Source organism: Adiantum capillus-veneris, chromosome 5, assembly GCF_014529385.1.
Source record: "Adiantum capillus-veneris isolate H3 chromosome 5, ASM1452938v2, whole genome shotgun sequence".
NCBI lineage: Eukaryota > Viridiplantae > Streptophyta > Polypodiopsida > Polypodiales > Pteridaceae > Adiantum > Adiantum capillus-veneris.
The window spans coordinates 170,564,190-170,852,547 of record NC_140935.1 but is presented as its reverse complement, the minus strand read 5'-3'; the positions used below and the strand labels follow the sequence as shown (position 1 = coordinate 170,852,547).

The following is a 288,358-nucleotide window of genomic DNA, read 5'->3' as shown; positions in this document are numbered from 1 at the left end:
ACAAGAAAGTCCTAAAATCATAGCCCCAAACTCCAGACACCCTTCTTCTGGAGTTTGGTATTTAATTTATTATTTGAGCTATGGGTGTCAAAATTGGAGGCCCCTCTTTTACAACTAGTCCACTTTAGTACTTGAGTAGAGCACATCACTTATTGCATGTCCCCTAAGGGTGAATTCTCACTAGAGGTATTTACAGCAGCCATAGTGGCTTATTGAATGAAAAGTCTAAAATATTGTGCAAAGATAAAATGACAGAGAGGATTATTATTTGACGGTGCTTCCTTCTCAACTCTCAAAATTCCAGTATACAAATCATTGTGCACTCACTATTAGTAAAATCAAATAGACAGCATATAATTTACCATTAAGCAAGCTATCCCAATTGGAGTTAACCACATACAATAGGAGGGTGCCCAGTCTTGTAACATCCCTCTCAGCAGGGATAGCAACTGTCCTCAATTTCTCAGTATAGAGAATCAATTGGACCGTGAGTGATGGAAGGTGTGGAGAAGGTCTGGGAAGTTGTGGAAAAACTTCTCAGGCATCCTCTCTAGGGTGGCCTTTCAAGGTCAAAAGATAGCAGTTATAAACCATTCCAGTGAGTGTGGTGGTGGTCTCGTGATCAACTATTTGTGTAGGAATGAGTCGTTCTTCCTGGTCCACAAGTGAAGGTGGATCCTCATAAATGTGATGTGTAGGTAGGGGTCCTTGCTTAGCATAGCATAATAGCATAGTAATGAAGATGAAGAAGATGGAAAGCTTAAGCATTGAAGCATGGCTCTTGGCTGGATTTGCATTCCATACCCAAGAGTGTTGGTGTAAGCTCTCAACTTCTCAACAAGCGTGCAGAAGGAGATGGAGCTCTTGCACTTTGCACTTCACACAATGAGAGAGAGAGAGAGAGAGAGAGAGTGTGTGTGTGTGTGTGTGTGTGTGTGTGTGTGTGTGGGAGAGTATGCCCCCTCTCATGCTTGGTCCACCTCTCTCTCTCTCTCTCTCTCTCTCTCTCTCTCTCTCTCTCTCTCTCTCTCTCGCGTATTATTTAATTATATCATTTGGATATGTGTCCTCTTTTTCCTCTTTGAGAGAAATAACTTAATTATTTATTTTTATGCATCAAAATTCTCATTGGACTCCTTTACAACCTATACAATAAGATTCAAGCACATCATGAGGGCCAAATGGGGAGGACCTTGACATGTGTCTTTTATGCTTCTTAAGATATCATGTTTGAATTGAACACTTCAAGCACCTTAGTCATTTAAGCATGAAAATTGTTATGCCTCTTGAGAGATCATGTTTGAATTGAACACTTCAAGAACCTTAGTCATTTAAGCATGAGAAGCACCTCAAGCTTGGGCAAGGTTCCCACAAACACCTTAAGCACCTTATGTAGCAAGCACGACAAGCACCTCATGCTTGGGTAGGATTCCCATCTCAAGGTCTGCTGCCTAAGGTCAAAGGACTTATTAACACTAACTTTTGGAGGTCTTTAATGAAGCTAACCCTAAAGTCTTTAAGCTCCATTAGGTAGCATTGCTCTTTTAAAGACCATCTCGCATTTGGACCCCTTTAACCTTGGCCCCATGTTGAGACAGATCCACAAGCACATGTCTATATTCTAACCCCTGTTCTCATTTATTCTCCCACATTAAATGATCAATTTAATATGAGAAAATCGTTTGGGTTGGTTAGATATTATATTTTATGACAAATAGTGTATTCCAAAAATGTGTGCACAGAATTGTCAATCATATGCAACCATGTGGTTTTGAAATCATCATCTTGTGCATAAGTGTCAGGTTTTGAATCAAATGAAGTATTCGTAATAGTTGATAGATGATTAAGAGAGGGTCTTCGACTCAAAGCATCAGCTACAACATTTTCCTTACCAGGTTGGTATTGAACGTTGGATTGAAAATTTTGAATGAAGGTAGCCCACTTAATATGTCTATCATCTATTAACGGTTGAGACAATAAGAACTTGATACTTTGTTGATCAGTTTTGATGTTTAAATCAGCACCTATTAAATAATGTTTCCAAATTTTCAAGGCATATACAATAGCAATCAACTCTTTATCATATGTACTAAATTTTGCTTCAAACGGTTTAAACTTACGACTTTCAAATTGTTGGAATTAGGGTTGCAGAGAAACACACACAGCTTGGAGAAGACGAAGGAAGCTCAAGGCACACGATAGAGAGTGTATTACGTAGTGTGCAATGGAATGATAGATAGCCCTAGAGTGATGGGCATATATACAATGCTCGGGGGAAAAAACCTCCTAAAGAGGGGAAAAATGCCCCAGCGGTCCTAGTGTGTTCACACACATCACTACCACATGTATATGGTAACAAATCCGCCCTGGAGTGATGCGGTGGACGAGAGCTGGCCCATGAGTAAAGGAAAGTGCCATGCCCTGAGGACAGGATCAGTCCACAAAGGGGAGTAAGCCCAAAGCTTTGCGGAAAGCTTCAAGCTTCTCACGAGACAATGCCTTTGTGAAAAGATCTACAAGGTTGTCCTGTGTTGGCACATAAGCCAAGCTGATCTCTCCTGCTGAGAGCCTCTCCCTGACATAGTGGTAATGCACCTCAATGTGCTTTGTGCGAGCATGAAAAACTGGGTTCCTCGCAACTGCCAATGCGCTCTGACTGTCAGTGTAGATAGTGTTGGCAGTGTCCTGTCCAACACCCAAATCAGTCATAAGGCGTCTGAGCCATACACACTCAACCGTAGCTGCGAAGACTGCCCTGTACTCAGCCTCACAACTCGAAGTGGCCACAGTAGGTTGCTTCTTGCTCAACCATGATATACATGAACTGCCAAGCATGAAACAAAAACCACTTGTGGACACTCGCGTGTCAAAACAACCAGTCCAATCTAAGTCTGAAAAAGCATGTAAGTCTAGCGGCAATGATCCCCCCTTGGGATAAAACAAGCCAAGATGTAAAGTGCCACTAAGGTAGCGGAAAATCCTCTTGACAGCCTGCCAATGCTTAGACCCTGGGCTATGCATAAATCTACTGACCTGTGAGACTGCAAACTGAATATCCGACCTCATGTTGCATACATAAATGAGGCAACCAACAGCAGTTTGGTAAAGAGTGACATCAGCAGGATCGCCAGCATCATGTAGACTCAACTTCAAACCTATTTCCATGGGAGTGGCAATAGGTTTGCAATCCTCAAGTCCAAACTTACATAGCAATGTCTCTATGTAATTTTTCTGACACAAGGCAATACCACCATCACACTGCTTAAACTGTATACCCAAGTAATGATGCAACAGCCCCAAATCTTTCATCTTGAAAGTAGCATTCAAATCAGCCTTAAATTCAGCAATATGTCTCTCATTTGGTCCAGTGATCAACAAATCATCAACATAAAGAACCACGATGAGAAATACATCACCCTCACGCTTTACATACAATGTGCTTTCTGTTGGACTGTTACGAAAGCCTTGTTTGACCAAATGAGTGTCAGCTTTCTCGTACCAAGCACGAGGAGATTGCTTCAACCCATACAAACCCTTGTTACATTTGCACACTTTGTCCTCTTGTCCTTTTATGACAAAACCGCGAGGCTGCGTTACATAAACCTCCTCAAATATGTCACCATTCAAGAAAGCAGTAACAATGTCTGATTGATGTACATCCCAACCAAAATGAGCTGCCAATGCACATAGAAAACACACAGTAGTCATACGACAAGTGGGAGCAAAAGTCTCTTCATAATCTATGCCTTTTTGCTGTGCATAACCCTTTGCAACAAGTCGAGCCTTATGGCGATCGATCTCACCATCCGGCTTGCGTTTCAACTTGTGAACCCACTTCGTACCAATGGCCTTTTTGCCAGGAGGCAAATCACATAAAGTCCATGTGTCATTCTCTAAGTGCATCATATTCTGATTGCATGGCAGCCATCCAATTTTCTGAATTCTATGCTTCATCAAAAGAGAGAGGCTCCTCAACATCATGTAAACTAGACACAGCCAAAGCATAACAATCTGATGCATAAGATGCATGGCGAGAGCCTGAACAAGTATGACTAGACAAAGGTGCATCCAATTTACTATCACGCAAAGTGTGCACCAGCCATTTTGGCATACCTCTAGCCTGCTCATTTTCAGCCCTTTCCTCATCAAGTACATCATGTACATTTGCATCAGTAATAGGCTGATCTGAAACATTTTCAGAAACCCCCATAGGCTGTACATTTTCCTCATTGGAACTTACATTCGTATTTCCACCACTGAAAAGAGGCAACAAAGTGTCATAAATGTCCTGTGAGCTTACATTACTGTTTCTAGTACATGACAGCAAGGGCTGAATAGAATCTTCCACAAACACTACATCCCGTGAAACCAGAATACGTTTTTTTTGCGGATGATACAACCTGTAACCTTTTCTTTCAGCACTATAACCAAAAAAAATACATTTGACAGCCTTATCATCCAATTTTCTGCGCTACACTTGTGGCACCAAAGCATATGCCAAATAGCCAAAAACACGCATGTGCTCAATAGAAGGTTTTCTATCATGCCATGCTTCATATGGAGTAATAGACTGCAAAGCTTTCGTAGGACACCTGTTAAGTACATAAGTGGCACACATAATGGCCTCAAGCCAAAAAGAATGCGGTAAAGCTTGACTTTTGACCATACATCGTGCCATTTCCGTCAGTGACCTGTTTTTCCTCTCAGCAACACCATTTTGCTAAGGTGTATAAGGCACTGTACATTGGTGTTTTATCCCATGACTAGCCAGAAATGCATTAAATTCATGAGACTTATACTCCCCCCCTCAATCGGAACGGAGGGTGCCCATAGTACATTTCGAGACATTTTCAGCCATAGCCAGAAATTGTTTGAAGCACATAAAAACTTCGGACTTCGCTTTAAGCGGAAATACCCATGCATGCCTGGAGTAATCATCAATGAAGGTCACGAAGTACAGGTAATTGCCCAAGGATGGAGTTTGCATGGGCCCACAAACATCACTATGCACAAGCTGCAACCTGCATGTGGCCCGAACTGAACCATCCTTTGGAAATTTAGAACGCTGCATCTTACCCAAAATACAGCCTTCACAAACATGTTTGACAGGTGCTTCAAGAGGTGGCAAAGAAGCAACCATATCAAATTTCTGCAAACGCAGCAAACTAGCAAAATTCAGATGACCAAAACGTGCATGCCAAAGTTTTGCATTTGAAATAGCCCTTGAATCTGCAACAACATTTGCAAAATTTTTCCACACTTGTCATACAAAGTGAGCTTATACAGCCCACGGCACAAAAGCCCAGATGCAACAATTTCATCACCAAAACTAAGATCATGAACTGTACATCTATCATCCACAAATTTGACTACAAGTCCAAGTCTAGCAAGTGCGGATATAGACAAGAGATTCTTGTTGATCCCAGGTACATAAAGTGCATCAACAAGTGTGAAGGAACTGCCATTAGCAGTAGTGAGCACAATCTTTCCAACTCCTTGAACTGGATAAGAGGCGTTGTTGGCACAAGTGACTGAATTCCCATGAGGGACAGACTCGAGAGAGGTAAACAATTCACGATGTGAGGTAATGTGCTTTGTAGCACCACTGTCGAAATACCACACATGTGAATCTGCAGCAACTGACAAGCATGCATCATGGACAGCAGGATTGTAAGTGCACTCTGCGCTAAAAGCCCATTCTGCATCAACATCAGCAACACAGTCTCCTTTCACAGAAGACTCAACAATGGCTGCATTTGTAGTGGAACCAGCATTTGCAGTGGAACCACCCTCTTTCTTCTTAGCTTCTTTGGCCTTCAACTTAGGACACGACTTGATCAAGTGATCATTGGCTTTACAATAATGGCAACGCATCTTCTTTTTGCCCTTATCACCAGAATTTCCAGATGAATTGCTGCCAGCAAAAGCATTAGGAACAGAATTTTTGCCACTCGCAGGAGAACCATAAGAAGTGGCTGCATTGCTGTTACCACCCTTTCTTTGAGAAGCAATAAAAGCCTGTTCAACTGCACGTTGCCTAGTTCTATTTTTTCTGGAAAGTCACTCTTGCAACAGCAATGTGCATAATGCATCAAACTTGAGAACTTCAGGATTTCCTTGGGTCATCAGTCTCCAAGTACTAGCAAAAGTCTGGTAGGAATCTGGTAAGGCATCAAGAAAAGTCTGCACAAGGGAACTGTCTGAAATGACTTCACCTGCATAAATAAGCTGCTCATTGATATCCTTGACACTAGCAAGGAAAGTGTCCATATCATCTTCCTCATGCATAATCTTCAACTCCAGCTCTTTACGTAGCAAAGTAATTTTATCCTCATTGCGGCTTGCATAAAGACCTGCTAAAATATCCCAAGCGTGTTTTGCAGATTTTGCTAAACGGATGTGAGGAACAATGGTGTGCTTCACAGACAACGCAATCAATGCATGAGCCTACGCATCCTTAACATCCCAACGAGCTTGTTCTGTTGTAGGCAAAACAACTCTAACAGTTGCAATCCTTGCAGCAAGACCTACAACATCCTCAACATCGCCTACATCCTCAGAACCAGGACGTACATCAATGCCCTGCACAATGTTCCAGACACCCTTTGACACAAGAACATGTTGCATCATATAAGCCCACATAGGGTAGTTGTCCCCATCCAACCTGTCCTCAGCAGCAAACATCTTGAACACATCTGTGTTGTTGTTGTCAGCCATGGTAAATGCTGCACCTGATGTGAAAACTGCCCGAAAATAGGAGAAATGGAGCGGGAACAACTTGTGCTATATAGCACAAACCGTAGAAGACTATAAGGCACCTGTTATGCAGAAAACGGCACTGACAGAAATTCTGCACAAAATGATGAAATAGCCTGTGCAGTACTGCCTGTAGTGGAAACGGAGGCCGAAATGAGCCCAAATCAAAATTTTGAGCAGATCAAGAAGAGCTCTCCCAAAGTATTTGTCGACTTGCGAACGCTTGCCAAAGCTCGCTGAAATCGGAGAAAGTGAGCAGGCGTGTGTTGGAGCAGCTGGCGACTAAGCCCAGGAGGACGTAACCTGCTCTGATACCAATTGTTGGAATAAGGGTTGCAGAGAAACACACACAGCTTAGAGAAGATGAAGGAAGCTCAAGGCACACGATAGAGAGTGTATCACTTAGTGTGCAATGGAATGATAGATAGCCCTAGAGTGATGGGCGTATATACAATGCTCACGGGAAAAAACCTCCTAAATAGGAAAAAAATGCCCCGGCGGTCCTAGTGTGTTCACACACATCACTACCACATTTATATGGTAACACAAATGCAAGTGGATAGTTATCTTGCATAAGGACTGCACCGATACCTTTTCCACTAGCAATAGTGACTACGACAAAGAATGATCTATCAAAATCAAGCAATTGCGGCATTGTGTTAGCAGCGGCTAACACACGCTACACCGAATATACATCAAGCGGGAGATATACTATGGTTGTGCATAATATTTCCAACTCACTTTGTATAAGTCTTGTGCTCACTTGGAGTCCCAAAGTTGTATATGCTAGCTTAGAGGGCTCAATATTAAACCCATAGTAGAAGGGATTGTGGTGAAAGCCTTTAAAAGGAAGCCTTTATGCAAGGAGGCTTCATTCTTGAGTGTCCACTCTTGAGGATCCACTTTTGAGAGCTCTCTCTCTCTCTCTCTCTCTCTCTCTCGTGTTCACTCTATGGCCTAGCCTTGAGCTTAATGTTCATGCTTAAGAGGCTAGGACTAATCATTGTAATTAGAGTAAGCTCTTCTTGGTTAATCTAATCCATCTTTCTCATTAGTCTACTTCTTCTCTACATTTCATTATGTCATGGAGTAGTATTACACTCTCATTATTCTAGATTTGAGAGAGGTGTGTACTTCTTGCTATTAACCACTCCTATTCTTCTCTAAGCATTCAATTTGTGATTTAGCATCACTAATTAGGTTGATTAATTTGGGTCTTAATCTTGTAATTAGTGTGTGTGCCCTATTGTTTGCTTGTGTGTAGATAGGTTTTATGAAACTCTAGCACCATTCACCTCGTGTGTGTAGCTATTGATGAAGTGTCGTGATTGACATGTGGTAATTAGTGTGTGCTTATCATTAGTGTGCTTGGGGTTTCTAGTCTATGGTAAGTCGGACTTCGGTGGACTTGATGTGTGTAGGAGTTGATTGGTTAGTGATTAGAGTATGTTTAGAGTTAGTCTTGCCATGGCTAATCTCTACTTGCATTGGAGAGGTGATCTCTTGAATCCTCTATTACTATTCACCCAATGCTCGTGCTTCCATGCCTAGCCGGATTGCCGATCCACGGATTTGATAATTTTATGTGGGTTGCGATAAGGTCGTGCTGCAACACCTCCCAACATTTGGCGTCGTTGATGGGGATCGATAACCTAAGCTAGTGAGTTTAGGATATGTAGAATAGAGTAATTTTGTTACTAATTTCTTGGTTTTTGAGTGTGTGTAACTCAATTTTGGTGTGATTTGATGATGTTTAAGTTGAAGCTAATGTTGAGTTATAAATAACCCAAACCCCCAATTCCACTCCCAATTTCACTAATTTCATGCTAACCCTTACTAATTTCGCTTTGTTTCCATGCTAATTGTATTAATTTCATGCTAATTGCTACTAATTTTGACTAACTTTTCTTACCTAATTGCTACTAATTGAAGTGTAATGTATGTTAAATCCCCTCTTAAGATGTGGAATCATCACTCTAATCAAGTTAATTGTGCTAATTTATGCCTAATTTGATGATTTTAGTGTTTGATTTTTGGCCCACGATGGTCAATTTTGGAGCCGATTTGATGGTGCACACACTTGTGTGTGCAGTAATGCGTCTTCGCATGGAGCAAAGGAATAGATTGGAGTATAATTACGATGTAAGTGCACTCACTTGCTCATGTTAATTCTTGATTGATTAATGTGGTTCAATGTTGCTAATTATTTGCTAAAATTAAGTGTGTAACACAATTGACCTACACTTTGCACTTAATTTGATTCACTTGGAATAAAATTGATGGTCAAATTTTGACTAATAAACTTCATTTGTATCAAAATAATGCTTAATTATCATCAAGAGTTCATGTGTGTGCATACACCAAAGAAGGAAAAAACCTGTCAAAAATTTCAAGTGTGTGTGCACCTAATCTTGAGTGTGTGCATGCATATAAAGTGATGGAATTGATGATACATGAGTATGCAACATGTAATTGATGTGTATGTTAGGCTAATTCAATCATTGGATAAGCTTAATTGCCAAAAATTTGGGCAAAGATTGAGTGTGTGTGCCCATCAAGGCCACTTGATTTTAATGATGATGGTTAATTGGAGCACCAAAATGATTTTTTATTGTAAAATGTTCATAAAAAGTGTGTACAATCATTAGGTGTGAGCTTAAATGCATTGCCAATTGAGCCAAATTTGATCTTTTGTGCTTAATTTTTGAGTGTGTGCATTGCTTGATCGGGTAACAATAGTGTATTTTTTTAGAAATTGAGTATGCATGCATTCACTTATGCTTGATTGACTTTGCAATTTGAGCATTGCAATGTGGATTTGATGTAATTTTTGCATAAATTTTTTGCCTAAATTTGGGTGTGTGTGCTTACTCAATGGCATGTGCAATCCAGTGCTTGAATGAATGATTGGTATTTTTTACCAATTATGATGATTAATTTGGCTAAATAATTGATATGTGTGTCACAATTGGCTTTGGCAATTGGGATAGATCACTCAATTGGCACTCAATTGTGTAGATTTTTAGTGTATTTTCATGCTAATGATGAATCAATTGAATGAACATGAAAAAAATGCACTAATGTGTGTGCCTATGCAATGGCATGATCTATCAAATGAGAAAATGAATGATTGGTGTTGTGATCACTAATCATAATGTTTGAATAGACCTAAACATTTGTGTGTGTCAAATCAATTAAGATGAAGGAATCAATTGCACATAATTGGGGATGATTTAATTCAATACCATTGAGTTGACGTAACCAAATTGATTTGATAGGTTGAAAATTTTGCTTTGAACAAGGTGCCTATTTGTGGCCCAAATTGAACTACGGGTATAGCTACGACAAACCTAATTAGGAATGCATGGGCAATTTTTGCAATGATTGATAAAGCGGGCTTGGATTGGCTAAATTGATCACTCACGGAAGGTCAACTTTGTTCATAAAATAATCCGAATGCATACCAAAATGATCTCAAATTGAAATAAATAAGGATGGGCATGGATTCAAATTGGTGGGTGACATTGAAATTATTAAAGCTTTCATTGAATTTAATGAATGATGAATTAGAAGCATGGCCAATTAATATGATTTGTATGCGATTAGCTTCCTCAGCAACTCAAGGAAAGCAAACACATTAATACTTGCCTTTTCTCTCACTCCCCTTCCCTCCCTCTTGCCAATCTCACCCTTACACTCTTGACATCATCCAAGTCTGAACAAGCCCCCAAAGCCAACACACACACATACACACGAAAGGCCATTTATTGGCAAGTTTGACCCTCAGCTACTGGCCGCCACTTGCATGGCTTATAGCACAACACGACACACATACACCATGCGCTAGCAGCTCCAATCTCTGGCCCACCCCGGACTGCCCCGCTGCTCGCCATTTAACACACACACCTACTGACCCGGAGCCGACCCCACCCACTGTCATGGCCGTTTTGGCTTGGCTTTAGTAAAAAAACACACACATGCTGCCGATTATGCCGCCTTGGTGCTTGCAACACACACACACGTAGTTCGGGACCCACTTGCCTGGCTTGGAAATCACACACACACACACGTGCTGCAGCTGGGGCTCTCTCTCTCTCTCTCTCTCTCTCTCTCTCTCTCTCTCTCTCTCTCTCTCTCTCTCTCTCTCTCTCTCTCTCTCTCTCTCTCTCTCTCTCTCTCTCTCGCATTCCTTTACTGGGCAAGTCTCGCGGCTCTTGCCTATGCTGAACCGACCGAGCCTTGCAGCGTCTTGCACCACTTCGCCTGATTCCACTGTGCCCGACCGCTTTCAATGCCTCAAAAAGTGTAGACTCGCTTTGTTGACCTTACACACACTCACTCTCTCTCTCTCTCTCTCTCTCTCTCTCTCTCTCTCTCTCTCTCTCTCTCTCTCTCTCTCTCTCTCTCTCTCTCTCTCTCTCTCTCTGTGTGTGCTATGGTCCCACACGAGTCTTGCGGCATGCCAGCTGCCCAGCATATCGCAGACAACAGAGATCTTCAAAAATATTATATATATATATATATATATATATATATATATATATATATATATATATATAAACTAAATAAATTAAAAAAATCACTCATAAGTCATGGTTCCCACGAGAATTCTTCCCTCCCGAGTCCCTTCCCATCGAGAAAGCAAAATATGTGTTCCTCATCAAACATTTTTACTTTGTATGTTATGAGAGAGCATATGGCCACCATTTTTATACATCCTTTCTTGATTGAAATGAATTTATTTTTGGATTGCAATGATCTTACTCGTGGTTAACCACGCCGTTTAGTGGTGGGGATGAATGGATTTCTTCTTTTGCACTAATGATTGAGCTTTTATGAAAAGGTTATTGACATTTGGGATGTTATTAGACATGTTGGGGAGTAAACAATATAGAGTATTGCAAAATTTGGCTATTCAAGGGTCATGCATTTTCTTCATGTGTGCTTTGATTGTGTCAGCACTTCTATGCACATATAAACCATAAACTTTCATCGCACCAAAGTTTTGTCTTGTGCATGGTAGTGCTTGAATTGAGTGAAGTTATCATTGCACTAAATGAATAATTCCTTGTGACATGCATAAGGGCATGAGAGATTACATTGGACATGCATGTTTGGTCAAAACACTTGATGCAAGAGATTTGAATGTTATATATTAGTGCTTGAATTGAATGAAATCATTGCAAAGCACTAAAATTGAGCTTGTTTTAACGGTCAAAAGAGAGTAGTTTGGAGTTATGGTCAATCATTTTTTCTTGTATTGGATGTTCATATGCTAAAAAGCACTAACAATTGAGCTTCATTTTGAAGGGATGTGGCAAACTTGGGATTTCATTGATCCAAGAAGGGGTCATCATTGCAAAATATTACAAAACTTGGCTATTTAGAGCCATTCCAATTCTTTGGATACATGCTAGCTCATAGTTTGGTCTAAAGTGAAAATGGTTTCATTCGAGCTAGTGTAGATAATTTTTTGAGAGCTTTCAAGTACAAATTTGGTTATTGAGAGCCATTCATTTTTATTTCATCAAGTTTCAGTCATCTCTAGCTCATAGATTGCTCTAAAAATTGTAGAATGTCATGAGCTAGTTGTTAGCCAACTTTTTGAAAAGATTTAAATTGTAAAATTTCGCTTTCAAGAGCCACTTCATTTCATCAAAGTTGCATTATTTTTAGCTCTTGGTTTGTTTTTTCCATATTTCAAGTGAGCTAACACTTAATCAACTTTGAAACATGCATGAGAGGTCGTAAAAATCGTAAAACGTGCTTATGTAGAAGCATTTTTATCTCGCATGGTTGTTATGTATGCATAAATTTGCTAACAAAGAGCATCATGTGCATAACCAAAGGCATTTTTTTCGCTTGGGTTTTTTTCCTTTGGCAAATTTGGGTATCAAAGACCCTAGCTTTAGGTTTTCATTAATGTTTTTTGTGTGTTTTTTGGTTTTCAATAAAAGGCCTTTTGGAGCTTGTGTTTACACTTAGCTTCAAAAAGCTTCTTTTGCAAATAAAAAGATCAAGAAGCTTCTCTACAAAGGGGATGCTTGCTCAAGGATGCTCAAAAGAGCATGAATAGGTGTAATCTTTCCATGATTTTCTCTTTTTCATCTCTTCATTCTCTGTGCTTGGCTTAAGTGAAATTTTGCTTCTAAGCTATGGTTTTTTCATGTTCAAAAGCTAAGCATACTAAAGTTTCAACACTTTGCTTTGTGAAAATTAACTCATTAAAAAAATTAGGTTTTACGTGTGCTAATCGTAGATAATTGGCCTTGACCTTAGATTAAGGTAGGTCCATTTCTCATTAGTCCTAGACTCTTAATGATAGTCTTAATACTCCATTCATTTTTAACATGACCTAGGGCTATGATCAGGCTTTAGTCCTTTAGTCCAATTGCCATTAGCATCTCATATTGGAAGAAATAAAAAAGTTCTAAAACTGAATCAATGAAGCAAAAAAGTGTCAAGGAAAAGTAGCAAAAATGCTACTAGACACATGAAAAGAAAATCTCTATGTTATGTTGTGTCTTGTGAGGCCTAGCGCCTTATTGGCACTTGGTAGGCGAGGGGAATCACTTTGGCTCGCTTGGTCAAGGCCCTAAACTAATGCCCTGGGCTGATAGAGGTTAGCCGTTGCCTTGGTAGGCTAGTAGGCTTTTGGAACACCTTCTTGAGGGTTCAAGGAGCCGAGAATCGCACCTAGACTTGCCTTGGGGTGGTAGCCTTGTATTGTGCTTTACTTTTTTCAATGAATGACAAAAATAAAACTTCCATGAGCTTCAAAAAGCTTTGACAATGTACTAATAGATTAGGAGCTTTTTTATAGCCCGTAGACATGATAGACTTGAATGATTTATTAATATTGGTCACATAGTTTTTAGGCTAGTAGGTTTATGAACTTGCATTAGCGTAGGGTCATAATTGATTGCTTGTGTTTCATGCATAAAACTAAAATTTTAAGTGGTTTAATCTTCATGATAGTTTGAGTGTTTTTTTGCTTTATGTTGCCTAGTTTTTTACTATGATTCACACATCTTTTAGAAGAAAAAAAATTCACTTTGCATGGTTGTTCATTGTACTTCATGTTTTGTATTCTTGTTAGCATTTGATCCTTATTACTTGTTCTTATGTTTTGCAACTCAACATTTCTTCCATGGACTTGCTTTCTACCATGTCACCGTGTTTTGCTTCACCGGCACACGAGGACGTGCGCCAAATTAGGAAGGGGGGAATGTTAGCAGCGGCTAACACATGCTACACCAAATATGCATCAAGCGGGAGATATACTATGGTTGTGCATAATATTTCCAACTCACTTTGTATAAGTCTTGGGCTCACTTGGAGTTCCAAAGTTGTATATGCTAGCCTAGAGGGCTCAAGATTAAACCCATAGAAGAAGGGATTGTGGTGAAAGCCTTTAAAAGGAATCCTTTAGTCAAAGAGGTTTCATTCTTGAGTATCCACTTTTGAGAGCTCTATGTGTGTGTGTGTGTGTGTGTGTGTGTGTGTGTGTGTGTGTGTGTTGAGTGTTCATTCTATGGCTTAGCCTTGAGCTTAATGTTCATGCTTAAGAGGCTAGGATTCATCATTGTAATTAGAGTAAGCTCTTCTTGATTAATCTAATCCATCTTTTTCTCATTAGTCTACTTCTTCTCTACATTTCGTTATGTCATGGAGTAGTATTACACTCTCATTATTCTAGATTTGAGAGAGGTATGTACTTCTTGCTATTAGCCACTCTTATTTTTCTCTAAGCATTCAATTTGTGATTTAACATCACTAATTAGGTTGATTAAGTTGGGTCTTAATATTGTAATTAGTGTGTGTGCCCTATTGTATGCTTGTGTGTAGATAGGTTTTATGAAACTCTAGCACCATTCACCTCATGTGTGTAGCTATTGATGAAGTGTCGTGATTGACATGTGGTAATTAGTGTGTGCTTATCATTAGTGTGTTTGGGGTTTCTAGTCTATGGTAAGTCGGACTTCGGTGGACTTGATGTGTGTAGGAGTTGATTGATTAGTGATTAGAGTATGTTTAGAGTTAGTCTTGCCATGGCTAATCTCTACTTGCATTGGAGAGGTGATCTCTTGAATTCTCTATTTCTATTCATCCGATGCTCGTGCTTCCATACCATAGCCGGGTTGCCAATCCACGGATTTGATAATTTTGTGTGGGTTGCGATTAAGTTGTGCTACAACGCCTCCCAACACACTGGTGCATTTATCAAAGCATTCTTTAGTGCATTAAAGGAACTTTCTTGCAAATCAGACCATACATAAGGAGAATTTTCTTTAACAAGAGAGTGAGGTAATGAGATTTGTAAGCAAAGTTGTGCACAAACTTCCTGTAATAACTACATAGACCAATAAAAGAACGAAGTTCATGGAAATTTTTGGGTCTAGGCCATGACTGAATGGCTTCAATTTTCTTGGGATCCATATGTATTCCCTTGCTCGATACAATGTGTCCCAAATATTCAATTTCAGATTGGAAAAATGAACTCTTTTCAGGATTCAGATACAAGTGGTTGTGTGCAAGCAGATCAAATACACGTGTTAAGTGCTCTTTATATTCTTGTTTTGATTGATTGCATACAAGAATGTCGTCAAAGAATACAATCACAAAATCTTGATGTTCGATGAAAATTATGTTCATCATACATGTGAATGTGGCTGGTGCATTGGTTAGACCAAGTGGCATGACAATAAATTCATAATGTCCCGTTTGTGTTCTGAAAGTAGTTTTGTAGACATCTTGGTCAAACATTTTAACTTGATGATACCCTGATTTGAGGTCAATTTTGCTAAAAATATTTGCCCCTTCCAGTTTTTCTAATAGATCATTCACTCTAGGAATAGGGGTTTTATTCTTGATGGTGATCTTGCTTAAAGCCTTGTAGTCAATACACCTACAAAAGTTCCATTTTTCTTCATAACAAGAAGTATTGGAGCTTCGTATGGTGAACTACTAGGTCTTATAAGTTCTCAATCAAGCAAGTCTACGAGTTGAGTTGTATCCCCCTATGTGCAGTTGGATTTACCCAGTAAGGTGCTCTACAAGGAGGTTCACTACGCGGTATAATATCTATTTTGTGGTCTGAGCATGAAGGTGGAATTCCAGGTGGTAGGCCATGCATGAAACAATTCTTAAATTGTGAGAGAAAATCATCATGTGAGGAGTTATGTGAAGTTTCAATTGTAGCGGAGATTTAATTTACTAGCACTAGATATGTTTTCCCTTGTTTTTGAATTGCTCTTTTGGCTTGAGTGTGAGAGAGAAGTGGAAATTTTTTATGTGCTAGTGTTGCTTGGATGGAGAAATTTTTTATTATTATGAGTGAGAGACATGGTACATGTTTAATAATTAATCAACGGATCAAATTCGTGACAAAATGGCATTCCCAAAATCATATCAAGACCATGTGCTACTAGAAATGTACGTGCTTGTGTAAATTCACCAATGCAAACTTCAACAGTGACTTGGGTTTTGCAATTAAAATGTTGATTATTAAAAACAGTTGTGACTTTGTGAGGTGAAGAAATTTCAGAGAGAGAGAGAGAGAGTTGTTGTGCCAATCATTTAGAAATAAAATCATGGCTACTGCCATCATCTAAAAATTGGTAACACTTTCACCCTTGACTGTGCCTTGCACTATAAACAAAGTGTGAGGAGATATAGGAGTACTTGAAGATGGATTGTCATCATGATCATACTCGGAATCATATCCCTCATCGTAATTAGCTTCCACTTCATTGTCATTGAGATTAGCATCTTCAATGAGGTTAACAGTAGCACCATTGGGGTGGTTGTTGTTGAAGGGCCTTTGGTTTGGTTTTAAGGTGACTCCATTAGATTGGCCATTGGTTTTAGAAGGACCATTTGAGCACTTATCTTCATAGTGGCCATATTGGAAACATTTAAAACACTTCACCTTTTGATTACCATTAGAACAGGATATTGGTTGCAAGAATTTTGGCTACCTCGCTGTTGGGTGTTTTTGTTGTTGCCATCGGATTGAGAAGTTGTAGCAGAGTTATCAAATCTTCATCCCTTTAGAAAGGTACGGCTTTTAAGTTTGTTCCTGTCAAAGTTAGGAGAGAAAGAAGCTCTCTTGTTGCGGTTAGTGTTAGCAGTTTGTTCGGTGTGAAAAGGTTGTCCACCTTTCTTCTTCTATGCATTAAGAGCCAAATTAATAGCCTTTGACAGTAAATCCGATTCAAACATATCTACCTCAGCACCAATTTGTAGTGCTAAGCTAGATATATACTTACACTTCAATTTCCTGTGAGACTGACATGTTCAATTGAATCGAAAAGTTCCAAAAATGATCAGTGTAGCCTTGCACATCTTCAGTTCGACCATGTCAACTTAAATCCCATTGGCATCGTGCTTTAGGTTTATACTGTGTGGGAAAAAATTGAGGTAAAAATAACTTTTTGAATGTATGTCAGGTACGTGATCTTTTACCATGTTGTTTGGTGGCGTTCCACCACAATGCAGCGCTACTGGTGGTGAGATGATTTGATGCACACTTTACCATTTCATGTTTGGGAAAGTCTTCATCATGAAAATAGTCATCTAACTGACTAACCCATGCTAGAACCATGCTAGCATCTTTAGTGCCATCAAAATCGTTAAAAGTGAAGACTTTTCTACTAATTTTGTTTTGCTTTAGTGCCGGTGCAGATTTTATGCGTGCAGAATGCAGTAATTTATCTTCAAGCTCTTGCCTTTGCATGCATTCATACGTGAGAGATTGTTGAAGATTAGTAAGTTGTTCAACAATTGTGGGCAGCTGTGGGAGATGTGCCATGATTGCGTGCTTTTCTTCTTTCTTTCTCTTTTTTTAAAATAAAATAAATAAATGGCTGTAAGTATATATGTATTTGATGATATGCATGATAATGCTAAGATATAAAAATAAAGGAACAAGCAAAAATAAATGGGTACTTAGCTTCACGATTGGTGGTGGCATCCAGTCTAGAAATATGGTGCACCAAGTTTGATTGAAAAAGATGAGCAATTGAGTGGTTAGTCTGCAGATCAATTTGAACTTTCGTCGATGTCCAATCTCCCGTCTCCCCAAAAACGATGGCAATAGCAATCGGCAAGATAATTTACTCTTCATCGTAGAATTTAATTTGTATGGTCGGCTTAACTCTGGCTAATGCATTGCCCTTGAAACTATGGTGGCGATCGTCGAGTAGGCAAAGAGTAGGTAGCCGAGGGAATTTTCAAGGATGGATCGCAAAGACTTTGGATGATGGACGATCAATTTTCCCTTTGATCTACAAAGGGAATTGATGTTGTGCGGACAAGGAGATCTATGTGTCATCCTTTTCAAGGTTTGTGTCCACTGCCGACCAAGGGGTTGAGTGAAGGGGTGAATTGAGGCTTAAAGTAAATGTTTTGGAGCTTTGTGGGGGTGGGTGTCAACCAAGGGTAGCCATATCTTTTTAACTAAAGATGTGAATTCTCTATCTTTAGAGATCAAAAGCGTGCCAGCAGGGTCTAGACGACGGCGTGTTGCAGAGAGAGGATAATGGCGACCAATATTGGCCGTTTCGGCCCACATTCAAAGAGACAAAACCACTCACAAGGCCAGGGAATGTGGTTCGATGCAGGTTTTGCGCGTTTTTGCAGTGGTCAACAAAGTGGGTTTACTGCAAGCAAGAGTCAATTCCCGCAGTGTTGATCGGTGCAACTTGAAGGCTTCAGTGCTTGGAAAGCTTTGAATCTTGAGTTCCCAATCCGCTTCTGTTGCCTTTCCTCAATTCTCAACCTCTTCTTCTTGATTGGGCATCTCTCTCAACACCCACCACTTTTGTCTCTTTTAAATTCTTTCAATGGACTCCGTTGCCGAGGCGGAATCACCAAATCTCTCAAAACTCTTCAGAATCACCTTCTTCTCAATTGCTCACCCGCATGTCTTCACAAATAGGTCAGATTTAGCAATTATCTTGAATAAAATATTTCACATACCCCACTATGGTGCCGACAAGTAAAAATTGTAGAATAAATCTCCGATTAATTTGCCAATGTAAGAATTCCTTCAAAAATTTAAAATCCCGTGCCGAGTAACTCGAACCAAAGCTCTAATACCACTCTTGGGAGAGTGGGTAGACCGGTTGCTTGGAAAATTCAAAAATTCTTCATAGACTTCACCATCAACATGTCACCTTCTCTCCCAAATCCAAGTACACACACACACACCTTGACTATGACATCACACACACACACACACACACACACACACACACACACACAAGAAAATAGATTGACAAGGACAGAGTGCAAGAGGAATTGTAAGAGATGTAGACATAATCAGGGAGTACACAAAATAACAAAGCATAGTATAAGAGAGAGCGAAGGGAAAATTGAGAGCATCTACACAAGAAAGGCCTAAAATCATAGCCCCAAACTCCACGGCACCCTTCTTGTGGAGTTTGGTATTTAATATAGTATTTGAGTTATGGGTGCCAAAATTGGAGGCCCCTCTTTTACAGCTAGTCCACTTTAGTACTTGAGTGGAGCACATCACTTATTGCATGTCCTTTAAGGGTGAGTTTCACTAGAGCTATTTACAGCCTCCATAGTGGCTTATTGAATAAAAGGTCTAAAATATTGTGCAAACGTAAAATGATCGAGAGGGTTATTGTTCGTCGGTGCTTCCTTCTCAAATCCTAGAATTCCAATCTACAAATCATCATGCACTCACTACTAGTAAAATCAAATAGACAACACATAATTAACCATTAAGCCAGCTATTCCAATTGCAGTTAACCACGTACAAGAGGAGGGTGCCTAGTCTCGTAACAAGTGCTTCCTCCCCATAGAATTTTCCACAGATTACTTTCTAAAATTGATGGTGTCCAAGGGATGTTCTTGGATCACCCAATAGTTCATCTCGCTAACTTTCTCACCTCCTCCCAAAATAGAGCACTCTTTTTTGTCAATTTGATGCTCTTCGCATTCTAGGGCTGAATATTGAGGCCCTCCCATTATTCAGAGAGTGGGACAAACTCCTCAACATCATTTAGAGAGTGAATATTGAGGTCCTTCACATTCAAAAAATGGGACAAACACCTCAACATTTAGAGAAGCATCCTCTTCCTCCATATCACTCTCATGTCCGCCTTCGTCCTCTCTACATCCACCCTTAGTGATATCGGTTTGGGACTTTCTCTACCACAATATTTGCCACTAGAATTCAGATCCAATGGGTTATTGCCCCCAAGCACCGCAAAGAAGTTTCATGCATCAATAGGAGCTTTCAAGCTATGAGGTGGTTCTTCTTATGGTATACGTTACTTTGAGCCAAGAATTTGAGGTGCTTGCATATGATTATAGACAATTTCTCCTAGCCATTGTCCTCCTTCCTAGGAGTAGGAGGTAGTTTTTTTTTTTTTTGAATAGGCTGAGTTGGTGGTTTCTTACAAGAGACGAAGGAAAATTGGAAATTAGGGGTAGCCTTTCTACTTTTATTGGCCTCTCCTTACATTGTTGCACAATATTCTTGAGAGTTCCAATTATGAGTGACCATCTTGCTACTCAATCACTACTTTTTCATCATTAGGTCCACCTCCACCTTGATTCACAATCTTAGTAATCATGTTGGATATGTCCTTATCTGCATGGAGGGCTAATGGAACCTTCTCTACCACCACAGCTGTTGCCACCAAAATCTTGTGGTTCAGATAGCAGTCTCTAACAAAGTGTTTGAATCCATTGCATTTGAAGCATGCTCCAAAGAATCTACAAAAACTTGAGTGGGATTATTTTTAATCATGCCCAACATTCATGACCATACTTTTCAGAGGAGGTTTGTGCACATCCCAACATATGTAGGCCTTATTTGATGTGTTCCTAAGCTTTTTGCTAAATGACACAAAGAACGAGACTCCCAAAGTGCTTACCAAATCTTTCATCCATTTGCCCCATAGCCATACCAATAGGTTTACAAATAACAAAGCACAAACAACGAGGCTCCCAAAGTGCTTGCCAGATCTTTCATTTGATTGTCCCAAAGCTATAACAATAGGTTTACAAATTTACTAGGGTTAACTTATTTTGTATTTTCTCACCAAGTAATACATTTTACATTGTGTGCCTTGGGCTTCTTCTCCATCTCCAAGCTATGTGCATTCCTGCAACCCTAACTCCAACAATTGGTGTCATTACAAGTAGTGTCCTCTCGGGCATAGTCACCGGCATTGCCAACACCTCTTGCTCACTTTCTCTGATTTGGGTGAGCTTTGACGACTTCCAATAGGTTTATAAATACTTTGGAAAGCTCGTAGATCTTGGTGTGCTTAGAATTTTGATTTGGGCTTATTTTTGCATCTGTTTCCACTACTACATGTACTGCATAGTCAATTTTGTCCCTTGGTGCAAAATTTCTTCCACTACAAATATTTGCATGACATGTCTTCAATGGTCTATTGTGGATTATGCTATATAGCATAGATAGTTTTCTTTCAATTTCTGCTCAATTTTGGCATGGGCATTCTCTACATCAAGTTCAATTTTTCACGATGGCTGAGAGCGATGATGTTTTCAAGATGTATCTAGTGATGACAAACTAAATTGAGACAATTATCCATTGTGGTCTTACATGATGCAGCATGTATTTAGTTTTAAGGGTGTGTGAACATTGTTAAAGGTATTGCACACCTAGGTACTATGGAGGATGTTGCAGTTCTAGCAGTTCACCTCCTACTACTCGTGTTGTTTTACCTACATTTGAATGTGCAAGCATTGATTCCAGTGACTGTCAAGCGCACCATTACCTCTCACATTCATTCAGCAAACAAGCTTGGGGCATCCAAGCTAGATTGTATGCAAGTCGCCCACCATGAGCAAAAATAGCATATGTGGGAAAATTGCTAGAATCAAAGATCATGCATGAGGAAGATGGTATGGACATACTCCTTACTAAAGTCAAAGATATCAATGAGCAACTTATTGTTGCAAATGAAGTCATTCCCAACGATTCACTTGTACATACTATCTTGGATGCATTACCAGATATGTATCAGACTTTTGCTTTTACTTTAAGGCTTGTTTTACAGGGCAATGATAATGCTATTAAGTTTGATGGGCTGGTCACTTTGCTACAAGAGGCTATGCCAAGAATCTTCTTCAAATGCAGCCATTGCAGAATCCACAAATTCTATTATTGATGCAGAATGGGACTTTTAGGGCATAGTGTCATTATGAACCTTTACTCCATCATGCATGCATCATTGAGGTTGCACATTCACATGTGTAGTATTTTGGTAGTGGTGGTACAAAGCACATTACATCTCATTGCATGACTTATTCACTTCTATTGATGCTATCCCCAATGGGAATACTGTCACTTGTGCCAACAATGTCTTATCTAGTTCAAAGAGTTGGAAAGATTGTACTCACTGTAGTTAATGGTAGTTCCTTCACACTTTCTTTGTATTTTTTGTGCCTAGGATCAAAAGAATATGTTGCCTATTTTTTCATTAGCAAGACTTGGTCTTGCTATAAAGTTTATGGATGACAGATGTACAATTCATGATCTTACTTCAGGTGATACTATGGTAGCATGAGGTACCTTGTATCATGGGCTATACAAGCTCAATTCTTATGACAAGTGTGTGGAAAACTTGTAAATGAAATTACATTTTCTAAGGCTATTTCATATCCTAAACTATGGCATGCATGTTTTGGGCATCTGAGTTTTTCCACTTTGATGCATTTGGAAAAATTTGATATGGTTTTCTCTTTGACCCCTTTGGAGGCACCATCTAAGCATGTTTGCGAAGTTTGTATTTTGGAAAAAATGCAACATTCTAAGTTTTGGAAAGATGGTTTAGTGTGGGCTACTTGTAGGTTGTAGCTTGTTCACAATATGTTTGCAAGCCGATGCACATTCCTTCTTTTAGTTGCAATTTGTGTTTCATGACTTTCATTGATGATTATTCGCGTCATACATGTGTATATCCACTTAAGGATAAGTTCAAAGTGTTTATGTGATTCAAATAGGTTTTGATGTTACCTGAAAATACATCCTATTGTATTGTGGGTACCCTCTCTTCTGATGCATGCATCAATGTTCCTAAAGCATAAGCATCTTCTTGTCGTACCTTTCAAGTACTTGAGGATATGTTTCACCGCATTCCAATGTTTCTTGCTAGGGCAAAAACCTTGAATGTCACTCTCATGTACTCTACCTCTTTGGTAGGATTTTATGCATCTTGGACTCATTGAATATAACATCCACATTTTTTATGATCTTACAAGGTTTTGATTGGTAGAGACGGTAGCCCATCTCTCCATATGCACCATAGCCAATGAAGATACATTTGTGTGACTTTGGGTGAAGCTTCTATCTAAGCTCTTTTGGCACATGTGCATATGCCTCACAAAACCAAAGATATGTGAATGAACATTGTGTTGTTTCTTGCCTAACTACCACAACTCCTATGGAATCTGATTATCCAATGACATACTATGTGGTCTGTTTACAATTTGAACTGTGATCAAAATAGCGTCAGCCCAAAAGCCTTGAGTCAAGTTTGCCATAGAAAGCATAGTTATGACACTTATCTGAATCGTGCAATTCACCCTTCCAACTCCCCCATTTTGGGCAGGTGTCTACGATGCAATAAACTGCCACCAAATCCCTCTTTTGGTACAAAATTTTGCAAATTTCTTGGAGATATATTCTCCCCCTTTATTAGTCCTTAAGCTCTTGATATTCTTGCATGAATGATTTTTTTACTAATCCAAGAAACTTTTGAAATGCAGGGAAGACATCATCCTTATGTTTCAAAGGATATCCCCACACTTTTTTAGTAAAGTCATCTATGAATGTTAGAAAAAGTTTGCTCCCCCTAGAGACTTGGTTGGCATAGGACCGCATAATTCGTTATGTACAAACTTTAGTGGCTCAAGACATTTTCTACCCAATGAAAAGTGTACAATCCTAGGTTACCATAAATGACATGCTCATATACGTAAAAATAACAGAAACTCAACACAGATAAGTAACCAAAAAGTGCTGCAGTCTTCATATCGTTTTGGCTCATATGGCCTAGTTGGCTATGCAACTCAAGGGATTCCACCAAGCTTGACTCCATTTGATGGCCAACTTTGGATGCTCCACAATTCCTAGTAACTTTATTCAAGGTACCTCTTAAGTTGTATGCAAAAGGAGTGCAATGTTGAAAAGATGTTTGAAACTTGAACACATGTGATGATCCATAGTAGAGGACCTATTTGTGCATACTAAGTATCATATTACACAATATTTATAGTTTGCATTGTTTGGCTAAGGCAAAAAGTTCGAGATAAGAGCGAGCTTGGATAATAAAAAGTTGGAGACTCAATTGTTTGAGACATCTTAATCCAAATGCTTGAGGTTAAAGCACCGATATAAGCCGATTCACATCGCAAGAAAGTAGTATGATGTATCCAACCTCTACATGTAACCCTTAATATTAGAGGAGGCATCTTATGTAATCAAAGATAGTGGAAATTCAAATTTTCCTTGATATGGATTCCCAATATAATTATGCAAAAGGCTATGTGGAGTGGTGCAACAGCTCTAAACATAGGCAAGGCTTATATAAGTTCTTGCACAATTGCCAACACATGTAATAAAATAAAATGCAATTCTTATGTTGTGCCCAAAAATCTTTTTTGTCTTGGCACCAATTGCTCCTTAGAGGACCCCATTGGATGTTTTTTCCTATATGGAGGCAATATCTCAATTTTAAAGGGAAAAGAGGATGGTTGAAACTTTTAAATTCACACGTTTTTTCCTTGAAAATTTCAAGACAAGGAGATTGCTTGTTGTCTATTTGTACCTTCATTGCTCAAACAAGCAATGAGCTGCACATGCAGTTTGGAATTGCTAGATCAATGAGTAAAGGAGCAACAAGGGACAAGGGGCCCCAACAACAAGTGAATGAGCACAAAGGGTCAGAGGTGTGGTGCTTGTCATTATTGTTCTCTACTTTGCATATGCACGCAAGATTTTGTTAGGAAGATAACTTTGATTTGTAGATGGTGTGGAAAGAGATTTTTTTGTTGTTGTATCTCCACCCATTGTTTTGAAAGCAAAAAGGTAATGCAACACATATCTCCCTCATTTATTCATCAAGCATTGTAATATATGAACCATTAAACACTTGCCTCATCACCACCTTGTTTGTGGTTGTTCTCTTCATGCCTCCTGTGCTCACGTATTGTCCTTCACTAACATCACTTCTTTTTCCCAAATGGCAAGAGTTCTTCCTCGTAAGGATTCAAACGAGAATACTAATGAACATTTGCATATTTGCAATATTTTTGAATTTTCATTTTTGGACAGGCTGATTTGGTTTTTGATCAACCCTAAGCTAATTTGGTTTTTGATCAACCCTAGGCTAAGCTGAGTCCAACCTTTCCCCTGCACCTCCTCTAGCCCAAATGCTTGCCTATACATTAATCTATAAGTACCTGACCACTATTTTGAGCTCGGTGTGAGAAGTATGTAGTATATATTTAGAACTTTAGTTGTAGTAAAGTCTTAACTTAAAGGTATGACTTGGTAGGCTTTGGAGATGAAGGTTGATAAAGGATACTTTGGACTAAGTATTGATAGGTACAAATCTTGAATGATGCTATTACAATGATTGAATTTTGAGAAAAATTCACCTTAGAATAGTCACATTTTGCGTTCGCTACTGGTAATTTGGACTATTGTGATATGCTAGCTAGCACGGTGACTCTAGGGGGATGAATCTGCAAGTATGCCCAATAGTTACCTTGACTTGATGTCACTGAGCATGGGAATGCTTGGTATGAAGTTTCTAGGGCAACATGATGTCTTGCATAATAAGCAACAACATAGTTATATATATCTGTGTAGTTTCATGTATATGTAGATGTGTCAAAAAAGATAGTTTGTAATTTTTTTCAAAGAGTAGCACAGAATACTTTAGAGCTTATGTGTTTTGGCATCGTGTTGATCTTGAATCAAATACAAAAGCAAACTTTTTGACAACGAGCTTCAAAACTTAGTTGATTTAGGAAAGCTACTACATCTCAAACGACCATGACATTTTGTCACGTTTAAATGGCAAGTATGGTCCATATTGAAATCTCATCGTATTGCTTACACATGTATGGATATTGTATATTGTATCTTTGAGCTTATATATATTGACCACACTTTTTTGGTTTTTGCTAAAGATCGAGAGTTATTTTAATATGTGATTGTGCAATTAGTTATCATAACCATCGAAAGAAGTCTGAACTCTTACTTTCTTTTGTCATTTGTAGAAACTTCGCTATCACATTATCTTGAATACAGTAAAGTGGGACTTTAAAATTTTACATTCTTGAAAAAAATTTAGGCCTTTGTCACACACAAATGCCGGGCATGCCCAAAAAGTACCCGTTTGGGCCAATCCAATGTGTCACATAAGGGCAAACGTCAAATGAAAACAAACCTTTGAGAATTGTGATAGCAATTCACAATATGTCACATGTAAAGAATTAAAAAATAATAGCAGCTCATAGGCCATTGAAAGTCAATGCACGCTGAGAATTTGCATGTCCACGCAAAGCTTAGGAGGGGCGAGGGGGTAAAGTAGGCAGATTTTGCATAGAGGAGGGCACTGTTGAGAGCCAACCCTACTTCGCCATGTCATTTGCACACGTCTGGGCGAACGTGTGTGATGGAGGCCTTATATTATGCCTTGTCAAGCCTAAGCTCTTGTGCCCAACTAGTTTGCCTTGATTGCCTCACATAGATTGTGTTTTTATGCTTTAATAGAAGATGAGTTCGGTCATCTTAGTTATGCAAAGCAGGCGAGACTAATTGTACTACTAACCTATGATGAAATGTGTTCAATACTCAAATTGTTTGGTTGATTTATATGAATCTTTTAGATTGCTTTAAGTGATTCTAAGATTTCTTTTAAAAGGTGCAACGTTAGAGTACCTTTTGCATTGTATTTTATCTTGTTTGAAAGAGAGGCTCTCCAACATCTCTTCTTGAAGCTATTCCCAAACCTCTCTAGTGGACATCCGATGTTCTTTGATGATATTATCCTTTTGATCCCAATGTCGTATAAGTCTCATAAAAGCACATAATTTTAATCTTAGATGTTATAGACATTAATTTTTTTTTGAATTTGCAGCTATTATGTGCAAAAACTTACATATCGTGCATAGGATGCTTGTGAGCATGCAAAGAAAAGAAAAAAACAATACAACGTATGGTGTGGAGTTGGCATAGCTTCCTCCACATTAAAAAATAATCCCATAGGGAACGTGTCTTTCCATCGTCACTTTCTATCATCTCAGTGTTGGAGAGACTTTTGAAAAAAGCTAGAATTGTGCAAGGAGAAGTTCATTACCTTGAAGGAGTGCAAGGTCATCATCAAGCACGATAGTGAGAGCTGGCTATCCACAAGTATTTCTCTTAGAAGCATTCCATCTGTAATATACTTGACTACTGTCTCATGCCCCGTGCAATCCTCAAACCTAATCATGTAACCAACCTCTTCATCAAGCCTGCAACCAAATTCTTCACCAACCCTCTTGGCTATAGACAACGCAACTACTCTTTGAAGTTCTACGCAACCAATCTTTCTTTTTGAACCCTGCTTTCTATAGGCCATGTGTCGTTTTCTGTGAACTAGTTACTCCAATCACATATAAAATCTTACCTTGCACTACCTCTCTCTCTCTCTCTCTCTCTCTCTCTCTCTACAATAGCTCTCCTTCTTAGAGTTGCTCTTGCAACTCTCTCCTCTCTTTGGCTAAAGCCAATTGTGCGATTGCTGCGCGCAGTAACACTCTCTCTCTCTCTCTCTCACACACACACACACACACACACGCACACACACACACACTCACACACATACATGCACATACATACACACACTCACAAAACAACACGCAAACATTTATAAAAAATAATCTTCCCTTTTTCACTAACAAAAAGGGAACACATCACTATTATTGGTATAATGGCATACTGGTACATACTTTTAAAAAAACCATTAATTGCGAGATGCTCCCCAATATCCCCCCTTTTCTGCTGTACACTGCTCTCACAGGCTGAGGCATCAACACCCCCTCCTGCGCATCCGTTCTCTCCTTCGCGTAGGTTGGAGGCATCTACAGAAGCCACCTCTGCGTAGGCTGAGGCAGCCACATAAGTGACATTGCCTCCCTTCGGCTTGCATATCCTAGATATCATGAGAGACAACTCATGCCCTTTAACCAACGACAAATACACAAAGGGGCATGCAAATATGCTTTGTGGAGAGAGAGAGAGAGAGAGAGAGAGAGAGAGAGAGAGAGAGAGCATTCAAACTGCACTTGTTCGACTCCCATGCAGCCAACTTTATTTTCCTGAACACTGCCCCCAGCATCTACCCAGATTCTTGCCTTCCCAATGATTTTCAAAAATCGTAGGGACATACTGCCTACTGGCAAAAACTAATCTTGTTTTTTAGATCTACGCACGATATAAAGCAACGGGGCTGCGATTGCACTGCATTGCCATGTTGATGTCCTACCCATTGTTTTTAGCCTCGCGTTCAATACCACGATTTTGTGACAGAGAATTTGGAAGTTTGGACACTTGATCGCAAGCAGTAAGTTCCTTCTGTCTCACGAGAGAGAGAGAGAGAGAGAGAGAGAGAGAGAGAGAGAGCGCTAAGCTTCAGCCGCAATCGACAGTTGTGTTTTGAGAGAGATTTTGGTCTCAGCGGTCAGACTTCCACTTCAGAGGATACTCCTAGGAGTATCTGGGCAGAGATTGTTCACATGTATGCAGCCAATTCAATTGGCTCTGTCGCCGAGTTTCGTGAGGCCATTGTATGACTACATTCCTCACAGTATCACAGAGTTGGATTACATGGCATTATTCTCCACCACCTTGCTTCATTCTACATGGCTCCGATGGGTCACCTTGAGCCAGGAACTCTTACATATGTCTCTTCGCTTGTACGGCTCCTTGAGGACAGGTTGAATCGAGCATCCATAGGGCAACCCTGCGTTGTTTTGAAGAGACGTCAAGTGAAGAGGACAGTTCTACATCGGATAGCGGTGGTAGTGTTCGTTGAGCGATGATGGAGCCCCTCTATCCTCTTTTGAGTACGCTGCCTTCCTTGGAAGGAGGCTTCTTTTACATACTTGGCACCCTCCTCACCGTCCATGCCAGTTAGAGGTATGGCAGGATCTGTGCACCCTTCGCGCTTTCCAAAGATAGTTTTGGTGATGCATGTGGACCCTCCGGATCAGCCGTAGGATATGTTTTTTCATGTGGATGATATCACATGTAGGTTTGCCTGTTGGTACTTGGTCGGTAGTCATAGGTCATGATTCGACTTGTTAGAGAAGCCTTCGACTTGTTAGAGAAGCCTGAGCCTTTGAGGCAGTGTTTTTGGGTTTGTCCTTGGTCGCAGCGAGTGTCGATGGTAGTTTGTTGTTTGTTGATTAGAGTGGGCATCCATGATGAGTTTTGTGACGTGGGGGCAGTTGCATGGCTTTTGTAACAGGAGGACACCACGTGCCAAAGGAAAAGAACACACTGAACAGACTTTAGACACTTTAAAACAATGGAACTGAAAGAGATGCTTAACACACAAGACACGGAGCGGTTGAGTATTGGCCCCAAACCTCGGCGTCCTTTTCGGTATTTCTTTATATTGCTCAACATGTTGCAAATAAATCTTTGCATCTTCCACTTGGTGGGATGCCAGGCTCCTTGGCCATGAAAAGCATCAAATCCTAAAAGCATCTTGTCTCCAAAAGCTATTAGCGCAAATTAAGGAAATCCGTACAATTGTCTTGTCAGCAGCCAACACAAAATTCGGGTTGTCCGTATAACAGCCATATCATTATTTTTTACGCAAGGTCGTGTGCGTGGGTGCTTATTTTTTAGGTCCCATCGAACGGGGTCCCATAAGTTAACTTGTGGTTAGGATTTAATCCTACCCCTTCTTTAATAATTAGGCCACTTGGCGACGATCTGTAAGTTGGTAAAGACATCTTCTTCTTCTGCTTTTGCTAGGGTTTAGGCTCCTCGACCGGGATCTGCAGGTTGGCTAGGGTTAGGCTCAGGGAGCCCTAACCCTATGGGTCTTGAGTGGCTTGACATGTCAGCAGTTTGTGACATCCCCTCTTCTTGAAAGAAGAGTAGTCGTCCGCGATTACATTGCATCTGCAAAACAACTCAAGTTATCTCAAAAAATATTCTAGGGTCATTCAATTTTCTCATTCCATAGCGGAGCTCTTGATATTTTGTCATAGCAAAATTAGCCATCACACCCAAACTGCGCTGATCTGTAATGGGTGTGTCAATGCACTGAAAGCACTTACCCAGGCAATTTCACCCAATTAGGAATATTAGTGGTTGATATATCACAATGCAACACAAATGCTCACATATGCATGTTACAAGAAAACAGCACCGCTGAGCACTCCTCCCAAACAGACGGTCTTACGCATGAAGCTACTCACAACGACTATCTCCTCACTCCCCCATAAATAACGTAAAAAGGTTCGGGCCATGAGCGTAGGAGATTGATATAACCAAACACTCCCCAGATCGCAGCCTGCATTGCTTGGAGGTTCCGTGCTACCATATACATGTGGTAGTGATGTGTGTGAGCACACTAGGACCGTTGGGGCATTTTTTCCCTCTTTAGGAGGTTTTTCCTCCCATCCATTGTATATACGCCCATCACTCTAGGGCTATCTATCTTTCCATTCCACACTAAGGAATACACTCTATTGTGTGCCTTGAGCTTCCTTCGTCTTCTCTAAGCTGTGTGTGTTTTCCTGCAACCCTAATTCCAACAATTGGTATCAGAGCAGGTTGCATCCTCTCGGGCTAAGTCGCCAGCAGCTCCAACACACGTCTGCTCACTTTCTCCGATTTTAGTGAGCTTTGGCGAGCGTTCGCAGGTCGATAAAAATTTGGGCTCATTTCGACATCCGTTTCCACGACAGGCAGTACCGCACATGCTAATTCGTCATTTTGTGCAAAATTCCTGTCAGTGCCAATTACTGCAAAACAGATCCCATAGAGTCTTCTGCGGGTTGTGCTATATAGCCCGTGCTGGTCTCACTCAGTTTCTCCTCTCTTCGGGCAGTTTTCACATTAGATGCATGCATTTTCCATGACTGACAACAACACAGATGTGTTCAAGATGTTTGCTGCTGAGGACAGATTGGATGGGGACAATTACCCTATGTGGACTTACATGATGCAACATGTTCTTGTGTCAAAGGGTGTCTGGAATATTGTGCAGGGCATTGATGTACGTCTTGGTTCTAAGGATGTAGGCGATGTTAAGGATGTTGCAGGTCTTGCTGCAAGGATTGCTGCTGTTAGAGTTGTTTTGCCTACGTCAAAACAGCCTCGTTGGGATGGCTGCCATGCAATCAGAATATGATGCACTTATAGAAAATGACACATGGACTTTATGTGATTTGCCTCCTGACAAAAAGGCCATTGATACAAAGTGGGTTTACAAGTTGCAACGCAAGCCGAATGGTGAGGTTGATCGCCATAAGACTCGACTTATTGCAAAAGGCTATGCGCAGCAGAAAGGCATAGATTATGAAGAAAATTTTGCTCCCACTTGTCATATGACTAGTGTTCGTTTTCTATGTGCATTGGCAACTCATTTTGGTTGGGATGTACATGAGTCAGACATTGTTATTGCTTTCTTGAATGGTGACATATTTGAGGAAGTTTATGTAACGCAGCTTCGCGGTTTTGTCAAGAAAGGACAAGAGGACAAAGTGTGCAGATGTAAGAAGGCTTTGTATGGGTTGAAGCAATCTCCTCGTGCTTGGTATGAGAAAGCTGACACTCATTTGGTCAAACGAGGCTTTCGTGACAGTCCAACAGAAAGCACATTGTATGTCAAGCATGAGGGCGACATACTTCTCATTGTTGTTCTTTATGTGGATGATTTGCTGATCACTAATCCCAATGATGCACATATTGTTGAATTTAAGGCTGATTTGAATGCTACTTTCAAGATGAAAGATTTGGGGCTGTTGCATCATTACTTGGGCATACAGTTTAAGCAGTGTGATGGTGGTATTGCCTTGTGTTAGAAAAGTTACATAGAGACATTGCTATGTAAGTTTGGAGTCAAACGGGAGCGCATAACAATATAAAATATACTTGGATAAATAGAATTTATCACTTAATACTGAAGCCAAAGGATATAGAGAGAAATAGATAGAGAGAGAGTGAGAAGATCGACACAGTACTGGGACCAGAAGATGGGCTGGTGTCCCCCCCGTAATAGTATCTTTATTATTGAGGAGGAGTCTATACAAGCACTTGAACCGAACGTATTACCACCTTCGTTCTAGAATAAGACTTGATGGTTCTTGGAAGCCTCGACTTCCGATTCCTAGGGCAAAACCCTATTCCAAGGAACTTCCGTTCCTTATTCCAAATCCTTGAGAACCAAGGTTCTCGCCTCTGGATCTCACCTTCCAGACTCAGGGCATGACATCCCTGCAACTCTCTTTCCCAACTCTGTTTCCAGAGTCCTCTTCCCGTAGAACAACTCTGCTTTGCCGGACACGAAGTCCTTACTTGGGATTCCTTACTTGGGAATCCCAAGTTCCGGATCACAACTTGAGAGACTATCTCTCTCTGATCCGTGGATCTACTTCCCAAACTCGGATACGAAACCCTTGGGCTGATCTGGCTCTAGTTCCTTAGAGCGCTTTTCTCCTGCAGAGGCTTGTACCTTCCTCTGCTCCTATACCCTCACGAAGAGGAAGTACACGCAATCAAATACTCAGAGATCATAACATGAAAATCGCCACCTTCAAAGTCTCAACGTTCGAAACGCAACTCGATTATCGAAAAGCAATTCCCCGGAAGAGATCTCTACATAGAAAATCCTCTCTTCCAATCCTACACACAAAAGAGGTGTGTTCTCGGGTTCCTTCTCATAAATCAGCCCCGTCTACGACGTTTTTGGGCTGAAAACAGAGAAAAACAGCAACTTGTCGCGTTGGAAACACGCTCCGTAGGCACTTCTTCGCGAGGGAGCTCGCGCACTGGGTCCTGGTGACATCTGGTACACTTGGGATAGTCATGGGCATCATCGGCAAACGTCTTCTTTGCGGGTGAACTCTGTAGGCAACATCTCCTTCTTGCAAAAACTGATCCTCCCCTCTGAGTGAGGGCATGTGATGCTATTATAGCTCCTAGCCACAGGCACGAATAGCTGCTCGTGTAGAGATCACGGCCGGTTTTTTTTTTTTTTTCGCTATTCTGCTAGAAAAAGAGAGAGAGAAAACGTTGGCTGAACTGTGGCCTTATTTATAAGATGGCTGCCCACTTATTAAATGGGCGGTGGGCGTATTTTAAAAATAGTCTGAATCTGCCCAAAAACTCAATAAAACCTTATAAGTTAAAAACAATGCTTTCACAGCACTTCCCAGGCGTCCCTGGATGCAATCACACGCACAATTGCAATTCAGACATAGACTTCCTTGCGGAAAAGCAGTTGCTTTCCCGAAAAGCAACTGTTTTTCCTCAAAGTTTCCTCTGAACCCATCTTCATTCAAGTGCTTGCTTTTCCTTGTGCACAATTTCAACACAGTTCGGAATTTCCTCTTGACTATGGATATCCCCTTTCCGATGCACCCGTCACCCACCTTGTGACGCATTTGGAATACCCATCACCTAGTCACTTCCTACCGAACTTACGGTACAATCTCCTTCACGATGCTCTATGTCACCCATCCTATGACGCATCAGAGATGCCCGTTCCCGGATGGTCGGATACTTCTTCCCGATGCTCCGTGTCACCCATCCGATGTGACGCATCAGAAGTACCCGTTCCTGGTGGCCTTACAGATATTCCCGTTCACAGTGCTACCGTCATTACTCTGAATGACGGACTAGGAATACTCTGTACTCGGATGTCTCCAATGAGAAAAACCCTCTCACTTAAAATTCCAATAATTCATTTAGAATTATTCTTCCTTTGGGTTCCAAGCGAGAAAACCCTCTCAATTATAAATCCAATAATTCATTTTGAATTATTTTTCTGTAAGATAAAGCCAATTTAGCAACATCCCTCTCACTTATAAACAGTTGTCCTCAACTGTAGAAGTCCAACTGAACTGCCGGGGAGAAACTGGAAAGATTCCAAATCTTGCTCAATGGTGAGTTTAGCTAGTCCTTTCTCAAAAGAGAACTTAAAAATTAAATTAAACAAAAATTAAAAAATTCAATACTTCAATACTTACCTTACCGGTTCATGTCTTTCCTCTAGTACCTCGAGGATATCCTTCACCTTTCATTAAAGTTACAAGCCATGTAAGAACTTGTCATTCGCGTCTTTCCAACAGATAGGAAGTTTCCTCATCCGAGAATCTGTTAACTCAATTCCGAGAAGAATAATCCTCCTAGAAATCAATCTAGGTCTATGTCCTTGCGCATAACCTTGCGGTATTAGTCTTGAGGATAGTAAACCTCTTGTGTCCTCCCACATAGGGAATGCTCGAGTCATAGAGCATTAAGCTCGATGTCTTTCTTTCACAATTTGCGATCACCTTAAAGAAGGTTCTTTTTCCGGGTCGCTACTCAACGTCGGCGGACGGTTCTAATTCGAAGATTCCTTGTGCACGTTGGCACTTCTTTCCAATCTTTTCCTCCTACGAGTTATTACCATCAGCAGTGTTTTCCTGACGCCCATTAGCGTCTCTTCCTTACAGAATCATAAAAAATGATTCATCTTGCGAGCATCAATGACGCCTTGCAAAATCTCAGGCAGATAGGATTCTAGCCATAGCATTTTCTGAACGTACGTTCAAACCTTGTTCACAATAGAGCGAACCCTCTTTGATTCTTACCATTTTGAAACGGTTGGCGAACTATATTCTTACGAACGTAATAGTTCGAATTTATTCCAGCAGCGTGTAAATGCTACTTGACCTGCTCATGGAGAAAAATATACCGCAACCAAAAGTTGCTTTTGTAATGGTAAAAGCACATAGCGTACTCTATGAGCAACGATCATCAGAAAACCTCTTCTCTGTATAGACTCAAAGTCCTTCTACTGGACACATCTCAAATAGAGATTCTCGTGTCGGAATATCCTTGGCGCAAAAGGTGCTCAAGAGAGTATAACAAACTCCCATCCAGTTCCTTAGCATAGGTCTGCATCTTCGTGTGTTATCCATGCACCCAAAGGTGTACATAAGTTTCAGTGAGCCTGGGAATTTACCTTCCCTTTGTAAGATACTTAGAGCGAAGACACTTAACCTGACGATCCCTTGGCTCAATCTTAGAGCAAAACCCGCTCATCAAATAAGCTAGGATTTTAATCCTTGGATTCCTCGATCATAGGCCGTAGTCGTCGCTTGTTCCTTCCCTCGTAAAGAGAGTATTCCTTCACTTGTGCGAAAAGCACTACCATATCTTCCCTTACGGGTGTAGGCTTAAAGAGAACTCAAGCTTAATGAAAGCTTTTCTTTGCTTGAAACCTCAGAATGGTTCCTTCATAATTTCCTACCCGCAATAGCAGGTAATTTGTTGGAGAACTACCGGATACCAGATCAATCATGGACCTTTCGGATGGTTAAGCAAAGCAGTTCATCGTATAAAACAATGTTCTGAGTCAACCTTACTCTCATAAACACTTGAGAGTGATTGTCTTGGTTAGACACGTGCATATCTCGTGCATAAAAGCAATACGCAGTTGATGAGTTCCTCAAAAGATTTAACTTTGATCAAAGACCTGCCCTCTCACTTTGATCGACCGGTGTTGAGAACCAGAAGATGGGCTGGTCCCCCCCCTAATAGTATCTTTATTACTAAGGAGAAGTCTATACAAGCACTTGAACCGAACGTATTACCACGTTCGTTCTAGAATAAGACTTGATGGTTCCCGGAAGCCTCGGTTTCCTATTCCTAGGGCAAAGCCCTATTCCAAGGAACTTCCGTTCCTTATTCCAAATCCTTGAGAACCAAGGTTCTCGCCTCTGGATCTCACCTTCCAGACTCAGGGCATGATATCCCTGCAACTCTTTTCTAACTCTGTTTCCAGAGTCCTCTTCCTGTAGATTAACCCTGCTTTCCTGGACACGAAGTCCTTCCCTTGGGAATTTCAACTTCCGGATCACATCTCGAGAGTCTACCTGTCTTCGATCCGTGGATCTGCTTCCCAAACTTGGGTACGAAACCCTTGGGCTGATCTGGCTCTAGTTCTTCAGAGCGCTTTTCTCCTGCAAAGGCTCGTGCCTTCCTCTGCTCCTACTCCCTCACGAAGAGGAAGTACACCTGCAATCAAATACTCAGAGATCATAACATGAAAATTGTTACCTTCACAATCTCGACGCTCGAAACGCAGCTGAGTTCTCGAAAAGCAATTCCCCGGAAGAGATCTCGTATAGAAAATCCTCTCTTCCAATCCTACACACAAAGAGGTGTGTTCTCGGGTCCCAAGTGTACCAGATGTCGCCAGGACCCAATGCGCGAGTTCCCTCGCGAAGAAGTGCCTACGGAACGTGTTTCCATCGCGACAAGTTGCTGTTTTTCTCTGTTTTCAGCCCATAAACGTCGTAGACGGGGCTGATTTATGAGAAGGAACCCGAGAACACACCTCTTTTGTGTGTAGGATTGGAAGAGAGGATTTTCTATGTAGAGATCTCTTCCGGGGAATTGCTTTTCGATAACCGAGTTGCGTTTCGAGCGTCGAGACTTTGAAGGTAACAATTTTCATGTTATGATCTCTGAATATTTATTGGGCACTGACGACGTTAGTGGGGATGTTGTGGTATTTAGTCAATACTATGCATGATGGAGCTGATGGTTATATCGTCTTGTGGGTGACTACCATGGGTCTATACCTTGCACTTTCCTTCAAGGGTGAATCTGGGCTTATCTTGGATTCATCTAGGTATATTTGATTGCAGGTGTACCTCCTCTTCGTGAGGGTATAGGAGCAGCGGAAGGCATGAGCCTCTGCAAGAGAAAAGCGCTCTGAGGAACTAGAGCCAGATCAGCCCAAGGGTTTCGTACCCGAGTTTGGGAAGTAGATCCACGGATCGGAGAGAGATAGTCTCTCAAGTAGTGATCCGGAACTTGGGATTCCCAAGTAAGGAATCCCAAGTAAGGACTTCGTGTCCGGGAAAGCAGAGTTGTTCTACTAGAAAAAGAGAGAGAAAACATTGGCTGATCTGTGGCCTTATTTATCAGATGGCTGCCCACTTACTGAATGGGCGGCCGGCGTATTTTAAAAATAGTCTGAATCTGTCCAAAAACTCAATAAAACCTTATAAGTTAAAAACAATGCTTTCACAGCACTTCCCAGGCGTCCCTTGATGCAATCACACACACAGTTGTAATGCAGACATAGACTTCCTTGCGGAAAAGCATCTGCTTTCCCGAAAAGCAATCCCGCTTTCTCAGAAAGCATCTGCTTTTCCTCAAAGTTTCCTCTGAACCCATCTTCATTCAAGTGCTTGCTTTTCCTTGTGCACAATTCCAACATAGTTCGGAATTTCCTCTTGACTATGGATATCCCCTTTTCGATGCACCCGTCACCCACCTTGTGACGCATTAGGAATACCCATCACCTAGTCACTTCCTACCGAACTTACGGTACAATCTCCTTCACGATGCTCTATGTCACCCATCCTATGACGCATCAGAGATGTCCGTTCCCGGATAGTCGGATACTTCTTCCCGATGCTCCCTGTCACCCATCCGATGTGACACATCAGAAGTACCCGTTCTTGGTGGCCTTACAGATATTCCCATTCACAGTGCTACCGTCATTACGACGGACTGGGAATACTCTGTACTCGGATGTCTCCAGTGAGAAAAACCCTCTCACTTAAAATTCCAATAATTCATTTAGAATTATTTTTCCTTTGGGTTCCAAGCGAGAAAACCCTCTCACTTATAAATCCAATAATTCATTTTGAATTATTTTTTGTAAGATAAAGCCAATTTAGCAACATGAGGATTGCAAACCTATTGCCACTCCCATGGAAATAGGTTTGAAGTTGAGTCTACATGATGCTGGTGATCCTGTTGATGTCACTCTTTACCAAAGTGTTCTTGGCTGCCTCATTTATGCATGCAACACGAGGCGAGATATTCAGTTTGCAGTCTCATAGGGCAGCAAATTTATGCATAGCCCAGGGTCTAAGCATTGGCAGGCTGTCAAGAGGATTTTCCGCTACTTGAGTGGCACTTTACATCTTGGCTTGTTTTATCCCAAGGGGGGATCATTGCCGCCAGACTTGCATGCTTTTTCAGACTCAGATTAGGCTGGTTATTTTGACACGCGAGTGTCCACAAGTGGTTTTTGTTTCATGCTTGGCAGTTCGTGTATATCATGGTTGAGCAAGAAGCAACCTACTGTGGCCACTTCGAGTTGTGAGACCGAGTACAAGGTAGTCTTCACAGCTACGGTTGAGTGTGTATGGCTCAGACGTCTTATGGTTGATTTGGGTGTTGGACAAGACATTGCCAACATCATCTACATTGACAGTCAGAGCGCATTGGCAGTTGCGAGGAACCCTGTTTTACATGCTCGCACAAAGCACATTGAGGTGCATTACCACTATGTCAGGGAGAGGCTCTCAGCAGGAGAGATCATCTTGGCTTATGTGCCAACATAGGACAACCTTGCTGATCTTTTCACAAAGGCATTGTCTCGTGAGGAGTTCGAAGCTTTCCGCAAAGCTTTGGGCTTGCTCCCCTCTGTGGGCTGATCCTGTCCTCAAGGCATGGCACTTCCCTTTACTCTTCGTGCCAGCCCTCGTTCACCGCATCACTCCCAGGGGGGATTTGTTACCATATATATGTGGTAGTGATGTGTTTGAACACACTAGGAGGTTTTTTCTCCCATGCATTATATATACGCCCTCACTATAGGGCTATCTATCTTTCCATTGCACACTAAGTAATACACTCTCTGTTGTGTGCCTTGAGCTTCCTTCGTCTTCTCCAAGCTGTGTGTTTTACTGTAACCCAATTAAACGCTCTCCAGACACCCGGTTTGCGTTATTTAAAGGTTTCAAGCATACAACGAAACGCTCCTCAGACACCCGGTTTGTGTTCGTTCCGAGGTTTACAACAAACATGAACACTCCTCCTAGGAAAGCTTGAGACGAAGCTATTTAGACATAATCAAGCATCAATTCTTCTCTTTGGTACTCTTCTCGGGAGTAAATTACAAATCAATGAAACCAGAGTGTCACAAAATGATGATGTGGCAGTATTGCCCGGACACACACACACATCAGATGACGTGGCATGACAGTATGGCATGTTGACATGGCAGAAGGTACGAACTAATAGTACAACATGTTGATGTGGCTGAAGGTACGGATTGGCAATACAACATACTAACGTGGGAGACAATACGGACTTCCGTGATTGCGCCGACAGGTGTTGACGTGGCAGCCTGTATGGATTTTCGCAAATTGCGCTGATGGCTTTTGGCAGCTTTTTGGGAACCAGTTGCTTTTGGGACTTCTTTCTTTTGAATTTCGAAGCTTTTGGGGCTCTACTTTTGGGGCATCCCTTGTAAGAATAAATAAGCCCATTGGGGCCTCACTATTCAGAGCATCTGGACGCAGAGTCTGAGAGCAGAGGACCCCTTAGGTATTGTGCTTTGCTCAAACATTAATATAAAAGAAATACCGAAAGGGACGCTAGTCTCTAGGGCCAATCTCTCTGGGCACGGAACTACGCCAGCCGTGTCGACTCAAGTTTTAAGTTGTGAAGTATTTTAAAGTGATTTTCTTGTGTCTCGTGTCGGATTCCCCACTTGGGGTGCCCAAGCCTGTGACAATGATATCAGAGCATCAGGCGTGTGCTTTTCCTCAAAGCATACCGGGTAGTCAGTCCCCTTCTTGCGCTTCTTCAATTGTTTTTTGGATTGATTCTTTGTGTCCAAAAGCTGATTGGTCTGTGTGAACCACCTCTTGAAGTTCTTATTCTATAAACATCCTCGGAGAAGGAGGTTTCTTGATTGCCGGTTTGATTTGTGGTTTGATGGCTTTCTGCCACTGAGTGTGCACTTCAGTGATGGATTGCTGAGATAAAACTTTTGCAAACCGAGGGTCTTTCTCAAATTGAATCATTTGCTTTGTGCACTCGTCAACCTGCTGTTGACGCTGTATCTTTTGAAGTTCATACTGAGTAGGCCGAGGTGGCCCGTACTCTTCTTATGTTAATTCGTTTAAATCTTCTGCGTGGTCTCCTGCAGCCAGAATTTTGTAGGCTGAGTTGAGGATGGTGATGGGTCGCCATTGCCGAATCTCATCCAAGGAGCCACCCTCCTTGGCAATGAGGTAGATCAAGCCCTCACTCATGTTGTCAGGCATCTCTTCCGTGTGTAATATGTACTGAAAAGCGTTGCAGAGGCTGAGCCAAGCAAGTCCCAATACTCTAAGAAAAAACTGGGAGTCAAACCAACCGGGATAGCTACCACAGGGAAGTGCTCTGAGGGCCGCGTGGAGCTCCTCTAGCTGAAGAGGCAGCTCAAGCCTCTGGCGCATCTCCTCAGTCTCACAAGACAAGGCATCTGAGCCCAAACCTGCTCTCTGCATGCATCCTGTCGCTCTGACTGAGGCTTTGCTGACAACAGGTCACAGTAAAATTCAATAGCAACTGCATGCATGTCCCCTGGCTTTGAAGCAACTGACCCGTCAGGCCTCCTCAATTGGCTGACATTGGCGTGCGCATGCCAGGTTCCCACTGTCTCAAAGAATGCCACCGTGACTCTGTCATGCACCTGGTTTCACTAAGATGCCTGTCGATGGAAAGCTAACTTACGACGCCTCTCCTCTGTGCAGGCAAGCTCCTGGCGAGCCTGCTGCAACTGCTCCTCCAACGAGGGACTGTCTGGGTGTTGCTCTTGCATCCTCTGCACGGAAGCAATGCCCCGTCGGGACTTTGCTCCTCCTCTCTTGATGTAGCCAGGCAAGCCGTAGAATCCTGAAGAAAGAACCGACTAAGCTGAGCAAGTCTAGAGGCCACTCTGTCAGCAAGAGAGTCCTGCGTGTCCAAGCCCTCTGTCCAAAGAGCCACCACTTGCTCTCTAAGCTCAGAGTCCAACAAGATCCTCTCAGGATTGTGTAGCATCGTGCTCCCCCTCCTGCCTATCTGTCACTGTAAGGATCACTAGTGCATGGTCCGAAAAAGATGTCCCAGGCAAAATGCAAATTGTCCCACCCAAGTCACAGATGTGGTCACTAGCGTAGAAGCGATCTATTTGAGATAGATTCACTCCTCCCACTCTGCGGTCTGAACAAGAGAAGGCTAAGCTGTCTAGGGGCCTCACAAAGCCAGAGTGCTGCCAAACATATGAAACCCTCAAAGTCATACATAGCCTCTCCCAAGCTGCCAACTCAGCTCCATGCACAATAGCATGGCTACCTCCAATCCTGTCAGAGGGGTCCTCCAGCATGTTGAAGTCACCCCCCCCAATGCACCATTGCTCTGCCTGCTTTAGAGACTCTACAATGTGAGACCAAAAATCTGCACGTGCACTCGCCACATTGGGTGCATAGATGTTCAGGAAGCCCAAGAGGCAACCTTGAACTTGCATAGTAATCCACTGAGCCCTGCCAGGCACAATAATACCTTTGTCCACAATGGCCTGTTGCCAAGAGTCCGCAATAGTCACATATACCCCTCCCTGGATACCACCAAGTCTAAATGCAGTTGATCAAAATGTCTCATATCGCCCACGCAAAAGCCGACCACATCGTCTAATGCAGCTCTCACACAGATGGTGCTCCTGTAGCATAAGAAGATCAATCTCTCCTCCCACAAGGCATCATTGAAGCTCCTGACGTAATCGGCCCCTCTGGCGCTGAAACTGGGGCCTACCTAATCCTTGCACGTTCCATGAGACGATCCTCATGGAGAGCGAGAGAGAACTGGTGCTGCAGTAGCAACTAGTCATGCTATCTTTGAGGCTGGCTTGGATGGGAGTAATCCGCATGCGAGAGTCCCCGAGATAGGGGTGACTGCAAAGAGTGTCTAGTCCAAGCCCAAGAAGAACGAGCCGTGCGCAGGGCAATCTCCTCTGTCCAGGAGCCTCATGTATGTATACATAGCATGGCGGGCTCTGCATGTCAGCAAAGAAGTGTACCACAATGTGTCTACATCTTGCCGAGTCTGGAGGTGTCACTGAGAACTTGGCCAATGGCCACAAAGTCTAAACCAAGTCTATAACCCCTAGGTCTCCCATGTTGTGAGAGAACTCGAGGGCCTGTGCCTGCAGCCGAGTCCAAAGTCCACTCAGGCTTGTCCCTGCCACATAGGAGAAAAGAGAAGCCAAACATTGAGTCCAGGGCCTCTATCCCTCTAGCTGCAAGGAAAAGTACATGAACTCTGAAGCAAGCTGCCTTAAAGTCTGGTGAAGGGTCCCCGAGAAAATGTGTGAAGTCGTAGGCAAAGAAGTCCCACCGATGACGAATATCGAAGCTCGTCAGTCCACGAGGAATTGTTGTAAAGGGAGACGTCTGCACCAGAAGGGGGTTCGAACGCAAGAAAGGCTGTCCCTCTCTCGCCAAGCGACTTGTGGCAAAAGCGTTGCCAAGAGATCTCCTAGCAGCCGAGCATGGTCCTGCCCCTTGGGTCCGCTACGAGGTAGGAGCGGGAGGAGATGTGGAAGCAGGGGGGCTAGGGGGTGAAGGAGTGGGGAGTCGGAAGCGGCAAAGGGAGAAGGGCGAGGTGGGGAGGAGGAGGAAGGAGGCGGGGGGGAGGGGTGTAGCTCGGAACTTGGGGGGGGGGGGGGAGGGGTTGTCAGAGGTGAGGCTGAGGTGGAGGGTGGAGCTGGGACCTTGTATTGTCGAAGAGGGTCGAAACGGTTCCCTGTGGGAACCCATTGCTGCTGGCCTAAAGCCTGGGGACCACTTTGAGTGCCAGGCTGACGTGGTGGTCCCTGGCGTGTCAAGAAGCTGGCTAATTTGAGTCTGGACCACATCTTGAAGTTCTTGTTCAGTGAACATCCTCGGAGTAGGAGGCTTCTTGATTGCCGGTTTGGTTGGTGGTTCGGTGGCTTTCTGCCACTGAGTATGCACTTCAGCCATTGACTGCTGGGTCAAAAATTTTGCAAATTGGGGATCTTTAGCAAACTGAACCATCTGCATTGTGCACTTGTCAACTTGCTGTCGACATTGCATTTCCAAGAGCTCATACTGTGTGGGCGGGGTGGCCTATACTCATCTTCTGCTAAGTCGCTTGAATTTTCCGTATTGCCTCCTCTCGCCTCAGTGGTTGCAGAAGAGTTTTCGGAATCCATAGGTGTCACGAGAAGAGGGATCGGATTTCCCAGTTGAAGAGAAATCGGCCGTGCTTTGATACCACTGTAACAAACTTGGACACCCCAAGTCTAGATTCTGTCGCGACACAACAGAGATTCACTTCAAAACAAATCACAATTCAAGAGTCGACACGGCCCGGCGTAGTTCCATGCCAAGAGGGATTGGCCCCAAAGATTGGCGCTCCTTCCAGTGTTTCTTTTATAGTAATCTTTGAGCAACGTACAACTCCTACGGGTGCTCACTCTCAGACTCTGCGTCGAGATGCTCCTAGAAGTGAGTTCCTTGGGTCACTTATAAACATTACAACTTACAAGGGGTGCTAAAAGTAGAGCCCTAAAAGCATGAAAACTCAAAAGAAACTCAATCCCAAAAGCAACAAGCCAAAAGCAGTCAGCACAGCCTGCGGAAATCCGTACAACCACGTCAGCATTGTCAACGTGATCTGCAGAAATCCGTATGCTTTTCCATGTCAGCAGTCGGCGGCGTTCGTACAGCTGCCACGTCAGCAGATTCTACGCAAGTTTTTATCTCTTTGTGTCCCTTGTCACTTGGCCATAAGTTGGGACAACTTTTTTAGGAGTTTACAATGCTACGTAAGCAGTTTGTGACAATCCTCAGAACTATCATTAAGTTTTTTATGCTTGCGGGATCCGTTGTGGGATCTACTTTTCTTGGTTCGTTTGTTCTTGTTCTTCTTGCTCTTTCGAGTCTTGGGTGCTTCCCGTCCTCACCCGCTGGAGTTGAAGGAAGAGGAACTCTCAGAGCTGTCTAAAGGCAAATATGAACGGGGGTCATCCGCAAAGCATACACACTTCTTGGATCCGCTAATTGCTTCGAATGTAGATTTTCGGCCTAGGTAGCTAGGGTAATCTCCTACACGACTTTTCTTTCAGAGCTGTTCGAAGACTTCATGGCTTCGTTGACCTGCTACTGTACCCCATTGTCAAACTCATCTTGCAAATAGAGTTTTTATCATCTATACTCGGCTTGCATTTCTGTTTCATTGCTGACTTGAGAGGTTAGTGAATGGCCGCTTGCCATCTCAAATAGATCTCATCAAGTGGGTGATTCTTTAGAAATTTTGCATACTGCAGATCCTTGGCATATTTGAGCATATGGTTGGCACAGATGTCAACCTGTAGCTGATGTTGGGCTTCCATAGGCGTACTCGGCTCTCGAGTCCTCAGAAACGGATCGACTCGTGTTAGAACCTCCGTTGGTCTCCTCACTTGTGCGAGTAGGTAGAATAGTTTTCTCCTTGCCAGATTCACTGCCGGAATCCGTGTGTGTTGCGAAAAAGAGATCATATCCTTGGTAGAAGAAGAATCGTCTAAGCTCTGATACCACTGTAATAGAAGATCTACAACCACACACGTGAGAGAATTGCAAACAACTGAACAAAACTTGAAAAGAGGGAGATAGAGAAGAGGAGAATTGACACGGTACGGCGTAGTTCCGCATCCAAACGCACTGGCCCCAAAGACTCGCGCCCCTTCTCTGGATTTTTTTGGTTAATCTTCGCAAAGTACAATGTCTGGAGATCCTCCTCCTCTTAGTGCTCCCAAGATTATCTGAGCAGAAGAGAGGCCCTAGGCACACTTATAAAGGCCCTTGGCCAAACTCAAATGGCCAAACTTTAAAGCAGTTACTATGAAAAGCAGTAGCCCCAAAGGCTCCTGTCCCAAAAGCTTGCACCCACCTTGCTGCCCGTAAAATGTGTAGGGACTGAACAACTTTAAGCACTACAAATAACAGTGAACTGAAGGAGATACTTGACACACGAGATGCGGAGTGGTGGAGTTTGTCACAAAGTGATGACGTGGCTACGGACAACAGAAACCCTAATTTTCAGCAAACTCTAATTTCTGGCTGAAACCCTAATTTCAGCAAATCCTAATTTGCCGGGGAAATGTCACGTGGCAGCTGGTACGGATTTCCGTGATTTGCGGCGCGTTTTGCGGCCAGTCGTACGGCAGTTTTGCTTTTTAGGCTACGCATGGGAGAGAGAGAACATCACTGCTTTTCTTTTACTCTCTGTGAGAAAGAGAGAGAGAGAGAGAGAGAGAGAGAGAGAGAGAGAGAGAGAGAGAGAGAGAGAGAGAGAGAAGCTTTTACGCTTTTGGGCATCCCTTGTAACTTTAAATAGGTGGTTTGGGCATTCACTTCTCAGAGCATCTGGACGCAGAGTCTGAGAGTGAATCCCGACCCACTCTCGTACTTTGAAGTGATTAATACAAAAAGAAATACCGAAAGGGGCGCCAGTCTTTGGGGCCAATATCTCTAGGCATGGAACTCCGCCGGGCCAGTGCAAATCTATTGTGATCTGTGAATTGTTTGAAGTGGTTATTTGGTGCTGTCGCGATTGATTCTTGACTTGGAGTGTCCAAGTCTGTTACAGTGGTATCAGAGCACGGCCGATTTCTCTTCTACAGGAAATCTGATCCCCAATTTTTTTTCTGCGGCACCTATGGCTTCACGCAAGGATCAATCGTCTCCCTCTACATCTAGAGATGCGGCCAGGGATCGCAACGAAGATTTTGGCAGAGTATGGTCCGCCTCGGCCTACTCAGGCGGAGCAAAGAGAGATGAAGCGTCGTCAATTGATCGGCGATGCAACAAAGATGATGCTCAGTTCTGCGAAGGATCCGAAATTGGCAAAATATATGAGCGAGACTTCTTTTCAAGAAGTGCATACACAGTGGCAGAAAACCACTACACCACCCCTTAAACCCGCTCTCAAGGATACTCAGATGCTTTGAAGGCTTTGTCTTTTATACAACAGTTTGACATCGCTTTCGTGGGAGGACGCTATTCAAAGCACTCCAAGATTTGGAGAGCTGCCTCTTACTTTAAGGGGAATGCTTGTACTTGGTGGTCCATGTTTCTTTTAAACAAGACTGCGCCAGTTAAATGGCTGAAATTTAAGAAGCTTTTTATTTCTTCTTGGTTGACGAAAGAATATGAACGAGATATACGAGCTGCTTGGAACCATCTTCGGATGACCAAGAAAGATACAATCAATGCTTATTGTGAAAGATTCTGGAGCTCTTTTCTACCTGCCTCTTCATTCAAGAAGATCACGTTCAGAGAACAGATTGAGCGGTTCACCTTGGGTCTACCTACAGAGATCCGAGATCACTGCTTGGAGCAGAAATCAGCTTCTATTCAGGAGTTGATGAGTCATGCGAAGCGGGGCTTTGCCATTCACTCTGGCAGTCTGACTCACCCCACAGATGAGAACATGACACAACGAGCCGAACAGACTTCTGGGAATGAAAGTAGAAAGAAAAAGGGCAATCCAGAGAAAAAGGATGCACGACCCAAGCTTACTCCTGAGGAGAGAGCTCGCTTTATCAAAGAGGGGAAGTGCTTTGGATGCGGGAAACATGGACATATCTCCGCGAAGTGCCCTAAAAAGGCACGGAAAGAACAGAATGATAAGAACGACGATAGGCCTGAGAGTTCGAGAGCAGCTGAGGAACGTGGACGAAAAGGCAAGATGAAAACAAGACTGGTTCCAAATTGTGTGGGTACCGATCCCGACACCATGGATGAGAGTACAGAACTTTGCCGAGCTTGGGGCAAAGTGAAAGATCAAGAGGCCCTGATTTTCTTGGATGGAGGAGCCAAGGCCAACTTCATTTCACCGGAATTGGCGGCGCGGCTCGAGATTACTCCCGATCGGATGGGACCACTTGCAGAGGCAGTTCTAGTGGCACCCGGCAGGGACGTAGCCATTACACCTGTCATTGGCAAACTTCGGTTGCATTGTCAGGGGTATTTGGGGCATGAGGACTTCTTCATAATGCCTTTGGAGGGTTGTGATGTTCTCTTAGGGATTCCCTGGTACCACAAGAACAACGCCCTGGTCGATTATCGGGCGAGAAAAGCGACTTTGATAAATGAAGGGCTCAGAGAATTGTACTTGATGAACTTCAGTTTCTTTACTCAATGTTCTCTTAGGGATTCCCTGGTACCACAAGAACAACGCCTTGGTCGATTATCGGGCGAGAAAAGCGACTTTGATAAATGAAGGGCTCAGAGAATTGTACTTGATGAACTTCAGTTTCTTTACTCATTCTTTTGGGAGAGAACTGAACGATGGATAAAGGTTGAATATGTTTTGACTTGATCAAAAGAACGCCAAGATTTTTCTCTACACTCATGCCGATTGCTTTTTAGAGGGCCTGAAGATCAGACCATTGATCTGATACCTGGAAGCACGTCAGCGAAGCGGCCACCTTACCGTGTGACCGAGTACAGACTGAAAAGATTATGAACCAAGTGAAAGACCTCTTGGAAAAGGGTCTTGTCCAGCCTAGTACTTCACCGTATTGCTCTCCACTGTTGCTGGATTTGAAGAAAGACGGATCTTGGAGAATGTGCATTGATTATAGAGCTCTCAACAAAATCACCATCAAGAACAGATTTCTGATTCCTAGGATCGATGATATACTCGACAGGTTACAAGGATCCTCGTGCTTTAGCAGGATTGATCTGAAGAGTGGATATCATCAGATTTGAATTGCGACGGGAGACATCTACAAGACAGCCTTCCGGACTACTTTTTGGATTATTTGAGTTTTTGGTGATGCCTTTTGGCTTAACCAATGCTTCTGCGACATTTAACCGGATGATAGACGGGATTTTTTGAGAGTAGAGGCTATTTGTTGGCACTTTCGTTGATGATATCATTGTTTCTCCAAGAATGAGGCAGAACACAGAGATCATCTGCTTCAGAGACTTTTTGGGACACTTTGTCTCAGCAGCAGGAGTGCAAGTGGATTCGGCCAAGATAGAGACTATACGTGATTGGCCCGATTTGAAGAATGTGTTCGTACTACAGGCGGTTCATACGAAAGTTTGCAGAGGTTGCTTCCCCTTTGCATATCTTGATACAGAAAGGAGTCCCTTTCTCGTGGGGATCCACAGAGGTGAGTGCTTTTCAGACATTGAACAAGAAATTGACTACAGGACCAGATTTGACTTTGCCAGACTTGCAGAAGTCATTTGAAGTATATTGTGATGCTTGTGGTCATAAGTCTAGGTGCGGTCTTGATGCAAGAAGGCCATGTTATTGCTTACGAGAGCCGATTGTTCTCTGGGCCGGAGATGACAGCACAGATTTATAAGAAAGAGCTTTTGGCGGTTATCCATGCTCTTACTCAGTGGCAGCATTACCTACTCGGAGCGGATTTTACTGTCTTTACAGACCATCAAAGTTTGCGCTACTTCTTGTCACAGAAGTAGCTTTCGAAAAAGCAGATGCGGTGGGTGAACATCTTGTCATAGTTTCACTTCCAGATTGTCCATGTGTAGGGACAGACGAATGTGGTGGCAGATGCTTTGTCTCGGAAGCTGTTGGTTCTGGCTTTTTCCGCGATACATCATAGGAGCTTCGAGGATATGGTCGACCAATATGCCACAGATACAGATTTTGCAGATATTTTCACACGGATACGGGATGGGGAGACAGTAGCAGGATACTCCCTTCGGGAAGGCTACTTGATGCTTGATGAGAAAAACCATGATGGTGGACAGTATTCTGCTGGATGACTTTATGAAATGGAATTCTTAATTATGATATTGATTTGTTCTTGACTTCTCTTAAGTGCAAGAACTGATAGACAAAATGACTGCAGCATTTTGGTCTGATTGGTCTCGAATAGACATGGTTGCAATAGGGGTTAGTCAATCGGACATCAATGAAGTCCCGATTGGACCCAGATGTGATTGCTAGCTACATTGCCGATAAATCATGGTCTAAGATCCGAATGAATGTTGAATGTCATGTGATGTCTGGTGACGTCCTGTGATGTCGTGTGATGTGACTGTCGATTTGGTACATGTGCTAGATGTGTGTTCCTAGTACGTAGGTACTAACAGTCAGTGTTTGCTAAGACGGTTTATGGCTTTTGTCGGTTTTGCAAGTTTTGCAGGTTTTGCAGGCGTGGTCGCGGTCAATGCTTTCAAGAGGGGGTATGTCACAAAGTGATGATGTGGCTACGGACAGCAGAAACCCTAAAATCTGCTAGAAACCCTAATTTTCAGCAAACCCTAATTTCTGGCTGAAACCCTAATTTCAGCAAACCCTAATTTACCGAGGAAATGCCACATGGCAGATGGTACGGATTTCCATGATTTGCGGCGCGTTTTGCGGCCAGCCGTACAGCAGTTTTGCTTTTTAGGCTACGCATGGGAGAGAGAGAACATCATTGCTTTTTTTCTACTCTGTGAGAGAGAGAGAGAAGCTTTTAGGCTTTTGCTTTCAGGCTTTTGGGGCTCTGCTTTTGGGCATCCCTTGTAACTTTAAATAGGTGGTTTGGGCATTCACTTCTCAGAGCATCTGGACGCAGAGTCTGAGAGTGAATCCCGATCCACTCTCTTGTACTTTGAAGTGATTAATACAAAAAGAAATACCGAAAGGGGCGCTAGTCTTTGGGGCCAATATCTCTAGGCACGGAACTCCTCCGGGCCAGTGCAAATCTATTGTGATCTGTGAATTGTTTGAAGTGGTTATTTGGTGCCGTCGCGATTGATTCTTGACTTGGAGTGTCCAAGTCTGTACCCTTGGAGAGCACTGATCCCAAAACCTTGGCGCCCCTTTCGGTGTTTCTTTATATTGCTTCAACATGGTACAACTCCCATGGCTATGCTTTGCATCTCCTGTGGGTAGACTTTCAGAGTGAGAGCCCATGGATCATATTTAAAGACCCTTGGCCTCTAAAAGCAGTTTACATGAAAAGCTTCAAGTTCTAACAGCATTTGGTCCCAAAAGCTGACGCTCAAAGCTACTAGCACGTTTCATGGAAATCCGTACAGCTACCACATCATCAGCGTAAACTTTGCTTTTCGGATAACTTCCAGCTAGAAAGCGCATGAATCACGGCCAAGAGCTCCTTCTCATAGACTTGCATAGTCTTCTCTGGCCCTTGCAACATTCGTCTTTCATAAGCTACCACCCGTCCGTCTTGCATTAGCACTGCTCCGATGCTACTGTCACACACGTCACATTGGGTCACAAATGACTTCTTCAGATGTGGCAAAACAATTACTGGATCTGAAGTCAACTTTTCCTTTAAGAGACTAAAAGCTGAAATCTCTTTTTGGGTCCATTTGAAAGTGACCTCTTTGTTTTGCAAAGCGTGAAGAGGTGATGCTATCTTTGCAAAATTCTTGATAAACCTTCTATAGTAGGAACACAATCCCAAGAAGCTTCTGACATCATGCACAGTCTTTAAGTCTGGCCATGTCTTAATAGCTTCGACCTTTGCGGGATCCATTATGACACCATCCTTTGAGACTATGAGGCCTGAAAGTGGATCTCTTTCAGGAAAAATTCGCTTTTCTTAGGATTGACAAGTAGCCTGTGACTGTGCAGCTCTTCGAACACAATGGTCAAGTGACTCCTATGCTCCTCTTTATTCTTCGAATAGACTATCATGTCATCGAAGAACGTCCCAACAAACTGTTGATGCGAGCGGAAAATCCGGTCCATCATTCTGTTGAATGTGGCAGGAGCATTTGTTAGACCAAACGGCATCACTAGGAACTCATAAAGACCAAATGTCGTTCTGAACGAAGTCTTGTGCACATCCTCTAGCCTTACACGAATTTGATGGTACCCACTCTTAAGGTCTATCCTGTTGAAAATTATAGCACCTTCTAAACGATCGAGAATATCATCAATCCTAAGAATAGGAAACCTATTCGTGATGGTATTCTTATTCATGCACGGTAATCAATACACATGCACCATGAGCGATCCTTTTTCTCTACTAGGAGCACAGGGGAGCAAAAGGGTGAAGAACTAGGTTGAATCAGCCCCTTCTCTAATAACTCCTCAACGTGGCCCATATCTCTTTCTGTTGCGCCGCGCTAACCCTGTAGGGAGGTCTATTTGGTGGGCTACACCCTGGCACCAAAGCTATCGATGGTCCTCAGGTCTCTCTGGTGGTAATTGCGACGGGTGTAATGAATCAGAAAAACAGTCACTAAACTCTTGCAAAAATGCTTAACTCTTGCAAAAATGCTGACCTTTCTTTATCTAACACATAAATTTGACTAACAATTATCTGAGACATCACGTGCAAAAATCAAGTACACAGAAAGATGATTCTTTATTACAGAAGTGATAGCGGAAGCAGATACAATAGGGACAGACTCCCCTTTGACATCCAAAACATGAGTTTTGCCCCTATGCTAAAGGGTGATTGTCTTGCCGAAGACATCCAGCACGCCATGTACTCTGAACATCCATGGAATTCCAAGTAGCGCATCGCACCCTTCCAATGGCATGATATAAAATTCTTTTGTGTCTACATATGATTGAATATGCAGACGCAGCTTTCCAATAATGGGAGTAACACACTCTGAGTAGCCAGGACATGCCAACCCTGCCTTTGCCGTGTACCCCATCTCTTCAGCTTTGATCCCGAGCTTCATAGCTAATTTTGGTGAGATAAAGTTTGCTTCGGTACCTGGATCAAAGAATGAGTGCCGTCTGATCTGGAACTTTATCCCATGCCCTGCATAACTCGCTGGCACCTGTACTGGGTTTGTCACCCACCATATGTGGCACCAAACCTGCCGTGGGTTTAGGCTTCTTGCCTCTCTGATCCTCTGTATCATCGGAGGGAGCTGGTCTTTTCCTTTGTGGACAATTGGTAGCAAAGTGACCAGACTGCTCACATATAAAGCATTTGTTTTCAGCCATTAGGACCTTCTTTTCCTCGAGCGACTTACGCACAAAAGTCTTCCTTTTCTGTTCTTTTGCTTGCACTCCAGAAGTCCCGACTGAATCCTTGTCTTTGGTGGCCTTTTCTAGCCCCTGTGAGGCTTCAGGAGCCGTTTTCACAAAGGGCTTCTTCACTGAATAAATCTTTTGCTATCCTCCTTTTTCGTTGCTTGGAAACTCACTGCCCTCTCCTTTCAACAAGGCAAGACTAGTGTTAGCAACTTCCATGAGCTGGGTGAGGGTAGCCACTCTGTTCTTGGTACGGTAGTCCCGAAGCCCTTTAGGCAGCCCACAACAATACTTCTCTATCTGCTCTGTCAATGACACAAGTAACTCTTTACAAAACCTCCGATTGTACTCCAACAAGCCCTTGCATGTAGCCGAAGTAAGCTGGTGCCAATCCGTTATGCCGTCCGCTTCAAATTCATTTGACAGCCAAGCAGATGCAAACATTTGCTTGAAGTAGACCCAAGTGGCGGGTGCCTGTGCTTGCATTAACAACGTCATCCACCATGTAAGCTCATTGTCCTTCAAGAAAGTGGCAGCTTTCTTGGCCTTAGAGGTTGTAAAATTCCCTCTTGCATAAGCTGTATCGAACTGCTGGAGGAAAGTGAGAGTCTTTGCTTTATCCTCGAAGCCCTAAACTTTACAGCTGCACCACCTTCTTTGTAAGCTTTCGGCTTCAAATTGTCATAAGAAATAGCCTGCAACATGGGCACTATAGTAGGCATCATTGGCACATCTTGGGCATTAACATTTTGCGTCAGAGGTGCCGTATCTGGCTGCTGTCCAAAAAAACTAGCCATGCCAAAATGACCCTATGGCACCCCAAACTGGCCCTGGTTGCTATGAAAACCTTGCTGCATGCGTGGCATGTACGACTGACTTCCAGGCGCATAACCAGCCATGCTCTGGAACATAGATCCACCCCCGAAATACCCAGGATGTATCTCGGGTGGTGGAAAAACTGGATGCATTGCGTGGTAACCAGTTTCCTGTCCATTCAAGACAGCATGCGGGCTTTGAAAGGTGGCTGGCTGAACTGGCATAACCTGTGGAATAGGCGTCCTAACCATCTGTTCAAGGACGGGAGGAACCTGTTTTGGAGCCCCTGACTCCGCAATATGCGAGTGTTCCGTATCCTGCTGAGACGCATAAAGTACTTGGACTTTAGCCTCAACAAGCTCTGTTCGCGGTGTAGGTTGCCTATTTTGCCGTGGCACTGATGGCGCTTGCAAGAACTCCATTAAGTTTGGGTTCTACACCAGTTGTGAAAACACATTCACCGCGGCAACTAACTGAGTCCTGAACGCATCATCCTCAAGTCGCCTAGTCATAAAGCCCTGTACTGGAGGGACATTCACATCAACAGGAGGTACAGACTGACATGGCCGTGAGCTCTCGCCAATCTCGAACACCATAGGAATTTCCTGTCTGTCCTTCGAAGAGGAACCCTCTTCCATAATGCCTTTCCCTTTGTCGGCCATAGTGTAATCCCGCGTTCCTGTACTCGGTGTCTTTACCCAAAACAACCGAGGCTCACTTCTTGAGGACAAAGTGATTGAAATCCCGGCAATGGAACCTTGAAACCGGCCTGTGGGGCGGTAGGCTTTGACTTTGACCCAAAATTCTTTACTTTATTTTAGACACACAGAGAGAGAGAGAGAGAGAGAGAGAGAGAGAGAGAGAGAGAGAGAGAGAGAGAGAGAGTACTTTGCAAAGGGAATCTGTGACGGGAATTAACATTTAAGCACACACACGGTTCAGAAGCTAGAATGTTCCGAGCGGAGTCCGACAACGTGTAGGCCCCAAAATTGGCGCCCCTTTCGGTATTTCTTTATACTTTAAGAGGGTAAACTACAAAGTAGAGTCCTGGGAATTCTTTAGCTGTATCCAGCTAGATACCACCTGTTTTGGCAAAATTTCAGCACCATAACAGCCCCAAAACTTGCCTGAAACCAATTTCCTCGCTGGAACTCACTTCCATTGGCATAAACCCTCTGATTTCTGCCCAAAAACAGTAAATTCAGCACACTGTACTTACTGGTTTTTGCCCTGTTTTCAGCCCTAAACAGTCTCCGAACTGTCCTCTATCAGTGCGGCACTGTTCCCAATGGTGATGGCGTCCGTATGGCTGAAAAACAGCTAAAATACAGCGCATAACCAGCGCTGAAATCGCACTTGTACAATGAGGTTATCACCCTCACCGGTGCCTGCTTTTGGAGTAGCAGTTAGCTACTCCTATTCCTGCTCAGAGAGGCTCTTGCCTCAACAAAAACGCATGTAACCACACAGCTGTACATGAGTCAAATGAAGAGCCCTCTTGTGGGGCATCACGTTACTGCACGTAGGGAAGAGAGAGAGTATTGTGAGGTGTGCAGGACATGACTTCTTGCACCACATTATACATGAGAGGGAAAGCTTGCAGTCAATAGCTCTTAACCTGTGGTGGCAGACAACAAATGAGCCCTCTCCCAGCTTAAAAATCAGAGCCCATTTTTTTGCACGAGGAAAGTGCACCAAATTGTGCCACTTGACGTGTTTATAAGCAATTTCCCGTTTCGGGGTTGCCGTCTAAAAAACTCCCGACTGGTTGCCCAATTGACTTTGCGGCAGAGTTCTAAAATGTTCCCCTTGTCATTCCGGAGATAATGACGCGAACAGATTGCATGGCCCAAAATAGCAGTTCCCTAATTTTTAGGAGATGCTTTTGTTGGGCTCCCACTGGTCTTCTGATCATCTATCCCCATTGGGACCGCATCCAAAAATGCAATGTGGCCCAATTGTCGGGTACTTTCCTTTGGTGACCCACCTTGGCTTTATGCCTTTATTGAGTTCACTTCCTAGTATCCACCAACTTGCTAAGCGCGACGGGGGAATCTACATGATCTTGAACTGAGCCTAGACATCCTCTTACTAAAAGAATTCTAGTGCCGACCCACTATCGTCTGCGGGTGAAACTAGTGTTCACATTGGCCATACAATGTCCGACCATTTGCAACTTCAAAAAGAGGGTCTCAAAAATAAAACAAAAATCATTGGAAAGAAACCAACAACTAAGGTTAGCAGTTGCCACGTCTCGTGACACTTGACACGCCAACAGTTCGTGACAATCATCTTGAAGAAAGACACCGGAAGGTAGACTTATAGAAACCTTTGGTTATAGTCTTCCATGGTGAGTTCAGACTATTCTGAACTTATTAGTCTTCCATGGTCTCCGTGGCAAGCATTTTCAAGTTTCCCATTCTGACAAAATCTGGACTTCGAATAGGGAGGTCATATAGTTGCGTGCAAAAGTACTATTGAAAGCCTACCAAGTCCTTTGAAGCATGCGGTTGGGTAGCGATTGAACTCCACCACTGCATGGCACTATCTTTAAGAAATCTCGCACCTCGAGAAATCTTAGATTCTTTTGTGTAGTTCCCCAGAGCATAGATTTTGTCAAATTGTTGGAGGAATCGTAAGGCTTTCTTCTGATCTTTCACTCCATAAAAGGTGAAATTTTTTGTTTGGTTGGTTAGGTGCAAGCCGCGGATGTGGATAGTAGGTGTATCCATATGGGCTCCAACCATTGTATCCAGGTGGCGGTGGTGGCAAGGGCAATGGTAGAGGTGGTTGCACTGGATCAGGGTCAAATGCTGCACCGTGTTTATAAGGACTCACCCTATTGGAACAGAAGGCTGAGAGGGTTGCCGGTTAGAAGGTCTGGTACTTTTCGGTGTCGGAGGAGGGGGTTACCACATGGGCATCAGAGGCGGCAACATGTAGTTCAGGAACTGTTGAAAATTTTGCAGTATCGGGAGTTGTGGATGCCGCGAAAGTATGTCGTGAAGCTTGTCGAGAAGAAACTGCAGGTACTCTGTAGAATCCAAAAACGCCATGATGCTCTGTCTGCTTTGGAAGGATCAGTATGCTTTGAGAAAAGCACAGGCTGGAGCTTTGATATCACTGTACAGGAGGGTACCACGTGCCAAGGGGAAAGAACAGACAAAACAAACTGTAAGCACATCATATCAGCTGAATGGAAAGAGATGCACGGCACATGAGACACGGAGTGGCGGAGTCCCACCCCAAGAGAGCATTGGCCCCAAACCCTACCGCCCATTTCGGTATTTCTGTTTATTGCTTCAACTCAGTACAACGTTGGTGGCTCTGCTCTGCATGTGCCACGGCAAGAATGGCAGAGAGAGCGCACACCCTTCATATTTAAGGGCCCATGGCCATTCCATGAAAAGCATCAAACTTAAAAGCATCCAAAAGCGAGTGCTAAAAGCAGTCAGCGCAAAATGCGAAAATTCGTACGCTTAATATTCTGCGTGTGTGGGTGCTTTATTTTTAGGCTCCATTGGATGGGGTACCATAAGTTGGTAAAACTTTAATAACTGGGCCACTTGGCGAGGAAGTGTAAGCTGGTGAGAATTTCTTCTTTTGCTGCTTCTAGTGTTTAGGCCATTCGGCCAGGATCTGCAGGTTGGCTAGGGTTAGGCTCGGGGAGCCCTAGCCCAGTTAGTCTTCAGTGGATTGACATGTCAATAGTTTGTGACATTATCCTATTCCAAGGTAGGTGTATACATTTGTATACTCTACTAGCTCATGACTATAGGTTAATGTGGGTGTTGACCTCCTAACCCACTGTGGTGTGGTGTTAAACACCATCATCTTGGTTTTGCCAAGATTAATAGACAATCCACTATCATGGGCAAACACATGTAAAGCATCCAAGTGACGCTGCATCCCATCCGGGGGGAGAGAGAGAGAGAGAGAGAGAGAGAGAGAGAGAGAGAGAGAGAGAGAGAGAGAGAGAGAGAGAGAGAGAGAGATCTTCAGTTCTCTTCAGTAGTGACCATGGTCGCATCACATGGCATTATGCACCTCCCCAGTGGTTCATTTTACATTCATCATACAGGCCACCTTGATATCCACATCTCTCTCACATGTTTACCCCACTTTTGTACATCCTCTGGAAGATAGGCCATTGAGCATCTCTAGAGGTCTCTTTTGTACACAGAATACCGCCTCCTTTCGTGCCATTCTAGCTGCACACACACACACACACACACACACACAGAGAGAGAGAGAGAGAGAGAGAGAGAGAGAGAGAGAGAGAGAGAGAGAGAGAGAGAGAGAGAGAGAGAGAGAGAGGTGTGAAATGACAGAAAATGCAGTTGAAATGTCACTAGTTTATATCGAAAGGGTAACAAAGGGAATTTACACAGTAGAGATCTTTAATGGATCAAACTTTCCCTTTTGAGTTTCAAAAAATGGGAATTTGGATATCGTCGACTGTGTTGTCTCAAGAGCATCATACTTCTTGCAGATCAAGGTTCATGGAATTCGTAATTTCATTTTAATTGTTGAGAAACATTACGTTCTGAACATGTTTTTTTAAACTTCATGAAGGGGTTCTTATATGAGTTCTCTAGCAGGATGGATATTTATGCACTCCCACAGTGAAGTTTCCAGAACAAGGTAGTAAGGGAAGGCTTTACAAGAGAAGCCATCTCTCTCTACTGTTGTAATCTACATATGCTTGCAGTGTGTGTAATTTACTCACTAAAGGGTGCTGTAGGACAGTGAACTGTGAGAGATAATGTTCCTTCCCCCGCGAAGGCAATTGGAGGTTCTGGTACTATGGTGACAATCATATGCATGCTTTCTAAATGGGTGCCTGTGCATGGCATGATTTAAATGTTTTGGCGTTGTAACTGTTTTGTCGTTTCCTTTCTAGCTGCTAACCTTTGCCAGTCTTTGTAGGCAATGTCGTATGAAAATGTAGTTGGTGGTAAGCTCAAGCTGAAAGGCAAGGCCTTGAATGTCCAATCAGGCGGCATGAAGAAAAAGCGGAAAGACAAGTCTCATTTGAAGCAGCTGCCAGTTATTACGAATGAAGAGGCATATGCCGCCGCCGCCGATGGTGCTGACGCAGAAACTGCTTTACAACCGAAAGGGACAGTTGGTGAGCCTGAGGGCGAAGATAGTGTGCATGGAGCCATAGTTGAGGATCATCGTACAGCTGCAGAAAAGAGGTATCATGAGCAGAAGCTGAAGCTTGAAGCCAAACGCCTTGCCAAAGTAGCGAGTAAGTCTCACAGAGAACGCATAGAGGAATTTAACCAGTATCTTGCAAACCTTAGCGAGCACTATGATATTCCTAAGGTAGGTCCAGGTTAGCCAGCTGGGCAACAACTAACTTTTGCTAATCTGACATTTGTGGATTTGGGCTACTTACGATTCAGCTGCCTGTTAGTCAGTGCCTCTGTGAATGATTGCCAACGGGCTTTTGTGCGGGCTTTTTCTTGAAATCGATAATTGACAGCCATGCAGTGTAAAGAGTAACAGTTTCTGCATTCGAAATGGGTTGATTTTATCTATTATCTTGTAACCTTTGCAAAGTCTATGCATCTCAAGTGAATACCCATTGTGTTCCTAATTATTTATTTCTCTTTTAGATATTTATTTTACTTATTTGACAAGATTCTAGGTAGGGAAAATTCCTTTGGGTAGTATACAAGAAACCCCAAGCCCCCATTGTCAATCACTAATTCATTGCCAAGTTGGTTGGTTCAGAGACTCTCTCTCTCTCTCTCTCTCTCTCTCTCTCTCACAGTCTCTCCATTGCTTTATGCTTCCGCATCGTCGACTTTGACATGGTATCAGTGCACTTGGCTCGATGATTGTGGAGAGTGGCTGCACGGCTTGGGGAGGAGGAGAAGTTCAGTGTTTTTCCCCCTAGCGTTTTCCTTTCCATTTTGAAACGTAGGCAGGGGATCCCTCCCGACCGGCATCGGCTCCTTGCAGCGTTCCGAAATGCTAGGACGGCTGTGCTACCTTATTATGTATGGGGGCTCTTGACCCAACATTTAAAAACGTAGTTGGTAAGGCCTCGTACAGCGGCGGGCAAGTAGCTTCTGCAGCCTCCCTCTCGCGCGTTCTGAGTTGCTGTCCGATGTGGGAGGTGCTCTGAGCTTGGCATTTGAAACGCTCCTGGAGGCTTGATAGGTGCCGCAGATTCAGTAGTGTCTTGAGAGGCAAGACTTCTTCGACTCTGCCCTTGGCAATGGCGTCTTGAGATGCCCCCTATCTACTTTCCCTACCGTGTCTGGTAGCATTTTGAAACGTTGCAGAGGCATTGCTTGTGAGTTCCGGAGCATTTTTAAGGGGGGCCTCAATGTCGGCCTTTAGCACTTGAAATTTTCTTTTTTCAAAGCCAGTGGACTGTTGTCTTTTGGTGCAGCCTTGGGACAAGGTTGCACCAAGAGGAGCCTCATGTTCTCTCCTTCAGTATGCTAAAAGGGTTTTCGGAGCAACCTATGTGACGGCACCCCCCATGCTCGAACGCTAGTGAAAAACTGAAGGGGGTCAACTAAGCTCATTGGAATTTGATCATTTTCTTTGGTTTACTTGGAAAGGCTTATGGGACATCGTTGATGGCACGGAGGTGCGACCCATGAGGGACATCCAACTTCAAGATTAAGAGTACCTCACATCATGTGTTGATTGGGATTAGAGTAAGTACCAAGGCAGCTAACTGAGTACTCGTCAATGCACTTTTCATAGCCGAGAGTTGATGATGGCCTTCATTACGAAGGACTACATGGAACTTCCAGTTTCAAACTTGATGGAAAATAATTGTCCAAGTCTCACATCGTAGAGTCTCGATCAAACATTCCAACAAGCTTAGACCACATTCTACTAGCAGTTTTCAAAGTCTGCACAATTGGAGAGATTTCCTTCATGAGTGACTTTGCAATGGCTGAGATGGCCTTCGCATTATTTGAGTCCCAATCAATGCATGATGTGAGATATTTCTAATCTTGAAGTCAGCTTATGGCCCATGTAGTCCTTTCTAATGAAGGTAAAGGTGATCCATCATCAACTCTCCGCTATGAAAAGTGAATTGACGAATACTTAGCTGCCTTGGTACGTATGAAATTTCCCGAGAAGTACGAGATGGTGGCAAGGACATTACGCTTGCAAATCACAAAGGAAAAGTTGGATTTTGATGATCTCAACTCTTTTCTCATTGAGAAGGAAGCTGTCTTAATTACGGTTCGAGTTTCTGGAAAAGGAGAAGAAGCACTTGGTGCTTCAGAAACTACAAAGAAGTCCAAGAGCTGTTGTTATAACTGTGGAAAGCGGGGTCATTTGTCTTGAGATTGCAAATCCAAGGGCAAAGGCAAAAGCTTCATGAACGACAAAGGCAAAGGCAACCATGATGAGGACAACAATGACATCGTTTTTGCGAAGGACTTGACGGGGTTTGCCGGTGTGGTATAGACTACAGTGGCAAAGTCTTCGGCCTTCTAGTCCGATGGCCGTTGCCGCAACATCCTTCATTCAAAGAGAGGCTTGTGAGCAGTAAAGAGGGGCAATTTGATCTCCCTATACATGAATTGGACCTGTGTGTTAGAGTTTAAGTTATTGGTGTTTGAACCCGTGTGTCAGAAATCAAGGCACATGCATCTTGCAAGGAACCAACACGACATTTACAAAACGCTATGGATGTGCGCACAATCCATTGTTGTTGGTTGGATTATGGACATAATGTGTTCCAAAGTTCATTGTTTTGGAAAGTGTGGACGTGATGTGTTCACAGTTTACGAATGGGAATTCTTGGTAGTGTGGTCTACAATTCAACTTTCTATGAGGCAACTGGTGCTCAAGATGGCGTTTTGTTCAAGGACGGGTTGATGGTTGCAAATACATGTATCCAGTGGAAGGTACCTCTGCTGGGGTGTCCATGGTAGCTTGTTCATCGACTTGGTCTTCCTACATATGTCCACAATGCGTTGTAAAGAGGGTGTTGAAATTTATGCATGTCAAGTGAATGCCTCATGTGATCCTAATTATTTATTAGTCTTTTAGGTGTTTATTTTACCTATTTGACAAGATTCTAGGTAGGGAAAATTCCTTTGGGTAGTATATAAGGTTGGTTCGGAAACACACACTCTCTCTCTCTCTCTCTCTCTCTCTCTCGTGCATTCTCTGCATTGCCGTATGCTTCCGCATTGTCGACTTTGAAAACCTTGTGAGGGGGGAGCAACAAGTGTCTTTGAAAGGTTCTCCGGTCTCAATTTCGGAGCATTTTCAACACTCCAGGCGTTTTGCAGTCCTCGTTTTCTCAAGCTCTTTGATTGACGAGCTATGAAAGCTAGGAAGCTCTATTTAAAAAATAGAGGACATGATTTGCTTTTGTGCATATTTTTGTTGTAAGACAAGACTAGGCTTCCCACAATAAACTGCTGTAAGGACTTTTGAACAATTGCTACAAACAATAGTAATTCTTGTTAAGTTTCGATATGCTCATCTAAGGAAGCATAAATTGTTACAGGTATTAGTTTTTTCACTAAAACAACTTTACCAGCTTCCTTCAAGGTAAGCTCGGAATCTAGCCGGTATTTTGCAATTTTACCTTTTTTTTTTGCAAACACTGAATAGAGGTCACATACAATTTGGACACACAGGTCAAATACTCATGCAGCCTGGCAATAAGTGAGTAGTGCATTGAAGCCAAAGGTTGGAGATGCAAGCATCCGGCTTTTAAGTTTGTTGTTCATGTGCACGTTTATGCAGGAAACAACTTTTTTGAAAACATATTGGAGGTTAAAGGGTACTACAGGGCTCGGATAAACGATTTTAAGGAGCCGGCTTTGGATCCCTTTCACCCTTTTCTGAGAACCATGTTTGAGACGGAAGTTCTACATAAAAGAAAAATTTTGAATTACAAAATCTTGAAATTTGACCCAGCCTCAAATCCTCCTTGCAAAAATTTGAGGCTTCCATATTTTGATTTGAGCAGGTTTTGGGTAAAGCGAACTTACCTTTCCTCGAGCTTTGAAGGGTGGAGTAAAAGCAAGGTTTTGAATATACAGCCCTTTGAATAGTTACCTCTATATTATGTGTTTCTATCAGAATCAAACTTTGTTTTGGATGGGCAAATCAAGAGATTGTTTTCTTATGTGAATACCCAAGAATCCCTAAATGAGAAAAATTGAACAGAATAGGTAAATGTTCTCTTATTTGCAAGACCCTCTAAAAGTAATCCTATCTATGTCCAGGTCAATGGGAAGGACCGCCTTGAATATAACTATTCACACAATCTTAAATATAAGTCCGTCAATTTTGCAACGCCAAAAAGTTAATTCTTATCTTATGCATTTTACTTTTTTGTGTTTGCATGACATTGTTGTACACTTTCAATACCTTTGTATGGAGGATAGCCAAGAATTCCCACATTTAGTAAAATCAAGGGAAAATTACCAAAGTACCCTTGGAATTATTGGAAATTTCCAAAATACCCTTTAAATTTCAGCACTTCACAATATATACCCTTATATCATTTGTGCACGTTCTAGCCTTTTTGACAATAGAGAACCATCTTTATTTCTCTTAGGACAAAACTAGCCACCGTTGAGCTCTCAACTAGCAGCATTTCTGTCTCAAGAAAATAGACGATTTCATCTTGAGAGTTCACAATACCATGTAAGATCCTAGTGCCATCATCTTCTACTGAGGGAGAACTAATCTTTCTATGAAGAGTTGCATTTTTAATTTTTTTGTCTTTTGGAGATGTTTGCGAGGTTGATGAGGGGTATTTGGGAATTTTGGAAAAATTGAAGGGTAGTTTTGGGAATTTCGAAAAAATTGAAGGGTATTTTGAGAACTTTCATAAATTTAAGGGGTATTTTGGTAACTTTTCCTAAAACTAAATAGAATGGGGACACATTCCCTTATTTATGGGGCTATCCATCTAGTCAACTGTAAGGACATCTAAAGTGCCTTGAATATAACTATTCACAAAATCTGTTGGTCAACTTTGCAATGCGGTAAAGTTATTTGGAATCTTTTCTTATGGGATGCAATTCGCTTCTCTGTGTTAGCCTTTGTCAGTTTTCCGAATGTGATAGGAAACTGATTCTCTAGTTCATACAATGACACACATTTTGGGAATTAGCCTGGTCGTTGGTGATATGAGGAAAAACATGTTGTATGTTCACATCTTGTTTAGTGTTGCCATTTGTTGTTTTAACTCATTTCAAAGATCAAGCCAAAAAAAAAAGGTTCACTAAGTCATTTCTATATGTTAGCCATAAGATACAAAGGCGAAATAAACCTAAAGCTTGTTATATCAAATGGGTTTCTATGGCATAGAGGAAAAATATAGACATATCATTGGGCCCAAAAATACAACGGTTTTAAACGTGGAAAGAGCACAAAAATTCCTATTAAATTTGAATGATCATGATTCTCTAAACACGATGGATTTGTAAATTAGATAGCATGTACATTTTAAACGTATAATCTGTTGGTGAAATTCTATTCAAAATAGTAATTTATTTTTAAAAATTCAATGTGATGTATTAGGTTTACAATAGGCCATTACGACCATGAGCTATCGTGTTCCATTGACCAAAGATGGTTCATTTGTTCTAATTCTAACCAAAGATTGCCTCCTTAAATTGTTCCGAATGCGAATACATGATAGTTCTTGGAAACATGACCTTCTCACATGTATCATGGACATAAACACACACATAGCTAATCGGTACACAAGGAGTTAATTGACATATAAACTTAAGGGAAGTAATTGAAGAGTGTTTCTTGCACATGATTTTGTCCTTCTCTGGATGCATAATCTACAATCTGCTATTATTGGACTTATGCAATAAACACGCTTCAAGGATTCAGCCAATACTTATGCACATTCATAATCAACAATTAAGAGTTTGGCAAAGATGTAAAAGAACTATTAGCCACCATGGTGCTTTCTTTCTTCATTGCTATGTTTTCGTAACGTGTCAAAAAAAAAACCTGAAACACAATTAAAAAGTAGAGTACTTCCAAATTGGAGCATACTATTAGGATTAAGATTAAATACTTTAGCACAATTGGTGTAATGCTGACCACAATACAATCATGTCTAGGAAGTAATATAATTTTGATATAGTCTTGAAGATCGATTTATTAGTACCTTCTACACGAGGCTTGGAAGAGAGAGAGAGAGAGAGAGAGAGAGAGAGAGAGAGAGAGAGAGAGAGAGAGAGAGAGGGGGCGCAACAAGAGAAGAGCATACAAAGGATGTGGGATTTGTTGGATTTGTAACTCTTCCATTAAGCTCTTGAGCAATCACTAATTTTTGCATGATTGAATACTTTAAATACAATTGGTTTTTCAATGAGATAAACGCTGCATGAAACTAAGGAATGTTGGTCTAAATTGCTGACCAAATTATGAAGGAAAAGGAAATCAGCGTTCATCATTTAGTGATAATGCACACAAGTGACATTAGAGTAGACAAATGCAAGAAAGGCTTCTACTACAATGCACTAAATGAAGTCCAAAGGTGATGTCTTATATAGTGTTTCAAATGACATCATGAAAGTCTACAGCTCTTAAAGTGCTTGATCAAGTGCTACAATTGGGGGGGGGGGGGGGGGGGGGGCTTCTTCCAAAGGTGGCAGAAAGGCTCAAATATGCAAAGGTAAAGATCACGGATAAGTTGTGCTTACTCAACAACCCTCCCCTAAAGCATAGCATAGGGGAGAGAGAGAGAGAGAGAGAGAGAGAGAGAGAGAGAGAGAGAGAGAGAGAGAGAGAGAGAGGTTGTTACTTTATTTGTGGGGTTTTAGGCTAACTTTACTATGACAATCAACAATTGAAGTTTTCTAGTCACATTTAAATCGATGTTAACTAATGAGAACCATAAGTTAACAAAAAGAGAGGAAACAAAGACTACATAGCAATATATAAGTGGCTGCTAGGCCTCCCTCTATCCCTCACTGATTGAATAGCGAGAACCATAAACAAAGTATATCCATCGGTGGAATGTTGCTGGCCCCCGACTAGTGCATGGAAGCTACGGGAGGGTGTCAAGCTCTTGGAAAACACATCAAGACTCATAATCATATGCTAATTGCAAGTGTGTGTCAAGCACCAAAAACTAGCCATCAACAATTAATTTACTACCATTTTGTCAAGCTCTATAACTCCAAAAACTCATCAGTAAGAAATATACCGCCGTTTTGTCAAGCTTTAAAATGCCAAGTGCAACCAAACTTACTAGTGAGATATGAGCCATTTTCAAAGAGGATTAGTCAACAAAAACTTTGAAATATCACAATAGACCTATATTTTTGTGTAGAGTTTTCACCTACGAGAGCGTTGCAGCAGACGAAATCTAGAACAGACTTTACATGAGAGAGATACGAGAAGAATAAGTGAGTAGCAGACACTAGTACTCAATGATCGACATAGCACATTGCTTCATTATCCAAAACTTAAGTGTATTTTACAATTGTTGGCTTTTATACCTAAGACATGCTAGAAATGGGCCAAGATAGATTGCTAAATGGATAACTAAGTGTCCACATAAGATTAAATACAAATTGGATGTGTACTAGAGATGAGTGCTTAGCATATACATCCGTGAAAATAATTAATTTACAATAAATTGAGAAAAAATGAGTCGTGCTCTTCATTTGACATGGAAATTTTACAAAATTTGCAACACTAAATTGGCATTTAGTGGCATGTGATAGTTGAGCAACTAACATTGCCCCCCTCTTTGTTGTTGTCATCCCTTGCCCTCCACGATCTTTATGATGCACCAAGTGTTCATGGGCTCTAGGAGAAAGTCTTTCCTTGAGTTGTTCATGGCCTGATTTATATCTTTGCCTCTACCTAGGAGTTGGGGAATGGAGAGAGCTTTTGAAGCGAGCTTTTGAGGGAGCTTTTTTGCAAAGGAACGTTTTAGCAAATCCAATGAAAAAGCTCTTATGTACTTTTTGCTAGATTCTCAAATATTATGCAAAAAGCTCCCTCCACCTAATGCTGCAACAGTTCTCCGCCATCAATTAAAATTGAGTCGCCACATTCCAAGACATCGTTACAGAGTGTTAGAGGCAGGGGAGAGAAGTACGTAACAAATTAAGCGAGAAAAATACATGTCATCTGGTGCCAATGTTGCATCCTTTGTGTGTCAATAACATTGTCTTTGCTGTTTTGCCCAGGCAAATGTGAAGATAGAGAGAGGTAGAGAGAGATTGGATGAGACAAGACGAATCACGATACTGACGCTCAATCACCAAGAAAACTAAAGTTTTTCAAAGTTTATTGTGAAGACTTGAACCAAAATTTTCACTCAATCAAAGAAACAGAGAAGTCTATTAATGTAAGGCACAATAGACAAATAAGTTTACAAGAACCAAAAAATTATAGCTCCTTCACTAATTACAAGTATAAAAACCTGAGAAAAATATATTTTCTATATTCAAAAGAATATCAAAAGTGACAGTTTACAACGATTCTAAAAAATGATTTCTCCACACACCATGCGATTAGCGGGTACGCCGCGACGGACGATGGAGCACAACGAGAACACAGACCAACAAACTATCAATCCGAGGACGTAGCTGACCCGACTAGGGCATGGAGGCAATCTCTGGGTTGTCAACCCTGAGCTAGACACGAACAACACTCTACAGTCACTAATCCTACCACAACACTACCATAAAGCAAAGAAACAGACAACGCATCCTACGAAACACTACAAGCTCGAAACACTACAAGCTCGAAACAGTCTCAAATCATATCGGAATGACTCGAAATCGGAGGGCAAGACTCACAAGGATATATCCTATATGGCCAAACACCTAATGTCATAATAATCAATATCTAATTCTCCTAAATGATTTTCTCATATTAAACTGATCATTTAATGTGGGGAAGTGCCAAGGGAGAAAAAGCTAGAATATTGGTTAAGTTAGCAGACCGGCCACAGTAGGGATCCAAAGGAGGGAAAATAGGGATCCAAAGGGGGGGCCATCTGCAAAAGAGCCATGTGAAACAACGGGCTAAAAAGACCCTAAGGTTCAGCCCATTAAGACTTCCAAAATGCTAAGGTTCCAAAATTCAAAGGTTGTGTCCAAAGGTCAACCTTAGGGAAAATTGGATGCTTAGTGTGTGTGCCCAAAAAGTCTTTCTGCATCCCTACATGGGAGGGGGCGAGCCCCAAAGCTAGGGGATGAGAGAGAAAACCACACACACACACACAGGCTCTCTTTACACAAAGGGAATGAGGGACACATGTCAGCTCCCTAGGCCAGATGCCCACAAGGTGTGCCCAATTCCTATTGGAAGACCCTTGAAGTGGACCAATGAGAATTAAGCTAGAGTAAATCTAGTTTAATTAATTTAAAAACATTTAATAAAAGAAACCAATAAGAATTAAGTGTCCTAGAAGACTATTGGGCAGTCTCCCAAGGGGTCCAATGAGCATTCAGGAGCCCCATGGCTTGCCTGATTCCTATTGGCCAGGAGGCAAAGGGGTCCAATGAGAGTTTAGTTTAATTATTTAATTACCTAAAGCTCTCACAAAAGGGGAAAGGGGGACACATGTCAGAAGGCTATCACTTATGCTGCTTAATCCCTATTGGCTTGACCTGGGGAGGTCCAATGAGGCAAAAGCCAGCCTAACTTAGCAGCTAGGGCTCGCCCAAGAGAGAGAGGGGGCTGATTTTTGCTTGGCATTGACACACACACTCTCACACTTGACCATGTGTGAAGGAAAAACACTCTATCTCCTCCCAAGCTTTAATGGAGAGCTCATCACCTACTCCAAGCTTGTGAGATAGAAGCCTACATCAACACTCTCTTGGCATGTGGATGCAAATCCAACCAAGAGCCAAGCTTCAATGCATGCTCATCTTCTCTACCAAGCTAATTACTAAGCTAAGCTATGCTAATATGAGTGATTATGTGAGGAGATGTACTTCTTTCTCGTAAGATACTTCTTTTTCCTCTCAATCTACTCTCATACCCTGCTAGCTCTCACCATCTTCGAAGGTGTGTGAGGTCTTGGGTCTGAGAACGGGGATAATTCAAGTTGTGTTTGATTAAGTGTTTTGCTTGGTGTATGAAGCTTCCATCTTCATTGCACTAGCTAGTCTTGAAGGAACACAAAGAATTGTATTGTACAATGTCTCTCTTGATGGGAGAAACCATAATACAAAGCCTTTTGGAGGGGGGACCGGCTCCATGCAAATCCGGTCCTCAACTGTTGTCAATAGTTTAATTGCTCTCTCTTTTGAAAGTATTGTCGATGCTATCTAACTAGGTGTTATGCTTTTTGTTGCTCTCTCCACCCAAGCACTCTTGTAATTATCATTAGGAATCTATTCTAATGAAATGCCCACTATGTTCATGCTAATTTCCGCTACAAATAAGATTTTAGGCCATTAAATGTTACATTGGTATCAAAGCACAAGGTTTCTCTTTTCTTGCTCAAGAAGGGAGGTCCTCAAGCTAGCTACAAATGGTTGGTATTATTAATTGCCTGTGAGTAAGTAGAATAGGGATTTTTCAGCCTTGTAGTGCGCCTGCCTTTGTGCAGTTAACGGGGCATCACCGTCGAGAGCTATGGTCTTAATAGTGGAGTCCTACGGGGCTTGCCTACGGCTTAACCACTATTGAGCTATTAGAAGCTTGACAGGAGCCGGTGCTGTTTTGGTGTCGAAAGACCCTCTCTTCTATTCCTTGCAATTAATGGTATTCGAGCCGCGGGTACAGTAGCTTGAGTGCTTTTTCTAAAGGGGTAAAGAGGAGTAGCAACTAGGGCTTGAAGTGCCAAAGTACACCTAAAAAGTTTACACCTAAAAATTGTTAGAATGGCTGACAATATTAAAGAGAGTGAAGTTAATGTTGATAACTTTGATTTTGCTCATGAGCAAGCTACTAATGATGCTTCAATGCTTGTTAATTATCTTGTTTCTAGGCTTCAACAAGCCATGGGCAATCCATCTCTCCAAAGTGAAGTGCAACGGCAGCTCCGTGCTCACGGGATTCTCCAAGCTCATCACCATGACGAGAGAACACCTAGGAAGCCTCCTTGTGAGACTACCAAAAGAGGTCTCTCTCCGATTCGGGAAGAAGAAGAGAATCCATATGAAGGGCTCAAGAACTTACTTCTTGATGATGCATCTCCTTCCCAAAGGAGAACTCAAGAGCCTCCACCGAAGGAACGAGAAAGAAGCGAGTCTCCCGCCACCTCGGCGGAGATGGCTCCACGAAGACGGCGGGCTAAACGCTCTCCATCACCACCAAAGCGGAGAAGACCATCACACTCTTCTCCACGCCATAATTCAAAGAGGGATGATAAAAAGCAAGAGAAGAAAAAGGCGAGAAAGAGGACACCCTCTTCTCCATCTTCTTTATCCTCTTCCTCTTATGAAAGCTATGGTGAAGACGACAAAGATCAAGACAAGAAAAAGGCGAGAAAGAGGTCACCCTCTTCTCCACCTTCTTCAAATTCTTCATCTTCTGAAGAAAGTGATGGTGCAACTTTTGAACCATCAAAAAGAAGAGGCCATAGGAAATCCTATGCCGCATGGAAGAGGTCGTCCAAGCTGAAGAAATTCAAAGAGGGAGGGAAGAGCATCTCTTTCCTTACCTATGATGGTACCTTTGGTGCTACAGACAAAGTTTTGGCCTTTATCCAACAATTCGATGCGGCGTTTGGAGATGAGGGCTTCACGGAGTCCTCTAAGCTACGCCATGTAGCTATGCACTTTCAAAAGTCCGCCAGACAATGGTGGTCTAGCCTACGAGCCAACGGTGAAGCTCCACGAACATGGAAGGCTTTAAGAGCTTCCATTATGAAGCAGTTTTTGGCCACCGATGCCAAAGACAAAGTACTCACCGAATGGCGAAGCTTAAAGCTCTCTCCCAATGAATCCATCCACAAATATGTAGACAAGTTTTGGGACTTACAACTCAAAGCCACTGTCTTCAAAAGGTTGGATTTTGGAGAGCAAAAGCAACAATTTTGTGCGGGCTTAACCGAAGAAATGGCGGAGTATGTCAACTCCCAAAGGCCACGTACCATATCGGCGGTAATACATCATACTATGGTGGCCTCGCGAATCAATTTCCAAACGGGGGGTAAAAGAAATAATAAGCCCCCGGAAAACAAGGGTTCCAATGAGCCTAAGGGGAAGGACAATGTCCAAAAGTCTCCTAAGGGCAATTCCAACAAAGCCAAAGAGAAGGGAGTTTACAAAGGAAAGAATAAACTCTCTCCTGAAGAGCTTGAGCGTTATCGTAAAGATAACCGGTGTTTCAAGTGCGGCGAACAAGGGCATGCGTACCGCGCTTGTCCCCAAAAGAACAACCGCCAAGATCCTCCTAGAGCTTCTTTGGTTGAAATCCAAGAGGAGGAGATTCATCAAACTCACCACAAAGGATCTCCTCTATGCCATGCTTGGGGAAAGGTAAGAGAACATGATGCTTTTATTCTCTTTGACCCTGGTTCTACTCACAATTTCATATCTATGGAGTTAGCCACCAAGCTAGGCATACAATCCTACGAGATGGGAGATATCCTACCCGCAGACAGTGCCTTCAAGGGGCAAGAAGCTTCAGTCACTCCCTTAATCGGGAAATTGAGGCTTCATGTCCAAGGCTATGTGGACAAAGAGGATTTCTTTATCTCTCCTCTCAAGCATGAGGATGTAATCCTAGGGGCACCATGGTTTGACCGTCTGGCTGCCCATGTTAAATTTCCTGAAAGGAGAATCTCCTTTAAGTTCAGGGAAAAGGACATGTATATAGATGCTAGGGAGATGGGTAACACCATCCCCATTGTACATACACCAGCTTTCAACAAGTCAATAAAGAGCTCTATTTCCGTGTACATGATTTTTGTTAAAGATTCTCAAAATGAACCTAATGCTTTAGCAAAAGAAAATAAAAGCAACCAAAAGGAATTAGAGTTATCCAATTTTCTCAAGGGGTTTCAAGATGTCTTTATTGACGACATCCCTTGTGAGCTACCTCCTAAACGAGGTAATGACGACCATGCAATTGAACTTCTTCCAGGAAGTTCACCGCCTAACAAACCTCCTTATAGAGTTTCTCAAGCTCAACAAGAGGAGATTATGCGGCAAGTGCATGAGTTAATTGAGAAGGGCATGGTTAGGCCTAGCTCATCTCCATTTTGCTCACCTGTGCTATTAGTGCAAAAGAAAGACGGCACATATCGTATGTGTGTCGACTATAGAGCACTAAATAGGATCACTATCAAGAATAGGTTTCCCGTTCCACGGGTAGAAGACCTATTTGATAAGCTACAAGGATCGACCTACTTCAGTAGGATTGACCTAAAAAGTGGCTATCATCAAATAAGGATAGTTGATCAAGACATTGTAAAGACCGCATTTCGTACTACATTTGGTCTTTACGAATACATTGTCATGCCTTTTGGCTTGACTAATGCACCAGCCACATTTAACCGCTTGATGGAGAAGCTGTTCAGACCTCATCGAACCTTCACTGGAGTGTTCTTTGATGATATTATCATCTACTCTAATTCATTAGAGGAACACAAGCAACACCTCCAGGTAATATTTCAAGTTTTAAGAGAGAATAAACTTTATGTTAATCGAAAGAAAAGTGAATTTTTCTTGCAAGAGATTCAATATTTAGGTCACATTATCTCTCAAGATGGAATCCAAATGGATCCATCCAAGTTAGAGGTAATAAAAGGATGGCCTAAACCAAGGAATCTTCATGAACTAAGAAGCTTTATAGGTATGTGTGCATATTATAGACGCTTCATAGAAAAGTTCTCACAAATTGCGGGACCATTACATGACCTAACAAAGAAAAATGTTAGGTATACGTGGTCTGCTAAGGAGAACAATGCTTTCGAAAAGCTTAAAGAAAAGCTTATCTCTCAACCTGTGCTTACACTACCGGATCTCTCAAAACCATTTGAGGTCCAATGTGATGCTTGTGGTGATTGCCTTGGGGCTGTTTTGCTCCAAGAAGGGCACGCCATGGGCTATGAGAGTCGAAGGCTCGACCCTGTTGAGCAAGCTCTAGGCATATACGAAAAAGAACTCCTTGCAGTTCTACATGCCTTAGACTCATGGAAGCACTATTTATTGGGGACTCCTTTCATTCTGCGAACGGATCACCAAAGTCTTAAGTACTTCATGACGCAGACCAAGCTCTCCGACAAACAAATGAGGTGGGCAAATTTCCTTTCGCAATTTCATTTTCATATTGCTCACATTGCTGGCAAGCATAATCAAGTAGCCGATGCACTCTCAAGACGACCGAGAGTGAATGCGGTTTCCATAGCAACTCACAATGATCTATCTTCAATGATAGATGAGTATGCTATTGATCCCGATTTTAGAGATGTGATTTCAACCCTTGCATTAGGGAAGAAAGAAGAACCATTTACTTTACAAGATGGTTATCTTCTCTATGGCAATAGACTATGCGTTACTAACTCACTACGTGAGAAAGTAATGTATGAATCTCATGCTCCCCCATATGCGGGGCATAGAGGGATTCAGTCTACCCTAAAGGGAATTGAAACATATTTCTATTGGCCTACCATGAAAGTGAACATACATGAGTATGTTTCCAAATGTGTGGTATGTCAAAAGACAAAATTTGATAGAGGGAAGCAACTTGGATTGCTTCAACCCTTGCCAATCCCTAATTCACCGTGGGAGAGCATATCCATGGATTTTATCTTTGGATTGCCTAAGTCTATCCATGGGAATACGGGAATATGGACGATAGTAGACAGGTTTAGTAAACAAGCTCATTTTATACCTGTCAAAAAGACTATCAAAGCCCATCAAATGGCAACCCTCTTCATTTCACAAATTTTTAAGTACCATGGCTTGCCAATGTCCATAGTGTCGGATAGAGATCCTAGAATGACCAGTAATTTCTGGAAGGGTCTCTTTGAGAATTTAGGAACAAGGCTAAACTTCTCTTCGGCCTATCATCCACAAACTGATGGCCAAAGTGAAATAGCTAACCTAACTATTCTCGATCTACTAAAAGCCTATGTAACGGAAGTAGATCAAAGATCCCAATGGGAGAAGTACTTACCCTTAGTAGAGTATGCTTACAATAACACTGTACATACTTCTACAGGAAAAGCACCTTTCGAGGTAATTGAGGGTAGATCAAAAAGTCCCTTGCTACTTAAGGTACATGGGAAGATCTTCGCTGCAGATGAGTATAGCCGAGACCTACAAGAATCTTTCCAAAAGATTAAGGATGCTATCTCTATCTCACAGCAAAGGCAAAAGGCTGCTGCTGACAAGCACAGAAGAGCCCAAGCCTTTAAAGAAAACGATTGGGTCTTGTTAAAGTTTCCCAAGGCTCGATTAAGGCACACGACGGGCAAGAATCCTACGGGCCACCAAAAGTACTATGCTAAACTAGCAAAAAGGTACTATGGTCCCTTCCAGATTCTTAGGCCAATCAATGAGATGGCCTATCAACTTAAGTTGCCCAATCATTGGCTCATACACAATGCTTTTCATGTGAGCCTTTTAAAGCCTTACAAAGGAGAGCCACCTCAAGAACCAACTATTGAAGACCCACCGGAGATCGAGGACCACGAGGAGGTGCTGCAGCCCGAGTCCATTCTCCGACATGAAGACAAGGTATTAAGAGGCGGTAAGACTATCAGACGATATCTTATTAAGTTTAAGAATTATCCTTTTGAAGATGCTAGATGGATGCAAGGCATACAATTAAAGGATAACCTAAACCTTGTCAATGCTTACAATGCTTCCCAAGAGTAAGCAAATGTACAAAATGTTAAAAATGAACAAAAATTTTTGTCTTATAAGACTCTCTTTTTCTTGATTTGTGCACAAAAATGAAGTAGTATGCATGCTTAGATCAAGTTTGTGGGGACGACGTCTCCCAAACACCAAGTAGAGCTTGTCACTCTACTATGGAAGACTGATAGGACTAATGTGCAGACATGCTTGCGGCAGCCTCAGGCTCTCAAGCGCCAAATGGACTAGTCATCCATTATGGAATGATGTCGTAGGGTAACATAGGGATCCTCTACCCGCTAAGAAAAGGACTCATGCATATGCTTTATCTTCTCTATACCATAATCGAGGACGACTATGATTTCAAGAGAGAGGTAATGTCATAATAATCAATATCTAATTCTCCTAAATGATTTTCTCATATTAAACTGATCATTTAATGTGGGGAAGTGCCAAGGGAGAAAAAGCTAGAATATTGGTTAAGTTAGCAGACCGGCCACAGTAGGGATCCAAAGGAGGGAAAATAGGGATCCAAAGGGGGGGCCATCTGCAAAAGAGCCATGTGAAACAACGGGCTAAAAAGACCCTAAGGTTCAGCCCATTAAGACTTCCAAAATGCTAAGGTTCCAAAATTCAAAGGTTGTGTCCAAAGGTCAACCTTAGGGAAAATTGGATGCTTAGTGTGTGTGCCCAAAAAGTCTTTCTGCATCCCTACATGGGAGGGGGCGAGCCCCAAAGCTAGGGGATGAGAGAGAAAACCACACACACACACACAGGCTCTCTTTACACAAAGGGAATGAGGGACACATGTCAGCTCCCTAGGCCAGATGCCCACAAGGTGTGCCCAATTCCTATTGGAAGACCCTTGAAGTGGACCAATGAGAATTAAGCTAGAGTAAATCTAGTTTAATTAATTTAAAAACATTTAATAAAAGAAACCAATAAGAATTAAGTGTCCTAGAAGACTATTGGGCAGTCTCCCAAGGGGTCCAATGAGCATTCAGGAGCCCCATGGCTTGCCTGATTCCTATTGGCCAGGAGGCAAAGGGGTCCAATGAGAGTTTAGTTTAATTATTTAATTACCTAAAGCTCTCACAAAAGGGGAAAGGGGGACACATGTCAGAAGGCTATCACTTATGCTGCTTAATCCCTATTGGCTTGACCTGGGGAGGTCCAATGAGGCAAAAGCCAGCCTAACTTAGCAGCTAGGGCTCGCCCAAGAGAGAGAGGGGGCTGATTTTTGCTTGGCATTGACACACACACTCTCACACTTGACCATGTGTGAAGGAAAAACACTCTATCTCCTCCCAAGCTTTAATGGAGAGCTCATCACCTACTCCAAGCTTGTGAGATAGAAGCCTACATCAACACTCTCTTGGCATGTGGATGCAAATCCAACCAAGAGCCAAGCTTCAATGCATGCTCATCTTCTCTACCAAGCTAATTACTAAGCTAAGCTATGCTAATATGAGTGATTATGTGAGGAGATGTACTTCTTTCTCGTAAGATACTTCTTTTTCCTCTCAATCTACTCTCATACCCTGCTAGCTCTCACCATCTTCGAAGGTGTGTGAGGTCTTGGGTCTGAGAACGGGGATAATTCAAGTTGTGTTTGATTAAGTGTTTTGCTTGGTGTATGAAGCTTCCATCTTCATTGCACTAGCTAGTCTTGAAGGAACACAAAGAATTGTATTGTACAATGTCTCTCTTGATGGGAGAAACCATAATACAAAGCCTTTTGGAGGGGGGACCGGCTCCATGCAAATCCGGTCCTCAACTGTTGTCAATAGTTTAATTGCTCTCTCTTTTGAAAGTATTGTCGATGCTATCTAACTAGGTGTTATGCTTTTTGTTGCTCTCTCCACCCAAGCACTCTTGTAATTATCATTAGGAATCTATTCTAATGAAATGCCCACTATGTTCATGCTAATTTCCGCTACAAATAAGATTTTAGGCCATTAAATGTTACACCTAAACCTTGAAAACCATAAGTGTAAGACCTCTAATCGCTGTCACGATAGACTCAAAACAACAATTTCCAAAGTGTCCAGAACTGATCTACAAAGACATCAACACGAAGAGCTTCTCGCCCTGATTCTAACGACTACTTAATCATTCAGATCGGATGTCGTTTGAGGTACTTACGACCAAATATAGCTCGTAGCAGGCGGGCTCACGATTTGGTCCTCGGCTTGCATTGCTTGCGTCGACGCGAAGAGCTCCTCGATGCTAACATGCTCCTACTCTCATATCTGCAATGTGATTAGTGTGCGCGACGGTGTGTGTGCGTGAAGCTCACTACTGTGTGCTGCAAAACCCACGACTGTATATTAATCGAGATAACGTAATGTGTCCCTTACAAAGCCTTAGGTTTTAGCTTATATACAAAGCCTTCAAACCTAATGTCTGGCCAGATGACCTGAATTGTCCCTAGGCTTCTACACAGCTTAATTACAAGAAACTGAGTTGGCTTTACTCATTATACAAGCATCTGCGGCCAAAATACCAGTGCCGATTTAAAATATGAGGTTCTCGTAAACATTACAAAAGTGGCCGTAATGGCTCAAAATAATAATAACGGGATATTCGACGACGTCCATGAACTCGTATCTTCATGTTGCAGCATCCATCTTCATCTTCATTACTTCATCACCATCTTCATGTGGAATCTTTACAAAATCTTTGAGGAATCTTTAATGGAATCTTTATGGAAACGTTGTTGAAAGGGCGTCCTTTCAACACTCTCTCCCTCCGAATTCTTGTCGTTCCCGACAAGACCCTATGTCTTTGCTGGCCTTGACGAGTTCTTGATGTCTTGGTGTTGGTTGAAGTTGTTGTGGCAGCCTCTTCTATAGTTGGTTGCTTTGCGTGATGTTAAAGATGCCTTGAAGTTGTAGCTGTAGTGTATCTGAAGCCTGGAACTCTCCCCCTCCTATTGGTTGTTGTATCTTGAATTGCATGAGGTTGTATCGACTTGTTGGTGCAACAGGTCGTTGTCATTGTAGCTCTAGTATGCTTTTCCTGTGGTTGTTATCTGAAAGTCGTACCTGTAAGTTGACTTGAAGCTTTGTCAAACTGTTTTTTGGCCTCTCCCTTTTGACTTGTCAGTAGATTTGCAATTAGTAGTGTGGGGATATCGTGGTTCTTCTTGTTTTTGTTGTTATAAAAAAATAAAAGAGTAAAAGTAAAATATAGCGTATATACAAAATGAAGGTCTTGGATACCTGGATAAGACTAAAAGAAAAAACCCAGTGGGAAAAAATATCTTTAGTCATAATTAAATGCGAGGCTATATGTACTTAGGTTCTGATGTTATAGAGTTATGCTGAGTTAAAGTACATATGGCTATATGGCTACTAGTATGTGCTTGATATACATGGATAAGTGTTAGTAGCTTGAAGTCAGAGTTGTTGTTGTTGAGCAAAGGGTTATAAAACCTGTTTCCGCTTGGTCATCGTCATTTGTTTGTGTAAGTGCATGGGTGGAATAAAAAAGAGTGCCTAATGCATATGTCCAATGATGGGACATCTATATGCTTGCACAGAGTTATGCATGTTAAACACGATGAGGTGCGAGAGAAGAGTATTGATGGGTTCTTCATGGAGTTAGTGTAGCGAGCAAAACATATAGCATGAGTGCTTCAAAATCTTTCACTACTCACAAGAAGGTTTTTCGTTGTTGAGGTTTCTCCACTCTTCCTCACTGTGTCAAGTGCGTGAGTGTTTTTGTTTTGGACTACTCCGCCTTCTCCACCTTATATATTATATAGACTTTGACTCTTATGCTCACCTCTTCCAACATGAGCGACATGACTTTATGTATACTCAACTCTCTAGCTTGAGCTTATACCTATTAGCTAGACTCATAGACCACAGAAAAATATTAACTTGAAGCTTGGGTCTGCTGACACTTCGCTCATTTAATGGCTCAGCTGCCCGACTCTAGACTCTTATGCCATGTAAGTTTAATGGCGACTTGGACTTACCTGATCGCGGCCTGAAATCCAATTCCATATGCTTTTGATGTTTAGGCCTTTCTCGTTAGTTTCTGTTTGAGATGCCATGTTGTCCAATACATTGGCATATATCTGCTCTTCATTCCTTGGTAGCAAATTGTGGTTGCTTGATGAGACAGGTATTGATGTTGAAGCAATGGTTGATGAAGTCTTCTTCTTCCAGATAGTGCTCTTCAAAACTGTGACCTCCGCATTTACCGTTGCTTTCTTTTTGTTGTTAAGAGGCTGTAAAGGAGTTGTGTATCTTTCTTGTTGTTGAGCTTCAATCGCGGATTTTGGAACCCACATTGTTCTTGGGCCTGGTGTGATGTCCTTTGCCACTTGCCTTGTTTCTTCTTTGACTTGATGGTACCTTGTCTTTAATTTCCAAATATGGCTGTTACTTTTGTAAAAGCCTTGCTCTTGTAGTAATTGATGAGGGATCCATCTATAGGTTGTAGTACTCTTGGGTGTAGCGGGTGGCTGCTCTTGATTTCTTGATGTTTCTTGCTTTTCCTGGGTGATTCCTTGATAAGATACTACCTTAGGTAACCAGATTTGAAAGTTACCCTCATAGAATCCTCGTGCTTCTAGTAACTAGACTGGAATGAATCTTTGGACTTGCTTGGAGGTGATCTTCACTTGACTTTGTTGGGTAGTCTGGTAGAATTCTGATTTCATTACCCATACTTGTCGTATGGTTTGTCCAGTGGAAGACCTTCTCTTTTGCTTTTTGTACCTGTCCTTTCTCTTGGTTGAGTTATGTGATTGACGTTGACGGCTTTGTTGATTCCTGACTGAGTGGTTGGCATGGGATGGATATCGCCAAGCTGTTATCTTGGGCTTGTTGACCCAAAAATCTGAATTTCCTTTCTTGTAGCCTTGTGCAATAATTGACTCGCTTGATGTGATCCATCCTGTTACCTTTGCTTGTTGAGGTTGTCCTTGTGATTGTATCCAAATTGGATCATTAACTTTAATATGTGCCTTGGATACTAGCACTTGGTTGACCTGTTTTGACTTCCTTTGGAGACTTTCATACGATGGAAACTTCGGTTGATAGACTTTTTGCTTGGGTTTCCATTGTTTTGTTCATGGTTTGGCTTTTGATGTAGAGGCTTTGTCTTGCACTTGCATTGGCTGGGCTAGAGACTGTGGGATTACTTTAGCTTTGCCTTTTTCAATAGCCAAGAATCTTTGAATTGTTGTAGGCTTGACCTCTGTTGCCACTTGATAGCTTGTCGTGATGACCATTGTTGAAGATTCAGGCTCGTCTTCAAAGACTTGTGCCCATGGCTTGGACAAAATCAAGTGTGTTCCCATTTGTCGAGAATCTACCACCAAGAATTTTTCTTTGACATTTTGTGAGTGTAGTTGGACAGTAGCTTCTGCAATCTCCATACTTATAACATCCACTTCAGGTGAGAGATTTACCTTTATCTGAATATCATAAAGCTTTGGCATACCTAGAAGTAACCACATGCCATATGACAATGACATTAGTCGTGGAATTTGTATCAATTTTTGCCATAAAATTCATCTTGACTCCATCTTGTGCACTTAGCAAAAAGTTGATCTTCTTTGGTACTAGATTGCTTGTGTTTTCTTGAGTGACTTGAGCAATCTTTGGCCTGGACTCCTTGTCGTCTTCTTCTTCATTGTTCACACTTCTGAGTTCATCTGTGTGTTCTAGCTCCTGCTTGACCACCATTTCCTCTGATATGTCTTTTGGAGAGACAAAATCAGCATTTGGTTCCTGTAGAGTCAAAGGCTCTTCTTCCTCGACTTCAGCTGTTGAAATGTCACCACTAGTGTCTGAACTTCCTATCACTTGCTGCACTTATTCTTTGATTGATTCCAAGTATTCATATTGCTCGTTTGTAGGCGCTGGACCTGAAGCATCTTATTTGGATCTTAGCCCTTCTTCCTGCAACTTTGCTTTGTTGACTTGCGGCTCCTGCTTTGTACTATGCATTCGAGTTGGACAGTTTGTAGTCAAGTGTGTTATCGCACACTGATCGCAAAGAGCACCTATTTCTATATGACCAGTATTCAGGCTAGGTATCTGGTTTTGTGCTATTCCCATAGCTGATAACCCCGTTTTAAACTCATACTCAGATTCTTCATCTGTCTCACACATAATCCTTAGCATGTAGTAGGGGACTATGTCATACCCATTCTCATCGCAAAATTTTGTTGGTGTGGTCTCATTAACACAGACATCCAAAGTAGCCAATATCTGAGTCCACTCTAGCGGTTCTAACGCCTCTTCCGAAAAAGGTTCTCTTATGTAAGCATCATCTTCTAAGACCCTCTCTAAGGCATTCTCATTTCTCCCAAAGTCACTACACTCCGATGCTCCGCACATCCAGATTTCTTTCTTTTGCCCATCCACGGATGGTCTGTTGATCCACTTTGTGTACGGGCGTTCTAGTTACATCTTGGTAACTATGATTTCTCATATTTACACGTGTTGTGGTTTCAGCATGTCTCAAGTATAGATAATTATAACCCCAATCTTGTACCATCTTGAGTTGCCTCATGAATGGTCTTCCAAGGATGATTTCATAGTTATTTTTCTTGCCAAAGTCAACTATGGCAAAAGTATGCGCATACTCTATACCACAAGAAGACACCACTATAACTTCTAGCAATCCCATGGGTCTTTCCACATGCCCATCAGCTAACCGTAATTTTATTCTAGTTGTTCTAAAGGCGGGCCTACCCCATTTCTCCCAAATTCGTTTTGTTGCTATGGCAATTCCTGCTCCGCTGTCAAGTATAGCTTTCGTTTCAATCCCATTGTACTCGACAGGCAAAGTGGCATTACCATCTTCTCCTTCACAGTACTCTCCTACTTTGTTCAGAGGTACTGGTCTTACATTTGATCTAGGCTTCTCAATCTCATCTAGCTCTTTTTCCAAGAACCTTAACGGGCTTTTGATCCCAATTTTTTCCAAGCATTTTCCTATATCCGTCCACATACTTGGCCTGATTTTCAAAAGTTCTGCCAACGTAATTGTGCACTTCACTGGCGTGGATAGCAAGTCAGTCAAAATTTTTGTGTCCAATTCTTTTGTCCCCCCTAGCCTCTGTGATGGAACTCTCACAATCTCAAACTTTGCCTCAAAATCTCCCATGTACTGTGGCAAAGTTCTTAACGATGCAGGTCTACTGTCTTCGGAGGCTATCAATCCTACGTCACCATGATATGACCTCACATCAACACTCATTTGTGGTCTATCTAATGTGATTTCAGGAAATGGTGCTGGTGTAGCATCCTCTTCTCTTTTTTGGGCATCTCGGACAGCCTTCCATAACTCCTCTGGCCACTGCTCCTCAACTATAGGAACATAGGGTGGGAAATCCCTCATTGATTCATCTATTGTATTTTGGACTACCCTCGAGTCTTGCGACCTTGGCAGTGGTTCTTCCCTATGATCCACTTCTTCTCTAGGCAATTCGTCTACTTTAATGCTCTCATCTTTGTGCACTGGGGTGACTATTCTATCCTTCACTTCTGGTGGAGGTGGTTCTAGCAATGCTTGAGCAATTTCAATGAGCTGCTTACACATTTCTAGCCTATGCTTCTCTAGTTCAGGATAAGGATGGGTCATCCATCTTTGTTCTAAGGTCTGTCTATTTGCCAATCTAGCCTCATAAGCTTGTAAAATTGCGTCTAAAGGCTCATTCACTTTGTCCACTAGGACAGATCCTCCTGAACTAGCACTCTTGGGTGCTTCAGCTGGTTTAAGGGTTTCAACTTCCCTTTGCTGTGTCTGTTGCTCTTGAGTTGTTTCCAACTGAGCTGTAATAGCCTTTTCTTCTCCTTTCTCTCTTTCTAGTCTCGCTTTCATTCTAGTCCTTCTTGCTCGTCTAGAGTTTCTACGGCTTTTGGAACTCTTACTAGTCTCTCCATCTCCATCTGTAGGCTTCTGCTCTTGCACTTTTGCTTGTGCTCTTGTGACAACGTTTACTGGAGAAACTTGCTTACTTTCATCTTCTTGTTGTTTAAGCACCTGTTCTTTTGCAATTGTTTCTTGCTCTGTTGTTGTTGTTGTCTCTCCTTTTGTTGCGGCTCGTTCTTTCTCTGATTTGATGGTAGAAGGAAAGGTAACATGTGGTTGCATTTTACCTTTCTTTCTTGGATTCTTAGGACAATCCAAAATCATATGTGTGATTGCACACTCATTACAATGTACATTTATCATGATATCATGGTGTGGACAATCCTTAATCAAGTGATCACTACTACCACATTTGTCACATGGACGTATTGGTTGTTGTGGCAATACTTGATATTGACCTTGAAGTGGCCCCTGATCTACCACATATCTTTCTATTTGAAGCTCATGACTCACACATGCATTTCTAGCAGCTATGGGTCTTTCACTTAAGAACACTTGTTCCGCTACAGGATGATATCTAGGCGGTTGAGACATAACATGCTCAAACCCTGGAGTCTTAGGTCTATAGTCAGGACAATGTTGCGTCGGTTGGTCCCCTCCACATGTCATGCACCTTCGTTGTTGAGGAATTCTATAAGCTGGTACTCTGTCAGAGTGGTTGATGCGTTGCATCACATTCTCTATGATTTTCTCCTCAACATTTACTTGGTTTTGTCCTAGATTCCCTCTTTGATCCTCAAGATCAACGGTTTTCTTTTTCTCACTCGCATCATTCATCTTCTTCTGACCATCTTCATAGAATTTACAATTGTGAACTAGGTCAACTGCCGCTTTAGTCACTTCTTCCAAGGTTTGGTATCTTTTCACGTATAGGTCCTTTTGGATATTCTCATTCCTAAGCCCTCTGATGAAGCATAGGATCTGATGTTCTGGCGTGGGTAACTCTTGGGTAGGACATCTAGCAACATATTGCTTGAAACGCAGTATTGAATGTCGCAATGTTTCTGTTTTGCCTTGTTTAAATTCCTGAATCTTAGGAAGGGTGTTATATTTTATGCCCCTCTTGGTGAATTCTTGAACAAATTCATCCAACATTTTCTCAATGGTTGTGAACTCTCTCCGGTTCAATAGTTCAAACCATGCTTGTGCATTGTCCTCCAATGTAAGTCCAAAACCCTCATACTGCGTGTGGAAGTCCTCTACTCATTCTGCTCGTAGGACTTGCTTGAAAGCCGAGAGATGGGCGTATGGGTCTCCTATGCCATTGTACTTTCTATTTACCCATTTTCTTAGCTGAGATGGTCTTATACTTTGGGGTGCAAAGTATGGAACCATACTCCTCTCTAGTATCGTTTCATCTCTCGTTATCGCTCTAGGAGGAAATCCAGGTGGTGGTCCCCTCTTTGGAATTCTCTTAGAGGTTCGTGTGTTTGGTGGATGTATCTGAGGTCCTTCATTGACCAAATATCCACTCATCTCTAATTTGGTTCGCGGATTTGTGCTTTCTACAACTCTATATTCTCGTCCATACTTGTCAACAAATAAAGATGTCCATTGTCGGTCGACCTCGTATGTATAGACATATAAGAGCTTGTACTCTGTTAGCTCATCTGGGTAAGGCTCTAAGCAACTGTAAAGGTTGAATTGATCTCCATTAATATACCTATATAGTCCTTCACTTTCATGGTTATACGTCCAAACTCTCTCCACAAAATTGGTCTTTATGTATTGTAGGTTTGGAAGATCTATTCTGGGCGGGTGCTCATCTATCCCTGCAATCCATGTGCTTGTATAAGCTGAGTCTGAGTCTGATGTAGACATGACTTCTAGGCTTAACAGCTCTAGCTTGCTGTAGTAATACCTCTCTTAGTGTGTTCAAGTGTTTTGGTCAGGGAAAATCCAAAACTATGTCCAAACCGTGAGCGTTTTCTTACAATTCTCTCAAATTGTCCGTTTTAGACACCCCTGACTTTCGGATGCATTTTGAGGCCTTAAACAACGTTTTTTCCAAAACAGATCAAAATGTATGCTGTTGGCAACCATTTTGGTCATTTTACTATAAGATTTGTAGTGTTGCTCTCAAGCTACGTTTTGATAAAAAAAAGTTTTGGAATCGGAGTCCGTATGTGAAAGTTATGACCAAAACAGTGAGATGTAATTTGGAAAGTTTCTCTATCTGATGTTTTTCCAAGTGGTCATTTTGAGCCCAAAATTGGTGTGTGCACTCCTTAGGCAATGATAAACCCAGTGGTATACTTGGTTTCAAAAAAATTCTCAAAATTTTTTCCTCAGTTGTTTATCGCGATAGACTCACCAAGTACCCCTTGCAGATGTCCAAATGCACTCAAACTTTGTGTACAGGGTATAATGGGCCTTCTGAACCCAAATATGAAGTCAGATTTGAATTTTGATTTTTCTACAGTGAATTTCTGAGTCTATCGCGATAGACTCACCAGAGTGTTACTGGGATACAATTTTTCAACTGTTTTCACAGATTTGAGTTCGCCCTTCTCTTGAGATACTACTCATCAAGTTTCAACCAATTTGGAATAATTTTCCTTTGTAACTTGCATCAAACAACAGTCTCTTTTCTGATCTTATGAAGTAATCCTCTTAGATGCACTTACAATACTCCAAATTTACTCAAAATTTAACCATAGGCTCACAACAACATGTAGAACAAGGCCCTAAGGTCAGTTTTCAAAAAAATTAATTTTTGTGAAAAAGCCCTAGTCTATCGCGATAGACTCAGCAAGTTCTTCAGTTTTGAAAATTTTCCAGATTTCTCTTTACCACTATGTTCCCTATGCTCTGTACACCTTGCTCACCAATTTCCACTTGTTTTGGACTTTTTCTTAGGTCTCTAACTCCAACTCTAGAATTCTGAGTCTATCTGATCACTAGAAAATAGACTTAGGATGACTTCCCAATGTCCAAAATGCACCAATTTTGTGTGTAACCTCCTGAGAGGCTGAACAAGCTATGCTCCAGAAGGTTTTGAAATTTTCAATTTCTTTGGCCCTGCTTTGAGTCTATCGCGATAGACTCAGCAAGTACCCCTTTTATAGGTCAAACTTGAACTTTGACTATACCACTGTGTTCCAACACCTCTCCTTAGTCCTCCTACCAATTTTCAAGTGGTTTGGACTTTTACTTTGTCGTTAGACCAGATCTGGTATTTTCTACAAGTTGAATCCTGTCAAATGGTCTTAGACCCACTTTCTAATGTCCAAATGACTTCAAAATTTTTATGTGTCCTTGATAGCACCTTTCCAAGCTATGCCACATAGGTTTTTGAAAAATTTGGTTTCTATCACTGGGTTCTTAGTCTATCGCGATAGACTCACCAAGTATGCTAACATGACACTTTTTTCAAATTTTCTCTTCACAGATGTGTTCCCTACCCTCTGTAGATCATGTATACCAAGTTTCACAAGGTTTGGAAATTTGGTCAAGTCCCTTTACCCAATTTGTCTCTGAAGTCTGACTCTAAACACCAGACTTGAGGTTTAGTGGTTAAGCAGGTGTCCAAGTACACTCAATTTTTGGGAGCAGCCTTGTATTGATGTGTTTTACCTGTGGTATGAGGGGTTTTTCCTGTTTGTGAGTCTATCTCCAATTCACCAGTCTATCGCGATAGACTGGGCAGAGAGCCACTTGGAAATGATTTTTTTCTCTGTTTTTGGACAGTTTGGTTCCCAATGCCCTTAGAAGCCTATCCCCAAAGTTTCATTCAATTTGGACTTCTTTTCCTTTGGATTCAAGCATTTCACAGTTCACTTCCTTTCGCTCAGAAAAAGCAAATTCCCACTTAGATGCACAAGCACTGATGCAAATGCTTTGAAATTTCACATACAAGCTCTAGAGCATATGCAAAACAAGGTCTTGAGGTCAAACCTTTTTTGAAAATTGCAGATTTGGTTTCAGATTTTTGTTTTTTGGGTTTTTTTAGAGTTTTTTTTTTTTGGATTGGACCAAATCTGTGTTTTCCCCCTACCTTAAGGTCTCCAATGCAAAAACAAGCACTCAAATCGGCTTCCAAACGACCATTTTAGAGCATTTTTACCAAAATTAGCACAATTCCGCCTTTTGTGTTTTCAAGCACATTTTCATGTCAAAATTTCTCTAGATCAACATCAGATGTCCTACACTACCTAAAGTCCTACTTTGGATGGTTGAATGGTTGTTTTTGCTTTCTGGCAAGCAAACAGCCTTCTGCTTACCTTCTGCGTTTTTCTTTGCGTTTTTTCTCTTTCAAGTTCTTCACAACCATAAGTCACAACCAAACACACAAACCATAAAACCTAATCTAAACACACAACAAAATAATATAACCATACCTCAACCTCATGGTGGACCATCTCGGCGAGACGCAAGCTCCCTGACTATCCCTCAGTCAAGAGATCCGCTCTCTGACTTCCCACTAAGAAGGCAAATGGTGACAACACTCTAGAAAACTCTAGAGAAACGCTATACTGTCAAACACGAGTGATGTGGTCTACGCTAGTTTAGGCGCTTCGTCCCTGGCAGCGACGCCAATGTTAGCGGGTACGCCGCGATGGACGATGGAGCACAGCCAGAACACAGACCAACAAACTATCAATCCGAGGACGTAGATGACCCGACTAGGGCATGGAGGCAATCTCTGGGTTGTCAACCCTAAGCTAGACACGAACAACACTCTATAGTCACTAATCCTACCACAACACGACCATAAAGCAAAGAAACAGACAACGCATCCTACGAAACACTAGAAGCTCGAAACAGTCTCAAATCATATCGGAATGACTCGAAATCGGAGGGCAAGACTCACAAGGATATATCCTATATGGCCAAACACCTAAACCTTGAAAACCATAACTGTAAGACATCTAATCGCTATCGCGATAGACTCAAAACAGCAATTTCCAAAGTGTCCAGAACTGATCTACAAAGACATCAACACGAAGAGCTTCTCGCCCTGATTCTAACGACTACTTGATCATTCAGATCGGATGTCATTTGAGGTACTTACGACCAAATATAGCTCGTAGCAGGCGGGCTCGCGATGTGGTCCTCGGCTTGCATTACTTGCATCGACGCGAAGAGCTCCTCGATGCTAACACGCTCCTACTCTCATATCTGCAATGTGATTAGTGTGCGCGACGGTGTGTGTGCGTGAAGCTCACTACTGTGTGCTGCAAAACCCACGACTGTATATTAATCGAGATAACGTAATGTGTCCCTTACAAAGCCTTAGGTTTTAGCGTATATACAAAGCCTTCAAACCTAATGTCCGGTCAGATGACCTGAATTGTCCCTAGGCTTCTACAGAGCTTAATTACAAGAAACTGAGTTGGCTTTACTCATTATACAAGCATTTGCGGCCAAAATACCAGTGCCGATTTAAAATATGAGGTTTTCGTAAACATTACAAAAGTGGCCGTAATGGCTCAAAATAATAATAATGGGATATTCGACGACGTCCATGAACTCGTATCTTCATGTTGCAGCATCCATCTTCATCTTCATTACTTCATCACCATCTTCATGTGGAATCTTTACAGAATCTTTGAGGAATCTTTAATGGAATCTTTATGGAAACGTTGTTGAAAGGGCGTCCTTTCAACAGGTGCTCTATGGAATATCTACTCTAGGTTAGTGTGACTAGAGGATCTAACTCCACAATGTTAGGATGTGGCTCTAATAGAGATGCTGCTTTAAGGGCGCGATCTACCTTATCTACTTGTTTTCGTTCTCACTCTTGCATCTCTCTAAGCCGATGTGCCTACATTTCAAGAATAGAGCATTGTTTGGACGTGAATTCTCGTTGCTCACAAATATCATCATCATTCGGCCCATCTCGATCCCTAACAAAGACAATGCTCCATAGTCTCCTCCATACTCGACAACAATGTCATTCTCATTTGTGTATTGGGCAAGCAGTTGCCAAACTAGCCAATGCCCACGTTCCATACCACCTACACGTCAAACGAATGTCAAAGAAAACCAAAAAAACTATTTCCTAATAGAGATGGTGTCGAAGTGTACCTCGCATAGGTGCCCCCTTCCACATCTTTCGTCCAATCACTTTCCTCTAGCAAATCAAACCAGGCATCGTCAGACGGTATGTCAATTGCCTCTGATGTCCAGGTGTGCTTTTTCTCATTGCAAAAAACAACATTGTGTGCACAATCCTATTTTCCTTCTTGCATATCTCTATTTTACAAACAACCACGTTTATGTGGTCTTCACACCATCCAACAATAGCGACGATATCACACACCATTCCATAATTATCTGAATGGCACACAAACATGAATACACCCTTATCATCTGTTGTTGACAAAGCCAAGCAAGTGAGCTATCCAAACCTACACGCTTCCATTCTATTCCAATCTAGCACAATGGATTCAAAAAGCCCATACACAGGTGCATTGGTTGGTAAAAACAAAATGGAAGCATTTACTGTTGAATCCACGGCCAAACCATCACGTGTCGGACGAAGACATTTCTCTATAATGTATGGCCTCACAGAGCTTAGCAAAGCATTCTTCAAGTCATCATCTCTTTTTTTGAACCGAGATGCATAATTTGAATATGATCGCCGGCGCAATCTAAAAAAACCCTCAGACAAATCAAGCAAGAATCTAAAACAATTTGCAACTCTCAGTCAAGTTTGTCACTTACCTATTAACGGTTATGTAACCAAAGGCAAGGTCCGAAACATGCAATATTTTTGTCTCTAAACTTGTTGCAAAGTCTATCACCTCCTTTGCTGACATTCCACTTCTCTTTCGTGATCACCAAGAAAAGCACCAATTTTTAAGTGAATTTTTCTTTTACAATTTCAATGTTGGTCAAACATACTCACGTTTCTCTCTTACATGAGCCGCCCTCCTCAAACTTGATGCCTCCACGGACCCCTCCATCTGCAAAGCAATATTATTTTAGCCCAACTCGAACAATGGAGGCATGCACTATGCAATTATGAAGGTAATCACTTTGACACGTGAGATGTTGTAGCAAATCCCTCCGAGTGAGGCCATTGGACACTGGACTCTACTACGGCAGACATATGCACGCCTCCACATGCTCTTTCCTCTCTATCATTCACCACTCATTGTGTGCATTCTCCTCATTTGGAGGGAAGTATCCCTTACCGTACTTAGGGAAAATCTTGGTAGACTCTGCTTCTAAAGTTGCGTGCTATCTGCATTGGGTTAAAAATATGCTTGGCTTTTCAATTCTGAGCATTTCCTGTAAGCTCCTGACCCCTTTTATGTTAAACTTGCGTATCGGCAACCATATAACACAAGCAAGAAAATTGTTAGTTGACTATTTTAGATCTTCGCTTGACCTCAAATATCAAATGTACATACCTTGTAACTGTTTTCCACAAACCCAGAAGATGCTCCTTCTTGCACTTTAGCTTTTTCTTTTGCAGCTTTTTTCAGATTTCTTGAATGTCATGGCAAGTGGTGGCACTCTTATCTCTCTCTCTCTCTCTCTGTCTCTCTCTCTCTCTCTCTCTCTCTCTCTCCATGCAACATGGAGATCCCCACTTCACATTGTTGGAGTACATACTTTGATGTCCTTGAGTCTCCATCCATGCATGCCATGGATGCTAGTCCAAGCATTAATGGGGTGTTCAAAAATCTTTTGGCCATTCCTTGCACCATGCCTCGTTATGTCACAAACCAAGCTTACATGCATGGTTATTGGGCTGCAAAGAAGCACAAACAATGAAGCAAGAAAAGGAATCCCGGTGTCATTGTGAGTTTGGCAAAAGCCACGTAAGAACATTTGCTCAACCATTGCATGGTGTTGGTGCAATAAAAATTGAATTCTTCTAGTGAGTGAGTAGTAGTCAATGATGTTGAATTCATAAGATCCGCTTCCTATGAAAACGTTTTAACATCTCATCTCTCTTGTATAGGTGGCTTCCACCTAGGGTGCTTATACATAATAAATATAGGTGGTGATTTCTTTTGCTCTTTAGCTACTTCTTCTCTCACTTTTTTGGCTCTTTAGATCCTTCCTCAACTACTAAACAAATCTTCATTAAGAAAGTCATAAAGATTCACCATGCATTGCGACAACCTTTTTAAATCCACAATATAATTGTTAAATTTTGTGTACAAAAAATACAGAGTTATCGACATTGGAATTAACCCTTCCTTTTTGATGGTGTGGTGGTCTCCTAGTTGTGGATTTCTTTGAGGTAGATGGCATAAACATTGAATTCTCAATGTTTAAATACCCACCAATATGCAACATAACATCTTCATTGGAGACCTTATTTGCAAGTGCAACTTTACACGGGATTGGAAATATATTCTCTGTGATACCCATTGTCGCAAGGCATCCTTTAATAACTAATGTATCCTTTGGTAGCATGTAGTATTATTGGTGATGCCAACTTCATCACAAGTATCTTGAATATCACATAGAGTTACCAAATTAAAAAACTTTTTTAATACCTTTTTATGTATCTCCTCTCTCAAGGAATTGGTGTCCGGTAAGTCAAGAATAGACACGATGTCTTCCTTGGTCAAGCAATTATGCAATAAATTAACTAAGACTTTGTTGCTAGCACTCTTCATTTGCAAGAACCCCCTTTAGGTGCAAGAGTCTCAATGGTAGAAAGATCTCATTTGTGCTCTTTAGCACCTAATGATGTATTCTTTATGTGAAAGATTGTATCTTCTACCTTTTTGATGGTTGAATTCTTCCTATCCATCACATTGTTTGCTACCTAAAGATCTCTCATTCATTGTTGAGCCCGTCCCTTGAGAGTCACCAAATGCCTATACATGGATTGGTGTTCTTACAAAAGACCCACCACATTATAACTTCCATTCTGAGACAAACACTTGCAATACCCCAAGAGTCCTTGGTCACCCCTCCCTACATATTGTAAGAAAGGGAAAAAATTAGTGAAAAGAGGAAAAATTTAAGCCTTCGGATTGATGGGGTACAAATAGTCCCGAGTCCAAAAATCTACATTAGTTTGACCTACGACACGATGTTTCCTTGATGAGGTGATTGTGCCGTTGGAATTTATTTTAAGTGGCTAGTGGCGGAACATAGAAAAATGACATTCAAGAGGTGACAAAATGTGGTTATTAATGTCGCTAAACTCATGCACTGATGTTTACCAGGTGGATTATGGTGAGGAAGCTCAAAGTTGATGTGATTAGGTGGATTAGGTTGGGGAGGGGGGAGAGAGGGGGCTCGAGGTAGATTCTTGTTGTGACTAGGTGTACTTTTGGGGAGAAATCCTAAGTGCATTGATATATGAGAATAACTTCGGGGAGGGATTCCAAGTGGATACTTTTTGGAAAACGGCCAATGTTTGATGGGTAAATTGACTTAAAAAAAGGTTTTGTATATATATGTATGTATATTGGGAGTGCTTTTAAGAGGAAAAATAGCATATGCTATTTTTTTTCTTCAGAAAAGTCACTTTTTGACCCGCTTTGACTGTAAGATTCCCAACCAAGGGATTGGGGCAACTTGATACTTGGCATTTGTTTATTCTCAAGTTCTATTGATGACACCTTACTCCAATTCAAAGAAGCAAGGATAAGAGCAATAAAAGAGAGGAATTCATCTATCCTTTGGAGTCATGAATGTAAAGGTCATACACCACAAGCTAGGTTGATAACCCAAAGGTTATAATGAGAGCTAGATCTTATATCACAAATATAAAATCTCATTGACATACCTAGGATCTATAAACAACACATATTTTCCCACGTTCAAGAGGCAGAACCTCCATTCCTAGATGCAATATGAGACTTATCCTTAGCTAACAAGTAGACTTGTGAAAAGTACTCAACTAATCAGGTCTACCCATCCTAAACGTAGTTCCATTTGGATACTAGTCTCCCGCTTTCCACACAGTACTCACCCATTCCTCCTGTTTTTTAATTACCACCACATTGTTTTACATGCACATGGGTTCTTTCATACATCCCTTTAAACATGACCCAAATAGTTCTTTTACATATTTCCCTTCAAACAGTCCTTCAAACATCACCCAAATAATTCTTTCTCAAATAGGATCTAATGATGATAATCCTATATTTTAACGAAAATAATTATCCAATTTTATAAGTTTTTAATTACCCGTGGACTTTCTTTGTCTAACCAATAGAGCCTTTGCAAAGGTTTTCTTATTCGCTAACCACAAAACTGACAATCAAAACTTTCCCTATTACTACTAGGGTACGGACATTCATTACATAAGCATCCAATGATCAACAAACCATGATGTATTGAAAATGTGGTGGAAGGATTCTCACCTTGTGACCTTGTAAACGAAATTGTGCTTGTTGAAGGGCCTCAAAACCCATAATAATCAAATGTTCTCGCACATTACTGAGAGTCCAATGCTTGTTCACTTGGACTGCCTCCAAAGCATCGTTGGGCATCTTCACTGCAATGTCCAAGCTTGGAATAGCGCCATCTACACTCTGTAAGGGAGTCCACACTCCAAGCTTGCACATCCAACGATCATAGTGAAATCGTATGTACAAGGAGGTGCGGGATTTCAAATAGCGCATTCCAATACCTGAAGCTCCAACCTTACAATGGTATCGGTCCCCGTTTTGCATGCCCTCCACAAAACCCCAGTCCTCTTCTAAAAGCCTTTCTAATTCCTCGTAATGCACATCTTTACATATAAGCATTGTGGTAGTCTCCATAAATCCAAACTCTTTAAAAATGTGCACAAAACAATGAATAGGCAAACACCAACTCAAGCCCACAGACTTAGAAGCTTTAGAGTATTTCAAAGATTTTTGGACATCTATTATCATCTTTTGCTTGAAAGATGCTACAAATTTGGCACCGGCCACTCCATACTTAATAAGGAAGTTACTTTGATGGGTTCAAGCATTCCAAACGCTTGTGTAGAAGTAGGGACAATATAGGAGTGAGAATAGAAGAAATCCTTCTTTGAACCAGTTTGGTTGGGCAAAGATGTGGGAATATTGTTGCTCCAATATCTGCATGTATAGCATTGAATGTGCCGGAGAGACTATGTAGTGGTTGCTCCTCCACCAACGTGGATGGAAATATGACTATAAATGCATGACAAATCTTAAGTATGAATCCATAATAACATTACACTGTGATTTCACACCTAGCTTTGTATTCTCAAAACATGTACTTACAATGTGTTGGAAATCAAGGTGGTTGTTGCAATTGCATGGTTGACATTGAGAAAACATGTTGCACAATGGCTATGGTCCCCTTGTCTTTGCGGTTCTTGAAGCCAAGGAGCTTTCCTTTCTCATGAAGATCCAAGTTTGCACGATTCTGCACACGATGAGGGCCAATAGCAGATAGTTGCATGTATACCCAAGCACCTTTGGTGAACTCTTGTGGCACCCACTCATCATCTATACCTCTAGTGTTGTGGCATGCAAGTGTTGTGACCTCATCCTTTGGCCGCCTTTGTGAAGTAGAGTTGACCATGGTTGAGCAAAGAAAATTAGGAGGAGAAGCAGGACCTTGCTTGTTGCTACTATGTAGGTGGGATAAATTGATATGAGAAGGTGGTTAACCCTTGTGGCAATGGGAGGAGAAGGTGGATAAACCTTACTTGGTGTGGCAATGGAAGGTGGTAGGGGAGGAGAGAGGAGCTTCCTTGTTGCAGCAATGGAGATGGTGTAGAGAGAGAGAGTGTTGGAGTAGAGGATGAGTGTGATGGTTGCAACCAAGGAGGGGTTGGAAAAGGGGTTCTATAGAGAGAAAATAACTTTTTGCCTAAAGACTGCTTTTGGGGGAGCTCTGGATAGTCAAAAAAGTTTTTTTAAAAATTTGAATTTTAGGGTTTTTGGGTGCACGTTTTGACTTTTTGAGGTCAAAAAATGCTTTTTTGACCATAAAATAGATTTAGGGGGGTTTTAAGAAGATAAAATTTGAGTTTTGAAAATTTTGAAAAATATCTAATTTTTGGGATTTTTTCATAATCGGATAAAAAAGGAGGGAAGTTGGAGGTTCCATATGCCCCCCCCCCCCACCCCACCTTCTCACTAGGTAAGAGCCCATTTAAGAAGTGTAAGGCTACTTTGTCCCCCTATATTTTTGAGGGCATAGAGTGTGTCCACCACCCTCTTCTCATTGGCTGGCCTCTAATTAACCTTAATCCCAAAGGGCCCCTAGAGGGTTCATATTTTTCCTAATGTGATGCGAATGAAATATATATAAAGTTGTTTCTTGTAGAGGCTCACCCTCTACATGTTTACAAACAAAGATATGGAAGGATAAGGTGGCAAACAAGAAACACACAGAGAGATACACATCGGAGAGTGGGAAATGGAACACACCCAAAAATGCTAATAAATGCTTTCCTATAGCCTAGGGAATCCGAAACACCCCAATCCTCTCAAAACCAATACACTTCCTGATAAAACCCTCGTTGACACACAACCCAATGCACACATGCTCCACAAGATCACAACTTGACACATACCTTGGTATACCCCGTTCTAGCACTTCCACTACACACAACACCTCTCTATCCCTCTCTCTTTACACACACTAGTAGCCGGGAGGCACCAACTTGCATTCAACCGGCACTGGACTCTTAAGAGACAAGCAGAGAAGAAAGGGGGGAAACGACACAAAAAAATGGCAGTGATGGCTTGATCTTGCTAAGAAAACACTTGTACAATTCTCTTTGTTACATCCCAAGAGATCAGGATGGGCACTTAAGCTATGTCTTTCCAAGTATGAACATGGCTTGATGGTTAGGGCGGTTAAGGAATCCTATAAATAGGACCCTTAGCTCATTTGTGAGCCATTTTGAAACTCCCTTTTTATGGCCCCTCAAAGTGCACAAAAATTTTCTTAATTGAAGGTGTTCTCCCTCTTTTAGTAAGTTTCTCCCATCCTTCCATTTGTTCGACTTTATTTTATAAAGATTGCATGTTTTTTTTCCTTTTTTGAGAGGTGGTGTGGTGCCTCTTGCCTCTTGCTCTCTTTTTTACTCTCATAGGATCTCCCCCCTCTCCCTTCAGCAATAACAAGGTCGCTAGTGGGGGGTGGGTTTGTCCTTGCCCAACAAAAGGAGAGGGCCCGATGGCCCCCTATGTGTGAATTGGCCCCTATACGATGCTGCATCGTTGACTGTTGTTGGCACCAAGATATGCCACACCATTGGCCAATGCCCGCTAGCGCTTGCGACCACCATCGGATACAGTGCACAGCAAGAAGACCACCCACACAGTGCCCCCACACAGACGGGAAGTGGGAGGGAGACATAGCTCCACTCTCTCCCCTTTGGATTACCCATAGGAAAGCCACATCCTATTATAAATACCCTAGCTTTCTCCTACTTTCTTGTGCATGTGGGATTTTGTTTTTGCCATGTGGTAGCTTTCATGCCTTACTCCCCTTGTGGGTTAGGGAAAATCAGGTCCACCCCTTCAAAAAATCCCCCTTATTTATATCCTTTAATTCCCTTTTTTCTATGCTCCTTAATCAAATGCAAAAACCAATTGAAAGCCTATGTTTCAGGCTTTGGTTTCCAAATTTACCTGCTTTGCATTCCGACTTTTCGGAGGCCTTGAACTGACCCTCCAAAAATAGTAAAGAATCATCCGATACCTACCGTCTTTTTTCTATCGATTTCAATCAAGCATACCTTTGCAATTATAACTTTGATCAATGATCTATCACTTCCAGCACGCTCCTCACACTGCACACTTCCTTAGAAAATACTGGTAATCTTGAGAAAACCCCGATGGCACGTTTCTCGAGACGATCAAATGGGTGCAAAATCAGCCCCTAGTGAAACTTCATCTGCTCATAACTTGGTTGTTTGGAGTCCGATTGTCAATCCAAAAAGAAAATTGAGTACTTCAGTCCAAGATTTGCACATACACACCCTGATCATCATGCATCTGTCCATTTCATTGAGGATCTGCAAAGAACCCTTTCCTTTAGGGTGCAATATCTCGCACCTTGTAGCTCCGATTAATGAGGCGTCTAGATCAACCTAGAGAATGGCTTGGAGACCACCTTTTGCTACATAATCTCTATACTTTGAATTAATTGAGCATCCCTCCCAATTAGCCCCAAATAGAGCTTCTTGGACTAAAAAAACCATCAAAGATATACATCCTTGGGTATCACGGGATGCACTTGACCTTCACACTTTCTTTGTCACCCTGGCACCGTAGATGCCCCTGGCCCTGCTTTCTTCTCCTCCTAGCACCAACTCACTTTAGTTTTACCAACATAATGCTTCCATTGTTCATTCCATTATTGAGTTACAAGCATCAAGAAATATTTTAGGTCAGATTCAAGAAACTGCATGATTGAACGGCAAATTCCATCAAGAACACCCTAGAACTCCATTCCTTTGCCTTTCCCTTGACCATCCTCAACCCCATACAGGACACCCCTCAAGGTTGATGCTCTTCTAATGAAGATACACATAGTTTTAACGTTCAAGTGCCTGAAAATTGCATATAACAGGAATAGAGGTATAACCTTGAGTAAAAAGCCCAATAATAGATTAACACCTAGCACACTCGATGGTAGAACTTTCCCAAAATTTGGACTAGACACCCACAAAATCACTTGTTCAAAAAACATTGAGTGCTAATAACTATGTAGAATGCAAAAAGTTGAAGTTCCTAGAACTTGATTCACAAACTACACGCTACATAATCACTAAACACTACCCATAAACCCCAAAAATATTCACAATGAGATCACAATTTGTGCAACACCTCACCACATAACAATGTGAATTACAAGTGAAACCATTTAGAGAAACCCACTAGGTCTAGAAACTCATCATGAAAAGATACTTGCAAGTAATGTCATACATAAAAATGATTTCAGAACCATAACTCAAGGACCAAATTTTAATTTATGACCATGAAGTAAATATAGCAATTTCACGTTTAGGATTCCCACCATCCTTGAATCTTCACTCCTGAATGTGTAAATCTGAAAATGACCAAATATATCTCCAAAACACCTTCTCAAGTAGATAAATTGAACCATGAAAATATGATCCAAATGCTCCACAAGCGTTGCCTCTTCAACATCCATCATTCTTGACAAATTACACTCAAAACAGTCCCCTCTTTGCAACTCAACCATTTTGCTCATCAAAGATTGAAATTTTAGCTAGAAAGGCATCCAAAACATCGAAACTTTTTTAAATCCACAAGAATTTTATAAAATCAGGTTCATATTTATCTCTTGATCATTGATTTGCAAAATCTTATCCAAACAATATGAGACTAACAACATTGAATCATCAAAATCAACATCTCCTATCTGCAAAATCTACTTTGCAAACTTAAAATTCAAGGGATCTAAAAAGTTCATTTCAAGTTGAGCTTCTTTCTCTTCAAACCCTTCAAAATTCAGAGCATTTGTAACTTTAAGCTCACTAATCATCATCACATACTTCAAAAACATCTTCACAATCAATGTTAGCCACCAACTTGTAGCAGACAACCTTTCACATAAATTAGGTTTCAGTTCAAAATGAGATACAAATGGTTGGATATGAAAGAACACCTTGCAAATCATTAAACATTGCTTCTTCAACATCTTCAACACTTGTGGAGGAAGATTAGAACCAATTGTCCACTTTCTATAAAAAAATTATTTCCTTGAATAATTTTCATCCCAAATTGTTTCTTTGACCACTTCCTTTGTACATCATGAAAGACACTCTCATCAAATCCACACAAAGGTTTGTTCTTGACATGTATACTACTTTCAGACAACTTCCTTTATGTCGTCAAGCATGGAGACATAAAACCAATGAGATATAATAGTATCAATATCATCTCCTCCATCAGCAACATCACAAAGAAATATAGAACCATCTTTAAGAAAAACCACTTGACCATCATCAAGAACTTGCAAAAGACTTGCATAATCATCAATCAAAACCATCTTCTCAACATCAACAAAACCTTGACACCAAGAACTTGGTTTAAATCCTCAAGCATATCATTAGAAAATTGAATTTCCTTAGAAAAAATTATATTCAAATTCCTCCATCTTGAATCAAGTAAGTTGCATATTCAAGTCTGAAATCTCACTATCCTTTTCTAAAATAGATTTTACAAGAGCATAGTTGACTTCATAACAATAAGAAGAATACAAGTTAGATCCAACTTAAACGTGAGAACACTCGATCGTCCATAATTTTTTTCCTTCCTTTAAATGCCTCTCATTCTCTAACTCTAATGAGAGATTGTTGATCATCTCCACTTGAGAAACAATAAGACTTTCACGTTCAATAAACCCTTGAGATCTACAACTTTGGAGCTGAAATTCAAGATCCTTGTCTTCACTACCTAGATAACTCATATCCACTCTTGGAAATTGGTTTGCAGTCTCAAGACTCCCCCAAAAACACTTCTCCATCAACACAAACACCTTTGTGATTGTCACTTGTGGGATACTTCTCATCAAGATACCTCAGAAGATGATTAATCAGCATCCCCATCATCGACACACATTATGTCTTCATTTATCTTCATCTCTTCCACTTTTGTACATTGTAATATGATGTCTCCCTAAATTTCAACCTCTTCAAGATTGATGCCCAATGTTGTTATATGGGGTTTATGGGATATTGGTGACTTCTCTACCCCACCCTTACTTGCATTCCCTTCTCAATCACCAGTTCATCTTTCTGGTAATTGGCATTCCCTTATCACAAAGAGGTGAATCTCTTTGATGTGAGGTTTGGGGATAGTTGGCAATCCTCTTGCCTCCTTTGGCTCATGAGCTACTCTTGGATTCCTCCTTTTTCCTCCACCATCTTTTCCACTCCATCTCCCTTTCTTTGAGCAACATATCCTTCTTGAATCAACTTCTTCTCTTTAATAATTTGCATGTTTAGAACTTTGCTATCACTTCCAAGAACATCAAAATCAAGTTTTCAACATTCAAGTGCCGATAAAACAATTTTAGGCTTTGAAATTGTAGGTGCCTAAAAAGCTATTGGGTGAAAACTAGAGGTTTTTTTATGCTTAAACCAATATTAAAATGTTTGCAAATAACATTGACTATCATTATCATTGAGGTAATCATCAAACTCATCATCATATTTCTTTAAAACACAAATAATTGCTTCTTGCAACCTTGATGTCCTTCACGTAGTTGAGCATGACTTCTTCTTCTTACCCACACGATTATCATGCTACTTGTGTGTATCATCAAGAACATAAAAAAATTTGAGTATCATGTCTATATCCAACAACCCAATCATTCAAAGGATTAAGGAAGCTGCATTAGCTGATATAGAGTATCAAAGGCATCTACCCTCTTTCAAACTAGAGAATCAAAGAATATTCCTTCAATGCAACACTTCTCATATGATGGCCATTGTCTCTATTATAGAGATAGTTTATGTGTACCAAAGGATCCTAAATTTAAAAAGGCTATCTTGGTCGAGGCCCATGATAGTCCTACTTTAGGAAATCTGGGGTATGCAAAGTCCCTCAACGTGGTGTAAAAAATCTTCTATTGAATAGGGTAAAAGGCAGATATACTAGCCTATGTTTTCCAATGCTTGACATGACAAAGGAGTCAGGCAAAGAGAGTTAAGCTCCCCACCAATAAACTTCAACCACTTGACATTTCCCAAATGCAATGAGAGTGTATAAGTATGGAATGTATTGTCGGATTTCCTACAATACAAGGAGGATATAATTCACTTATGGTGGTCATTGACTTACTCACTAAAGTTGCACATCTCATTCCAAACAAGACAACCTTTATTGCCTCTGACATTGCACGGCTATTTGTTAAAGGAATTTTTAGATTGCATGGATTGCTAGGTAGATTGTAAGTGATTGAGATATGAAGTTCACTTCAAAATTTTGGGACTCTCTCTTCGAGGCAATTGGAAGAGAATTAAACTTTAGCACTGCGTACCATCCTCAATTAGATGGGCAAACAAAATGAGTCAACCAAGTCATTGAAGATATTCTCAAAGCTTATTGCAATAGGGAGCCTAAGCATTGGATTAAATTTTCACCTCTAGTGGAGTACGCTTACAATGCTTCACACCATCAAAGCATTGGTATGACCCCATTTTGTGCCTTGTATGATCAAGAATGTGTCTCTCCACTCAAATTTTCAAATCCTACCATAAGAGTTGAAGAGAAGTTTAGCCCTTGCTATTGTAGTCCTTATGAAATAATCAAGTGTATAGATATCAAGCTTACAAGTTGAAGTTTCCAAACCATATCAAAGTCCATGATGTGTTCCATGTAAACTTATTGAAATCCTACATTCCTAGTGGTGACCAGCTTCTCAATGATGAACAAGTTGTCATGCCCACCCAAAACACCTTGGAGCTCCAACCCTCTAGAATTTTTGAATCTTGAGAAAAAGTCCTCTAGAATATAATTTTTAGAGAACACCTTGTCTAGTAGTAGAACTATCTTGAAGAAGATGCAACATGGAAAGATGAAGCCTCATTAGAGAAGGCATTAGAAAGAGGGTGAGGTTTAGGAGGGCCACTTTATTTTCCATGACCTTATAGAGGTGATTAACATTTTGGCAAATAGGTATACACCATGTGTGCAAGAATGGCGGGTGTGTAAGATATGTGTAAGAGTGGTCAAAGGATGCACTTTCCCCTCAAAAAGGAGGTAAACAATTTTATGATGTTCGACCTTCCATAAATCCCACATATGATCTCTAATTTAAGTGGAGATCATAGATCTGTAATCTTCACATTGATCTCTTTCCATAGATCTGCTACATGATATGGTTTTACCTGATAGATTTTAAATTCCATTTTGGGGGGAAAATTTGAATTCAAATAAACTAGCCTTTCTCACGTTTGAATTTAAAAGTTGTCCTTTGATTACTTTGTTAATACTAAATGTTTGACTTCCTTAAACTGCCAAATTAAGAGGCCCTCCTAGACCCCATTCTCTTCCTAATGACTACCCTCACTTGTTCTCAAGATAAGAACATCTTGAATTCTCAAGTTCGGGAGTCTCTAATGTACCTAAATTTTTATCAATAAACTTTTTCTTCCAATCAAGGTCTTTATTCTAAGTTATGGAGCATTTTAAGTGTATTAATAATTAGGGATTTGTTCAAGACAATCGATTTTGAAATCGGACATTCTATGGGCAAGTTATGTTAACTCTATGTTTTATATCTTAAGAAATAAAGAGAAGGTTCTAAAGGCCTTACTTTTAAGAAATTGGGTGTTGAATATTTTGTGGCTCCTAGATAACCAAGAGAAAAGGACTCTAAAATGAGAGGCTATTGTGAACTCATACCTAAAAACAGAGGTCGCCCATAGTTGACTATGAAAAAAGTAGTGACACCAAAGACTTACAACAAAAAATAGTGATACAATGAGGCAAGGATCCAAAAAGCATGTGCCAAGAATAATGTGCCCTAGAAGCCTATAAAAATTGATAGAGTGTGAGCACAAAATAGATAAAGAGAAAGAGCAACAGAACTCTGTAGCAAAATTTTTGCATGGTGATGATAACACGCCATCTTGGTACTACCCCCTTCACCTCTCCCCCTCCTCGACTCCCTCCAAGGTGACAAACCAAGGTATAGTCCTTGGCATACTTGGCAAAAAGTCTATGAAGGCTTTGTTGGGATTGTTGACTGCACATGAGGGACCACCGTTTACCAAGACTCAAAACTTCCGAAGATCACTCATCCCAACACCGTTTTGGTCAAAGAGCGCTTAACCACAAGGTAACTAACAATTGAGTTAAACCTCTTTGTTCTCTATGTCCTCAAAAAACTATGGGCTTAAGCTTGAGTTTTTGTCTACCTAAGCTAAAACATGTAAGAAATAAGCATACAAAGGAATATCTAGGATTAGCTAAGCATGCATGTATGTGGGTGTATTATGAGCGCATGTGCTAATAATTAGAGAGTATAATCCATTGTTTTTGTGTGATTTTCTAACTCAATCACACTCCATGTTTTTATTATTCCTCCATAAATACCCTTTTTTCAACCACTTGGATGTGAAGCATGGTTTCTTTCCTACGTAAGGTTGTGTAGGTGGTAGGAGGTGTTCCTAGATAAATGGATGCATAAAAGTTGTACTAGAGTCATATTCTTATGTAATTTATGAATGGTTTATAAATATATCTTCTTGTTGGAACCAACATCCATGTGGTTCCAATTGTTTTATCTTCTTTCTGTTCTGCATGAGAGATGGTCCCACCAAGGAAGAGACCACAAAGCTCCAATGTCATGCCCAAACCTACAATGAACCCTCAACCTATGGCACCAAAGAATGAGGTTTTTGAAGGCCATCCTCATTTACAGGTTGTTGTTGCACCGGCTCCAAATCAGGTAATTCAATTGTCAATTTCTACATTATTCATACATAAGTTGACCTTAGTATGGAAAGCCTAGGATGTCCTAACTTTACCAAGGAGAGACCAAGGATGTGATTATAACACAAGAAATAATAATATAATTTCATAAATTAAGGTGAAAGAATTCTGGCAAAAGAACTATTTGATCTAGAGTAAACTTGTTTGATCACTAAGGAAAGTTATCCTTAGACAAAGAGGTTACTGATAGGGCATGCTCTTACTAGATGAAGCTCACAGTTCGTGAGGAAATACCGTGGTTAGCGGAGAATAATTTGTGCTTAGCAGCACTTGCATCTCGTTGTGAATGAGTATTGGGAAGAGAATGGAAGACAAATTGAAGGTCGAGGAGGACTGGGGGATGGATGGAACTATTCTATCAATCTTTTAACTTTGTAACTCTTGCAATTTTCAAAACGATCCCCGATGTAATCAACATGATTTGCTTCGGCAAATCATGTCTTTGAATATAATTTTTCGCATTGAGATGAGGAATCATTTTTTGGTGAAAGTGCCTTTTTTTTTAATGTCTTTAAAAAAGGGTCCATTATAAAAGGGGGGCCGCCTAACTCATTCACTATTTTCACTTTTGCAACTCTTGAGCTCCTCCACTCTCTATCTACACCCTAAGCTAGACATGGATGCTTCCACAGCCTCTGCATCTGCACCCACATCCACCCCTTTGTCACGCTTCATCCTCTTCCTCGAGGACACCAAATACAAAGGGAAGATGGAACTCCACACCTTTTTTACTTGTCTCCCTGACCTTGACGCCACAATTTCCCTTCACTTGGATGCATTTGCCGAGATTTTTGCGTCCATGGAGGAGCACATCATAAAATATTATGTATCTATCTCCCCACATGCAGGAATCTGGGTGCCTTGTGATCTTTTGCGCTATATACACAAAGGTGATCACCCATTCTCCAAGCGGTTGAAATGATTCCAAGAAATTGCCACCGATGTAGGACATTACTTGGACGAGCAAGCCCCAGGGGTGTCAGTGCTCAAGAAGCGCAAGTTGGGGGTGGAGTACCTTTCTTGGCTCGCAACATTTATCTTCTTGGTGAGCGAGGAACCTGATTTGGAGGAGCTCCACTTACCACACCTTCAGATTGGGTCCTTTATCAAGGACACCAAGGAGCAGCAAGTTATCCCCATGAACCTTGCAGTGGAAGGAAAGACACTCCGGCTCGAGTACCCCAGGGGTCTCGAGGAAGTGGTTGAGAAATCCATAGTTGTGGCTGGCCCTAGTGACACTCCAATGCCACTACCACTGATGGATGTGGCTATCCCAGAGGTATAAATCAGTTGCTTCTCCTCAGTGGTAGTGGATGGGGAGGAGTATGTGTTTATGCATGATTTGGAGAAAGCATTTGGCATGTGCATGGATGAATGCTTGAGCGTGCTATGCAACAACACCAAATGTCCCTTAGACAATACGCCAGATGCCTTGGAAAGCAAGCTCTTGCCAGTTTGGGACTCTGTTGCTGACACTATTGCAGTTGTATGTGCAGAGGTCCTGGTAGCAGAGCAGTTGCACGTGGCTGAGGAAGAATTCCAAGCCACGCAATCCAAGGTTGAGGCTGCTAGGATGCCTATGCCATTATGCAACCTCCCATCTGATCCGCTTGCCACCAGTCCTTGCAGCAAAATCGTCAAGCTCCACAACGTCCTGTCATAAACCGATGAAGGTTGAGAAAAAAGACAATGAAGGATAAAATAGTAACATGAAAATTAGGATACAGTTTACCTCCTGCTCCTTGTCATCCTCCTCCCTGTTGCCCTTTGCATATAAGTCAATGCTCCCATGCACCACAGCTACGAGCTTTGGACCTCAAGCTTCCCTTGCGCATTACCTAGGACAACTCCCCCTTGGCGATGTGGCCATTATCCATAATGAATTTACTCCCCAAGCCCTTTTTATGACTTGGGTGTTGAAAGCTTTGAGCAAGTTTTTGTGTTTGAGCACCATTGCTCAAACTACGCATCAAGTGTTCCTAGTGCGTAGATCCCTTGTATGCACAGCGTTTGGCACTGGCTTTCGTGGTAAAGTGCTTGCCCAGATAGGCATACATGCTTCCATTGGCTAAACTGACCCAAAGGCCATAGCGCATTCCCTCTTGACTGGGGAGTTGCCTTACGCGCAAAATAGGCGCCAAGAAATGGTCAAGAAAATTATGAACTCCTCAGATACATGATGTAAAATCACCGTTTTGGAAGTAATAAAAAATATTTGGAATTGTCTCTCTATCTTGCAAATTCTTCTAAATGTGATTTGTCAATCTTGAAAATTGTTGTAATTGGTGATATGTTTCAATAAGCTGTCTTTTTTGCTTGAAGTAACAACACAACAGAAGTTGGATGCACATGATACTGGGGAAAGTATAAAACACATTTGAGTGAGTAGTGGTTTCTCTAAAGTAATGATGCGAAACCAATTCTTTTTAGTTAATTTATGTATTTTAAGTATCCTAGGGGGTAGAGATGCCTAGCAAGAGCAAAAAGAAGGCTGGCCACAAGGGCGCGCAAATGCCAGTTTTGGATGGGCCATTTGCGCGCCCTTGTGGCCATCCTGTTTTTTGCTCCTGGTAGGCATCTCTACCCCCTAGGATACTTAAAAAACACAAATTTATTAAAATCAATTGGTTTTGCATCATTAATTTAGATGGAGCCTTGTGGCCACCCTTTTTATGGAAATTTCAGCATATGTTCACACTCAAGGACACTAGAAAAGGTGAAATCAATTCTGAATTTAAGTTTCCAGCACACTATCACTTGCTTTAGCTCTACCTAGTACACCCCTGCACCAAAAAGCCCAATTACATTGGAGATTTGAAAAATCCAAATTAATGTTGCATAGGCACTTGGTTTCACAATATGTTAACTTTTTTGATATCTTCTATGGGGAATTCAAAGCTTGAAATGGTCAAAAAAAGGGTGGCCACAAGGCTCCATCTAAAATAATGATGCAAAACCAATTGCTTTTAGTAAATTTGTGTTTTTTAAGCACCCTGGGGGGTAGATAAGCCTACCAGGAGCAAAAAAAAGGCTGGCCACAAGGGCGCGCAAATGACCCATCCAAAACTGATGGATGGGCCATTTGCGCGCCCTTGTGGCCAGCCTTTTTTTTGCTCCTGGTAGGTATCTCTATCCCCTAGGATACTTAAAATACATAAATTAACTGAAATTACATACAGAACTTGAAATTGCAAAGTCATCTCATTACAAAGATAATAGACACAGTAGACACAACTGTTGATCATATTGTCATTGGAAAGTCAAAACATTACAAAGATAAGGGTGTGCAATACAAAAAGAGGGGTAACTTCAGCTAATGCTCGAAGTCTCGTCGCAATCGACGTGCAAGCTACATATCTTTTGGCTGTATTGTCACTCGCTTTGCATGAATGGCACATAGGTTGGTATCTTCCAACACCGAAATGATGTGGGCCTCTATAGCTTCTTGAATAGCCTCTAGCGCTATTGCTTGCATTCTATACCGATTTCCATAGCTTTGAAGCACCTCCTTCACTGTGCGAGCAAAGGGGGGGCGTCAAATCAAAAGCTTCGTAGTCTTCTAGTAGTGGCGGATTTTTGCAAATGTCCTTGCTATTTTTTGGCGCCGCTGCGGTTGTCTTGGGGGCACTTGAAAATTTGCTGGCTGGCGGCGTTTAGGCTTCTTGAAAAACTTAGACTTGCGCATGTTTACATGCTTAGGGGCTGGTTTTGCAGCCTCTTCTGATTCATCCTCTTCCCTTGGCTCCCGATCTTGTGGTGTGGAGAGAGCTCCCTGGTGTCTTCTCCCCAATGGCCACCCGGTGTGTGCGTGGTATTTCATCTCACAGCCATGGTGGCTCACTCTGTGATTCAGTGTCTGTATGGACCACCCGAGTCCTGGATGGTCCTGCTTGTGATTGGTGGCGCGATGGCTCCTCCCTATTGGGCTCTGTTGTTTGCTGGCCCTGTTCTTCTCTCCAACGCTGGGCACATTGCTTCATTCTTTTTCTAGGTGTTATATCTTGAGGATGTGGAGATTCAACACCCCTCTGGTGCCCTACCACCATGCCCACTACCAGAAGAGTTCTTGCAACGGCCAGGTGTTTGTGGCCATTTTCTTGTGCCTTTAAGCCATGCCAGCTTCTCACATCCTTGGAGGGTGTTTTTGTTGGCAGGCGGATGCTCTTTTGCGGTTTGTTTGGTATGCACCATTTCTATGGTAAGAGCTCACCTGTTCTTAAGAAATGAGTGGTTTATGAGAGCATGCAATATTTATAAGGGCCCATTTAAAAAGGGCCCTGTTCACACTAATTTTTTTAAAAAAACTATTATTTTTTAAATAAACATGTCGCTAAGAGTTGGACCCTGCGTTCACGTTTAGTGACTCGCGCATTATCCACTTTGATCCTTGTCGCACTCTGCATCGCCGCCATGCAGCATGCTTGGTGGGACCTTGCGACATTTGCCACTTGTTGCTATGATCTTGACGACTTCATTTCCGCACTTCAATAGCAATCTTGGATTGTCGCCCACGCTCCATTGTGAGCTTACGAGCAAATGTTGTGCGAAAAAACCAGTTGAACATCTCCTCCAAATAATTGGATTGCACCATTCCACCACCATGTCGAGTATTTTTGAAGTACACTCCCCTTGCTCGATAATGAGACTTCTCCATGCCTTGAGTGCTAAAAATTTCAAGCGATCCATACTTGTGCATAAAAAATGCACCATGCGCAAACAAGATATGTTGTTCACATGAGTAAATGATCCACATTATTTAATAAAAACAATCCCTTGTAATAAATACACCACGTAAAATGGCTTACCATGTAACGTGTGATGTTATTTTCACCCCAAGAAAGGGTGAAGACCTTGGTAAAATCCACCAAGACTTCTTGAAATGATTGGCGTTGTTCTTCTGTTGTGCTGTTAAGGCCCATAAGCTTGACCATATTATCAAAATGTGCCCAAACTTGCTTGCGCTTGTTTGCAAGCTCGCCATTTGAATCATTGTCAGTAGTAGCTTTGCATAACTCCTTCCAAAGCTCCCAAAGGTTACCTACCTACTGGTTGGAGCTGTTTTGAGCATCATATCGACTTGGCTTTCCTTGGGAAACTTTCTTCAAAAAGTGTCTAGCTTTTTGTCCACTCATTGACACTTGTTGAGAAATTTCATGGGCCTCCCGTGTGTTCTTTGCAGCAACGATAGACACATTTCCACCGTGACAGCCAATGGAATTCAAGAGTACCTCCACTCTTTCGATCGCTTCCTGGGACTTTTCCAACGGTTTCATTGTGAAAGCATAGTCAATGTGGAGCTTCAATAGCCTATAAAAAATGCGCATGAATGCATGTAATGGACAAAAATGTACATTCGATAGAGGAAATGGAAAGATTGGATTCCAAGCGTGGTCCTTTTGATCACGGTCTGGGACATTGAGCATGGGACATCTCAGAATAGACGCTTCCCATTCTCTACCTTCATCTCCGACATCACGACAATCTAACCCTTGTTCTCCATGCCCTTGCCATGGAAGCATGGAACCGACCTTTGCAGTGCTCTTATGTGTTTTTTTCCATTAGGTTTGTACCCTCAAGTGCAAAATGGACAAGGCATGAGAGAAGAAGCCCCTTGTTTGCAGCCAAGCAAACACTTTATGGTCTTCAAATCCCCACCTAAGTGCCACTCCACATCATAACTACCAAAACCTTCAATCTCCAACTTCTGACCTGCAATTTAGGAGTGTATTACTTCTGGGATCCATGGAGTTCTCTCAAAAATCCATGAAAGTACTCCATTGGTCTCTTTAGGCACCTCAATAGCACCCAACCACCAAATGTCTTTCTCTGGTTGCATGCTAAAAGATGGGGTGGGAGATGGCTCGACTGAATCCCTTCGCTTGGTTTGCAGAAGGGCCTCGTTCATTAGAGTGACACTTAGCCTCTCTAACCTTCGGCCTTTCACTATTTGACACTCATCGAGTTTCAGCACAAAAGCGACTTTTGTGCCAAGCACTACAAAATAAATAGTGCCAAGACCTTAAACTTCAGAGTCTATGATAAGAACAATACCATAAAAAAAAGTAAAGTGTGTCACCTTCTTCAGGTTACTCATAAAATCTAAGTATGGATTCTTGAAGCCTTCTAAGATCCACGAAAATATTGTTCCACATTGTGTAAGGAAAGCCCTTCTCCGAAGGTCTTATGGATTGTTTCTTACCTTTTCCCCTTGTCTTTGTTGCGCACGAAGCACAAAGGGAAGTTGCCATTGTGTCCTCAATGTGTAGGTATGTCCCAATGCGGGAGAACACATCTTCATTTGTGGCCTTCTTTGCGAGCTTGACTTTGTGAGGAATGGAAAATAGGTTTTCCACAATGCCATGTTCTTTGAGGGCATCCTTTAGGAGTTGAAAAATAGCCTGATAGGCTTTGGTGCTGATTCCAGCCTCATCACAAGCTTGTTGCACGTCATCATTACTAACCACATTTCTCAATTTACGCATAAGTTCCTTGGTGACTGCATCCTTAATGTGCTTACCTCCAGGTGATTGTAAGATAGAAATCACATCCTGGGTATTGAGACAACTAGTGAGAAGGTTGACTCGATCATCTTGGCTTGTTCCACCGCATGCCTCCTGGATGAAGTTCTAGCAACAAATAAACATAAAAGCTAGAAAATAGTGTGAAGTAAGAATGCATCATGCAAGTAAATACCAAATCACCTTGTGGCTATAACTCGTCGTTTGCGTGCTCCTCCCGAATGTGCAAGAGTTTTAATGGATGAATACGTGCATTTGCGTTCTCTTGCACCAAGGGGTGTTTCTTTCAAGTATGTGATGGTGTTGGTAAGCTTCTGGATGTGGGACTCCTTTTCTTGCATTTGTTGTTCAAGAGTTTTAACCACCCTCTCCGAAGAGGCAACACTCTCTTGTAATGCAGTCGTATTGAGATGAAGAGCTTGACATTCGTGCACCCACATATGCAAAGAAGCACCTGCACCCATACACAACCGCTTGCAATAGCCTAACAAGCCTGCTTCTCCCCTCCCAAGAAATTGAAAAAATGTGAAAAGGCTATTAAATGATGGATGGAAGCGACTTATAGGATCGTAAGGGTACAAATGGCTGTCCACCCAAATGTCAACATTGGTCTCAAAAGCGGTGCGACGCTCCTGTGATGACCTTTGATCACCCTCACTAGCAGTCTTCGGTGCAAATGCCGTGGGTAAGCGAATATGTATGCTTTTGGTGTGCGGAGTATATGGTGGTGGAAGAAAATCATTTGTGATGTCCATGAGTACTATGGAAGCTGTTGCGTGAGGAAGAAAATGATGAAAAGATAGAGGGGGAAGGGTAGGGAGGTTGAGGAAGATGGGAGGAGAGAAGGACGGAGGGGGAGGGGGGGGGGGGGGGGGGGGGAGGAGGAGGAAGGTAGGGGTAGGGAGGGAGAGGAGAGGGAGAGAGGAGGGAGGAGGAGGAGAGAACAATATTTTTTTAACTTTTTGGGGGAAAAGATTTTTGAAAAAATGGACTTTCTAAACTTGTGGGTTAAAAAATGGGTCAAAAAATGATTTTTGGATATGTATATATGTTGGGAGGGAGTTTTAAGTCAAAAATAAGTAAAAATGATTTTTTTAAAAAACAGTCAAATTTTGACTCTTAGTGACCCACGTTTTTGCTGATGTGGTCACACCCCTATGCTTCCTTCACTTTAAAAAAAGCTAGAGAGAGAAAGTAACCCCTTAGGTCCACATCCTACATTTGTTTAAAAAAAAGGCTAGAAAAGCCTACTCAAAACTACCTTCTTCAATGCCCTTGCCCCCTAAACCCCACACAACATTAACCTTAATCCCTAAAAATTAAGATTCCTTACAAAGCCCATGCAAGGTTCATATTTCTCCTAATAAACTACTTGAAATGAATCGCGGCTCTTGCCCAATGGTACGCGGCCCTTGCCCGCCGACCATGTAACATGGCTAAGAGAAATTTGAGAGAACTGCAATCCTATTTGGTGATGAAGACAAGTCAAAGACAACATATAGAGGTAACCTTCATTACTTGCACTTTACATTTTCCCTTTAGCTCTGTCAGTGTACAAGCTTATGAATTTTGTCTTTGCAATGTGTGTTGTTATGTGGCTATTTTTTGGGGATTTTATTCTAGCGATATTGTGATGTGTAGCTCTTTGACAAGTACTACTCTATTTGTTTTGTGTAGTTCTATTTTTGAGAGCTATGAGTACCAAAATTCATACTTTGGTATCAAGTGCAAAACCTCTGCCACGTTTTTCTTTGTAGCAGCATTCTTGAGCATTGAAAAGTTTATCTATTCTAAAAAGCTATCAGACATTTTGAATTTTTAGGTTTATAAAAGTGATTAGGCATGTCTAAGTCTGGAATTTTATTTGATACTCTTTAGGTAAAGTTAAAATGGAAGAGTATCCATAATTGAACTTTTAGGTTTGTTAAAGTGGAGTAGGGCATGTCTAACTCTTGACTTTGATTTAATACTCTTTAGGTAAAAATAAAATGGAAGAGTATCCATAACTGACCAAATTTTTTCATACATCCAAGGAGTTGCATGCAAAATATGGCATGACTCTAGGAGGGGTGCTTCCTAAGGACTCCTGGAACACTAATGATTGATAATCTTAAACACAAGCCCCAAAAAGGTTCTAAGGTCTACCTTAACCATGTGCGTCCTCAGTTTAAGGATGATTATAGGTTGCTATTTTACAAGCTATATCAAGCACCCCCCTCTTGTGGTGAGATCATAGCCAAGTTTGCATGGGGCTATGTGTTTGAGTGATGCCATGAGGTGATGAAAAACCTCATAGCCATGAGGGGTGTACCTTGTAGGTAGTAGGTGTGCATCACATGCTCTCAACAAGATGGTATATTATAGTACATGTCAGTTACAGATTTATAGTTACAAGAGGGAATTTTAATTCAATTTTCAAAAAACATTATAGGTTTATGAAGAAAGAGGGGTAGTTTTATTTCAATACACAAAATGTGCTATATCAGGTTGTAATCACACGTTGTCATGCTATGGCACGTACATAGTGTGAAATAAAAACATTCACCTCACTTTTTACACTTCTTGATGCATAAAATAAAAGCAATCATGTACATATTGTGATATATGTTGAAGCGGCTACTGTGGTCGCTATCATGTACATACCTATCCGGGGAGTCGTGGCCCTGGATGTGGTCCATTTGCGTGCTTTTCCACTTGATAAGAGGCCTATTTTGGTTTTATGATGTACATACTCCAAGTGTTTGATGGTGGCACACTCATCTAGTCTATAAAGAGTGACGTGGGAAAAAACTGCCAAAAATAGCAGCTAACAGGCACCGTTTGCAGAATTGCATGGAAAGTGACTCAAAATGGTATATTGATAAAATGTGATGCTTATCTATGCTTTTTATGCTTATGCAAGTGATCCCACAAATTTAGGGATTTTTTTGACTCTATTTGGGATCTTTCGCATAAAAAATTGGCATTTTTTGGGTAAAAAATGAGCTGAAAATGGCCTAGTTTTGGTCCAAAGTGGAAAAATGGCCAAAAAATTGACACATCAGCTGAAAATGCTATGGAGAAGAGAGAGAAGGTGGCTTTTTACAAAAGAAACCTGTAATTTTTCTCTACTGTGCAATGGCTTCCATGGTTGCTCAATCTATATGTAGGGCAGTCCCGCCTCTTCATAATCTTGTATCTGAGCTTGTGAGGGAGTGAATTAGGGTTTTCCCTTATCAAAAGGGTGTGTGGGATTCACTTTATAATCTCTTAAATCTCTGAAAATTCATAAAATGGTCGCCATGAAGGTGGAAGCTCGTGTATTCCTTTCAGCTATTTGATGTTACGACTATGTAATTGGGGACGAGGCTACATGATACCATGAAAGTGGTTTGGGTTTTGATTGAAAGTTGTGCTTCTATGAGAGTTGAAGTTTCATGGCTGAAAGTTTAGTGTTCTTAATTGATCTTTTTAAGTAAGTTTGGATGTGAATTGGTGATCATTTCATCACGAACTCGTCTACGAAAACAAGCAATTTCCAAGCATAATAGGGCAGAGGGTTTGTGACTATCTTGTCAGAATGATCTTAGCTTTCTAGTCATCTTTAGAAAGAGAGTTGGTAATTTTTCATAAACTCTTTATCTTAAAGTGTTTGTGACTCTCATCACGAACTCTCATAGCCAGAGGTTTTGCACCTTCCTAGCTAGAACGCACACATTCCGACAACGTGATATAGAAGATTTTGTAAGGTGCACCCTTGACCCTATAGCCCATACAGTGGCATGGGCTTTGTTTGAGGAAAATGTAATTTAGATGTGCAAAGAGCAGGCTTTGGGGTTTGGAATGGAAGGTTGATTCATGGAGAAGGGAAAATGGTGCCTTGTAGGGTGCATTCCCCACTCAAAAGAAGCATCCCTTAACATAGTTTGGTAGCAACATCTGTATAGAGATAGAGATTTGGTATTGAGGCTCGACTTGCGACTCCATTATTGACTTGGAGTCACTAGTGGAGAGGATGCCTCCCAAGACCAATCTCATTGTGAACCTGTTGTCTAAGCTGAGGACTTTGATCTAGCAAAAGAAGGGGGCATTGTTGAGGTGTGAGGGGTCAAATGAAGTGGCCAAGCAGAAAAAGGAGGAGATTAAAGTAATCAATGAACAAATCCAAGAGCTTTGGTAGCAAAATACTATGGTGCTTTGGTGACATGTGATACATTTAATGATTTTAGGCACCACCTCTGAATATTCTTGCTACTAATGTGGCAAACTTGGTGCTTATTAGTACTTTAGCTATCTATTTTTGGTAGCAAAGTACTTTTTGGTAATGCCTTTGGCCATTTTTGGTATGTTCGGTTGTTTTGGTCCTCTCTGGTACATTTTGAGCACTCTGGTATTAGGTTGGTTTGGTAGAATTTGGTACATTTGGGTCCTTTTGGTACTCTTTAGTACTAAGATGATTTTTGCAAGTCATTGGTACCTTTGTTTTTTTGGTACTTTTTCTTGCTATTTTGGTACTCAGGCTGCTCTTGGTATTTTCCCTGGCTACTATTGGTATCTTGTAGTAGTTTTGATCATGTTGTGTACATTAGGTTTTTCTTGGTATATTTGAGGCATTTGGTGCTTTTTGGCATTCTTTGGTACTTTGGACATTCTTAGATTTTTTCTTTTAGCCTTTGGTACATTTTGTGCTCATTGAAACCTTTGATACATTTGGTGCTTCTTCATTCTCTTTAGTACTACTCTCTAGTACTAGGTGCTTTCATCCATGTATTTGGTGTTTGTGTTGCATGTCGGGGGTTGTAGGAAGAGACACATGTTGTGGCAATTTTATGTTGGAGTGTTGAAATCATAGTACCACCCCCCTTTGTTTCAATGCACTCTTGCATTCCAATAAAGGTTGTATCAAAGAGGCGTGCAGTGTTGAGATACATGCAATGGAAAAAAAATTGGATTATTGAACACTAGATTGCAAAGAGTAAGTTGAGTTTGTTATCCATTGCAATGATGTATGTGATGATTACAATGTTGATTTTATTATGATTATGCTTCTAGGATTTCTTGTGGTTACTCTGAAGTGAGAAACATGTGGCTGCAGTCTTCAAAGATGGAAAAACTAAAGATCATGTGAAGTTTGATGGGGAAGGAACAAGAAAGTTAGACACAAGCCATATGTTGGAAGACATGGACAGTTTGGAGAACAAACACAATTCACTACATGAATTAAAGTCTAGTGTGGAGGAGGGGAAGGGAGTGTGGTGGGGCTAGATGCACACACAATAGGGGACAACCAAGGAGCTTTGATATGGAGGAGAGCGAGATTACCAAAGGCAAGGACAACATGGGATTTAGTGACATTCTAGATGCAGACCACATCAAGGATGTGAAAGCCTTCTCCATTGATGAAACATTGCTAGATGCAATTAATGCCAAGCACAACTGGGATGCTACTGATAGTGGTAACAAGCTGGTAGATGAGTTTGAGAGGGAAGAGGGTTGTGAGGAGAATACTATTGGAGCAAGTGCTGCAACAAAAGGTTGGGGGAGTGACTGCTACTAGTGGGAAGAAGGGTAGTAAGGAGGATGGTAAGAACAAGGGTAGTAAGGAGGATGGCAAGAAGAAGGGGAACGACACCAAAAAGAACTTGGCTCCTACTAGTGGTAGAAAATTGGTGGATGAGGCTAAGGGGAGGGTTGTGAGTCTACTTAGGGAGCAAGTACTGGTACCAGAAGCTGGAGAGTGGCTAATAATGGGAACTATTTGGTTATCTTCTATCCATAGCATCAAATATAATTAACGACATCAAATATAATTAATTTCCAGATTACACAATTGACATCAAATATAGTTAATATCTTGATGAGAGCCATATGAACCTTTTCTAGCTCTGAGGCTATCTATCCATGGCATCTAGCATGTGCCACCCGACATCAGCAATAAGCCCATGTTCCTAAATCTATTGAGAACTATTTGGTTCTAGCACTATACTTATGATTCCAACTCAACAATTCTTGTAGATGACCATAGATGTGATTGTCTCAAAAATGACTATAGAATTGCTTGGTTGTCGGATGATATGAACCTAGTTATTAAGACGCAATACACTTTTTACTTGCTAGACCTGATTGAGCCTTGGTTGGTTGGGTGGCTAAACCATACACCTATAAGTTTGATCCCTTGCACTTGTTGATCCAATGTATCATGGATCCCAAATTGTATGGTCAATACTTTATTTTTCCCTTGAGAAGGCATTTTTTATGAGAGAGCATGAGGGTTATCTTTTTTGTAAAGATTTTATTTTGGCAAAACCAACCCAAAAAATATCTCTTTATTACACCTACATCATTGTCCTTTATGCAGAAATGTTGCGTTTAGAAATTTGACCCCATCAACCACACACTTCATGGGTGCTACATTTGGTTTTAGCTACTCATACACAAGAGTTCTCATAATGATAGCCCAAGTGCCATCATACACAACTTCCCCATGCTCCAATGTAGAGAAGTTATGCATCATGTACAAGTGTGTCAATTGATAGTACCTTCCAACACTTCCCCATGCTCCAATGTAGAGAAGTTATGCATCATGTAGAAGCGTGTCAATTGATAGTACATTCCAACAAAGCAGAAGGTCTCCATGCTTTAAAGTGTGATGCAATGCCATTTGACCACACCCAATGATATTGGAAGCTATGACATTGCTGTTTCAACCACTTTTCATGAAGAAAAAGGAATGCTGTACAAACAAAGCATCATGATTCTTGTCACCATATATGTAAAAGTGAGCACCTTTACAATGGAACCTTCCAAGTTTCTTACATATGTGATGTGGACTAGAATTGTTACTTGCATTGACCACAAGTGTATGGAATAAATTTCATTCGGCATTTAAAAAGAGCTATTATTTGCAAAGGAAATTGGGCTTAATATCAAGTTGGCTACACCACAAGCCATCATCAATAACACACATCTCTTTGCATGTTATTTACTTTTTTGTGCACAAATGGATTCCAAATAGTACTCATGTATTGCTATAATACTTGGCTTGTAGGACATTGACATGTATCATTGTTTCTACAACAAATAGAGCATTTGTAGAAATGGATTTCCGATGATTCCCAAATGAAACAAAGCATGGATTCAATGATTCAAAGCATCTAAAAGAAAACTACAATGATGGATGATTACACTTGAATCTCTTGCACAATTTGATATTGTATGTCAAATTGTATGATATCAAGTACATAGATTGTACTTCATAAGTAGAACTCTTGGCTTCATAAGGTACCCAATTTGAAACATTGGTACTTGAGATGCCAAACCAAGGGAACATTGGTACTGTATGGAGTCCAAAAAATAGCCTAATTTAGTGCAAATAGTACCAAAACATTTGTAATGATTCAAATTGAATAGTTTAGGTACTTCTTGAAGGTATATAGTCTAGAAACTGTATAAGTAAGACTCCTGGCCTCATAAAGTACCAAATTTGAAACATTGGTACTATAAGCTTAAATACAAGACTACATTGGTAATGTATGTGAGTTGAGTCTAGAGAACTACTTAACTTGGTGAAAATAGTACCAAGGCATATGTAAAAATTTAAATTGGGTACATTGGGGTATTGTGCAAGCTAGTAGTCTTGAAAAGTCCAAATAGGTACCACATTGGGGTGCTTCATAAGTGGAAGGCTTGGCTTCAAAAAGTGCCTGGTTTGACATTTTGGTAATGTTATTATAAAACAAGAGAATATTGGTATTGTATGTTCCTAAGACTAGAAAACCACCTAAACTCAACCAAAAGGGTCTTGGCCCCTATAAGTACCCAATTTGGTACTGTGTACATGACAATAGATTAATAGATTCAAACATGTTCATTGCATCATACCAGTTAGCACTAGAAAAATGCCAAAACTTTTGGTGTTGTATGAAACTTCTTCTTTATGGAGACTCCTAGAATAATGGCCAAACCAATACACTTTTATGGTGAAAATAAGGAAAGAAGGATAACTGGCAAATTCATTTAACAAATGCACCAAATGTTTTACAACACTCTTTTCTTCAATTCTCATCTTGCATATGTCCTTCTTGTTAGGGAAAATTATAGTCACAAATGATAATGACTATCAACGATAGTCATTATCATTGATAGTCATCCAAAAGTAGTAATATTAAGGTTGATACCTCAATACCACCCTCAAGCTCAATGCTATCTCGTGTAAGCCAAGCATCACTTAAAACAACCATAGCTTTGTGCTCCGAGGGCCTTCATGAAGATATCTGCAACCTGCTCACATACTCAAGGTCGATGTTGCCTAGAAAGACCCTCTCTTTGATGATGAAGGGGTAATGCACCTCATTGTGCTTTGTCCTTGCATGAAATGCTGGGTTTTGAAACAATTGTATACTGCTAAGGTTGTCAATATAAATGACAATTGGCCTCTTTTTGAGTACTTTAAATTCCTAAAGTAGAAATTTCAGCCATGCTACCTCATATGCCAGCATGGCAACACCCCTCCACTTTGCCTTTGTACTCAATAGCAAAATTGTAGGCTGCTTCTTGGTGCTCCATGTGATAGCAACACTCCCAGATGAATCTGTTGGTAGACTTGCAATCATATGTGCTACTAGACCAATCGACATCTGTGTAACCATAGATCTACAACTCAACATCATACCTATAAAAGAGTGCATGATCTAAAGTAGCACTCGCATAGCACAATTTGTATCTCACTACATCCAAGTTTGGCTTCCTAGGAGACTACATAAACTGACTTACCAATCCAAATATGTAACTCCAGTATGAACATAAGATAGTCAAGTAAATCAAGGTACCCACAATCTTCTTGTACCTCAAGGGAATCACTTAATAATTATGTGACTATCACCTGAGTGCAACAGAAGGGGTTATTACTTTTTATTTTTTCTCACGTTTTCATAAATAGAAGGTTATCATAAAATGTAATTGTGGAAAAAATTTACAGATTTTTATTTGTCAAAAAATTCACAAATAAGGAGTTTAAAAAATAGTTCTTGATTGCACATGATATATAAAATTTATCCATAGTGACCCCCTTGAGTCTTGTACATGGTTGCATTCTCAAGTACTTGAATTGAATCATTCTCCAACTTCAAATTCCAATCCAAGGGCACTGTAATAAGCTTACAATCAACCATATCATACTTTGTCAACATGTCCAAAGCATACTGCCTTTGTGATAGCCATACACCCTATTGTGTGCGAATAATCTTAATGCCTTAGAAGTAATGCAAATATCCTAGATCTTTCATCTTGAATTCCTACATAAGTAGAGCTTGTACACCCTCTACTTCAGCCACAATAGCATCACCAACAATCAAGTCATCCACATAGATGCAAATAATTACAATTCCTTCGTCTTTCTTTTGCACATACAAAGAGTGACTTGCATCAGACATCCACAAGCCCGATGGAATGAGGAATGCCACAATCCTCTCGCACCAACTTCTAGGTGCTTGCTTCAATGCATATAATGCTTTATTTAACCTACATGCAAGGTCACATAGACTCATATTCACATAACCCTATGGCTGCATCATATACACAACTTCCTCCAAGTCTCCATTCAAGAAAGCATTCTTTATATCCATTTGTTTCATCACCCATCCTAAAGATTTAGCCATTGCAATAAGCACATGAACGATAGCCATCTTGTCTATGGGAATGAACATCTCCTCATAATCAGTTCCATATGTCTGTGCATATCCATTTGTTTTAGCAACCATCCTAAAGCTTCAGTTACATGAACGATAGTCATCTTGGCTATAGAAATGAACATCTCCTCATAATCAATGCCATATGTGTATGCATATCCTTGTCCACAAGCCTTGGTTTGTACCTACTCACATTCCCATTAGACTTGTGCTTTACCTTGTAGATCCACTTATATCCAATTGCCTTTTTTCTTGGTAATGGCACCAACTCTCATGTTCCATATGCATGAAGGGAAGCCATCTCTATATCCATATCTTGCCACCATTTTGCATCTTAAATATCATCCTCAAAATAAGTGGGTGTTACCCCCTCACCAATATTTGCCATATATGCATAATGACAAGCCACATAACTAGCATAAGTCAATCACTCCACAAGTTTTCTTACCCTCTCAGTTCTACGTGGCCTAGGATCACTTCTAGGTGCCTTATTTCTTGCTTGCATCTTTCTTACACCTGAATTCTTCACAAAGGGTATGCCAAAATTCTCATTTGAACTCTACTTGGAACCTCATGACCGGCGCTCAAATTTGGAAACTTAGGGGCATCATCAACTTTTTTTTGTCTTTTTCTTGATTCATTTGAATCATTAGAAAGACTCACTCTTTAATGTAACTTGCCACTCCATGGCTTCTCGCCACAACTTGCACTAGGTGCCCTTGCGGCCCACTCAAACGTGTGACAATGCACTTGTACTTTCTTCGGCCACATTCTCTATTACATCAGCCCCTAAATTAGCCTTCACATAAATATACCAACTTTCCATTTCATTATAAAACAACATCTTTGCTCACCCTCACTTTATCTATGGCATGATTGTAACACTTATACCCTTTTTGCTCAAGAGAATAACCAATGAACACACATTTTTTAGCCTTTTTCGGCCAATATTTCTTCTCAACTCATCTAGCACATGCACATAATAAATATAACCAAACACTTCAAAATCTAGTACATCATGTTTTTCACCACTAAACTTCTTTTTAGGTGCCATATCATGCACTAGAGTAGTTGGGGTTGTGTTCATAATGTAAACACCTATAGAAAAAGCTTTAGCCCAACATCAATGATATATGCTATTCTCATTTATCAAAGCTCTATCAACTTTTGCTATGTGCCTATTCTTTTGCTCTACAACACCATTTTCTGTGGAGTATACTTGCACAAAAACTTCCTCTAAATCCATGCTTTTTCAAAAAGTTGTTGAACTCGTTTGAGAAGTATTATACCCCTTCCTTTGAATTTAGGCACTTTACATGTTTTATATTGTGTTTTATAAAAAACCATAGCCTTGAAATTTTGGACCACCTCACTTTTTTGCTTCATGAAATATTTTCATACTTTCTTTGTACCTTCATCAATGAAACTCACATAATACCTACGTCCACCCATAAATGCAATTTTTGCCAAACTCCATACATCTATGTGATTAATTCCAACACATAGTTGCTTCCATGCTTATCATGAGGAAAGGGTGCGTTTGTGTGCTTTCCAAACAAACACAATTCACTTTTTTTTTTTGCATTTCAACAACTTTCATTGTAGATTCACGTGACTGATTTTCTTGTGCCAGATTTTATATTTGCAACAAACTCCTTTGCCTTGTCTAACATGACCACATTCACATTATACATTTACATTTGAAGTCAACATTTTGTCCACTTTCTTTCGTTATTCTTTCCATTCTTATTGTACTCTTTGACATAAAGACCATCATAATTAAACCTGGCCTAAATACCATGCTCAAATGTCTACCCCATAGAGATAAAAGTCTTTGTAATATTAGGTACATGCAACACATCAACTAGGTACTAACTAGGTACTTTACTTTACCATCAAAATAATTATGCAACCACTAACAAGAATGTAGATGAGATTGAGAATCTATTTGTGGTACAGCACTGTAAGGTCTCCACCTTTCTAGCTCTTGGGAATTAACTCAAGCTTTAGGAGAAAGGTAATCGTGTAAAAACACTGTCTCAAAAGCAATGAAAAATGGTATTTTTGGAATCTTAAGCACAACAAACCCCGGGCTAGAAATTTTCAGAATTGAATTCCGATAAAAACTGGCATAGTTATGGCCCCTGGAAGTTTACACTGTGAATTGAGTAAATTAAATAAAATTGTAAGGTTTTAGTAATCATTAATGGAAAATACTTTTATCCTAAAGTTCCTAGATATTTACAGATATTTGCAGATATTTCCAAAATTAATCATTAAAAGTCAACAAACTAGCAGAAAATCGATTATGTGTATCTGGGGGGTTGTGTGGGATAATGATTTTCTCAGACTAGATTTAGCAGCAGGGGGCGCTTGTGGAGCTGTAGGGCTGCCTTGGGATGCAAGTTACTGCCATATTCAGCCAGTGAGTGCCCAGAAACCTATAAATACGACCCCTTGCTTCACAATTTGGAATAGACTCGGAGTCTTGGCAAATCCTCTCTCATCTAGAGGGATCTCTACGCAAAAATCACAAGAGAGTAAAGGCTCTAGTTGGTTAATCAACTGTAATCAACACTAACCTTTTTTAATTAGTAGAACTATGTTAACCTATTTACATTTTTTTAATTAATTGAAGATTAAACCTATGTATACTCTAAAATTCTCTCCTAAATTAAAATTCTCTATTGATTATTGAGATTAAGCTTAGGAACACTAAGCTAATTAATTATTATATATATTAGGACTGAAATTACTCATTTTAATAATAAATTAATGATAATTATACTAATTAAATTTAGATTAAGATGAGATAATTATCAGAGCTGTGTTAAACTTTCATTATGCTAGGAAAATTATCTTTTAATTTTTTGAGTAATTTTTGTAATTATTTAAGCAGCATTACACTGTTTTTAAGGGAAAAGTAAAGGGGGAAATCATCAAATTAATAAAAAAAACTTTGAGATAATTATTAGAGATAAAATACATCTTAATAAATCCGTGATAATTATCTTAATCTCAATAATTAGTTTAACTAATTATCTCAGAAGAAAAATACTATTTTTAAGAAAAAATAAAAGGAGCAAAATAGAAAACTAATCCAAAAAGATTTGGGATAATTATCAGAGGTAAAAAACGTCTTAAGAAACCCATGACAATTATCTTAACTTCACAAAATTAGTTTAACTAATTATCTCAGCATAAAAACACTATTTTTAAGGCAAAATAAAAGAGGAAAAATAGCAAACCAATCCAAAAATCTTTAAAATAATTATCTGAGGTAAAATATATTTTTAAAAACCCATGGTAAATATCTTAACCTCAGATAATTAGTTTAAATAATTATCTCAATAGAAAAACATTGTTTTTAGAAAAATAAAAGAAGAAAAATAGCAAACTAATTCGAAAAGCATTGAGATAATTTTAGAGGTAAAGCATATTTTTCAAAACCCGTGATAAATATTTTAACCTCAGATAATTAGTTTAACTAATTATCCCAACAAGAAAACACTATTTTTAAGAGAAACTAAAAGAGAGAAAATAGCAAACTAATCCAAAAAGCTTTGAGATACTTATCAAAGGTAATACATATCTTAAGAAACCTGCGATAATTATCTTAACCTCAGATAATTAGTTTACATAATTATCTCAGTAGAAAAACATTGTTTTCAAGGAAAAAGTAAAGAGAGAAATTAATAAATCATGTTATATGATTACATGTTATTTATTAGTGTTAGAATACATGATTAAAAAGCCGTAATAATTATGTCAAGGTTAGAAAATTAGTGTAGATATTTATTTGAGTAAAATTATACTAATTTTAGATAAAAAGTAAAGGGAAAAATTAGTGATTCAGGTTATATGATTACATCCTATTTAGCAGTGTTAGAATACATGATAAAAAGGCCGTAATAATTATGTCAAGGCTAAAAAATTAGTGTAGATATTTATTTGAGTCAAATTATACTAATTTTAGATAAAAAGTAAAGGGGAAAATTAGTAAATCATGTTATATGATTACATGCTATTTATCAGAGTTAGATTACATGATAAAGAGGCCGTGATAATTATGTCAAGATTAGAAAATTAGTATAGATATTTATCTAAGTCAATTTATACTAATTTTAGCTGAAAATTAAAGATTAGATAATTGAGTTGAAAAATTTAAAGATATTTATGAGAGGTTGAAAACATTCTTATCTACTTGTGATAATTATACCATAGTTAATTAGTGAGTTTAGAAAGTTATAATTGACCAAAAGTCCCATTTTTAGCAAAAGATTAATTAAAACAAATAGGCTTTGCGGTCAAAAGTTTTTAGGAAAATTATAGTAAGTGTATACCTGTGATATAAAGTTGAGGAAATGAAGTATTTAAGAGAAAATAAATAGAAATAATATTAATCTCAAAATAAGAAGATTCCAAGCTTAAAAATTCGATGGGGAAACTAGGAAAATGATATAGAAAATTATAAAAAAATTAGAAGAGCTTAAAAAACCCTTAGGGAAGCTGTGGAAAAAGATATCATGCCTATATAGACAAATAAGAAATTACTAGGTCAAGAATTTACCTATTAAGACTACAAATTTAACCTAGATTTGCATAAAATTGGATACAAAGGTTAAGCTTAGCTTTTGGATAATTTACCTAATTATTAGACATCATTTTTATAAGGATAAGAAGTTATGGCACCTAAAAGGACCCGAGCCAATCCTACATCTGATGATGAGGACAGAGCTCTAAAAAGAACTAGAGCGTCGTACGACGATGAAGCTAGGCCTAGTAGTAGGCCTATGGAGGAGAGTCTTCAGGTCCCAGCGCAGTAGCAGATGTCCGATCAGTCCCAGGTGGGTTTCCTATTATTCAATTAAGTTTTTAAATAGTTTAAGTTCTTTCATAAGTTAACATTGCATACGTAAGGAGTGAGTAAGAATCAGAAAAGGAATAATTGACCAAAAACGGAAGGTAACTTCCAACATGCATTTGTTTATAATGTAGGAAAGAATTGTTTGGGTTAAAACTGGTTGAATTAGGAAAGATATAATGATCATCCTTCAGAAAACTTGTCTCAAGACACCTCCAAGCCTTGGTATATTTTGATGATAATGATGGCTTTCCAGCCACGGATAAGTCGGTTACCCGCATGAACGTTGAGTTTCCACTCCGTGTCATGTCTTGATGTTTCTACATAAGTTAGGATACCTTTTTTTAATCCTAAGGGAGCCGCCCGGTTGTATGGGCAACTGGTTTGGTGTATGGGCACCCGGAACCTTGGGTGGGGGTTTATCCACTCCGGATTGTGAATAAGGAATGGGTGTCGTTTTTTCACCCTTATATGTTCTTGAGACAAGAAGAGTATTGGTCATGGTTATTACGGACAATGTTTTGATTGACAATACCGTGTCTTAAGTTTAAAGATGTCTGTTTGCAAAAAGAATGTTTTCAATACTGTTTTCAAGGGGTGTTTTAATGAAATCTGGTTATGAAGGATAAAAGAAATAATTATTTTAATTGTGATAAGAACGTGGTAGTAATTAAATAACAAATGAATCATGTGTGAGTGCGGGGTGGTAAGTGGGGATTGACTAAGGTTGTCAATCAAGGACAGGTGGACAGGATTAGTCAGGTAACTATCCATCCCCGCGCACTAAAAACGTTTGGAAAACATTTTCACTTGGAAGAGGAGTCCACCAGCGGCTGTGCCCTCACATATGTTAGGGAAAAAAAGCGTTGGTTGAGGATACCTTAGCCCAATTTGTGGAAGTTATAGGGCCGAAATAGTTTTTGGGACTTTTAATACGTTGTCCCGTTTCCGCTGCGAGACAAGACTAGATCTTCTTCTAAGGCTATAGAACCAAGCCATTGTTAATGGTAAAGGTCTATTCCTTGGATTTTTCTTGTTTAGAGACTCTGATTTTTACCAGACCTAGAGACCTGTCAAGGATCCCATCCCGATCTTGGTATTGGTGGGTGGGGGATCTCACAGGTGGTATCAGAGCATGTGTTAATTAAAGTCTTAGACCTAGGGAAAAGTTTAAGGTGTTAGTTTGAAATAAGTGATCTTGACGAGTTCAATTAAAGGCGTATTTATTTGAAAAGAGGGAGAGAAAGAAAGAGAGAGAATTATCCCCATCTTTGCAGGAATATTTTCATCAGGTCTAGTGCAAATCGTGGATTTCAACATTAGGTTTATGAGAGCTCGCCTATCCCGGCACTATTCAATGCGAAAAACCGTGATGAAATGGCTAGATAAGAGATTTTCTCCTTTCACTTTGAAGATCAGCTGGTCAGGATCTGGTTGAATTTTCTTCATTGATGCGGGAGAGTTAGAAGGTTTAGAACTAAATATGAAGAGACTCAAATGGGCCGAAGATCTTCAAGTGATTGAAGTATACCTTTTCATTGGGACGGAGAGTCCAGAGGAAACCCTTGTAATAAATGATGTCCAAGTATCACAAAATCAATGGGTGTTTGATCAGGTGTCTAAAGTAATCTACCTAGGTATAATTAGGCCCATAGGTGTAGGCCCTAGTTTTAATGGACCAAAAGATGTTGTATTTTTTGATCCTATATCTAATCCATCCAAAGTCCACAAGATTCTAGTATAGGATTATCGTCACCCTTGTACATAGTAGGACCTTCATGGATTGTATTAACTCTTGTACATACTATGGTTCTCATGGGTATGCTATAAGCAATGGTTTGGAAATTGTCCTCATCTTGTGTGCAATTTTTTTTGGTATAAAAAAGCATAAGTAAGAGAGATTTCATTTGGTATTAAATTCCACTGGTTCAATCTCCGGGAAATACTCGTGTAAATAGCCTTTACACTGTTGCTCAAGAGAAAAAAATTACTACTAAAGCAAGTCCAACTCCCTACCTTCAAGAGAGAGGGACCCAATTTAGAGCAAGATGCCAAAGCATGGTTAGATGCTATGGACGACTATTTCAAAACTGTAGGAACTACTCCAGAAAACCAACCAATGTTGGGTATGTTCCGTCTCAGCGGATATGCCAAACTTTGGTGGAAGCAACACTGCAGAGATAATCTCACGTCTTGGGAGAAAATGAAGCAGGCAATCAAAGAACACTATCTCCCTCCTGCACACCAGGCTATCAAGATAACGAAGTCTTTGGTCTATGCCAGCTAGGAATTTCATTAGAGGAGTACTACACCAAGTTTGTGTCTTTACGACTTTATGCTCCTCAGATGACCATGGAGCAACAAATCGCACGTTTTTGTCAAGGCCTCAACAAACCCCTGAGTACACGTCTCGAAGCCATGAGGCCTACATCAATACATGATGCCCTTATCAAGGCTAAGCCTCTTGCAGCCGAAGGAACCAACTACAAGGAACTCTTAAATCCCTTTATATAATGTTGGCCAACTAGGTTGGAGCATAGAGAGGGTACCTCTGGCGTAATGGTGGAAGCTTGTGCCGAACACAAATTGCTCAGAATGGCAAGAACACGCCGAGCGCGTTCAGATTGGCAAAGCTGGAATTTATGATACTTGTCGAACGTTGATTGCTCTGAATGGTAAATTAGACCGAGCGCGTTCATGTTGAAAAGGTGGATATATGGATCTTTGATGGAATTGATTTAACCTGGTTTTTGAGATGATGCAATTAGTTTGTAAAGGTTTTTAAGATGGACTCAACACTAAGAGTTCCTTGGGGAAAAATTGACTAGCAAGTAACTCCAACCAGATTGAATCCTTGAAACTAGAAAGAACTCTTAGAGTAATTAGTAACGCTTGGTAAAGTGAAAAGAGTATCCCACTAAAGATGCCACTTGGAAAAATGAAACCTTTTTTCTCAAAGACTTCCCAGTTTCGGTTGTGATGAGGGCATCTCAAATTCGTAAGTTGGGATCATTGTAAGGTCTCCACCTTTCTAGCTCTCGGGAATTAACTCAAGCTTTAGGAGAAAGCATTGATCAGGCAATCATGTAAAAAAACTATCTCAAAAGCAATGAAAAATGGTATTTTGAAATCTTAAGCACAACAAACCCCGGGCTAGAAATTTTCAGAATTGAATTTGGATAAAAACTGGCATAGTTATGGCCCTTGGAAGTTTACACTGTGAATTGAGTAAATTAAATAAAATTGTAAGGTTTTAGTAATCATTATTGGAAAATACTTTTATCCTAAAGTTCCTAGATATTTACAGATATTTTCAAAATTAATCATTAAAAGTCAACAAACTAGTAGAAAATCGATTATGTGTATGTGCGGGGTTGTGTGGGGTAATGATGAACTTTCCCAGACTAGATTTAGCAGCACGGGGCGCTTGTGGAGATGTAGGGCTGCCTTGGGATGCAAGTTACTGCCATATTCAACCAGTAAGTACCCAGAAACCTATAAATACGACCCCTTGCTTCACAATTTGGAATAGACTCGGAGTCCTGGCAAATTCTCTCTCATCTAGAGGGATCTCTACGCAGAAATCACTAGAGAGCAAAGCTCTAGTTGGTTAATTGACGGTAGTTAGCACTAACCTTTTTTAATTAGTAGAACTATGTTAACCTATTTACATTTTTCTTAATTAATTGAAGATTAAACCTATGTATACTCTAAAATTCTCTTTTAATTCAAAACTCTCTGCTGATTATTGAGATTAACACTAGAATGGTAACCTAACACGACATAAAAGTGTCCTTTCAGGGTTTTGGGAAAAAATCCCAAAACCATAGTAGATCCACTCATTTTGAAAAATCCTTTCATGAGCTTATAGTTCAATAACTACTACATATGGAAAAAATGAGAAACTTGTAATTTTTCTCATCCCTTGGTCACTACAAGCCTCCAAAGTTGATGGACCAGTGCATTTTGCCCAAAACAACAATTTCTTACGGTTGATTGCACATAAATAAGAGTGGAGATTTTTATAGGACATGAGATAAAATGCCCCGCTAACTTCAATGGGTTGGTGACCAAAACATATGGTTTCTTTTACCTCACTAAATTTTTTTTGGGCAAAAAAAATAGGTACAAAAAAGTTGCATGCTTGCCATTCTTTGGACTTATTATCAAAGTTTCTATAGTCACGCTCAATACAGATACTATATACATGTTTTCTTAGTTCCCTTTGGGCCTTTGGATTCAAAAGGAGCCATGGAGCATGTCAAAAGGATAATGGATCTCTTACAATTGGAACCTTGGGGGCAATGATAAAGTGCTAAATACAGCAAACATGAGAAAACTGAGTTTAGCATTATGACCTCTAGAAACCCATAGAAACTACTCAATATCTAGCCAAGTTTGTAGTCTATGATTAGATATGGTTACTACCTAGAAACTACACACAATTGGCCTAAGAAACTAGCAATATTGAGAAAGTTATACTTGCTACTCTAAAATGTATCGTATTCTTCAACAATAAAAAAACTCAACCATCATCATATACTATGCTATATAGCATATTAGGTCCCCCAAAACTCAAGGACGATTAGCTTTATGTTATACATTATACTTACACAATCAAAATTGAATTTGGATATCAAGAAAGCCACCAAAAAAATCATAAAAGTGCTAATTTTGACCAAAAAACAGGATTATGCAATTCTTGTAAGTTGGTCATAACTTTCAATTTTAACATTTAACTCTCCCTACAAGCATCAAAACATGTTGAGAACTATGAAGGCCTAACCTCTAGCCATATAAACCTCACAAAAAATGAAGTTTAGAGTGGTATAGTTGCCAAAAATTGAAAAAAACCAAAAAACGGGACCCGTTTTTTCACACAGTTTAGGTTCAAAAATGTTGTGCAAGGGTAAGGTTAATGGTGAGATTGATACTCCAAAAAAAATGCTAAGTTTTTTTCAGCTCATAAGGCAACTTTGTGGATATATAGCACCTAGAAATTCATTTTTATACTCTTCAAATAATTCAAGCAATTTGGTCACTTAACAGGACACAAAAGTGTCCAAGGACATAAAAGTGCCCTGTTACCATTCTAGTGTTAAGCTTAGCAACACTAAGCTAATTAATTATTATATTATATTATGGTTGAAATTACTCATTTTAACCATAAATTAATGATAATTATACTAATTAAATTTAGATTAAGATGAGATAATTATCAGAGCTGTGTTAGACTGTCATTATGCTAAAAAAATTATCTTTTAATTTTTTGAGTAATTTTTGTACTTATTAAGCAGAGTTACATTGTTTTTAAGAGAAAAGTAAATGGAGATTTTGATTAAATTAATCCAAAAAGCTTTGAGATAGTTATCAGAGGTAAAATATATCTTAATAAACTCGTGATAATTATGTTGATCTCAGATAATTAGTTTAACTAATTATCTTAGAAAAAAAACACTATTTTTAAGAAAAAAATAAAAGGAGAAAAATAGAAAACTAATCCAAAAAGATTTGGAATAATTATCAGAGGTAAAAAACATCTTAAAGAACCCATCATAATTATCTTAACTTCACATAATTAGTTTAACTAATTATCTCAGCAAAAAAACACTCTTTTTAAGAAAAAATAAAAGAGGGAAAACAGTAAACCAATCCAAAAAGCTTTGAGATAATTATCAAAGGTAAAATACATCTTAAGAAACCCGTAGTAAATATCTTAACCTCAGATAATTAGTTTAAATAATTATATGAGCAGAAAAACACTGTTTTTAAGAGAAATAAAAGGAGAAAAACAGCAAACTAATTTAAAAAGCTGTGAGATAATTATTAGAGGTAAAATACATTTTTAAAAACCCGTGATAAATATCTTAAGATCAGATAATTAGTTTAACTAATTATCTCAGCAAAAAAACACTATTTTTAAGCGAAAATAAAAGGGAGAAAATAGCAAACTAATTTAAGAATATTTGAGATACTTATCAAAGGTAATAAATATCTTAAGAAACCCGTAATAATTATCTTAATCTCAGATAATTAGTTCGTAATTATCTCAGTAAAAAAATACCGTTTTGAAGGAAAAGGTAAAGGGGGGAATACATGATAAAAAGACTGTGATAATTATGTCAACATTAGAAAATTAGTGTAGATATTTATTTGAGTCAAATTATACTAATTTTAGATAAAAAGGAAAGCATGAAATTAGTAATTCATGTTATATGATTCTATTCTATTTAGCAGTGTTAGAATACATGATAAAAAGGCCGTGATAATTATGTCAAGGCTAGAAAATTAGTGTAGATATTTATTTGAGTCAAATTATACTAATTTTAAATAAAAAGTAGAGAGAGAAATTAGTAATTCATGTTATATGATATACATGCTATTTATTAGAGTTATATTATATGATAAAAAGGCTATGATAATTATGTCAAGGTTAAAAAATTGATATAAATATTTATCTAAGTCAAATTATACTAATTTTAGCTGAAAATTAAAAATGAAAATTAGATAATTGAGTTGGAAAATAACAAGATATATACCACAGGTCAAAAAAATTCTTATCTACTTGTGATAAGTATACCATAGTTAATTAGTGAGTTTAAAAAGTTATAATTGATCAAAAGTTCTATTTTTAGCAAAAGATTAATTAAAACAAATAGACTTTGCAATCAATTTTTTTTAGCAAAATTATAGTAAGTGTATACCTGTGATATAAAGTTGAGAAAAATGAAATATTTAAGAGAAAATAAATAGAAATAATATTAAGCTCAAAATAAGTATATTCCAAGCTTAAAAATTCGATGGAGAAATTAGGAAAAAGATATAGAAAATTATATAAAAAATAGAAGAGCTTAGAAAACCCTTAGATAAGCTGTGGAAAAAGATATCATGCCTATATAAGCAAATAGGAAATTACTAGGTCAAGAATTTACCTATTAAGACTACAAATTTAACCTAGATTTTGGTAAAATTGAATACAAAGGTTAAGTCTAGCTTTTGGATAATTTACCTAATGATTAGACATCATGTTTATAAGGATAAGAAGTTATGGCACCCAAAAGGACCCGAGCCAATCCTACATATGATGATGAGGGCAGAGCTCTAAAAAGAACTAGAGCGTCGCACGACGATGAAGCTGGGCCTAGTAGTAGGCCTACGGAGGAGAGTCTTCAGGTGCCAGCGCAATAGCAGATGGCCGATCAGTCCCAGGTGGGTTTCCCATTATTCAATTAAGTCTTTAAATGGTTTAAGTTCTTTTATAAGTTAGCATTGCATACGTAAGGAGTGAGTAAGAATCAGAAAATGAATAATTGACCAAAAACGGAAGGTAACTTCCAATGTGCATTTGTTTATAATGTAAGAAAGAATTGTTTGGGTTAAATCTCGTTGAATTAGGAAAGATATGATGATCATCCTTAAGACAACTTGTCTCAAGACACCTCCGATCCTTGATATATTTTGATGATAATGATGGCTTTCCAGCCATGGATAAGTCGGTTACCCCCATGAACGTTGGGTTTCTACTCCATGTCATGTCTTAATGTTTCTACATAAGTTAGGATACCGTTTTTTTATCCTAGGGGAGCCGCCCGGTTGTATGGGCAATTGGTTTGGTGTATGGGCACCCGGAACCTTGGGTGAGGGTTTATCCACTCCGAATTGTGAATAAGGAAAGGGTGTCGTTTTTTCACCCTTAGGTGGTCTTGAGACAAGAAGAGTACTGGTCATGGTTATTATGGACAATGCTTTGATTGACAGTACCCTGTCTTAGGTTTAAAGATGTCTGTTTGCAAAAAGAATGTTTTCAATACTGTTTTCAAGGGTTGTTTTAATGAAATCTAGTTATGAAGGATAAAAGAAATCATTATTTAATTGTGATAAGAACGTGGTAGTAATCAATAACAAATGAATCATGTGTGAGTACGGGGTGGTAAGTGGGGATTGACTAAGGTTGTCAATCAAGGATTGGTGAACCTGATTAGTCAGGTAATTATCCATCCCCGCGCACTAAAAACGTTTAGAAAACATCTTCATTTGAAAGAGGAGTCCACCAGCGACGACTGTGCCCTCACATATGTTAGGGGAAAAAAAGCGTTGGTTGAGGATACCTTAGCCCAATTTGTGGAAGTTATAGGGCCGAAATAGTTTTTTGGACTTTTAATAAGTTGTCCCGTTTTCGCTGCGAGACAGGACTAGGTCTTCTTCTAAGGCTATAGACCCAAGCCATTGTCAATGGTAAAGGTCTATTCCTTGGATTTTTCTTGTTTAGAGACTCTGATTTAGACCTAGAGACCTCTCAAGGATCCCATCCCGATCTTGGTATTGGCGGGTTGGGGATCTCACAAACACATGTTAATTACTTTTTCTACAAATGTGACAAAGTCGGGTGATAATATCTAGTATGTGGATTCAAATGCATCAAATGACATGATTAGTCACGTTCAAAGTGAGGATGTCTTCCACAATTGTAGCATACAATATTCCCATGTTGACCTATATTGTTAAGATACACATTTCAATGGCCTCTTAGGATCCCCCTACCTCAAAACTTTTCTAGACCGCCTATGTTATATCTCTAGCAATTATTATGCTATTACGCTTGGTGGTTGCCTTTTCCTCAGCCACCTTCATGACCTGTACTATATCCTTTTCCTCTTCCTATGTTGTTGAAGAGAACCTATTCAAAATTAATTATACCTTGCATAGAAGACTCTTCCTCAAGTTACTTCTCTTCCACAATCAACAAGGACACCAAATCTATAAATGTGGGAATGTTATCTTGAATATGGACACCAGTCTTAAGCTATTTGTATTCTGGACATAAACCTCACATACGTACTTCTAGTTATTAGCATCATCCCTCTAACACCAATTGATGCAAGGGGCTCACATATGTTCTTTATCTTTAATGAATAGTCATCTTGATAGTTAGATAGGTTTTTCTTTTGTACCGTATTCATCTCAATGTATTGGATACAAATGTACATGCTCAATGGCTACAAGCACAACATGAAGTAGCTAATCTTCAAGCCGCTCAAGCTAAGGCAAGACTGAAAGATCAAAATGAGCTTCCAGACAACAAGCTGAAAGCTAATCCTCAAGTTTTGACACTACAAGGCTCTAAGTTCGCCTATCAAGCACTTGAAAAGCAAACCAAAGACCTAGAAACAAAGCGGAAATTGGAACACATGCAACGGAGGAACTTTATCTCTCATTTATGACCAAGGAAGAATAATACAAATCAAGTAGCTGATTTATAGGTAGCATTGGTAGCAACTCAAGAACATCTCAAAGGAAAATAGAAGATCCATGAAGAAGTACCTGACATATTACCAAAAGACACTAGGGCACTGGATTTCTTATAGCTAGAAGAAGAGGTAGATCTAGCTACGGTGGCCCCAAAGTTTCTTACAATTGAGCTAGAAGCCGAACTAGGGCCTATAGATAAATTCACTGCTGTTGAGGTTGAAGAGAGGCTGAAAAAGCACTCAAAGTCAACATAGAGTCAGAGATCGAAGATATTTGGAAAGAAGCTATGGTGTGGGAAAAACGGATTATCTAGGGGATGGGTATCAAGAGAGCTTTTGCAGAAGCTTTTTCTTGCTCCTCTAATAGGGCAATGTTTTCAAGCTTAAAGCTCTCCATATTGTTGTTGGAGAGAGCTTATTGGAAGGAGCTTTTTTTGTTATTACTCACTCACGTTTCATTCAACAATTTTAACTCAACACACCACATCTACTATCAAAGGAACATGTTTTGAACAAAGTAGAGGAACCGCAATACAATTTTTACTTTGGCACATAGCATCCATTAACAAAGAAATATGATATGCACAAGGTAGACGAACTGCAAATCAAAAGACATTACATCATTCTGAAGCATAATTTCTCATTAAAAGAGTTTCAATACCAAACTAGCCTGCAATTATGTACAAAATCGAATGCACACAAGGGCAATTGATCAAATACATCCAAGAAAATTATGTTTTAAGTTGCTCGTCAACAGTTGAACACACATAGAAGATCTTCATTTGTTAGCTTGCTCTGATGGACAAACATATTGTGGTTCAAATCCAAGCCAAAATAGCGGAGGAATATGTAGTAAATATGCTTGCAGGCCATATATGGTTTACTTTGTGCCACTCATTCTACAAAGTCTCCACATGTACACATCGGACTATTGCCAACATGAACTTCATACCTCTCTCCTCGAGCTTGAGAAGAAGATGTCTCCACCATGAATTTTTTGTGTATGCCTCAATGTGCTGACAACAAGTGCTTCCATGGTCACGACCGATTCAATTTGAGGCCTAAATCAATACTCCTGGCCAGTAACGCACACTCTCCCTTGCTGCAATTTTATTTACGGTGAAGCCCATTGTCTCCAATTCTAACAGCTCTAAGGCATTTATGTTTGTTCCCTTTTCCACATGCCAAGTTCTGAGTACTCTTGCAGAAGATTGAGTGATTGTGTTACAGATTTTCCATGTGTGATCCACAATGTTATTGCGGAACCACATGAATGGTGCCTTTGAAGTGCTACCTTGAGTAGTTTTATCCCCTTCAACCCATGTGTGAATGCCCCAGAAGGATGGTGCAATTGTACCTACACCTATGTTCTTTTTGTTTTTCCTGCATTTATCAAATCTAGATCCCAACCATCCCTAACATTGAACCCTACTACCCTTTGGTATACGACAGATTGCCCACATTTTCTTATTAATATCCATCTCCTCAACCATCATGCATAGGCATAGGCCTCGACAATTGCAAGGAACGTTGTATGTGATATATTCAGGTCGATGTGATGCATTCTCTTCCTCATAACTTACTGTTCTAGCTTTCTTGTGCATTCTGGCTATTCTAATATTATCTCCCTCCATGGTGTACCTCCAAGCCTACCTTGTTGTGCGCGAAGACCATGTTTTTTCGCCAAAGGTCCTGCTCCATGGTATCTACCCTCAACAAAAGCGAGAATCTTCACACTTTGCAACAAAGCATTTGATAGATCAAAAACGCATGCATCGTAAAAGCTCAACATTTCTTTGTTTCCCTCGCTAGCAAGCCAACTTGCATGTTTTGCTTTTGCAAGGTTTCTAGTTGGAATGTATAACAAATCATCCACCTCCTGCAGCATAAAAGAATCTTGTAAATGCATTGAAGCAAATAAATATACATGCCACTTAGACATGAACCCACATAGTTTTACCCCAACAAAGTTCTTTTTCCAGCGAGAGTAACGCACATGCCACCAACTGAGCCAACAATCCATCTGTGACAAGTTACTATCGGATACTTTTCCGGTTGCCCACCAAGCTCGAATGGTTGTGTAGAGTCTTGTTGCATCCTCCTCGCTCCTTGCACATCTCCATAGTTCACACATGCTTGTGCTCATCTTGAAAATTTTATGCATGTACTGTATGGTGTGAATGTGCAAGCTTTGATCCCAATGAAACAAGCAAGAGCATTCTCTTCCCTCCATAATATTGTGAGGCCCTCCATTAAATATAGTTCAAATAGCTCTCCAATTTTCCCAAGCCTCATCTGCCATGAATCCCCTAAAATCAACTGCTAGAAGGTGGCCGCTTTCCAATAGCACAAAATTCATTATCTCCCAAAACATGATTTGAGCTTGTGAGTCCTCTTCCTTCATCTCTCAAATGGCTATTGTCTGCATTGCTTGGATCTTGCATAGTGCATTGATTAACTAATGATATGAATGAAAGCAAAAGATGAGGGATGATATGTCAACAAGTCTTACATAGGGTCGTATACATGGGCTGCCATTGTTGTCCACCCTACTACTCTTTGGACGTGATCAAAGCATACCCAGCTTTTTTGAAGGTCTCCACTTCCATCTTGTCACATTCTATTCACAAGCTCAACACCCCGGGCCATTGATTGACATTTTGAACACATGACATCTTATGGTATGATCTGTGGATTGTCCCGAAAAAAGAAAACCGTGGAAAAACCTGTAGCTGCAATTGTTTTTTAGCCAAATCAATTGAGACTCTGCACCAGCACCAATCAGTGCAGTTGTTGCTTCTTGCATCCAATTTTTGAATCTAAGTTTTAGGCAACAAGAGTTAGAGCACGAGGAGGGAGCAAAATTGACACATATACCTGAATAGCAATTCAATACCTCTGTGTATGAATCAAAGGTTGCATCTCCTCCAGTATAGAGAGGAGATCATTGCTATTTAGCTACTCCCCATTTTCTTATATCACCATCCCCATAACCATCTGTTTTGCAAGATTCAAAAGCAAATGCCTTGGGCCAGTTTTTTTACTGGAGTTTTAGATAGCACACGTAACACAAGTTCTCTCGTCTGTCCGATTGCCGATGGCAAAACTCCCTTTGATACGGGGTGATTATGCCTTACGAGGTGGATAAACAACTGGGTCCAGTTGTATTCAGCTAGCAAGTAATAGACGGTGCATGGAAACTCCTGAAGAAGAATTGGACAACTACCACAGTGAAAGCAATGCATTGATCCCACTCACACACGCTCTCGCTCGCACACTTCAATTGGTATCAGAGCACGGGGATTGGGAGCACCATTGGAGCTCAGCGGGGAAGCAGGCAGAGAAGCAAGAAAAACTGTAGCGCATTTTTGTAGATCTATTTTGGCCTACCAAAATGTCTTCATTCAAGCCGATTGTCGCTCTTCTTGAGCGGTTTTTTGTCCTCTTCAACTTTACAGAAGAAAGTTTTCTAAAAAATCTTCACCAATTTTGAGATATGTCACTCAGACTGCCTGCACGTCTAGGGTACAAAGGTGCAGATTTTTACAGATCTATTTCAACCAGTAAAAACAACATATTTCAGGTCCATTCCCCGATTTCCACCCATTTTCGCGTGGTCTAACACTTTGCAGAAGAAAGTTTCTGCAAATTCTGAGCGGTTTGGAAGATATGGCTGACCGACCGCAGGGTATTTGAAAAGTTGAAGATTATGTATGCCTATTGTGGTGATTTGCTACATTTGGAGAGCTCGAATTGACCTTTTTTCATTCTCTTGTTTTGCGCATTGATGTTTTTCTCTCAGTGAAGAGAGTGTGGGTTGATATTTTCAACACATTTATGGGCATACCTTGAGAACACTTTGTGGATGTATGCATTCTTGTGGACTCTCAGGACTCGAGAGTGGATACATCACATGTTATGTGCATTAACTTATGCGATTGAGCAGATTTCAAAAAGTGTGGTGCACGGATTTGCAAAGATATTGGTAAGCATTTTTAGCATGATTGTGAGCTGAATTTTCAGCTGATTCGGATGCTCATTTGATACACATTTGGTACATGCTTGATGCTCGTTTATATTGTGGATGCACATGATGTGCGCTTTTCGGCGGATGGTATTCTTCGCCTTGCAATGGCATATGTGGGTTGATTTTCAAGTATTTTGAGCATCAATTTGTGTCATATTTTGGTTGGTTTGTGTCCAAGTTTATCCTAGTATATGCCTCGCTTGTAGAGTGCCGTTGATGCACTTTGTGTTTCGGATTGTAGGATTGTTTTCCAAGTTTAGGGAGTTGAGACTTTGGGGCAGCTCATGTATGCTTGAGTGTGGATTTTGTGCATGATTTGCTCATGGTTTTCAGCATGTTTATGGCATGTATGGTTATTATGGTTAGATAGCCAAATACTGTCAAAACTTTGCCGGATTTTTCTTGCGACTTTATCTGTTTATGTGCATGGTTTGCAATCGTGTTTTGATCGCATTTGGAACTCAGTGGTTGCTTTGCCATAGTGTTTTGGCATCACATTGTGAGAGTGTTTGCTCACCGGATTATGTCATTTGACATACATGTGGTAATCTCTTCAGGAGGAAGATTGTTGATGCTAGTTTCATCAATTATCACATAGTGCTCTTGGATTAGAGTGGGTATTTTGGCATCATTTGAGCGGTTTTGCTCACTTTTTTCTTACATTGATCGCCATATTTGCTGATACTTCTCTTAGACAACTTATGCCAGCTTATGTTGTATTTTGACAGTACTTGGTGATGAGTTAGCCAGGCTTTGGCTATTGTCAGTTGATCGATTTGTGCTTGGTCTTGTCACAGGTTATTGCCATGGATTTGACATGTACGTCATTGTTAGGTTTTGTGCTTTTCCATACAAAGTTTGATGGTTCAAACTTTGAGCATTGGAAAACAGGTATGCATGATGCATTGACTCAGTTCGGCCAAGTGTTTCCACTACAAGGCATGGATGCTAGGCCAGAGTCTATGACTGACGATGAGTGGGAGGACTTGGATGAGCTTGCACGTTCGACTATCATGTTACACCTTGGTGAGTCTGTCTATCGCATTGGTTTGGATGCATGTACAACTAGAGAGTTATGGCAAAGATTGTGCAATGCTTTTGGCACAAATGAATCTAGAGAGATGCCTACAGTCAAAGGACGATCTCACAGACATAGAGATGTTGTGTGTTGGCATTGTGGTCATACAGGGCATGTACGTAGGTGTTGTTTTCGATGGATGAGACAACGCAGGAGACAACACAAGAGGGATGCTATCACTTTGGATGATGTGGGAGTAGATGTAGCGTATGCGGCTACGCATGACGAAAATGTCACCTTTGATTTCATGTTTACTCTTCAATTTCTTATGTCAGTTTTTGACGACACATTACCTTCGCATTGGATACTAGATGTGAGTGCTAGATTTCATGTCACACCGAGTTGTGAGTGGTTTAGCACATATGCTAGTGGTATGCTTGGACATGTGTGTCTAGCTGATGGTTCAATGCATGATATAGCTGGTGCAGTTAAATTATTGTTGCGAAGTGGTGCATCATACGTGTTGCGAGATGTACGCCATGTGCCAGGTTTGACGCAGAGCTTGATCTCTGTCAGTCAGTTACGAGACAACGAATGCCAGATAGTGCTAGATGAGCACATTTTCAGATTGCATCGTGGACAGCTAGTCATAGCGAGAGGTGCTAGTGTTGGCACGATATATGCGATGCGATACGTCATGTACGAGACGGCACAGTCTTCGTGAGCACGCAACCATGCACAGAGACAAGGCATGTCTCCTTTGCGGATAGGTTGCATGATGCTCTAGTTTGTAAGCATGTTGAGCCAGTTGTGCAGCAGACATGTCATTCATGGATACGATGACGCATATGAATGGCTTGAGTGCTGAGGATTCAGTCGTAATTCAGTCATTCGTGGATATGCTTAGGCTAGAGGCTGATGTGTGTGAGTTAGAGCCACGCATTGCTCTTACCACACAGGGTTCAGGATAGATAGATGCTCTTGGTGTGTATGTGACATGCGATGGACACGAGGATGGATTCCATGGATCAGAGTTCGGGTGTCAGGGTGATTTCCATGAGTGGAATTCTGAGCCAGATTTGACTGAGATGGTCAAGTTGGAAGATATTGCTAGGATTGTATCAGCATTTGTGAGTCTCATGTACGAGATACTAATCTCGAGACCCGAGATTGCATTTGCAGTAGGTACATTTGTAGTGGGAGCAGTTAGTCGTGCAGTGATTGACGTTGGCCTTGAGCATAGGGGTCCTTTGCAGCGTATGGTGATATACCTACAGGATGTGTGCGGCTTTGGTGAGGAGTATGGTGTTGATCGCTCTATACTTTCTCTATGATTAGAGCTGGATGCACACAGATTTAGTGAGCCAGTGAGCGTTGGATGAGGTCATACTTGTGATGGCCTTGTACAGGTTTTGTACGATTTTCTTTTCTCTCTTCCTGCCACATTGGCCTTTACGTGGGAAGTTGTTGGGGTAAAGCCCCATGTGGCCGGTTAGGCCATGTACTTATTCATTATGTACATAATAGACTAAGGGGGCTCACATGTAGAGAGTGAGTTTTAGCCCCTGCAAACACAAAGTCTCCTCTTCTCCTCTCTTCTCCATTGTTGCACACACTCATACACGCTCTTGCTCGCGCACTTCAACTTGTTGTCTCAAAACTTTCAAAAATTTGTCGAGATTCTTCGACCCTTCAACGCGTTTGTTGGCTACATCTAGTCTATTTTTGACATTGGTTGTTATTACACAAAGATCCTTCCAGCAGTTCCACATAGCGTCGACTTGTTTGTTGTCATGGTTGCTAAAAAATCTTCTGGCTTTTGCTTCACCCATTGAAACATCTTGTAAAACATCACCCGTTCTTTTTGAAAGAGTAGGATATTTTTTTAGATGCACTTGACCACCATGAAAACTCATTCGAGCGAGCAAAGCCTCACATTTTTCTATGCACTTTTCTGCAAGTTTACTTGGCTTAATAGAATATGCATAATCAAGATGGAGTCGTATATGTACATTTTTTAAATCTATTGCTAGAATCGGATCCCAAATCATAGAAGACAATGGGTAGTCAATGACGTTCACACTATTTCTCGATGGTGGTTTTCCAACCTCATGTTCTGTCAGCCATCCTTTCGTTCCACTGCTTGCCATGCAATACAGACATGGATACTTGGTATTGGCACCTCCACATACACAAAACATACATGTCAGTGCCTTTAGGTTGGCACTCAAGTTCCATTCTACAACGAAGTCACCCATGTCATCTACAAGAGGTTGTTCACCTGCATTTTGGTCCTGTATAACAGAAGGGATATCGGTCTGCAAAAAGAGCCATTCAATGTATCGGGATTTTCTCCTGGTATTTGAGCCGCTCCAACCCACCAGAGCTCCATTTTTTATTGAGTTTTGTGATATGGGGAATCAAGCTTCATCCATTTTTTGACATTTTGAATTTGAGCTTTATCCAATTTCATAATAAATATAAGTTTTCCTTCTCAATCTACTTCTCACATGTTATAGTATCTCACCATAGCGAATTGAACTTTTTTTATACTCATCCAAATGTTATAAAAATATTTTACTCAAAAGAAGATTTTTTCTTTTGTTTTTCGTATGGCATCGTTCCTTCTATATGATAGTACTCTCGAAAATGTTCGGGTATTTCTTCATTTAACAAAATCCTTACTTTCCCAACATTGTGAGGCCTACGCAATACAAAAGCTTTAATCTTGTAATACTTTAGGACCTGAAACCACGTTTTAGAGATGGCCCTATAACCCCTTCTACTCACCCCCATTGTGTCACAAACTTCTGGCATTTGAGAAAGTTGGACCAATAAACCCATATCTTTCATTAAATTTTGAAATATCAATTTCTTTTGGGTTTGATTTTCGGGAAGTTTCAAAAGTTTCAAGATGTCACTCTTGTTCATTGCCTCATTCAAAAATCTCACCCTTTCTTGAACATTGGACATATCAAATGCTAAAAGGCTGGTCACATGTTCTCTAGTAATCGTTAACCTTTTTTTTCTTTGCCTAGAACCTTCTGTTAAGTTTACTACATCTCTCATTCATATTACTCGTGCTCTTAACCTTATTGGAGTTTCTTTTAAAGTCTGAAGCTGATGGTTTTCTTGTTTTAGAGACGCTATTTGGTTTTCAAGTTCTAAAATTCTTGCTGCATTCCAAGACAAACAGTTTTGAGATTTTGAATGTAATGTGTATGATCAATGTGTAAATGAGATAGCTTAGAACTATATCCTAGTAAGCCATCAACCCCATCTCCAACAAATCTCATCAAATCATGAGGTGTGTGAAAAGAAGGCTTTTAGTGGTGCTGGGATCCGTTGGATACAAGCCCCCATCTGTCCATAAATCAATGTGTTTCTTCCCCTCGTTGCGAAGTTGTTGTGCTTCATTTGTAGTTGTAAGTGGTCTTTGATAGACACTCCGCGTAGTAGCATATTCTTTGCTTAGCTTAATGTTCAAGTGAAACTTGCGGTTATCACTAACGGAAGATGTATTACTCATTGTAAGTAATGAACAAACAGAAAGTACAATGGAGATAACGTAGTAGTAGAGCTTTCACCATCAGAAAAGAAGAGAGAAAGCTCGTGAAAGGTCAGAGAGAAAAAAGAGAGATTGAGTGATTCCAAAGTGGAAACAACTATTTGCTGTCAAGTGAAGTAAATGAGAACAAATTTCGAGGTGAGTAGCATATCATCAACGGCTCTGCTAATTAGTAAGTTAACAAATTCCTTACACAGCCCTTTTTGAGTCATTTTTGGCTCTAATGCTAGAGGCAAGGTGGTAGAATAACGAAAGGAAGGTTTTGGAGCCGATCCATCCAAGGTTGTGCTTTGATGCATACGACCAATACCAAAGATGTACTTATATTCCGTATTTAGATTTACCTATGTGATCTCGAAAGTATTTAGAATAAAGATTTCAAAATATATGCATTAAAGTAATGAATTTACATCTTCCTTAAAATGATTGTTGATGAAGATGACAAGGATTGAAGAACTTTTGTGATATCTAGCGAAGGGACACTTGGAGAGTACATCATAACATGGAAATATAGCATATCATAAGCCCACATAAATCAATGGTAATGAGTTCTTCCTTGTGAAACAAATATTTCTATAATAAGAAAGTCCCTCCAACACTAGAGGAGAAGCATAAGTCCCCTTCAACACTGCTTCAGTGTTGAAAGGGATAAAATTGGTGGGAGAAGGGTACGTTTCTTACAATATTATTATAAATTGGGGAACGGTGTCAACTCCACACGTATGTATATATCATACGTATTTTTTTTTCTAATGGACACAAGCATCGCAATGCGCGAAATGCATCTCTCTCCATCTTTATGAATAATTGTATGGAAATTTTCACCTTCATATATCTTTTAATGCAAAATCTCATTTGTAATGTGAGGTCGTAGAGCCTTTGGTGAAAGCTTCGAGGAGAGATGCTATGGAGCCATTAGCACCAAGCTATGCCATGATGTAAAATCCAGATCACTATCACTTTTTAATTCTTACGATTTGTACAGAGCGCCAATAAAGGCAAACTAGTTTTCCTTCTATTATTTTTATTGTATTTGAAATTTTGACAATTTTTTACTTTCTCTAAGCTGCAAATACTTCCCACAAGGAAAAGGAGATGATTGTTAAGACCAAGATGGATGAGAATGTGGAGTGAGAGCCTGGTAAGCTATCGCTTGCTATGCAATGGTTTGTTTAACTCATTTGTTGGAGTTAACAAAAGTAGCTCATGAGGAGATTGTTACAACAACGAAAAGCATTTCTTTTGTCTACATCACTAAGACTTCCTTGCATTATCTGTTCTCATTTTTTGACTCGCAATGTATGGCCAATTTTGCAGACTACATTGTCATTGCTGTTGATTTTAGGGCCAAGGTTCAACATCTGGCATGGATCCTTGTTCACAAGCACATGACATGCGCATACTTGGATGGACCTTCGACATGTGTAATGGGAGGGGAGTTGCATGGGATGTTGATTTCATTTTTTTGGATCTGCCTTTTGATGGATCTCACTTTGCCTCCCCTATTGTGCCCCTTTGGGACATCTATAGCAAGCATCGTGTTTGTGTATAGACATACAACTTGCATATTCGACTTTGTGTCGGACTTTGGGTGGTTGTTGATCATGGTCTCTATGGCAGGTTTGTCCTACTATCATAAAAAAATTTAAATTTTTTTTGTGTGTCTTCTATTTTGATTTTGGGAGCCACTCACAGGAGATATCTTTAGCTAGGTCGAGAGATTCTGTCATGCACGAAAGATGTTATTCATCATCACATTGTGGTCCTCCATCACGGAGCTTATGGGTACATCATAGCTTTGGTGATTAGGTTGAGTTAATGCTCTTCTAAATGTTGACTTATTCTTTGGTCATTTTTCTGATTGTATGTATTGTGGTGTAGTTTCATTGTTCTCTCCTACTTATTGCACAGGGCTAGCATGCAACCACCTTGCTATGTGGATGAGAACACCCAATCGGCTTGGTGTGTTGTCTTTCAATTCATCCATGATGCACCATCTCCCGGAGTCCTCTCATGCAAGATCATCATCAAGGGAGCCATGGCGTGGTGGCTTGTGGCAAAGTTCATTCTTTTATTGCATGATTTGGAAAGCTTCTTTGTAGGCGTGGAGGTCTTTGTTTGGAGTTGGAATGTGGTACAACTCTTGTATTGGCAGCATACTTGGGTACGGGGTGGGTGTGTACAATTCTTGATTGAAGATGCTTTGATTTTAGGTTATGTGAGACAATTCCTTCACCCTAAAAAAACCGAAGCAGAGAGGAGGCCTCTACCTCCCTTGATTTTGTTGATGTCATTGACATGTCTTCCCATCTCAACCCCTTTAATGACAAGTGAGACTCCACTTTATCCTTCCTTCCTGTTTTGTCGCTTTTTTGGTATCATTGTTCAAAATTTATGAATTATGAACAATGATTCAAACAACAGTATGAGATTTCTTGTGTTTCTATCATGTGGGTTCTGTATTGCTTGCATGTGGATAAACTTTTTCTTTTTATATGGAAGTGTGTCCCGGGTGTATGCTAAGGGGATTGCAAGAAACATGGTTGCTCATATACAATAGATTTTGACATCCACGAGAAGTGTCAAAGGCACATGTCGTTATTGATGACAAGTGTGACACTTTGTAGTCACTTAAAAAAACTAAAGCATTTCTTGTTGTTGTGAATGAGAAGGCATGTCGTTATTGATGACAAGTGTGACACTTTGTAGTCACTTAAAAAAACTAATGCATTTCTTGTTGTTGTGAATGAGAAGGCATGACATGCTATTATCTATATTACAGTAATATTCCACTTGCTATCACACAATTCAAAGGTATCTCTTTTCTGGATGTAGGATATGATAGTTTTCCTTTAGTATAGTACAAAAGCTTTATAAATATATGAGCGTTGTTGACTTGCATGAGGTTGCCCTCTAAAATTTGAAGTTAAAACTATAATGTTGATTGTTGTTGTGGATCACAACATGGTTTGCATGCTTGTATTCTCTTTCTCTTTTGAGTTTTACTTGCTACCTCACATTATTATATTTCGATGTGGTTCGATTTGTAATAATTGTTCTCACTTTTGGTGGTCAACTTTTTGAGTACATAATTGTGTAGTTCCATTTTGGCTTGCTTGAAAGTTTGGAGTAAATGTTAAAAGATTGATTGATGTGGCAAAAGGCATGGTATAGAAAGTATCTAAACATATGACTAAGCACCACCTGGATGGAAACACATACTGCTACACAAGGCATAATCACTTTGACTCTGCTCAAGTTTATAATTGCTCGCCAAATCTTACTCGTGTTACAATAAGACGAAGTTCCACCCACCCCCACTTAGTGCACTAGTGACACCTTTCTTTGTAAGAAATCTAAACGTGGAGTTTAAAACAAGGTTATGCTGATGATTTTCTTGTTAATTTTGAAGAGCATAAAAATTGGGTACAAAAGCGATGTTCAAATTTCATTGTATACATTTTTTTGTTTTGCAATTTTTTGCTTCAAAATTGTCGTCCAGATCCACCTTACATGATTTGCATATGCCTATCAATCATGGGATCCTCTCCTTAAAAGGACGTGCTTTGTATCATAGAACATGAAGCATACCAAACAAAACAAATGAATTGACAAAAAACAATATTACGTTTTCTAGCTAACCCCCTAAAACGTGGGAGTCACATTTCGTAAAACGATTGTTTCGATTGACATAACATATTGTGAACATACTTACATGCATGTGAGAGAATATACATAGTAAGAGTATTCAATTATAATTTATTGCCTTAACAACTCTAAAAATATCTCGTTAATCCCAAATACCACCAAAGAAACTAACAATGTGATAGTGCCACCACTTCTAGCAATAAACAACATTTTAGCAACTCCTTCAGTACGACATGAGGATTAAGTTGCATACATTATTGTTTTTCTAGTAAAACAAGTGAGAAAATAGCATATTGCGAGTGATATGTGCTTATTAGTTATGTTATCAAAGAATCATAGAAGTGACTGAGACTCTAAAGTACATACACAATCAGAATGATCATCACACAAACAACATTAAAAAGGTACACTTGCAGATGCAATACTAGAAAATTTCGAAGAAAAATAACTTGCCAATAAGTTGTCATTTATTGGCGGTCTGAGTGATGAATTTCCCCAAGCTTGGTGTGAGTAAATTATCATATATTTAACAAAAGGTTTTCCTAGCATCCCGCTTCACGAGATCCACAAGGTTATTTGCAAGCAAAAAGAAAATCATAATCAGAGTTGCCACACATTTGATGTCACTATTAACATGAAGAAGGTAACATAAAAATGGTTTGAGTAGCTACCACAACTAAAATAAACCCGAGGGCACAAACCGGTCTCACTAATTACCCACAAACCATGTTTTGTTCAGATTGAAACCAAGAATGCTAGACATTACATCAATAGTTGACACTTACAATTAATGCAATAGCACCAATCCTCATTAAACCTTTTGACAAACATGCCTATTGGTCCAGAGGTTAATCATCTATTTGCAAAACGTTCTTGCATCAAACTGTGCAGTTTTCTTGGGTCATTGCCTTCAGTTTTCATGCATCAATTGGATTTAAGAGTTTCTTTTAGGCACATGATTTGCATTATAAGAGAGGCTAAAACACACACAAAAATACAAAAGCAAGGGACACAAGAAAACCAAAAAAACAAAAATTAAACTGCTTTACTTGTAACAAACAAAATTAGATAGAAGCCAACCATTATTAACTTTAGTATGCTTTTAGAAAAGGCATAAACAAAATGAGCTAAAGTAGCTTACTTGACTAAAAGTTGAAACAAGAAACTTCAAACAAACGAGGATAAGACATCACAAAGACTTAATCCTAGAAAACAACACGACACCATAAATTCTATAAGAACAAATTCTCAAATCCTAATGTAAGCTAAAGACTAGAACTGAATACTGCAACGTACCTACCACAGTAATACAAAGTTGAAAACGTAACAATATGCAGCCTTAACTTCGCTGCTTATGCAAACAGGAAGAATAAGACTTACCTTTATAATGCATAGCTTGAACAACCATGACATCCCTACTCATGTCATCTGTTCTTTTCATGCCTGATTTCCATGCCAGCTGAATTCTTTGTTGTTGTGTGATGGCAACATGTTACAAGATTAACCTTTGCTCTATAATGGAATGTGTTTGTATGTTGTTGGCCCCATCTTTAAGAGCCTGCCATCTCTTCAAGAAAGCTAATTGATGATTTTTAAGATGTTTTTTTATTGCATTTCTGTGCGCATCCCGAGTCCCGACCTGTGATTATACTATCCTGCAACTGATAATCTCTTCAATTGTAACCTAAACACACACACACACACACACTTTTTTTTTTTTTTGTGGGAAACCTCACAGCGAGGAAAACCCACGAAAAATATCAAATACAAAGGGAGAAACACAGAAGTGTTCTGTGATATGAAAATGCTAAAAGCAAACATAGAAGAGTTGCAAAATTTCCAGGGATATGTCCTCAATGTCAAAGGCAAAATGTAACGATTGCCTCAGCGAAATCTTGAACGACGGAAAAGGATCCGCCTCATGCCGATGAAATATGTGCAAATTGCCTTGGCGCCACAAAGACCATAGCAACCAGAATCTGACCCGTGTGAAGAAGCGCACGCGCACGCACCACACACACAATTCAAAATATCCAGTATTGCTTGCTTTAGAATGAAGAGAGGCATAATATATATCTGCTGGCTCTTATGTCCAGAAAATAAAAGTTACATTCACAAATAAATTCAACTGACCATCAAAAACCTCTATCTTAAAAAATTCAATCATATTCTTGAATTCATGTCATAATAAATATGCATGTATACAAATGAGATCACCTGGAGTAGCAGCAAACCTCGTAACTTGTCATGGGAGACCCAGTTTCAGAATTTAGACATGTACAGAATGCAGATGATGGAAGAGTTTGAACTGTATATCCTCGTACAAATTTGCCTATTGAGAGGACCATATTAAGTATCTGCCTAAACTACCCTGATTTTAACTGATAATAATACCGTGCTTCCCAGCAGAATGTGGAGAGTTAAGGAATGCTTTACAAGCTTCAAATTATTTGCTGTGAGCTGAAAAGAAGCTCTTGGTCACCAGCAGCCTTCTGCAAACAACTCTTTGGTGCTGCCGCTATGCCTCTTTTCTGCCAATCCTGCAATTCAAATGCACCACGGCACTAGTAATACACTGACAACATCCCCAATTACACATAGCAAGTTCTGCAATATTACCTAAAGCAATGAATACCAAGCGCATCTGTTATCTCGTGGATAACACTGACAGCAAAGTGCATGTACAGGGACACTGCATACACAAAAAGAATGAGATTGCATCAGCCCATTCAAACACACATTGATGACAGTAGTAAACAGTGCTTACTTGCAAATAAACAATAACCAATCAGAATTAAATCCTCCTTGATAAGTGGTGACCTGTTATATCATCAAAATCTCTCTCTCTCTCTCTCTCTCTCTCTCTCTCTCTCTCTCTCTCTCTCTCTCTCTCTCTCTCTCCCCCCAAGTTGCAGGTTACCACGCCACGCGACTTTTTTCCAAACAGTTCTTTAAGCCCTGCAAGAAAACAGTGACCACGCACATACAGAAATTTACAGAATTTTCAAAATCTCAAGAATTTACAGAGCTTACAGAAATTGCAGAATCGGCAGTTTGCAGAAAGCGGGAATTTGTAGAAATTGCAGGAAAGGCAAAAATGTATGCCATGTATGATTAAAGTGGGGAGAGCATGTATGCATAATGCGGTGCATGTAGGGCAGTCTCCTACTACCATCGCAAATCCCCTTCTCGGTTTTTTTTTTTTTTTTGCGGCGACCAAGCATGCGGAAACAAAATGACAAGCTTGACCTTTTAGAGGATGCAGTTCAAAAATGCAAAGAAGAAATGACCGAAACAATTAACAAGATCAATCGCAACTTACTGGGCACAATAAAAATGCTCGACGAACGCATGTTGGCCCAAGCAAGCAAGATAGCTACGTTGGGAGATCGGGTGACAGCCCAAGACGAAGAGATTGTGTCACTCAAGAGGGAGCTCGCAGAAGCACGATCATGAAATACACTTGAAGAGGGAGAATTGAAATACACTTCAAATTTAGACATATTTGTCCTATCATTATCGCTCAATTCTTTCATAAAGATCAAGTAAACAAACAGACTGGATTTAATTAATTTAGAAATGGCCGAAGCTGATACAATAGGGACAGACTAGCCCTTCAGTTTAATATCAAGTACAATGGTTCTGCCCTTCTCTATAGTCAATGTCGCTTTCCTTGCCCGATAATCGACCACGGTGTTGTTCCAAAGGCATTATGAAAAAGTCCTCATGCCCCAAATACCCTTGACAATGCAACCGAAGTTTGCCAATGACAGGTGTAATGCCGCTAGAACAACCTCTGCAAGTGGTCCCATCCGATCGGGAGTGATCTCGAGCCGGGCCGCCAAATCCGGTGAAATGAAGTTGGCCTTGGCTCCTCCATCAAAGAAGATCAGGGCCTCTTGATCTTTCACTTTGCCCCAAGCTCGGCAAAGTTCTGTGCTCTCGTCCATGGTGTTGGGATCAGTACCCACACAATGTGGAACCAGTCCTGTTTTCATCTTGCCTTTTCTTCCACGTTTCTCAGCTGCTCTTGAACTCTCAGGCTTGTCATCGTCCTTATCATTCTGTTCTTTCGGTGCCTTATTAGGGCACTTCGCGGAGATATGTCCATGTTCCCCGCATCCAAAGCACTTCCCCTCCCTGATGAAGCGAGCTCGCTCCTGAGGAGTAAGCTTGGGTTGTACATCCTTCTTCTCTAGGTTGCTCTTTCTCTTTCTACTTTCATTCCCTGAAGTCTGTTCGGCTCGTTGTGACATGACCTCATCGGTCGGGTAGGTAAGACTGCCAGAGTGAATGGCAAAGCCCCGCCTCGCATGACTCATCAACTCCTAAATAGAAGCTGACTTCTATTCCAAGGAGTGATCTTGGATCTCTGTAGGTAGACCCAAGGTGAACAGCTCAATCTGTTCTCTGAACGAGATCTTCTTGAATGAAGAGGCGGGTAGAAAAGAGCTCCAGAATCTCTCACAGTAAGCATCCACTGTATCTCTTTTGGTCATCCGAAGATGGTTCCAAGCAGCTTGTATATCGCGTTCATACTCTTGCGTCAGCCAAGAAGAAATAAAAAGCTTCTTAAATTTCAGTCATTTAACTCGTGCAGTCTTGTTTAAAAGAAGTGTGGACCACCAAGTTCGAGCATTCCCCTTAGAGTAAGAGGCAGCTCTCCAAATCTTGGAGTGCTCTGAGTAGCGTGCTCCCGCGAAAGCGATGTCAAACTGTTGTATAAAAGACAAAGCCTTCCAAGCATCTTTGTATCCTGAAAAAGTTTCAAAATTGTTCGATTGTCCACCTTCCTTAAATTTTTGGACTTTCTTGCTTTTATCTTCCAGAAAGTCATACTGGTTGGCTTTATAAAAATTCTTCTTGTTCGCATAAAATTTTCCGTCATCAGAGTCTGAACTCTCCGTAGACGAGTCCTCTGTAGAACTGTCACTCACTGGGCGAGATTTAGACTTCTTTGCCTTTTTCTTGCCCTTTCCGAAGCATTGTTTCTTGCTCCGCTTTTTACCTTTTATGTCTTCTTCGCTTGAATCTGAAGAGCTAAAAGAACTATCAGAAGAAGAAGAAGAAGAACTGGGTACTTCTTCAAATCGAACACGCTTCTTCTGTTTCTTTGCTTTGTCAAATGTCGACTGACGACCCAAATAACCCGGGAAGTCAGTGTCTTTCTTCTACTTTTTGCCGTGCTTTTTGGCTTTCTTTTGCACGTCAAAAAGCTGATCAATCCGTGCATCAACCACCTCTCCTAATTCCTTCTCTGAATATTGCTTGTGATCATAAGGTTTCTTGAGAGCAGGTTTCGGGGGTGGTGGTGTGGTTTTCTGCCACTGCGCATGCACTTCCTGAAAAGAAGTCTCACTCATATATTTTGCCAATTTCGGGTCCTTCGCAAAACTGAGTATCATCTTTGTTGCATCGCTGATCAATTGACGACGCTTCATCTCTTGTTGCTCTGCCTGAGTAGGCCGAGGCGGGCCATACTCTCTGCCGGAATCTTCATTGTGATCCCTGCCCGCATCTCCGGATGCAGAGGGAGTCGACTGATCCTTGCGTGAAGCCATAGGTGCCGCGGAAAAAAAAATTGGGAATCGGATTTCCCGTAGAAGAGAAATCGGCCGTGCTCTGATACCACTATAACAGACTTGGACACTCTAAGTTCACAGTTGACAATAGATTTGTACTGGCCTGGCGGAGTTCCGTGCCTAGAGATATTGGCCCCAAAGACTGGCGCCCCTTTCGGCATTTCCTTATGTATTAATCAATGTTCAAAGTACAAGAGAGCGGTTAGGGTTTCACTCTCAAACTCTGCGTTCGAATGTTTTGCAGGACTTACATGAAAAGTATCAAACTCTAAAAAGCATTTGGCCCAGAAGTTGGCGCTGAAAATCAGCCAGTGCAAATTACGGAAATGCGTACAGGTGCCACATCAGCACAGTCTGCGCCAAACATGGAAATCCGTAATGCTGCCATGTCAGCATTGTCAGTGCGAAATCCGGAAATGCGTCCGTACAGCTACTACATCATCAGCTCTCTACGCAATTGAGTGTGTCTGTGTGGGAGGGGGGTCCCTTCGGCCCCATCAAACAAGGTCGCGTAAGTTGGTGGGAACTCCTCTTTAAAAATAGGCCAATCGGCAAGACTTTGCAAGTTGGTAAAACTTCTGCTGCTGCTTCTAGTTCTTTTGCTACTTCTACTTCTGCTTCTTCTAGGGTTTAGGCCCATGGGCCGGGATCCGCATGTTGGCTCCGTTCTTCAGTGGTTTCACACGTCAACAATTTGTGACATCCTCCCTTCTTGAAAGAAAGTAATCGTCGGCGATTACCGTATATCTGAAAAACAACTCAAGGTAGCTCAAAAATTTCCGAGGGTCATTCCGAGGGACAATCAGCTTTCTCATTCCAAATGGGAGCTCTTGATATCCTAGGTTGTTGGCTTCCCTGAAAAATCTCATCCAATAAGGAGTATATTCTAATTCCAGATCGGAGCTTTCGATATTCCGGTATAGTAAAATTAGCCATCACCCCCAGACAGCGCTAATCTCCAACCTGTGTCTCGATGCACTAAAATTACATACCCAAGCAATCTCATCCAATTAGGGATATTCGGTGTTTGGCACATCACAATGCAACACAAATGCTCACATATGCATGTTACAAGACACAACGAACAATGCCGTTGAGCACTCCCTGGGACAGACGGTATGCGGTATGAAGCTACTCAACGACTACCTCATCAATCCCCCCGTAAAAAACCTATAAAGGTCCAATCCATGAGCTTAAAGAATTGGTACTACCAAACGCTCCCCAGACCGCAGCCTGCGTCACACAACCAAACGCTCCACAGACATCCCATCCCGTCTGCGTCGTTGAGAGGTTTTCCAGCATACAATGAAACGCTCCCCAGACACCCCGTCTACGTCGTTCCGAGGTTATCCAGCATACATCGAAACGTTCCCCAAACATCCTATTTGCATCGTTTCGAAGTTCAGACAATACCAAAACAACATTTCTCACTAGGAGTAAATCACCAAGCATTAAAGGCAATATCAAAACCAAAGTCAAACAGTTCAAATCGGCACCAAGACAAGTTTAGAACAAATATCATCCATTTCAAACAAATTCCAAAAAGGATCACCAAACAAGTTATCAAACAAAATTAAGAAAACAACTAATTCAAACTAAAAAGCATTCTTGACATCAATCGAGCTCAATAAGACGGCTCGCTTTCCATCCTCAAAACCTGCACCAAAATTAGGGTTAGATTTCTTCTATAAGGTTGTAGCTGACTGCATCATGATCCATAAGCACTTGGACAGACAATGCTCCTGTAACGGTGATGGTAGTCCCAAGACATAGCAATCACACTAGACCTCCAAAGTTATCAACTCCAAAAGAGACACTTGCTGAAGATGTCTAAAAACCACAAGTTGTACACTGATAGGGTTTCTGTGGCAAGCATTTCAGAATACCCCACTTTGCCAGAAATTGCACTCCGAAGCAAGATATCTGAAGGCACGTACTTTGGGCAAAAATTTTCTTGAAAGCTTGCCAAGTCCTTGGTGTGTGTGGCTAGGTAGCTATAGACATCCACCACTGCATGGCACCTCCTTTGAGAAAAATAGCGGATTGAAAAATCCCTAATCCTTCTCTTGCAAGTAATCTTTATGGCTTCTGCCCTCTAAGACAGAACGATGAAGACGGGAGTGCGTCCGATGCGCAAAGGAGTAAGGGTGGGAGTGACTAATAGGTCCGGGGTCGGGACACGAAGATTCTTTAATAAAATTTCCTAGATGTGCCACCTTGCTCTGTCTGCCCTTTGGTAGGATCGGTATGCTTTCAAAAAAGCACACGCCTGAAGCTTTGATACCACTATCGTGGGGACGGGCACCACGTGTTAACTAAAAAGAACAGATTGAACAACTTTAAGCACTTCAAATAACAATTGAACTGAAAGAGATGCATGAAACGAGACGGGGAGGGGCAGACTTCCACCCCAAGAGAGCATTAGCCCCAAACCTTGGCGCCCCTTTCGGTATTTCTTTATATTGCTTGGACTCGGTACAAGCCGGTACTCTGTCCTTTGCACTCCCACGTAGAGACGTGCGAGAGATTGAGCCCATGGCACATAATTAAAGGCCCTCTCTCTCTCTTTAGAGAGTCTTTTCTTTTTTTATATAAAAAAAAGCAAAATAGGCGTCGCTCATCATTTCAAAAAAAAGAATTTTTTTATTTTTTTAAAACAATAATCCGCCTCCGCGATTTTCGGAAATAACGGTTTCTGGCAGAAATTAGGGTTTCTGTTATCCGCCATAGTTGACACGTACAGTCACGTACGACAGGTACACGTACGAAGACGTGCGGTACTAATCGAACTATAAAAAATTAGACGTACGGTGACGTAACGTACAATGCAAAAAAATATCATGCGTCTTACACATGATAGATCATATGAGTCATGACATCGACCTTAGTACTTAGTACCAAGGCTAGAAACAAACATTTTTCCTAACCGATCAAAATAAGGGAAAACTTGAGTTTTCAGGTCAAAATTTGAAGCTTTTGCCGGTAATTACACTAAAACTTGTGTAAATTTGCTGGTTTTCTTAGAGGCAAGCTCAAAATCTAACCGGGATTTTATAATTTCAACCGGTTAAAATACACTAGACCCCGGCTTTTTTCTAACACTGCTTAGTACTAAATACTTGTAACTTAAGTCTTACAAGTTAGAACATGAAAGATCTGTCCATGGACATTGGAAACGGCAATGTCCGAAGAAAGAAGAATCATGATCTCCAAAGTGGTGGCGGCCATAGTAGATCTGCTACCCAAGCCTCGTCGCAGATAGGTCATGGTGGTTTGAGCAAATGCAGCCATTGGGCTCTTGTTCAAATGCAGTCGAGATGCAAAACATTCCCACACCAAAAATAGCCCCGCCAAAAAAAAAAAAAACGGACGACTCATGTACGGAACGTACGAGTCGTACAATGCGGTACGGAACGTACGGAACGTCCCGTACGTCGAACGTGGACAACCCTGTTATCCGCCACGTCATCACTTTGTGACATACCCCCCTCTTGAAAGCATTGTTATCGACCGCCATTACGCTTGCAAAACTGACAAAAGCCATAAACCGTCTTAGCAGACACTGACTGTTAGTACCTACGTACTAGGAACACACATCTAGCACATGTACAAAATCGACAGTCACATCACACGACATCACAGGACATCACACAACATCACATGACATTCAACATTCATTCGGATCTTAGACCATGATTTATCGGCATTGTAGCTAGCAATCACATCTAGGTCCAATCGGGACCTCAACGATGTCCGATTGCTTAACCCCTATTGCAACCATGTCTATTCGAGATCAATCAGACCAAAATGCTGCAGTCATTTCGTCTATCAGTTCCTGCACTCACAAGAAGTCAAGAACAAATCAGTATCATAATCAGGAATTCCATTTCATAAAGTCATCCAGCAAAATACTGTCAGCTCTCAGTATCCCTGAAGCTCAAAGAGACATCAGTGACTTTAGTATCAAAATCGAGGCATCTGTTGACAAAGGAGCGGAGTAACTCCCCTCTTGTGCATCCCACTGCACCAGATCTTCGGCCAAGCTGAGTTTTTGGGTTCCGTTTGGAGTAGACTATGCTAAACCAAAACATCGAGGTAAAGTTTCACAATCCGAGGACTATCTGCTAGGTCCTCCTCCTCCATCCACTTCGCATCAAATGCAGGAAAGTTCTTGAACTAAACCAAGAACCGCCTTCGGACTTTACTAAACCAAGAACCGCCTTCGGTCTCCTCGTTTTCTTCCACTGCGGGATGCTCATCAGGCTCCCCATCATCAGGCACATCACCCTTAACAGGGTTCAAGAGACTCACATGCAATGCATTATGAATCCTCCAAGTATCTGGCAATTTCAATCGGAAGGAGACATCATTTATCTTGTCAGTGATCTGGAAAGGTCCATAGTATCGCATACTAAGCTTTGGAAAAAGCCTCTCCTTTCCCTTTTTCTTTCGTAGGCGTGCCTTCTCAAAACGTAAGAGCACCCAATCATCCTCCTTCAATTTCAAGTCGCGACGATGGCGATCCGCTGCCTTTTTCTGTCGTTCTTGAGACTCCTGCAAGGTCTCGCGAACCTTGGCAAAAGCCGTATCCAAATCTCGCGAATATTCATCCGCTTCCAATATCTAATCTTTCGTGCTCAGGAAGGATGGAACCTTCGCAGCACTTCCAACAATCTCACATGGTGTCTTTCCCGTCGAAGAGTATATCGTGTTATTGTAGGCAAATTCCACCAAAGGTAAGTTCTTTTCCCATTGAGTCTTCTGATCCGAGATACAAGACTTCAATAAATCTAAAATCACTGAATTGGCAATCTCAAATTCCCCGTTAGTCTGCAAGTGGAACGATGACGAGAACTGCAACCGCGTGCCAATGTTCTCCCAAATTGCCTTCCAAAACAAACTCATAAATCTGGGGTCTCTATCAGAGACAATCGTCTCAACCGTGCCATGTAATCGGAAAATCATCGTGATCATTCTGTGTTCTTGGGAGATCAAAAATGAAATCCATTGCAATACTTTCCCAAGGGTGGGTGGATATGGGTAAAGGCTGTAACAATCCCTGCGCCTTATGCCTGTCAAACTTCACCTTCTGGCATACCAAGCAACTGCGCACAAACTCTTCCACAGTCTTGGCCCATAGAGGTATCTCTCTACTCCCTTCATGGTTGTAGCAATGCCGGGATGACCCGTAAAAGGTGGACAGTGGCATTCAGTCATAACCCTTTCCCTCAACGGCTGTGTAACGCACAACATAGTCTTTTAAATCAAGTAGCCTTCCCGAAGGGAGTATCCAGCTACTGTCTCCCCATCCCGTATCCGTGTGAAAATATCTACAAAATCTGTATCTATGGCATACTGATCGACCATATCCTCGAAGCTCCTACGATGTATCGCGGAAACAGCCAGCACCAACGGTTTCCGAGACTAAGCATTTGCCACCACATTCTTTTGTCCCTGCACATGGACAATCTGGAAGTGGAACTGTGACAAGATGTTTGCCCACCGCATCAGCTTTTCCGAAAGCTGCTTCTGTGACAAGAAGTAGCGCAAACTCTGATGGTCTGTAAAGACAGTAAAATCCGCTCCGAGTAGGTAATGCCGCCACTGAGTAAGAGCATGGATAACCGCCAAGAGCTCTTTCTCATAGATCTGTGCTGTCATCTCCGGCCTAGAGAACAAACGGCTCTCATAAGCTATGACATGGCCATCTTGCATCAGGACCGCACCCAGAGTACGACCACAAGCATCAGAATACACTTCAAATGACTTCTGCAAGTCCGACAAAGTCAAAATAGGTCACGTAGTCAATTTCTCTTTCAATGTCCGAAAGGTAGTCACCTCTGTGGGTCCCCACAAAAAAAGCTACTCCTTTCTGTGTCAAGGTATGCAAAGGGGAAGCAACCTCTGCAAACTTTCATATGAACTGCCTGCCTGTAGTACGAACACAGTCCCAAGAAGCTTCTAACTTCATGGACATTCCTCAAATCGGGCCAATCACGGATAGTCTCTATCTTGGCCGGGTCCATTTGCACTCCTGCTGGCTGTTGACACAATGTGTCCCACAAAGTGTCTCTCTTGTAGGAAAAGTTCACTTTTCTTTGCATTAATCACTAGCGTGTGATCTCGTAATGCCTGAAAGACTTGAAGCAGATGATCTCTGTGTTCTGCCTCATTCTTGGAGAAACCAATGATGTCGTCAAAGAAAGTGCCAACAAATAGCCTGTACTCTAGAAAAATCTTGTCCATCGTCCGGTTAAATGTCGTAGGAGCATTGGTTAAGCCAAAAGGTATCACCAAAAACTCAAATAATCGTCCGAAAAGCTGTCTTGTAGACATCTCCTGGCGCTATCCTGATCTTATGATATCCACTCTTCAAGTCAATCCTGCTAAAGCACGAGGATCCCTGTAACCTCTCGACTATATCATCGATCCTAGGAATCGGAAATCCGTTCTTGATGGTGATTTTGTTGAGAGCGCTATAATCGATGCACATTCTCCAAGATCCATCTTTCTTCAAAACCAACAACATTAGAGAGCAATACGGTGAAGTACTAGGCTGGACAAGACCCTTTTCCAAGAGGTCTTTCACTTGGTTCATAATCTTTTCATTCTGTACTCGGCTCACACGATAAGGTGGCCGATTCGGTGGCGTGCTTCCAGATATCAGATCAATGGTATGATCTTCAGGCCCTCTCAAACGCAATCGGCATGAGCGTGGAGAAAAAATATTGGCGTTCTTTTCTTCAGGTCAAAACATATTCAACCTTTATTCAGTTCTCCCAAAAGAATGAGTAAGAAAACTGAAGTTCATCAACTACAATCTCTAAGACCTTCATTTATCAAAGTCGCTTTCTCGGCCCAGTAGTCAACCACGGCGTAGTTCTTGTGGTACCAAGGGATCCTGAGTAGAACGTCACTCGCATGCCCTGAACACCCCTGTCATTGCAAACGAAGTTTGCCAATGCTCGGTGTAATGGCAACATCCCATTCGGGTGCCACTCGAACTACCTCCGCCCGTGGCGTCAGTCTGTCGGACGTAGTTCCAAATCGAGCCGCCAATTCCAAGTGAAAAGAAGTTGGCCTTGGCTCCTTCAAAAGAGCTTCCTGATCCTTCACTTTGCCCCCAAAGCGGCAAAGTTTGTACTTTCATTCATTAGATTCGGTGCAAGTCCCACGCCATGTGGTACCAGTTCTGCTTTTCTATCTGCCTTTTCTGCCACATTCCTCAACTGCTCTCGAACTCTCAGGCATGTCGTCGTTCTTATCATTCTGTTCTTTCTGTGCCGTTTTAGGGCACTTCGCGGAGATATGTCCATGTTCCCCGCATCCAAAGCACTTCCCCTCTCTGATGAAGAGAGCTCTCTCCTCAGGAGTAAGCTTGGGTCGTGCATCCTTTTTCTCTAGGTTGCTCTTTTTCTTTCTACTTTCATTCCCAGAAGTCTGTTCGGCTCGTTGTATCATGGCCTCATCTGTGGGGTAGGTCAGACTGCCAGAGAATGGCAAAGCCCCGCTTCGCATGACTCATCAACTCCTGAATAGAAGCTCACTTCTGTTCCAAGCAGTGATCTCGGATCTCTGTAGGTAGACCCAAGGTAAACCGCTCAATCTGTTCTCTGAACGAGATCTTCTTGAATGAAGAGGCGGGTAGAAAAGAGCTCCAGAATCTTTCACAATAAGCATTGATTGTATCTTTCTTGGTCATCCGAAGATGGTTCCAAGCAGCTCGTATATCTCGCTCAAACTCTTGAGTCAACCAAGAAGAAATAAAAAGCCTCTTGAATTTCAGCCATGTAACTGGCACAGTGTTGCTTATTAGAAGCGTGGACCACCAAGTGCGAGCATTCCCCTTAAAATAAGAGGCAGCTCTCCGAATCTTGGAGTGCTCTGAATAGCGTCCTCCCGCGAAAGCGATGTCGTGCTTTTTTTGCCGTGCTTTGTGTCCTTTTGCACGTCGAAAAGCTGAGCAATCCGTGCATCAACCACCTTCTCCAGTTCCTTCTCCGTATATTTCTTGGAGACAGCGGGTTTCGAGAGTGGTGTTGTGGTTCTTTGCCACTCCATCTGTACCTCTTCCAAAGAGGTCTGGTTCATATATTTTGCCATCTTTGGGTCCTTGGCAAAATTGAGCACCATCTTTGTTGCATTGCCAATCAATTGACAATGCTTCATCTCTCTTTGCTCCGCCTGAGTAGGCCGAGGCGGGCCATACTCTCTGTCTAAATCTTCGTTGTGATCCCAGCCCGCATCTACAGATGCAAAGGGAGTCGACTGATCCTTACGTGAAGCCATAGGTGCCGCGGAAAAAAAATTCGGGGATCGGATTTCCCGTAGAAGAGAAATCGGCCATGCTCTGATACCACTGTAATCGACTTGGATACTCCTAGTCAAGAATCAACCGCGACAGCACCAAATAACCACTTCAAAACAATTCACAGATCACAATAGATTTGCACTGGCCCGGCGGAATTCCGTGCCTAGAGATATTGGCCCCAAAGACTGGCGCCCCTTTCGGTATTTCTTTTTGTATTAAAGTTACATGAAAAGCACCAAACTCTAAAAGCATCTGGCCCAAAAGCTGGCGCTGAAAATCAACAAGTGCAAATTATTGAAATCCGTACACATGCCACGTCAGCACAATGAGCCCCAAAAGCGAAAATCCATATTGCTTTCATGTCAACACTCTCTGTGCAAAATCCGGAAATCGTCCGTACAGCTGTCACGTCATCAGCTCTCCACACAATTGAGTGTGTGTGTGTGTGTGTGTCTCTGTGTGTGTGTGTGTGTGTAGGCTTGCTTTACTTTAATGTCTTTGGGTCCCTTGGGCCCCATCGGACGGGGTCCCATAAGTTGGTGGGAACTCGTCTCTAAAAATAGGCCACTCAGCAAAAAAGAGAAAATTGCTCCTCCTAGCTCGCTGCTGCTCGCACCCGCCCCCTCTCCCCCCCTGCGCCATCTCCCTCCCTCACACCCTCGCGCTGCTCTCCCGCTTGTCCACCTCGCGCTACCCCTGCTGCTGCCCGCTGCCCAGCTCAACAAGCTCCCCCCCCCCCCCCCCCCGCGCGCTGCCCAGCCAGCCCAAAGCCGTTCCCGCAGTCAACCACGCGAGCCCGCCCCCTCCCACTATCCGCCCCCCTCGCCTGCTTTTTACCGTTAGCCTTCTCCCTCTCCATTCTTGCTTGTCGGGCATCGCCAGCACCATTGACGTGCTCGGTCCAACAGGTCTTCCCCCCCTTTTTCGTCCAGGATCCTCCGCCTTTTCTTTACCAGTAGCCGACACAGATGGCGGCTCATGCTCCACCGCAGAGGGACTCCAATGAAGCCCCCTCGCCCGACCCCGCTGAGCCCACCATTAGACTTGCTCTCTTGCCGACAGAGCAAGCGACCCTAGCCGCTGAGGTAGAGCGATTGCAGGCGACTTCGGTCATCTGCAAAATTCTTGGCACCCGACCTAGCAGAGGAGAGCTGCGAGACCTTCTCCAGGCCCGCCTTCTCGCAGACGTGGGCAAGATCTTGGATGTCCAGATTCTCGGACGGGGGTACTATGAGATCGAGTTCAAGACTTCCGAGATCGCTTCCAAGGTCATAGCTACGAGTCCACTGGCCATCCGAGCATCACGCGCCTACTTTCGACAGTGGCGATATGGTTTTGACCCGACTTCAGATGTCCTAGTAGAGGAGGCAAACATCCCCATCTCAGTCTGCTTTCCGGGTTTACGGAGGGAGTACCTACCACTTCTTTCCAGGATTGGCTCCGCCATTGGGACTGTCCTCGAGACACCTAGTACGAAAGCATCAGTAGCTGCCAAGGCGGCTGGCATCCCCTCAGTTCGAGTTTTGGTCAGAGATACCCACACGCCCCCGAAGGTCATCCTTCTGCCTCGGGTGAGTGGGGGTTGGTTTAGACAGAGTGTGGAGTACTCGGGCCTCCCGAACAAGTGCTTCATTTGCCGATAGATGGGCCACCTAGCGAAGGCATGTCCACGGAGGAGGCCACGACTTCCACCTCAACCTCAGCCTCAGTCTCAACCCCAGCCTGCCAAGGCTGGGCCGCAGCCTCAGCCAACGACACAGCGCACAAATTCAGAGCCACCCTCCGAGCCTGGGGCTCCAGCAGAGGAGGGGTGGCAGCAAGCCCGTGGCCGTCGACGCCAAGGGCCACAGCGACAGCCTGGCACTCAGAGTGGCCCTCAGGTGCCTACTCAGCAGCAGTGGGTTCCCACGGGGAACCGCTTTGGTCCTCTTGAGCAGGAGGAGTCCCCTACGCCAGCCTCCACCTCCGCTTCACCCTCGACAGCCGCTCCCCCTTCAGAGTTCCCCTCCTCCTCATCCTCCCCCCCACCCTCTGCTCCGGTCGCCTCTCCACCTCGCCCCTCTACCTTTGTCGCCCCACCCCGCTCCTCTTCTTCTCCGCTCCCCCCAGCTCCTTCTCCCCTCCCTCTTGCTCCAGTTCCACAGTCGACTCAGGAGACTGGTCCCTCGACGGCGGCTAGGAGATCTCTTGGCATCGCCTTTGCCACGAGTCGCCTAGCGAGAGAGGGTCAGCCCTTCTTGCGGCCCCCTCTGCAGATTCAGACATCCTCCCTTGCAGCTATCCCTCGTGGTCTGACGAGCATTGACCTCCGACGCCGCGGGGACTTCTTCGACTACGGGTTCACTCGCTTTCTCGGCGATTCCGCAGCAGACCACGAGGCAGCCTGCTTCAGGGTCCATGCTTTGTTCCTCGCCGCTAGGGGGACAGAGGCCTTGGACTCAGCAGTTGGTTTCTCCTTCCCCCTTTGTGGTAGGGCCGAGACAGAGTGGTCCCTCGACTCAGTGTTGGGATGGTTGCATACACAGGTTCTCGAGTTCTCTCATCACATGGGAGAACTTGGAGTTACCGATTTGTTGCAGACTTTGTGGCCACTGGCCAAGTTTGCGGTGACACCCCCAAACTCAACAGGATGTAGGCACATTGTGGTGTACTTCTTTGCTGATACGTAGTGTTTGCCTTGCTATGTATACATTCATGAGGACTCCTGGACATAGGAGGTTGCTTTACGCACGGCTCGCTCTGCTTGGGCTTGGGCTAGGCACTCACTGCAGTCTCGCCTATCTAGAGGACGCTCGGATGCGGATTACTCCCCATCTAAGCCAGCCTCGAAGATAGCCCGTCTTGCTGCTGCGACAGCATCTGTTCTCTCTCGCTCCCCATGAGGATCGTCTCGTGGAACGTGGAGGGACTAGGTGAGCCCCAGTTTCAGCGACCGCGGGGCCGATTGCGTCAGGAGCTTGAGCGTTGCCTTGTGGGAGGAGAGATTGGTCTCCTTATGCTTCAGGAGCACCATCTGTGTGAGAGCCGCATTCGGCGACGTGGTCAGATTTTGCATGGACGATATGATACCTTTTCGTCAGCTGCTTTTGGATCTGGAGGCATCCAGGGTGGGGTATGTATGACTATTGCGGATTCATTGCAACAGGCCATTGTGGGCAGAGGGATTATTGTGCCAGGCAGGGCTCAAAGGATTACTATGCACGTTCAGGGTGGCCTTGTGGGCTTCGTGAACATCTATGCGCCCAATGTGGCGAGTGCTCGTGCAGAGTTTTGAGTGTTTGCCGCAGGCTGACCATTGGTGTGTAGGAGGGGACTTCAACATGTTGGAGGACCCTTCTGACAGGATTGGAGGCAGCCATGCTACTGTGCATGGAGTCGAGTTAGCAGCTTGGGAGAGGTTGTGTATGACTTTGAGGGTCTCGGATACATGGCAGCACTCTGGCTTTGTGAGGCCTCCAGCCAGTCTTGCCTTCTCTAGATCGGACCGCAGAGTGGGAGGAGTGAATGTATCGCGGATAGATCGCTTCTACACTAGTGACCACTTCGGTGACTTAGGGGGATCAATGGGCATCCTGGCAGGGACATCCTTCTCGGACCATGCACCAGTAATCCTCACAGTGGCAGACAGGCAGAGGAGTGGGAGCACGATGCTTCGCATCCCGGAGCGGGTCTTGTTGGACTCAGCACTCAGAGAGAGAGTAGAGGCTCTCTGGACAGAGGGCATGGACAACCAGGTTCTACCTGCAGACAGAGTGGCCTAAGCTAGACAGAGGGCATGGACAGCCAGGTTCTACCTGCAGAAAGAGTGGCCTTAGGCCTAGCTCAGCTTAGCCACTTTTTTCTCCAGGAGTCTCTGGCTCGCCGGGCTACAGCGAGAGAGGAGGAGCAGCGTCTCAGACGAGGCATTGCTTCACTACAGAGGATGCAAGAGCAGCATCCAGACAATCCATAGTTGGAAGTGCAGTTACAGCAGGCTCGACAGAACTTGCTAGCACAGAGGAGAGGCGTCATGAGCTTTCCTTTCACCGACAGGCATTTCAGTGGACTCAGGTGGGTGACAGAGTGACAGGTGCTTTTTTTAAAGCTGTGGGACCTTGGCACTCGCATGCCAAGGTCAATCAGTTGAGGAGACCCGATGGGTCAGTTGTTTGTGAGCCCGAGGATATACGTGCAGTTGCTACTGACTTTTACCGTGAGTTACTGTCGGCTAAGCCCCAGTCAGAGCGGCAGGATGCATGCAGGGAGCAGGTTTGGGCACAGATGCCTTGTCTTGTGACTGAGGAGATGCGCCAAAGGCTAGAGATGCCACTTCAGCTTGAGGAGCTGCACACGGCTCTTAGGGCCCTCCCTCGTGGTAGCTGTGCAGGTGAGGATGGGCTGACTCCCAGCTTTTTCTTGGAGTATTGGGACCTGCTTGGCCCAGATCTTTGTAGTGCCTTTCAGTACATTTTGCACACAGGAGTGATACCTGATAGCATGAGTGAGGGCCTGATTTACCTCATTCCAAAGGAGGGTGGCTCCTTGAATGAGATTCGACAGTGACGCCCCATCACCATCCTCAACTCAGCCTACAAAATTCTTGCCAAGGCTCTGAGTTTGAGGATTCAGCCACTTTTGGAGAGCCTTATACATGGGACTCAGACAGGTTTTGTGTAGGAACGCAGTATCCTTGACAACATCTTCACTTTTTGGGAGGCCTCTGCCCTGGCACTGCTCCGTGGGGAGGACCTTGTGATTCTTCTTCTCGATTTTGAGAAGGCATACGACAGAGTTGACTGGGACTTTCTAGAGGGCACTCTACGCACGATGGGCTTCTCAAATGCTTGGATCAGAGGGGTGGCAGCTTTGTACAGACAGGCCACAAATGTGAGCAGGCTTTGGAGACCTTCTGTTGTGCATCGGGCGCACTGATCAACTGGAGAAAGACAGTGGCTTTCTCAAGTGGCAGTACTCCTATGCCAGATTGGATGCCAGTAGAGGGTTTCAGGTGGATTCCCCCAGGGACTGCAGTTCGATACTTGGGTTGTCAAGTTGGTTTGGACTTGTCCCCCGAGCAGCAGATTGCTCCTCTTCTCCTGTCCATCGGGAGAAAGCTGCTACATTGGAGCTCAGCACGACTTTCGCTGGCGGGTAGAGTAGTAGTTGCCAACCAGGTGTTGTTGGCGACTATGTGGTACATCACTTCTTGCTGGATCTTCTAAAGTTCTTGTATCAGCCAGGTAGAGAGGCTGATCAGGAACTTCCTTTGGTCAGGTCGTGACACTCAGATTGCCCGAGCCAAGGTGGCTTGGTCGGTCATCACACTTCCTTGTTCTCAGGGAGGGCTTGGGATCATTGATCCAGCATAGCAGAGCAGAGCCCTTCTTGGGAAATTCGTAGTCAAAGGACTTCTTCCAGGAGAGGAGCCCTGGAAGGAGTTCTTGCTGCAGAGGTTTCGTGCCAGGGTGACTCAATCAGGAGGCCCCTGGCAACCTTCGACCAAATGGATCTTTACAGAGTTGCGCTGAGTTGGTTTGAGAAAGAGACTGGAGGACCGCTTCGCAGTGAGTTTGCTTCGATCTTGGGAGCTCTTATGGCCTGGCCTAGAGCAGAGACAGCCGACATGCACGGAGGAGCGCCTACGGCAGCCCCTTGTTTGGAACCCCATCGTTAGCACTCAGAGAGGCCAATTGGTTGGTAGTCGGCCTCATGTTTCTTGGGGTCCCACGGCAGCAGGTCCAACGCGCTCTCTAGGTGACTAGCTAGAGTTCACAGGTTTGTCAGAGGGGGTAAAGGCTTTCCAGCTACTACAGGGCATGAGAGTGGTGCAGAGCATGTGTCAGGACATCTCAGAGTCAGTTCCAGTTGAGTGGCTCACGTCTCTCGAGCCAGTAGCACCCCGGTGGATGGGAGCTGGGAGCCTTCACACGACTGGAGGTTCTCATTTCAGTCAGGGCCTGCTCACAGTCTGTCTTAGCCCTGTTCTTCGAGCTTCAAGGTGGGGGCAACTACAACAAGTTGCAGTAGAGGCCCCGCAGGCAGCAGAGTGCTGTTTTCAGAGGATCCGAGTAGTGGGCATCTGTGGGTGGACCTGCGTCATAGACCCTGACCCATCAGTTCTTGAGTCAGGACACTGGAGGCTATGGGCTTGGGAGTGTTGTCCGTTGGCACGAGTACAGTGGGATCCTGGTGAGTGGCTATGGAGGGACCCCTTCTCTTCTGCAGACCACCCCGCAGTCCCTTTCTTTCAATACACTGTTCGACTGGGACATCATATACTAGCAGCACAGAGAGAGGCCCTCCCCGTTGCAGCACGTCATTGGCAGGAGGACGGTCTCACAGTCGAGTTCTTGGCAGACTTTTGGGAGAGGTTGTGGGACTCCAGACAGCCGTGGCGAGTCACCTTGTTTCAGTGGCTGGTCACACATAGAGCCACAGCAGTAGGGAGCTGGCTAGTGCATAGTGGTCTCTCGGCCACATGTGCAGCTTGTGACCATTTGGTGGAGAGTCAGCGTCACTCTCTTTGGAACTGTCCCTCGGCCCAGCACGTGTGGCTACGAGTTCTTCGGCTGATGCCTGCTCTCTCCACGGCTCGACAGTACACTTGGTGGGCAGCGGCTTGGTCCACCCTCACGGGCCCGGCACTTCAGTTTGAGCTATCTTCCACCAGCAGGATGATAGTGATGCAGGGGGGGCGACCTACACTTCAGCCTGCTATAGAGCTTACTCCACAGGAGTGGTGCAGTGAGAGAGAGGAGTGTTGGGAGCTCATCAATGGATTGACACATTGGTTCATCTGGCGGGCCCGCTGTTTCTGCATCTTTGAGGCTCGCCGTGTGCCACCAGCAGAGACTGTTCGTGACTTTTGGCTAGAGCTGATCCATACTCTCAGAGAACAACTTGAGGGACTACAGGGCAACTCCGACCGCATGCGGGAGCGCCGCGAGGCTTTCCTTCGACTCTGGCGCCCTGGGCCTTTCTACACCATAGTCCAGGGGGTGCTCAGATGGCACTACTGTCCACCTGTGTGGCTCTTCCCTCCTCCCATCTCTTGATTTAGCCTCATTGTATATATGCTGTTTTTTCATTGGGAGAGTCTCCCCATCATGCTTGTTGTAGCCCTCTCTTGCAGAGGTAGTTGTAGCCCTATGGGCAGTTTTCATTAACTAATAGAAGGATCTTTTTCTCCGAAAAAAAAAGAAAATAGGCCACTCGGCAAGACTTTGCAAGTTGGTAAAACTTCTTCTGTTGCTTCTTCTTCTGCTACTTCTGGTTTTTCTAGGGTTTAGGCCTTTGGGCCCGGATCTGCATGTTGACTCCGTTCTTCAATGGCTTGACACGTCACCACTTTGTGACATAGCTGCCCTCCCTCTCATGGTCGAGGCACTTACTAGATCAATAAGCGCCTCGACCTCCCCAAAGACAACTATGCTTGGCTAGCCCTTCAATCCTCTCGACAGCTAGCGCTATAGGGGGATACAGCATGCTGGTATGGGTAGATGACATCATGGTTTTAGTCACGTGGTTTAAGCATGGATACACTGCCTCCGTTCCAGTACTCCTTGGATGCATCCTCCCTATCTCTCACACAGAAGAGATCACTAGACTCATACGTAGCGTAACCGCGAAACGTCTCAAGGCCGAAACATTTCACCTTGAAACGCAACATTTCACCACGAAACGTTTCAGTCCAAAATTAGAGCATCGTGAAACGTGAGACCGAAACGTGCGTTTAGGGACTTCGAAACTTAAAACTATGGTACCTTGTTCTTAGTGAAACGGCTTGTGTTTCACTTGCTGAGCGAAACGTTTCAAGGCTCGAAACGTTTCACCTATCCCGACTTGTCGAAACGCATTTCATGGTGACGTTGCTCATACATCAAGATCTAATTCAACTGGATACCAGAAGCACTGGGATACAACCCACACAGGAGTTGCATAGGAAGATGGATTTCTATAGAGAACATCTTCTCCAACTAACATAGGATAAATATGTGATCATACCGGCCGATGTGGACACTCATTTATCCCATGGGATACGATGTGCTATTGGTCAGATGCGCACTTCATCGCATCAGTTAGAGATTGAGACTGGCAGATTTAGGAGAGTACTAGCAGAGGCCAAGATTTGCCAATTGTGTCATATAGATCCAGAGACAGAGTTACATCACATTTGTCATTGTCAAGTTAGAGATTGAGACTGGCAGATTTAGGAGAGTACTAGCAGAGGCCAAGATTTGCCAATTGTGTCATATAGATCCAGAGACAGAGTTACATCACATTTGTCATTGTCCGATATACTCTGAGATATGAGGCTGCTTTCATTGTCCATTCAGAGAGGGCTTTGACCATTGGCCAGAGTCATGAGCTATCACGATCGGAGATGCCTTACGTTTTTTTTCGCTAGAGCTACACAAACACAAGGAGAGTTTGTTGAGGAGATCGGACAGTAGGAGACATTCACCGAGGGAGATCACTGAGTTCTTTAGAGCAGGGACTCGACAGTCAGATGAGCAAGCTTCACAGCAGACTTCAGAGTCCACCTATACAAGAGCTATAGGAATTGACAGAGCCATTGAGCTCGAGAGAGCTAGATGCCCACATCTACGACAGCGACCACGACATTGATGGAGGCTCCATCAGAGGATCAGGACTATTCTAGCACAGCAAAAGATACATCCAGTACCCTTATTTACAAAGGCGAACATTGACAATGCTCTTCCGCGACCGATGCAATACTTTCTCGAACAACGCCCGATGCCAGGCATCCTCGTACATTGATGATAATGATGATTTTAGTTTTTCACTTTACTTCATTTTTTATTTTGTACCCAGACATTGTATAAGATTCACCAAGAGTGTATCAGTTTGGTCTCATAGGTTATTTTGGCCTTTTGCAGACGTTTAATATTTCATTTCATTTTATTTCATTTCTCTCTCTCAGCCACCATTGCAGAGCTCTGCCCGCACTCATACTACCACTACTGGCATTCTCATAGACCGAGCATTGGAGCTAAGGAGATCTAGACGACCACGATTGAGGAGAGGAGCTACACAGTATCGACGGAGACTACAGCAAAGGATTCGAGCCATACTTTCACGACGTCCAGAGTGCAGATGAGGATGGATCTCTACCATATCCCCCCCCCCCCTCCCCCTTCTCTCATTGTACTGGGAACCTTTTGTGTTAGCTGGCACATCCATACAGTCCCAGTTTGTAGTAGTTGTATTTTTGTATGTGTGTGTGTGTGTAGAATTTGGGCAAGTAGGAGCTCCGACTTTGCCATCTAGGGGATTCTTGCATCTCAGTAAAGGATGAGAGAACTTAAACTGTAACTCCTATTGTATGGGGCTTACCTACCCCCTATCTATGGGTTTTGTACCTTTTTCTCTCCACATTAATTCAATTTTCTACTCTTCTCAAAAAAAAAAACGACAATTGAGCTGAAGTTGCAAAAGTATATTGTCTTCCACTGTTACAAATGCAGCATGTGTAGGCAAAAGGGGCCTAAGCTGTAGAGCCAACACAACAGCAGCAACACACACCAGTCAACGTGCAGGCAATGCACGTGTGACAGCAAAGGCTCAGTGCAAGTACCACATGTGTTGAGCAGCAACAGCAGTAGTGGCGACCAACGGTGGCAAAGGCTGATGGCAATGGACGAGGTCTGCTTACACCGGGCAAGTAGCTAGCTCCTGATGACAATGCGAAGTCGTGATGAAAAGGCGCGGCACAAGACAGCGCAAGCAACCTTGCAAAGCCTCACGCAACAGAAAGCGGGACCTTTGTTACGTTGGGGTTGCAGGTAGGAATTAGGGTTCGCGCTATGCAAAAACACATCGTAACCACGACGTTATCTCTCCCTCTCTTCAAAGTTGCTACGTGGAATTGTAATGGATCTATGCGTCTAGATGTGGGTGCTTTTGAGGAAAGTTTAAGTGGGAGAGATATCATCTTTTACTCTGAGACACATCAGGACCTTGGGCAGTCTATGCCTCACGTACAGATGGGAGACCGCATGTAGACAGGAGACACGATCAGAGCACAGAGGGCGGAGCTCAGGTGCAGTGGCAGTGTTATTCAGGGAGGAGTTGCAGCCATTGATACACATAGCTCCCAGGGATGAGCAAGCTAGGTACATGTGGATGAGATTGAGAGCAGAGACAGGCAGATATCTTTACATTGCTATCTGCTACTTTCCCCCGCGTACGTCAGTGTATGCACCACCCAGAGGATAGTCCCCCTTTTCTATTTTGGATGATGACATCTGGGAGTTCTCTAGAGATGGTGACATCATCATTCTAGGGGATTTCAATGCTAGGACTGCCCATCATCAGACAGTTTTTTATGATACTTCAGAAGAGATGTTGAGAGAGCTGGATGTTGCAGAGACAGGCCTATCCAGACACTTGATAGACATGGGCACTGCACATGGATTGGTCATCTTGAATGGCCTACAGAGATTTCCCGCTGCGGGGGGTTTTACATGCTTTCCACACAGACATGGAGCTAGCACAATGGATTATGTCATGGCACAGCCGAGTCTCATCTCTAGTATCCAGGACCTCACAGTTGGATCCGGACCTATTGGTGTGGCAGTGGACCATGCTCTTCTGTCGCGCTAACCATATCTTTCGAGTTTAGTGTAGCACACAGGCCACAAGTGGCAGCTCCTACTCGCTACACTTTCACGCGGGAGACGGACTCTGTATACATAGATGGGATCTACAGACGCTTGTGTACTGAAGAGCCAGGGCGACCCTTGGAGGAGCTTACTACTATACTGACGCAGACGTTACATGATGCCGCAGCAGAGGCATACCCACTCACAGCCTGAGAAGAGCCGTCGTTCTGGGAGCATGACCCACAACAGCTAGTATAATAAGGAATGCCGAGAGGCCAGAGCTAGACTTCAGAGGGAGGTGCTTTTGGGGGACATCACTCACAGACAGTCACAGACTGACTTCCGCCTAGAGCAGGTTCTATACCAGCTATTCTTGAGTCAGGACTCACGTGAGGCATGGTAGCTCTTTCATTAGCACTCCCCTCCCCCTGCCATTACCTCCACAGAGCCTTGGGGCCAATAGGCGTCATCTCTGTACACAGTTCTTGGACAGCCGCCCCTTCCCGACCCTCCCGATCCATGCCCCATACATGTGCTTTTTTCAGCGCTGAGATGGTGAGGAGGCCATTGACAAGATGAGGACTGGGAGAGCATATGATCATGATGGTTTACTGGTTGAGCACTTCATGCATGTCAGAGATCTACTAGCAGAGCTCCTAGCAGGTATGTTTAACCGTGCGATGTGTGAGGGCTTGCCTGATACTTGGAGCCTATCTATTATTATACCTATCTTCAAGTCAAGAGACGCTATGGAGCCTCGGAATTATCGCACTATCATGATCGGACACACATTGGCACGGTTGTACGCATCCATTCTTGAGCAGCAGGCATCTGAGTAGATGGGCAGAGAGGGAAGGGATGCGCGCAGCCGGGCAGGCAGGATTCAGGAGAGGTTTTTCTACTCTTGACCATATCTTGACACTCAGAGCCATCATTGAGGAGGGCAGATCACATGGGAGACGGATCTATTGCAGCTTTGAGGACTTCCGCAAAGCATTTGACACCGTACCCAGAGCTCGATTGATGCGCAGATTACAGGAGATGGGAGTACCCACAGAGCTCATTTGGGGAGTCATGGCACTGTACAGGTCAGTAGTGGGGCATGTGGGTGAAGCAGGATTGCCCGCTCTCTCCTACTCTGTTTGGTATGTATGTGGATGAGGTTTCCGACTACATTGAGAGTGATGGTGATAGAGGTGCACAACTGGCAGGAACATGGATCCCACTATTGTTATATGCTGATGATATTGTGTTGATCTCCGACTCTCCAGAGGGGATGCAACGTCACTTGGATGCTTTGCATAGCTTTGCCAATGAGAGTGGTTTGTCTGTCAACCTTGGTAAAACCAAGGTCATGGTATTTAATACGACCCCACAGTGGATCAGGAGGTCAGCGCCCGCATTCACGTACGGCCAAGAAACGGTGGAGTATACAGATGCTTACACCTACCTTGGAGTGGTTTTTAGTGGACCAGCATTTTCATTGAGAAGAGCAGAAGAGGCTAGATTGACCAGAGCCCGTGCAGCATTGGGTAGATTGGAGAGGATGCGTTCACATGTTCAGTTTCAGGAGCCTCGGACGAAGCTCTGGCTCTTTGACACCCTGGTGGCTTCTGCATTTCTCTATGGAGCTGAGATTTGGGGACCTTCACTGGACCATCATGGGAGGACAAGTCGCACTGATGGATGGGGGAACATGGAGAAGCCACTAGTCTCTATGATCTCACGGCTCATTAGAGCCAAGGCTTCAGTACCACGTGCCATTATACGAGCAGAGCTACCTGCCCCCCCACTAGTGCTTGAGGCGCTCACCAAATCCGTCTCCTTCATACACCGCATCTCGGAACTTCCCAGAAATAGATATGCCCGCCTTGCTCTTGAGTCCTCGCGACAGTTAGCCATGTAGGGAGATGCAGCATGCTGGTATGGGGAGACGACATCATGGTTTCAAGCGCATGGGTTCAACATAGACAGACTGTCACCCTTCCAGTACTCACTCGATGCACACTCTCTGACTCTCACACAGTCCGAGATTACCAGGCTCATCTGCCAGGACCTGACTCAGCTAGTCATCAGGCACGAAGATGGCTTTCTACAGAGAGCATCTTCTCCAACTTACGGAGGACAATTTTGTGACGAGACCTAGATACATGGACACCCACTTGTCTCATGTGATACGATTGGCTATTCGCCAGATACGCACATCCTTACACCAGCTGCGGATCGAAACCAGGAGATACAACAGAGTACCAGTAGAGGCCAGGACATGTCTCTTATGTGACCTGGAGCCTGAGACAGAGTTGCACTACACATGCCACTGCCCCGTCTACTACGAGATACGCGGCCGCTTCCACTACTTGTTCAGAGAGGGCTTCGGACCACTCTCCAGAGTCATGCAATACGAGGATCAGAGATGCTTGGGTCTGTTTCTGCTCGAGCTGCGCAGACACAGAGATAGCTTGATGACAGGAGAGGTCAACCAGTCTCAGAGACGGATCACAGACTTCTTTAGAGCAAACACTGGACACCCGGAGGAGCTACTACCACAGGAGAGCTCGCTGCCTCACACTGGAGAATAGTTGGTATGATGAGGAGTGCAGAGAGATGAGAGCCCAGCTCCAGAGAGATCTTCTTTTAGGAGTCATCATTTACAGACAGTCTCAGATTGCTTCCCGGTGCCTTGTGCGACAGAGAAACGAGCTTACTTGGCCCACATGGGGCGAGACTTGTATCAGTTGTTCTTGAGTAGAGACTCAGGAGAGGCATGGCGATTCTTTCATGAGCACTCCCCTCCCCCAGTGATTACTTCTCCAGATGTGTGGGGCCAGTATGCGATATCGTTATATACAGTTCCTGGACAGGAACCCCTTCCAAATCCTAGAGAGCCATGCCCATCTACCAACACCTTCTTTACCACTGAGATGGTAAAGAGAGCTATTGATAGGATGAGGACCAACAGGGCATATGATCATGATAGTCTAGTAGCACAGCACTTTATACATGCTAGACATATGCTGGTAGAGGTTCTTGCAGTGTTGTTCAACCGAGCCATGTGTGAGGGGTTACCTGAGACTTGGAGGTTGTGTACTATTGTGCCTATCCTCAAGGCTATAGAGCCTGGGAATTACCGCGCTATTATGGTTCGGCACACATTGGCACGGTTGTATGCATCCATTCTTGAGCAGCATTTGAGTAATTGGGCAGAGAGTGAGGGTGTACGGGCAAAGGCCAGGCCGGTTTTAGGAGGGGTTTCTCCACTCTTGATCATATTGTGACACTCAGAGCCATCATTGAGGAGGGCAAGTCACATGGGAGACGGATTTATTGTAGCTTTGTGGATTTTCGCAAAGCATTTGACATGGTACCTAGAGCTCAATTGATACGCAGACTGCAAAAGATGGGGTGCCCATAGTGTTGATTTGGGGGATTATGGCTCTATACAGATCAGTGATGGGACATGTACGCCCCCAAAGGGGATATCTGATTTAGTTCACTCCACCATTGGGGTGAAACAGGGTTGCCCATTGTCTCCTACTCTATTTGGTATGTATATTGATGAGGTGTCTGATTACATTGACAGAGAGGGTGATAGAGGTGCCTAGCTGGCAGGGACGTGGATCCCATTGTTGTTATATGCAGATGATATTGTGTTGATCTCTGACTCACCAGAGGGTAAGCAGCGACTGTTGAATGCATTACACAGTTTTGCAGAGGATAGTGGACTGTCTATAAACCTTGGTAAAACCAAGGTTCTCGTGTTTGACACCAAACCACAATGGATAAGGAGATCGGAACCGACCTTCACATATGGTCAGGAGATTGTAGAGTATACAGATGCATACACTTACCTTGGGGTTGTCTTCACTAGGCCGAGGTTTTCTTTGAGGAGAGCAGCAAACAGTAAACTAACTAGAGCTTATGGGCCTTGGGAGTTTTGGAGAGGATGTGTTCGCACGTTCAGTTCGATAGAGAGCATCTTCTCCACCTCACAGGAGATGGGTTTGTGATTCGACCCAGCTACATGGACACACATATGTCTCATGGTTTGCGGTGTGCCATTGGTCAAATACGCACATCCTCACATCAGCTGGAGATTGAGATTGGTAGATTCAAAGGGATACCAACAGACAACAAGATATGCCGCTTATGCCAACTAGAGCCAGAGACAGAGCTACATTACATATGTCATTGCACAGTGTACTATGAGATTCGGGGCCGTTTCCACTGCTTATTCGGAGAGGGTTTTGGTCCTTTCTCTAAGGTCATGAGTTATGAGGATCAGAGTTGTCTTGGGCTATATCTACTTGAGTTACACTGATATAGAGACACTTTCCTGGGAAGCGCTAGAGAGAGACAGTCCCAGAGATAGAATACAGATTTCTTTTCACTAGAAATGGGACAGCCAGAGGAACAGCCATCACTATAGAGCTCGGCCCCCACTCATTCGACCACTACCAACACTCTCATCAACCGTCACTTCAGCTACGGAGATCCAAACGGCCACGATTGAGGAGAGAGGCTACACAGCATCGACGGAGACTACGGCAGAGGATTCGAGCCATACTCTCTCGACGTCCAGAGTACAGATGAGGATGGATTCTAGTAGTAGTAGTATTTTTGTTCTAGTCTTTTTGTACCCAGACATGGTATCAGATTCACTATTTTGTATCAGATTGGTCTCATATGTCATTTTGGCCTTTTGAAGACGTTAATATAACGTTTCATTTTCATTTCTCTCTCTCTCTCTCTCTCTCTCTCTCTCTCTCTCTCTCTCTCTCTCTCTCTCTCTCTCTCTCTCTCTCTCTCTCTCTCTCTCTCTCTCTCTCTCTCTCTCTCTCTCACACACAATCTAGAACGATTGCTTCAATTTTAGAGGGTGGTATGTGACTAATTTTAGGGTTAGGGTTTCTATGTCAAGGTCATAGACGCAACTGATCTTTGCGTCCGCCTGTGTGTTACAAACTATCGCTCTATATAAAGGTGGTCCACGCCAATCTCTTTAACAAAGACAGAATCCTTTTAAACCACATAGACTTTCTTTTTTTTAGGAGAAATAACCAAAATACCCCTATAATTTCAAATTTGAAAAATTCCCAATATACCCCTCATATTTGACCAAAAATTCCCAAAATGCCCTTCAATTTCACCAAAATACCCCCATTAACCTCTCAAACATCTCTAATGGGAATTTTTTTGCAACTCTTCATAGGAAAATTGGTTCTCGCTCAATAGAAGATGATAGGACTAGGATTTTAAATGGTATTGTGGGCACATCAGATGAAATCTTTCATCACTTTTAGACACAGATGCCTCTATTTGTGAGAATAATTTTGGCTCAAACACTTTAAGATAGAACTCCATAGCCATACAGATTACACCATGCAAAAATTGAGGCAAATTCATTCCAAAATGATACAAGGGTATATTTTATAGGGCTATTTGGATAATTTTCCCTTTTTGTTGGGAGAGAAAAAGGGGCTGTATTCTGTGTACGAGAGAGTCTTCTTGAGATGCTCAATGGCCTATCACCCATAGGAAGTACAAAAGCGAGATAACAATGTGAAGGCTATGTATATGTCAAGGTGGCATGGACGATGAGTGTAAAATGAACCAGTGGGGAGATGCATAACGCCATGTGATGTGGGCATGGCCTCGACTAAAAAGAATTGATAATCTCGTCCACGTGTGAATAAAAACGCATCTATGGTGCTGGTGTTTGGTGCACCCTTTCTTTCTCTAGATTGTCTCTCCTCTCTCTTGAGAGCGTGTGCGGCGGAGGGGGTTTGGGGTGGGGGTGCTTTGTGCACTAGATTTTGAACAGCAAAGGGGTGCCATATTAAGAGCACCCAGACAGTACACAAAATTTGGAGACTTTGTCGCGTGATGCTTGAGCGCTCGATCTCCGACTTCAGGCCTCTGACTTTTGTAGCAAAAGATATCAATTTAATAAAGAAATACCTGATGGAGGGCATTGACATAGGCAATTCAGGGCCATTGACTTTGCATAGGGGCATCCCACTTTAACATCTCTCTACCTCCCTTCACTCTCTATCCCAGATTCAGTTCTTTCAAATTGTTTGAAGCGCGAAAGTGAGCTGGAGTGTTGAACATTGTAGTAGGTCTCTGTGTTAGCGTCAGATCACTCGCCGGATTGACATCGATGTTGGATGGGTGCAGTTCTTCAGCTGTTACAGTTCCCATGTTATCAACTTACTCTTAAGGGGCTAGGGGAGGAGTTAATAGGTCTTGATTACCAACGAGGCACATTGGACATGTTGCCAGCTACTACTATACATTGTTTTGAGCCACACCCTTGCGAGATCATGTGCCATTGTGATTGCAGTCACCTTATAAATGCTTTAGAAGGCTTGATGCTCGCATGTTACAGGTGGTTAGCCTTCCACTTTGCCAATACATATAGTAGTATTTTGAAAGAGAGAGTTCACACTCTTCGCAGTCACTGCGATACATCAGTAGGCTCCTTCAGGCCAGCCAAGGAGCGTCGTCACGCCTTCTTGAGACAATGGGCATGCACAACTATGTTCCTTACAGTGTCGCGAGGCTGCATTAACTGGTATTATTCTCGACCTCTCTGGTTCATTCTATATAACTTTCTACATGCCACTTTGAGCTTGGCGTTCTTGTACATATGTTTTTGGCTTGTGTGGCTCCTTGACGACAAGCTGACCCCAGCATGCTCAAGGACTCATAGGTCTCAGTGATACAACCCTGTCCTTTCAAAAAAAACAACAATCTAAGCAGAGAAAATTTGGTTTGGGGAGAAGTAGGACTTTCTACAGAGAGGAGAGAGAATCTACAAAAGAAATATCAATAAGCAGCTAAGAAAACTCGTCTGATTCAGAGCTTGGCATGAAGCACCTTTCCAGAGAAAGAATCTCTGTGCCCAGCAAGACAAGGGCGATAATCCGTTGTGTCTCTGACCCACAAGCAAAAAACCCTAGCCCTAAAAGCCACTGCATTTATGGAGACTCCACAAAGGGCCAGTATAAATCTATAGAACTCCTGATAGTCATAAACTAGATGGTTTTGCTTTGACACCTACTAATGTCTGTCCTGCACAATAATGAATGTAGGCATGAGCATATGCTCCCACACGCTATCACATGAGCATGCATTTATATGCAGGTTTGCATATTTTCATGGCTCCCACAGGGCAAACTCAGAAACTCAGCCATTCGGAGCCTAGAGCTAAGCAAAGCATTTACATATAAAAATATTACCCTGCTACTAAAAGAGTTACCAACTGCTTATGTAAGGTTTACAACCATCAACTTTGTTCAGAGAAAATTTCAAAAACACCAAGACATCTTCAAGACAATTGAGGGCCTAGCTTTGCCACATTCAGGAGAGAGTTGACATACCTTATTAACCTCTTCAATAGCAGGAGAAAAAAGGAGAGAGCATCCAACAAAACGTGAGCAATACAGCATATTATTTGTGCGCTAGGGTATGATGTGCCTAGATGGAGGTACACACGTCTCTTGTGATAGAATTTCTTAACTTTTCAATGATGTCTGGTATGTACGTGGTGTTGCACAATTATTTAGACGCTAACAATTAACATCACCAACAGCATCTTTAATTAACAGAACCTAATTCAGCAACAAGCATGCAGACAGCCATGCAAGGACACAAATATAGAGGTATCCTTGCACAGATACATGCCACTGTATTGGCAAATAGGTTTTAAAAAATATACGGCTCACTTACAGGCACAAAAAGTACTTCTATTTAAACACCATATTTTCATGTGTAAGCAGTCATGTCCATAAAATCTTTGTAGTCAGAAGATGTATGTGTGCCTGCTTGGATGTCAAACAGTTCTTCAGTATGTTCACTAGCCCTTCACATTGACGCACATGTACTACAGGGTAATATACTTCATCCAGACTGCAGGAATGTGTTTGTGCACCCCTATAACGACATAATTGGATGAAGCAAGACGAAGTAGGGATCTTACCCGTCCAATAGGCCTGCAGAAAGAGCATTTGCAATGGCCAGCGGTAGGAACAACAATGACTGCGGAAGCCAAATCTGGTGTCAAAACAGTAGTTCCTGGACTTAAATCCTCAAAGCTTACAAAGAAAGGACTAAGGGCATACCAAACACATGCCTGTCTTCAGCCCTTTGGGCTCATCACACAAGTGAGCTAGAATCATTCTTCCCTTGAAGACAGCAGTGTAAGAATAGTAATTATGTTCAGAGCTTATCACGTGAAGAATGAGAAGCTTAAAAACAACTATAGAGAACAAGCTCCAATTCAATTTTTCATGATACTTACTACCATGTATCCAAATGCAAAGCCACTGCCAACCATAAGCAAATGAGGCTGGGTCCTCAATATGTCAGATGGTGACAGCCATGACCTGAAAAGTCAGCAAGCAGTTTAGAAATCGCATATGTTGAAGGAAGCTTAGCAAGTGCATGAGAGAGAGAGAGAGAGAGAGAGAGAGAGAGAGAGAGAGAGAGAGAGAGAGAGAGAGATGAAATGAAATGATATATTAACGTCTTCAAAAGGCCAAAATGACCTATGAAACCAAGCTATTACAACATCATGAATCTGATACCATATCCGGAATAAAAACAAACTGAAACAAAAATACGACTACTACAAACTGGGACTGTATGGATGTGCCAGCTAACACAAAAGGTGCCCAGTACAAGGAGAGGAGAGGGGGGGGGGGGGGGGGGGGGGGGGGGGGGGGGGGGGGGGGGGATATATGGTAGAGATCCATCCTCATCTGCACTCAAGACGTCGTGAGAGTATGGCTCCCATCTTCTGCTGTAGTCTCAGTCGATATTGTGTAGCTCCTCTCCTCCATCGGTCGTCTAGATATCCCTAGCTCCAATGCTCGGTCTATGAGAATGCCAGTAGTGGTAGTATGAGTGCGGGCAGAGCTCTGCAATGGTGGATGCTCCTCTGGCTGCTCGTCTGGGTGTCCAATATTTAGTGTAAAGAAATCTGTAATCTATCTCTGGGACTGTCTCTCTCCAGCTCTCCTCAGTAAAGTGTCTCTATGCCTATGCAACTCAAGCAGATACCTCATAACTCATGACCCTAGATACAGGACCAAAACCTTCTCTGAATAGACAATGAAAACGGCCTCGTATCTCATAGTACACTCTGCAATGGCATATGTAATGTAACTCAGTCTCTGGCTCTAGATGACATAGGTGGCATATTAAAACCGGCCTGTACAACGTAGAGGGCGGTACTATTTCAATTACCTGTTAACTTTACACAGAGCACTGAGAAGAGAAGAGAACACACGTGCGTCCAGCGACTAGAATGTCACTGCGCACACGACACCAACACCCTGTAGGCCCCAAAGACTGGCGCCCCTTTCGGTATTTCTTTATTCAAATTAAGGTAGACGATCCCACCACTTCGCACAAGCTTTCACAAAGCTATCCAAACCTGGCGAGGGCTGCAAACGCAGGTTTTCGACCTGATTTTGGCAGCATAAGGACGCAAAAACCCCTATAGGTCAAAAGCACCTGTCTAGGACGAAATCCCTCGATATCTGGAAGCTTTCTGGTGAGCTGTCACAGAAATTCAGCGGGCTGTAATTCCCTGTTTTTCACTGACAGGTGCCCAAAAGCCTGTACACGCATACCAAGGCTCTCACGAGGCTCCCCCGGTATTCCCTTGCAGTTAAGGTGCGAAACCCTAAACCTGCAGAAAAACACAGCAGGCTGTAATTCGCTGTTTCGGATCGTTTTTAGCGGAGCGAACACGCATACGCGTGTCCCAAGGGCTCCCACACGCAATGTGACAGTTCCCCTGTGAATTGGACGAGTTTTCACGCGAGAAAACTCTCCAAACTCGCAATCTTTCGCGATGGAACTGTGCGTACCTGTGGGGGATTAGCAATTAGGTAATCCGGTTCCTGTTCAGAAGGCTCTTGCCTTGGCAAACGCGTATAAACCCCCAGAACTGTACATAATCATTTGAGTAGCCCAACTAGTGGGGCATTACCATATGTGCCAAAGGGGAGAGAGAGATGCACGAGAGCAAATCATCGCGCTATATGAGACAGAGGAGAAGGCAAGCTTTCCATTAAAGCTGTAAACCTGCACCCACTACTCACACACACACTATAGCTCACTTATGTTCAAAAATCAGCCTCTCTCAAATTGGGCGCCCCCTCTTCATGCTGGAAGTGGCAAAACTACCTGGAGCCGCCATGTGTCCAGTTTGCCCCTTTTGAGTTAATTCTCTAGTTCCCACTGACTTATAAAGTTATAAGTGACTTTCCGAGTGGCCCAGACTTCCTTTGCCGCACACAACCTTCCATACTCATCAGAATTCAGTGCTAACTGGCCCGACCAATCCCAGACTGACCGACCCGGACTCCCGTTGTGATAAACCTATTCGGCCGCAGCCGTTTCACACTGGCCATCCAATGTCCACTTGCACCTTTTCAAGGGTTCCAGGGAAAACAAGTAAAAATAAAAATAAATAAAAATATATAGTACTAATTTACGGAAGGCAACAGGAAAAATACACCTCCTGGTGACACACCCCACCCTTGAAATATTGCAAGCGACCTCGCTTGCATGCCAATAATACATGCAGTATCTCCTGATATCACATATATTCTATGATGGGAATCCAAGATATACATGCTTCCGGAAATGTAGCGTTGGACGATTAAACAATCCCACCAACCTGGCTACGACACATATATCAAGCATAGAAGTCTTCTAGTGTACTCTCAAGCACAAACTTCTCTAGCTAAATTCTGTATGGAAAGAGTAGATACAATTGCTTAACTACTCTCTTGAGCATCATGAACCATGCTCCTGCCTTGCTCCAAAAAGTCTACATCAAGTCACTGTGGGTTCCATCTGAAAGGCTTCAAGATACAATTGCAATAGCTGAGGTGAATAAACCAATTCAGACTCTTCCATCCATTTGGCATCCAACGATGGATAGTTCTTGAACTTCACCAAATAGCGTCTTGCAACTTTTCCTCTAACCTTTCTTTCTTTATGTGCCAATATCTGTTGAGGAACAAGGATTTCATCCAATTCTTCCACTTCGGGTTGTTCCTCATCAAGCATATTCTCTGGCACATCACCAACAAAGGGTCTTAGAAGGCTGACATGAAAAGCATTATGTATTTTCCAGCCTTCGGGTAGCTTCAACCTGTAAGCTACATCGCTAATCTTTTCTGAAATCTGAAAAGGACCATAATATCGCATACTGAGCTTAGGAAACAAGCGTTCCTTGCCTTTCCTTTTCCTTAACATGGCCTTTTCAAAGCGCAAAAGCACCCAATCACCAAGTGAAAATACAAGTTCACGACGGTGACAATCACCAGCTTTCTTTTGCTTAGCCTGAGTCTTCTCAAGAGCAATCTTTATCTTCCTGTATGTTTCATCCATATCTTGCACATACTTGTCTGCCTCAAAAATCTTGTCCTTAGTCTGCAAAATGGGCGGGACCTTCTTTCCTCCTTCCACTATCTCAAATGCTACCTTACTTGTTGACGTATGCACAGTGTTATTGTAAGCATATTCAACCAATGGAAGGTAGTGTTCCCAAGTTGCCTTATGCTCTGACACATAACATTTGAGCAGGTCCAGGACAGTAGAATTTGCCTCTTCTGACTGCCCATCAGTTTGCGGATGAAAGGAAGAAGAGAACTTTAGCGTAGTGCCCATGTTCTCAAACAATGCCTTCCAGAAAAGACTCGTCATACGTGGATCCCTGTCACTGACAATTGATTGAGGCATCCCGTGATATTTAAAGATATAGCTCATAAATATCTTGACCATGTGTTCTGGCTTTATCTTCTTCCTCACAGGAATGAAATGGGCCTGTTTACTGAACCTACAAATGATAGTCCAAATCCCATCATTGCCTGTTTGCGTCCTTGGAAGATCAAAGATAAAGTCCATTGCTATGCTTTCCCATGGCCTGTCTGGGATCGGCAATGGCTGCAACAATCCCGGTTGCTTTTGTCTGTCAAATTTGACTTTTTGGCATACTAAGCATGATCTTACAAATGTCTCAACATCTTGACGCAAAGCTGGCCAATAGAAGAATGCCTCAACCCCTTTCACTGTCGCATCAATTCCACGATGCCCAGCATAAGGTGGAGCATGACTTTCCATCAAAATCTTTGGCCGTAACTGTTTAGTAACGCATAACTTTCCATGCATCATGAGAAAGTCATTCTTAAGCATATAGTGCTCATGATGTTGCCCATCAACAAGCTGGTCATAGATCCTTGCAAAATCTGAATCTTCAGCATATTGTGTCTTCATTTCGTCTAGTTCACAATGGTACGGAATTGACACTGCTGAAATTAGGGGCTTTCGTGACAACGCATCAACCACCACGTTCTTTTTCCCTTGCACATGCACAATCTGAAAATGGAACATTGACAAGATGTTTGCCCATCGCATGTGCTTCTCAGACAACTTCGTCTGTGTGAGAAAATATCGCAAGGTTTGACGATCCGTTTGGACAACAAAATCAGCCCCTAGCAGATAGTGCTTCCAACTAGTGAGAGCATGAATTACTGCCAACAATTCTTTCTCATAGACTTGCAAGTTTCTTTCGGTCTTCAAAAGAATTCTGCTATCATATGTGACTACTCGGCCATTCTGCAATAGAACTGCACCAAGACTATGGCCACACGCATCACACTGAACCACAAAAGGTTTCGAAAGATCTGCAAAATGATTACGGGGTCTGAAATCAGCTTCTCTTTCAAGTGTTTGAACGCTAAAATTTCCTTGGCTGTCCACTTGAAAGTAACTCCTTTTCTTTGTAGTGCATGGAGTGGAGAAGCAATCTCAGCAAAATTTCGGATGAACCTCCTGTAGTAGGAACATAACCCTAGAAGGCTTCGAATGTCATGTACGGACTTCAAGTCTGGCCATGACCTAATTGGTTCCAATTTAGCGGGATCCATGCGTACCCCATCCTATGAAACAATGTGCCCAAGGAAGTGAATTTCTTGCAAAAAGAATTCAATCTTCTTCACATTAATGAGTAGCCTGTTCTTACGTAACTCATTGAAAACTACAGTCAAGTGATCCCTATGCTCCTCTTCAGACTTCGAATACACAATCATGTCATCATAGAAGGTACCCACGAAGTTTCTATGTGGTCTAAAAATTCAGTCCATCATTCTATTAAACGTGCCAGGAGCATTTGTGAGACCAAATGGCATAACAAGAAACTCATAGAGACCAAATGTTGTCCTGAACGCAGTCTTATGGACATCTTCTGGCCTAATGCGTATCTGATGTTACCCACTCTTTCGGTCTATTCTTGTAAACAATGACGCTCCCTCAAGCCGATCAAGTATGTCATCTATCCTCGGTATGGGAAACTTGTTCTTGATGGTATTCTAATTCAAGGCGCGATAGTCAATGCACATGCACCATGAACCATCCTTCTTCTGCACTAAGAGTACAGGCGAACAAAAAGGGGATAAACTGGGCTGAATCAGCCCCTTCTCTAAAGGCTCGTTGACCTGACTCATAATCTCTTTGTGCTGGGCTGCACTAACCCTGTATGGTGGTTTATTCGGTGGAGTAGAACCTGGCACAAGATCTGTAGTATGATCCTCAGGTCTCTCAGGAGGTAACTCCCCCGGCAAAGAGTCCGAAAAACAATCACTGAAACCACTCAAAAACGTTGACCTGTCTTTATCTAAGGTAGACAAAATAGATACAACTTAAGGTACTTCTTTTGCAAAGATCAAGTACGCAGAAAGACGATTCTTTATTACAGAAGAAATAGCAGAAGCAGAAACAACTGGAACAGACTCGCCTTTATGCTTTACATCAAGGACATAACTCTTTCCTGTATGTACAAGGGTAATCTTTTTGTTGTAAGTATCCACCATAGCAAGCAACCTGTAACACCATGGGATACCCAGTAACACATCACATCCCTCAAGTTGCATAATATGAAACTCTTCCGCATCCACATAACTCTGAATGTGCAGACGAAGCTTCCCCAAAATGGGAGTAACGGGCTTTGAATGACCTGGGCATGCCAAACCTGCTTCCCCTGTCATACCCATCTCATCTACACGAATGCCCAACTTTGATGCCAATTCTCGTGATATGAAATTTGCATGGGCTCCTGGATCAAAGACAATAGCACCGTTTGGTCTCTAACTTTGCCCCAAGCTCTGCACAGCTCCATCGCATCTGTGTTTGGCTGGTCGCCAACCAAATCTGGAACAAGTCCTGCACTTGGCTTTGGCTTCTTCCCTTTATGGTCTAACTTGTCATCCTTATCCTGTGACTTCTTCTGTGGGCATTCATTTGCAACATGTCCTTCCTGTTCACAACTGTAGCATTTCTTGGCCTCCCTAAAAGCTTTCCTTTCTACAAAGGTTGTGCCAAAAAAATGCCTTTTTTCTCCTTGTCCTCGTCCCGAAGAAGACTTTGACTGCTTCTTGGACGTATCACCCTCTTCAGTGCAGGGCTTCTTTGTGGGAGGCTCAGAAGGCTTTGTTGCAACATTTCCCTTGGCTGAAAACTGTTTGCCCCGGGACCCTTTCTTGTGGCTATTAAATCCATCGGAATCTCCCTTCGACAAATTGCTGGCCACTCTTGCATTCTCTATCAACTGAAACATATTCATGACAGTAGTCTTTGTGCAGTAGTCTCTGATTTTCTTGGGCAATCCGCAACAGTACTTTTCAATTTGTTCTGACAATGGCACAAACCTGTAAGAGGTGACTGGCAATACTGCGGCCCAAAACTGTTTATTGTACTCTTCCAGATTCGCACACTGTTTAGCATTCAACTCGTGCCATTCTGTCATCACATCCACTTCAAAAGTGTTTGTCAACCATGCAGGCGCAAAAAGCTGTTTGAATTGGACCCACGTTGTTGGGGCTTGACCCTAGTTCAACAATGCGGTCCACCATTGAAGCGCATTCCCTTTCAAGAAAGTGGCACCCTTGCATATCTTTGAAGATTACGTGAAGTTTCCTCCAGCATAAGCTCCATCGAACTGTTGTATGAAGGTCAAAGCCTTCAATTGATCCTCAGTTCCTCTGAAAGTTTCAAACTTCACTCCTTGCCCACCTTCCTTGTAATCCTTAAGCTGACTCAAAGGAGCCACATTATCATAAACAGGTGCCTGTAACAGTGGTGCTCCATGAGTGTTCATTCCAGCACTCGCATCAACTGTTTCCCTGTCATATCTACATTTTGTACGTAGGGCTGCGAAAAACCAGCCATACCAAATTGTGTTCCAGGCACTCGAAACTAGCCATAGGCACCCTGAAAACCTGGTTGGACACCCATGTTCGCATACATAGGGTTACCCATGCTTGTTTGCAATTTCCCGAACACATTCCCTGGCATATAACCTGTGGAAGGTCCAGCCATGGCTTGAAACACTGAACCACCTCCAAAATAACCAGGATAAGTAATGGGTAATGGAAGGGTCTGACGCATAGCGTGTTCATTACTCCCTTGACCATTCACAAACGGTTCTTGTCCAGCTAAAGTAAGTTACTTTGGATCATTGGACACCGCTAGTTGCTCAACCACATGGGCTTTCCCTCGAGCATCATGAGTCTTCTGTGCATTGGAAATCTCCTTTTCCTGCAACGGCTCATTCATGCCCTCTGTAGGAGGCTGAAAACCCTGTGTCGGAGCCTGTAAGAACTCCTGCATCCTTGGGTTGTTAGCCCACTGCTGAAACATGTCCATGCAGCAACACAGTTGAGTTCTAAACAACCTGTCCTCTTCTTGAAGAGTTGAAGGAACTTTCTCCGTGCCATGTGAGGAAGATCCCTCTTCAGGTACTTGGTCTCTCTTCTCTGCCATATCAACAAGCTCTGTGTTGCTTTCACCCACAACAATCCACGCTGCACTTTTTGAAGAAAAAGTGACTATCCCGTCGATGGAACCATAAAACCGGCCTGTACAACATAGAGGGCCTTACTATTTCAATTACCTGTTAACTTTACACAATTATTTTATTCAAATTAAGGTAGACGATCCGACCACTTCGCACAAGCTTTCACAAAGCTGTCCAAACCTGCCGAGGGCTGAAAACGCAGGTTTTCGACCTGATTTTATCAGCATAACGACGCAAAAACCCCTGTAGGTCAAAAGCACCTATCTAGGACGGATTCCCTCGCTGTCTGGAAGCTTTCTGGTGAGCTGTCACAGAAATTTAGTGGGCTTTAATTCCCTGTTTTTCACTGCCTGGTGCCCAAAAGCCTGTACACGCATCCCAAGGCTCTCACGAGGCTCCCCCGGTGTTCCCTTGTAGTTAAGGTACGAAACCCTAAACCTGCAAAAAAACACAGTAGGCTGTAATTCACTGTTTCGGATCGTTTTTAGCGGAGCGAACACGCCTATGCGTGTCCCAAGGGCTCCCCCACGCAATGGGACAGTTCCCTTGTGAATTGGACGAGTTTTCACGTGAGTAAACTCTCCAAACTCGCAATCTTTCGCGAGGGAACTGTGCGTACTTGTGGGGGATTAGCAATTAGCTAATCAAGTTCCTGTTCAGAAGGCTCTTGCCTTGGCAAATGCGCATAAACCCCCAGAACTGTACATGTTCATCTGAGTAGCCCAACTAGTGGGGCATTACCATATGTGCCAAAGGGGAGAGAGAGATGCACGAGAGCAAATCATCGCGCTACATGAGACAGAGGAGAAGGCAAGCTTTCCATTAAAGCTGTAAACCTACACCCACTACTCACACACACACTATAGCTCACTTATGTTCAAAAATCAGCCTCCTCTCTCAAATTGGGCGCCCCCTCTTCATGCTGGAAGTGGCAAAACTGCCTGGAGCCGCCATGTGTCCAGTTTGCCCCTTTTGAGTTAATTCTCTAGTTCCCACTGACTTATAAAGTTATAAGTGACTTTTCGAGTGGCCCAGACTTCATTTGGCGCACACAGACTTCCATACTCATCAGAATTCAGTGCTAACTCGCCCGACCAGTCCCAGACTGACCGACCCAGACTCCCGCTGCGAGAAACCTATTCGGCCGGAGTCGTTTCACATTGGCCATGCAATGTCCACTTGCACCTTTTCAAGGGTTCCGGGGAAAACAAGTAAAAATAAAAATAAATAAAAATATCTAGTACTTATTTACAGAAGGCAACAAGAAAAATACACCTCCTGGTGACACATATCCTACTATCTGTTGGTATCCCTCTGAATCTGCCAATCGCAATCTCCAGCTAACGTGAGGATGTGCATATCAGGCCAACGGCACAACGCAAACCATGAGAAAGATGTGTGTCCATATCAATAGGTCGAATCACAAACCCAATCCCTGTGAGGTGGAGAAGATGCTCTCTATAGAAAGCCATCTTCGTCCCCAACTCCTGTACGGGCTCTATCCATGTCCTCCTCGTGTCCAGCTGGATCAGATCCTAACGAATCAGTCTAGTAATCTCCACCCGTGTCATAGACATCGAGGGTGCCTGTAGAGTACTGAAAAGGAGGCAACATGTCCATGGTGAAGCCATGTGTCTGAAACCATGACGTCATCTGTGCATACCAGTATGATGTATCCCCTTGTAGAGCTAACTGTAAGGAGGACTCTAGGGCCAACTTTGCATATCTATCTTTGGTAGTATCCCAGAAGTTGTGTACAAAGGAGACTAATCTGGTAAGCGCCTCAATCTCCATAAGAAGGGCAGCTAACTCCGCTCAAATGATATCATGCGGTATGGAGGCCTTGGCTCTAATCAGCCGAGAGATCATAGATACCAAGGGCCTCTACATACGTCTCCAGCCATCCTGGCCTTTAAAAGGTCCCCAAACATGCACCCTACATAGCATAGTAGAGGCAACCAAAGCATCAAAGAGCCATAACTTTGTCCTAGGTTCTTGGAACAGAACCTGCGAACACATCCTCTCCAATCTTCCCAAAGCCGCATAAACTCTAGTCAGTCTAGTCTCTACTGCTCTTCTCAAAGAAAATCTCGGCCTTGTAAAGACTACCCCCAGGTAAGTGTATGCATCTGTATACTCCACAATCTCCTGACCATATGTGAAATTAGGTGCTCATCTCCTGATCCACTGTGGTGTGGTGTTAAATACCATAACCTTCGTTTTACCAAGGTTTACACACAATCCACTAACCTCTGCAAAACTGTGTAGTGCATCCAATGTCGCTGCATACCCTATGGTGAGTCAGATATCAACACAATATCATCTACATATAGCAACAATGGGATCCACGTCCATGCCAGCTGGGCACCTATGTCACCCTCTCTGTCAATGTAATTAGACACCTCGTCAACATATATACCAAATAGGGTAGGAGACAATGGGCAGCCCTGTTTCACCCCAATAGTAGAGTGAATTAAATCAGATACCCCCTCCAGAGTGCGTACGTGTCCCATCACTGATTTGTACCAAGCCATAATCCCCCAAATCAACTCTATGGGCACCCCCATCTCCTGTAGTCTGTGCATCAATCGAGCTCTCGGTACCATGCCAAATGCTTTGCAGAAATCCACAAAGCTACAATAAATCCGTCTCCCATGTGACCTGCCCTCCTCAATGATGGCTCTGAGTGTCAGAATATGAACAAGAGTGGAGCAACTCCTCCTCAACCCGCCTTGACCCTTTGCTCGTACACCCTCACTATCTGCCCAATTACTCAAGTGTCGCTCAAGAATGGATGCATACAACCGTGCCAATTTGTGTCCAACCATAAGAGTGCAGTAGTTCCCAAGCTCTGTAGGATCACCTGCCTTGAAGATAGGCACAATAGTAGACAACCTCCAAGTCTCAGGTAACCCCTCACACATGGCACGATTGAACAACACTGCAAGGAACTCCATCAACATATCCCTAGCATATATAAAGTGCTCCGCTACTAGACCGTCGTGATCATATGCCCTCTCGGTCCTCATCCTGTGCACCATCCTAGTGGTACAAAAGGTACTCGTAGCTGGGCATGTCCTTGTAGGGTCTGGAAGGGGTTCCTATCCAAGAACTGTATATAACGATGTCGCAAATTGGCCCCACACATCAGGTGAAGTAATCACTGGGGGAGGGGAGTGCTCATGAAAGAGTCGCCATGCCTCTCCTGAGTCCCTACTCAAGAACATCTGATATAATTCTCGCTCCATCTGAGCCAAGTAAGCTCGCTTCTTCTGTCACACAAGGCGCCGGGAAGCAATCGGAGATTGTCTGTAAAAGTGATGACTCCTAAAAGAAGATCCCTCTAAAGCTGGGCTCTCATCTCTCTGCACTCCTCATCATACCAACTATTATGGGGAATGCTCCCAGAATGTCGTCTTCTGTCCGGCTGAGTGTGTGGGTATGCCACTAATGCAACACCATTCAGTGTCTCAGTCAGTAAAGTGGTGCATTCCTTCACTGAGAGGCATGTGCTAGCTATGCCAGCTGTGCCTTCCCATAGACAGTCCCAGATGTCCTCTGTATAAACGGAATCAGTCTCTGGTGTAAATGTATAACGGGTGTGTGACATGCCTCTCGATGTTTGGGTTGTACTATACACTGAAATGAAACGGATAGTGTCAAGAGAGCATGATCCACTACTACGCCCACTCGCCTGGCTCCCACTGTGAAATCCTGAATGCAAGGGACAAAGCTCCGCTGTGTCATAACATAGTCCACTGTACAGGCCCCATGTCTGTGTGGAAAGCATGTGAAACCAACTGCTCCAGGAAATCGTTGTAAGCCATTAAGTATGGCTAACCCATGTGTAGTCGTCATCTCCATGAGGTATCTCCCATACTCCGTCTGCTCTCTGTCATGTGAGCGTCTGTCAAGCCCCAACTCACCCACATCCAGCTCTCTAAACATCTCATTGAAAGTGTCGTAGAAGACAGTCTGAGAGTTGCCCGTTCGGGCATTGAAGTCCCCTAGGAGAATGATATCACCGTCCCTAGAAAACTCCCACATGTCATCGTCTAGTATAGAGAAAGGCAACACCCTCTCGATGCAGCATATACTGACGTACTGGGAGGAAAGTAACATATGGCTATGTATAGAAATCGACTTGTGTCAACTCTCAATCTCACCCACATGTATCTAGCATGCTCATCTCTTCGTACAATATGTAGTACTGGCTGTAGCTCCTCTCTAAATAGCATTGTTGCTACTCCTGAACCTCTACTCCCATGCTCAGATCTCGTGGTTGTCCTGTGGGCTGTCTCCCATCTATATCCCACCACATGTGGCATCACCTGTCCAGCGACCTGGTGATTCTCTCAGAAGAATACAATGTCCTTGTCTCTAAAACTGTCCTCAAATGCGCCAATGTCCAACCTCATAGACCCATTCCAATTCCAAGTAGCAATCTTCAGTGTGGTCCCATGGGTCTCGCATCGTCATGCAACGCGCAGCTCTACAATCACCACCTGACCATCTCTGTAGAAGGCTATCTTTCCCTTCTCCCTTGCCGCTGTAATCTCTAGCATTACCTCTCATATGTGTGAGCTCTGAGAGAGTAAGGTCATCGCCGAGGAACATATATGTCTTCTTGAGAGTAGGCCTCTTCCTCAAGAATTCCTCTTCCAAGGAGGGGAAGCGTAGTATGAGAGCTCTCTCCTTTGAGGACTCGCCCGGGCCATCACTTTTCTTGCCTACTCTCCATGTCTTTGTGTGCAAAGGTTTCTCCACCCCCATCATGGATGTGAGGCTTGTGACCTCTTTGTCCACATTGTTTATGTACTTGAGGCCGGTCACTCTCACAAGTAGAGCCCGCATCTGCCTTCTTTGTTCCTCTTCGAGGGTCATCTTGATAAGCGTCAGTGTGCAAGGGAGCTTCCTTACCTTTCCCTTTCTTGGCGACCTCAATCCACTTTTCGGCTTGTCCGCCTTCTTTTCTGTCTTTGTTATCATATCCGCCCATGAAGACGTCTTCCCCACATTCAGTTTCTCTTCCTCTTTGATCATCCTTACCTGTTCCTTGATTACCTTGATTTCCTCTATCACAGAGGGCTGAAATTCACCTTCCTCTAGTCCTCTGCTTGCTCTGTCAACAAGCTCCTGTTTGAGGGCTGAGACTTCTTCTTTGAGTGTTTGTGACTCCGCCTTAAGTGCTTGTATCTCTGCATTTAGCTTCTCTTTCTCCTTCTTCCATTCTGCGCCTTTGTTGAAGACCATCTGAAGGAGGTTGGCCTTCTCCTTCCACCATCCTTCCATCTATGTTTTCCATTCCTTCATTTCCCTTTCCATTTGCGTCATCTGCTTGTTCGTGAGCATAAAGGTGGCCTTTGCTCGCGGCTTGCAAGTAGGTGAAACATTCATGGCTTCCGTTTCCTGTGAAGGAGGAGCAGGGAAGATGGTTTTCATGTTCTGTGAGGGTGAAGGAATACCCAGCAAGACCATGGACACGTAGGTAGAGGACAGCCCGTCGGTCCTTGTGACAGAACACTATGTATATGGGTGTTTCCACATTATGCATACATGTTTCTGCGCATCCCACATCAGGCACATATGGTTATTCCACACCTAGATATAGTCCCTCCAATTCTGAAAAAAATTTGGATCTTCTTTGTCTTTGAAATGCTTCTTGCAATTCTCAAATGCTTCTGCACTCTTAAATGCTTCTTGCAATTCTGTCTGTGAAAATGTGTGTGTGCGCGTGTGCGCTGGGGGTTTGGGGGGGGGGCGCAAGTGTAGCAACAACAACGCAGCACTACAGAGTAGAGCAGTGTGCCAACAGCAGATGCACCTCCTGCAGGAAAACGCGCAGGCGCAACAGCAAGGGGGCGCGTAGGTCCAGCAGCAATAGCAAGACGACCAGGGAGCTTCACCCGCTAGAGAGAGAGAGAGAGAGAGAGAAATGAAATGATACATTAACGTCTTCAAAAGGCCAAAATGACCTGAGACCAATCCGTTACAAACTCTGAATCTGATACCATATCTAGGTACAAAAAAAGAGAGAGTATAATGAATCTAGCAATGCTACTAGCTGGAACTGTGTGGGGTATGTCACATGTGTGATCACTGAGACAATGAATGATGTCACAAAGTGATGACGTGTTTGCCCGGGAGCCGAAACCATGAATAATGCTGAAAACCCTAAATCTGCAAACCCTCACCCTAAAACCTGCAAACCCTAAAATCTGCCAAAAACCCTAAAAACTGCAGAAACCCTATCCCTAACCCTAAAAGGCCAGCAGTGAAAAGCGCCAGCTGGTGACGTGGAAGAATCCCGTAAATTGCGGCGGAAATCCAGCTTTTGCGGTAGTTTTCCCTACACAATTTGAGTTGGGGAGAGAGAGAAAAAACTTTTGCTTTATCCTATTAAAAGCTCTTGCTTTTGATCTACAGCTTTTGGGGCTCTGCTTTTGGCATCCCTTGTAATTTAAATTGGTGGTGAGGGCTCACACTCTGCAGAGCATCTGGACGCAGAGTCTAGGAGTGAAACTCTAACCGCTCTCTTGCACTGTGAACATTGATTAATACATAAAGAAATACCAAAAGGGGCGCCTGTTTTTGGGGCCAATATCTCTAGGCACGGAACTCCGCCGGGCCAGTGCAAATCTATTGTGAACTGTGAACTGTTTTGAAGTGGTTATTTGGTGATGTCGTGATTGATTCTTGAGTTGGAGTGTCCAAGTCTGTTACAGTGGTATCAGAGCACGGCCGATTTCTCTTCTACGAGAAATCCGATCCCCAATTTTTTTTCCGCACCACCTATGGCTTCACGTAAGGATCAGTCGACTCCCTCTGCATCCGGAGATGCGGGCAGAGATCACAACGAGATTCCAGCAGAGAGTATGGCCCTCCTCGGCCTACTCAGGCGGAGGAGCGAGAGATGAAGCGTCGTCGATTGATCGGCGATGCAACAAAGATGATGCTCAAATTTTTGCGAAGGACCCAAAATTGGCAAAATATATGAGCAAGACTTCTTTTCAGGAAGTGCATGCGCAGTGGCCGGATTTGCAAAAGTCATTTCAAGTATATTGTGATGCTTGTGGTCGTAGTCTGGGTGCGGCCTTAATGCAAGAAGGCCATGTCATTGCTTACGAGAGCCGATTGTTCTCAAGGCCGGAGATGACAGCACAGATTTATGAGAAAGAGCTTTTGGCGGTTATCCATGCTCTTGCTCAGTGGCGGCATTACCTACTCGGAGCGTATTTTACTGTCTTTACAGACCATCAGAGTTTGCGCTACTTCTTGTCACAGAAGCAGCTATCGGACAAGCAGATGCGGTTGGCGAACATCTTGTCACAGTTTCACTTCGAGATTGTCCATGTTCAGGGACAGAAGGATGTGGTGGCAAATGCTTTGTCTCGGAAGCCATTGGTTCTGGTTATTTCCGCGATACATCATAGGAGCTTCGAGTATATGGTCGACTAGAATGCCACAGATAAAGATTTTGCAGACGTTTTCACACGGATACGGGATGGGGAGACAGTAGAGGGATATTCCATTCGGGATGGCTACTTGATAAGAAAAACGATGTTGTGCGTTACACAACTGTTGACAGAAAAGGTTATGACTAAATGCCACTGTCCACCTTTTACGGGTCAACGCGGCATTGCTACCACCATGAAAGGGGTAGAGAGATACTTCTTTTGGCCGAGACTCATAGGGGAGCCTGATGAGCAACCCGAAGTGGAAGAAAACGAGGAGATCCTTGTTCCTGAACAGATTTTGGCACATAAGGATACGAAGAATAAAGGTAAAGTCCGAAGGCGGTTCTTGGTTAAGTTCAAGAACTGTCCTGCATTGCTTGCGAAGTGGAAAGAGGAGGAGGACCTAGCAGATACTCCTCAGATTGTGAAACTTTACCTCGATGCTTTTGGTTTAGCATAGTCTACTCCAAATGAAACCCAGAATTCAGCTTGGCCGGAGATCTGGTGCAGTGGGATGCACAAGAGGGGAGTCACTCCGCTCCTTTGTCAATAGATGCCTTGATTTAGATACTAGAGTCATTGATGTCTCTTTGAGCTTCAAGGATGCTGAAAGCTGACAGTATTCTACTGTATGACTTTATGAAATGGAATTCCTGATCATGATACTGATTTGTTCTTGACTTCTTTTAACTGCAAGAACTGATAGACGAAATGACTGCAGCATTTTGGTCTAATTGATCTCGAATAGACATGGTTGCAATAGGGGTTAGTCAATCGGACATCGATGAGGTCCCCATTCGATCTAGATGCGATTGCTAGCTACATTGCCGATAAATCATGGTCTAAGATCCGAATGAATGTTAAATGTCATTTGATGTCCTGTGATGTCGTTTGATGTGAGTGTCGATTAATACATGTGCTAGATGTGTGTTCCTAGTACGTAGGTACTAACAGTCAGTGTCTGCTAAGACGGTTTATGGCCTATGTCTGTTTTGCAAGCGTAATCGAGGGCGATTACAATGCTTTCAAGAGGGGGGTATATCACAAAATGATGACATGTCTGCCCGAGAGCCAAAACCATGCCTAGTGCTGAAAAACCTAAATCTGCAAAACCTAACCCTAAAACCTGCAAACCCTAAAATCTGCCAAAAACCCTAAAAACTGCAAAAACCCTAACCCTAACTCTAACAGGGCAGCAGTGAAAAAGCGGCAGCTGATGACGTGGCAGAGAGTAGAGGCTACTTGTTGGCACTCATTGTTTCTCCATGAATGAGGCAGAACACAAAGATTATCTGTTTCAGAGACATTTTGGGACACTTTGTCTCAGCAGCAGCAGGAGTGCAAGTGGATTCGGCCAAGATAGACACTATCCGTCATTGGCCCGATTTGAGGAATGTCCATGAAGTTAGAACCTTCTTGGGACTGTGTTCGTACTACAGGCGGTTCATACGAAATTTGCAGAGGTTGCTTCCCCTTTGCATATCTTGACACAGAAAGGAGTACCTTTCTCGTAGGGATCCACAGAGGTGACTGCCTTTCAAACCTTGAAGACAAATTGACTACGGGACCTCTTTTGACTTTGCCGGACTTGCAGAAGTCATTTGAAGTATATTGTGATGCTTCTGGTCTTAGTCTGGGTGCGGTCTTGATGCAAGAAGGCCATGTCATAGCTTATGAGACCCGATTGTTCACTAGGCCGGAGATGACATCACAGATATATGAGATAGAGATTTTGGGGGTTATCCATGCTCTTACTCAGTGGCGACATTACCTACTCGGAGCAGATTTTATTGTCTTTAAAGACGATCAGAGTTTACGCTGCTACTTGTCACAGAAGCAGCTTTCGGAAAAGCAGATGCGGTGGGCGAACATCTTGTCACAGTTTCACTTCCAGATTGTCCACGTGCAGGGACAGAAGAATGTGGTAGCAGATGCTTTGTCTCGGAAGCTGTTCGTTCTCGCTATTTCCACGATACATCATAGGAACTTCGAGGATATGGTCGATCAGTATGCCACAGACACAGATTTTGTAGATGTTTGCACACGGATACGGGGTGGGGAGACAATAGCTCGATACTCCCTTCGGGAAAGATACTTGATGAAAAAAGACTATGTTCTGCATTACACAACCGTTGAGGGCAAAGGTTATGACTGAATGCCACTGTCCACCTTTTACGGGTCATCGCGGCATTGCTACCATCATGAAGGGGGTAGAGAGATACTTCTATTCGCCGAGACTCAAAAAGGATGTGGAAGAGTTTATGCGCAGTTGCTTGGTATGCCAGAAGGTCAAGTTTCACAGGCATAAGGCACAGGGATTGTTACAGTCTTTACCCATACCCACCCCCCCCGAGAAAGTATTGCAATGGATTTCATTTTTTCTCCCGAGAACACAGAATGATCACGATGATTTTCTGATTACATGGCACGTCTGAGACGATTGTCTCCGACAGAGACCCCAGATTTATGAGTTTGTTTTGGAAGGCAATTTCAGAGAACATAGGCACGCGGTTGCAGTTCTCATCATCGTTCCACTCGCAGACTGACGGGCAATCTGAGATTGCCAATTCAGTGGTTTTAGATTTATTGGAGTCTTGTATCTCGGATCAAAGACTCAATGGGAAAAGAAATTACCTTTGGTGGAATTTGCCTATAATAACACGATACACTCTTTGACGAGGAAGACGGCATTTGAGATTGTGGAAAGTGCTGCAAAGGTTCCATCCTTCCGGAGCACAAAAAGATTAGATATTTGAAGCGGATGAATATTCGTGACATTTGGATACGGCTTTTGCCAAGGTTTGCGAGACTTTGCACAAGTCTCAAGAACGACAGAAAAAGGCAGCGGATACACTCTTTGACGAGGTAGACGGCATTTGAGATTGTGGAATTTGCCTATAATAACACGATACACTCTTTGACGAGGAAGACGGCATTTGAGATTGTGGAAAGTGCTGCAAAGGTTCCATCCTTCCGGAGCACAAAAAGATTAGATATTTGAAGCGGATGAATATTCGTGACATTTGGATACGGCTTTTGCCAAGGTTTGCGAGACTTTGCACAAGTCTCAAGAACGACAGAAAAAGGCAGCGGATCGCCATCGTGACGACTTGAAACTGAAGGAGAATGATTGGGTGCTCTTACTTTTGAGAAGGCACGCTAAGAAAGAAACAGGGAAAGGAGAGGCTTTTTCCAAAGCTTAGTATGCGATACTACGGACCTTTCCAAATTATTGAAAAGATAAATGATGTCACCTTTCGATTGAAACTGCCAGATACTTGGACGATTCACAATGCATTGCATATGAGTGTCTTGAAACCTGTTAAGGGTGATATGCCTAATCATGGGGAGCCTGATGAGCAACCTGCAGTGGAAGAAAACGAGGAGATCCTTGTTCCTGAACAGATTTTGGCACATAATGATACGAAGAAAGGTAAAGTCCGAAGGCGGTTCTAGGTTAAGTTCAAGAACTTTCCTGCATTTGATGCGAAGTGGATGGAGAAGGAGGACCTAGCAGATACTCCTCGAATTGTGAAACTTTACCACAATATTTTGGAGATTTGGTGCAGTAGGATGCACAAGAGGGGAGTCACTCCGCTCCTTTGTCAACAGATGCCTCGATTTTGATACTAAAGTCACTGATGTCTCGTTGAGCTCCAAGGATACTGAGAGCTGACAGTATTCTGCTGGATGACTTTATGAAATGGAATTCTTGATAATAATATTGACTTGTTCTTGACTTCTTTTGAGTGCAGGAACTGATAACCGAAATGACTGCAGCATTTTGGTATCATTGATCTCGAAAAGACATGGTTGCAATACGGGTTAGTCAATCGGACATCGATGAGGTCCCGATTGGACCTAGATGTACTGCTAGCTACATTGCCGATAAATCATGGTCTAAGATCCGAATGAATGTCGAATGTCATGTGATGTCCTGTGATGTCTGGTGATGTCCAATGATGTCGTGTGATGTGACTGTCGATTTGGTACATGTGCTAGATGTGTGTCCCTAGTACATAGCTACTAACAGTCAGTGTCTGCTAAGACGGTTTATGGCTTTTGTCGGTTTTGCGGGCGTAATCGCGATCGATTACAATGCTTTCAAGAGGGGGGTATGTCACAAAGTGATGACGTGGCGAACAGCACAGACCCTAATTTCTGCCAGAAATCCTTAAAAAACCTACAAACCCTAATTTCTGCCACAAAACCCTAATTTCGGGAAATCACGAAGGTGAACAAAAAAAAAGGGATATTTTTTAGGGACGCAAATCTCAGCTTTTGGCCACAAAAGCATAATTGCTTTTTATTGTTCTTATTGAGAGAGAGAGAGAGAGAGAGAGAGAGAGAGAGAGAGAGAGAGAGAGAGAGAGAGAGAGAGAGAGAATTTGCTTTTGCTTTCAGAAAGTCTCTGTGAGAGAGGGAAAAGAGGTTTTGCTTTCAGGGCTTTTGATTTTGAAGCTTTTGGGGCTCTGCTTTTGGGCATGCCTTGTAACCTTTAAATAAGTGGTGAGTACTTCACTTCTCAGAGCATCTAGACACAGAGTCTGAGAGTGAAACCCTAGCCACTCTCTTGTACTTTGATCTGATTAATATAAAAAGAAATACCGAAAGGGGCGCCAGTCTTTGGGGCCAATATCTCTAGGCACGAAACTCCACCGGGCCAGTGTACATCTATTGTGATCTGTGACTTGTTTTGAAGTGGTTGTTTGGTGTTGTCGCGGTTGATTCTTGACTTGGAGTCTCCAAGTCTGTTACACCGTGGCACTCAGTAGGTTGGTGGATACTAGTAAGTGAACTCAATTAAGGCCTAAAGTCAAGGTGTGACTACCAATAGAAAGTATCCGACAGTTGGGCTACATTGCACTTTTGGATGCGGTCCCAATGAGGATAGATGGTCAGATGACCACAGGGAGCCCAACGGAAGCATCTCCTAAAATTTAGGGAACTGCTATTTGGGCCGAGAAATGTGTTCCCGTCATTACCTCCGGTACGACTAGGGGAACACTTTACGACTCTGCCGCGAAGTCAACTGACGCGTCGGTTGAGATATTTTTAAGTGGCAAACCCGAAACGGGCAAATGCTTGTAAATGCGCCAAGTGTCAGGTTTTCGTAATCTTGCCTCCTACAGAAAAAAATGCGCTGAATTTTAAGCTGGGAGAGGGCTTTATTTGCATTTTGTCACATGTTAAGAGCTATGGAGTGCTTCCTTTCCCTCTTATGTACAGTTTGGTGCTAGGAGTGATGCCATGCACGCTACACACTGCTCTCTCTTTCCCCTATGTGCAATTTTGTGATGCCCCACAAGAGGGCTCCTCATTTGACTGATGTACAGCTGTGTGGGTTCATGCTTTTGTGCTGAGGCAAGAGCCTCCTTAAGCAGGACCAGGGGTAGTTGACTGCTACTCAAAAGTAGGCACCGGTGAGGGTCATAACCTCACCGTACAGGTGCAAAATCAGCGCTGTGTATGCGCTGTAAATTGACTGTTTTTCAGCCATATGGACTCCAGGACCATTGGGAATCGTGCCCCATTGGTAGAGGATAGCTAGGGGACTGTTTGGGGCTGAAAACAGGGAAAAAACCAGTAAATACAGCGTGCTGAATTTACTGTTTTTGGGCAGGAATCAGAGGGTATACGCCAGTAGAAGCGAGTTCTAGCAGGGGAATTGATTTCGTGCATGTTTTGGGGTTGTTATGCTGCCGAAATTTGGCCAAATCAGGTAGTATCTTGCGGGATACAGGTGAAGGATTCCCAGGACTCTTCTTTGTAATTTACCCTCATAAAGAATAAAGAAATACCGAAAGGAGCGCCAATTTTGGGACCCACAGGTTGTCGGCGTCTGCTCAGAGCATTCGAGCTTCCGAGCCGTGTGTGTGATTAAGTGTTAATTCCCGTGGCAGGTTTCCTTTGCAAAGTGCTCTGTGAGTGTGTCTAAAGTAAAGAATTACGGGTGAAAGCCAACGCCTACCGCCCCACCGGCCGGTTTCATGGTTCCATTGCCGGGACATCAATCACTTTTTCCTTAAAAGCATGGATTGTCTTGGGTAAAGACACAAAGTGCAGGAACGCGGGATTACACTATGGCCGACAAGGGGAAGGGCATTATGGAAGAGGGTTCCTCTTCAAAGGACAGGCAGGAGATCCCTATGGTTTTCAAGATTGGCTAGAGCTTACGTCCACGTCAGTCTGTACCTCCTCTCAAGGTGAATGTCCCTCCAGAAGTACAGGGCTTTATGGCTGGGCAACTTGAGGATGATGCTTTCAAGACTCAGTTAGTTGCCGCAGTGAATGTCCTTTCGCAGCTGGTGCAAAATCCAAGGTTTATGGAGTTCTTGCAAGCGCCACTAGTGCAACAACAAAATAGGCAACCTACGCCGCGTACAGAGCTTGTTGATGCTCAAGCCCAGGTACTTCATGCGGCTCAAGAGGATAGGGAACACTCGCATGTTGCGGAGTCAGGGGCTCCAAAGCAGGTTCCTCCTGTGCTTGAACAGGTGGGTAGAACGCCTATTCCACAGGTTATGCCAGTTCAGCCCGCCACCTTTCAAAGCCAGCATGCAGTCTTGAATGGACAGGGAGCTGGATACCAGGCAATGCACTCAGTTTTTCCACCACCCACGGTACATCCTGGGTATTTCGGGGGTGGCTGAGTGTTCCAAAGTATGGCTGGCTATGCGCCTGGAAGTCAGCCGTACATGCCAAGAACACTGTTCGGGGGTATGCAAGGCATCATGCCAAACCCCATGCATGGTAGTATCGGCATGCAGCAAGCTTTTCACTGCAACCAGGGCCAGTTTGGGGTGCCACAGGGTCATTTTGGCATGGCTGGTTTTTCTCGACAGCAGCTAGATATCGCACCTCTGACGCAAAATGTGAATGGCCAAGATGTGCCGATTATGCCTACTACAGTGCCCATGTTGCAGACCATCCCTTATGACAACTTGGGGGCACTAGAGAAGCCGAAGGCTTACAAAGAAGGTGGTGCAGTTGTAAAGTTCAGTACCTTCAGTGGTTTCAAAGATAAGACAAAGGCCCTCACTTTCCTCCAGCAGTTTGATACAGCTTATGCGGGAGAGAATTTTACAAAGGCCTCAAAGGTCAAGAAAGCTGCCACTTTCTTAAAGGACAATGCTATGAAGCTGGGCATCAGAGCTAAAGAGATGGGGTACACAGTAGAGGCAGAGTTGGCATGTCCTGCCGACTCAGAATGTGTTACTCCTATCATTGCAAAACTGTGTCTGCATATCCAGTCATATGTGGACACAGAAGAGTTGTACATCATGCCGCTGGAAGGTTGTGACGCCTTGCTGGGGATCCCGTGGATGTTCCAAGTGCATGGAGTCAAAGATGCCTACAACAAAAAGATCATTGAACAGCATAGGGGCAAAACTCACGTCTTGGATGTAAAGCTTAAAGGAGAGTCAGTCCCTATTGTATATGCTTCTGCTATCACTTCTGTAATAAACAATCATCTTTCTGTGTACTTGATTTTTGCACGTGATGTCTCAGATAGTGATCAATCAAATTTATCTGTGTTAAATAAAGAAAGGTCAACATTTTTGCAAAAGTTTAGTGACTGCTTTTTTGATTCATTACCGTCGCAATTGCCGCCAGAGAGACCTGAGGACCATCAGATAGATTTGGTGCCAAGGTGTAGCCCACCAAATAGACCTCCCTACAAGGTTAGAGTGACGCAGCAGAAAGAGATTATGGGCCAGGTTGAGGAGTTATTAGAGAAGGGGCTGATTCAGCCTAGTTCTTCACCCTTTTGCTCCCCAGTGCTCCTAGTGCAGAAGAAGGATGGCTCATGGCGCATGTGTATTGATTACCGTGCGTTGAATAAGAATACCATCAAGAATAGGTTTCCTATTCCTAGAATTGATGATATTCTCGATCGTTTAGACGGTGCTGCAATTTTCAGCAGGATAGACCGTAAGAGTGGGTACCATCAGATTCGTATAAGGCCAGACGATATGCACAAGACTGCGTTTAGAACGACATTTGGTCTTTATGGGTTTCTAGTGATGCCGTTTGGGCTAACAAATGATATGCCACGTTCAACAAAATGATGGACCGGATTTTCCACTCGCATCAACAATTTGTTGGAACGTTCTTCGATGACATGATAGTGTATTCGAAGAATGAAGAGGAGCATAGGCGTCACTTGACCATTGTATTCGAGGAGCTGCGCAGTCACAGGTTACTTGTCAATCTTAAGAAAAGTGAATTCTTCCTCGAAGAGATCCACTTTCTTGGCCACATAGTCTCAAAGGATGGTGTTAGAATGGATCCCGCAAAGGTCGAAGCTATCAAGACATAGCCAGACTTGAAGACTGTGCACGATGTAAGAAGCTTCTTGGGATTGTGTTCCTACTGTAGAAGATTTATCAGAAATAGCATCGCCTCTTCACGCTTTGCGAAAGAAAGAGGTCACTTTCAGATGGACCCAAAAAGAGATTTCAGCTTTTAGTCTCTTAAAGGAAAAGTTGACCTGAGATCCAGTTATTGTTTTGCCAGATCTCAAGAAGTCATTTGTGGTCCAGTGTGACACGTGTGGCAATAGCATCGGAGCAGTGCTAATGCAAGATGGACGGGTAGTAGCTTATGAAAGCCGAATTTTGCAAGGGCCAGAGAGGACTATGCAAGTCTATGAGAAAGAGCTCTTGGCCGTGATTCATGCGCTTTCTAGCTGGAAGCACTATCTCTTAGGTGCTGATTTTGTTGTCCAAACTGAACATCAGACCTTGCGATACTTCTTGACACAATCAAAGTTATCCGAAAAGCATATGCGGTGAGCAAACATTCTTTCCATGTTCCACTTCCAGATTATGCATGTGGAAGGCAAGAAGAATGTTGTGGCTGATGCGTTATCAAGAAAGCCACAAATTTCAGCTGTGTCAATTCCTTATCATCATGAGTTAGATGACATGAAGGAACAGTATACTGCTGATGAAGATTTTGCAAGGATCTTTGAGCAGTTACAAGAGGGGCAGCATCACGAGCCCTACCTCCTCAGAGATGGTTTTATGATGATGCATGGCAGACTTTGTGTCACTAGGCCACTCCGACATAAGGTCATGGAAGAGAGTCATGTACCACCGTATGCCGGGCATCGTGGCATTGATGCAATAGTTAAAGCGATAGAGACATTCTTCTATTGGCCTACCCTGAGGAGAGATGTGGATGCCTTTGTGCGAGCATGCATAGTTTGCCAAAAGGTCAAGTTTGACAGGCAAAAGGCACCAGGGGGTTGTTACAACCACTGCCGATTCCGGATAAGCCATGGGAAAGCATTGCTATGGACTTTATCTTTGATCTTCCAAGAACACCAACAAGGAATGATGGTATATGGACCATTATCTACAGGTTCAGCAAGCAAGCCCATTTTATCCCTGTCAGGAAGAAGATAAAATCTGATCAGATGGCGTGCTTGTTCATTTACAATGTGTTCAAGCACCTTGGTATGCCAGAATCGATTATCAGTGATCGTGATCCTCGCATGACCAGTTTGTTCTGGAGGGGATTGTTTGAGAACATGGGCACTACGCTCAAGTTCTCTTCTTCGTTTCATCCACAAACTGATGGACAGTCAGAAGAGGCTAATTCTACTGTCTTAGATCTGCTGAAATGCTATGTGTCAGATAATAAGGGCAAGTGGGAACAGTATTTGCCTATGCTTGAGTATGCGTACAATAATACGGTGCATTCGTCTACTGGCAAAGCACCTTTTGAGATTGTTGAAGGCAGCAAAAAGGTTCCTCATACAAAGGATAAGATCTTTAAGGCAGATCGATATGTTGAGAACATGGATGAGATGTATAAGAAGATTAAAGTTGCCTTGGAGAAGACTCAGGCAAAGCAGAAAAAGGCTGATGATCGTCACAGTCGTAAATTGCTACTATCACCTAGTGAGTGGGTTTTGTTAAGGTTCGAAAAGGCAAGGTTAAAGAAGATGAAGGGCAAGGAACGGCTGTTACCTAAGCTCAGCATGCGTTACCATGGGCCTTTTCAAGTGCTTGACAAGATCAGCGATGTGGCTTACAGGCTGAAATTGCCTGATGCATGGAAGATTCATAATGTGTTTCACGTGAGTCTTCTAAGACCCTTCGTGGGTGATGTGCCAGAAGATATGCCAGATGAGGATCAGCCACAAGTTGAGGAACTTGATGAGATCCTGGTACCTGAGCAAGTTTTGGCACATAAGGACAGAAAAGTTAAAGGACAAGTTGCAAGACGCTATTTCGTGAAGTTCAAGAACTATCCGCCTATGGATGCAAAGTGGATGGAAGAGCATGAACTGTCAGAGTCACCAAATGTATTGCAGCTTTACATTGAAGCCTTTGGGTTACAACCTACTTATGCCCCAACCCAACGTGCGCAAAGGAGGGGTAATGATAGAGCTAGTACATCAAATGTACATATGAATTCAGTGTAATAGATGGAAATGACAAAAGTATGAAGGCCTCATTAAGTCATTTGTATCTATATGTTATGACATTTCTTGCGGATACATGCGATGATAAAAGAGTATTAATAGCACAAGATCATCAGTGGCGTGTATTTATGGTATGCAATCGACGACGTTTGCGATTTCAAGAGGGGGGTATTGCACGTGGACGTGGCAACTGTTAACTATGTCACGAGGACGTGGCAACTGCTAACTTTAATTGTTGGTTTCTTTCCTAGGGGTTTTGTTTACCCTCTTCTTGAAGTAGCAAACGGTCAGACATTGCATGGCCAATCTGAACGCTAGTTTCACCCGCAGATGGGTAGTAGTCGGCACTGAAATTCATATGGTAAGAGGATGTCTAGGCTCAGAGCAAGATCATATAGGTTCCCCCGTCGCACTTAGTAAGTTGGTGGATACTATCTCGGAAAAAAAAGTTGGTGTGGATACTAGAAAGTGAACTCAATAAAGGCCTAAAGTCAAGGTGTGACTACCAACAGAAAGTATCCGACAGTTGGGCCACATTGCACTTTTGGATGCGGTCTCGATGAGGATAGATGGTCAAATGACCACAGGGAGCCCAACGGAACAATCTCCTAAAATTTAGGGAATTGCTATTTTGGGCCGGGAAATGTGTTCGCATCATTACCTCTGGTATGACTAGGGGAACACTTTACGACTTTGCCGCGAAGTCAACTGACGCGTCGGTTGAGATATTTTAAAGCGGCAAACCCGAAACGGGCAAATACTTGTAAATGCGCCAAGTGTCAGTTTTTCATGGACTTGCCTCCTACAGGAAAAAATGCACTGAATTTTAAGCTGGGAGAGGGCTTCGTTTGCATTTTGTCACAGGTTAAGAGCTATGGAGTGCTTCCTTTCCCTGTTATGTACAATGTGGTGCTAGGAGTGATGCCCTACACGCTACACACTGCTCTCTCTTTCCCCTACGTGCAATTATGTGATGCCGCACAAGAGGGCTCCTCATTTGACTGATGTACAGCTGTGTGGGTTCATGCTTTTGTGATGAGGCAAGAGCCTCCTTGAGTAGGAACAGGGGTAGCTGACTGCTACTCCAATGCAGGCACCGGTGAGGGTCATAATAACCTCACCGTACAGGTGCAAAATCAGAGCTGTGTATGCGCTGTAAATTGACTGTTTTTCAGCCATACGGACGCCAGGACCATTGGGAATCGTGCCCCACTGGTAGATGACAGCTAGGGGACTGTTTGGGGCTGAAAACAGGGAAAAAACCAGTAAATACAGCGTGCTGAATTTACTGTTTTAGGGCAGGAATCAGAGGGTATACGCCAATAGAAGCGAGTTCTAGCAGGGGAATTGATTTCGTGCAAGTTTTGGGGCTGTTATGCTACCGAAATTTGGCCAAATCAGGTGGTATCTTGCGGGATACAGGTGAAGGATTCCCAGGACTCTTCTTTGTAATTTACCCTCATAAAGAATAAAGAAATACCGAAAGGGGCGCCAATTTTGGGGCCTACACGTTGTCGGCGTCTGCTTGGAGCATTCGAGCTTCCGAGCCGTGTGTGTGATTAAGTGTTAATTCCCGTGGCAGGTTTCCTTTGCCAAGTGCTCTGTGTGTGTGTCTAAAGTAAAGAATTACGGGTGAAAGCCAACGTCTACCGCCCCACGGGCCGGTTTCATCAACAGTCCTAGTCTAGACCTTTGGATTGGGTGGATCTGCTTGGGATGCTGACCTGGCAAGTCATATCCCTGCACTATCTAGCCTCGGCACCCCCTTGTATCGAGCACCAGAGTCCGTGGTCTTTAGTTGAGCGTGCTGCCATGCATTGTCACTGGTATCATCTCTATTTCTATTCACTTGTTCTATTGCCTCAGTTTCATAGTTTCACTGTTTCAGAACGGATCATATCTGGGAAGCATTATAGGCCAGCACACACTGGTGAGCATGCAAGTGAGAACATATTGCTATGAGGCTACCCACTACACCTACTGAGCACCAGTAAGGATTTACACGCTATATGCTAGAACTAGAGCCGAACATCATGCTGAAAGGAGGAAAGGCAGCCTCCGCTCCACACTAAGAGAGAAGCGAGCAAGAACGGCAGCTAAGGACAGCCATGCCTATAAAAACTTCCTGACCATATCTGATGATCATGCTGATACTGAGTCAAAAGCCCCATCCGATATCACCAGGCAAATCAGAGCTTCAAAGTGATTTGACACTCACATTTCTTAATTACACTAGGACGACGATGGATGTCCTCAATAATCTATCACAAATGACGTTTCGCCTCAGAAAGTCCCCTTGAGCACCCTGCCTGACAATCACTCCATGATGTCAACACCTCACTGACACTTGAGTTACCAACCTTCAAAGGCATTTAAAATACTGACCCTGACGCACACACCCAGCGAGTCACAAGAGGTCAGCCAGTTTGAGGGACACACCTGGTAAAGAGTACCAGGACTATTTTCCCCCATGCCCAAAGCCATGTCTTCCAGGTATGTACTTCCAGTTCCCCCCATGAAACGTCCAGCATAGCACTTCCTGACATCCTCTATATCCATGATGATAAGAACGATGAAAATCAGGAAGAGTTCAATAGTTACCATGGAAGAACATACAATCTATTTTGCAATACCGAACGTCACACACATCAGTCCCATGTCGTATATCCAGGACATATTTCATTTTCTATCGTACCCATGGGTCATAAACAAAGCTCACACCTGACAAGCTTTGTTTCTCGTAGGTCATTTTGGCTTTTTGGAGACATTTAAGAAGACTCCTTCCTTTCTCGCTTTGATTAAATTTTTACCTCTAAGTCTATGCCCGATAGGCTTTACAAAACTGGTACTATTAAGGTGATTAAGAACCCAGAGCTACAGTTGGATTGAAAGAAAAACATACCAGGTTGTGACGCCAGTTATGAGCAGAAAGAAGGGAAATAGCTGAAACATCAAAGCGAAGGTTAAAATTCAGCCAGGTCCTTTTGGCTATAATTTTGTGCAAATTAGAAATCACCTACAAATGCAAGAGCATGGGACCAAAAAATGTACTTTCAGATTAGAAAACGTAATAATAACTGCCAGGAAATAGAACCCTACCATGGCCAAGGCCAAAGTCATACTACTGTTTCTTTGTTGAACCACTTTGTACACATTGTATATGCTGCCAATTGTTACTCAAGAAAAAAATTTAAGACACACATTTGAGCTAGTCCTGTCACAAGTGTTGAATTTAGTAGACAAACAGAAGATAACCATCAGCTTACTTGTAGCTCACAGTTGGTACAACTGCAAATAGCATCATGGCTAATATAACAAAGTCAGAAATAACCAGATCTGAAACAAGGATAACCAATTAACAGAAACATCAACCTGAAGAGGGTAATTTCTTTTGTTACACAATCTGAACCTGATATAAATGGCAGCCCGGCAAATATCCTGGCCACGTCACCCATTTTCAGACTCCACCAGCCAGGTCCTGAAGCATTAAGTATCGTGCAGTGATGTTGAGGAGCACTTAAGACTTAGAAAATTAGAAAAAGTGACTATAAACTGGAAACCTTTTGCCAAGGAAGGTTCTTGGAAATACCAACTATAGCTGTAAAAAAGTGAGCCAGGTATATTAGCATTAAGCCTTCCGTTGGACCATTGATTTCTGGAAGAATGAGTGTGTTTGTGAAGAAACTGCAGCCAAAAGGATAGTACCAATATAAACATAGCTATGCATTGCACAAACAATCACATGAATACCAAAACTGAATCTGTCCAATAAAATTAGCATGGTACAGTTTCCCCTAACATTTCTCGAAAAGTGGGCCTGCAAGGTCAAGAGATCGCCATGCAACCTTACACGTTCGAGGGAACACAGGACCTGGGAAACTTTGCATGGTAGGTCAGGTCTGATTATTCTTCAACAGTCACTGTATCTTTAATAGCTTTTTCTTATTCCACGATCACATCTTCTCATTTTTCTTAGTTCAAGATTCAATTCAAACCTGAGGTAGCTTACTTCAATATGAGGTCTCCAATTCCGAAACAGTTGTAGGTATGTAACTCATTCTGCGTAATCTAAAAGGACACGAGCACGTGAGCTATTGCATGCAAAGGCACTTGCTATAGCACAATGGGCTCATTCACTGGCTTGATTCAACCCAATTTGATTCTCATATAAACGAAAAACAATAATGACAAGTATTTATCTACCTATGTCCATTTGACAAAATAATGATGTGGCATGACTGTAACGCCGACTCGCCAACCCAAGTAAAGCAACACAGATCTGACCGTACGAGCGCGAAAAGCACGCCGCGAATTGAGACCTTTCCTTACAGTCATACAGATTACTAACATGGCAATTTCTACATGGGGTCTGAGCAGAAGAGTATATCCCACATAAGGCCAATTCCTCACATAAAAGGATACCCTCCTTTTAATGCAAATCATCCAAATTTCTCACTCACACGCCACACATTCCACCAACATAAACAGTTGAAACCAAAAGTACTCATCCTCTTGTCCACTTGAACCCAACGGATGGAGTATCTCTAAGTCATTGCATGAACACACTACCATAGCAGATCAATGGGGACTAACCAATGACAACACTGCAACAAATGAATGGAAGAGAAACTTGAAAGCGACAGTATAGCCTCCTGAATTCACTTACAATATTATCCTTGGAAGCTGGTGTGCTATGTTGTATTTTACTGGGATTCATTAGTACTTTCAAAGCTTGTATCCTATGAGTCGCAATGTCTAGCTGGCTATATTGTTGAAAAATAACAAGCTCGTCTCAATATTGGCTGAACAACTGTCACAAGTTGGTGACGTGGCGTGCCCAACTGGAAGGAATTGGCTGGGAGGACAAAAAAAACTGAACCCAGAAAGTGTGGCCGAGGGGCCTAAACAGAAGGGGTTAGTGTTTTTATATAAAAACCTAACCCTACCGATTTATGGACACCAATCGAGGGGCCTTAAACCCTAAAATCTCCAAAGCAACAGCTGGCAGCAGATTTCCATAATTTGCACTAACATGTTGACGTGGCAAACTGTACGAATTACCGCATTTGGCGCTGGCTGCAGAACTGCAGTTTCGCGCATGCTTTTGGCAACGGATACTTTTGGGTGCAAGAGCTTTTGGATCAAGTGCTTTTGGGACTCTCCTTTTGCACATCCCTTGTACTGTTTATAAGTGTGTAACAAGCTTGGACACTCCAAGCGAGAAATCAATAGCAACACGAACAAAAACTTCAAAATCATTGAACTTAGAGAGAGAGAGAGAGAGAGAGAGAGAGAGAGACCAGCGTAGTTCCGTGCCCAGAGGTATTGGCCCCCAAAGTCTAGCGCCCCTTTCGATATTTCTTTATCATTAATCATTGCAAAGTACAACTCCCAAGAAACCTCTGCTCTCAAACTTTGTGTCTATATGCTTTGCAGAGTGAGGCCCCAAGGGCTCTTATAAATAGTACAAGGGATGCCAAAAGTAGAGGCCCAAAAGCAATCAGTTCAAGAGCTTAGAATCCCAAAAGCGTGAGGTCCAAAAACTGGTGCCAAAAGTCGATAGCACAAATCGTGGAATTTTGTACAACTGCCACGTCATCGATCACCACAAATCACAGAACATCCGTACAACTGCCACGTCAACACTTCTTGCACGATTTCTTCTTTTTGGCTTATTTTTAATACTCTTGTGTCCCTTGGGGCCCCGTTGGCAAGGAACCCATAAGTTGGAACAACGTATAAGGTCATTTTTCATCTGCCAGGTATCCGGGTGGTCAAGCCACGTCATCACTTTGTGACATACCCCCCTCTTGAAAGAATTGTAATCGCCCTCAATTACACCAGCGGAAGCTACATAAGCCATAAACTAGTTCAGTAGACACTGACTCTAAGTACCGACGCACTAGACGACACAAATTTAGCACTTGCACAGAGATGACAGTCACATCTTCAAATGAACCCGGCCTGGAAGCTAGAGCACTACCAAGCAGACGCCGACAACCTGTTGCCTCAAAAACTGGCGCCCCTTTCGGTATTTCTTTATTCTTATTGCAAAAACCGATCCGAACACTTTCACCTAATTCTGCACAAACCGGTCAAAAGTACACGTCAAGGACACTTTCCCTTGCGGTTCGGAAGCTTTCCAGTGAGCTGCAGGTCAATTTCAGTGTGCTGTAATTCCCTGTTTTGTCACTGTCAGGTGCCCAAAGCCCTGTTAACGCATCCCAAGGCTTACCCGAGGCTCCCCTGGTATTGTCATGCAGTTTAGATGCGAAACCCTAAACCTGCAAAAAAACACAGCAGGCTGTAATTCTCTGTTTTGGATCGTTTTGGGCGGAGCGAGCACGCTTACACATGTAGACTAACTCGGGTCGTCAGTCTACATTCGAAAAGGAAAAGAAATTGAAGAAGCGTGTTCGATTGGAAGGAGTACCAGTTCTTCTTCTTCTTCTTCTTCTTCTTCTTCTTCTTCCTCCTGTTCTTCAAGCTCATCTGACTCCAGCCGAGAAGACAGAAAAGGCAAAAAGCGAAGCACAAAGCAGCTCTTCGGAAACGGCAAGAAAAAGGCAAAAAGCGAAGCACAAAGCAGCTCTTCGGAAACGGCAAGAAAAAGGCAAAGAAGTCTAAATCTCGCCCCTTGGTTGACAGTTCTACAGAGGACTTCTCTACACACAGTTCGGACTCTGATCACAACAACTTTTATGCAAAGAACAAGAATTTTTACAAAGCCAACCAGTATGACTTTCTGGAAGACAAAAACAAGAAAGTCCGAGAGTTTCAAGAAGGTGGATAGTCGACTACATTTGACACGTTTTCTAGTTATAGAGATGCTTCGAAGGCTTTGTCTTTTGTACAGCAATTTGACATCTCTTTCGCGGGAGGGCGTTACTCAGAGCACTCTAAGATTCGGAGAGTTGCCTCTTACCTTAAGGGGAATGCTCGAACTTGGTGGTCCACGCTTCTATTAAACAACACTACGCCAATTAAATGGCTGAAATTCAACAAGCTTTTTATTTCTTCTTGGCTGACTCAAGAGTATGAACGCGACATACGAACTGCTTGGAACCATCTTCGGATGACAAAGAAGGATACAGTCGACGCTTATTGCGAGATTCTCGAGCTCTATTCTACCCGCCTCTTCATTTAAGAAGATCCCGTTCAAGGAACACATTGAGCGGTTTACCTTGGGTCTCCCTACAAAGATCCGACATCATTGCTTGGAACAAAAGTCAGCTTCCATTCACGAGTTGATGAGTCATGCAAAACGGGGTTTTGCCATTCACTCTGGCAGTTTGACCTACCCCACCGATGAGATCATGACCCAAAGAGCCAAACCGACTTCGACAAATGAAAGTAGAGAGAGGAAGAGCAACCCAGAAAAGAAGGATGCACGACCCAAGCTCACTTCTCAGGAGAGAGCTCGCTACATCAAGGAGGGGAAGTGCTTTGGGTGCGGGGAAACTAGGGATATCTTTGCCCTAAAAAGGCACAGAAAGAACAGAACGACAAGGACAACGAGAGCCTGAGAGTTCGAGAGCAGCTGAGGAACGTGGAAGAAAAGGCAAGATGAAAACAGGACTGGTTCCAGATTGCGTGGGTATCGATCCCAGCATGATGGACGAGAATACAAAACTTTGCCGAGCTTGGGGCAAAGTGAAACACCAAGAAGCCCTCATCTTCTTCGATGGAGGAGCAAAGGCCAACTTCATTTCACCGGAATTGGTGGCACAGATCGAGATCACTCCCGATCGGATGGACGACTTGCAGAGGCAGTTCTAGCGGCACCCGACAGGGACGTAGCCATTACACCTGTCATTGGAGAACTTCGGTTGAATTGTCAAGGGTATTTGAGCCATGAGGACTTTTACATGATGCCTTTGGAAGGTTGTGACGTCCTCTTGGGAATTCCCTGGTACCACAAGAACAACGCTGTGGTCGACTATCGGATGGACCACTTGCAGAGGCAGTTCTAGCAGCAACCGACAGGGACGTAGCCATTACACCTGTCATAGGCAAACTTCGATTGAATTGTCGGGGGTATTTGGGCCAAGAGGACTTTTACATAATGCCTTTGGAAGGTTGTGACGTCCTCTTGGGAATTCCCTAGTACCACAAGAACAACGCTGTGGTCGACTATCGGGCGAGGAAAGCGACATTGACCACAGAGAAGGGCAGAACTATTGTACTTGATATTAAACTTAAGGGCGAGTCTGTCCCTATTATATCGGCTTCGGCCATTTCAAAGTTAATGAAATCCACTTTGTTTGTTTACTAGATCTTTTCGAAAGAGTAGAGTGATGAGGATAAGACAAATATGTCTGAACTTGATAAAGAACACCAAGATTTTCTCCACGGTCATGCCAATTGCTTCTCAGAGGGCCTGCCAAGCGAGTCACCATCCGCTCGTCCTGAAGAGCATACTATTGATCTGATACCTGGAAGCACACCACCGAACCGGCCACCTTATCGTGTGAGCCGAGCCCAGAACCAAGAGATTATGAACCAAGTGAAAGACCTCTTGGAAAAGGGTCTTGTCCAGTCTAGTACTTCACCATATTGCTCTCCAGTGTTGTTGGTTTTCAAGAAAGACGGATCTTGGAGAATGTGCATCGATTACAGAGCTCTCAACAAGATCACCATCAAGAACAGATTTCCGATTCCTAGGATCGATGATATACTCGACAAATTACAGGGATCCTCGTGTTTTAGCACGATTTATTTGAAGAGTGGATATCATCAAATTAGAATCGCGCCGGGAGACGTCTACAAGACAACCTTTCGGGCGACTTTTGGGTTATATTTGTTTTTGGTGATACCTTTTGGCCTAACCAATGCTCCTGCGACATTTAACCGGATGATGGACAGGATTTTTCGAGAGTACAGACTATTTGTTGGCACTTTCTTTGACGATATCATTGTTTTCTCCAAGGATGAGGCAGAACATAGAGATCATCTGTTTCAAGTCTTTCAGGCATTACAAGATCACAAGTTAGTGATTAATGCGAAGAAAAGTGACTTTTTCCTACCAAAATACACTTTTTGGGACACATTGTGTCAGCAGCAGGAGTGCAGATGGATCCGGCCAAGATAGAGACTATCCATGATTGGCCCGATTGGAAGAATGTCCATGAAGTTAGAAGCTTCTTGGGATTGTGTTCGTACTATAGGCGGTTCATCGGAAAGTTTGCAGAAGTTGCTTCCCCTTTGCATGTTTTGACACAGAAAGGAGTCACTTTCTCATGGGGACCGCCTTTCAGACATTGAAAGAGAAATTGACTACGAGACCAGTTTTGACTTTGCTGGACTTACAAAATTCATTTGAAGTATATTGTGATGCTTGTGGTCATAGTGTGGGTGCGGTCTTGATGCAAGAAAGCCACGTCATTGCTTACGAGAGCCGATTGTTTTAAAGGCCGGAATTGACAACACAGATTTATGAGAAAGAACTTTTGGCGGTTATCCATGCTCTTACTCAGTGGCCACATTACCTACTCGGAGCGGATTTTACTGTCTTTACAGACCATCGGAGTTTACACTACTTCTTCTCACAGAAGCAACTATCGGAAAAGGAGATGCGGTGCCTCAGCACTAAAGGGCACGGGCATGGGCCATTTAATGAAGCCCAGGCGGTGGGATCCACGGCAGCGAAGTTCGGACACGAAGATCGAGACGTGCGCAGCCGTAGGATGCCGGGGTAAACTAGGACATGGAAAAGTAAACTTGGACAAGCAACGGGACCTGTCCAAGTTTATTTATCATTATATAGTTTGCCCATATGTCAACTTTCCCGTCGCGGACGTAGCGGTTAGTGCATTGGGCTCTCATGGTGGTGGCGAGGGTTCAAGTCTCCGTGCCCTCAATGGTCGCCCATTTTTTTCCGCCCTCAATCTTCCTCGAGATCCCCCCTTTCAACCTCAGCCGCCAATCCCATCTCTTTCTACCCGTGCCCTTTAGTGCCGTGGGATGCGGTGGGCGAACATCTTGTCACAGTTTCACTTCCAGATTGTCCATGTGCAGGGACAGAAGAATTTGGTGGCAGATGCTTTGTCTCGGAAATCGTTGCTTCTGGCTATTTCCGCGATACACATAGAAGATTCGAGGATATGGTCGACCAATATGGCACAGGTACGGATTTTGCAGACGTTTTCACACGGATACGGGATGGGGAGACAGTAATGGGATATTCCATTCGGGATGGCTCGTTGATGAGGAAAACCATGTTGTGCGTTACACAGCCGTTGAGGGAAAAGGTTATGACAGAATGCCACTGTCCGCCCTTTACAGGTGACCGCGGCATTGCTACCACCTTGAAAGGAGTCGAAAGATACTTCTTTTGGCCGAGACTCAGGAAGGATGTGGACGAGTTTGTGCGCAGTTGCTTGGTATGCCGGAAGGTCAAGTTTGACAGGCATAAAGCACAGGGATTGTTACAGCCTTTACCCATACCCGCCCATGGGAAAGTATTGCGTTGGATTTCATTTTTGATCTCCCGAGAACACAAAGTGCTCATGATGGTATCTGGACTGTTATTGACAGATTTAGCAAGCAGGCTCATTTCATTCCAGTGAAGAAAACAGTCAAGCAAGATCACTTAGCTAGACTGTTTCTTACCCAGATTTTTAGATTACATGGCATGTCTGAGACGATTGTCTCGGACAGGGACCCTAGATTTACGAGTTTGTTTTGGAAGGCAATTTGGGAAAACATTGGCACACGGTTTGCAGTTCTCGTCATCTTTCCACCCACAGACTGATGGGTAATCTAAGATTGCCAATTCAGTGGTTTTAGATTTATTGAAGTCTTATATCTCGGATGAGAAGAGTCAATGTAAAAAGTATCTACCTTTGGTGGAATTTGCCTACAATAACACAATATACTCTTCGACGGGGAAGGCGCCATTTGAGATTATTGAAGGTGCTCTGAAGGTTCCACCCTTACTAACCACGAAAGATAAGATTTTTGAAGCCGATCAGTAACGCGCGACTTAGACACGGCTTTTGCCAAGGTCCGCGAAGCTTTGCAGAAAAAGTCAGCGGATCGCCATCGTCGGGATTTGAAATTGAAGGAGGATGATTGGATGCTCTTACGTTTGGAGAAGACACGCTCGAGAAAGAAGAAGGGATTGTTACAGCCTTTACCCATACCCGCCCATGGGAAAGTATTGCGTTGGATTTCATTTTTTATCTCCCGAGAATACAAAGTGGTCATGATGGTATCTGGACTGTTATTGACAGATTTAGCAAGCACGCTCATTTCATTCCAATGAAGAAAACAGTCAAGCCAGATCACTTAGCTAGACTGTTTCTTACCCAGATTTTTAGATTACATGGCATGTCTAAGACGATTGTCTCGGACAGGGACCCTAGATTTACGAGTTTGTTTTGGAAGGCAATTTGGGAAAACATTGGCACACGGTTTGCAGTTCTCGTCATCTTTCCACCCACAGACTGATGGGTAATCTGAGATTGCCAATTCAGTGGTTTTAGATTTATTGAAGTCTTATATCTCGGATGAGAAGAGTCAATGTAAAAAGTATCTACCTTTGGTGGAATTTTCCTACAATAACACAATATACTCTTCGACAGGGAAGGCGCCATTTGAGATTATTGAAGGTGCTCTGAAGGTTCCACCCTTACTAACCACGAAAGATAAGATTTTTGAAGCCGATCAGTAACGCGCGACTTAGACACGGCTTTTGCCAAGGTCCGCGAAGCTTTGCAGAAAAAGTCGGCGGATCGCCATCGTCGGGATTTGAAATTGAAGGAGGATGATTGGATGCTCTTACGTTTGGAGAAGACACGCTTAAGAAAGAAGAAGGGAAATGAGAGGCTTTTTCCAAAGCTTAATATGCGATATAACGGACCTTTCCAAATCTCCGAAAAGATCAATGATGTCTCCTTTGGACTGAAACGCCTGACACTTAAAGTGGAAGAAAACGAAGAGATCCTTGTTCGTGAACAGATTTTGGCACATAAGGACAGAAAGAATAAGGGTAAAGTACGAAGGCGGTTCTTGGTTAAATTTAAGAACTATCCTGCATTGGATGCGAAGTGGATGGAGGAGGACCTAGCAAATACTCCTCAGAATGTGAAACTTTACCTTGAAGCTTTTAATTTAACATAGACTACTCGAAATGGAACCAAAAATTCAGCTTAGCCAAAGATCTAGTGCAGCGGGTTTGAACAATAGGGGAGTTACTCCACTCCTTTGTCAACAGATGCCTCGAATTTTTGAATACTAGAGTCACTGATGTCTCTTTGAGCTTCAAGAGTACTCAGAGCTAACAGTATTCTGCTGTATGACTTTATGAAATGGAATTCCGGAACATGAAACTGATTTGTTCTTGACTTGTTTTTAAGTGCAAGAACTCATAGACGAAATGACTGCAGCATTTTGGTTTGAATGATCTCGAATAGACATGGTTGCAATAGGGGTTAGACAATCGGGCATCTATGAGGTCCTGACTGGATCTAGATGCGATTGCTTACTGCATTGCCGATAAATCATGGTGTAAGATCCGAATGAATGTTGAATGTGATTTGTCTTGTGATGTCGTGTGATGTGACTGTCGATTGGTACATGTGCTAGATGTGTGTTCCTAGTGCGTCGGTACTAACAATCAGTGTCTGCTAAGGCAGTTTATGGCTTCTCTCTGTTTTGCAAAACGTAATCGAGGGCAATTACAATGATTTCAAGAGAGGGGTATGTCACAAACTGGTGACGTGGCCTTTGAACAAACTCACACTACCCCTAGGCATGGACAATCCCCGCGGGAAAAAACCTCTACCGAAATTGCTGACGTGGCTGGCTGTGTACGGCATGATACGTGGCAACTGTACAGACGCCTGCATTATGCGGCAGAATTTGCAGAGGCTGGAGCTGCGGCAATTTTGCTTTTTGGCATGCTTTTTAGCTACGCATGTTGGGAGAAAGAAAGAGCTTTTCTGCTTTATTTTAAAAGCTAATTATGGACAGCTTTTTGGAACTTGCTTTATTTTTACAAGCAAGAGAGAGAAAGAGCCTTTGCTTTTCAGCTTTTGGTCTCTGCTTTTAGCATCCTTTTGTAAAACCTTTAAACAAGCAGGTAGGCCTGTCACAACCCGTAGCATCGGGATGCAGAGTCCGAGTGTGAGTGCCCGACCGCACTCTTGTACTTTGAACACAGATTAACACAAAAAGAAATACCAAAAGGGATGCCAGTCTCTGAGGCCAATATCTCTAGGCATGGAACTCCGCCGGGCCAATGTTGAAACAATTGTGAGCTATGAACTGTTTGAAGTGATTATTTGTGGTGTCGTGGTAGATTCTCATCACTTTACCTTTAATCTTGTTATCTTTATGTGCCAGTATTTGTTCTCGAACGAGTATCTCCTCGCTTTCATCCACTTCAGGTTGCTCATCTGGCTCCCCATCATTGGGCACATCGCCTTTAAAAGGCTTCAAGAGACTCACATGAAAAGCATTGTGAATTCTCCAAGTATCGCGCAGCTTCAGTCTAGAGGAGACATCATTTATCTTTTCTTTTATTTGGAAAGTCCATAGCATCTCATGCTAAGCTTTGGAAAAAGCCGCTCCTTTCCCTTTTTCTTTCTCAAGCGTGGCTTCTCAAAACGTAAGAGCACCCAACCGTCTTCCTTTAATTTCAAATCGCGACGGTGTCGTTCTGTTGTCTTCTTGTGTCTTTCCTGAGATTTCTCTAAAGCCTCCTCGACCTTGGCAAAAGCAATGTCCAAGTCCCTCATATACTAGTCGGCTTCAAAAATCTTATCTTTCGTGCTTAGAAAGGGTGGAATCTTCGGAGCACCTTCAATAATCTCAAATGGCACCTTCCCCGTCGAAGAGTGAATCGTGTTATTGTAAGCAAATTCCACCAAAGGCAATAACCTTTCCTATTGAGTCTTTTGATCCGAAATGTAAGACTTAAATAAATCCAGTACGACTGAATTTGCAATCTCAGATTCCCCATCTGTCTGCGGGTAGAAAGATGACGAGAACTGCAACCCCGTGTCAATGTTCTCCCAAATAGCCTTCCAAAACAAACTCGTGAATCGGAGATCTCTATCAGAGACTATTGTCTCAGGCGTGCCATGTAATCTGAATATCTGGGCAATAAACAATCTCGCTACATGATCCGGCTTGACTGTTTTCTTCACTAGAATGAAATGAGCTTGCTTGCTAAATCTGTCAATAACAATCCTGATACCATCGTGCCCACTTTGTGTCTTCGGGAGATTAAAAATGAAATCCATAGCAATACTTTCCCAGGGGTGGGTGGGAATGGGTAAAGGCTGTAACAATCCCTATGCTTTATGCCTGTCAAACTTGATCTTCTAGCATACCAAGTAATTGCATACAAAATCGTCTACGTCCTTCTCGTGTCTCAGCGAAAAGAAGTATCCCTCCACACCTTTCAAGGTGGTATCAATGCCGTCATGACCCATAACTGGTGGATAGTGGCATTCGGTTAGAACCTTTTCCCTCGACGACTGTGTAACGCACAACATCGTTTTCTTCATCAAATAGCCATCCTGAATGGAATATCCCGCTACTACCTCCCCATTCTGTATTGGACCGAATACAGCTAAAAAATATGGATCTGTGGCGTACTAATCGACCATGTCCTCGAAGCTTCTATGATGAATCGCGGAAATAGCCCAGAACAACGGCTTCCGGGACAGCATCTGCCACCAAGTTCTTCTGTCCCTGCACATGGACAAATCTGGAAGTGAAACTGTGACAAGATGGTAGCCCACCGCATCTGCTTTTCCGATATTTGCTTCTGTGACAAGAAGTAGCGAAAACTCTGATGATCAGCGAAGACCGTAAAATCGGCTTCGAGTAGGTAATGTCGCCAATGAGTAAGAGCATGGATAGCCGCCAAAAGCTCTATCTGTGTTGTCAATTCCGGCCTTGAAAACAATCAGCTCTCATAGGCAATGACATGGACACCCAGACTACGACCACAAGCATCACAATATACTTCGAATCAGTTCTGCAAATCCGGCAAAGTCAAAACTAGTCCTGTAGTCAATTTCTCTTTCAAAGTCTGAAAGGGAATCACCTCTGTGGGTCCCCACGAGAAAGGGACTCCTTTCTGTGTCAAAATATGCAGAGGGGAAGCAACTTCTGCAAACTTTCTAATGAACCGCCGGTAGTAAGAACATAAGCCCAAGAAGCTTCTAACTTCATGGACATTCTTCAAATCGGACCAATCACATATAGTCTCAATCCTGGCTAGGTCCATCTGCACTCCTACTTCTAAGACCATGTGTCCCAAAAAGTGTATCTATGATAAGAAAAATTCACTCTTCTTTGCATTGATCACCAACTTGTGATCTCGCAATGCCTGAAAGACCTGTAGCAGATGTTCTCTATGTTCTGCCTCATCCTTGGAGAAGACAATAATGTCATCATAGAACGTGTCAACAAAAGATCTGTACTCCCTGAAAATAATGTCCATCATTCGGTTAAAAGTCATTGGAGCATTGGTAAGGCAAAGGGCATCACCAAAAATTCATATAAACCGAAGCTCATCCGAAAAGTTGTCTTGTAGACATCTCTCGGCGCGGTTCGGATCTGATGATATCCACTCTTCAAATCAATCCTGCTAAAGCACGAGAATCCCTCTAATTTGTCGAGTATATCATCGATCCTCGGAATCAGAAATCTGTTCTTGACGGTGATTTTATTGAGAGCTCTATAATCAATGCACATTCTCCAAGGTCTGTCTTTCTTCAAAACCAACAACACCAGAGAGCAGTAGGGTGAAGTACTCACCTCGATAGGACCCTTTCGAAGAGGTCTTTCACTCGGTTCATAATCTCTTCATTCTGGGCTCGGCTCACACGGTAAGGTGGCCAGTTCGGTGGTGTGCTTCCAGGTATCAGGTCAATAGTATAAGTCAATGAGCCGGCATGCGTTCCAAATTGTTGCTTATCATGTCCTATGAGGCACTGAATGGAGTCAAACTTCTGGTTTAAACAATAGTCTCGAATCTCTTTTGGCAAACCACAGCAAAACCACTCAATCTGGTCTCTCTCGCACATAAGTATCCCAAAACCTCTGGCAATAGTCATCCAATGTATCTTTCTTAGTCATTCTCAAGTGATGCCAAGCCATGATGACATCTCTTTCATATTCATATGATATCCAAGTTGAATTTTAACCACGTCGCAGGTGCTTCTATGTGTAACAACAGAGTAGACTCCCATGTATATGCAGTTCCCTTCAAGTAAGATGCCGCCCTGCGCACCTTGGAGTGTTCTGTGAACCAACCTCCAGAGAAGGCGACGTCAAACTATTGTACAAACTCAAGGGCTCGAGGGGTGTTATGGTAGCCTAACAACGTCTCAAACTTGACGGCCTGACTCCCTTCCTTGAACTCCTTGGTCTTCTTGCTCATTTGGTCACTGTCAGAAAAGGACGAGCTCTCCTCCTCTAAACTGCTAGATGGCCTTTCGTGCCGTCTAGACTTTCTTAAAAAACTGCTCTTCTTGCTTTTTCTCCGCTTCAAAAATTTGTCTTCGATGCTTAGAAATGGTGGGGCCTTCTTAGCACCCTCAACTACCTCAAATGGCGCCTTCCCCGTCGATAAATGAACTGTGTTGTTGTAGGCAAACTCCACCAAGGGCAAATACTTTTGCCATTGAGTCTTTTGATCCAAAATATAAAACTTCAACAAATCCAAAACCACTGAAATGGCCATCTCAAATTGCCGATCGGTCTGCAAGTGGAACTAGAACAAGAACTGCACATGTGTGCAATGTTCTCCCAGATTGCCCTCCAAAACAAACTGGTGAACCGGGGATCTCTGTCTGAAGCAATGGACTCAAGCATGCCACGTAATCGGAAAATCTGTGAGACAAACAGTTTCGCCAAATGATCAGGCTTAATTGTCTCCTTTATTGGGATAAAGTGGGTTGCTTGCTAGATTTGTCAATGACTATCCAAATCCCATCATGTCCACTTTGGGTCTTGAGAAGATAAAAAAGATAAATCCATAGCAATGCTTTCCCAGGGGCGGGAGGGTATAGGTAAAGGTTGTAGAAGTCCTGGTGCCTTATTCCTGTCAAACTTGACCTTTTGGCATACTAAGCAACAGCGACGAACAAACTCATCCACATCCTTTTTGAGCCGCAGCCAGTAAAAGTAACACTCAACACCCTTCAAGGTGGCATCTATGTCGCGGTGGCCCGAAAAAGGTGGACAACGGCACTCTGTCAAAACCTTTTCCCTCAAAGGCCGTGTGACACACAACATCGTTTTCCGCATCAAATAGCCGTCCCGTATGAAATAGCCTGCAACTAGCTCCTTACGTTGTATCCGGTGAAAGATATCTACAAAAGCAGGATCCGTGGCGTACTGATCAATCATATCTTCGAAGCTTCGATGATGTATCGCAAAAATAGCCACAACCAAGGGTTATGGGTAAAGGTTGTAGAAGTCCTGGTGCCTTATTCCTGTCAGACTTGACCTTTTGGCATACTAAGCAACAGCAAACAAACTAGTCCACATCCTTTTTGAGCCGCGGCCAATAAAAGTAACACTCAACACCCTTCAAGGTGGTATCTAGGCCGCGATGGCCCGAAAAAGGTGGACAACGGCACTCTGTCAAAACCTTTTCCCTCAAAGGCTGTGTGACACAACATCGTTTTCCGCATCAAACAGTCGTCCCCTATGAAATAGCCTGCAACTAGCTCCCCACGTTGTATCCGCTAAAAGATTTCTGCAAAATCAGGATCGGTGGCGTACTGATCAATCATATCTTTGAAGCTTCGATGATGTATCGCGGAAATAGCCACAACCAAGGGCTTCTAGGCACGCATATGCCACGAAACTCTTTTGTCCCTGAACATGGACTATCTGGAAATGAATTGTGACAAGATGTTAGCCCACCACATCTACTTTTCCGAAAACTACTTCTGAGAGAAGAAGTAGCATAAACTTTGATGATCTGTGAAGACGGTAAAGTCAGCTCCAAGTAGATAGTGTCGCCATTGCGTAAGAGCATGGATAATTGCCAAAAGCTCTTTCTCTTAAATCTGTGCAACATGTTCAGTACGTAAAAACATCTTGCTCTCGTAATTTATGACATGGCCTTCTTGTATCAAGACTGCTCTCAGACTGCAACCACAAGCATCGCAGTAAACTTCGAATGGCTTTTGCAAGTCTGGCAAGGCCAAGGTTGGTCCCGTAGTCAACTTTTCCTTAAGAGTCTGAAAGGCTGCAATCTCTGTCGAGCCCCAAGTGAAAGGAATCTCTCTCTAAGTCAATACCTGCAAAGGAGAAGCTATCTCTGCAAATTTTGAATAAACCGCCGATAATATGAGCACAAGCCCAAAAAGCCTTGAACTTTATAAACATTCTTCAAATCACGCCAATCAAGATCATGATTTGAATCTGAGACCCTCGACGGAAATGTGATTGATCAAAGACAATTGTCTGTGTGAAAGTGCTGGATTGGTGGAGTCTAGTGCCTAAATACATAGAGTCGGTGTCTACTGAAGAAAGTTTCTATCCTTTGGCTGTTTTGCAGGCGTAATCAATGCATTACAATTCTTTCAAGAGGGGGGAATGTCACAAATTGGTGACGTGGCGTGCCCAATTGGATGGAACTAGCCAAGAAGACGAGAAGAATTGAACCCAAAAAGTGTGGCAAGGGACCTAAACAAAATGGGTCAAAGTTTTTGAACAAAAACCTAACCCTACCGACTTATGGATACCGGCAGAGGGGCCTAAAAAACTCCAAAGCAAAAGCTGGCAGCAGATTTCCATAATTTGCACTGACATGCTCACGTGGCAGGCTATACGGATTTTTGCGTTTTGCGCTAGCTACAGAACTAGCAGTTTTACACATGTTTTGGCAACAGACGCTTTTGGGAGCAAGAGCTTTTGAATCAAGAGCTTTCCATACACACCACAGACGTTAAAAACTAGAATATTTCTTTGTAGAAACCACTGTACTATTTCCATATAGATGATACATGAGATGGATGAGCTCCAATGTGAAGTAATCGAGGTCAAGAATACTAGAAGAAACGCTTCAAAAGAGCTCGAGCTAATGATCGTCAATCTCAACCATTTTCTAAAGTTATGGAGAGAATTGGACAAGAAGCATGGAAATAAGTAAAGAAGTCAAAGGCAGGCCGTGAAAACAAACAGTTATTTCTCCCAACACTCCACAAAGCTCAACATTTCAATCAAAGAATGAAAGCAGCTATGCAATTTGGCACATCCAAAAGAACTTCATGAAAAAAGAAAACTGCTTGAATACGCGCTTGCTGCTCATCCCCCCGCCTCCCCGCTCGGCATCGCGCTCCCCCATTCTCCCGTCCTCCCCCTGTAACCGGCCTGTTAAATCCAAAAAGGGCGGTAAACCTTAGACTTAAAATTTATTTGCTTTCACCCATTTAATTTGTTGCCCACTTTACCTGTACTTTCAAGACACAACAAAGGGGAAAAGGATATAGGTTGCTAGATTGCACCTGTATGAAAGGACCGACACCAGATTGGCCCCTAAATAGGCGCCCCTTTCAGTATTTCTTTATTCTTTAAAAGAGGGAATAAAGCTGTGGTTCCCAACAAGCTGCCCCGCACTATCTGGGCTGAATTTCATCTGTTTTGGCCCGATTTTGGCAGCATAACTGTACTAGGACCCTTCACAGTCAGTATCTTCACGCATTAGATGACTTTCCCGACGCATACGGACACTGACTTTGCAACAGAGCAATAAAATGTTCCTCTCGGCAGTTCAGAGCTAATGACGCAAACACATCTTCAGGTCCAAAATAGTAGTTCCCTAAATTTTAGGAGATGCTGCCATTGTATCTTTCTAGGTCATTTGACCCTCTTTGTACACTGCAGCCACACCAAGAACTGAAATGTAGCCTATGTAGCAAAGGATTCCACTTTGGCTAGTCAATGACCCCACTTTCGCTTACCATAGTCCTTGTCCAACCATAGTGCTCTCTTGTCCTTAGGCCTGAACTCCCTCTGAACAGTTCCACACTAGCTATGCAATACAGGGCAGTTAGATTTCTAGAGGGGTGTTTCCAAAAAGTGGAAATAAATAAATAATAAGAAAGAAATCAACAAAAAGAATAGATAGTAGTCACATGCTGGTGACATACCCCCCTCTTGAAATCTCAAACATCCTCGTTTGCATCTATGTCGTACATGCTCACAGACAACACTCGGGTGTGCGCACACCTGTCGACACATGTACGACACATACATGCTCATTGTCAACCCTTGTATATTCAACACCTCGTTGACACATGTATTGCCTGCGTGTGAACCCTGTCCCAATGACATAGTGGTAGCTTCGCACTCTGCCATTGCTTTGAGTCAATAACTTTCCAATGACAAAATGGTAGCTACGCATTTTGCCACTGTCTTTTAGTACACGTTGGATCTAGTAACACTCTCGAGCATTACCCAAACCAACAGTTTAAGAATGCAGTTACACATGTACTCTTTAATAGAAGCAGTTACTGTATCCTTGACAAATTGACAAGAAATACCTAACCAAACTTTTGGACATTCCATAAGAGCAATTGCCAAACTGACAATCTGTATAGCTTAGCATTCATGTAACATGTACTTCATTTGAGCTCACTTTAAATAACATGTACATCATTTCTTTCAAAAGCCATTGTAACACTGACAATCCATGTAGCTCTGAAACTCAATGGGTCAAGATAGGTTGCAAATCAAAGGCTTCAAGGTAAAGTGATAACACAATTGGTGACTCTGCAAGTTCACCTTCTTCCATCCACTTAGCATCCATTGGTGGATACTTTCTAAACTTCACCAAGTAACGCCTAGCAACCTTGCCTTTCACTTTTCTTTCTTTATGTGCCAAAATCTGTTCCAGGACCAAGATCTCGTCAAGTTCCTCGACTTCCGCATGATCTTTAGCTGGCATATCTTCTGGCACATCATCCACATAGGATCTAAGAAGACTCACATGAAACGCATTGTGAATGTTCCAACTCTCAGGCAATTTCAGCCTATATGCAACATCATTGATTATGTCGCATACTTGAAAAGGCCCATAGTAACGCATGCTGAGCTTTGAAAACAGTCTTTCCTTGCCCTTCATCTTCTTTAACCTTGCCTTTTCAAAGCGCAGAAGCACCCAATCACCAAGTGAAAATACCACTTCACGACGGTGACGATCAACTGCTTTCTTTTCTAAGGCCACTTTGACCTTCTTGTACATTTCATCCATGTCCTGAACATACTTATCTGCTTCAAATATCTTGTCCTTTGTATGCAGTATGGGAGGAACTTTCTTGCCACCTTCAACTATCTCAAAAGGTGCCTTGCCAGTTGATGAATGCACTATATTATTGTATGCATACTCCACCAATGGCAAATACTGCTCCCACTTTCCTTTATGCTCTGACACATAGCACTTCAACAGATCTAGGACAGTAGAATTTGCCTCTTTTGACTGTCCATCTGAGATTGTTCAAAGTGCTGCGAAGGTTCCATCCTTCCTGAGCACGAAAGATTAGATATTTGAAGCGGATGAATATTCGCGAGATTTGGATACGGCTTTTGCCAAGGTTCCCGAGACTTTGCAGAAGTCTCAAGAACGACAGAAAAAGGCAGCGGATCGCCATCGTCGCGACATGAAACTGAAGGAGGATGATTGGGTGCTCTTACGTTTTGAGAAGGCACGCCTACGAAAGAAAAAGGGAAAGGAGAGGCTTTTTCCAAAGTTTAGTATGCGATACTACGGACCTTTCCAGATCACTGACAAGGTAAATGATGTCTCCTTCCGATTGAAACTGCAAGATACTTTTAGGATTCATAATGCAGTGCATGTGAGTCTCTTGAAGCCTGTTAAGGGTGATGTGTCTGATGATGGGGAGCCTGATGAGCAACCCGAAGTGGAAGAAAACGAGGAGATCCTTGTTCTTGAACAGATTTTGGCACATAACGATACGAAGAAAGGTAAAGTCCGAAGGCGGTTCTTGGTTTAGTTCAAGAACTTTCCTGCATTTGAAGCGAAGTGGATGGAGGAGGAGGACCTAGAAGATACTCCTCAGATTGTGAAACTTTACCTAGATGTTTTGGTTTAGCAAATTCTACTCCAAACGGAACCCAGAATTCAGCATGGCCGGCGATCTGGTGCAGTGGGATGCACAAGAGGAGAGTCACTCCGCTCCCTTGTCAACAGATGCCTTGATTTTGATACTAAAGTCACTGATGTCTCTTTGAGTTTCAGGGATACTGAGAGCTGACAGTATTCTGTTGGATGGCTTTATGAAATGGAATTCCTGATTATGATACTGATTTGTTCTTGACTTCTTGTGAGTGCAGCAACTGATAGCCGAAATGACTGCAGCATTTTGGTCTGATTGATCTCGAATAGACATGGTTGCAATAGGGGTTAGTCAATCGGACATCCTTGAGGTCCCGATTGGACCTAGATGTGATTGCTAGCTACATTGCCGATAAATCATGGTCTAAGATCCGAATGAATGTTGAATGTCATGTGATGTCCTGTGATGTCTGGTGATGTCCTGTGATGTCGTGTGATGTGACTGTCGATTTTGTACATGTGCTAGATGTGTGTTCCTAGTACGTAGGTACTAACAGTCAGTGTCTGCTAAGACGGTTTATGGCTTTTGTCGGTTCTGCAGGCGTAATCGCGGTCGATTACAATGCTTTCAAGAGGGGAGTATGTCACAAAGTGATGATGTGGCGGACAGCAGAAACCGTAATTCTTGCCAAAAACCATAAAATTCCTGCAAACCCTAATTTCTGCCAGAAACCCTAATTTCCGGAAATCACAGAGGTGGATTTTTTTTTTTTTAATTTTGGGAAATTTTGAGCGACGCAAATCTCAGCTTTTCGCTTTGATTTGGGAGAAAGAAAGAGAAAAAGAGAACGTGCTTTTTACTGACTCTCATTGAGAGAGACAGAGAGAATCTGCTTTTGCTTTCAAGCTTTTCGGGCTCTGCTTTTGGGCATCCCTTGTAACCTTTAAATTAGTGGTGAGGGCCTAACTTCTCAGAGCATCTGGACGCAGAGTCTGAGAGTGAAACCCTAACCGCTCTCTTGTACTTTGATGATTGATTAATAAAAAAGAAATATCGAAAGGGGCGCCAATCTTTGGGGCCAATATCTCTAGGCACGGAACTCCGCCGGGCCAGTGCAAATCTATTGTGATCTGTGAATTGTTTTGAAGTGGTTATTTGGTGCTGTCACGGTTGATTCTTGACTTGTAGTGTCCAAGTCTGTTATAGCACCAATGCTACTACCGCAGGCGTCACACTGGACCACAAATGACTTCCTAAGATCTGGCAACACAATGACTGGATCTGAACTCATCTTTTCCTTTAAGAGATTAAAAGCTGAAATCTCTTTTTGTGTCCATCTAAAGGTGACTGCCTTCTTCTGAAGAGCATGTAAAGGTGAAGCAATCTCAGCGAAATTTCAGATAAACCTTCTGTAATATGAGCATAGTCCCAAGAAGCTTCGGACATCGTGCACCGTCTTCAAATCTGGCCATGACTTGATCGCTTCAACTTTAGCAAGATCCATTCTGACACCATCCTTTGAGACAATGTGTCCCAAAAAGTGAATCTCTTCCAAAAAAAAAAAATACTTTTCTTTGCATTGATGAGCAACCTATGGCTGCGTAGCTCTCTGAACACAATGGCCAAGTGATGCCTATGCTCCTCTTCATTCTTTGAGTAGACTAACATGTCGTCAAAAAATCTACCAACAAACTGCAGGTGTGGACGGAAAATTCTGTCCATCATCCTATTGAACGTAGCAGGAGCATTTGTGAGACCAAAGGGCATCACTAAAAATTCGTAAAGGCCTCTAATCTAATGCGGATCTGATGGTACCCACTCTTTAGATCTATCCTGCTAAACATAGCTGCTCCTAATTTGTCCAGAATATCATCAATTCTAGGTATAGGGAACCTATTCTTGATGGTATTCTTGTTCAGTGCACGGTAGTCGATGCACATACGCCATGAGCCATCCTTTTTCTGCACCAACAGCACTGGAGAGCAGAATGGAGATGAACTGGGCTGAATCAGCCCCTTTTCTAACAGCTCCTCTACTTGGCTCATTATCTCTTTCTGCTGAGCCGCACTAACCCTGTACGGAGGCTTATTTGGTGGGCTACTGCCTGGCACCAAATCTATCGCATGGTCCTAGGGTCTCTCTGGCGGTAATTGAGACGGTAATGAAACGGAAAAACAATCACTATACTGTTGGAAAAACATTGACCTTTCTTTATCTAACACAGATAAATTTGATTCATCACAATCTGACACTTCACGTGCAAAAACCAAGTACGCAGAAAGATGCTTTTTCATTACAGAAGTAATAGCGGAAGCTGATACAGTGGGAATAGACTCCCCTTTAAGCTTTACATCTAGAATGTGAGTCTTTCCCCTGCTCTGTACAGTGATCTTTTTGTTGTAGGCATCCATGATTCCCTGTACACGAAACAACCAAGGAACGCCTAGCAACACATCACTTTGGTCTTCGTGCAGTACTTTCTCAATCCTTTGGGTAGGCCACAACAGTATTTTTAAATCTGTTATGTCAATGGCACAAACCTATAGGAAGTTACTCGAAGTAGAGCTTTCCAAAACTTCCGATTGAAGTCATCCATATTCTTGCAAGTAGCAGCATTAAGCTGGTGCCATTCTGTCATGACATCTGCTTCAAAGTCATGAGATAACCATGCTGATGCAAAAATCTTCTTGAAGTAAATCAATGTGGACGGAGCTTGCCCTTGAAGCAATAAAGTTGTCCAGCATTGTCCCGCATTCCCTGTCAAGAAGGTGGCTGCCTTGCGGACCTTTGAAGCCTCTGTAAAGTTTCCTCCTGCATAAGCCTTGTCACACCACTGGAGGAATGAGAGAGCCTTCTTCCTGTCATCAAACCCTGTAAAGGTCATGAATGTCACACCTTTACCACCTTCTTTGTACGGAGTTGGCTTCTGCAGCCGCGTTAAGTTGTCATATGGAAGTGACTGAAACATGGGAACACTGTTAGGGTTCATTTGTGTTCCTTGGACGCTATTAAGTTGACCTGGAGATGCCATATTTGGCTGTTGATTTGTAATTCCAGCCATACCAAAATTTGCCTCTGGCATCCCAAATTGGCCTTGAGTGCTTTGAAACCCTGCTTGCATCCCCATGACACCATACATGGGGTTAGGCATCATCGTTTGAGCACCCCCAAACATTACGGCAGGCACCCCCAAACATTGTTCCTGCCGTGTAAAACTGATTTCCAGGTGCATGACCAGCCAAGCTAAAATACTGATCCACCTCCAAAATAGCCTTGATGTACTGAAGGTGGTGGGAACACTTGTTGCATAGCCTGTAGGTTGCTTCCCTGCCCATTAGAACCAGCTATAGGCTACTGAAAGGTGGCTGGCTGAACTGGTACAGCTTCAAAGACTTGCGTTTCAGCCACCTGTTCTTGCACCTTAAACACACGTTTTGGAGACTGCATGGTCTCCGTCAAGTCTACAGGTGTTTCCATTGATTCTGCAGTATGAATCACTTGTGCTTGAGCCTTAACAGGCTTCTGAAAACGATCCAGTGACCCAACTTGCTGAGACGGAAGAGGAGGTTGCAGAAAGGCTAAAAACCTCGGGTTTTGCATTACCCGTGTGAACATAGTCACAGCAGTAACCAACTGTGTCCTGAATATATCATCATCCGTCTGTGGTGGTCTTGAAGACTCACCCACTTCATGTGTCTGTTGACCCTGTGAAGAAGAAACCTCTTCAGTCACATCATCTGGTCTGTCAGCCATAATTGCAATTCCCTGTGTCTGGTCTATGATCCCCTGTGTCTTCAAGCCCAAACTGACCAAGGCTCACTTCTATGGGAAAAAGTGATTTAAACCCGGCGATCAAACCATGTAACCGACCTGTTAAATCCAAAAAGGGCGGTAAACCTTAGACTTAAGCTTTATTTGCTTTCACCCATTTAATTTGTCGCCCACTTTACCTGTACTTTAGGACACAACAAAGGGGAAAGGGATACAGGTTGCTAGATCGCACCTGTATGAGAAGACCGACACCAGATTGGCCCCTAAATAGAAGCCCCTTTCGGTATTTCTTTATTCTTTAAAAGAGGGAATAAAGGTTGTGGTTCCCTACAAGCTGCCCCGCACAATATGGGTTGAATTTCATCTGTTCTGGCTCGATTTCGGCAACATAACTGTACTAGGACCCTTCACAGTCAGTATCCCCACGCATTAGATAACTTTCCCGACGCATACAGACACTTCGCAAAACCTGGCAAGAATCTGCAGCACGCTGAATTCTCTGTCTTCTGCCCCGAAAATGCGTCAGATCACCTGTACAGCAGTCCCCTCGCGTCCCCGAACCTCCTGGGGGTATTAGGGTCCGTTTAGGGCCGAAACCCTAAACCTGCAAAACTACACAGCAGGCTGTAATTCACTATTTCGGGCTCCGTTTCGCGTGCCGGTCGCATCCGTAGCAAGTCCTCGAGCTCCCGCACCTGTAGGGCTACTTGCCCTTTGAATCAGACGGGATTCCACACGTGAAATGTCTCCGAATTCACTTGTACCTGCGGGGGATTAGCCGCTAGCTAATCCAGTACCTGTGCAAGAGGCTCTTGCCTCGGCAATCGCGCATGAACCCACATAAATGTACATTGGTCCTCGGGTCTCGTTGGCGGTAATTGAAACGGTAATGAATTGGAAAAACAGTCACTATACTGTTGTAAAAACATTGACCTTTCTTTATCTAACACAGATAAATTTGATTCATCACAATCTGACACTTCACGTGCAAAAACCAAGTACACAGAAAGATGCTTTTTCATTACAGAAGTAATAGCAGAAGATGATACAGTGGGAATAGACTCCCCTTTAAGCTTTACATCCAAAACGTGAGTCTTTCCCCTGCTCTGTACAGTGATCTTTTTGTTGTAGGCATCCATGATTCCCTGTACACGAAACAACCAAGAAATACCTAGCAACACATCACATCCGTCCAGTGGCATGATGTAAAATTCTTCAGTATCTACATAGGACTGGATATGTAGGCGCAACTTTCTGATGATAGGTGTCACAGCCTCCGTATGGCCAGGACATGCCAAACCTGCCTCTGCTGTATACCCCATCTCTTCAGGTCTGATTCCCAACTTTGAAGCCAATTCTGGGGAAATGAAGTTGGCTTTGGCACCTGGGTCAAAGAAGATAAGCACTGTTTGACCCCTGACCTTTCCCCATGCTCTGCAAAGCTCACTTGCATCTGAATTTGGCTTGTCGCCCACCATATCTGGCACTAGACCAGCCATGGGCCTCTTTCCTTTCTTGTCCTCCTTGTCTTCAGAATCAGCTGGCCTTTTCTTTTGAGGACAATTGTAAGCAATGTGGCCAGGTTGCTCACAGATAAAGCATTTGTTTTCTGACCTCAGGACCTTCTTTTGCTCTTCCGACTTGCGAGGAAAGCGTCTTTTCCATTTCTTTACTGGTCCCTTTTCTGATTCAGCCGTAGCTTTGCCTTTCCCTGCGTTGGCTGGCTCTTGAGTCCCTTTAGGAACCTCATTGGGAACGTACTTCTCTGAATTTTTCTTGGCTGATCCTTCCTTGACGCCAGTAATAAATTCACAATCTTCTCCCTTGAGCAAACCATTGTCAGTGTTTGCTACCTTGATGAGCTGCGTCAAAGTAGTGACTTTGGTCTTCGTGCAGTACTTTCTCAATCCTTTGGGTAGGCCACAACAGTATTTTTCAATCTGTTCTGTCAATGGCACAAAACTATACGAAGTTACTGGAAGTAGAGCTTTCCAAAACTTCCGATTGTAGTCATCCAGATTCTTGCAAGTGGAAGCATTAAGCTGGTGCCATTCTGTCATGACATCTGCTTCAAAGTCATCAGATAACCATGCTGCTGCAAAAATCTGCTTGAAGTAAATCCATGTGGACGGAGCTTGCCCTTGAAGCAATAAAGTTGTCCACCATTGTCCCGCATTTCCTGTCAAGAAAGTGGCTGCCTTGTGGACCTTTGAAGCCTCTGTAAAGTTTCCCCCTGCATAGGCCTTGTCAAACTGCTGGAGGAATGAGAGAGCCTTCTTCCTGTCATCAAACCTTGTAAAGGTCGTGAATGCCACACCTTTGCCACCTTCTTTGTACGGAGTTGGCTTTTCCAGCGGCGTTAAGTTGTCATATGGAAGTGACTGAAACATGGGAACACTGTTAGGGTTCATCTGTGTTCCTTGACCGCTATTAAGTTGACCTGGAAATTCCATATTTGGCTATTGATTTGTAATTCCAGCCATACCAAAATTTGCCTGTGGCATCCCAAATTGGCCCTGAGCGCTTTGAAACCCTGGTAGCATGCCCGTGACACCATACATGGGGTTAGGCATCATTGTTTGAGCACCCCCGAACACTGTTCCTGGCGTGTAAAACTGATTTCTAGGTGCATGACCAGCCATGCTTTGGAACACCGATCCACCTCCAAAATAGCCAAGGTGTACTGAAGGTGGTGGGAAGACTTGTTGCATAGCCTGTAAGTTGCTTCCTTGCCCATTAGAACCAGCTATAGGCTGCTGAAAGGTGGCTGGCTGAACTGATACAGCTTGAAAGACTCGCATTTTAGCCACCTGTTCTTGCACCTTAGGCACATGTTGTGGAGACTGCATGTTCTCCGTCAAGTGTACAGGTGTTTCCATTGACTCTGCAGTATGAATCACCTGTGCTTGAGCCTTCACAGGCTTTTGAATATGATCCAGTGACCCAACTTGCTGGGACGGAAGAGGAGGTTGCAGAAAGGCTAAAAACCTCGGGTTCTGCATTACTTGTGTGAACATAGCCACAGCAGTAGCCAATTGGATCCTGACTATATCATTATCCGTCTGTGGTGGTCTTGAAGACTCACCCATTTCATGTGTCTGTTGACCTTGTGAAGAGGAAACCTCTTCAGTCACATCATCTGGTCTGTCAGCCATAATTGCAATTCCCTGTGTCTGGTCTATGATCCCCTGTGTCTGGTCTATGATCCCCTGTGTCTTCAAGCCCAAACTGACCAAGGCTCACTTCTATGGGAAAAAGTGACTTAATCCCGGCGATGGAACCATGAAACCGGCCTGTTTAATCCAAAAAGGGCGGTAGACCTTAGACTTAAACCTTATTTGCTTTCACCCATTTAATTTGTCGCCCACTTTACTTGTACTTTCAAGACACAACAAAGGGGAAAGGGATACAGGTTGCTAGATTGCACCTGTATGAGAAGACTGACACCAGATTGGCCCCTAAATAGGCGGCCATTTTGGTATTTCTTTATTCTTTAAAAGAGGGAATAAACGTTGTGGTTCCTTACAAGCTGCCCAGCACAACCTTGGCTGAATTTCAACTGTTCTGGCCCGATTTCGGCAACATAACTGTACTAGGACCCTTCACAGTTAGTATTCCCACGCATTGGACGACTTTCCCGACGCATACGAACACTTTGCAAAACCTGGCGAGAATCTGCAGCACGCTGAATTCTCTGTTTTCTGCCCCGAAAATGCGCCAGATCACCTGTACAGCGGTCCCCTCGCGTCCCCGAACCTCCTGGGGGTATTAGGGTCCGTTTAGGGCCGAAACCCTAAAACTGAGAAAATACACAGCAGGCTGTAATTCACTGTTTCGGGCTCCGTTTCGCGTGCTGGTCGCATCCGTAGCAAGTCCTCGAGCTCCCGCACCTGTAGGGCTACTTGCCCTTTGAATCGGACGGGATTCCACACGTGAAATGTCTCCGAATTCACTTGTACCTGCGAGGGATTAGCCGCTAGCTAATCCAGTACCTGTGCAAGAGGCTCTTGCCTCGGCAATCACGCATGAACCCACATAAATGTACATTGGTCAAATGAAAAGCCCACTAGAGGGGCATAACATACTGCTCATAGGGGAGAGAGAGAGAGCAGTGCGTAGCGTGCAGGGTATCGCTCGTGGCACCACACTGTACATAAGAGGGAAAGGAAGCACTCCATAGCTCTCAACCTGTGACAAAAAACTACAAATGAGTCTCCTCTCTCATTTTAGGTGCCCCCTCTCTGGCCAGGAGTAGCAGAATGCTCACGGAGTGCCACATGGCACACTTTCCGACTTTGAGCATTCCCGGCTAAAAATATCTCAACCGGTGCATCAGTTGACTTTGCAGCAGAGCAATAAAATTTTCCTCTCGTCATTTCAGAGCTAATGACGGGAACACATTTTCAGGTCCAAAATAGCAGTTCCCTAAATTTTAGGAGATGCTACCATTGTATCTTTCTAGGTCATCTGACCCTCTTTGTACACTGCAGCCACACCAAGAATTGAAATGTAGCCTATGTAGCAAAGGATTCCACTTTGGCTAGTCAATGACCCCACTTTGGCTAACCATAGTCCTTGTCCAACCTTAGTGCTCTTTTGCCCTCAGGCCTGGACTCCCTCTGAAGAGTTCCACACTAGCTATGCAATGCAAGGCAGTTAGATTTCTAGAGGGGTGTTTCCAAAAAGTGAAAATAAATAAATAATAAGAAAGAAATCAACAAAAAGGATAGATAGTAGTCACATGCTGGTGACACCCCCCCTACCTGCCCGCGTGCATGCTGCCCTACCCGCCTGCCCACTGCCCACCTCCTCGCCCACTCTGGGTCGTGCTTGGCTGGTCTTGCCAGCACCTTCGACAAGCTCGGTCCAGCAGAAGGCCTTCGTTCGCCCACGTCACTTCGCCCCTTCTCCACAACAACACACTGATGGAGGCTCATGCTCCACCTCAGAGGGACTCTTCAAGAAGCCCCCTCGCCCGACATTGCAGAACCCACCATCCGACTTGCTCTTTCGTCGACATAGCAAGCGAGCCCCGAAGCAGAGGTGGAACGCCTCTAGGCGACTTCCGTCATCTGCAAGATTCTCGGCACCAGACCCAGCAGAGGAGAGGTGCGTGATCTTCTGCAGGCCCGCCTTCTCGCAGAGGTGGGCAAGATCTTGGATGTTCAGTTCCTCGGACGCAACTACTATCAGATAGAGTTCGTGTAGCGCGGATAATGTGTCGTGCTCTCTACAGTGTGGGTGCCCCTCAGTGCAATGTGCGTGACAATCTCACTCAAACAAATGGAAACTCTCTCAAGCAGAATGAAACACAGAAATAATGGAAAACAACAGAGACACAACAGTGGACCAGAACATGTGGACTCGACTAGCTCAAAGAACCATTTACAGACTCTGGCATGGCAACACACTCAGCTCCAGCCCAGGACTCACAGGTACAAATGGGGGTGTCGAGGCTCAGATGTGCCGCAATGGTGAAGCAATGCTCTGTGTAAGACTCGCTCTAGACGACTACGTACAAGATCAGAAATGAAGAAGATGATAACATCACCAACCGCTACTACTCATATGTACCACCATAAAGAGCCACCAACGGCTCATAAATGTAAGCCATGTGGTGACCTGGCCAGGAGGTCCACTAGACCACCGTCGGTCGTAGGTAGGTACCCTACCACGTGTCACTCCCAGACCAAGGTCGGTCGAGTGTGAACCAGTCCTAGTGTAACCCACTGTCCAACTGTATGTCCTGTGAAGTGACTGTAGCCCTGCTACAGGTTGCCCGCCACAAGACCGCTCACCGTCTCGATGAGAGGAATACTAAAACACTGTGACGGAAAACCACTAGCTACTGCATCCGTACATCTTTCTTGATTGCAATCGCCTTAAGCTTGTAACTAAGCAGGAACCACTAGCTACTGCATCTATACATCTTTTCTTGATTGCAATCGCCTTAAGCTTGTAACTAAGCAGGAACCAGTATGTATGATTGCATAGCCTGGTCCATGCTTGCAGTTGCCATACTTTTTTGCAACAACACTCTTCTCGAAAAGATGGATTACCATAAGCCCGAGTAACACCGCAAATAGGGTTAAGCTCCATCATGATGGCAGAATGAAAGGGCCTTCACAGCAAACAGGATGGCAACCAAGTGAATGGAGCCGATCATGCAGGGTGGGGGAAACTTGCTGAACCTGAGAGGGGTGGGGAGGGCTAGATAGGGGCGAGGGGCGAGAGGGAAGGGCTAGATAGGGGCGAGAGGGGGTGAGGGGGTGGGTAGGGGCGAGAGGGGGAGGGTAGGGGCGAGGGGAAGGGAGAGGGTGGGTAGGGGCGAGAGGGGGTGAGGGGGTGGGTAGGGGCGAGAGGGGGAGGGTAGGGGCGAGGGGAAGGGGGAGGGTGGGTAGGGGCGAGGGGGGAGGGGAGGGTAGGGGAGAGGGTGTGTGCGGGGGTGGGTAGGGGAGAGGGGAGGGTAGGGTAGGGGCGAGGGTATGTGAGGGGGTGGGTAGGGACGAGGGTGTGTTGGTAGGGGCGAGGGTAGGAAGGGGTGGGTAGGGGCGAGAGGGAGTGAGGGGGTGGGTAGGGGCGAGGGTGAGCTGGGGTGGGTAGGGGCGAGGGTAGGAAGGGGTGGGTAGGGGCGAGGGTGAGTGGGGGAGTGGTTAGGGGCGAGAGGGGGTGGGTAGGGGGAGGACGAGGGGATGAGGGGGAGGGACTAGGGAGAGAGGTAGGGGCGAGGGGGAGGGCGAGGGTAGTGAGGGGGACTAGGCGAGGGGGAGGGTAGGACGAGGGCGAGGGGGAGAGGGGGAAGGGAGGGTGAGGGACTAGGGCGAGGGGGAGGGTAAGGCGAGGGGTAGTGAGGGGAAGAGGGGGAGAGGGGGATAGGGTAGATAGGTGCAAATAATGAGCACGCAGCTACCATGAGCAATACAACAATCATGATCTTAGAATTCATCTTGCAGGACGGGCTCTGTGAAGGGAGTTTGCTATACACAAAGGAGAGCTTTGTTCTGGTCGGAGAAGCAGACACCAAAGGCGTTTGTAGAGGAGATTTCTTATTGCTTCTATACTTCTTCATAGGCTCAGGTGGCTCATTTGGTGTAGTTACTGTGGCACCATTTGAAGAGGGTGTATCTTCATTCAAAGAGTGAATAGAGACTCCATAACAAGGCATAGATTTGGTAGCCTCTAACCACTCCAACAGATCTTCATCTGACCCTTCAGGTGTAGTAGGCTGTTCTTGTTCAGGTTTGGTTTCCATTGACAAAGAAACTTGCTGCACCACGGGATCCATACCACCTTCTAAGAGAATGGGTTGCATCGAGGAGCCAGAAGTATGTATCCACATAGCGTCGTTTCCCCAATCATGAAGTGCTTTAGTGTGTCGCAGCCATGGTCTTCCAATGAGCAAAGGAAATCCGCCCTCAACCTGGGGAAGACGAACCACAACAAAATCCAAGTTAAAAGTAAAGTCTTGTACCTGCAGAGGCACATTATCCACTATGCCCACTGGGTAGACTGTCCGCTGGTCGGCCAATGTAACTGTGAAGGGAGCAGGGCGAGTAGGCTGTAGACCTACAGCTAGCATAGTGAACTCGGGCATCAAATTGATTCCAAATCCACCATCAACGATGACGCCGGATAGCTGGTGCCCAAGAATAGATACAGTGAGGTGAGGACTTTTATAATCGGTGAGGGGAGCAGATGGATAGGAAATCAAATAAGACTCTGAGGGCTGTACAGGGAGGTGCCCGCTACTAGGCCCAGCCCCCGGGTACAGAGACTAAATGACTGACAGGGTGTCACTTCTAAGTGTTGCGTCGAGCCTTAGCATGTCGTATAGTGACACCTGTTGAAAAGTATTTTTCAAGATTGCTTCTGCTGTGGGCTTGGCGCCTTCGAACTGGGCTCCCTTTCGGACCTTAATCTGTTCCAAGTCAGCCACTGCTTCCAAGAAGGCTCCATCAATGTCAGATAACAGGGAAGTTGGTTTGCTCTGAGCAATTTTGAAGGACTCGTCCTTTGGGTCAAATAGACTAGCTTGAGGAAGTGGGGACTGGCGAGGTGGACCTGTGGGCAGACTGAGACCAAGAGCTGCTCTTTGTGCCCGAGTAAGGACACCAACAGGCTCCTCCACTTGCAGTGGCTTAACCACATGAGTAGCAGGTGATGGTTGAGGCACGGTGTTCACAGTAATCAAGTTTATCTTCGGGAAGGTGAATTCTTGCTGGTTTTGAGTCGAGCTTGAAGACGTGGATGCCCTTTGTGTGGGACAATCCTTACTGTAGTGATCCTTTGAATCAGGGCAATGACGACAAGGAGGGGACCCCTCAGGTAAAGGACACTTGCTCTGATAATGCCCATATTCTCCGCATCTGTAGCAGAGTATGGGCCGATTGGAACGATGAAACGGGGGACGAGGTGGTTGCTGCATGGAGTTGGAGGCTGAAGTGTGAAGCTCTGAGGGGTTGAGGTGGCATTAGCATTATAAAAACTTTAAGTCGGGAAAGTACTTGACATACCTTGGACAACAGGGGTATTGAGCAAAGGTGGCATGTAGTTGGGATGGTTGTAGTGGGAAACCATGTTGGATGCTGGTGCTAGCCCCTGTTGGAGAGTAGGACCAAGACTTTGTTGTATTTTGTGCAATCCCTTTATATAGTAGCAATCCGTATCTTCATGACCCGATTTTTCGCAGAAGTCGCAATAAGAGCGAAGGGGACAGTCTTGTGGAGGGTGTCCTGGAGAGCGGCATGAACTACACCATACCATAGCCTTAGTCTCTTGCTGATACCTGAGCTCTTCTAACTCTCTTTTAAGTTGATCATAAGCCTCTTGATGTGGAGGCTTCTCCTGTCTGAGAGAGAAGGATCTCTCTTCATGAGTCAAAGGGTCTGATGGACTGTCCACGAGTAAAGGGGCAGTATCTAACTCAGGAGAGTCAGTGAACTGCCTTCTTGCTCCCTCTATTCTAGTAGCAGTAGCAACAAAGTCCTCCAGACTGGCTTCAGGACGGAGACTTTCTCTGAGCTTTTGTTGAGAAGTCTTAGGCAGAGCCTTCTCTACCCACTTCTTCACCATGAATTCCCCTGGTTGTTGAGGCAGCTTGGCGACCAGGGACTTTGTTCTGGTCATGAGCTCTGCAAATGTCTCCTTGGGCTGGAGCAACAGGTTGGCCAACTCATCTAGAATCTTCTCTTGATAATCCCCTGGTCGGAAAGCTTCACAGAACTGCTGTCTTAACATGGTCCAAGTAGTAAAGTGGTTTTCAGCAAATTGACTGTACCATTTATCTGCAAGACCATCCAAGGTGGACGGGAAGAGCACCAGGTATGCGTCTTCTCTGTTGAGGCCACGACCTCTGCAAAGAGAGACAAACCTCCGAGCATGGTCGTCTGCATCTTCTACCGAGAGACCTTTATAGGTAGGGAACTTGATGTTCACCTTTGCCAGAACACTTGTGAGCTCCTCCATGCCCTCGTGCTCTTGAGTCTGTTGCTCCCTAGCTTGCTGTAACAAAATGGGGGAGAGCCTTACCGAAGAAGGTGACCTGGAGGATGTAGAACCGGTCGAAGGAATGGAGGTAGCCGTATGAGTGGGTATGGCTGATGGGGTTAATATGCTTCTACTGGGCACCAAGGGTTGACGCCTTCTATGGTAGTACTTCAGAGGACTCAGTAGTGCACTTTGACGCTCCAAAGACCTCCTTGTATGTGTCATGCAGTAACCGCCAACCCCACCAAGCTTTGGGCAAGAAGACCTTCACTTGGGCAAGACAACCTTCACTTGGCTGAATATTGGTCTAGACTCTACTAGACCAGGGCGAGTGACTAGACCACCTGGTCTGGACCAGGACGAGGAAGGACTAGACCAGGGACGAGAAGGACTAGACCAGGACGAGCACTGGGTGGACTAAGGCGAGAGAGGACCAGACCAACAAGGCGAGAGACTAGACCAGCTAGATTAAGTTGAACCAGACCAACAGGCTGCACAGGGGAGGCGAAGAAACCAGCTACTCAACAGAGTGAGACTTCAGTTGAGGTCCCACCGTGATCGCCAAAATGAGATCACCTGTAGCACGGATAATGTGTCGTGCTCTCTACAGTGTGGGTCAATCTCACTCAAACAAATGGAAACTCTCTCAAGCAAAATGAAACACAGAAATAATGGAAAACAACAGAGACACAACAGTGGACCAGAACATGTGGACTCGACTAGCTCAAAGAACCATGTACAGACTCTGGCATGGCAGCACACTCAGCTCCAGCCCAGGACTCACAGGTACAAATGGGGGTGTCGAGGCTCAGATGTGCCGGGATGGTGAAGCAGTGCTCTGTGTAAGACTCGCTCTAGACGACTACGTACAAGATCAAAGGTGAAGAAGATGATAACATCACCAACCGCTACTACTCATATGTACCACCATAAAGAGCCACCAACGGCTCATAAATGTCAGCCATGTACTAGTCCCAGTGTAACCCACTGTCCAACTGTATGTCCTGTGAAGTGACTGTAGCCCTTCTTCAGTTCGAGACGTCCGAAATGTCGTCCAAGGTCATCGTGATGAGCTCCTTGGCCATCCGAGCGGTTCGAGCCCACTTTCGACAATGGAGGCATGGTTTTGATCCAGCTACAGATGTTCTGGTAGAGGAGGTAGACCTTCCCATCTACGTCTACTTCTCCGGTTTGAGGAGGGAGTACCTATCACTCTTGTCCACGATAGGCTCACAGATTGGGACTATCCCGGAGACACCTCGCCTCTGTAGCTGCCAAGGCGGCCGACATCCCCTCAATAGGTGTTCTGGTTCGGGACACCCACACTCTCCCGAAGGTCATCCTATTGCCTCGGGTGAGTGGGGGTTGGTTCCGTCAGAGCATGGAGTATTCGGGCCTTCCAAATCAGTGTTTCATTTGCAGACAGATGGGCCATTTGGCAAAGACCTGTCCTCGCAAGATACCTCGACCCACAATGCATATGTATTATGCAACCTCCCAAGGCTGAGCAAGCCCAACAGCCAGACACACAGGACGCAGAGGCTGGTACCTCGACTGAGACCAGCGATCAGACAGTTGACGGTTGGCAGCAGGTGCCTGGCCGCCGCCGACAGGGGCGGGCTCGCCCCACTGCCCCCCCTGGTGGCCGACCTTCTGCAGCTCAGCAACACTAGGTTCTGACTAGGAACCATTTTGAGCCCCTTCAGCAGAACCCGCCTGAGGAGGCCCCATCCACTTCAGCTCCTCCACCTCCACCCCCTCCTCGCTCAGACACTGCCGCTCCACCTCCCCTCCCACCTCCCCCTCCTCCCCTTTCACCTCCCATCCCTCCTCTCCCCCGAGTGGGGCCCACAGCCTCATCTCCCGATGTCACAAAGTGATGACGTGGCTACCGACAGCAAAAACACTAAAATTCCTGCAAACCCCAATTTCTGCCAAAAATCCTAACTTGCGGAAATTGCCGAGGTGGAAAAAAAAAATCTTTTTTTTAGCGACACAAATCTCAGCTTTTTCGCTTTGCAAGGAAATTGGAAGAGAGATAAAGAGAGAATACGCTTTATTTTTACTCTCATTGAGAGAGAGAGAGAGAGAGAGAGAGAGAGAGAGAGAGAGAGAATCTGCTTTTGCTTTCAAGCTTTTGGGGCTTTGCTTTTGGGCATCCCTTGTAATCTTTATATACACGGTTTAGGGCTCACTCTGCAAAACATCTGGACGCAGAGTCTGAGAGTGAAACCCTAACCGCTCTAAAGAAATACCGAAAGGGGCACCAATCTTTGGAGCCAATATCTCTAGGCACGGAACTCCGCCGGGCCAGTGCAAATCTATTGTGATCTGTGAATTGTTTTGAAGTGGTTATTTGGTGCTATCGCGATTGATTCTTGACTTGGAGTGTCAAAGTCTGTTACAGTGGTATCAGAGCACAACCGATTTCTCTTCTACGGAAAGTCCGATCCCCAATTTTTTTTCCGCGGCACCTATGGCTTCACGCAAGGATGAGTCGACTCCCTCTGCATCTGGAGATGCGCGCAGGGATCACAACGAAGATTCCGGCAGAGAGTATTACCCGCCTCGGCCTACTCAGGCGAAGCAAAGAGAGATGAAGCGTCGTCAATTGATCGGCGATGCAACAAAGATGATGCTCAGTTTTGCGAAGGATCCGAAATTGGCAAAATATATGAGCGAGACTTCTTTTCAGGAAGTGCATACGCAGTGGCAGAAAACCACTACACCACTCCTGAAACCCGCTCTCAAGAAACCTTCTGATCACAAACAATATTCAGAGAAGGAATTACAAGAGGTAGTTGATGCACGAATCACCCAGCTTTTTGACGCGCAAAAGAAACCCAAAAAGCACAGCAAGAAGCAGAAGAAAAGCAAGCTAAAGAAATGGAAGAAGCGAGTTCGATTTGGAGGAGTACCCAGTTCTTCTTCTTCTAACAGTTCTTCTAGCTCTTCAGATTCGAGCAGAGAAGACAAAAAAGGTAAAAAGCGAAGCAAGAAACAAAGCTTCGGGAACGGCAAGAAAAAGGCAAAGAAGGCTAAATCTCGCCCAAAGACTGACAGTTCTACTGAGGACTGGTCTACGGATAGCTCAAATTCGGATGACGGAAACTTTTATGCGAACAAGAAGAATTTCTACAAAGCCAACCAGTATGACTTTCTCGAAGATAAAAGCAAGAAAGTCCGAGAGTTTAAGGAAGGTGGCCACTCGATCAAGTTTGATACTTTTTCAGGATACTCATTTGCTTCGAAGGCTTTGTCTTTTATATCGCAGTTTGACATCGCTTTCACGGGAGGACGCTATTCAGAGCACTCCAAGATTCGGAGAGCTGCCTCTTGCTTTAAGGGGAATGCTCGCACTTGGTGGTCCACGCTTCTTCTAAACAAGACTGCGCCAGTTAAATGGCTGAAATTTAACAAGCTTTTTATTTCTTCTTGGTTGACGCAAGAGTATGAACGAGATATACGAGCTGCTTGGAACCATCTTCGGATGACCAAGAAAGATACAATCAATGCTTACTATGAAAGATTCTGGAGCTCTTTTGTACCCGCCTCTTCATTCAAGAAGATCTCGTTCAGAGAACAGATTGAGCGGTTTACCTTGGGTCTTCCTACAGAGATCCGAGATCACTACTTGGAACAGAAGTCAACTTCTATTCAAGAGTTGATGAGTCATGCGAAGCGGGGCTTTGCCATTCACTCTTGCAGTCTAACCTACCACACAGATGAGGCCATGACACAACAAGCCGAACAGACTTCTAGGAATGAAAGTAGAAAGAAAAAGAGCAACCCAGCGAAAAAGGATGCACGACCCAAGCTTACTCCTGAGCAGAGAGCTCGCTTCATCAGAGAGGGGAAGTGCTTTGGATACGAGGAACATGGACATATCTCCGCGAAGTGCCCTAAAAAGGCACAGAAAGAACAGAATGATAAAGACGACGACAGGCCTGAGAGTTCCAGAGCAGCTGAGGAACGTGGCAGAAAAGGCAGATGGAAAAGCAGAACTAGTACCACATGGCGTGGGACCTGCACCGAATCTAATGAATGAAAGTACAAACTTTGCCGCTTTTGGGACAAAGTGAAGGATCACGAAGCTCTTTTGAAGGAGCCAAGGCCAACTTCTTTTCACTTGGAATTGGCGGCTCGATTTGGAATTACGCCCGACAGACTGACGCCACAGGCAGAGGTAGTTCGACTGGCACCCGGATGGGATGTTGCCATTACACCGAGCATTGGCAAACTTTGTTTGCAATGACAGAGGTGTTCAGGTCACGCGAGTGACGTTCTACTCAGGATCCCTTGGTACCACAAGAACTACGCCGTGGTTGACTACCGGGCCGAGAAAGTGACTTTGATAAATGAAGGGCTCAGAGAATTGTACTTGATGAACTTCATTTTCTTTACTCATTCTTTTGGGAGAGAACTGAACGATGGATAAAGGTTGAATATGTGTTGACATGATCAAAAGAACGCCAAGATTTTTCTCCACACTCATGCCGATTGTTTTTCAGAGGGCCTGAAGATCAGACCATTGACCTGATACCTCGAAGCACGCCACCGAACCGGCCACCGAACCGTGTGAGCCGAGTACAGAATGAAAAGATTATGCACCCAGTGAAAGACCTCTTGGAAAAGGGTCTTGTCCAGCATAGTACTTCACCATATTGCTCTCCACTATTGTTGGATTTGAAGAAAGACGGATCTTGGAGAATGAGCATCGATTATAGCGCTCTCAACAAAATCACCATCAAGAACAAATTTCCGATTCCTAGGATCGATGATATACTCGACAGGTTACAAGGATCCTCGTGCTTTAGCAGGATTGACTTGAAGAGTGGATATCATCAGATCCGAATTGCGCCGGGAGACGTCTACAAGACAGCCTTTTGGACGACTTTTGGGTTATTTGAGTTTTTTTGGTGATGCCTTTTGGCTTAACCAATGCTCCTGCGACATTTAACCAGATGATGGACCGGATTTTTCGATAGTACAGGCTATTTATTCTTTCTTTGATGAAATCATTGTTTCTCCAAGAATGAGGCAGAACACAGAGATCATCTACTTCAAAGACTTTTTGGGACACTTTGTCTCAGCAGCAAGAGTGCAAGTGGATTCGGCCAAGATAGACACTATCCGTGATTGGCCCGATTTGAAGAATGTCCATGAAGTTGGAAGCTTCTTGGGACTGTGTTCGTACTACAGACGGTTCATTCGAAAGTTTGAAGAGGTTGCCTCCCCTTTGTATATCTTGATATAGAAAGGAGTCCCTTTCTCGTGGGGATCCACAGAGGTGACTGCTTTCAGACATTGAAAGAGAAATTGACTACGGGACCAGTTTTGACTTTGCCGGAGTTGCAGAAGTCATTTGAAGTATATTGTGATGCTTGAAGTTTGTTACACCCGACCCCTCCACCAGTGCTCCTCAGACGCAAAGAGTCTGGTCACGCGTCTGCCACGAGGCGATCTCTTGGTAGTGCTTTCGCTACGAGCCATGTGGATCGAGAGGGGCAACCCCACTTGAGGCCGCCTTTTTGGTGTAGACTTCTCCTTTTGCAGCAGTCCCTAGAGGTTCGACTAGCTTTCACATTCGCAGACGCTGGGACTTCTTCGACTACAATTTCACACGGTTTCTAGGTCTCTTCTCCTGACCTGGAGGAGGCTTGCTTTCGAGTCCCCGTCCTCTTTCTTGCGACTAGAGGCATTGAGGCTTTGGACACAACGGTGGGTTTCTCCTTTCCACTGTGCGGTAGGGATCTCACAAAGTGGACCCAGCACAAAGTTCTTGACTGACTCCAAGCTCAGGCTACTGAGTTCTCACACCACACAAGGGACTTAGGGGTGACAGATCTGGTGCAGACACTTTGGCCTCTTGCCAAGTTCAGCGTGACGCCTCCGGATACAACAGGTTGCAGGCACATTGTGGTGCATTTGTTTGCTGACACTCAGAGCCCTCCTTGTTATGTATTTGTACATGAGGATTCTTGGACAAAGGATGTAGCCCTTCGGGCTGCACGATGGGCCTGGGCCTGGGCGGGACAGTCACTTCTTTCGTGCTTGTCTAGAGGTCGTTCGGATGCGGATTACTCCCCATCCAAACCGGCCTCAAAGATAGCGAGGTTGACTGTTGTGGCAATATCTGTTTTCTCCCATTGACTCCATGAGGATCATCTCATGGAATGCGCAGGGATTAGGAGGGCCCCAGTTTCAGTGTTAGCGGGGTCGGCTGCGTCAAGAGCTTCATAGATGCCTTGTGGGTGGTGAGATTGACATTCTTATGCTACAAGAGCATCATCTTTGTGAGAGCCGCATTAGACGGTGTGGTCAAATTTTGCGTGGTCGCTATGAGACGTTTTGGTCCGCTGCATTTGGACCTGGAGGCATCCACGATGGGGTATGTATGACTATTGCGGATTCTTTACAGCAGGCCATTGTGGACAGAGGGATTATTGTGCAAGGCAGGGCTCAGTGGATTACTCTGCAGGTTCAAGATTGCCTCATGGGCTTCCTGAACATCACCCAATGTGGCGAGTGCACGCGGAGAGTTTTGGTCTCATATTGTAGAGTCCCTGGTGTAGGCAGAGCAATGGTGCATTGGGGGTGACTTCAACATGTTGGAGGACCCCTCTAACAGGATTGGAGGTAGCCATACTATTGTGCATGGAGTTGAGTTGGCAGCTTGGGAGAGGTTATGTATGACTGCAGGTTTCAGATGTATGTCAACATTCTAGCTTTGTGAGGCTCCCAGACAACCTGGCCTTCTCTCATTCGGACCACAGAGTAGGAGAAGTAAATCTATCTTGGATAGGTTGCTTCTACACTAGGGACCACTTCTATGACTTGGGCGGGTCAGTTTGCATTCTAGCTGGGACTTCTTTTTTGGAGCATGCACCAGTGATCCTCATAGTGACAGATAGACAGAGGAGGGGGAGCACGATGCTTCGGATCCCTGAGAGGGTCTTGCTGGACTCTACGCTCAAAGAGCGAGTGGTGGCTCTTTGGACAGAGGGCTTAGACATGTAGGACTCTCCTGCTGACAGAGTGGCCTCTGGACTTGCTCAGCTTAGTCGGCTATTTCTAGAGGAGTCTACTCCCCGCCTGGCTACAGCGAGAGAGGAGGAGCAACGTCTCCGCATGGCGTTGCTTCCTTGCAAAAGATGCAGGAGCAGCATCCAGACAGTCCTTGGTTGGAGGAGCAGTTGGAGCAAGCTCACCAGGAGCTTGCTAGCACAGAGGAGAGGCGCCAAGAGTTTGCTTTTCATCGACAGGCATCTCAATGGACCCATGTGGGTGACATAGTGATAGGGGCTTCCTTTGAGACAGTGGGGCCCCGACATGCGCATGCAAGGGTCAGCCAGTTGAGGAGGCCTGACGAGTCAGTTGCTTCAGAGCCAGACGACATGCGTGCAGTTGCCACCGGCTTATACCGTGACCTGCTGTCAGCAAAGCCTCAATCAGAGCGTCAGGAGGCATGCAGAGAGCAGGTGTGGGCAGAAATGCCTTGTCTTGTGCTTGAGGAGATGCGCAAGAGGCTTGAGCTGCCTCTTCAGTTAGTGGAGCTCCACGCGGCCCTCAGAGCACTTCCCCGTGGTAGTTGTCCAGGTGAGGATGGTTTGAACTTTGACTCCCAGCTTTTTCTTAGAGTACTGGGACTTGCTTTGCTCAGATCTCTGCAGCGCTTTTCAGTACATCCTACACACAAGAGAGATGCCCGACAGCATGAGTGAGGGCCTGATTCACCTCATTCCCAAGGAGGGTGGCTCCTTGGATGAGATTTGACAATGGCGGCCCATCACCATCCTCTACTCAGCCTACAAAATTCTTGCCAAGGCTCTGAGTTTGAGGATTCAGCCACTTCTAGAGAGCATCATACATGGGACACAGACAAGTTTTGTCAAGGAGCGTAGTATCCTTGACAACATCTTTACTTCCTGCGAGGCATCTGCCCTCGCACGCCTCCGTGGTGAGGATCTGGTGATACTTCTTCTCGATTTTGAGAAGGCCTACAATAGAGTTGGCTGGGACTTTTTGGAGGGCACTCTACGCAGGATGGGCTTCTCAGATGCCTGGATCAGAAGTGTGTCAGCTCTTTACAGACAGACACACAGTCAGGTACTTTTGTCAGGTGGTAGAGGAGATCGTTTCATGCTCACACGTTAAATCAGACAGGGCTGCCCTCTTGCCCCCTTTCTCTTGTTGTTCTATGCTGATGCGATGAGCAGGTTTTTGGTTTCACAGCAAGTTGGTCTATGTGGCTTAGCGCTCCCTATTCAGGGAGATGAGCTACTTGATGTTGAGTTTGCTGACGACTTAGCCTTGTACTTGGAGGGCCAGGAGGCCAACCTTCACAGGTGTGAGCAGGCTCTTGAGACTTTTTGTTGTGCATCAAGTGCACTGATCAACTGGAGAAAGACAGTGGCTTTCTCGGTTGGTAGTGCTCCTACGCCTAATTGGCTGCCAGGCGAGGGTTTCAGATGGATTCCCCCAGGTACTGCAGTTTGATACTTGGGCTGTCAGGTTGGCTTGGACTTGTCTCTGGCAGGCAGAGTTGTAGTGACCAACCTTGGCTAGTATGTGGTACATCACTTCTTGCTGGATCTTTTCGAGTTTCTGCATCAGCTAGGTAGAGAGGCTGATCAGGAACTTCCTTTGGTCAAGGCCTGACACTCAAATAGCCTGGGCCAAAGTGGCTTGGCAGGTCATCACTCTTCCTTGTTCTAAGGGAGGGTTGGGGATCATAGACCCAGCATAGCAGAGTAGAGCCCTTCTTAAGAAGTTTGTTGTCGGAGGATTACTTCCGAGGGAGGAGCCTTAGAAGGATTTTTTGCTTCAACGGCTTAGTGCTAGAGTGCCTCAAGCTAGAGGCCCCTAGCGACCTTCGACCAGATGGATTTTCACAGAGATGCGCAGAGTTGGCATGAGCAAGAGACTAGAGGACCGTTCGCTGTGAGTCTGCTCCGCTCCTGAAGGCAGTTGTGGAGAGGCTTGGAGCAACATGAGCCTACTTGCACGGATGAGCACTTGAGACAACCCCTTGTTTGGAACCCCATGGTTAGCACTCAGAGAGGCCACTTGGTTGGAAGTAGGTCTCATGTTTCTTGGGGTCCCATGGCAAAGGGTCCAGCACGCACTTTAGGTGACTGGCTACAATTTTCAGGTTTATCAGAGGAGCTTCAGAGCATCCAGCTTACAGGGCATGAGAGGGGTGCAGAGCATGTGTCAAGACATCACAGAGGCAGTACCAGCTAAGTGGCTCACACCTCTCGAGTTAGCAACGCCTAGATGGATGGGAGCCTTCACGCGACTGGAGGTTCTCATCGCAGTTTGGGCTTGCTCAGAGACTATACCCTCCCTGTTTTTCGAGCTACACGGTGAGGGTCGCTTACACCGAGTTTTAGTAGAGGCCCCAAAAGTGGTTGAGTGCTGTTTTCAGAGGATACGAGTTGTGGGCATCTGTGGGAGGACTTGTGTCATTGATTTTGACCCAACAACTCTTGAGACTGGCCACTGGAGGCTGTGGGCTTGGGAGTGCTGTCCATTGGCACGAGTGCAGTGAGATCCTAGAGAGTCGTTTTGGAGGGACCCTTTCTCCTCAGTCGACCATCCACGTGTCCCTTTCTTTCAGTACACTATTCAACTGGGACGTCACATACTGGCAGCACGGAGAGAAGCTCGTCATGCCACAGCACCTCATTGGCAGGAGGAGGGTCTCACAGCTGAGTTCTTGTCATCTTTTAGGGTGAGGTTGTGGGACTCCAGACAGCCGCGGCGAGTCACTTTGTTCCAATGACTGGTTGCACATCGAGCTACAGCAGTTGGGAGCTGACTTGTACATAGTGGTCTCTCGACAGCATGCGCAGCTTGTGACCATCCTGTGGAGAGTCAACGCCATTGTCTTTGGGATTGTCCTTTGGCACAGCAGGTATGGCTTCGTGTCCTTCGGCTGATGCCAGCTCTTTCCACGGCACGGCAGTACACTTGGGGGGCAGCTGCTTGGTCCACTCTCACGGGCCCAGCACTTAAGTTTGAGCTATCCTCCACCAGTAGGATGATAGTGATGCAGGGGGGTCGACCTACACTCCAGCCTGCTATCTACAGAGCTTACTCCACAGGAGTGGTGCAGTGAGAGAGGAGTGTTGGGAGCTCATCTGCATCCTGACACTCTGGTTCATTTGGCGGGCCCGCTGCTTCCGCATCTTTGAGGCTCGCCCTATACCACCTGCAGAGACTTTGTGATCTTTGGCTAGAGCTGGTCCATACTCTCAGAGGACGGTTCGAGAGACTCCAGGGCAGCTCCGACCGCATGCCATCCACCTGTGTGGCTTTCCCCCCTCCCATCTCTTGATTTAGCCTCATTGTCCATATGTTGTTTTTTCATTGGGAGAGTCTCCCCCTTATGACTGTTGTAGCCCTCTCTGGTAGAGGTGGTTGTAGCCCTATGGGCAATTTCATTAACTAATAGAAGAATCTTTTTCTCGGGGAAAAAAAAAAAGCACTCCCTGCCCTATATAAAATGGAGCCAAGAGGGACAGCAAGGACCTCCTTGTATGCGGAAAATTTTGAGAGACACATTGAACCTTGCTCACAACAACAGCACGTTTCATCACAAATAAGCCTTTTAGCAAGTAGCTGAGATACTTGGAGTTCCCAAACTTCAACAGAAAACATTGAGTTAGTGAATCTTCCAATTTCAAATGGCATAAACTTACAGTTTCTCCAATTTTTCCATGGTTCTGGCATTTTGCTTTTATATATCATACTTGCTAAGAGTTAGATAGGTAATGAGATCCCTTCAGTTGCTAGTCTCTCAAGCAAAGGGTGGAACAAGCTCTTATGGTAATAGCAATCTCTGATAATGAAGCAAATCTTATGATGATGGAGTACCCACTCATACCTTTTGCAGCTTTGACGAAAAGCCAATAAATAGGCTTAAGCAGCAACCATGTCATCATTACATATCCCCATGAGGAAAAAAGCAAGCCTTCATGATTCTTTAATTCCCAAGATAACAGGCAAGGCAGGAGACCGATAAATACTTTCTAGACAGGAGGAATTGCTATTTGAACACTAATGAACTATCTAGGGAAGCATAAATGCCACCAATTTTTAGCCATGCAAAAGGGACATTGCAAATGGTTAGCTAAAAAATTTTCCTCATCAGACCTTCCTAGAAAGATACCTGCCACTTTCTGTAGGCTGAGATAGCGACTGAGTCATGTACCAAAAGCACATGATAGGATACAATTACATCTAGAATATGTAGCCAACATGTATTTTTGGCTAAGAATCTTTCATCATCAGACCTTCCTAGAAAGATACCTGCCACTTGCTATAGGCTGAGATAGCGACTGAGTCATGTACCAAAAGCACATGATAGGATACAATTACATCTAGAATATGTAGCCAACATGTATTTTTGGATAGCAAATCTTCATCCACTTGAGAGGTGTACATCCTTGATGGCTTAGTGCTCCAAGACAATGAACATGAAGCTATCTAAGTCAAACTGTCTCCATCCTAATAGAGGTAGCAAACACTGTGCATATATAAGTACATTGGATTGAGCAATCCGCAATCTTACTGGTAGTATGCATGTAGCATGTTTTCAGTAGGCAAGCTTTGTAAGAAGCCTATTTGTGCCAAAAGACCGCATCACTTGCAAACACACACACACACACTCACACAACTTGGGTAGTACCAGCCCCTTGTATGATCCCACCTTCTTCACAACTTTGATGTGTCTATATGAATTGTTCTCATGTGATCTCTCTTCTTCCTCTCTCTTTCATATTCCCTTGGTAGACTTAGTCCGTTTTGCCATCTCTCTCCCTCAACATCCCTTCAAAAATACCCTTTACAATTTATAAAATCTGGGAATGCGTTCCTACTCTCGCAATTGACAGTGAGTTGCAGTGCAGATAACGTTAAAGCATCCTGATGTTCAACAAAGAATTTGTACAAACTTACTGTTCCCAGGTTGCCCCATAGAAAGGAATTGTCGCAATGATCCAAAACCACATTGTGTGCTTCCCACTCATGACAGAATTGCCAAACGCCATAGTCTCAAACTATACACAACAAAAAACCACAAGTTCATGTTCTTGAATGATTGCAATAATAAGGAAAAATAAGTTTCACAATTGACTTACTGCACATGAGAGAGCATCACAACCTGCATGAATACAAACAATTAACTTAAGTAAAAGCCGATAATAGTATGCTTATACAAAAACGATCAGAATAGACTAAGGATGTTCATAAAAATTCAGAACAACCGTGATCAAAAAGTTCTCCCAATGGGCTGGAAGAATTTGTCCGCCTAGCTTGCTTTCCATCTACGGCATCAAATGTCTTGCATCACAAAGCTTAAAGTAAGAAAATTCTGTCACGTGTGCTGCTGAATACTAAAAATCTGACTTGAACATTTCTTTGAAAAAAAGTGGGCAGCTGAGACACACAGCCCAATCCTCAAATTCAAACCTGATAAAGAAAAAGTAGAAGACCATGAAGAAAGTGAACCCACTTAGGTGAAAGTGAAGTAAAACTTGGAGAGTAAATCTGCAGACAACACCAAAGATTAGGTTAGAGTAATTCATGCAACGACCCCGCAAAAGTTAACATTTCTACAATGAGAATAATCAATTGGCAGAAAGCTACATCAATCATGTTTATGTGCAGACAAAATTTACATGCACGTACAAGAATCCCAAGGACTTTATCGCTCTGAGTGGTCGGCAACACACTAAATGACCTACTCATGGGTAAGAACATTTTGGCCAATAGGCCATTTATCCCATGCTTGTAAGGGAATTCGTTTTTGTATTGTCCACAAAAGCGTTCAGAAACCAACCAACTCTAGAAAAAGAAATGAAATACCTCAAATCTCACCTTGATACACATGGATGGATAAGAAGATGATGCAGAAAGTTCAGTTTGAATTTATTTTCAGAAAAAGGCTACCATATCTAAGGCAAAATACATTCGTTCAAACGCTTTGGAAGAAACAACAAAGGTGACTCTTACTTCCCTTCCATATGCGAAGGTATGTGTTGCTTGCCAAGCAATGCTATCATGCACCACAATTAGTTCCTCTCAGACATCAAAATGCCCAAAACATGTTTTGATATTTCATAAACTTTCCAGCCTGAAACCTCAAGTGAAATGGCTTTACTTCAATCTAATCAAAGCTCATCCAATTGCTTCAGTTTCAAAAACTGATCAAGCAATAGGTAGCACATGTTTCATTTCGATTTTACCCAATGGAGAAAGTTTAGGCATCTAGATTGTTCTGGACAGAAGTCTATGATCACACAATAATTTACAGAACCTCAAATTCTTACATAGCTAAGAAAAGCTGATGCGACGACGAAGAGAAATCCCGTCAAAGTAATCTGAATAAGAAAAAGAAGAGGCAATGTCAGTCTCAATTTAAAGTCCAGTAGTCTAAGAAAATTAGCTGAAGCGATACATACCATGTTTGGCCTGTGGTGGGAATGTAGGCCAGCACAAAACATCAAAAGAGAAAGTTCAGAACTTCCCAATAACTTATAAACAACAAATCTGCTTAAGCTACAATGACCTAGCCACTAGGTTATGTAATGAGACAATGTACCATGAAAAGCATCCTACCAGCAAATCAAAGCCACCATGGTACAAGCAAAAGTAATCTTATGAACAAAAAGTTAGCCAAAACTCTTAGCAGCGTTAATCACTTACGGCATCCATAAGGGAAAAATATTGACAAAGCGGCTCCAGAAAGGTTGAAAAACGTATATGGCCATGTATGAGCGGTCTACACCACTGTATTTATATCTTTTTAAGGCCTCAATGCCATGTCTCCCTATATAACCCATTTCAGCAATTCCAGGCTGCAAAGTTGAACAAAAGCAGAAATCATTAACATTCCCATCAATGAAATAGGTATGCAAATCCTTGATACTGAAAGTTTTTTGTCACATGGTTCCCACTTAGTGTGATAAATGTTCAATGAATAATGTCAACAAATGTTTCATTATATGACAACATGCGTGCAAAAGTGCAGAAATCAAAAACAGGGACAGTAAACATATCATCACCGAAAGGTGGGAACAGGAGATAGAAGTGTATATTCCCAACTGCAATACCCATTCTCATCTCCCCAAACATTGGATATGTGAACAAGGTATCAATAAAGAACTCTCTGTTTTGCTTCCTTGCCCTCAAAGGAAGAAACTCTCCCTTCAGAATGCTCTCACATGTAATTGTCATAGTGCAACGGAGAGCATGGTGACACGGGACTCGAAAGCATGGGGAGAAAGAGAGAGAAATGAATGATATATTAACGTCTTCAAAAGGCCAAAATGACCTATGAGACCAATTCATTACAAACTGGTGATTTTGATACCATGTCTGGATACAAAAAAAAAAGAGATACTAAAATGAATCTAGAAGTGCTACTAGCTGGAACTGTGTGGGACAAGCCCTACAGGTAACGGGGGCCATCTCTGAACAAGAGAAGTATACAAGGCTCTGCCAGGTCTCTGCAATCTTCCCGAATGCCCCCCCGGGCCGCTATATGGGGGTGCAGCCAGGCTGCCCAACCTCAAACCTAGACCCCACAACCCATCAAAGAGGAAATGTGATAATGCGAAGGGTCACAAACCTAAAACAGGGCGTCCTCTACAAGTGGCATAAGAACTAACCAGATCGAACAAAATCTGGGAAACTCTCAGTTCCTGGAGGGAAACCTAGGAGATGGCCTTCAAAACTCTAAAAAACCCTCTCAGATCTGAAGTCCAAGTCCAAGGATCTAGGGCCTCAAAGAGTGAAGAAGGAAACCAACAAGTCTAATCCATCATAGCATGAAGCACACCACCTCTCAAGAGAATCTCATGGGGCAATTCTATCCACTAATGGAAGATAAGTGTGCACAGCAATCATAAGTGTACGCCAGGTCCTAGGGACTTGTGTCAACATAGTGACTAGTGCTTCACCACCTGTACACCATGCCGTGTGGGCATGCCATCTATAACTATAGGTTATGAAGAATAAGTGTGTAGGAGGCCATTGCACTAATGGGACCAGATTGAGCAATCATTCTCCATAAACATGTTCACAGTGCCAGAAGCCATCATTACATATAATCCCGTGTCCAGGGATGACTAAGATGGACAATTCTTGCCTCATCCACCGCAACATCTGCAAAGAACTGAATGGAACCCCTAGGCCTACCAAGGAAGCGAGAGTGATTCCCTGAGCCTGCTGCAGAGAGAATACACATGGCCTTTCCACCAGTGTAACAGGGAACGGGCGGAACGCACCCTGAACGTTCCAAGACAGCATTCCGGACGTGTCTGGCTGCTAAAACGGAGCGGGAACAGAACACCGTTCCGGAAAGAGGTGTAACCGGAACGGTGACCCAGAACGGGGGAGAACTAGCATCCAGAACGGTCAACGAAAAAGTCAAAAAAAATTAACTAGCCTTTTGGGGGCATATTTGGGGTTGTTTGGGGGCAGATTTGGGGCTATTTGGAGGGCAGATTTGGGGTTGTTTGGGGACTCGTCTCACCTCCTCAAGCTCTCAACGTCTCTCTCTACTGAGCTACTCTCCTTGCTAAAGCTTTTGGACATGGAGCTCTAGCTTTCTACCTGTTCTCTTTTTGCGGAAAGCACAACACCCTCAAAGAACAAATGTCAAATGTGCCTTCTACCTCTCTTTCTCTAGGTCCATCCCTCCCTCTCGTGTCTCAAGCACCATTCTCCTCTCTCTCTCTCTCAAGAGTCAAACTCCATCCCTCTCTCTCAAGCCCCGTCATCGTAAAACATGCCTAAGTATGGCTGTCACAATCCAGTGACGTGGCATGCCCAGCAGTACACACCCCCCTTGGCAAGGACACCTCGAAATCATGCTGTCTAGGGCTGACGTAGCACTACCGTACGGGTCCCCAAAAAACGTGGAAGCTGTACGGACATGCTGATGTGGCAGATTGCGTACGGAAAAGCGGCGTGCAGCTTTTGGGCTACGCTCTATGCGAGAGAGAGAGAGAGAGAGAGAGAGAGCTTTATTTTACCTTTGCTTTATTTTAGCAAGCCTTGTGAGAGGAAAATTGCTTTATTTTTGCAAGGCTTTTGATTTTCAGCTTTTGGGGCTCTGCTTTTGGCATCCCTTGTAAAACCTTTATAAGTGTGGGCAGGGCTCCCACTTCTCAGAGCATTTGGACGCAAAGTCTGAGAGTGAGACCCTCCCCCTCCCTTGTACTTTGAGTTGCAGATTAATACAAAAAGAAATACCAAAAGGGGCGCCAATCTTTGGGGCCAATATCTCTAGGCACGGAACTCCCCGGGCCGTGTCGAATCAATTGTGAACTGTGAACTGTTCTGAAGTGAATTCTTGTCGTGTCGCGGTAGAATTTTAACTTGGAGTGTCCAAGTTTGTTACAGTGGTATCAGAGCGCGGCCGATTTCTCTTCTACCGGGAAATCCAATCCTTTTTCTAGCGACACTTGTGGATTCAGACAGAGATCAGTCGACTTCCTCTACATCTGGAGATGCGGGAAAAGATCATAAAGAAGATTTTCACGAGGAGTATGGCCCGCCTCGGCCTACTCAGGGAGAGATTGAAGAGATGGAGCATCGACGATTGATTGACAATGCAACAAAGATGATGCTAAATTTTGCGAAGGACTCGAAATTTGCAAAATTTATGACCCAAACCTCCTTCAACGAGGTGCATTCACAGTGGCGGCAAACAAAGAACCACCCCTCGCACTCAAGAAACCTCCTACTCCAAGGATGTTTACAGAGCAAGAATTAGAAGAGGTGGTTGATACACGGATTTCTCAGCTTTTTGACACGCAGAACAAAGCTGAAAAGCACGACAAAAAGCAAAAGAAAGGAACTCACTTCCCAGGTTATTTGGGTCGTCAATCTGCTGCAAGAAAGCAGGAAAAGCATGTCAGATTTGAAGGAGTATCCAGTTCTTCTTCTTCTTCTTCTGACAGTTCTTCTAGCTCTTCTGGCTTGAGCGAAGAAGACAGAAAAGGGAAAAAGCGAAGGAAAAGCAAAGCTTCGGAAAGGGAAAGAAAAAGGCAAAGAAGCCTAGATTTCGCCCAGTTTCTAACAGTTCTACAGAGGACTCGTCTTCAGACAGTTCAGACTCCAATAATCACAGATTCTATGCAAAGAAGAAGAATTTCTATAAAGCCAACCAGTATGACTTTCTTGAGGATAAAAGCAAGAAAGTCCGAGAGTTTAAAGAAGGTGGACAGTCAATTAAATTTGACACGTTTTCTGGATTTCGAGATGCTTCGAAGGCTTTGGCCTTCATACAGCAATTTGACATAGTTTTCCCTGAAAACCATTACTCAGAGCACTCCAAGATTCAGAGGGCTACCTCTTACCTCAAGGGAAATGCTCGAACTTGGTGGTCCACTCTTCTGTTGAACAAGAAAGCCCGAGTTAAATGGCTGAAATTTAAAAGTCTTTTTATTTCTTCTTGGTTGACTCGGGAGTACGAACGCAATATACGAACTGCTTGGGACCATCTTTGGATGACCAAGAAAGATTCATTGGACACATATTGCGAGAGATTCTGGAGATCTTTTCTACTAGCCTCTCCATTTAAGAAGATCTCGTTCAAGGAACACAATGAGCGGTTTACCTTGGGACTTCCTACAGAGATCCGAGATCACTGCTTCTAGCAAACGTCAGATTCCGTTCAGGAACTGATGAGTCATGCGAAACGGGGTTTTGCCATTTATTCAAGTAGTTTGACCTATCCCACACATGAAATCATGACGCAAATGACCGAACAGACTTCGAACAATGAAAGTAGAAAGAAGAAGAGCAACCCAGAAAAGAAAGAAAAGGATGCATGACCCAAGCTCACTCTTCAAGAGAGAGCTCTCTACATCAGAGAGGGGAAGTGCTTTGAATGCGGGGAAACTGGGCATATCTCCGCAAAGTACGCACTGATAGAACACAACGACAAAGATGAAGACAGGCCTGAGGGTTCGAAAGCAGCTGAGGAACGTGGACGAAAAGGCAAGATGAAAGCATGACTGGTTCCAGATTGCATGGGTACTGACCCAAGCACGATTGACGAGACTACAGAACTTTGTCGAGCTTGGGGCAAAGTGAAAGACCAAGAAGCCCTGATTTTCTTTGATGGAGGAGCCAAGGCCAACTTCATTTTACCTGAATTGGCGGCGCGGCTCGAGATCACACCCAATCGGATGGGACCACTAGCAGAGGCAGTTCCAGCGGCACCCAACAGGGACGTAGCCATTACACCTGTCATTGGCAAACTTCGGTTGCATTGTCAGGGGTATTTGGGGCACGAGGACTTCTACATAATGACCTTGGAAGGTTGTGATGTCCCTTGAGAATTCCTTGGTACCACAAGAACAACGCTGTGGTCGACTATCGGGTGAGAAAATCGACTTTGCCTACAGAGAAGGGCCGAACTATTGTACTTGATGTGAAACTTAAGGGCGAGTCTGTCCCTATTGTATCGGCTTCGGCCGTTTCCAAATTAATGAAATCCAGCCTGGTTGTTTACTCGATCTTTTTGAAAGAGTTGAATGCTGAGAATAGGACAAATATGTCTAAACTTGATAAAGAACGCCAAGAATTTCTCCACACTCATGCCAATTGCTTTTCAGAGGGCCTGCCAAGCAAGTTCCCACCAGCTCATCCTGAACATCATACCATTGATCTGATACATGAAAGCACACCACCGAACCGGCCACCTTACCGTGTGAGCCGAGCCCAGAATGAAGGAATTATGAACCAAGTGAAAGACCTCTCGGAAAAGGTCTTGTCCAGCTTAGTACTTCACCGTATTGCTCTCCAGTGTTGTTGGTTTTGAAGAAAGATGGATCTTGGAGAATGTGCATCAATATAGATCTCTCAACAAAATCACCATTAAGAACAGATTTCCGATTCCTAGGATCGATGATATTCTTGACCAAACTACAGAAATCCTCGTGTTTTAGCAGGATCAACTTCAAGAGCGGATATCATCAGATCCAAGTCGCGCCAGGAGATGTCTACAAGACAGCTTTTCAGACGACTTTTGGGTTATTTGAGTTTTTGGTGATGCCTTTTGGCCTAACCAATGCTCCTGCGACATTTAACCGGATGATGAACAGGATTTTTCGAGAGTACAAACCATTTGTTGGCACTTTCTTTGACGACATCATTGTTTTCTCCAAGGATGAGACAGAACATAGAGAACATCTACTACAGGTCTTTCAGGCATTACGAGATCACAAGTTGGTGATTAATGCGAAGAAAAGTGAATTTTTCCTACCCGAGATACACTTTTTGAGACACATTGTCTCAGCAGCAAGAGTGCAGATGGACCCGACCAAGATAGAGACTACCCGTGATTGGCCCAATTTGAAGAATGTCCATGAAGTAAGAAGCTTCTTGGGCTTGTGTTCGTACTACAGGCGGTTCATTAGAAAGTTCGCACAGGTTGCTTCCCCTTTGCATATGTTGATGCAGAAAGGAGTCCCTTTCTTGTGGGGACCCACAAAGGTGACTGCCTTTCAGACATTGAAAGAGAAATTGACTACAAGACCAGTTTTGACTTTGTCGGATTTGCAGAAGTATATTGTGATGCTTGCGGTCGTAGTCTAGGTGCGGTCTTAATGCAAGAAGGCCAGGTCATTGCCTACGAAACCGATTGTTTTCAAGGCCGGAATTGACAGCACAGATTTATGAGAAAGAGCTTTTGTGGGTCATCCATGCTCTTACTCAGTGGCGACATTACCTACTCGGAGCAGATCTTACAGTCTTCACAGATCATCAGAGTTTACGCTACTTCTTGTCACAAAAGCAGCTATCAGAAAAGCAGATGCAATGGGCAAACATCTTGTCAGACTTTCACTTCCAGATTGTCCATTTGCAGGGACAGAAGAATTTGGTGGCAAATGCTTTGTCCCGGAAGCTGTTGGTTCTCGCTATTTCCGCGATACATCATAGGAGCTTCGAGGATATGGTTGATCAGTATGCCACAGATACAGATTTTGCAGATTTCTTCACTCGGATACGGAATGGGGAGATAATAGCAAGATATTCCATTCGGGATGGCTACTTGATGAGGAAAACGATGTTGTGCGTTACACAGCCGTTGAGGAAAAAGGTTTTAACCGAATACCATTGTCCACCTATTACAGGTCACCGCGGCCTAGCTACCACCTTGAAAGGTGTGGAAAGATACTTCTTTTGGCCGAGACTCAAGAAGGATGTGGACGATTTTGTACGCAGTTGCTTGGTATGCCAGAAGGTCAAGTTTGACAGGCATAAAGCACAGGGATTGTTACAGCCTTTACACATACCCACCCGCCCCTGGGAAAGTATTGCAATGGATTTCATTTTTGATCTCCTGAGAACACAAAGTGGTCACGATGGTATCTAGACTGTTATTGACAGATTTAGCAAGCAAGCTCATTTTATTCTAGTTAAGAAAACAGTCAAGCCGGATCACTTAGCGAGACTGTTTGTGGCCCAGATCTTCATATTACATGGCATGCCTAATACGATTGTCTCCGACAGGGATCCCAAATTCACGAGTTTGTTTTGGAAGGCTAATTGGGAGAACATTGGCACGCGGTTGCAGCTCTCATCATCGTTCCACCCGCAGACTGACGGGCAATCAGAGATTGCCAATTCAATGGTACTAGATTTATTGAAGTCTTACATCTCAGATCAGAAGACTCAATGGGAAAAGTATTTACTTTGGTGGAATCGGCCTACAATAACACAATACACTCTTCGAGGAAGAAGGCGCCATTTGGGATTATGAAGGTGCTACGAAGGTTCCACCCTTCCTAAGCACGAAAGATAAGATTTTTGAAGCCGACGAGTATAGGCGTGACTTGGACACAGCCTTTGCCAAGGTCCGCGAGGTTTTGCAAAAATTTCGTGATTTAAAATTGAAGGAGGACGATCGAGTGCTCTTACGTTTTGAGAAGGCACGCCTGAGAAAGAAAAAGGGAAAGGAGAGGCTTTTTCCAAAGCTTAGTATGCGATACTAGTATCATACTACGGACCTTTTCAGATTTCCAAAAAGATAAATGATGTCTCCTTTAGACTGAAGCTGCCCGATACTCCAGGATTTACAATGCTTTTCATGTGAGTCTCTTGAAGCCTTCTAAAGGCGATGTGCCCCAAGATGGGGAAATTGATGAGCAACTTGAAGTGGAAGAAAACGAGGACATCCTTGTTCTAGAACAGATATTGGATAAAGACATAAAGATTAAGGGTAAAGCGATAAGGCGGTTCTTGGTTAAATTCAAGAACTATCCTGCATTGGATGCGAAGAATTCTGCTCTCATATGCGACTACTCGGCCATTCTGCATTAGAACTGCACCAAGACTATGGCCACACGCATCACATTGAACCACAAAAGGTTTAGAAAGATCTGGCAAAATAATTACCGGATCTAAAGTTAGCTTCTCTTTCAAGTGTTTGAACGCTAAAATTTCCTTGGCTGTCCACTTGAAAGTAACTCCTTTTCCTTGCAGTGCATGGAGTGGAGAAGCAATCTTAGCAAAATTTCGGATGAACCTCCTGTAATAGGAACATAAGCCTAGAAAGCTTCGAATGTCATGTACGGACTTCAAGTCTCGCCATGACCTAATTGCTTCCACTTTAGCGGGATCCATGCGTACCCCATCCTTTGAAACAATGTGTCCAAGGAAGTGAATCTCTTGCAAAAAGAATTCACTCTTCTTCGCATTAATGAGTAGCCTATTCTTGCGTAGCTCATTGAAAACTGCGGTCAAGTGATCCCTATGCTCCTCTTCAGACTTTGAGTAGACAATCATGTCATCAAAGAAGGTACCCATGAAGTTTCTATGTGGTCTAAAAATTTTGTCCATCATTCTATTAAATGTGGCAGGAGCATTTGTGAGACCAAATGGCATAACAAGAAACTCATAGAGACCAAATGTTGTCCTGAACGCAGTCTTATGGACATCTTCTGGTCTAATGCGTATCTGATGATACCCGCTCTTTAGGTCTATTCTTGTAAACAATGACGCTCCCTCAAGCCGATCAAGAATGTCATCTATCCTCGGTATGGGGAACTTGTTCTTGATGGTATTCTTATTCAAGGCACGATAATCAATGCACATGCGCCATGAACCATCCTTCTTCTGCACTTAGAGTACAGGCGAACAAAAAGGGGATGAACTGGGCTGAATCAGCCCCTTCTCTGAAAGCTCGTTGACCTGACTCATAATCTCTTTCTGCTGGGCTGCACTAACCCTGTATGGTGGTCTATTCGGTGGACTAGAACATGGCACAAGATCTATAGTATGATGCTCAGGTCTCTCAGGAGGTAACTCCCCTGGCAAAGAGTCCAAAAAACAATCACTGAAACCACTCAAAAAAGTTGACCTGTCTTTATCTAAGGTAGACAAATTAGATACAACTTGAGGTACTTCTTTTGCAAAGATCAAGTACGCAGAAAGATGATTCTTTATTACAGATGAAATAGCAGAAGCAGAAACAACTGGAACAGACTCGCCTTTCAGCTTTACATCAAGGACATGAGTCTTTCCTCTATGTACAAGGGTAATCTTTTTGTTGTAAGTATCCACCATAGCATGCAACCTGTAACACCATGGGATACCTAATAACACATCGTAGCCCTCAAGCGGCATAATATGAAATTCTTCCGCATCCACATAGCTCAGAATGTGCAGACGAAGCTTTCCCAGAATGGGAGTAATAGGCTCTAAATGTCCTCGGCATGCCAAACCTGCTTTGCTTGTCATACCCATCTCCTCTGCACGAATGCCCAACTTTGATGCCAATTCTGGTGATATGAAATTTGCACGGGCTCCTGGATCAAAGAAAACCAGCACTGTCTGGTCTCTAACTTTGCCCCAAGCTCTGCACAGCTCCGTGGCATCTGTGTTTGGCTGATCTCCAACCAAATCTGGAACAAGTCCTGCACTCGGCTTTGGCTTCTTCCCTTTATGGTCTGACTTGTCATCCTTATCCTGTGACTTCTTCTATGGGCACTCATTTGCAAAGTATCCTTCCTATTCACAAATGTAGCATTTCTTGGCCTCCCTAAGAGCTTTCCTTTCTTGAAAAGTTTTGCCAGAAAAATGCCTTTTTTTGTTTTTGTCCTCGTTCCGAAGAAGAGTTAGACTGCTTCTTCGACATATTAACTTCTTCAGTGGAGGGCTTCTTTGTGGGAGGCTCAGAAGGCTTTGCTGCAACATTGCCCTTGGCTGAAAACTGTTTGCCTTGGGACCCTTTCTTGTGGCTATTAAATCCATCGGAATCTCCCTTCGACAGATTGCTGGCCACTCTTGCATTCTCTATCAATTGCAACATATTCATGACAGTAGTCTTTGTGCAATAGTCCCTGATTTTCTTCGGCAATCCGCAACAGTACTTCTCAATCTGTTCTGACAATGGCACAAACCTGTAAGAGGTGACTGGCAACAGTGCGGCCCAAAACTGTTTATTGTACTCTTCCAAATTCGCACACTGTTTAGCATTCAACTCGTGCCATTCTGTCATCACATCCACTTCAAAAGTGTTTGTCAACCATGCAGGCGCAAAAAGTTGTTTGAATTGGACCCACGTTGTTGGGGCTTGACCCTGGTTCAACAATGCGGTCCACCATTGAAGCGCATTCCCTTTCAAGAGAGTGGCAGCCTTGCGTATCTTTGAAGATTCCGTGAAGTTGCCTCCAACATAAGCTGCATCGAACTGTTGTATAAAGGTCAAAGCCTTTAATTGGTCCTCAGTTCCTCTGAAAGTTTCAAACTTCACTCCCCTGCCCACCTTCCTTGTAATCCTTAGGCTAACTCAAAGGAGCCACATTATCATAAACAGGTGCCTGTAGCAGTGGTGCTCCATGAGTGTTCATTCCAGCACTCGCATCAACTGTTTTCCCTGTCATATCTGCATTTTGTACGTATGGCTGCGAAAAACCAGCCATACCAAATTGTGTTCCAGGCACTCGAAACTGACCATAGGCACCCTGAAAACCTGGTTGGACACCCATGTTCGCGTACATAGGGTTACCCATGCCTGTTTGCATTGTCCCGAACACATTCCTTGGCATATAACCTGTGGCAGGTCCAACCATAGCTTGCAACACTGAACCACCTCCAAAATAACCAGGATAAGTATTAGGTTAATGGAAGGGTCTGACGCATAGCCTGTTCATTGCTCCCTTGACCATTCACAAACGGTTCCTGTCTAGCTAAAGCAAGTTGCTTTGGATCATTGGACACCGCTAGTTGCTCAACCACATGGGCTTTCCCTCGAGCATCATGAGTCCTCTGCGCATTGGAAATCTCTTTTTCCTACAACGGCTAAGTCATGCCGTGTGTAGGAGGCTGAAAACCTTGTGTCGGAGCCTGTAAGAATTCCTGCATCCTTGGGTTGTTAGCCAACTGCTGAAACATGTCCATGCAACAACGCAGTTGAGTTCTAAACAACCTGTCCTCTTCTTGAAGAGTTTAAGGAATTTTCTCTGTGCCATGTGAGGAAGATCCCTCTTCAGGTACTCGGTCTCTCTTCTCTGCCATATCGACAAGCTCTGTGTTGCTTTCACCCACAACAATCCACGCTGCACTTTTTGAAGAAGAAGTGACTATCCCGTCGATGGAACCATATAACCGGCCCGTACAACATAGAGGGCGGTACTATTTCAATTACCTGTTAACTTTACACAGAGCACTGAGAAGGGAAGAGAACACAGTTGCGTCCAGCGACTAGAATGTCACTGCGCACACGAGACCGACACCCTGTAAGCCCCAAAGACTGGCGCCCCTTTCGGTATTTCTTTATTCAAATTAAGGTAGACGATCCGACCACTTCGCACAAGCTTTCACAAAGCTGTCCAAACCTGGCGAGGGCTGAAAACGCAGGTTTTCGACCGGATTTCGACAGCATAACGGCGCAAAAACCCCTGTAGGTCAAAAACACCTGTCTAGGACGGATTCCCTCGATATCTGGAAGCTTTCTGGTGAGCTGTCACAGAAATTCAGCGGGCTGTAATTCTCTGTTTTTCACTGCCGGGATCCCAAAAGCTTGTACACGCATCCCAAGGCTCTCACGAGGCTCCCCCGATGTTCCCTTGCAGTTTAGGTGCGAAACCCTAAACCTGCAGAAAAACACAGCAGGCTGTAATTCCCTGTTTCGGATCGTTTTTAGCGGAGCGAACACGCCTACGCGTGTCCCAAGGGCTCCCGCACGCAAAGGGACAGTTCCCCTGTGAATTGGACGAGTTTTCACGCGAGAAAACTCTCCAAACTCGCAATCTTTCGTGATGGAACTGTGCGTACCTGTGGGGGATTAGCAATTAGCTAATCCGGTTCCTGTTCAGAAGGCTCTTGCCTTGGCAAACGCGCATAAACCCCCAGAACTGTACATAGGTCAAATGAGAAGCCCACTAGTGGGGCATAACATACTGTACGTAGGGGAGAAAGAGAGCAGTATGTAGCGTGCGGGGCATCACTCCCGTCACCATACTGTGCATAGAGGGCAAGGTAAGCATTCCATAGCTTCTGTACCTGCTACAATCCACCTGAGGCTGAAAATGGCGTCCCCTTTGTTGATATGCAGCTCGTTTTTGCCTCCCAGAGTGGCAGAATCGCTCACAGGCTGACACGTCGCCCAGTTTTCGAGTTTGGAGATTCCCTGCTAAAAATATCTCAACTCGTGCGTCAGTTGACTTGGCAACAGAGCAATAAAATGTTCCCCTTGTCATTCCAGAGCTAATGACGCGAACACATTTTCCAGTCAAAAATAGCAGTTCCCTAAATTTTAGGAGATGCTTCCATGGCGTCCCTATCGGTCTCTTGACCATCATTGAAGACTACCATTTGACCAACATCTACAATGTGGGTTAATTTACTGGCCCCTTTCAACTTATAAAGTTGCAGTGACTTGACGAGTGGCCCAAATTCCAGTTTGGCGCACACGAGCTTCCATACTCATCAGAATTCAGTGCTAACTGGCCCGGGCAGTCCCTGTCTGACCGACCTAGATCCCCGATGTGAGAAACCCATTTGGCTGCAGCCGTTTCACACTGGCCATGCAATGTCCACTTGCACCTTTTCAAGGGTTTTGGGACAAACAAGTAAAAATAAAATAAATATATCTAATACTTATTTACGGAAGGCAACAGGAAAAATACACCTCCTGGTGATAGTACCTACGTACTAGGAGCACACTTCTAGCACATGTACAAAATCGACAGTCACATCACACGACATCACAGGACATCACCAAACATCACAGGACATCACATGACATTCAACATTCATTCGGATCTTAGACCATAATTTATCGGCAATGTAGCTAGCAATCACATCTAGGTCCAATCCGGACCTCATCGATGTCCGATTGACTAACCCCTATTGCAACCATGTCTATTCGAGATCAATTAGACCAAAATGCTGCAATCATTTCGGCTATCAATTCGTGCACTCAAAAGAAGTCAAGAACAAATCAGTATCATTATCAAGAATTCAATTTCATAAAGTCATCCAGCAGAATATTGTCAGCTCTCAGTATCCCTAAAGCTCAAAGAGACATCAGTGACTTTAGTATCAAAATCAAGGCATCTGTTCACAAAGGAGCGAAGTTACTCTCCTCTTGTGCATCCCATTGCACCAGATCTTCGGCCAAGCTGAATTTCTGGGTTCCGTTTGGAGTATACTATGCTAAACCAAAACATTGAGGTAAAGTTTCACAATCCGAGGAGTATCTGCTAGGTCCTCCTCCTCCATCCACTTCGCATCAAATGCAGGAAAGTTCTTGAACTTAACCAAGAACAGCCTTCGGACTTTACCTTTCTTCGTATCCGTATGTGCCAAAATCTGTTCAGGAACAAGGGTCTCGTTGTTTTCTTCCACTGCGGGTTGCTCATCAGGCTCCCCATCATCAGGCACATCACCCTTAACAGGTTTCAAGAGACTCACATGCAATGCATTGTGAATCCTCCAAGTATCTGGCAGTTTCAATCGGAAGGAGACATCATTTATCTTTCTAGTAATCTGGAAAGGTCAGATCAATCCTGCTAAAGCACAATTATCCTTGTAACCTATCGAGTATATGATCAATCCTAGGAATCGGAAATCTGTTATTGATGGTGATTTTGTTGAGAGCTCTATAATCAATGCACATTCTCCAAGATCCATCTTTCTTCAAATCCAACAACAGTGGAGAGCAATACGGCCAAGAGGTCTTTCACTCGATTCATAATCTTTTCATTTTGTACTCGGCTCACACGATAAGGTGGCCGGTTCGGTGGCATGCTTCAAGGTATCAGATCAATGGTTTGATCTTCAGGCCCTCTGAAAAGCAATCGGCATGAGTGTGGAGAAAAATCTTGGCGTTCTTTTGATCATGTCAAAACATATTCAACCTTTATCCATCGTTCAGTTCTCTCCCAAAAGAATGAGTAAGAAACTGAAGTTCATCAAGTACAATCTCTAAGCCCTTCATTTATCAAAGTCCCTTTCTCGGCCCGGTAGTCAACCACGGCGTAGTTCTTGTGGTAACAAGGGATCCTAAGTAGAACGTCACTCGCGTGCCCTGAACACCCTTGTCATTGCAAACGAAGTTTGCCAATGCTCGGTGTAATGGCAACATCATCCCATCTGGGTGCCAGTCGAACTACCTCCGCCCGTGGCATCAGTCTGTCAAGCGTAATTCCAAATCGAGCCGCCAATTCCAAGTGAAAAGAAGTTGGCCTTGGCTCCTTCAAAAGAGCTTTGTGATCCTTCACTTTGTCTCAAAAGCGGCAAAGTTTGTACTTTCATTCGTTAGATTCGGTGCAGGTCCCACGCCATGTGGTACCAGTTCTACTTTTCGATCTGCATTTTCTGCCACGTTCCTCAGCTGCACTCGAACTCTCAGGCCTGTCGTCATCTTTATCATTGTGTTCTTTCTGTGCCTTTTTAGGGCACTTCGCGGAGATATGTCCAACTTCCCCCATCCAAAACACTTCCCCTCTTTGATGAAGCGAGCTCTCTCCTCAGGAGTAAGCTTGGGTCGTGCATCCTTTTACTCTGGGTTGCTCTTTTTCTTTCTACTTTCATTCCCAGAAGTCTCTTCGGCTCGTGTCCTGGCCTCATCTGTGGGGTAGGTCAGACTGCCAGAGTGAATGGCAAAGCTCCGCTTCGCATGACTCATCAACTCCTGAATAGAAGCTGACTTCTGTTCCAAGCAATGATCTCGGATCTCTGTAGGTAGACCCAAGGTAAACCGCTCAATCTGTTCTCTGAACGAGATCTTCTTGAATGAAGAGGCAGGTAGAAAAGAGCTCCAGAATCTTTCACAATAAGCATTGATTGTATCTTTCTTGGTCATCCGAAGATGGTTCCAAGCAGCTCGTATATCTCGTTCATATTCTTGCGTCAACCAAGAAGAAATAAAAAGCTTTTTAAATTTCAACCATTTAACTGGCGCAGTCTTGTTTAAAAGAAGCGTGGACCACCAAGTACGAGCATTCCCCTTAAGATAAGAGGTAGCTCTCCGAATCTTGGAGTGCTCTGAATAGCGTCCTCCCACGAAAGCAATGTCAAAGCCTTCGAAGCATTTGAATATCCTGAAACAGTATCAAACTTGATCGAGTGGCCACCTTCCTTAAACTCTCGGACTTTCTTGCTTTTATCTTGAGAGAGTCGTACTGGTTGGCTTTGTAAAAATTCTTCTTGTTCACATAGAAGTTTCCATCATCAGAATCTAAGCTGTCTGTAGACGAGTCCTCAATAGAACCGTCAGGCTCTGGGCGAGATTTAGCCTGCTTTGCCTTTTTCTTGCCCTTTCCGAAGCTTTGTTTCTTGCTTCTCTTTTTACCTTTTCTGTCTTCTTCGCTCGAATTCGAAGAGCTAGAAGAACTGTCAGAAGAAGAAGAAGAAGAAGAAGAACTGGGTACTCCTTCAAATCGAACACGCTTCTTCTGTTTCTTTGCGTTGTCAATAGTCGACTGACGACCCAAATATCTTGGGAAGTCAATGCTTTTCTTTTGCTTTTTGCCGTGCTTTTTGGCTCTCTTTTGCGCGTCAAAAAGCTGAGCAATCCGTGCATCAACAACCTCTTCTAATTCCTTCTTTGAATATTTCTTGTGAGCAGAAGGTTTCTTGAGAGTGGGTGTAGTGGTTTTCTGCCGCTGCTCATGCACTTCTTGAAAAGAAGTCTCGCTCATATATTTTGCAAATTTTGGGTCCTTCGCAAAATTGAGCATCATCTTCGTTGCATCGCCGATCAATTGGCGACGCTCCATCTCTCGCCGCTCCGCCTGAGTAGGCCAAGGCGGGCCATACTCTCTGTCTAAATCTTCGTTGTGATCCCAGCCCGCATTTACAGATGCAAAGTGAGTCGACTGATCCTTACGTGAAGCCATAGGTGCCGCGGAAAAAAAAATTGGGGATCGGATTTCCCGTAGAAGAGAAATCAGTCGTGCTCTGATACCACTGTAACAAACTTGGACACTCCAAGTCAAGAATCAATCGCGACAGCACCAAATAACCACTTCAAACAATTCACAGATCACAATAGATTTGCACTGGCCCGGCAGAGTTCCTACCTAGAGATATTGGCCCCAAAGACTGGCGCCCCTTTCGGTATTTCTTTTTATATTAATCAGTTCAAAGTACAAGAGAGTGGCTCGGGATTCACTCTCAGACTCTGCGTCCAGATACTCTGAGAAGTGAGGCCCTCACCACTAATTTAAAGGTTACAAGGGATGCCCAAAAGCAGAGCCCCAAAAGCTTCAAATCAAAAGCAACTGCTCTCTCTCTCTCTCTCACAGAGAGTCAAAACTTGAAAGCAAAAGCATTCTCTCTCTTTCTCATTGCGTAGAGAAAAAGCAAGATTTGCGTCGCTCATCATTATAAAATAAAAATAAATTTAAAAAAAATTAAACGCCTCAGCGATTTCCAGAATAAGGGTTTTTGGCAAAAATTAGGGTTTGCAGGGAATTTTAGGGTTTCTGCTATCCGTAGCCACGTCATCACTTTGTGACAGGAAAATTGCTTTATTTTTGCAAGGCTTTTGATTTTCAGCTTTTGGGCTCTGCTTTTGGCATCCCTTGTAAAACCTTTATAAGTGTGGGCATGGCTCCCACTTCTCAGAGCATCTGGACGTAAGAGTCTAAGAGTGAGACCCTCCCACTCCCTTGTACTTTGAGTTGCAGATTAATACAAAAAGAAATACCGAAAGGGACGCCAGTCTTTGGGGCCAATATCTCTAGGCACAGGACTCTGTCGGACCGGGTCGAATCAATTGTGAACAGTGAACTGTTTTCGTTTTCACCACCTCGCAGTTGCCTTCTTGGGTGGAGAGCAACCTCTTGGCTTGTGTTTTTCATAGAGGATGAAGTTACCTCTGCCAAGACACCGTCCGATGGTGGTTCGTGCGGTCTCTCAGTGACTGTTGTAGTAAACGATATCTTCGACATCGGCTTGATCTACGGGCATACGATCCTTGGGAGATCCATTCATTCCAACCATCATTCGGCGGTTGCGCACTCTAGAGGGGGTGGTGACTAGTGGTTTTCTATGGACACACCTATGCACTCATCAGAGGAGTTCACACGAGATATGGCCATGCTCATAGCATATGGGATTCCAATATTCCCAGAGAAGACACCACCATCTTTGGTGGACAAACATCTTCATCATTTGCCTCACATCTTCGACTTCGCGCAGTTTGTTTAGCATCAGATGCTGAGAGGAGGGGGTGTTAGACTTACACCACTCTGCTGCTTCACAGGTCTAGGGCATACTTGTACAGCTAGTATGTCTCCGGGCTGGCCACCCATAGTCTAGGTTGCTCTTGGTCTGGCCGCCCAAGTTTGGGGCCGGCCGCCCACTTTTGTCCGGGCCCCCACATATATTTCCATATATCATTTTTCTGTTCGGTCATGGGGATTTTTATCAGGCATTGCCCTACCTCCCCTTGGGCACCTATTTATAGGGGCAGGGGGGTACCCACTTCCACATCTCATCTCACAGAGATCACACATCTGATTGTATTGGGTCTTCTACTCATGGTAGTCATGGGGGGCTGATCGCCCCCTCTTCCCCATCTCTGGCGTTTGTGTCTACTGTCTCTCTCTCTCCCCTCTCTCACGCTTCCGCACACGCGCACTCACAGTTTTCTCTCTCTAGCATTTCCAATTTATGCTCATCCTCTCTCTAGCATTTTCTACAGGCACATCGATCTCCTACTTGCTGGCGTTTTTGCACATCGATCTCCCTCTTCTACTCTAGCGCTTCTTCTTCCCAGTGGCCTACACACTTTCGCGGTGTTGCTTCACACTCACCAAGATCCGGTGCCCGTTCGGTAGGCAGTACGTGCTAGTACCTCGACGGCGAGAAGATTCATCGTGCTAGATATGAGATCTACTGGCTGCCCATCACGGAAAGGTGTCTTGATCGGGTTGCAAACGAGTTTCTCATCCAATTCACCATTTTTCCATTGCACCTTTGACAATTTTATCACGTTCCCTTGGTTCTTTCTCTTCCCAAAAAGACCCTTGCCCAATTGAGGTAGACACCGGCTAGTCCGTAGGATAGGTGTCACAAACTGATGACGTGGGCTGCCTCTGCTGACGTGGACAGGTTGTACGGACAAGCTGACGTGGCAGAGTGTCACATGGCAGCAGTACGGAATTCCGCAATTCGCGTTGACATGCTAAGTGGTAGAACTCAACGGATTTCCGCTTTTTGTGTTGGATGTTTTCACTGGCAGCTTTTGGGAGAAGTTGCTTTCGAATTTACATGCTTTTGGGGCTTTGCTTTTAGCACCCCTTGTAATCTTTATAAGTGACCCAAAGGGGCTCACTTCTCAAAGCATCTGGACACAAAGTCTGAGAGCGAGCACCCGCGGAAGTTGTACTTTACTCAAAGATCAATATAAAAAGAAATACCGAAAGGAGCGCCCAGTCTTTGGGGCCAATACCTCTGGGCACGGAATTCCACCGAGCCATGTCGACTCTCTCTCTCTCTCTTTCTATTAAAGTTTAATGATTATGAAGTTTCTGTTCGTGTTGCTATTGATTTCTCGCTTGGGGTGTCCAAGGCGGTTACAGTGGCATCAGAGCACAGAAAGATTCTTCTTCTACGGAGGATCCGATTCTTTTTGCAGCACAGTAGTTTTTGTGAAAGAATCCTCGTAGCCGACCTCGGACTTATTCGCGACTCCACCCTTCATACATCGCGCATCGGGTGCGCTCCCGTCTTCATCGCTCTGTCTTACAGGGCATAAAGCCATAAAGAATCCCAAATTACACATGAGTTCTCTCGCAGAATCTAACAAAGGATAACACCTTTTTGGGGGGGGGGGGGGGGGGGGGGGGGGGGGGAAAGAAAATTTGAAATCCGGCGCGGGAATTGAAGAAAAGAATGAAGATTTGGACAGATTCTTGGTGGAAAATTTTGCCAGAGCGGAGTACAAACAAACATATACTACACGTTGGCACATCTGTGAAAAGATTGATCAAGTACTCCATAGACCCAAGACTTGCGAAACACTTGAAGAATTACCCGATTGATAAGATTTACTCGAGATGGCATGTGGCCATTGCTTCTCCTCTCAGGTAGGGAGGAAAGCCGAAAGGACACACGAGTGCAAAAAAGCGAAACCTGTACTCGCAGAAAGAGATGGACAAGAACTCTTGGAAAGAAGATGAACCAAAGGACCACCAGAAGATAAACTTGAGAGTTACATAGCAATCATCGAGTGCGGAAGAAAAGGAAAGATGAAAGCAAAACTGGTACCACATTGCGTGGGAACCGAACCGAATCAGATGAACGAAAGCACAAAACTTTGCCGCACATGGGGCAAAGTGAAAGATCAGAAAGCCCTCATTTTCTTTGATGAAGGAGCCAAGGCCAACTTCTTTTCGCTTGAATTGGCGGCTCGACTTGGAATTACGCCCGACAAGCTCAGGCCACAAGCGGAGGCAGTTCTAGTGGCACTCGGACGGGATGTTGCCATTACACCGATCATTGGCAAACTTCGTTTGCAATCTCATGGGTGTTTATGGCACGAGGACTTCTATATCATGCCTTTGGAAGGGCGTGATGTCCTCTGAGGAATCCCTTGGTACCACAAGAACAACGTCGAGGTTGACTTTCGGGCTAAGAAAGCGACTTTGACAAATGAAGGGCAAAGAGATTGTACTTGATGAAATCCAGTTTTCTTCACTCGATTTTCTTGAAAGAATTGAATGATGATTGAAAGTCAAATATGTTTTACCTCGAAAAGAAATGACAAGATTTTTCTACAATAGAGGCTGACTGTTTCTCTGAGGGCGTACAGGGCGAGTTGCCTCCTCCACGTCGTGAAGATCACATGATTGATTCCTGGTAGTACACCACCGAACTGGCCACCTTATAGAGTTAGCCGAGCCCCCGAAAAAAAAAATGAACCGGAACAAATTTCCACATTACGAGGATCGATGATATACTCGAAAGACTTCAGAATCTACTTGCCAAATTGATATGAAGAGTGGTTATCATCATATCTAAATTGCTCTTGGAGACGTCTACAAGTTAGCTTTCAGGACGACTTTTGGGATTTTCAGAGAGTTTCACAACAGGAGTACAAATGGACCTGGTCGAAATTGAGAATATCCACAACTGGCATGACTTGAAGAATGTTCATGAAGTTAGAAGCTTTTCGGCTTGTGTTCTTACTACCGGCGGTTCATTCGGAAGTTTGCAGAGGTAGCTTCGCCTTTGCACGTATTGACCCAGAAAGGAGTCCCTTTCTCGTGGGGACCGACAAAGGTGACTGCTTTTCAGATACTTAAAGGAAAAATTGGCTATTGGACCAATGTTGGCTTTGCCAAACTTGCAAAAGCCATTCGAAGTTTATTGTGATGCTTGTGGTCGTAGTCTGGGAGCGGTCTTGATCCAAGAAGGCCATGTGATTGCTTATGAAAGCAGAATGTTTTCAAGGCCAGAATTGGTAGCACGGATTTATGAGAAAGAGCTATTGGCAGTGATCCATGCTCTTACATAATGGCGACATTTTCTACTCGGAGCCGATTTCACGGTCTTTACTGATCATCAGAGTCTACGCTATTTCTTGTCACAAAAGCAACGTTCGGAAAAGCAGATGCGGTGGGCTAACATCTTGTCACAATTTCACTTCCAGATTGTCCATGTTCAGGGACAAAAAAAATTAGTGGTGGATGCATTGCCTTGGAAGCCCCTCGTCTTGGCTATTTCCTCAATCCATCATAGAAGCTTCGAGGATATGTTTGTCACGTGCACATGTAACCCTATGTGTATGTGGACAAGCTACTTCATGACATGGGTTCAGTTCAATTCGCTTAGGAAGTGTTCTGGCACTTTTGTGAGTCTGTTCGCAGACCGTGCATGTCCAACCACTTAGAGTAGATGCATAACCTTTGGTTGCACACAGCATGATCATCAGCATTACCATCAGATTACAGTCAAAACCCATCACGAGCATTTTTACAGTGCATAGACCTATTTTCCCTATTTTAGCCAATTTTCACTTATTATTTTTAAGTGACTTTTGTTGGGAAATTGGGTAGGGCAATTTGAGTCAAGTACTATATAAGAAAAGCTAGCGCTAGCAAATCCAGGCAAAAGAGGCAGCAAGAACCGAGTTTTCAACAGGAACCTTCTCAGCAAGACTCCCAAACAATGACCACTAGCGTTTTTGGAGCAGATACTATATAAGAAAAGCTAGCGCTAGCAAATCCAGGCAGAAGAGGCAGCAGGAACCGAGTTTTCAATAGGCACCTTCTCAGCAAGACTCCCCAACAATGACCACCTAGCGTTTCCATCAAGATTCAACCCTGGCATTTGCAGTTGCAGATATGCCCGGCGGTAGCAGACTCCAACAATTAGCCTAGCGTTTTTGCATCAAGCTTCAGGTCAGCCCAGCGTTTTTTATTTGCAGCACAGTTTTGCAAATTCATCGCGACAGAACCTCAAGTAGCATCAGCGTTTTCAGTTTTCAGCATCAAGACACTGCTATAAAAGTCCCGAACCTCGCAGATCTCACATTCCCGTAGCAGATCCTCGCCGCACGGTCAGATCAGCGAGCGTTTGCAGTTTCAGCCCGGAAACCGCAGATTTTAGCATCTGCGTTTTCAGCGCGTCATCATCGTCGTCGTTGCCGTCGTCACCGACATAGAGTCAAAATTCAGCAGATAAAGATTTGCAGATTTCAGCCATTAGCGTTTTCAGATTTCAGCCCGTCTCGTCGTCGTCCTCATCGCCATCGACATCGTCGGCAAGTCCAAAGCATTCTAGAGATTTGTGCAATCAATAGTAGACCGCTCTTGCCATAGAGAGTGGGGCCTTCGGAGCCGAGGGTTTGACAACTTTTCTGGTGTCGTATTCTTCTCTCTCTATCTCTCAATCTCAACACCTTCATTCACAATGTTTATCCACTTTGTTTGTGATCATTTGCACTCTCCCACTAAAGGAACGGAAGGCTCTCCCTTCCGTAAGTAAAAGGAACCTTGAGCACAGTTCGGAGCACTCATCTTGAGCAAAGTTCAACATTCACTTCTGTTGTACCTAACAATGGTTGATCAGTACGCCACCGATCCGGACTTTACCGATGTTTTTACTCAAATACAGAATGGGGAGATAGTTCCATACGACATGACTACTTGATGAGGAAGACAATGTTATGTGTCACACAAAAGGTTTTGACAGAGTGCCACTGTCCACCATTTATGGGTCACCGCGGCATCAACACCACCTTGAGGCGGTGGAGCGTTATTTCTTTTGACTGAGACTCAAGAAGGATGCGGACAACTTTGTTCACGGTTGTTTAGTATGCTAGGTCACATTTGACAGGCATAAGGCACAAGGATTACTACAGCCTTTACCCATTCCCACCCGCCCCTGGAAAAGCATTGCGATGTATTTCATCTTTGATATCCCCAAGACTCAGAGTGGGCATGATGGCATTTGAACGGTCATCGACAGATTCAATAAACAAGTCCACTTCATTCCGATAAAGAAGACAGTTAAGCCCGATCATTTGGCAAAGTTGTTTGTCTCACAAATTTTCCGAATATATGGCATGCATGAGTTCTTTATTGCTTTGGACTGAGATCCCCAGTTTTGGAGGGCAATCTGAGAGAACATTGGCACGTGGTTGCAATTCTCGTCCTCATTCCACCGAAGACAGATGGGCAATTTGAGATAGCAATTCAATGGTTTTGAACTATTAAAGTCTTATTTTTCAGATCACAAGACTTAATGGGAAAAGTTTTTGAGCTTGGTGGAGTTTGCCTACAACAACACACGGGGAAGGCGCCATTTGAAGTATTGGTCACAAACTGCTGACGTGTCAAAGCCCTGAAGAATGGAGCCAACTTGCAGATCCCAGCCGAGGGGCCTAAACCCTAAGAAGAACAAGTAACAAAAGAAGAAGTCCTACCAACTTATGGGAACCTCGTCCGATGGGGCCCCACTGACATAAAGGAATTAATAATAAAGCAGGACCCACAAACACACACACAGCAAGACTTGCGCCAAAATTGATGACGTGGCAGTTGTACGGACACTCCGGATTTTCCGCTGACTAACGACGTGGCAAACTGTACGGATTTCCGCGTTTTGCGTTGACTGCTGACGTGGAAGTTGTACGGATTTCCGTGATTTACGTTGGCAGTTTTTGGGCATTGCTTTTGGACCATATGCTTTTGAGTTTGAAGGCTTTTTACTGTAAACTGCTTTTGGGGCCTAGGGCCTTTAAATGTGAGGCCATGGGCTCATTCTCTGGCATGCTTCCTGGAGAAGGTGCAGAGTCTCGAATACCGGCTTGTACTGTGTTGATGCAATATAAAGAATTTGGGGCCAATACTCTCTGGGTTGGAATTTTGCCACTCCGTGTCGCGTGTCGTCTCTCTCTTTCAGTTCAAATGTTATTGAAGTGCTAAAAGCCTGTTCAGTCTGTTTGTTTCTATTGGCACGTGGTGCCCGTCTAGTGACAGTGATATCAGAGCATCAGACGTGCTTTTTTGAAAGCATACCGGTCCTACCAAAGAGCAAACAGAGCACTCCCAAAGTTCATTGGAAATTTTAGCTTCGTGCCTCGACCCTGGACTTATTAGGCACTCCCACCCTTACTTCATCGTGCACCGAGCGCGCTCGCGTCTTCATCGCTCATGTCTTACAGGGCATGAGCCAAAAAGATCACTTGCAAGAGAAGGATCCAACATTTGTTTCGAGCTGCTATTTTTCTCAAAAGCAGTGCCATGCAGATGTGGCAGTCTATAGCTGCCAAGCCGCACACTCCAAGGACTTGGCAAGCTTTCAAGAAATTTTTTTGCCCGAAGTTATATGGTTTCTGACATCTTCCTTCGAAGTGCAACTTCTGGCGGAGTGGGGTATCCTGAAATGCTTGCCATGGAAACCCTTGCAAATTATATCTTGAAATTTCTCGACATCTCTCAGTAGATGTCTCCTCTCGAGCTGATAACCTTGGAGGTCCGGTGCGATTGCTATCTTGGGACTACCATCGCCACCAGAGGAACACTGTCTGTTCAACAGTTTGTGGATCATGCTGCGGTCGGCTACGACCTTATGGAAGGAACCTAACCCTAATTTTTGGTGCAGGTTTCAGGATGGAAAGGCAGTCGATTTTTCGAGCTCGACTAATGTCGAGATTGTTTTTTCTAAGTTTGAGTTATGTTTGAACTTGTTTGGTTATCCTGTTTGGATTTTGTTTGAAATGGATGGTATCTGTTTTAAAATTGTCTTGTGCCAATTTGAAATGTTTGACTCTGGTTTTAATACTGGTTTCATTGACCGGTGATTCTACTCCTGGGTGGAGTAGTGAGAAATGTTGTTTTGGTATTGTTTGAACCTCTGGACGACGCAGACAGTATGTCTGGGGAGCGTTTGGTTGTATGCTTAAACAAAAATATTGTTGTTGTGACTCCCGGCCCGGATCTGGATGGTTATGCGAAAGGAGTATTAAGAAGTTTGAGCAGTGGTTACTCTCAGCACCTCCAAACGACGCAGGCTGCAGTCTGAGGGGCGTTTGGTTGTAAAAGGCCTCTATATCTCCCGGCCCAGACCTTTTTAGGTTATGCGGGAGGAGTGATGAGGGAGTCATTGAATATCTCTCGGCCCGGACCTTGTTAGGTTATGCGGGAGAAGTGTTCATCAACGACTTTATGTTTCTATGTCTTGTAACATGCATATGTGAGTATTTGTGTTGCATTGTGATGTGCCAACTACTAAATATTCCTAATTGGATAAGATTGCCTGGGTATGTAATTTTAGTGCATCAAGACACCCATGGAAGATCAGTGTGGTCTGGGTGTGGCTAACTTTACTACACCAGAATATCAAGAATTCCGATATGAACAAAAGGAGAAGCCCACTCCTTAACAAAAGAGCCGAAAGAAGAAGCCAACTCCTTGATCAAACAAGCCGAAAGGAGAAGCCAACTCCTTAAAAGAAAAAAAGAGCAAGCTGATTGTCCCTCGGAATATTTTTTAGCTAACTTGAGTTGTTTTGCAGATATGCTGTAATCGCGGACGATTACTTTCTTTCAAGAAGGGGGGATGTCACAAACTGCTGACTTGTCAAAGCCCTGAAGAATGGAGCCAACTTGCAAATCCCGACCGAGGGGCCTAAACCCTAAGAAGAACAAGTAACACAAGAAGAAGCCCTACCAACTTATGGGGACCTCGTCCGATGGGGCCCAGTGACAAAGGAATTAAAAATAAAGCAAAACCCACAACACACACCAAGACTTGCACACAAATTGATGACGTGGCACTTGTACAGGTACTCCGGATTTTCCGCTGACTGATGACGTGGCAGAGTGTACGGATTTCCTCGTTTTGCGCTGACTGTTGACGTGGAAGTTGTACGGATTTCCGTGATTTACGCTGGCAGCTTTTGGGCATTGCTTTTGGACCAGATGCTTTTGAGTTTGAAGGCTTTTCATTGTAAACTGCTTTTGAGGCCTAGGGCCTTTAAATATGAGGCCATGAGCTCATTCTCTGGCATGCTTCCTGGAGAAGGTGCAGAGTCTCGAGTACCGGTTTGTACTGTGTTGATGCAATCTAAAGAAATACTGAAAGGGGCGCCAAGGTTTGGGGCCAATACTCTCTGGGTTGGAATTCCGCCACTCCGTGTCGCGTGTCGTCTCTCTTTCAGTTCAATTGTTATTGAAGTGCTAAAAGCCTGTTCAGTCTGTTCGTTTCTATTGGCACGTGGTGCCCATCTTGTGACAGTATTCGAGGGTGCTAAGAGGGTTCTTAAATTTCTAAGCATCTAAGACAAGATTCTTTTGAAGTAGATTTTGTAATCAAAGTCTAGAAGGCATGGAAGGCCATCTAGCCGTTCAAAGGAGGAGAGCTCGTCCTCTTTTGACAATGACCAAATTAACATGAAAACCAAGGAGTTCAAGGAAGGGAGTCAGGCCGTCAAGTTTCATACGGTTTTTTTTCACGCTACCAGGACACCCATCAAGCCCTTGAGTTTGTACAACAGTTTGATGTCGCCTTATTTGGAGAGTGGTTCTCACAACATTCGAGGGAGCGAAAGGCGGCATCTTACTTGAAAGGAAGGGTGCAGGCATGGTGATCTACTCTGTTGTTACGCAGAGAAACATATGCGACGTGGTTAAAATTCTTTTTTTCAGATCAACTTGGATATTAGATGAATATATAAGAGATGTCATCACGACTTCTCATCACTTGAAAATGACTGAGAAAGATACATTGGATGACTACTATTAAAGCTTTTGGGATACTTGTTTGCCAGTGTCTTCGTTTCAGAAGATTACTTTAAAAGACCAGATTGAGCGGTTTTGCTATAAACCAGAAGTCTGACTCCATTCAGAGACTTATGGGACATGACTAAGCAACGATTTGAAATGCATGCCGGCTCATTGACTTATGCGATGAATAGGATAGTATCCACCTCAAAAAGGCAAGAGTCTGCCAGTCAAGAGAATGAATCAAGGGAACCGGATGACAACTCATCACCGGACTCTCGAGAATCAGAGGGTTCCGACGAACTAAGGGAGCCAGATGCAAGTTCATCAGAGGATTCCAGAGAACGAGGACTCAGATGATAGTGCGTCTGAGGGTTCCGATGATTGACACTGACATGCCAATGGACAGGGGAAGCGAAAGATGCTACCCGTAGGTCCCAGGGCACAAGAAAAGAAAGGAAAAAGGGAATCAATTGGTAGATCAGAACATTCCCCAGACCCGAAATAAGATTTTTGAAGTAGATCAGTATAATCTAGATCTAAATACTGCATTTGCCAAGGTCCGCGAGGTTTAGAGAAGTCTAGCAACATTTCAAAGCGCAACCACCACACATGAGGAAGCACCCCTTGATTTCAGAGAATCACTAACATAGTTGTTGTAAATAGGTAGAACTGCAGTAGCATACCTCAAAGAGAGAAAGCAAAAAGCTTCAAAAAAAAAATCTTATGCTTTATTCATTATATCAAAAAGGCTTTTGCTGTATCTCATGATGGAAATGAGGCTTTGGTTATTACTGCAAATACACCTACATTCTTCTTAAGGAAGTAGACTGCTCAAGCCTTGTGTTTTTCATTATAAGGTACACAAAAAGGAGTGCTCTTTTAATTTGGGAAAAGACTCTTGTGCTGCGCACATGGAGGCGTTCGCCTCAATGTTCGTTCAAACAGGGGCTGCCACGTCAATCGGGCCCGCCACGCCCTTGTCTCAAAAGAACGATTCATTTGCCCATGTCACTACAATGAACACCCCCCCCCCCCCCCCCTTTCCCACACGTTCACGTGAACGCTAGCGTTCAGCTGGCGGGAAGGAAGCTGGATGCGCAGAGAGCTTGCAAAAGCTGCTGCTAGCTGAGGTGGCGTTCACTGCAATACTTTCCACCCTGCACGCTGCACGCAGTTTACCAGCTGGGCGATGGCAGGTGAGAGCGCTCAGTTCAGGAGGCCATGTGTGCAAACAGACGGTCGGATAACCCCATTCCAAATGCAACCGAACACAGGAACGACCGTGTCATGTGCGCACTACATCTGTTCATGACTGGATGTAAAGAACTTTAATGTTTGAAATGCAAAGTGATAGATTCTGCTGATCATTTTCAACAGCAGATGAAGAAGAACTGTTGAAAGAGTCACTCCCTGCTAAACCTCAATCATTGTCATCAAGGGCCAAAACTTTGTTGGCCGAACAGTTTCCACGACCAGGAAAAGACAATAACTCGTGTCTCCTGAAGAATGAAAGTTGCAGCTCAGACCACAGCTGCAGCAGATCATGTACTAATGGCCATCCGACTGCTGAGACTCTGCTCAAAAGTGCATGTGCTGTGACTTGAGCAGCCAAAACAGTATAGAGATCTACATTGACTATTTTGAGCCCAATAATCCGCCTATGTTTACAAACATTTGGCTGGCAATGAGGGCAGCTAATGAAAGAGCAAAGCTGCAATTTTTTAAAAGCGCTGATGGTGGGCGATGCTGGGAGTTAATTTTCACGTGAGCCACCGAGCACCGCAAAGCGGCAAAACAGCGTAACCCTGACAATGATGTGGGCTATGTAAAAAGAAGAGCGAGCACTACCTTTAGTTAACAACGACGGGGAAAGGGAGAATTTAGAAGCGACAATTTCGTACCTGCTGCTGCTTGGCCGTGTCGGCGGGAGCTGGGGGGGCGCAGAGGATCACACAGGAGACGGACGATCAAGTGCTGATGAGTCCATGCCACCAAGGGCCTAGGGTACAACTGTAATTTGAAAAGTTTGCAACTCACGCTGACGTGTACAATGGTCTTCCATTTTTGTCTCTCCAACTCTAAGGCCCCCCGTCACACGGCACCCATCCTCTCGGCTTGCAATGTCTCAAGCTACACTATGACGATGCAAGGGAAGCATCTACCTTCTTGTTGTTTCCCTTTGTATTTCCAACTCTAAGGTCCCCCATCGCACAGCACCCATCCGCTCGGCTTGCAATGTCTCAAGCTACATTATAATGACGCAAAAGATTGCAACTCTTCCTGCCAGATTCCAAAGGGTTGGGGCCCGAGAGTAGGTTTGGAGAAGGCCTAGAACAAAGCATTGTACGGGCTCTATGCACGAGGCATGCAAAGTTATTGTAGTCCATCTCTTTCCCCTTTTGTGCCTTGGGTTGTTCTTTATGTTCTCTACTATTGAGGTTCCCCTACTCCCTTCTCCTTTGGGGAGGGTTAAACATGGCGCTACATGAAGCTTTGGTAAATGGCATGGTCCGTGGTGAGGTTCCTTCCAATCCTCTAAATACCCTTCTCTCGACTACGGCTTCACAAAATGGGGGAGTCGGCAGCCCCGCCCATAACCTTGCTCCAAGGGAATTGGCCCTACATTCAGAACCGATACCTAAGGCCCCTTTTTTTATGCACATGCAGTTCAAACCCAACCCATTTCAAACCCTATTCCTATCATGTAGTAGCATTTTAATTCCTTATCGCCCCGCCCAGTAGGTCATGGTCTCAGTGAAGCAGTCCTCATTGGGTAAACCCTAATATTTCTCTTCTCAATTGTCAATATGTTGTTATTTCACATGTGTGGAGGAACATTGACAATCCCCCTCAAAATATTAAGGGTAGCAAGGAAACCCCCATATTCAAAATTTTTGTGAAAATGTCGAGAGTGATTCTAAACCTGCCTCAAGAAGAGGAAAGCAAAGATTTTTCTGCAGCTAATGATGAAGACTGCCATGATGAAGCTGAAAATGACAAAACTCAAAGCCAGAGTGTTGGTGGATGTGAAGTTATTGTTGATATTGTTGAACTTCATAATTGGTTCACGCACCTGTAGGAGAGAGTAGTGATAGGACTATGTCATGGAATCAGGCCCCATGTTGGAGTACTAAAGCAATGGATTTCTCAAGAGTGGGAGTCCAAAAACTTGTTTCCAGCCCAGGTGCAATATCTACCTAGCACCTACTATCTATTCTTTTTTTATGACTCTGACAGTGCATTGCAAGTGATTTGCAAAGGGAAATGGCTGATTAGGAACACTCCAATGTATGTATTTAAATGGCATAAGGGCTTTGATCCAAAGAGCAAAAAACCCTCTAAGGTCCCTATGTGGGTAGACCTAGATTACCCAACTAAATTCTTTTGTTGGCTCAATCAGATTAGTGCTCACCTCGGTAAAGTGTTGGGACAGAAGCCTACTAGTGGTATAAACCCTAAGTGGAAACCTTAGTTGCTCATAGAATTTGATATTGATGCCCCTCTTAGAGAGAGCATTCAACTTAAAGACCAGTTCTACGTGTTCAAAAAGTTATCAGCAAAAATTTACCTAATGCATGTTTTCATTGTCTAAGGTAGGGTCATCTAATTAAAGACCGCCCTAATCTAGCCAACAAAGTACATAAGGATCGTGAAAAAGGCAGAGATGCTAAAGAGGGAAATCAAGGTTTTCAACAAGTAAACACAAGGGATAGCTATAGAAATAGAAACCCAATAAGGAATAATACTAATAAATATGTCAATAGGTTTGGGGCACTTTTGGATGATGTGTTTGGTCCATTATATGCAGATGGGGTAGATGATGCAGAGGATAATGTTCATCTTCTCAAGTCCCCATAAAATCACAAAAAGATGAGGGTGTACCACACCAGGACTCTCTTAAGCCCCCTCTTCATAATGACACATTGATCCAACCCAACAGCCCTATTGACAAAGCCAAGGGCATGTCCTTTGACTTTGAAACTTCAGATCATCTCAACTACACGTCATTTATACAACTCCCAAGATGGAGGACCTACAGGCAAACAACACTCCATATGAGAAAGCTTTTTGCAATGAGCTTCAAGGATAGGATAACTTAGAGCTTAATAAATTTTCTTAGTCTCCCCTTAACTCAGTGGATATTCTCATGACCCAAGCAAAAGAAGAGACTCTACCTCAGCCAGGCACCAAACCTAAAAGAAAGAAAGAAAAAAGTTCAGATCCCAACAGAGCATCGGTCTCCTTTGTAAAACCTTCTAAAGCACACAAAAAATGAATCAGACCATTGTTGTTTTTTCTTTGAATTGTAAAGGGTTGACAAAACCTGTCAGTGTTGTTTGTATTGATGCTTGACTTGCACTTGCAAGTTGACTTTATCTGTTTGCTGGAAGTGAAAGCCAAGGGTTTTCCATTGGATTCTAATTTTCAAAAAATCAGCAGGAATTGTAAGTGGCTTTACACTAATCACACTGCAAGTAAAGGGAGAGCTATGATTGGTATTAACATGAAGCATAAGCAGTTAATCACTGAAATTCACATTGGCCAAAGGGGTAACTGGGTTGTTGTTACTCTTAAGGAACCTTTCAGTTATACAGTTGTCAGTCTTTATGCTTCAAATTCAATTTCAAAAAGGAATCTATATGGACAAAACTCATTGCTATTAACGAGCCCCTCATGATCTTTGGGGAATTCAATGTGTTTACTTTTCTGAGTGACAAATTTAAATCTCTAGGACAATTCATACAAGGCAAGGAGAAAGAGAGTTGAGATCAACTGTTAGATAGACTTTCCTTGGTAGATACCTCTGAAGACTCTGGCTTCACTGGGGCAAACAATCAGCAAGGCAACTGTTATAGAGTTGCCATAGTTGATAGGATGTATATGACAAGCTAATCCTCAGCAAGCCCATGGATGGTCATTGGCAAAATTTAGTCATCTCTCTTGTTGTCCGATCATAAATCTTTAGTGTTTGAGCTTCAGAAAGAGGAACATTCATTCAAAGCCGGTTGGCCTCATTTAGACACTTGCTCTAAGGTTAAAGTAATTTTTGAAAGTGATTTTAGTAAACATAACAATGCATTTAATGCTTGGGATGTTGCCATAAAGCACACTCAAAAGGCTTTAACTTTTTTTTAAAGAAAAGTTAAGGAAATAAGATCTAATAGAAGAATGATGATTAGCACGCAAATTTCATTACTTGAAGATAATGCTCTAGTTGATCAGACTTTCCTTGAGCTTAGAAATTTGGAAGACCAGCTTAGGAAGGAGAGCTTCTTGGGGCCTGGGGTGCCCTTGCTTGGACTAGGAAATTTGGGGTTGGCAAAATAGATAAGCTCGATAATCAAATGTTGTCCTCTATTAAAGAACAAGAAATGTAGAGACTTCATTCCCTACTTGATTAATAAATATGGTGGACGTGCCTCTTCCCATAAGGAGAATGTTGAAATTACCATGGCTTTTTTTCCCAATATTTCTCTCCTTTCCCTCAGATAAATAAGGATATTACAAATGCTAGAGCTAAAATAGCTCAAGTAAGAAAAAGAACAATGCCAGAACACTTAGCTAAAGGTTGGACTTACCCATCTCAGAAGAGGAATTAAGAGAAACTATTGGAAAATTGAAGCCTGGTAAATCTCATGGATTGATGGTGTTCCAAAGGAATTTTACTGTATTTATCAAGAGTTTCTTATACCTTATTTGATTGTGGTCTGGCAAGAAGCCCTCATTGTAGGATCTCTTTCCTCTTTCATTAATGCTAGTGTACTCAAACTTATTCATAAGAAAGGCCCAAGGGATGACTTATCTAATTGGAGATCAATCACATGTCTGAGATCTTCTCTCTGTCCTTAGCTAGAAGGCTTAGTCCCCTAATGGATCAGTTTATTTTGAAAGAATAGAATGGTTTTATTAAGGGGAGATTTATTCTAGATGCCATAATTACACTTTGGGAAGGTATGGAGCATGCAAAGAAAATTGATCATGCTTATAATTTCTTCAAAATTGATTTTGACAAGGCTTATGACATAATTGGATGGGAATTCATTTTTCAAAGTCTATTTGATATGGGTCTGTGCAGACTTTTGTCATATTTTTTTCACATTCTTTTTGGAAATGCAACTACCAAAATCTCTATTAATGGTACTCTTAGTAAAGCTATCCCTCTCCACAAATCTATTAAACAGGGTTGCCCTTTGTCACCTTTACTTTATGCTATTTCTTCCGATGCCTTGGGTTGGTTTGTCAAAGATGCTAGGGAGCAAGGTAATTTAAAAGCTATTGACATACCTGACTCACCTGAATAGCTATGCTTGCAGTAGTTTGCAGATGATATTAATGCTTTAGTAAAGAATGACCAATAGACTGTTGAGTATTTTGGCATTGCCTTTACACTTATTGTCTGGCTAGTGGGTCTCTTATCAATCATGCTAAAACATGCTACACAATTTCAAAAGGTATGTGCCTTGCCACCATTATTGTTCAGGGTGGATGCAAAGGTATTGAAGATGGTCAGATTTTCAGGCTATTATGAATACCAATGGGCTTCAATATCTCCTTCAACCACAACTGGGTGCTGGAAAGATTAAAAAAGAGACTCTTCTTATGGCAGAACCATCAGCCCAACTTATCTGCTAGAGTCATTACTTACTGTGTACTTTGGTTTTTTTCTTGTCTTGCTAGTCTCCTTCACAATACCAATTGAACAAGATATTCACTGCTGCAAGAAGGTTTCTTTGGGGAGGTCCAGAGGAGGTAAATAAAATACCAAAAGTCTCTTGGCAGATTTGTTGCAGTCCTAAAGAACAAGGAGGGTTGGGGATTCTCAATATCCAACACCTCTCAAATAAGCTAGCCAGTAAATGGATTGTTAAGGCAGCCTCCTCTTGGGCCGTTCTGATCAAAAGGAAGATCAACATGTTCCATGTGAAGGGCTATAGAGCCAAGACTGGTGGGTTGTCTCTTCAAAAAAATTTAACTTCAAAATCTAACTTCACCCCTAGAGGGTCTGATCTTGTCTGCAGGTTCTGGAAGGCTTGGAACATCCAAAATTCTAGGTGGTCTCCTCCCAAAATCTGGAAATATTCAGTTCATTTTTGGCTCGAGGATTCCATCTAGTTTGGATGGTGTGGCCAATCAGAAGCATGGGAGTTGTCCAGGAGGTCACCCTAGTGCTTTAGAGCAAGAATTAGATGTTGGAAAGATATCTATAAAGAGGGGAGTTCCTCACTATTGATGAAGTCATTCAAAAATTCCAGATCACTCAAGGATGTGCAGCTCTGGTGTTGGAGAGATACCATAGTTTCCAAGGTTGGTTGCAGAGATATACCAAAGGTCATTCAACCTCTCTTTCCCACATTTGTAATCACATATTGATTAAATCTTTTGATAATTGTTACCATATACATGTGGTAGTGATGTATGTGAACACATTAGGACCATCGGGGTATTTTTTCCCTCTTTAGGAGGTTTTTCCCCCCGTGCATTGTATATACGTCCATCACTCTAGGGCTATCTATCTTTTCATTGCACACTAAGTAACATACTCTCAGTTGTGTGCCTTGAGCTTCCTTCATCTTCTCCAAGCCTTGTGCGTTTCTCTGCAACCCTAATTCTAACAATTGGTATCAGAGCAGGTTGCGTCCTCCAGGGCTTAGTCGTCAGTAGCTCCAGCACACGCTTGCTCACTTTCTTCAATTTCTGTGAGCTTTTGCGAGCGTTCGTAGGTCAACAAAAATTTTGGGCAAGCTCGTAGAATTTAATCTGCTCAGATTTCTGATTCAGGCTCATTTCGGCCTCCGTTTCCACTACAGGCAGCTCTGTACAAGCAATTTCATCATTTTTTTGTGCAAAATTTTTGTTAGTGCCGTTTTTTGCATAACAAGTGCCTTACAGTCTTCTACGGTTTGTGCTATATAGCACGTGTTGTTCTCGCTACGTTTCTCCTCTTTTTGGGCAGTTTTCACATCAGGTGCAACATTTACCATGGCTGACAACAACACAGATGTGTTCAAGATGTTTGTTGTTGAGGATAGGTTGGATGGGAATAATTACCCTATGTGGGATTATATGATGCAACATGTTTTTGTGTCAAAGGGCATTTGGAATATTGTGCGGGGCATTGATGTACGTCCTGGTTCTGAGGATGTAGGCGATGTTGAGGATGTTGCGCTGCAAGAATTGCTGCTATTAGAGTTGTTTTTCCTACGGCAAAACAAGCTCGTTGGGATGTAAAAGATGCACAGGCTCATGCATTGATTGCATTGTCTGTGAAGCACACCATTACTCCTCACATTCGTTCAACGAAATCTGCAAAACAGGCTTGGGATATTCTAGCAGGTCTTTATGCAAGCCGCAATGAGGCTAAAATTGCTTTGCTGCGTAAAGAGCTGGAATCGAAGATTATGCATGAGGAAGATGATATGGACATTTTCCTTGCTGGTGTCAAGGATATCAATGAGCAACTTATTTCTGTAGGTGAAGTCATTTCACAAAGAGTTCCCTTGTGCAGACTATTCTTAATGCCTTACCAGACTTTTGCTAGTACTTGGAGACTTATGACCCAAGGAAATCCTTAAGTTGTCAAGTTTGATGCATTATGCACATTGCTGTTGCAAGAGTCACTTTCCAGATAAAAAAAGGACTAGCCAGCGTGCAGTTGAACAGGCTTTTATTGCTTCTCAAAGAAAGGTGGTAACAACAATGCAGCCACTTCTTATGGTTCTACTGCGAGTGGCAAAACTTTTGTTCCTAATGCTTCTGTTGGCAGCAATTCGTCTCAAAATTTTGGTGATAAGGGCAAAAAGAAGATGCGTTGCCGTTATTTTAAAGCTAATGATCACTTGATCAAGCAGTGTCCTAAGTTGAAAGCCAAAGAGGCTAAGAAGAAAGAGGGTGGTTCCACTGCAAATGCTAGTTCCACTACAAATGCAACCATTGTTGAGTCTTCTATGAAAGGAGATAGTGATGCTGATGTTGATGTAGAATGGTCTTTAAGTGCAGAGTGCACTTACAATCCTGTTGTCCATGATGCATGCATGTCGGTTGCTGCAGATTCACATGTGTGGTATTTCGATAGTGGTGCTACAAAGCACATTACCTCACATCGTGAATTATTCACCTCTCTCAAGTCTGTCCCTCATGGGAATTCAGTCATTGTGCCAACAATGCCTCTTATCCTGTTCAGGGAGCTGAAAAGATTGTGCTTATTGCTGCAAACGGCAGTTCTTTCACACTTGTTGATGCACTTTATGTACCTGGGATCAAGAAGAATCTTTTGTCTGTATCTGCACTTGCTAGACTTGGACTTCTTGTAGTCAAATTTGTGGATGACACATGTACGGTTCATGATCTTAGTTTTGGTGATGAAATTGTTGCATTTGGCCTTTTGTGCCGTGGGCTGTATAAGCTCACTTTGTACGACAAGTGTGGACAAAATTTTGCAAATGCAGTTGCAAATTCAAGGGCTGTTTCAGATGCAAAATCTTTGTATGACAAGTGTGGACAAAATTTTGCAAATGCAGTTGCAGATTCAAGGGCTATTTCAGATGCAAAATTATGGCATGTTGTTGATCGCTGGGTCAACAACACGACATAACTCAAGTTTTGTACCAAAGTCTTATCTTTTGCGAGTTATGAAATGCTGCGGATTATGGCTATAAACGTCGTTTGTAATGAGTAGTTATTCTAGTTTCAGAAGCCGGGGTGCAATGGCACTTCCAGATTGTAAATACAAAGCCATTTGACCCTTTCAACCCCATTTTTGGTTAAACCTAAGGTAGCCTTAGTATATAAGGTACCTAGGTCATTTTGTAAAGGAGGACTTTAATCATAATCAAAACTGAGCGCTGCTGTCTACTGTGTGAGAGAGAGAAAGAGAGTGAGTGTGAGCTTTATCCTCTTTCTTCTGTAGGCTCCAAAATAAGGTATGTCCAGAAAGGAACGTGTGACTTGCTCACACATCTCCTCCACTTTTCGTGTTTACATGCACTACAGAAACAAGACAGTGAACGTGTTCTCAAAGCAGTTGTATCATGCTCTGAATATGCAGAAACAGAGTGCATTGAGCGGGTATTTTTTACAGCCTTCACATCCCAAATTTTTCCCCTTTCGACATCTCCCAATTCAATCACCCAAAAAATCCTGCTTACATAACGGGCCTGGGATGCATAGGTGGCTGTAGCACCATCTGACAAGGTCCGTCTCAATAATGCCACAACATTTGTAGCACAGTCTATCTTTGGGCAGTTTGGCTGCAATTGGTATTGAGTTAAAGACCTTTTATTACTACTCCCGCACCGTCGTGTTCTCCTTTACCATGTCCGGATCCAAAAAAGTTCCAAGACATTTTCCATCTCGTAAAAACACTGTATCTGCAATTTATTCAATGGATAGAAGAAGATTAATATACTCTTGGCACGATAAAATTACCAAAAAAAACACGTATTATAATATTAATGATGTTAGACAAGCATTTTATTACAACTTTAATGCCACTATTATAGGTCTCTATATTAAAACCACCTTCAGATAATGTTTGTTAGAACATGGTATACCTGGCAAGGAAATAGAATGGTCTTCTTGCTTTGAATTGTGAAACTGCTCCATCAGACCATACCCAATGACGTTTTATGTTTAGACCAAATTGCTTTATCCATTCCACATGTTTTAGAAAACAATGTTGAACAAAATGTGTGTCATGTTGCTTGTCATCTAAAATGAAGAAGTGAATTGTCTTGTGGATGTCACCTGCATAATATAAAAATCAGAAATTATTGAAGGCTTAATACAAAATAAATAATACTGATCTAGGGTGATG

The 288,358-nt window shown here is 43.1% G+C and overlaps 3 protein-coding genes across 3 annotated transcripts; 2 read left to right on the top strand and 1 right to left on the bottom strand.

The window, feature by feature from the left end:
- The first annotated feature begins 28,230 nt into the window (after positions 1–28,230).
- LOC147458549 (7-dehydrocholesterol reductase-like protein) lies at positions 28,231–58,194 on the top strand. Its single transcript, XM_086513203.1, has 2 exons — positions 28,231–28,388; positions 57,578–58,194. The coding sequence occupies exon 2, from the start codon at positions 57,581–57,583 to the stop codon at positions 57,992–57,994; it is 414 nt and encodes a 137-aa protein (XP_086369329.1). The 5' UTR covers positions 28,231–28,388; positions 57,578–57,580; the 3' UTR covers positions 57,995–58,194.
- Positions 58,195–113,492: 55,298 nt separating this feature from the next.
- On the top strand, positions 113,493–113,747 carry LOC147458548 (uncharacterized). Its single transcript, XM_086511865.1, has one exon. The coding sequence runs from the start codon at positions 113,493–113,495 to the stop codon at positions 113,745–113,747; it is 255 nt and encodes an 84-aa protein (XP_086367991.1).
- Positions 113,748–146,378: 32,631 nt separating this feature from the next.
- On the bottom strand, positions 146,379–251,690 carry LOC147458547 (choline/ethanolaminephosphotransferase 1-like). Its single transcript, XM_086513202.1, has 18 exons — positions 251,541–251,690; positions 251,297–251,306; positions 251,165–251,215; positions 250,305–250,382; positions 250,100–250,175; positions 249,974–249,996; positions 249,792–249,892; positions 206,105–206,199; positions 205,925–205,993; positions 205,782–205,851; positions 205,615–205,678; positions 205,418–205,458; positions 177,049–177,133; positions 176,870–176,932; positions 176,728–176,786; positions 147,017–147,069; positions 146,869–146,941; positions 146,379–146,789 (listed from the first exon to the last, which is right to left on the bottom strand). The coding sequence occupies exons 1-18, from the start codon at positions 251,675–251,677 to the stop codon at positions 146,768–146,770; spliced, it is 1,170 nt and encodes a 389-aa protein (XP_086369328.1). The 5' UTR covers positions 251,678–251,690; the 3' UTR covers positions 146,379–146,767.
- Positions 251,691–288,358: the final 36,668 nt, after the last annotated feature.

What these genes read in the sequence shown, in the direction of transcription:
- LOC147458547 (XM_086513202.1), bottom strand. Translation starts at nt 251,677, where the DNA reads ATGGGTTATATAGGGAGACATGGCATTGAGGCCTTAAAAAGATATAAA. An exon ending in CGGGCTGCCATTTATATCAG is followed by an intron (nt 205,852 to 205,924) that starts GTTCAGATTGTG and finishes TCCTTGTTTCAG; the next exon opens with ATCTGGTTATTTCTGACTTT. An exon ending in TTGCATTTGGATACATGGTA is followed by an intron (nt 176,933 to 177,048) that starts GTAAGTATCATG and finishes GCTGTCTTCAAG; the next exon opens with GGAAGAATGATTCTAGCTCA.
- LOC147458548 (XM_086511865.1), top strand. Translation starts at nt 113,493, where the DNA reads ATGGAGGAGAGCGAGATTACCAAAGGCAAGGACAACATGGGATTTAGT.
- LOC147458549 (XM_086513203.1), top strand. Translation starts at nt 57,581, where the DNA reads ATGTCGTATGAAAATGTAGTTGGTGGTAAGCTCAAGCTGAAAGGCAAG.